We start from the raw sequence: 288,358 nt of genomic DNA on the forward strand, positions 1-288,358 counted from the left end.
TGGTAGGTGTTCAAGGAGGCTGGTGACAACATTGTCTCCTGGAGAAGGAAGGACCAATGTCCCACCTTTCCAGTGCATGGAGCCATGCCGCTCTCCTGTGCACTGATGTGGTCTCGGGGAAGGCCCTTTGCTCTACACTAATTTCACAGTTCTGTAGCTGTTTGTAATAAAATGGGACAAACCAGGTTTTTATGGCCAAAAGGTTATGTTTTGTTCCCAGACTCTGAATTAACAGGCCCCCTCTGCCATGCTGTGCTCCCATGGTGCCTGACAGCCTCTTGGGTGCTGCATGTGGCCATATCATTGAAATTCCCCCTCCAGATGGCCTCCCTGGCCCCATTGTGTACCTGCTTAGTATCAAATTAAAGGGATCCTTGAGTCTTTTTTTTCACTATGTTTATGCCAGGATAAATTTTTGTAGCTGATAAATTTCCATCTGCTTTTCACAACAGTGGGATGGGCCCAGTTTCTCAGGAAGGAAGAGTTGCAGGGTGTTGTCCGAGCTGAAGCAAAAACAACGATCTAAGAAGGGCTGACTGACTGGAAGGGGTTGGCTCTGACGCGCCAGAATTGCCCAGGAGAAAGATAATAAACAGAATGAGGAGAGCAATTGCTTTAATAAATAAACTGGAACATGTGTGCGACTGATACTGCCAAGGGCTGATAGATGCCAAGAAGTCTGTTTTTAACATCTGCTCTTCAGCAGCCTTAATATGTTATGACCAGATCACTGCATCTTAGCTGCTGGTGTCAGACGTCCTGTAGCAGCTAGAGACTGGGGAGGGAAATACACACGAACAAGCATATAGACATGCATATATATACACATACAGGCGCTTTTGTAGATCTGCACTGCTGTACCAGTGGAAGGATTAATCATGTGAAAACAATTCAAAATGGTGCTTAAGTAGCCCTGACAAGGAGGACCCATCAGCGGCTGATATTCGTTCCCTATGATCTCTTTTTTGCAGAGTATAAGCTAGAGGATTGCTATGTTGTTGGCAGCTCATATCCCACTCAGTGCATCCATAGATGCAATATGTTCTTTATCATACTGTAGTTAAAAGGCTTTTCATCTCTTGCCAAGCCTTTTATGTGCTGCAAAGGCTGAGGGAAGCAGGTGAGGTGCTGCAGGCATAATGGTCATTTTAAAAAGCACTCTTACCAGCCTGCAGGGAAGGGCAGAGAAAGAGAGGAGCAGGGAATGAAAAAGGAGATGAAAGGAGGGGCTGAGCGAAAACCCAGTGGCCACCAAGCTGCTCTGGTGCTGGCAGAGCCAGCAGTGGCAGCAGCATGGACACAACTGTCTACTTTCTCCTCTACTGCAGGGTATTGCACCCACAGCACCTGGGAAAAGCACCGTGTGGCTGTTCTTCAGCCTCCCCAGCTTGCCCTCCAGCCCCTGATCTTCAGCCACAGCTGAAAGCGGCTTTGGGAGAAGGTACAGGACTGTGAAGGAGCTGAAAACTGGGTTGAATGAAGGTATGCGACCAGGAACATCTGTCCTTCAGGTACAATCGGGCATTTCCTTTGCCTGTGCTAGGTTTTTCTGCTCAGCCCATCTTCTTCACTTGCAGTGGAGATGCTGGAGGACACTGGCAGCATTTTCTCGCAAGGAAGAAAGGACGTGAGAAAACAGATCTCTCTCTTCACTCAACTTACTCTGCAAGCTCGAGGGGAGTCCATTGAAGAACTTAGCACAAAGATTGATGTTTGGCTTGCAGCATTAAGCAGAACCTGTTCATTTAAGACAGGACAGTGGCTTGGAAGAATAGGAGGTTGTGACCTCTCCAATGCAGCAGCAGTTCTTCTGACAGAAGGTGATAAATAAAAGAGTCACTGCCACAGAATGTATCTGAAAGCTTTGCACCGAAAAATGTGAAAAATGCTTGCTATGACCCCAAGAACCTTTACATCAAGAGACCCCCTGGGCACATGTGGGGAATAAGGTCTCATTTTAAGTGCTGCCATCAGTGGGTTGTACGGGGATAGCAGTAACTCTAAAAGCATGCTTCATTTACTGCAGATGTCTGATTTTTCCCTCAGTATCGCTCTAAAGTACCTAATTTAATGACAGACGTGGACTTGGAAACGGAGGAACTTTCAGCTTTTGTGTTTATTTAGCCACTTACCAGAACACCAGCTGGAAACGGTAGATTTCAGATCATTTTTATTTCTGTCTAAATAGCAGGGTTCTTTCAGAAAGCCAGGTACTCTGCTGGGTGTTACTATAATAACTGCTCACAGTCCAGTCTTCGCTATATTACAGCTGAAATATGTAACTGTGGCTCCTGCTTCTTCCAGGAATCAGAACCAAAGTTTTCAGGAATTAATTCCTAGGACAGCAAACTGGCCTGCCTCAGGCTTCATGCACAACGCAGGCTTTGGAGGAAAGGTGGTCAGACAGCCATGCTGGGGACAGGTGTGCTAGTAACGTCAAAGAAGTCCATTTGTTTGATCATGTCCTGATATGAAAACACGAAGTGATTCTCGATAAACACAACAAGGCCTAAATTAAAATATTCATAACCCACCAGATTATTGTAAAAATCATAAATTAGGACCAGAAAACCAAGGAGCTGCCTTAAAAATCAAAGGAGGTTGAGAAATTTAATACATTCAGTTTCTTTCTATTTTTGCCTGCAGAGCTTTGAGCTTTTCACTCAAATGAAAATGAAGACTAAATTAAATGAAGACTACTCTAACATCACCTGTCTCTGGGGACTGAGGCCGTTCAGAAAAAAATCAGTGTTGCAGGAGAGCTCTAATAAACTTGCTGGAGTTGGCAACTCCACTTTGACGTCAATCACTACGCTGCCAAGGGCAGATGTGACAGGGACAGGACAGCGCCGTGCTTCCCACTGCAAGCACCCTTAGCAGTTTGATGAAGAGCTGAGCTGCCTGAAGGCCGTTACCGATGCTGAGAACGTGAGGCATCGTCACATCCTCTGCTGCTACGTCCAAAGTCTTCCCAAGTGATGCATTCGCAGCCAAGGAAATGTTGAATTGAAGCCTACCGATTTTCCGGCTCTGCATGCACTACAGTGCTCTCCAACACTCACTCCTTCTCCCTCCCCTGGAATCGTATTTCCCGTAATTTCAAGTGTGGTTTCCTGCTGGGTGAGGACTCTGTGCCAAAACCCTCTTTGCAAGTTTTGAAACCACCATGGATTTGAATGGCCTTTGTGGAGAGGGGTAGAGGCCTCAGAGACACAAATACAAAATACAGAAGCGTTTCTGATGGGACAGGAGTGAAAAATGGCATTTTCCCTGCCAGAGAGAGCTAATGCACCTCCCGGGAACGGGTAGGAGAGAGGACCCTGGCCAGGATTCATTATTTTTTCCTGCGCATTGCTCCCATCTCTGTTCGCAGGAACGGCCCACAAGAAGCCCGTGCTGGCCAGTGCCAGCAGGACCACGCGTGGGGTGCTTGCGCTGCGGACATGAACTGAGGAAAAATCTCAAGCGACTTCTGAAATGTTTTCCCCTCAAAATGCCTGTTTTTTCCAGTGGACTTAGGTTTGCTTTCTGAACAGATCCCAGCCACAGGTGGAAGGAACCACGGTGGCCACCAGAGCAGCACCTCAGGGCCACCTGGGCCCAGCCACCCCTCAGGAGTGGGGGCAGGAGGAAGCGCTTCTCCCCCCTTTTCTGGACGGGCACGGCTGCTAGCGTATAGCAAATCACCATTAAGTGATAACTAATTAACGTTTAGTGATAACTGATGGGTGCTTTCGCAGCGCTATCGCTTTCATGAGAGGCTCTGGGCTGAGGAAAGGGCAGGCTGCGGGCAGCGCCGTCGCTGCCCGCCGTGCGCATGCGCGGCGCACAGGCGCTGTGGGGACGCGCTCCCGCCTGACCGCGGGTCAGGGGCGGCAACATGGCTGCGCCCGTGTGCACGCCGCGGGCACGGCTGGAGCGGGGGGTCTAGTGCCGTGCCGTGCCGTGCCGTGCCGTGCCGTGCCGTGCCGTGCCGCCACCCCTGCATGGAGCCGCGGGAGTCCTGGGCGGCCTTGGCGGTGAGTGCGCGGGCCCGGGCCTGCCCGTTGCCAAGGCGACGCGGCGGCCTCGGCTGTCGGCCCCGCAGGCCCGAGGCCGGCGCCGCGCTGAGGGGCCTTGCTTCGGCTCCTCTTGGCCTCCGCAGCCGCCCCCGGGCGGGGGGTGTCGGGGCCGTGGGGAGGCCGTGACCCTGGCGGCAGTCCGGCGGCGCTCCCGCTCTCCCGGGCCCAGCCGTTGCTGCCGGGCGCGTCCGCGGTGGAGCGTGCGCTTTGCGCCGCGTTTCCCGCCCTCAGAGCCGCTTTTTAGCGCGTACTGCCGGCAGCGTGGCATGCAAAGCTCCCAGCCTCCATAGCTAGGGGCCTCCCGGGAAATATCCAGCGCTCGCTCCCGGTCCTGTGTGGAAAAGCACGGACGCGCTGCCCTGTGCTAGCGTGAGGCGAGCTGCAGGCCTGCGCCTGCCGGCAGAGCTCCGCTCCCTGCCCCAGGCGCTGCGGGGCTGCCAGCCGCAAGGTCGTGGTTCGACGCATTTGGATTAGGGCCTGGTTTTATTTCGTTATTTTGCTGGAGTTAAGTTTAACGGGTATGCCCAACTCCTGGTAAAGGTTTTCAGCTGTTCGATTTCTGATAATGCTACTGTTACTGAAAGGTGGAGGAGAAGGTGCGTTTTAGTTGTCTTATTGTCTAAAAATCATTACTGTTTTCTGCAGGTGGCGTAAGCACACAGGTATTGCCGCCCTCTAGCAGGTGCTCTGTTAGCCGCTTCACGAATTTAAATGACATTTAGGATATAGAACTCTGAAAACTAAAGAAGCAATTAGTAACTTTTGATTCATGTTTTAACAGATGGCTAGATTAAATCTGATCAATGTTATTTTGAGCAGATAAGGATTTTGATGAAAAAGAGTGAAGAAAAATCAATGCATGCAAAATAGCCAACTAGATTAAAAGAGTAATTAATTTATTGATTAAAACTTTAGTAGTAGACAGTGAACACCTCTGAATCCTCTGTTGGCCCTGAAAAAAAAAAAAATCAGAGTAACACACATGTGATTTGTTTTCAGGCAGAGTTAAAAATCTGTGCAGCTGTTCTACATGAGGTAGACTTCAAACTATGTTTTCTGTTCTGAATAATAATGAATCTAAATAATGTTTCATAATGGATTAATGCTAACTATTGATATTTTTTCTTTTCTTTTTTTTTTTTTTAAATGAGTTTTTCTATTTACTTCAGTCTCCTCCTCCTGTTTTTCACAAGTAATTATTTTCTACTGATCAGCCATGTCCTGGGGAAACTAAAAAAAAAAAGTCATCTAGAAACACAGACAATGGGAAAGTACTGAGCTTTAATTGAAACTATTTTTTTAGGGTTTGGTTGTAAGAATTGCATTGGATAAAAACCTTCCTTCTCCTTTTCCATATGACTTTGAAAACATCTTTATTTAATATAATTTTTTTTTTTTCCTGTAGACTTTTGTCGGTAAAGGAAAATAAAGCAGTTTTACTTTCGGCTTTGTTCAACAAAGGAAATGGGGGGGGGGTAATACTTTAAATGAAGACGCTTGCTAGAAAAATGTGAATGTGCTTTCTAGAGATGCTTACAGGAGAAGCAGAATTGCTCCTGTCTTTCCCTGATCTTATCACACAACTTCCCAGAGGTGTTGGTCATTCTGTGCTCTGTCATCTTGATAAGTGGCATTCACTGTCTTGCTTTTCTGTGCAGTGGGTAGGTGTTGCATTGCTTTGCTTGTACTATTCAAAACACTGAGATTTTTTGGAAAATACCTTAAAAATGGTTTAAAAGTTGTAATATCACTTTCTTTTGTTGAAGCTTCCTTGTTATAGCTATAGAAGCTATTGAGGTCTGTGTAAGACTATCGTTTATAATTTGACCTCAGAAAGGATACGGTCAGTGGTGCCTTGGTTGAGGCATGCCTCAGTTACTCACATAAGCACCACAGCTTCACCTCTGTGAATATTAATGCACTTTACTCCATGGTTTTGTCTTGAAGGCTGGTGGAGTTGCTGGTGTCTGTGTTGACTTGATCCTTTTTCCCCTGGATACTGTAAAAACAAGACTGCAGAGTCCTCAAGGATTTAGGAAGGCTGGTGGTTTTCGTGGCATCTATGCTGGTGTTCCTTCCACTGCTATAGGATCCTTTCCAAATGGTAAATTTTCTCTGGATTATGCTTTGTCTTCTTTAAGTGGCAACTTATGTAGCATAGGACGTTTATGTCCATGGCTTCCTCTCCTGCAGGTGACTTTGGATTCTGTGAGTCCGCGTCCAGCTGTGAAGAACAGTTTCTAGAATTGTACAGTATTGAACAAACTCTTTGAGCAAGCCTGGAATGAAGGCTGCTGCATGTTTACTCTGAAAAGCAACCCTTACTCCTTGGAAGTGTTCCTGGCTATGTCTTGCAAGCCTGCCCTTATTTATAGGGGCACACCACAGCATTTCCATGTGCCAAAGAGGGCTTCAGTCTCGCTTGCTCTGGACGCTTTTGTCATGACCTGCTCTTTCATGGCATTGGAAATGAATCAAAATTCGAAGCGCTTGAGCACTGGAGGTCTTTGAGCTAATTGCCCTGGAGATGCTATGCCAGTCTTTTTCTCCCTGGAAACAACTGCAACACTTAAAATGAGAAGACACGAGGAATACTTTTGAAATGGAAGCTGTAAAAAAGTAAATGCTTGTAGTCCCTGCAGAGAAAAGTCATCTAAAATTCCTAATGCCTTTGTCCATTTTGCCTTTGTAGGGTGGGATAAAAAAGCAGCAAGCCATGCTGTCAGTAGTACATGTTAGGAGAACTTTGCTGACAAATCCACTGACACCTTCAGATGTTTGATGTCCTTCATAAGATGATATAAAAAAATTCAGTTCTTTATCTTGTCTGCTCTGTTATCTCCTTTTGAGGTGATAAGCATCTTTTGATTAGCAGAAGGCAATTCACATAGCCCTTCTTTACAATTAAAATCTGTTCCGCCGCAAGACATGTCAGTTTTTTCAGGATTTACATCTTCAAAATCTGAACTGTGGTTTTATCTTTCCAACGTATGACTGAGAACTGAAATTATCTTTAGGAGAAGGAGTAACCCTTAAGGTGCAAGTGCCTTTGTAGTTGACTGTTGCAGTGAATAAACACAGCTCATGTTGCTATGCTCAGTTTAGTTTTGTATGTTTCTTGTTCACTGGACAGGGCTTTTATAAGTCCTTCAGAAGCTTGGAAGAATTTTTTTATGGAGCTTAAGTGCAAACTATTAAACTGACAATAGCTAGGAAGAAGTTATTAATAACTGCTACTGAAACAGTTTTGCACATTGCAAGGTAGCAGACTTTTATTAAGTACCTTGATTTTTTTTTTTAAATTTTCAATTAATCAACTGATTTGGGTGGGGTTTTTGTTGTTGATGATTTTTCTTTGGTGTTGTGTGGGTTTTCTTTGTTTGTTTGTTTTTTCCAAAAAATAAAGACCATCCAATTCAACCAAAAGTCCTCCTCTTTACCCTTCCTGTTTATGAACATGGAAGATACAATTTTTTCAAAGCCTACTGGACATTCACGACTAATTAACACATCTTTCCTTATCTCAATACTAAATATGGCCTTAAGTCCTGACACCTTTGATATTAATGGGAGGCTTGCCAGTGATGGCCAGGAGCATGAACTTCTGAAGGAATTATCCCACAGATTGTGTTGATACTGTTGTACTGTTTTGGGGCAAAAATATCCTGTTTTTGACTACAGTTGCAGAGTAATAGGTAGCAAAATCCACCTCGACATGTGTTTGTGCTAGTTTTGTGATGGAGGAACAGTTAAATGACTGCATGTATTCTTGAATTTCAGCTGCTGCATTTTTTATCACCTATGAGAATGTGAAATCCATGCTGCACCATGACTCTACATCTTACTTGACTCCAGCAACACACATGGTGGCTGCCTCCCTTGGGGAAGTGGTAAGAAAGAGGTTCATATATTGTGTGTCAGTGGGAGGAGAGGAAACCATTCAATTATAAAAACTCAGGTTTGGCGTCATATCTTACTTTGAGTGTTGACCATCTTTGTACTTGTGCCAGTTCTTACAAAAAATATTATTTATTTGTTAAGGAAGTGTTGGCACTTGTAAGGATCATTTCAAAGTGAACAAATGAGTTAGTAACAATTCTTAGTAGGCCTATTGACTGATCTTGCTGAGTCAGTAGATAATAGAAGCGTGGATTGTTCCAAAACATGAATATACCTTCACATTGTAGTGGTTGTGCATCAGTGTTAACATTCAAGAAAGGCTTTTATGGCCTTTCAGCTTCATGTGGGGTAGTCATGGAAAGAATTTTTGTTTTAAAAATAGCCATAAGACAATGATGTTATATGTAAAGTGGGTAGGTGTCATCATCTGAAACCCATGCATATTGATGCGCAAGAACCAGTATTAACTAAATTATTAATTATCTCCCTCTCCTTCCCTCTGTGCATTCACATTCAGCCAACACCATTTACCAAAATATTTTATTGTATTTATAAACAGACTCTCCTAGTGGACATACGAAGTGATGTGACAGGATAGGGCAACTGGTGGCTGTGTAGCTTCACTTACCAGACTATGTGTAATGCTTTCCTGATGAAGCCTGTCTCAGTGGAAGGTGTCACGGGTGATCTAATGAACCTTTTTCCCTTGGGATAGACATCTGTATGTTTTAGTGACAGCTTTTCACATGGTTTCTCTGATAGCTGCAGCCCTTAGTTTAGTGTATTGGTTGGATAAAGATACATGTGAATAATGAAAATAGTTTCTATATACAAGCTTTTTAAAAACTCTTTCCTGCCACTTTTTGGAAAACTGGCTGTGTTTCTTATCCATTAAATCCATTGCTTTGTTCATAGCAGGTTCTGGAGCTGCAAGTAATGGTTTGCTTTGCCTAGGTTTATTCAATACCCGGAATAATTGGGACCAAATTCTGTTTAACACTTTAGATGATCATTAACAAAGGTCACAAGAGAAGCCTCTCTCGTTTTGATGCTTAGGTTGCCCTTGCCTTGTTAACAGTATGGACTTTGCAGAAATTGTGTGTGTGGTTTTGTTTGTTTGTTTTATATTGTAAGTTACAAGTGAAATAGCATTAACCTATTGAATTTAAATAACAAAATACCTCTTGCCCTTGTGACTTTCCAATCTGGTATATCTAGGCTGTTTCCCAGCTTATATTGATCACTCCTTAGAAAATTTTTTTGAGAGAGAGAAGGAAAATTTTTCAGTACTAAGGAAATATCAAGGCTGTATTTGAAAGTGACTTTATATTCCATTTTAAGATCATAAAATTAATTTCGTTGCCAACATGCAATGCCAGGATGACTGGACAACCTGTAGATCAACAGAGCTAAACCTTCAGCTCTGGCAAGAGCTGAGTGCGTGACACTCCATAACAGGAACTTCCCATGCAAATAGGCCGTAGTGAGTGTTGAAAGAGAACGCTTCTCCATGTGATCAAACGATGACCATTCCTGTCTGATCCAGATACAAACTTGTCTATAGGTAAATACTGCTTTATTCTGGAAGCTTGAATATTCTGTTTTTAAAAACAGTTTCTGAGGTTATTTGCAAACAAAAAGAGCAAGGTTGCTTTGGGTTAGCTGAATCAAATATATTCCAGGTTCAGCAAAATCCTTCTTTCCCCAGATGCTACTCTCGTTTTTAACTGCAGAGTTGGCACGGTGCCTTGGCAGTGTTCAGGGCTGGGTGTTCAGCTGTGAACAGTCCATTGCTGTTCCTGCCAGCGCCGTCCACCTCCTTTCTCCTGCTTTTGTCACACTGGGTGTTTCCTGGCACCACAGCCATGAAATGGGGTGCAAATTGCTTTGTCTCCACAAGTTCGGGGGAGGGAAATGGGCTATATGAAACTAGCTTTTCTGGCTCTTTTGCATCTTAGACTTAGCCCATGATGTGGGGCAGAAAAATCTATTGTGTATGTGGTTCCATGTTCTGCTTTTATTAACTGAGATTTTTCATCTCTTGGGATGCTAGCTTCTTTCTCTGCATTACAGGTAGCTCTGTATTTGTACTCCCCGTGCTGGCTTAGCTTACTTGTAGGTTGGTCCCAAGCTACCAGGGGTGCAGAGGGATCTATGCGATTTTAGCTTAGCACCAGGTGCCTCGCTACTATAACAGCATAGCCTAGCTACTTCCCACAGGGAGCAGTTCAGCTCTCCCTGCTCTCTGTGGGTTCAGCTTTGATTCCCAAGTAATTTTTATTCTGTGGAAAAGATACTGATTAGATTGAATGGGAATTAGCCAGGGAACTTAATTTAACATACCAAGCACATGAAGATAGGTGAATGCAGCACCTACTAACCACTCTGGTAGTGGTTATAGGCAGGAGTAGATAGAAGGTGATAGATTTAGGGCTGGGTGGGATGTGTTTGTGTTGCTGCCTCAGGTGGATTCTTTTTGATCTTGATTAGAGCCTGTGCTGTCAGGTTATGACTTCTAACTTAAGGCAATGCACAGAACTTATTTCCATGGAAATTCTATAAAGGCTGTTAGAAATCAGCAAGAGGTTCTTCACCACTTCACCAATGCATAGCTCTTAAATTCCTTGTTTGCCTGATATCTCATGGAACAGCAGATCCAAGAGGTGTTTTAAGCTTCTTAAGTGCTGTTTCATAATCAAGCAAAATGATGATTTGGCTCGTGAAGAGGTGCCAGTGCTCTGTGATAAAATTCACTGAAAAAAAAGTCTCTTTTGCGAATCTGTTATTTATAGTATACTTCCTCTGCCTGTGAGGATTCTGTGAGAAAACTATAACTGGGTAATTTAATCAGCAGCAGCCAAAGAACAGTTGGCTACAGATGACTCCTTGCATGATTACAGAACCTGCTGCCTGTATTTTCAAAGGTGGTCTGTAGGTTTTTTGACCCTTACAACTCAGGCACTTACTGATTTCATTTTCAGTCTGACAAATGGAGATACAGCATAGTTAAATAAGTTGCTCGGGGCCGTCTCATGTGCTTGGCTCTTGCTACTCTAAGGCCAGAGAAATATATAGTGATAGCCGTTGAAACGGCAATCTGGCTTTATGGTGTGGAAACTGCGATGTTCTAACAGCCATTTTTCAGCTAGTAAGATTCTGCTTTTTGCTAGCTTTTCTTCTCCTCTTGGTGTGATGGGCGAACTAAGCTGTAAAATAATTGAGATAGGGATTTAGAGATTTGCTACAATAAACCTGTAATAAAAATAGCACAAAGCAAGATCTTCTCACATTTGTTTTATATAAAGTCTTAGCTGATCAATAGGAATACATAAACTATTCCAAATTGCATCAGGGTGAAAGTTATAATTATAGCTTTATTGATTAGTCATTAAGTTTTAATCAGGGCATAACCACTGGGACTATTATTTTGTCAGTAGTTTTTTTTAATACGTACTTTTCCTCCTTTGTACACTTTAATAATTGCTATGATATAAATTGCTTTTAAATGTGACATAATAAGCCAAAGACTCTGCCATGTTAGGATTCCCAAGGCATCTCTTTGCATTTCCAAACTGTCTTTTTACAAAACGGAGAAATTAAGATTTAGAGCAAGAAACTGATACTGGATTTCTAGGTTTGCTGCTCCTTCACTGGTGAGCATAAATGAGTCAGCTACCTTCTTGTGCATCAATAAAATGTGAATATGTGCTAAGCTTAAAGGTATGTTAATGCTGGCTAATCTGTTTTGAATGTGACCCAGTAAAAATAATAAAATAGGTAAAGAGGAAAAAATGCAAAGGTTGCATCAAGTTAAAATACATGCGAGAAATTGGTAAAATGGGAGCTCTTAGTTTTTATAACAGCCATTCTTCTGTATTGTTTACAGCCTGTGTAAATTCATGGGAAACACAGTCCCCTGGAACTGGTTTGGTCCAATTTCCCAGTTCCAGGCTAGGAGGCACAAACCCAAGCAGTAAAAAGGCAGTGGGTGTAGTGTGGAGGGTTTGGTGTGGTTTTGGTTTGGTTTTGGGTTTTTTGGTTTTTTTTTTGTTTTTGTTTTTTTTTTCCCCCCTTTTCCTTTTAGGCAGGAGGAATATAGAAGGCTAATCTCATCTCCCAGAGTGAGATAAAGAAAAGTACATACAAAATCTGACCCTGTTAAACATAATTATTTTTTCCTATAACTGAATCTTGCTGTACAGGGACTATGAATATCCCATAATATATGAAAAATTACTTACAAAGACACAGCCAAAGCTCTAGAGGGCAGATACATGGTATATCATCTCATCAAGGAAGAAGGCTGAAGAATATATGAGTTACCAAGGGGGGGAAAACCCTTATTATACCACTTGTGTAACTGTAAAATTTGGAGATAGGAAACATACTTACTGCATCCAGGGCTTTGGAATTTTTCATCTTGACTCCACATTGCCCTGTATGTTTAGTCTGCCTGTATCTTTACAGTAAGCTGCCAAATGTGCTTGGAAAACATGATATCATAGGGAGTGGAAAGGAAAACCAGATGTTCTAAAATTTTACTTTTAATATTCTAAGGCAGTGTAAGTAACTCTGCGAAGGAGCAGTATTTTTAACCTCCTAGTGCCCATTTTAAATAGTAACCAGGTGTGTCTTGCAGATCCAGAGTTAATTGTACAGCTCCAGATTGATTTGTACAGAATTTTTTTTACGTCAGTTTAATATGACAGTGTATACTATTAATTACAAGAAACTTTGATAAGGAGAAGTCTTCCTCTGGGCCGCCCCCACCAGCCTCCTGCAAACATGGTTTTATGGGACAAGTTTAAGTTTGTCCCAGTTTGACCGATGAGGTTTCCTTCATGAGTGCCAAACTGGTTGGATTCAGCACAGTTAATTTTGCATTCTGCTGGCTTTTCCGTGGAGGTGAGAATAAAGTTGTTTGGATCACGTTCTAGAGAAGCTAGCTGACAACAGCCTTTTCTGTCTAATATTTAGATATTGTTATGGTTACGATCTGAGCTTTGCAAGATATTTAGTGGAAGTTTTGGGCTGTTGCCTGTAAATATCAGGTTCACTCCTATCTTTCTGACCTTTTATTTTTTTATTGGCTGTTTTTGGTGATGTCTTGCACCCCCCCCCCCCGGCTCTGTAGGAAAGCAAGCTACCCGACTTTCAGCTCACTTGTGAGAGAAAGTGTGGGGGAGGACTGAGGACCAGGATGGGAGGTAGATGTCCTGTTCTGATGGCAGCTAGTGGTGGTGACCATGCTCTGGAAGGAGACGATCAGCTGAAGTTATTGAGGTGCTTTTGTCTTTGTGTAAGTTTGCAGAGTACTTTAGGATTACAGCTCTGGCGATGTGTTGACACTGTGCAGTGCATCCCCAAGGCTGCAAGATCCCAGGTTACCTGCAATGAAGTGGTGTGTCTACAGAGTATGGTGTATCACCAGAGTAACTCGGATCCTGAAAGCTGCCTAATCATATTAGTGACTCTGTGGCTGCATTTGTTTGTCCTGTTAAATTTTTAGCTGATCCATGATACTTTAGGTTCCTCATCTGGCTTGTTTTCATCCTGCTTCAGTGTCTCTACACTGTGGTCCCTTGAGTTGTATAAATGCTGGACAAGCTCATGGGTCTAGAAAGGTGTTTCTGGTCTGGCTGCAAGAATGCTAAAACTTGTGCTACCTACTAGGCTTTAATGGAGCATCAACCTTGTAAGAAAAGATGGAAACCTCATCTGTATTCTTCTGAGACAGCTCTGAATGGTTAGGTACGAACTGCTTCCTTTGAAGGTGATAGGCTTGGCTGTCCTTCCGCAAGAAGGATTTTGGCATAGCCTCTCACTTTTTTCCAAAATTTGGGAAAGGAGGGATGTTGAATCAATTTGAATTGACACTTCCAAAAGTTTGTCACTTCACTGGGGAGAGGGGATGAGAATGGCTGACATGTCGTACTTGACATAAGCTAAACCAAATAGCAGGGGAAACATGCTCAAGAGAGCAACAGCTAAAGCATGGAAATGCAGCTGGACACTTGTTTCACTGCCTCATCTTGGCTTAAATAAGTAGGCGGGTGGTGTGACATTGTCACCTCGTGTGGCTCCACAGGGCAAGGTGAGGACAAGTATTTCAAGGTGAAATTCCAAGCTTACTTGTGTATTCCAGTGTATTGACACTTAAGATACTTTTGTGATAAGAGCAAAGTGTGTGGTTCATCTGTGATTAGCATCTGACCCTCAGTATTAATAACTTGGGAATTTTTTATCTGCTGTTGGGATATGTCAAATAAAAAAGCTTCTTAATGCAGGGATTATCTTTCTGGGGAATTCAGATAGCTTTCTCTACTAGCCCTAACTTGTTTCGTAGAAGAAGCAAGCGCAAATGCAAGCAAGTTTATAGTTTACAAATCATGATTCTGTAGAGTGACATTTTGAGTGTGCTTTTAATTCAAATAAAGAAGGAAAGTGCATGTTTTAGATTATTTTAGGCTTGGTTTTTTTCCTGGGGGAAAAAAAAGGCATTTTAGACATGAACATCTCTGTCCATGAATCAGCCCCTTCTTCCCTCTGCCCTGGCAGTATCTTTTTGAAGCTGTTAACTAGTTTCAGTTTAATAGAAGAACAGCAATCTCCAAAAGTGTATTGGTATGAATTCCATGTGAGTAACTGGCTAGGTCAGAGAAGAACATTGCTATTAATGCCCGTTCTGAGGAAAAGGCAGAAGCATGAGTCAGACAAATCCACACAGTAATGTCATGAAAGAATCTCCAGCAGGATAATTGGTCAAGGCTTTGCAGCATCGTAAGCCGTAGAAGATCAGCTTGTAGGAGTCCAGTCTAACAGAGATGAAACAGCCACTCACATCAGACATGGAGTTAAGATTTTAGCTATTTGAAACTCCAAAACTTGCATGTTGGAAGATGTGGCTTTTCAGTTAAACAGGCAAGTTGGATGCCTTAGGGAGGGTTGCTTCTAAATCAACAATTGTCTGCTGCAATGAAGAGGTGATTTAGCACTTATTGTGTCTAGACTTTGGGCTAATGGTTTTGAATTTTTAACTATCATTTTCTAAGAACTGAACTAAGAATTGGACAAAACTGGTTTTAAACAAAAAGCTGCATTTTCTGCTTTGCTTCCATTCTCCTCTCAACCAGTGTAGTATGGGCTGGCAGACCATAGTATTCAAAGTAGTATCGAAAGTCTGAGAGCAGTCAAAGTTCGATGGGACCTCTTCCACAGTACTTAAGCTTTTTTTGCTATTTTCATTGATCAATGCCTGTCATTTTGGGTGCGACTCTGTCTCTTGTGCTGCGCGTATCTGGATGCGTACAGGCATTGAGAAGGGAAACGTGCTGACCCTGGCAAGATGAGCAATGGTGGGGAGTGCAGCAACGTAGGTGGTCTTTTGAATTAATCATGGTGGATTTTGAAATATTCATAAATTAATCTAGGTGAGGTCAGGTCTGCAATACAGATGCTGCAGGATTTTTGCCAAATCCTTATGCAGAAGCATAGCTGAGCAGTGGTTGGAAGATGGTTGTGAAGGTGAGACTGCTGCCATTAAGAGCTAGTGGAGAAGGAGCATAGTCAGTGGATGGAAACTCAAATTAGAGCTGCAGCTGGAAATTGCTTGTAAATAAAGATGAATGGAGGCATGAATCCACAAATGCTGCCAACAAATTCATCATACAATTAAAGGCTGAAACGGCAAATTAAGAACTGTCAAACACCTAACCAGCCACCCATGCTGATCTTTTCTTGTATGCTCCATGTTAACTGCATGTATTACTACTTCTTCATCAGCTGACCTTCCTAGATTGCTTTGTGTTATCTACTCAATTCAGGGCTTGGAGGACATGCTACTTTGAAGTATAGAGCAGAAGCTGGATGGTAGTCATCTCTCTTCTTTCAATCCTAGGGCTGATATTCAGCTCATTTAAAAATATTTGTAGCTCAAAGTGTTTATAGAGGAAAGCTAATTTGGGTTAAAGAATATAAGTGAAGTAATTTAAAAGGATCTCCTGGCTTGTAACGTATTCTGCTAGAATCAGCTTTGGAAAGGTCTCGTAGTTTAAGGTAAGTTTATTCCAAAGTAAGGTTCTGTACAGGATTTGTCAGGAATAACTCTTTCTGAATAGCTCCATATGTGGACAAGCCCGTAATTCTTTAAGTGAAAAGGCTGTAGGAAAGAGTAAGGGATCAATTAAAGGAAAATACTTGATAAAATACAATGTAGTTGAAATTTCCGTGTTCTGGGCCAATGTAACCCCAAGAGACCGAGCGAATTGTAAAATACTAGTCATCTTTCAACAGGAGACTTAATGTGTTTCCAGAAAATATTGCCTGTGTTCTCTTGCCTGGAATCTCATTATCATTTGTCCTCCTGTAACACAGCCTGACCCCACTTGGCTCTGTGGAAGCAGTTTTATGCTGGATGGGATGCACCATGCTACTTTTGCTGAAAGAACAGTTTGGCTGGTAGATATTATTGGTTTCTTAAGCCTTTTAAAATAAGTTTAACAGACTCTCAGCCGTGGAAGAGTTGCTGGGATAGATTGGATCATGCAGACAATTCTGTAGGTTGAGTTAAGGCTCTACTCTTCCTGAGTTTTAAGGCTTTCTGTGTTTAAATGTAGTAATTCATGATTCAAGCATCAACCAGGATTTTTTTTAAAGCTATTCAGCTGTCTGATTTTTGCCACTTGAGTTTAAACCAACTGCTTGTGACTGTACTGAGGAACTTCAAAATCTGTGAGAGACTTAGTCTGTGCTGGAGTGCAAAAGAGATGTGCGTAACAGCAGGCCACTTCTGGTAAGTTTTAGAGTTTTGTTTCCCTTCTAAAACTAAACCTATACTGATTAGACTTTGAAAGACCAATTTAGTTGTACAAAGCACACAAACTTTCAAAACATCTGCAGTGAGAAGTACTTCTGTAAAGTGTTTAGTGTAAGCTTTGTCAGCTTCACAGACTTTCCCTGCTCTTTGCCAGTTAACTGATGTAATTGGGGTAAGAGTTCCTCTTTGCTGTGAGGAGAGGTCAGCACAAACTTCCACCGTTTGAGGACAAAAGTTTTCCAAGGTGCACCTGACATGGCTGATGGAGAGGTAGGCAGGGAGCCCACAACAAGAGTTGTAGGACACGTAGCTGGGCAAATGAAGAGCCACGCGTGGGGAAGGAAATCTGAGAGAGGGGCAAAAGCCTGTGTTGAGAGGGCTACTGAAGTGATGGACAAGGAGCCACCTGAGGACTTGGGGCAGCTGGGGTGAAGAGGCTCAGCCAAGATGGCTGTTGTGAAGAGAGAAGTGTGTGGTGGTGCAGGGGATGCTCTGGAGCAGGAAGAAGGGAGTTCTGGAAAGCAGTAATAAGGAGCTGACTTAGGTTTGGCAATGACAGGGTGAAATAACACTCTGCAAAACAGCTGTGTGGATTCCAGGTGGAGTTATCTAAGGTGGAAACTTGGAGGAAGTTGAAAAATGTTTGTGCAGAAGCTCCGTTTTTCAAAATGCTTGCGACATTCGGTCCCTGTGAATGGTCTTCTCTCTGAAATAGTATGTTTTTAAGCTCTGGGAAGTGCTGAGATCTGAGGGATCTTGCTGGGTGAGATTGCTCTTTGAAGAAATGTTTCCTGCCAGCATACAGGGGAGCTGCAGTTAAATTAATGAAGGCCCTATTGTGTCAGTCAGAGGAAAAGATGGGACAAAAAGCTTGGCACTGTCTAAACTTTCCCATCCAGAGCCCATTAGTCAAAACTTGTTCTCTCCATAGGGTTTAAATTAGGAGTGGAGTCACCTGTTCATGACCCCAGCAGCTTTGCACAGGACTGAATTTAACTATCCGTGCTGTGCTTGAGTGTGGGAGGGAAAATAAGATTAGCATATTCTGAGGTTTTATTTTGAAGATGAACGCTTTGTCTCTGGGGCTGGCACTTAAAGCAGAAACTGATAGTGGACAGTTCCTGTCATCTCTGGAGACAATTTCCTCATTAAAATAGGTGTTAACGCTTCAATTCTCCACTTCAATTGTGCTTTAGCAGGTAGCACAGCCTGCTGGCAAGCATGCATGGAAGGACTTGTTCACAACTTGTGTTGTGATCCACAGCAAATTACAGACCATAGACTCTTATATTTTTGTTCTGTCTCGGTCATAAAGGGCAGCAATTATTTAGATGAAGGTTTATTGGTGTTTGAATTGTTACGGGTCTACGATTGCAGCAGTTCAGGCTTCTCTGTTCAAAGAAAATATGAAACCAAATGATAAATGCGTATTTCATGTTTCTCTGCTTTTCTGTTAATTTTCCTGGTGGTGGAAAGGGTTAGGCAGTTCATCTTGGGTCTGCAGATACATCTCATGCTCCCTACCTACCACACTAGCTAACATTCCCAATCTGAGTTGTGACCAGAGTTTAGAAACAATTATTTGGAGGATGAAATACTTTGCTAATCTCATAATATTACATCGCAAAAGTTGATTTTTTTCTCTTCTATCGGAGAAGGGAATCTGAAGAAACAAACATAAACTTAGAGTTTGGAGAGGTGTGGAAAGCTGCAGTGCTAAATTCAAGGTTTGTTGAGAGCCTCTGACTTGAACCAAGAGGGGAATTTCCCCTTCTTTTTCAGGATCCAAAGGAGATCAGTGCCATTTAAGATCTCTTAATTTTAGACTTGCCTGTTATTTTAATGATTCAGTTATCGAAGAAATTGAAAAGGACACTTTTTGTGTTTCAGGTCAAAAATAGTAACTTCCTACTTACAAGGGAGCATCTGACGTAGAAATTGAGGTGCTCAGATTGTGTCATATATATTAACCTATTTTGAGAAGCAGTATTTTTTTAATATAAAAACAAACAAAAAAACAACAACAAAACAAACCTGAGCTATAAGGTTGCTCTTGTCTGCAGGAGTATGGCCAGGGCTAATGCAGAGTGCGCTTAAACCGCCCCCCCCCCAAGCACCCCCCAACACCAAAAACATCTTTATTGCTTCTTCTCTTTGAGTGGGGTTTTAGAGTTGCTCCATTTTTCTTGCTCTTTCTCTGTTATGTTGGAGCAGGCAATCCTTCTGACCTTCAAGAATGGGGTGAGAGATTAGGATTTTGTTGCCAGATTGACTGTAGCCTAAACATAGGTCCTTTGATAAGGCACAGCCTCTTTGTTGTCATTTTTGTGCAGCAGCTTTTTCTCCTGAATGGGTTAGTGATTATCTTGCACAGGTACTGTGAGGTTTAGTTTGAAGTCTCTGCTCTCTGGATACAAAGTTTTATAGTGTCATAAATTAGATTCTTATTTGATTAAGAATAAACTTAGACAAATGACATTTAAGAGTAACTCTCCCCAGGTATGTTCCTTTAGTTCTGTATTAAGTATTAAATTATATTTATACGGTGAACATCAATTAAAGCTTCCCAGCCTACTCAGACAGATAAAGTCATTAAAACTAACCTCCTGCTCAGGAAATTTAAAATTAAAATCCTTTAGAAAGACAGTGTTCTAAAGGGTTGAAAGCTGCAACACAGCAAAGTTTTCTGGAGCTCACCACATGTTTCTGTACCCAGTTTTCAAAGCAGGCTTAGATGTGCAAGCAAGAGACTTGCTTGGAGTCACTGAGCACAGGTTTGTAAATCACCAGCCACTAACGTATTCCAGAACAGTTCTCTGTCAGACTACTCTTCTCCTGCCTTGTAGCGGAGTGGCTGGCTAATTACTAAGTGGAAAAAATTTGGTCTTGATCCTCACCCAGTCCCAGGTTAGTGCAGAGAATAGATCAGCTTGTTACCAGGAGCACATCAGGTGCCAGCATCTTAACAGCATGGGCTCTTAGTCTTTGCCCTTCAGTAGCCTGTCTTAAGAGAATGGATAATCTCTGTCTGTTATTAAAGATAAGAAATGCTCAGACCGTATGGTTGTGGGTGTTTTTAAGTGTGTGAGTCAGATCATCAGCTGTGCAAGGTGTGTGCCAGGCTGCATAAGGTAATGCTTTCTCAAGCTGCTCTCCTTAGAGGTACAAAGCTGTGAATAGTGTTGTACCAGCTGCATCCCCAGTTCTGAGAAAAACCTGCTGTGCTTCGACCCAATTTAAATACCCAGCATAAGCCCTTAATAGCAACTGTAACACCTGCTCCATCCTCTTTCAGATGTTTCTGCATACATCTCCTGCACAGATCATGCCTGCAAGGTTAGTGGTCAAGCTGTAGTATAGGTGCCTAAAAACAAAACACGTTATCTTTGGTTCTCCACTAAATCCTACCAAACCAGTCATGTAGAAAATGGTTAGCCTGGAGCACAAACGATGGAAGCAAAAGGCTGTTACTATAAATGGAATATGTTAATATTTGGATAGTAATATAGCTCTGAAGACCAGGAGGAGTTGCGATCTTTTCTAAAGATATTGTGTCATTGTCTTATGTTTGGTTTTGCCTAAAGAACAGAACATACTGGATAGAGGAGCAAGGACCTGCTAGTGAACTAGAAGTGGTGTCATGGTGCCTTGCTGATAAGTGCTTACTCCAGAATCTGCAGTGGCAATGCAATGGGTTCTTTCTAGTTCAACCACAAAATCATTTAAAAAAAAAAAAAATCTCCTTTCGGTTGGGAGCTTTCTTCAGCCACTTTCATAGTAGGCTGTGTTTGCTATTGGTTTCCCTGGATGAGCAGTGTGTATCTTGCAGCTCTCGCAGTTCCCTGGCCATTGAATCATCAAGGCCTGGATGACCTGCTTGCACTGAACCCCCTTGTAAGCAGGGCTATCCCCTCTTGTTCTTTTTTATTATGTGTCCTGTGTTACTGTCTAGAGGAAAATGCTTGGTAGCCTTGTGCTGATGAATTAGATGAGTACTGTCTAATTTTGAACAGCTGCTCCAGCTTTAAGTAGGATTCGCCCCTATGCAGAAGTTAGTGATTTAAGCGAAGTGTTGCCAATAAAATTAGATCAGCCCATGCAAAAGGCTTTGTGCAAGTTCCTGGTGCTGTTTGCAGCAGATCTTATTTTGTTAGCTACAGCCGCGTAGGAACAGGTTTCAGATATACTGAAACAAACTGTTTAAATTGGTGTATATATAAAGAGGATTTGTGTTGTCTTTAAGGCACTTTTGAGACTTTAATTGCACTGGTCATTCTTCGTTATCAGTTGAGACGTTGGTCAGATGAACCAGGAAAGCCTGGTTCCAACATGCATCCAACCAGGAGATGGCAGCATTGATGCATGCAAGGAGTATCCAGAAGTTAAAACACTTTTCCCTAAACTGACAAGAGGAAAAAAAATTACCTTCATTTAATTGGGAGATATACTGTCTTAGCAATACATAGCTAAATGTTAACAAAATAGTCCTATTTTTAGCTTTTGCCCCTAACTGGCTAATGCAACTCAGTAAATTAAAAATGCACTTAGGTTTGCATCTAAATACTGGAGTCACTCTTTGACCTGGTAATGATTTAAGACAAGGATTTTGTAATTCAGTAGTCTTGTTCAGAAGTGGTTATAGTATTAAAAGCTAGAAAGATAATAGATGCTAATATTGTAATTTCTGCATACCTGCTCTGTAAACTAATAATAGCTTTGCTTGTAGCTGTAAAATAGGGTTTGGTTAAAGCTTAAGTCTAAAAATACTTGAGCCTTTTGTTTCAGTGTTATTGTCTTCCTGCCCTTATGGTATGTATACATGTGCATTGACATGGGGGAGAGAGTCTGAAAAATGGAGAATTGTATTACCTGACCTGGTAAATAAGGAAGGAGCTTATGGGGCAGCGCCCATTTTTCCCCAGGATTTGGTCTACAGGATCTTGATTCTGTCTTTCTGCTCCCATCAAAAGACAGGAATAACTCCTGGCTCCAGAGCTTGCTTGGAAAAATGAGCGCGGCCCCTGTCAACAGGGTGCTGTTGTCTTATGCCTTAATGTCAACCGAGGTGGCTGAGGGCGCACTGCTGCACCCTCTCTATGGCTGGCTGTGCAGATGTTCGATAGAGAGCTAATTCGTCGCAGGGTCATCTCCAAAGCTGGTAGGATGCACCGGAATGGCCGGAGTTTGGCAGGCTGTATTGTGCTCTCCTGTGGCAAACAACAGGCTACATCTATGTGAACAGCCCAGAGATTAAAAAGCAATTTCTTCCTGGGATCTTGGTGATTAGGGAGGTGAATGGGCTCCCACTGTGCGAGGTCACGTTACTGTCTGTCTTCCATGTCTATTTATCTAGTAGTCGATGCAGGTAAAAGCATATATGTGGACAGTTACTGTGGAGCAGCCACGCACTTATAGCTTTCACCCTTGCTCATGCAACTTGCTTATAGCTTTCAGATGTCTGAAAGTGTAAGTATGAATTCTCTTGGTGCAATGTTATCATACTGGTGCTGCTTGAACAGATTCAGCGAAGAAAGAAAATGGTGGAGATGTGCGTTGTGTACTTTTAACTTTAGCAGTGTTACCTGGAAGGTGCTGCAGTGATTGAGATCTGAGCATAATAGATTTGAGATTTTTCTGCACCCATCTGTCCTAGGTTGTTACTTTTTTAACCTTGTGGGCTAATAAGACACGCGTGAACTTAATCTTGCATACTTCCCTTTAGAGACCCGTGTTTGACTGACATCAAAAGACTGCTGGGATTGTTATTGATAGTAAGGTACACATGTAGGAACAAATAAGGTAACACGTTGTAAGTTCAGGCGCGCAGTGGAAATGTCACTGTTCGGTCTGATGTCGGCAGTTGCAGCTCGTGGCTTTTTTAGTGCCAGAAGTGCCCTGTGGAGCCAATCTGACAGCGCAGCCTGGGTGACACGAGCCTTTATTTCCTTTCATAACAGCACAATGTAATCACTGTTTTTGTTCTTGTGCAGCCACAGATCCCCTTGTAAGCGCAAATTCAAATGGGAGAAACATCAAAGTTAATTTGAAATGAAATGCACCCCAAGTAGTCCGGGGGAAATGGAGACATTACTTTGTAGCCACCCTTCTCCTGCCAAAACTGCAGCACCCCAGATGTCAGGAAGCCATGCTGCGCTCTTTGTCTCGTCTTGATTGACTAGATTGTTTTCATCCGAGCCTTTTTAAAGCTTTTCTCCTGCCTCCATATTTTTAAGGAATAAAAAGCTAATATAAGGACGTGGAGTGTTATGAAGCATGAAGTTCTATAAATATTTATGCTGAACTATCAAAAAACTTGACAGTTCTTATTTTCTTGACAGATGGGGGTCACTTGTTATTTTTGACCCTAAGAATTGAAGAGCATATGGAGTTAGATCTGTTTGTAATGACTTTTGGATATTGTTGTCTGGTAAACTTGTAGGAATGTAACACGATAACGGACGACTTGGTCTCTTTGTGAAAATGGAACTTAAACCTTGTACCGTGTTACCCACAAATGGCCACTCAAGTTACTGTCTCTGCGCAAACCAGCAGTGGATTCCTGAACTTTCTTTGGCACATGGGGGTTTCTGAGTTAGCAGCTTGGTTTGCCACTTCAGGTGGACAGCTTTCACCTAGGTTGCTCTTGACTTGAAGTACTCGGTGATCACCTTCATGTCTAGAGACCAGGTTCATCGCAGTGTGTTCCTGAGCCCGGCACAGGATGGGACTGAGGAAGGCTAAAAATGTGGTGAGGGCCTGTGGTGTCTCTGGTGTTTTGCCACCAGTCCCAGCACTGCTTTACGTGTCTCTGGGGCCAGCTGAAGACACATGCTTCTTGAAAGTTTAAGTGCTGATAAACGGGCATTTTCTAGAGAGGTGAGATGCTTGTAACTCTCTGACACTTCAGGATCCTTATTCCTCAAAATTATGCACACACAAGCTTAACTCCTACCTGAAGTTGTAGTGGCAGGTGAACATTTTAAAGCCAGGTTTTTGTTTTGGTTTTCCAGAAAAGCCGGAGCTTTGTGGCAGTAGCTACATTATTACATCCAGCTGTAGGGGCCTTTATTGCCTAGTAAATTCATTGTGTAAGAATCAATCCAGTGCTTCACCTTGAATGAAATCCAGTATGTGTTATAAGGTAAACCTTGACTGTATTGTGTGCATCTAAAGCTAACGGGAGTGTCTCTTGCTGTCAGTCACTAGAGGGCACAAAGGAACTACCTAGGAAAGAAGTTTGTTGTTCTCCAAGTCCTGACTCTCCAGTTTAGATGTGTGAAAGTGGGGGGAAAGATTCCTGTGGCTGCCAAAAAACAGGATGGCTTCAAAATTTTCATTTTGTCGGTGATTTTCCCCACCCAAATCTACTCCTATTTTGGAAGTTAAAAATTTCAAGGGTACTTCCATTTTTCTGTTAGTACGATTTTTTTTGTTCAGAAGGTACATAGAGCAAATACATAAACTGCTCATAAACAGCTTTTAAGTTCAACCCGTATAATTACAAAAATTATTTCCTCGTTTCCCAGGTTTCTGTACTTGGACAATCTCCAAATATGTCAGCTATATGAAGAGTAAGGCAGCAAAAGGAATTGCTCTCTGAACGTATGGTTCTTTTGCAGGTTGCATGCCTCATACGGGTTCCATCTGAGGTTGTCAAGCAAAGGGCCCAGGTTTCTCCTTCCTCAAGTACCCTCCGAATTCTCTCCCACACCTTATATCATGAGGTGAGTTCAGAACAAAATTTTCAAAGAAGTTGCTTCATTCTTCCCACTCAGTGCCATACATGTCCAGAAGCATTCCTACAACTTTATTCCAGTTCTGTGCTCTCCCAGCACTTTCCCATCTATTCTTCTGTCGTTAAATCTGATTGGTATGTTATGTTTAAGGAAACCAAACCCCCACCTCCCCCATGTGCATGCACTTACATGCACACTCTAAACAACTCTTTTCCCTCCTCTTTTTATGTGAGGTACCTACATCTAAAAAAAAAAAAAAAAAAAATTTAGCTTTCCAAAGCTCTGCTTGTATTTATGCAAATGGTCCTTGTTTGGGAGAACAGGACAGTGAGTCTCGGTATCTAGAGTTTGCTGAATGGTTTCCCCTTCCTGAAGCAGGCTTTGGAGGGGATGTCCTAAAGGCACCACGTCGGAGAGGCTCTGTAGGAGCTCTGGAAATGAGTGCTCATCCAGTATTGGTAACTTTTGAAAACTAAGGGCTTTTGTCATCTTTTCAGTAGTTATACTGTTCCTTCCTGTAAAAACCTGTTCGCCACTGTTTTTTACTGAGTCTCACAAGGGGCGTTTTTCAAGTTGCATTCCATAAGAGAAAGTGGCTTCTGAAAACACTGTGGGGAAAAATATTATACACGCTTCCATGTGTAAAAGCCAGGAAAAGGAAGACATAAATGTGACCTTTAAACGATCCACGTGATTTTTATTTGCTTGTAAATGAAAACTATTGTGATAACCCTGCACAAGAGGGTTCCTGGAACTTCTTTCTGTGACTTGGTCATTCTGCTCTAAAAGCTGGTGCTCTCCAAAGAGTATGGTGGTTTTTGTTTGTTTGTTTGTTTGTTTTCCCCTTGTTGTAGCTGGCCAGAGAACCATAAGACTTGCCAAACAACGGAATAAGGTGTCCTATAAGATATTAAACATTTTTATATGCACTTATAAAATAAAATTTTAATTGTTTTGAATTTTATCAGCTGGTTAAAAATACAAAATATTTGTCTTGATAAAAGCTCTGAATCAAGGCTAAGGAGGTGGACATAGGAAGCTGTCATCCTATGGGTTCATTTTGCATGGGCTATTTAAACAGAAGAGTAGAAGTTTCAAAATATTTATGGGATAATGGATACTTATAGACCAAAATATTAGGCAAGTAGAGTTTGAAGTAATGTGTTTCTGTGCCTTCTTGCCCTTTAAATTTTAACTGTAAGGTGTATTTTCTTCTCTATAACTGATTATTATTCTGAACAGTGGTTAAATGATCTTTGAAATGAACGTAAAACCCTCCGGCATTGTAAATCATGGAATACAGTATACAATGTTATAATCAATATAATCAATTTGCAAGAAGTTCAGTAAGGCTGTAACGCTTGCCTCATAATCGCCAATAAATTGTGGTCTTTGGCAAACTAATTCCTAATAGCTGATATTTTCTTTTGTTGGTTTACAGGGTATTCAAGGACTTTATCGGGGTTATAAAAGCACAGTATTAAGAGAGGTAAAACATTTGTCTTTCTCTTTTTTTTTTTTTTTTAATTGATTCCTTTGCCTCACTTTGTACTACTACCACTTGTTAGAAAACAATTGAGATCAATTGCTCTAACCATAAACTCTAAATCCTGGCGTATTTCATTCTAGATAAGTTACTAGTCTGTAATGTAAATAGAATACTGATAACGTGCACTAAGAAAGCCTGTGATACATGCAGAAAGTCATCTACCATCCCATGTCTCAGTTCTGTTGCTGCTAAATCGTAGAAGGATGGAAATGTATATGTTAACATGATGGAAACCATAAAATAAAGTACTGAAAACTTCCTCAAGTCTTGTGATTGCATCATGTGAAGTGTATATGCCAACAATGGTGAACTGGTGGCACCAGGCCAAGTTTGGCACAGACAGATTTTAAATATGTTTGTCAGCAGATGCCAAGAGATTATCTGTCATCTGTATATAGGGAGGATTATGTGCACTTTCTCTCTCTCTCTCTCTCTTTCTCTCTCTTTTTTTTTTTTTTTTTTTTTTTAAAATGAGTGAAAGAAATGCATTTAATCATCCAGTCTGTAGATGTGATATGGCATTACTTAACTCTAAATCAGAAGTACTTCACTGTTGGGGGGAAAAAAAAAACAGGAGCTAAAAATATTTTGGTCTGCTTGGTGGAAAATAGTTCCTAAACTAAAATATCTTCATAAATGTACTGTGAATTACAGGATTAGTGTCATGGAAGTGTTTGATATTCTGTGTGAACTGAAGGCAGATTATGAAAGAAGTAGAAAAACATACTGATGAAAACAGTCTAAAACTGTTTCAGAATCAGATCCCAGGAGGTCATCTTTTGACAAAGCAGAAGTTGTACCATGAGTACCTTAAATAAAGAGACGAGGCTCGATTCCTATCAAAACAAACCAGCTATTGTCCAGGAAGGGTTCTTTACCTACTGTGTTCAACGTGGTATGTGTGGGTTTGTCCTCTCCTTACATAACTCAACTGAGTAAACTAGGTTTGGATCTTTGTTGCTTTTGTTTTTTAAACACGGGATCAGATCTGTTGGCTGTGTTGGCATTGATAATAAAGCCAGTTGCAGAGGCTTTTTAAGCCTTCATTCAGTAGCTCTGCGTTCAAAAGCCTTACTTCATGCTGAAAACTGTTTTTAGGACAGTTGTGTTAGCCAGCTCTTGTTACAATATGGAATAAAGATAGATATTACCTAAAATAAGAAATACCAAATTCAGTGTTCCTTGAAGTGCTGACAAATGATAATGCACTGCAGTCTATTTTAGCAGTTTTGAGTGTTTCAAAAAAATCAGTTATTTGTGCAGAGATGACACCTGCTTTTCTGAAACGTAACCCCCACCATAGCTTCATCCTGTACTTATTTTCTGGCTCACTAAACACATGTTATTCACTCAGATTTCATTTGGAGATGAGGAAAAAAAGGCCAACGAATCATTTGGGTTTCTCTGAGGGATTCTGAATAAATGAATAAATTTAGATCCCATTGAATACAGATTTTGCATACTAACAGATAAAACACATGGTTACTACTGGGTGCTATTCTCCTTCAAATTTGTTTTGACATATGTCAGGGTGGTAATTAATCTGCAGACCATATTCATGGCATAGTATGTGACCCTGCTGAGATAACTTTGTTTACTCAAAATGGCAGCACTTTGTTGGAAATTTAATGGGGGTCCTCTCTGTTATGTATATTCATAAAAGATCCTTCAGAACTGATTTCAGCTGAAGTATTGCTTTTTGGGAGAATCTGTCCAATAGAATGAGAAATAAATGATTACCAAATGAAATGTGCTTTCTCTTCAAAATGAAACAAATCATAAGTGACGTTCAAAAAAAAAAAAAAAATCTTTTGAATTTAACACCCTGTTAAGATCATTGCATTTTCTGACACTAAATATTGTAAAGCGGTGTCCATTCAGGTAAGAACAGCATACTGAAGCTTCAGCTGGAACTGTTTTAAGCCTGATATTTAATCTGGATATTTTCCTTTCTCTTTACATACACTTCTTCCTTTAGGGAAAGTCTTTATTTTCAGATAAAAATCTATATTAATTCATTAATAGACACATCAGGTAGCTGCACAGCATATATAGGCTGATATTTAATGCCAGCTGACTTTTATACTGACAGTTTGTTTACATGCTTTGGTTCTTTACTTACACAAACCCTTCTGTTTAGTTACAGTAGAGTGGGATTTTTGGGTAGAGGGGCTTTGATGCATGATTTTTCATTTTAAAATATTTGGAAGAGGCTGGGAATATTGCTGCTTTTCAGATGATGATATTCTTGCACTGGCAACATTCTTGAGCCAGAATTTAAGAAAGGTTAATTTTAGTTGTTGCGTTAGGATAAAATTTTGCGTATTACATAAACCAGATTTCAGTGCCTGGACAGAGATCTGCTTAGACTTAAGTGAAAATGAGTCCGATTGTCTATGAAGGGAGTGCAATGCTAAAACCTTGTATTTTTACCATAGCATAGTAGATCTTTTCAAGACAGCCTTATTCTGCTTCATGTAATTTGCATTAGCTGCTGTGCTGCTTCTGTTCTGGCGCAAGGTAGTTGTTTCATCCTTCATTTTTGATTCTCGCTCTTTCACTTATCCCCTTTATCTTCTCATCAGAATACTTTCTGTGCAGATGAATATTAGAAGAGAAAGAAGATGGCTAAATGTGTAATGCTTTTGGAAATAACTTTGAGTGAACCTCAATGCTTGGAAGTTTTGGCTATGACTCTTTTCACCTACCAACTTTTTGGTGCCTTTTCTGTCACATCTCCCTTACCTTTTGGTCTTTACATCTTCCTTTGATGTAGTTACACTGAATTAATCCTAAAATTGAAAGGGAAGTGGGGTACAGTGCATCATTCTGTTGGCGGTAGTAGCCCAAAAGAGACATCTGTGCTCCAAGAGGAAAGCTTTTGTGATAAAGCACAAAGTGGGACTATGGTTATTAGGTTGCTGAATGAGACTTTGAATAAACGGCAGAAATTGGAGGATGTGAAATGATGTGGAATTCCCATGATGTCATTTCCAAAGCAAATCCAAGTGAGAATTGTCCTTTCCTATGGTTGTAGCGTACCAGTGTGCATCAGTGTGGAAACTGGATCGTGCTACTAAGAACAGTAACTGAACAGGTAAATTTATTCCTGTTTTCCACAACAGAGACAAGTTCATTTGTAAAATCTCCAGCCATCTTATAACAAGGCAGGAGCAGACTATAAATCCACTGTAAATACTCTAGAATTTCTTAATGGGAATGCAGTTCTGCTGCTGAGATCTTATGTAAGCAAATGGAGCCAGATTTTTAATTCCTGCATAATTCATTTTATTAACTATGACCAAGTAGAACATCTGTTAAAATTCCATAATGTTCAGTTCATGGGAAAAAGAGAGAAACCCCTGAGTTCCCGTTGGAGCTTTTCCATTTCCATTAATGTTACAGGACTCTAGCAGATGTCTTAAAGGACGTTATTATGAATGAGAGGACAACACAAAAGAAAAGCAAGTGCCTTGTCCAGTTTCCCTGCGTACACCAGCTCGCTGTACAGTGAGTCACCTCGCCCTCCACGTGTCTGTGCGCAGGCTGCAGCTTTGTACAAGCAGTGCCACGGTTAACTGCAGCGTCCCTTCTGTTGTGAGTTACTGTGGTTTGGAAGGACCCAGTGAGTCCTGAGTGGGTGTTCTGTGTGTTTTTAATCTAATTTGTCACTTTTAAAGAATACTGCAGATGGACTGGGCCCTAGTCCAGAACAGATTCAAAAGGAGCTAAAATTAATATTAAACTCTTCCTTAAAGACAAAGGGGATGGAGGACGACGGGTGCTTTATAATTCACAGATGTCTTGAAAGGAGACTGAGAAACGCTTTCAAATGTCAGTCTTTGCAGTGCAGGTAGCCCTGAGTAAGCTTGTCCTCTGTGTTGCCTCTTAGACTTTGAGACAATTCAGGCTCTTCTTGCGGTGGCCCCCATTCAGGTAGAGGTGGTAACGATCCTTTACTTGACGATGTTGTTTCAGAACGCGTCTCAGAGCTCTGAATTTGAAAGAATACTACTGATAAATCTGAACCCACTCTTGTACAGCACGCTATTGATCTTACTTTCGATGAGATAGTCTAGTTAGCACTTTTGGGAGTCCTAGTTAGTACAGTTGTGGGTTGGTTTGGTTTTGTGTGTGGTGGGTTTTTTTGTTTTTTTGTTTTTTGTTTTTTTTTTCTTCCCTTCAGCGTATGAAAGTCAGAGCCCTAAGCGGATAAAGGCAGCTACTGCAGTCTTGTGAGGAAGAGCACTCCCTGCTGTGTTAATTTTGGGGGGGGAGAAGGACAGCTAGTTCAAAGTATGCTGTTGCATTAATGAATGGCAGCAGTGTTGTGACAAACAGGCAACAAATTCAGGCTCTTCCCAATATCAGAAAGCCAAGAAGTAATAATGTCTCCTGAGGAGGAGGTTTGTAGCATGTATGCCGCAGACCTAGTGTCCTGTCATAATGTGTGTACAAAAGGGGTATGGCGGGTACGTAGTGCAGCCTATGCAGATGAAGAAGGAGCTAGCAGAGAAAAGACCAACAAAAAAACCCCTTCTTAAATGACTTACTACCTGGGAGAGGGAATCTAAAGCAACTAGCAGCAAAATGGGCCTTAAAGGCACACCTGCTGCATTTTCCTAAATTTAAAGGGTCAGTGAACAAAGGATGCTGAGAAAGGCTTGTATAAAAATGTGAAACCTAGCTGAGATATGTTGACCCTGTTGACTGAGGGAGGGAGGGGATCTCCGAGAGCTGAGCTCAATAGGGAGCAGTCTGCAAACAGGGAGCCTAGTTTGTTTATCCACTAGAGGTGGTTTTGCATGCTTTTCTTTTGTTAGGACATCTTTATATAAATATCCTGTTCTCCTAGCTGTTAGAGGTTTTTTTAAGTTTATCTCTGTTGCTGTAGGACAGAAAGAATGTTACTAATACATTCTTTTACTTGCACAATTAAAACTTTGATCTTCTATCATTCTCTATGTATTACAGAGCAGATGTCGATAGAAATAGGCAAACAGGACACTATCTTAATACAATATTTGGAAAAATAAACATCCTCCTTAATGAAATATGTGTAGTATCTGTCTTTTGTTACCTTCTGGAAAACTGAGCTGGCTTTATTTTCTTTTGCAATTCTAGATAGGTTAGGTTTAACTAGGAATTTGCCAGGCAGGATCCGTGACACTGGATTTTTGCCTTGTACTGAGCAACCAGCATTTCTTTGGCTTGGGTGTTTCCATATAGAACAACAACAGTTTCATGAAAGGGACAGGAACTGTAAAATGGATTAACTAGCTAGTCCCTGCCATGTGGAAAATTGTGCAGAAGTTATGTGACATGATTAATGGGAGAAAAGTTGAAAAATAAGTCCCTGCTTCACCCCCCCTGCTTAACACTACTCTGCCTTGGAAAGCCTATCGCTGGAGTTTTATCAGCTCTTGTATCACTTGTACACTTGCATCCTTCTAGATATCTATATTCAAGGGATTTTCATTTCGAAAGGTGTATAAGGGTTAAAGGTAGTTCTTGTGGGGTAAGAGCAGGAGACAAGTCCATGCTCTGGGATAAGGGCTCAGGCACATCCTAGCTCGTGACCTGGAACGCTGATAAATGGACAAAAGGAATAACTGTCCTTTGCTGTTGTAGGTTATGCTCATTACCTTCTCTCTGCAAACTCTGGAATAGTACTTGGAAATGAAAGTGGAGATCTCAAAACACGCTTATAAATGACTTTTACAGACCACAAAATAACACTGCTTTTTCTAATTTACCAGTTGTGGGAAATAGGTTTTGTGACATGCCTGAATGGCAAATAAACTGGCCAGGGTGGACAGAGACCTAAAGCAAATTCCTTGTTGTAGTTGGGGGGTGGTGTCTTTTTGTGTCTTTTTTTTTTTTTTTTTTTTTGGTCAAGCATGTGCAATGATCTCAGATTTTCCGATTGAACGCTCCCTCTTTCTCAGGCTAGGTGCAGTATCCGTATATACCGGTTAGAAGCAGAATGCAGCCATTCTTGCTGCCATCGATTTGTAGTTTACCAGTGGAGCGTACAATTATTGCATCTGTCTGACATTAGTGGATATCTTCAGGTGAAAAGAATTTCATATATGCAGAGTATTTCTGATTTTGAAAACAATAGCCTTGCATCTAGGGTCTTTGAACAGAAAAAACACTTTGAAACCAACGGTGCACTAAAAACAGCTTATGTGATTTGATAATGCAAATTCTTTCCAAATGAATGTGTATGCAAGCAGAGTCTTGCAGGAAGCGTATTCTACTGCATGCTTGAAATAGAGATACTATTTCCATACATTCTCTAAGCAACTTACTAAAGCATTTTTGCAAGTGATGTTTTCTGCAGTATTCATGGTGTAGGAATGTGTTTTGTGGGTCAGTAGCAAGACTCTGGGCAAGAACAAGTTGGGAAGAAGAAAATGCTTAACGTTGTTCTGGTTTTCTTCGTGTTGTGATATATTTTTGTTTCTTTGTTGGTTTTTGTTTGGTTGTTTTTTTAATTTTAACTAACCTAAGAACTATATTCTTTATATTGATTGCCTTTGATTTTTACATGTTTCACAATGGTTTGAAGAGCACACTCCATATGCTATCTCCAGTGGAGAACATGAATTTCCCCACCTAAATAAAATTATCTGTGACAAAGGATCAGAAGTGGTTGCAAATCCCTCATGAAGGAGAACACACAAAAAGCATCCCTTTCCCTGATGAGAAGGTGGGACTGTAACATGAGGGAGAACAGGCACCGAGAGATAAGAGTCCTCATAAAAGGAGGAGAAAAGGCTTAAAATAGTAAAAGTACTAAGTAGCAAATCAAAATGATTATAGGGGGTATTTAAAAAAAAAAAAGAAAAAGCTGTCTGATAGTGTCATTGGATGAATAACATCTTTAAAGCTTTCCAGGGCAAACTAAGGATATTAGAGTTAATGGAATAACTTTGATATTATATTCATTGTAGCCTGATAGCATGACACTGAAGTCAGGGGAAGCCACTGCATGTCTAATGGGATTAGACAGTTGTGCCTACTTCTGTAAAATTTGGCTGGCCTTAACACTTGTAACTGTGTAAAAGCAAAAAAGAGAGAATTAAACAAAAATTTGTGGAATTTTTGGCAGAGTGGTGACTTTTAGTTTTAATTCCACAGTTACATTCCACTATGGGCAACTGTATTTTGTCTGTCTAAATTCTTTCTGTAGTTCCCAGTGGGAGACAAGATTTCCCGTTTTACCAAGTTGTGGAGTAATCCTGCTGATGGCCAAAGGGTTGCCAGGCTCTATCTGGTGAAGACCAGATATCTGTTTCATTCGTGGGTGAAGCAATTTTTGTACGTCTGTGCTGAAGAGGGTAATTCTCTAACCCTAAAAAGATATGTGCGTGTGGTGTATCTGTTTATATAAAATCTGTACAAAGAGACGTATGGATACATGTATGTGTAAAATATGGTATTGTTTTTAATAATACCTTGTCAAGGGTCTTGCAGTCTCTGAAGCAACTAGGCCTATAAATATGTGTGTTTGGTCTGGAACAACAAGCAATTTAGCAATTTTCTAAAAGTACAGGACTGTCTTTCAAGGATGAAATTCTTGCCTGAAGTAGACCAAAACATCATTTTTACAGTGGAAGAGTTCTACTGGCAGAATAGCACTGCTGTCAGTATTAATAGCGATTATCTGGTTTTCATACTTGGGCAGCTACTACCTAGCTTCTCTCCATCTGCTAAAGACCAGAAGCACAGTTAAAAGACTCAGCAATCCAAGATCAAAAGCTTTTTCCCAAAATTCCTTGTATGATGTTATCTCAACCAGCAGTTCTGCTTTAACACAAAGACCCCAGTGTCTACTCTGGTCGAGAGAAGATGCGCTTCAGGACCTGAGGGCATAGTGAGAGTTCTGGGGAGCAGGGCTGGCGTGGGGCCAGGAGCCCAGGCTGTCGGCTTTCTGCTTGCCCTTGAGCTTGGCAGTGGCCGAGAGCCTTCAGCACTTGGGTGTCCAGCCACAAATTGAGTGGTGGCTGTCATCTTGCTTTCTCTTTTGTCAGAAAGGCGATGTTTTCAGAAAGACAATGTTTTCGTATTCTGTAGCTTGTTGAAATAGTTCAGCAAGAGAGAGGTCTGAAGGTATTGACACATGAGCTCTGGTGATTTGTTTGGGAGAGTCTCCTTTCTGCTGGGAGTTTAGCACCTCTGTAGTTTAAATCAAAGTAGCACAAAGTGGTGGGCTTTGAGCTGGAGTTCAGAGGAGGGCCTGACATACAGTACCTTCTGCTGGTGCTGGTACAGGGTAAGTGAGAGACCTCTGTCAGTGGGGTGAGGCAGGCAATTGGGGTCTCCTCTTAAGTTATCCCAGCATTGAGTTTATGAATCCGTCATCCATATCCTCAATATGAAAGTTCAGGTCTGCACGTATCCATAATAACGTGCCTGTCAGTGGTGCTGGTTTTGGTGGGAGCCTTAGCGCTTGAATTACCATTTGTGCAGATTTTCAAAGACAGTGGTGGTCATGATCTTTCGTCTGTGGGTACAACAGCAGAATTGGAGGGATGCAGCTAAACATGTAGAAGAGAGGAAACTGATTTTAATCTAGACTGCTGCTCCTGAAACCATGCTTTCATTTGACCATAAATAATTCCACCCAACCCTGATGTGTCACTAGATTTTTTTTTAATATATATAGATATATATATATGCATATAATACTTGCTCTGTTACTTGTTTACATTACACGTAATATTTATATATAAATAAGTATTAGGCATCTACTGAGAAATATGAAACTGAAAAGTTGAATCTGAAACCCAAAAGTTATGGTAAAGATGTGAAAAAGAAACCAGATCTGCGGCAGAGAGCTCATGTAATTTACCCCAGTTATGATAAAGTTTGGGAGCATGGCTAGAGAGGTGCTTGTGAGAGTCTGCTATAAGAACAGTTCTTCCAAGTGCTTAATACAGATCATACTTTTTTTTTTTTAAAAGACTAGGTTATTATTGCAGAAAATAAGAATTGATTCCACTGTTTTGAGTGTAGAAGTGACCCCCCCCCCCCCCCAAAAGACAATACTGAAAGTCATACCTAGCTTCAGCATATTTTCAGGGCCAGATTTGGCTGGTTTTAACTAATGGAATAGATGAAACAACTTTCCCAGCTTGTTTAAAGGGGAATCTTAGGAGTGCAATAGCAACCAATCTTTATAGTAAACATTTCAGCCGGTTAAGGGAAAAGAAGTTAATTTTGGGCATTGGAACTTTTGCTTCTATTTAAAAAAAAAAAAAAAAAAAAAAAAAATTGGAGCACAGTGACCTTTCTTCTGTTTCTTCCTTGCTATGGGCATATTGACTTCAGTGCTATAGACTGTCATACACTAGAGGGCACACAATGCTTGCGATTGCTGCAGTGCCAGCCCAAGGCAATGCCTGTCGCAAGGGGTCTCATTTTAGGATGACCTGTGGATCTTGGAATTGACTTTGCTTTAATCCTGCCTCTCAACCTAGTTGCAAAGGAAACATAAAATTTGAAATATTATTACTTTTATTTGACTCTGGGGACTAGTCCCATTGAATTTCCTGGGACTAACTTGTGTGACTAAATTGAGTGAGATTTAGTTTGGGAATAATTGTATGGATTCCTATTTTTTAACTTTGACTAGGTTTCTGTTTGATATGAATTGATTGAATAAGGTCTGTAGCATTTCCCATGTGTTCCTGCCCAGTGGAATAATGCCTATGTGATCGTAACAGAAAGGAGGTTGTATGATCATGACACATTACCGTGTCCATGCTGAGACTTCGTAGCTTATGTAGTAAGCTATTTTAAATTTTATTTTAGCATCAGTTTTTGCCAAGATTCTGCATTTCTTTAGCTTATCTGTTTTTAAGAAAAATGCAATAAGCTTTATAATCTTTGGGATAATCCTCATGTGGTGTGCACCTTAATTTGAGAATCCCATGTCACTTTGTATGTAGTTTGAAATGCATGTGGGGGATGGAACACGAGAGACGGGTGGTAACATGATTTTCATTATTTTTATAGAAATGTAGGCAAAGCAGGCCTGGTGTGTATACTGCAGATGGAAACAGTGTTATTAAACCAGGTTCTTATCTCACTTTTATTTTTCTGTTAATTTTATAGAAGCCAATAAAGCGTAAGCTCTGCAAATTTTCTTTTTTATGCTGGTTGAATACGTGAAAATTGCATTCTTGCTTTTGAAAGCCAGCGGGTCTAGCTGCAATAAAGTAGAGCTTGGCCTGAACATTTTGGCATCATGCTGCAGATGCGGCAGTGCTCGGGTCACTCTGCCAGACCTGGCTGTCCCAGGCTTGAATCTTTCCCAGTTAAAGGCCGCTAGCGATGCACAATTTCTGTCATGAGTAAGCTGAGGCCTCTCAGTGCTCTTTCAGACAGAACAAACCCTCCAAAAAAGAGAAAAACATAATCCAGGATACTACCCCTGCTTTCCGTGGGAGAACAGCCAGTACATTGTATTCTGTGTTTGCATTTGACACTGTACAGTCTCTTAACTTAAAAAGAGAAGAGCAAATAAAGAAGTATCCATACATATCAGAATAAATAATATGGTCGTACCTCAGCAGGAGGTTATCTGCTCCATTCTTGCTTTTGCTGATATGAAATCCTGAAGTGCATGAAAATATTTCAGGAGTCTCATGAAATGGAAGGCCAAGAGCTAAATCTTGTCTTGCTGACTTTAAATGTACTGAATGCCAATTAAAGCAAAATTTGGCCCAGTATAATTTTGCCACTGGCTACATACCTCACAAGGTTTGGGTGGATTTTTTTCCTCCCTTTTTTTCCAGTCCTCCCAGCATTTTGCCTTCTGGCCTGTACAGCTGTGCTACTAGTATACTTTCTATTTCTGGAAGTGACCCGTGCGGTTAGGTCAGTTTGTTTTAGCCTTGCTCCTTGTTGCTGAAGTAGAATAGCACATTTCCCCTAACTGCATGAAAGCCAGGGTAGACAATCTTGATAAATATGATTAATGGGCCTCTCTGCTTTGCTCTGCAGTGGAAGGCTTCCTGAGGTTCTGTGTCAGCTGGGCTACAGCTCTCCAAGCCAACCTTTACATAGAAAGTATGCCATAGGTTCAATTAGGTTGTTAAATATATTTTTATTCACAGCTTTTGCTATAGGAAAGTCTTTGCAATTGAAATACAGTAATAAGAGCCTGAAGAGGTAGTGTTGGCAGGAAAAGCAGTTCATAAATATGGGTGAGTTTGGATTTTTCCCTCTGTCTTGTTACCTAGAAGTTCGTAGGTTATGTTTCCTATGACTGAAGTTAAGTCTGGGGTTAGTGAGGTGTTTGATTCCTTGCCCTGACCAGCAGGATAGTAACTATAGTAGGAGATAGTAGCAAGTGATGGTGGCTTTGAGTCGATTATATCTTGTCAGTACATGAAATATATTTGTAGGTTACTGTTATGTTTATTTCCAGTAATGTGACTTAAATATGGTATTCATAGAAGTTGACATAAAATCTCTTTTGTGTTATCACTTTTGTCAGAAGGAAAATCAAATGAAGTATCACATTAGCTTGATGAAAAATGCTATCCAGAGACGCCAGCAGTTATGTGACTGCTCCTTCAGAAATAGAATTAAAGAATATAGGGGGGAAGAAACCCCACATTGATGTGAGTGATAATAACACAAAATGTGTGATTGGCATCAAGGAACATTCAGCTTGCCCCTATCTATTAATTAGCAAACACTCACATTTGTGCATTCGTGAGGGTACTCTGCAAATTGTCCTTAAAATTCAGAGGCCAGACCTCTGCCCTCATGTGTGAATTGCTGGCTGCAGCACAGGCTGAATCCCTCGAGCTTCCCTGCTGAATCCGATGCAGTTGTAATTGCAGGAGCGCATCAGCATTCTCAACAATTGAGTACAAGTCTTAATAGCAACTAATCCTCTTGAAGTTGTTCCCCCTCCACTGCAATCAAAGGAGAGCTTTGTTAAGGCATTAACTAACAAATTAGCTGCTAAATACTGGTAATAACCTATTTCCCATAGATTGCTTTTTAATTATAGCCTAAGCTGTGTGATTCCTGAAATCACTTCTTTGGCAAGCTAATGTTTGTGGTCATTTCCAACCACTGTAGCTAACTGGCAAAAAAGTAATTTTTAAGGTCTTTACTGATACCAGAACACAATTTGCTTATATATTACTGCCTGCAGAAATACTTTCTCAGTGTTTCTTTTAACTGTTATTAGTACTTTAATTGAAATGTATTGGGCTGTGCTGTGAAATTGTTTTAATTTTACTTCCATGTACAATATATCTTCTCATTAGATTTTTAGATAGCATAGATATTTTCCACTTAACTGTTACAAGAAACGTTTTTTGGGGGAGGAGGAATTAACCACTTTATATGTATTGGTTAATGCAAACTATTTATTTTGCTAATCTGTGTCTCAGCAACCATTTAGAAAAATAAATGATGTTTGGTTTTTGGAGGGAGGGGGTATTTTTTGTATGTTCATTGCTTTTCCTCCCCAGGTTTCAATAAAGGCTGCACGTCTTCCAGTGTATCAGTCTGCTTCCCTTCAAACCTGACTTTTTTATAAGGGAGCACAGCCATCAAAATTGGCAAGCGTTAAGCTTGATAATTAGTTCAATATAGTGACCAATTCTGTGAATTATGAGTTCAAAGCAACATATGGACATGGATGAAATCAGATTTTGGCATTTCTCACTTAGATTGTTTCAGGACACTGCTGGAGCTTCTTTGATCTGTAAATAACAACCGCAGTTCAGTGCCTTGCTTAAAATACATCAAACGCATTCATGACTTCTGCTTTTACATAGAGACCTCACTTCTAGTTACAGTTTTGAATCAGATTAATAAAGCTATTCATGTTTCGAGATTTCCTAGAGAAAGCTACCAAAGATAGCTCTCTTCATTCTTAATGTTTTAAGAGAAGCAGCAAACATTCCTCTGTCTTAATGTGCACCCCAGACTACATCAGCAGATGCTTCATGAAGTCAAAAGCAACCGTCTCCTGTATCCCAGATCCTCCACAACTTGATGGCAATGGGTGTCTTCCTTCACTCTTTCAACAGTATGAAACAAGGGAACCAAAGGTTTATTTTCACAGCACCATGCAGTAACTTACTTGAGTAACTCCTTTCCCTGCTGCAGCTTGCACATAGCAGCCTTTTTCCTAGTTCTGAACTTTGTGGTGGTTTGAACTGTGCTGTGCCAGCTAGCAGACAGTAGCTGGAGATAACCAGGCAGGCTCTGTTTGTTACTCCTTAAAGATATACACAGGTGCTGACCTAGTTCAATAAGCAACATTGCCTTTCAATAGTTCATTAAATGCACTACCTCCGGGCTTATCAGTTAGTTATGAAAGTTAGGTATAATTTCTTGGTAGCAAAGGAATGTGGGGAATTATGGCTTCTCAGTATTTTACCATCAGCTTTCCAGGTGGGTAACTCCATTGCTCCTTATTTAACTCCCAGTGTTTTGCTTAGAAAAGTTCAGCATTCAGCGGTAGTGCAATGGGGTTTTTCCTACTGCATAGTTAGTGTAATTACCTGGGTTCTACACAAACGCTTAAGAGTTGTTTTCCTAGTGGTTTGGGGTCTACTGAGATAAAGTTCTTGTCCTATACAGCCCCTAATGTATAACTTTGTACTCAGTGAAAACTTACTGCAGCCCTCCACCCCCTCAAAAAAAAAAAAAAAAAAGCTTGAAAGTTAGCAGAAAGACAAGCTGCTTTTCTAAGCAACCCTGTCCCTTTTCTGTTTATAGTCCCTTGATAAGGTGCCAGATCTCTCACCACACTTGCAGCATTTATTTCTGTGGGTGGCAGATGAGAAAACCCGAGCAAGCAAGACAGACCTTGCCTGACGGGATCAGACCCATGTTCTGTCCAGTCCACTACCTTGTCTCTCCTTGGGGCCAGATGTGAAATCCCCAGGGAAGGCAGGAGGGAGGAAAGGTGCCCTGCTGTGTTGCAGGCTCGCAGCTGTTAGAGGCAAGCATTCAACCTCCCTTCAGTGCGTCCTTGTTGCTACCAGCACCCCCACCAAAAATGACTAAAAGCAGGTAGTACAAATCCCAAACTTTTACATTAACCCTTTTGAATGGATGCAGCTGGCTCAGAGATTTCTTATATCAATGACTGATATTTTTGGAGGGGGCAGCTTATATTTATTATCTGTGAAAACAAATGATCCTTCCCTATTTATCTTTCCCTTCAAAACTTTCCTCCAAAACACATTTATTTCTGTGTCCTGCCTTGCAAAACATTGTCTTATACAGATAAACTTTAAATCTTTGTGGGCCAAATCATGCTCCCATCAGTGTTTTCCTGCTGACTTCCCTTTCAGCAGAATCGTGGGTCGACAAGTTGGGGCACAACCCAAGACCGCGTGTCTCCCAGACCTGTCTGGCAGAGGCTTCTGCAGGGCGACTGCATGGTGGTCCCTCACCTTTGTTGCAAAGTCTTTTGAACATTGCGGTTTCTTGCCTGAAAAGTAATAACCAGAAGAACAGCTAACAAAGTTATGGGCAGAGAAGAGGTTTCAGAAAGAGAAATTCTCACCACGAGAATTCTTGACAGCTTTGAAACAACTTCATCCCACACCTCCCGTGCTTGGCAGAGGATTTCACTTCTGGGTCAGGGCCGGGGGGGAAGCTTTACATATCCAAAGAACCCTGAGGTATGTAGATACAGTGTGATATGAGAGAAAGAGTTGACGTCAAAATTCAGTTGGAGCTGTCACAAACAAGAAAACAACAGCAGATGACAAGGAAAACCTGAGGAGTGGCAACAGCGAGAACGCTGAGGTGCAGCGAAAGGAATTGATGCTCTTAGCGTTGTGTAAGGTCTTGTGTTTAATTCCAGACTTGGTCAAAACCTGACAATGGGAGGAAGAGTTTTCAACTGATTTTGTGCTTTCTTGTCCCCATGGATTTCCCTTTGGGAGCAACGCACTCGCTCATGGGCACTTGAGGGTTCTTGTCACGCGCTCTGGCTGGCTGTAAGGCCTTGTGTTTTGCAAAGGGAACACCCTGCAGAAAGGAAATGGGTAGCGCATGTAATTTTCAATGTGAGAAATGTTTGTGGATGCTTTCAGTGTGGTGTTTTTTTCTTGCCAGTTCTAAAGACCTTTGGTTTCTGCACTGGCTTTTAAAAACGCAGAGGGAACGCCACTGCAGGGACTATCTGTCTTTGTGTTTTTAATTCTTTCAGAAGTTTTGATAGACTGCATTTTCTAAGAGAAATGATTCAGTGAAGATTTACTCTTTAGCTTTAGCTTGAGTAATTCATATCATTGAGCTACTTAATTTTTATTTTGCTCAGCTGGTTGTTCAAGCTGAAGATTCTGGCTTGACCAGTTGGGAAGAGATGGGCTCACTGGGCTTGGAATTCGCTAGGAGGGTATGATGAAGAGCAAAAGGACAACGAGGGCTGCTCTGAGCAGGTAAAAGGGGTGCCTCTATCAGGGCTTTGGGATTGAAGCTCAGCAGGATTTGTTTTTAACTTAAAATTAATATCTGAAGCTTCTGGGATTTGGTAGAATTAGATTCTGAAGAACGTTATTCCTCTTCTGGTTGTCTCTAGTGTTTGTATCCAAACTGTGTCCCACAAGATAACGTTTTATGCATTTGTTTAGCTATTCTTTTTTTCCTCTAATTTATTTACCCTTTTTGGTGCTCTGAAATATATGCATGTTTTCTATGAGTGCTAATGCTCTATCTTAAAGTAATGAGTAGGAATTTTGTTTTGGATTTACAGCTCTGTCACCAGTGCTCTCTACTGTTTTTTCACTTTGGTTGTAAGTTTAGATGTGTGTTTAACCTGTTCGTTTTGAATTTTAGATAGTTGAGAGATACTTATTCTGAATATTTAATGGTACTAGCTGTTATTTTCAGAACATGTAGTTTCTGAAAGAATGCAATTAGAAACTAAGCCCAGGAATTTCTGTGGCAGGTCAGGCACTTCTGGCCTCAACTGTCATTGACTGGAAGAAGAATAAAGCTCACGATGCCTCTACAAATCACTGAAGCATTCCCTTCCCTGATGTTATGATACGTGTCATACGCTCTGTTGAGAGACAATATGAATGTGCCTGGTGGATAAATGTTCTCTGGATAAACTTGGATGTTACTGTGTCTTCTCACTGTGCCTTTTATGATCCACATCTCTCAGACTGATGAGAATATGTAAAATACGAGCTGCTTTTAAAAAACAGAAGTGGGTATACATCTAACGACCGTGGAAAAAATGTCTGAGAAGTGAACTGGATGCTGTGGTCAAGTTTCAAACACCAGCCAACAAAAGAGCCCTGATGTGTTTGTTTTCATTCCTGTACTTTTTAGAGCCTGTGTCATGATTGTTGATGCTTGATTCAGAATTTTAGGAGGGCGTTTGAGGAAGGCAGTGTAGTTGTGTGATTTAAGAGGCTGCTGAACCACCATGGACCTCCATGCATGGTGACTGAGAGAAAACTCGCCTTGCCTAGATATTCCAGATACCTGTGAGAGAAAATAAACGAGGGAAAACAACAACAATTTGAGTGAGGAAGAAAGAGTTAAAAATAAATGTTTGGGGTTGGCAAACCATGGGGAGAGAGCTCTGCCCAAGATCTGACAGGGCCGTGCCATGTTCAGAGTAGTGAAAGGCAAAATGCAAAAGATTTTTAGTCCTTTGTTTTACTCTAATATCTGAGTCAATATGTTGCACAGATCTGTGGGTCAGGTGAACATAAATTGTGCTGTTGGAATTTATCCGTCTGGTAACTTAACCTCTGACTCACCCCAGCAATGGTACAGCATTACAAATGTAGTCTTCAAGGAAGGATGAACAAACGTCTTAAGCTATTGGGCACAAACAAAACCTTCAAAATCAGTCAAGAATACCTCCTTGTTCCACTGCTCCGTCACCCCTCATGCCCTGGGATGTATTTATGGCAGCTAATGCTAGGAAAATTCAATCTGTCCATTTGTGCTCTGTGCTCAGAGTGACTGAAAGTACCTTTCCTCATTTTGTCCAGCGCATGTTTAGTTCTGTGTCCTTTTAAAAATTTCCAGACCACCAAGTGTGATGACTCTCAGCTCAGCATATGAATATCCATGGTTTGACAAACTAACCTCTTTTATTAATTTACTTCAACAGAAGGGAACATAAAGAAGGGAATGCAAAAGCATGGTTTTCTTGACAGTCCCAGCAGTTTAGGAATTAACTAATTCAGGCCACAGGAATCCTGCGTATTACTCAGGGACCTGAAAAGAATGTGTCCTCTCACCTGGGGTTTCATTTTACCTTCATGCTCTCCCAAAAACCACCAGACATGCAGAGCTCCCACTAACAGTGGGGAAGGAGCTTAGTACTTCCAGAAACAAATAAGGCTGCTTAAGTGCTTAAATCTGGTTTAGCTCTTTAACTATTAAGTATATGAGTTGGAAATGTCTCTTGTGTGTGTAAGTCAACTATTCCCATTGCTAAATTTCCTTTCTCTGGAATTTCCCCCCATTTTTAATTAAAAAAGGGAGCAGACCTGGGTAACATTTTTAGGAAGAAGCCAACTCAAGGATATGAATTTTGTGCTAAGTAGGCAGCGGGAAGATCCTGCCTAGGTTTTGGGGCAGACACTGAAACATGGGACCACTTGCTGAGGTTAATGTTTGATCTCTCAGTCCCCTTGGAAATGATGACCTTGAAATGGGATGGCCTAGAACAACTTAAAGTATTTTTTCCCCAAGGCCTGTGAATTGCCAACACAGGGAGTACTTTTACTGTAACAAAATACTGTGTATTTAAAGAGAATTCCTTCTTTCGGAGGAGAAATGTGACCTTGATTAAATTATTTCTATTTTTAATCAACTTTAAGGTCCCTGGAACTTCTAAAGTTCTCAGCAGCTGTTCCTCAGATGTCTGCTGGCCTGTTGGCCTCACAGATTTCCCCATCTCCTCGGGAGGACTACTAAGGACTCTGAACATATCCTAAACAGCCAGAGATAACATTTTGTGGCCAAGAAAGACTAAGTGGTGCCCTGAGCTTGGGAAAGGGCTCTGTAAGTGGTCTCCAGAGCTTCCCCACAGAGGCTGCAATTTGGAGAACCCTGTTAAAGAGCACTTCATCTTTAATAGTTGTATGCTGATCCCCCAACACTGGATCTTCCTTCTGCTGCCAGTCTTTTTGTGCATTGTTTCTTTTGAGAGCAGAATACAGGCAGAATCTCTTAGACTCTTGCTTTACTCTTTAATCCAGCACCACAAACCAGAAATCCTTGGGGTTTAAGCAGCTTCACCATTTGTTTACACAGGTCTGCAGTGGCTTTTTGTTTTCTTTGTTGTTTCATCTGTGGTTTTCCCCCCACTGTGTTTTGGATGGTTCTGTTTCTGTAGGAAATTCTGAAAGGCTGTTTAGCTGCATGCGTACTGCCTTCCCTGTACATTCACCTTGTTGTCTCTGCGCATGGTGCAATACACGACCCGCATCCTGTTCTCAAGGCCGTAGTACCTGTTCTTTACTGAAGTAGTTCTATAAACAGCAGAAACACATTTTCCTATGGGCCTGTAGTCCACAGTGCCTCTGCTTTCCCTATTACACTGACTCAAGCTCTGCTTTCATGGTCTCAAAACTCCCTCCTACAGCCCTGAGCTGTTGGTTGAGCAGGTGATACCTGGGGAAGCACCCCAGCATCTGTTATCTGTGTGCTGGTTGCCTGCCTGTGTGCACCCGCTGATTGCCTGGCCAGCAACCACACAGATAACTATTGAGCTCCTTCTGCAGCCATTCCTGCAAAATGGGGTTGCCAAATTGAGTCCCTCAGCTCAACTGAGATGCTTACGGATGTGTTTGAGATGTTCGTTTGATGTTCACAGAAGTTTTAGGAGCTTTGTCCCTACCTCTGTCTTATTTGCCTAAAATCAGATGATGAGTTCAAAAGCTAAGGAGAGGGAAAAAGAGGGCAATTTCATGCACTGCTTCAATAGCAAACCAGTCTAAAAATGGACCTCTGTACAGTCAGAGAGAAGATGTCAGTAAATATCCTATTGAATGGCTCATGTTCCATTACTTACTGGTACAGCAGTGAAATAATTAATTTTTTGGAGCCAGATTATAAGCATATGGTGGAGATGGAAACTTTAGTACTGATGAAGTATTATTATCCAAGAGATTAACTAAAACTTTACTATCCGGACATTGTGTAGTTGGAGCGGTTGGAAGGCAAAACCCAACACCACCAGTGAAATTTGGATCAGGACCACGTTATGGTATTAATAATTGGCAAAGGCACTGAGTTTTACTGTACTAACCAAATATTGTCATTTATTGTGTCTCAGGTACCCATTGAAAATACATGGGCTACAGTCCAAATACCTGTGGAGATTAACAAGTTGAAGGTTTAGTTCAGGGCACTCCTGAAACCACTCAGGTATTAAAAATGAGGAATACTTGGTACAAAATGTCCTTTCAGTAGTTGTTACGGATAGTCTGTGAGTAACCAAACCATGGCGCAGGTCTGAGGTACCGCTCTCCTTTTCCTGGTAGATATGAGACTGTTTAATTGAAGATTTAGTTATGGAATTTTCTCTCAATGAGCAGAATTCCATAGTTTATTATAGTGAAATTCCTGAAATAGCAAAAAAAAAAAAAAAAAGGAAGGCACCTATAAAGGAGGATCAGGGAGTTTAAAGACAAGATATTAGAATTGCATAGTGTTGTATGTGCATTGGGTTGTAATGGCCCTTACCCATCATGAATCAGACTTGAAAATGCTGTAGGTTTGCAGAGGTGGAGTTTTGCCATCGTTGGTTTATTTTCAATTAATTGTATCCATACCAGATAACTGTTACAGGTACTTGAATGGGCTTAGAAATCTTTTTCTTTTGAGATGTCTGGTACTTTGCTGCTTTTAAGCTTTAGCACTGGTAGTCAGGTTTTGTGTAAATCTATCGAAGTTATTTCTGCCACTGGTGATCTTATTTCTGACTACAAGCACTACTATTTAATTCTGTCAAAGGTGTTTCCGTAATTAAATTTATAGTGCAGCTTAATAACAGTTCAGAGCGCATAAAGCTCCCAATGTGTTTTAGTTCTATTTGAAAATGGATACCCAGGCTGCAGTTTGGATCAGAGACAGTTAAATTGGATAGCGTTTTGTGACCCTAAAGCTTTTCTGTTCAATCACATCTTAACGTTCCACGTTACCGGAATGGAAAAGATTTTTTGTACAAGCGTGTTTTGAAGTATTTTAGTACAGTAAAGAAAAATCACAATAAAATAGAACTGTTGGCATTTCTGTGTATTAAGAGTTGTTCTGTTCTCCAAGCTCCTGTTAACTTAAGTGTGAACTGCTTGAATGAGATGTTTGCAGGGTCAGGCTGCTTGCAGGCACCTAGATGGAAGATATCCTGGTTTCTTTACTTGGTGAAGCATGTTGGATTAACAGGAAATTACTAGTACCTTGTCTCTCTCCTTCTTGTATTTTTCCATGAGAATAATTGGGAGATAAAAGAAGTTTGCTGCCTGACAGAGAAATGATCAAATGATCCTTTGGCAGCAAAGAAATGACAACATTAGAAAATCCTATTGCCCAAAAGTATTTTGCAGGTTTTGGAAACTGAAGTATCGTGAATATGGGCACAGTGCAGATGCCACAGCTTGAATAAACTTTCTGATCAAGGATACAGGTGTACCTTTGGATGAAGGAATGCAGAGTTGAGCATTGCTCCTTTTTCAGCATGAGCTTTACCCCAATATATCCTTTAATACCTGTGCTTACACTAACAGAAAACCTTTTGATTACCAGTGCCTATAAAGAGCAGATGGTATCTTCTGAATGTGTTTTAATATGAGAAGGTATTGAGTATAAATTGAGACCGTGCATATTTTAAATCAACTGTGTCTGTAAACTCCATTTCAGTGTTACCTGTGCTTTGAAGAACTTACGATATTTAATATGTCTACAGACATCCCATAAATTCTTATTCACCCCACCTGCCTCCCTGTGCTTAGTTCCTGCTGTTACAAGTAGAGCTTTGATGAATATTTAGATTGCACTATAAAGTTCTTTCCTTCAAAGATATGGATTTTCCTCATGGAAAAAGCTTTGTTTCTGCTCAGAAACACGCAGGAGAAAAGGATTGTCTTATCTCCGCAGCTCACCAGTGTTGCAAGTGGGGTGGGAATGAATAGTTCTTCCTAGAGCAGTACAGAGCAGCAAATATAGTTTCCTATTACCCCAGAAGCTTGGTCAAAAAAACAGGTTTAGTATATACTTAGGATTTTTGGTACTAAAGCCATCTCTTTGCCTAGTTCTGAAATGATTGCAGTAATCATCTTCTTGATGGCTATTGTTCTGTGTTTGTTACATTCTTGTTAATCTTGTGAGCTTCCCTCCCCCCTCTCCTCCACCTTTCCAACCACACATCAGAAGTATCAGAAGTCTCACTGGTAGGAACCTGGCTGGGCTTTCTTTGTTTTCCCTCTTCAGGAATCAGCTGTTTAGTCTGAGATAGAGTTTTACATATGCAGCTGTCTGAAATTACAGCTCCCTTTCTGAAAGGGAATGTTTACTGCCTCATTAATACCGGTTAGAAGTCCTGCTTTATAGCATTACATTAATAGGAGCAAGGTGGAAACATCAGTGGAAGGCTGAGGTCTGAGATTTTCATTAGTGCTTTTGAATGTTGTTAATGTCCTTGTAAAGCTACAGGTAAGCCAGTGTTCTTGTGAGAAATGTGTGCCCCTTATCTGGCCAGATGGTTTATAGAGCTTTAGATTTATCATTTATCATCTTCTTTGTCTGTCTTCACAAATGACCTCTTTGTGAAGCTTTCTAGTAGACAGCTGTTTGATCAGAGTTGACTTTGAGAGGTCTTCCCTAGAACTTCCTGGAAGACCTCATCATTTAATGGTTTAATTTTATCTTGAAGCATTTGGGTTCCATGGAAGATCTCTTGTATGTGTGTACATACACCCATGTAAGAAGGAAGTTGAGATCTTGCAGCTACTAAAAATGTTTGTGTTGCTATGTCAGGATCTGACCTTTTACAGTCCTGATAGAGGGCTCAACAAGAAACCTGGCTCATGTACATGCTGCTTTAGGCTTCAAAGCAAAATTGGAGATCTGTGGACATAATATGAATGTCCCTTGTGTTGCTGGGGAATAAGATCCACAGGTGAGACGTATTCTTATAGAAAATGCTTATCCAGAAGTTTTTTTCCTGCAGGGAATTTATGCTTCTGAATGCAACAGTAATCATTAATGGAAAGAGCTTGTGTGCTCAGGTGGACTTCATGTGTATTATCATTGCACATCTGAGCTGGCACATTATGTTTGGGTCCTTCAGCCACTGCTGTAATATGAATAATCCATACAAACCCGATCAAAAGCAAAGCCTTACTGTTTTACTGGCTGTCCTCTCAGCAAAAGGTCATCTTTGAGCTGATGACCTTCTAGTCCAATGGACAAGATGAAGGGCTACCATTTTTTCCAGATGTCAGATCCAGAAAGATTGAGTGCTTTGCCTGAGGTTACGCTCCTAACTTCCTATGCAGTTGGGAATTCTCCTCATTGCCAGGCCACTTTCAGAAATGAAAGACTATCCTGCTGCCTCACTTAAGGGTTTCTGTTGTGAACTAACAGTTGAGCACACACGTGGCATTTTGCAAGGCGCTGAGGGTTGAAGGTATCACACTGGCTGACTTTGCTAATGTTCTACTCTGAAATTCAGTGTACATATATGGTGACTTCTCTCCTGTTCGCTTTTGAGCCCCAGAATAACATAGTCCTGCAGCTCAAGCTTCTGCACCACAACATGCCTCAGACTACACAGGCTTGCACAGACTCTTACTCGTTTCTCACAATTTTCTGCGTGTTTGTCTCTAAACGAACCATGAAATGATTCAGTGCCCGCATGTGGTTTTAATAACAAGCGTATGTGGGCAAATGAGAAAATACAGAATGTTCAACTGGAAGTTTCCAGCATACGATATGGGTTAAAATCGAAGTGGGTTTGTAATACAGTGTTTGTCAGAGTTGGTTAATTACTTTTGGCTTATATGACATTTTAGATGAGACTTCTCTCTACAACCTTGCAGCAACTGTTGAGTGGTGGAAGGCTCCATACTTAATCAAGGGCAGATTTGGAGCAATAAGCTCCAGTTTGATCTTCACAGGGATCTGATTGTTTTTCTGGGAAGTTTGAGTGTTGTTGTTGGTTTGGGTTTTTTTTTGTTTTGCTGCTGTTGGTTTTGGTTGTTGGGTTTTTTTGGCGTTTGTTGTTGTTTGAGAAAGTGTGGCAAGTAGCTTTCTGATCTTGTTTTAGCTGAGAGTTATGTCAAGGGCCTATACTTCTTTAATAGGAAGTCCCACCAGGCATCCACATCTTGAAAACCACAACTGCTGTAGGTACATTCTGGCTTCAGGTGTTCTTTTCAGAGTCCAGAGCAATCCTTCCCTTTGCCACATATCCTCAGCTTAGCAAAGTGCTTCCAAAAAGACTGTGTCTTTCATTATTATTTTGTTAGAGAGCAATAAGTTCTCAGATTTTCAAAATTTGGTTTTCTATTCTCTTCTCCCACCTCAGACATGTTCAGCTCTGATGTTCCTTCTTCCACGCATACTGAAGGGAGATTGTGACATCCCACTAGCCCGAAATCAGAGGAAGAAATTTATTGCTGTCAGATGAGAGAATCTCTCTTAGACTATTCTGACTCTGTATTTTCTTTTGCTCCCAGACTTGAAGGGTTAATGTTGGTTTAGACTTAACCAGCTTTTGCTAACAATCTGGCTTAAGCCCGCTGATGAAATACACAGTGAGAATTGCCTTTGGCAGTCTTTGAGACTGATGTCCTTGTGCGTGAAAGGGAGGAAAAGCATTGCAAAAGCCACAGGGAGGAAAAAATGATAAATAAAGACAAGTACTTGAAAATTTTCTGCGAAGGAGAAAAGAAAAATCTGTTCCTATGCCTGTGATGAGAAGGTGAAGAAGTAATGACTTAAATTGCTCTGGGGAACTATCCAACAAAGCGGCACCTGAGCTGATCATCTGTGCAGTCCATCCATCAGGAGAGGCCGTTAAAATAGGTTAGACAAACATGTTGGGAACAGGCCCTGCCCTTGGTCAACAGCCTTCAGATCTTGTTTTCTCCATGATACTGTAATTCCCGGGAAAGGCGGGTGTAGTTGTACGAGAAGGCGAACAAGAAATGCAAGGGAGCAGAGCTATTCCTGTGACAGCAGTGCTTTGGGTGTTGTGTAGAGTAAGAGACTTTAGTAAAACAGGTGGATAAAGCCTATAAAATTTGTTAAACTCTGTGTTTCTTCACTTGTGTTACTGGAAGAGTTGTTTTTCTGTGGAGATTTTTTTCAGTATCTAAATGATGTGTCAAGGTGACTGTGGTGTGTAGAGGTACCTGACCTTGGTGTGTAGGTGCGTATATAAGCTGTGCCGGGCTGCGTTGCCTTCTTCTCACTGTGATCTTTGGACACCAAACTTGATTGCAAAGAGGAGTTACATGGTACATGTCTAGATCTTTTCTGCTGCACTGTGAAGAGCGTAGCTCTGCTGGAAGCTCTGGTCAGTGTAGAGGTCTGACATGACAGCAAGGAAACTGCGGTAAAATTTGCTATAAATCCCGTTGCCTCTGTAACTGACTTACATAAAACTTACAAAAAGTATTTTTGGCCCAGAAATTTGAAACCAGTTGTATGTCATCCAGGAATATAAGCTGGAGAAGGCCAAGTGGTCTGTGTTTTGGGAGCGCAGAAGATTTCAGGCGTACGCGGAGGTTGAGGGAAGAGTAGTTCCCCACGGCTGTTCTTGCTTTCTGCCTTGCTGTGGAAGTGGACCCAACCCCAGGCAGTTTATGGGACTTCTCACAAAGCAAGGGCTATAGCGTCGAGGCAAATATTTGCATGTTCTAGAGGGGAAATGCACTTCTCTGAAGCACAAACATCCCAAGGTGCTGTAGATGATAACACCTGTATGCAGTTATTTTATCTCTGGGCTCATCGGGCTTCAGGAGTGGAGCCATATCTTAAAGGAGCTGTCACAGCAATCCTTGTTTGCCTCCAAGGTGTCTCCTGAAGTGCTCTTGCAGGTAATTAATCACCTCATAAAATACACTCTTTGACAGTAGGTGGAATTTGGAAATTAATTTGCACCCCTTAAATGAGGCTTCTAAAACTATAATTATCATGAAAGGAAGAAACGAGCTGTGTCAGGTGTATAAATGATTTATTTATCAAGAATAAACTGTCACCAAAGTGGCACTTAAGCTTGCAGCATCTGTGCTGCATTTCTTTTAAGTGAATTAAGCAATGACATTCACCTTCCCTGCCATATTTGCAGGTCCTGGGGCAAATGTTAAGTTGTTTGTGAAATGTTTGATACGAAAGTGACCTGCAACAAAATGATAGCTGCCTTTTCCACGTTCTCTTTCTCTAACGTGTAATCACTTCTTGCTGCCCCCTCATTCCCTGCTCAATGCCTTATCCCCAGAAGAGCCTCTGGCCTCCCCAGGGGACACCACAGACCTTGTGCAGCCCAGGTGGCCATTCGCATTTCTCATTACCTCTCCAAATGGTGGATTTTGTGAACTGGGTGTTGGTAGCATCAGGAAATAGAAAGGGGAGGTAGTTTTAACTAGTTGGCTGGACTGCATGTGGTACAAGTTTCCTGGAATAAGAGGAAATCCAAGATATCCAATTTTTTTTTTTTTTTTTTTTAAATGATACAGGTTTAAAGATGCCCAAGAGATCTGTTTTTGAAGGTTATAAGAGAACAATTTTTTTTTTTTCCAAATCCAGCAAAATGTGAGAATAGCAACACTTTAAAAGTGAATCATTTACAAAAATGTTTGCCTTCAAAATAGAGGAAATACCCTGCTAAAAATGTGTTACCAAAGTGTCTGACCTGTGCACCAGAGCATCTGAAGACTTATTTCAGCTGTGTGGGTAAAGGCGACATGGGCTTCACTGCGAAATTGCCACTAACAACTGTTCTAGCTGCCACATCTGAAATATATTTGTTGCTGACAGTGTAATTTGCTGGCTTCAGAGTGCGCGTGGTGTGCCGATACAGTATATGTAGCTTGTGTGGCATGGAAGAAAATTGTCTCATTATTACGTATTAATCTTACATTATTGGTGTATCAATTTCTGAGAAAGCCCAAGAGGATTTCTATTCATTTGTGTCAGACTGACTTCTCTAATGCCCAGCTTCTAGGAAGGGCCATGCCTGATTATTTCCCCCATACTTGTTTGCCTGGAGTTAAGTTGACTTGAAAAAGGGGTGAGGGTGCTCAGCACCACTGGCTTAATTCAAAAGTCTTTTGCACACAGTGAGAAGACTTCTTGAGTTAAAGCCCCTTAAGAAAAAATGGAGTAAGAGCGAAATAATTTACAGTGCCCTTTTTATTTACATTTTAATAATGTCGTGTCCTACACCAGAAGTGGCTTTTGCTGGAAAGCATCACAAACACAAACAAATTAGGCTGCCATTCAAAAAGCCCCATGTGATGCTATTAGATTGGAAATGCCGTATTGTAGTTATGGGAACTGGCAGATTGCAAACAACTCACGTGAGCAAAAAATACTTGTGATTCTTACTTTTTGCTTAGGAGTGTAGGTTGGAATAATGCTATGCAAAATCCTTTTGACATAAACTAATACCTTTCTTCTCGCTTCTTCTCCAAAGTTTTACCACAAAGTATTTTTACTGGATTGCGGATTTTTTGGAAGTGTACTGGAAATATTTTTCATGAAAACTGAGTGGCAAAAATTAAATGCTGTGGAATGCAGCTGAAGGGGCAGTCCAACTACCCTGAGCATGTCCTGGTTTGCTTGAAATATGGTTGCCCTTTACAGGCACTCAATTCATCTTGAGGCCAATTTTAACAGTGCACAGTGCAGAAATGACTAACTGTTATGACATGCCCTGAACCAGCTCCAGTTCAGCTTGTGTAAATTCTACATGTGGGGTGCTTTTGGAGCTGACAGGTGGAATTTTATTGTGATGTTATTTAACTGTTCCGCCACAGTAAAGGCTTTTGTCATTTATCTTGGTGGGTTGCTACGTGTTGCAAAGCAAACACACTAGTTTTTTACTTTTTTGGTTGGGTTTTTTTTTGGTTTTTCGTTGGTTTTTTTTTTTTTTCAGTCAGCACATCTTGTAAAGACTGTTGCTCAGGGTAGGATCTTCCCAGTGTTCAGCTATGCTTTCCAAATGGGTACTTACCAGCTGCTCTGTGGGCACAGGGCATCATGTCAGGGTCTTTTCTGGGATGACTGCTGCTGGGTGCACCATGGTGGTGGTGGAAATAGCTCATCCTTGGTTTAAGCCTGAGAGTGAAGTCAGCCAATATTGTCTGTTCCTTAGGCTGTGTTCAGAGATCCTCTTCTGGCTGCGCAGCCAGCTGAAGAGGTTACGGCCCCCTGTTGCTAGTTGCCATCTTTAACCTGGCTTATTTGGCGTGAAGTGGGAACGGAGCAGTTATGTGAGGAGCCGGACCAGCGCTTGGGAGGGACGGGGACAGCAATGTGTGGTGGGCGTTGTGATTAGCACTTGGGAGCAGGATGAAAGTGGCAACCAACCCCCCTATCCCCACGGCTGCAGCTGGGAGGGGGAGTGCAAGCAGGCAGAGGCAGAGCTCACTCTGTTTCAGATTCTCCTTCTTAGGCTACTGGAAATTTCCCTCCAGCGTAACAGGCTGTTTTCACCATGTCTATCAGCATTTCAGCTCGAATTTGGGAACCTCCTTTCCACCCCGGATTAGTCCTAGGCCTAAGACACTGATAATATTCACTGCAGGACTTCCAAATGAAGTCAGGTCATTTACTGGCATCATGTCAGCTGAGCTTTTAAAATTGTAGGTGTAAACACAGAATCAGCACACTGTTCTGCAGGTTTCTTAACTCTTTTCATGATCCCAAAGACCACTACCAGTATTTGGTGGTACTATTTAAAGAAAGGTGTTAAGGGTGGTATATCTTTTGATTGAAAGCCATAGTTGATTTTTGCTCTCGTATGAGTTCTGCAGATTTTGGTTGTTTTGTCTGAAGTGGTCTATTAGTACTTGCGCTGAGATAAAAATTGCATTTTAAGTGAAGAAAGCATTCTGGCACAAATCAGAAAATCCCAGGGAAGATAAATGAAAAATGTGATTAAAATGTCTTGAGGTTGAAACATTATGGGAATTGTAATGGATAGCTTGCTAATCTCATTAGAAAAAATCCTGTTTTAAGTCACCTGGATATATTATATGCTGCTAACACCAGTCTGTTCCTTTTCAGCCCAAAAGGTTACGAACATTACACTGGCAAAGGCATTTGCTTTGAGATCAGCTCATTCTTTGTATTAGAAAATAGCATTGCTTTCTTTCCTTTTCTCTTTGGTCCTTAACTTGCTTGCTTGCTTGCTAATTTTTCTTTAACGCACCGCCTGTTGCCCAGTTCTGTGAGTCCAGCTATGTGCAGTGCAACCTCAGGGACACCATGTCTTTGATCAGGATCAGTATTTTGTTTTCATCAGATGCTGCCTTGCAATTTTGTTGTATTAATTTGGACAGATACATCTCAGTCAGTCTCAGGGTGAAAGGAGCATCATGCATGCGTTATGGGGTCTGTGGGTGGCACCCAGAATAAGGCATCCAAATGCTGCAGGAACAGAAACAGTTCTGGAGACCTACCTAAGGGCAGGTTTCTCAAGCAGATACTAAAACACTGTCCACTGACAAGGTAAAATTTCTGGAGATTCCTCATGGTTAGGGAATGTCTGGCTATTTCCCCAACCAACATTTCTGTGTTTGATTCCCCCCTCAGTAATGTCTGTTAGCATGAAAATGATTTCATTGCTGATTTTCTGTTTCCCAGTTAGAAAACAATTGGGAAGACTATGGTTCAAATCATATATATGTAAATGCCACCTGCTGCTGTGTATCACAGACAAAAGCTCATACCAGGCAGCACAACTTAAGCCATTGCACTGTGAGTTGTATGCATCTACCTACGACAGCAGGGAATTGGCAAATCTGCCACTTGGCTGTGATGGGCATTTGACATGGCTGCAAAACCAATGAGGAAAAGAAATCATCTCAATGGAACCTTCTGGATATGAAATGGCCTTTAAATGAATTAAAGCTGTGAGAGCAGCATTTCCCATCCCTTTCCCTCTAGGGGCCACCCTGCAGTAGGCGTGCAATTTGGCTTTCTCCTTTTGGTGTCAATGTTTTCCACAGAAGTACATTTCTTAAAGGGACCATCAGTGCAACAGATGCTGTGCTCAGACCTGCTGCGTGAGAGAGGAGCGTGCTGGAAATGGTGAGATCTGATCCCATCGTGGGGCCCTAGCAGTTACATTGAGTGCTTGGATTTTTCTGCTGCTCGTTGTGATGCTAAAACCTCTTGGTGGAGCTGCAGTTGTGTTGTTACCTTGGCTTATCCACTGTTGGGTGTTTGCGGTCACTTTGACTTCTTCATTGTATATCTAAAGTAACCCACGGAAAAGTTTAGACTATTTTCTTTGGCTTTTCTCTTCATTCACCACATTGGTTGCAGCCCCAAATTAGCAGAAAACTTTGTTTAGGCGTTAGTTCAACAAAACACTTTGGCCCCGCTCCAGCTTTGGAAGAGCTTTTAGATTAATGGGAAGTTGGGAGCGTAAAGAGGAGTATGGAGTCTTAAGAACTTGTTTGGGTCTGGTCTTTAATGTTTTTAAAGCATAGTCTTGTTCCTATTCAGCAATAGTGAAAGTTAAGCGTGTGCTTAAGTGCTTTGCTAAGCATGGAGGGAATGATTTATACTGGTAAAGTGGAAACTTAATAGTGTCTACTTTGCTGATTACAGCTATAACCAGGATTTCATAGAACAAGAGTTAGCGGCTGTCGTGCTCTGTAGTTTGGTTCCCATCAGGCTCTGAACATAGCCCAAACCTATAGCTGGGATGTGTGGACAGCTCTGCAGGGTGAGCAAATGAAGAAAATAAGGGTTTGTGTGTGTCTGGGATGTTCCAGTTGTTTAGTTCTTGCCCACCAAAGCACCCTTGTTCCTCTGGATCCTGTTCCCATGCTCTTGTAGTTTGGCACACTTTCCTTATGTCCAAGCTGGGTAACTGAGTGTGAGAAATTGTTTTGGTTTAGCTTTATGGTTTAACATTGTGGTTATGATAGATCCTCAAGGCAGACGGAAATGAGGTGGCTGTTTAAAGACAGGCAAATGAACTCAAAGGCTTATGCTGAAAGCATCTTCTCCATAAATGAACTGAAACAAATCATTGAGAGTCATGGCTTTTATTTCCACAGGTCTTATAATGGTGGTGCCGTTGTGCAAGCACGGTTAGACTCCTTTGAGGAAGCCTGCAAGAGGTTCTTGAAAGCAAACCCTCCCTGCTCTCTGCACGCTGGATTTGCATGTGCAGCCAGCCTCCTCTGAAGTTTTTTCCCAGCTTGCTGCCAGGCAGGAAGTTGGGGGATGCAGGCGGCGGGATGGCTTTCCCAGGGGCTCGATTGCCCGGGACGAGTCTGCAAGTCCACACCTGGGAGGGCAGCGAGTCCCAGGTGGCCCTGCAGTGTCCGACCCGACATCGTACAGCTGCTGCCTTTGGGTGGGGGTGGAAGAAATGCTCTGGTAGGAGCAGAGTAGCTCTCCCAGCTAGGCAGGGGGGTCTGCTGGGTCCTGGGGGCTTCCTGTTTAAATAGTTACAGAGTCTGCAGAATTGGTTAAACAGTCAAAAAAATTTATAGAGGGTAAAAAAAATAAGGGAACCATCCTTCCTGTATCTGTACGTGCATTGTCTAACTGTTCATTTGGGTTCTATCAAATGCTTGTTGCGATTTTTCAGTTGCCTTTAGTGGGTTTTAGATGAGGTCTTTTGTAGTGTAGAATCAGATGAAAGTTTGTGGAACTGTAGCTGCAGTTCAGGAAAGCTCATGCTTCAATATGTAAAAGCTAAGAGAGATCATTGTCGTAAGCTAGTAGGTACCTCGATGTAACATAGGCAAGGCATTTCACTCTGACTTCTGCAAGACCACGTCTTGCAGTTGGGTTAAAGCAATGCAACTGTTTATTAAAAAAAATAAAAAAGGTAGATGAGGGAGAGAAAATAGTCCGGTCTTATTTCAGGCTTACAGGATAGACTATTCAGTACAGGATTTAAGGACATATTTAACTGCTTTTCTATAAAGAGGTGGGAAATTAGACACATGTTTTAGTGTTTTGCAGAACCACCTCCTATTCAGCTAAGACCAACGGAGATCACGCGTGGTGAACTCTTTGAAGGAGTCTGTGAAGATCAGTCCTTTAACTCCACCGGTACTGACTTGCCGCTTAGGGTGCTGTATGACGGACCGCTCACCCTGGCCTGCCGAAGCTTCCCCTGTGTTCACCCTGAGCACTGATTCATTGGCACCCATCGGGGCACTGCCCGTGAGACTGCGAGCACCTTGCAGGACAAGGCTATTTCTTCTTTTACCTGCCGTGTGCAATGCAGATATGGCTCTTCCTAAATAGCTGAAAATAGCAGTCGCAGAAGGAAGCTTAGCAATGCCCCGTTTTGTGAGATACTCAACAAAATTTTGAATGTGTATACACACACAAGTGTGTATACATGTGTGTAAGATAAGTAAAATACCTTTACATGAATAGCATTTCCTAAATTTGACATTAATCTGCATTTTTTCTCTCTGCCACATGATGGAGATAATGGTGTAAGATATATAAACAGTGCTGCATGGGTCGTGCACTTGAAAGAAAGAAGTTTCAGCTTGGTGGTTTATGGAAGTTGTTCTGTTAATGTTGGGTTTGTACTAGCCTTGATAGAGTAATTTTCTCATAGTATCTGTGGGGTGTTTTGTTGAAAGCGACATTTGGTTACTTGTCTCGTTCTGGTCATCATGTCCCCTCCCCGCAAAGCAAATACGCAAGAATACCCTTACCAAACAATCAGGGCTATCGATACAGCAAAACGCTGAAGTTCGTGTTTTGTAAAACATTCAAAAGAATTTGCTTAGCTTGCATTAATTTTATTGGGACTTTTAAGTTGTACTTAGATGTACATGATTTGGGCTCAGATATAGCTACTCCGCTCTCTCCTCTTCTCCATCTTGAGCATGGGTCCCGATCCAGAAGCTATCGAAGCCACATGTGCAAAACTCCCAGTGATTTCAATGAACTTTGGATCAGGCCCATATGCAAAGGCAGAAATGGATTTTCCCATGGAAATTTTTTTAGTGACATTCAGAAATCTCCTGGTGAGAGACGTATTTAATTTTTATGGTGAGAGCTGCTGTGTTATATTTGTAATCATAATGTAGTGACAAGACATTTGTAACAAAACTGCTATAGGTTGAGACACATCCGGGAAGGGAGAAACACGTGTTTCTTCCCAGTCTGTTAATTTTTTTTTGTGGTTGTTACTCTGAGGACAAGAGTTCCTATGCTGATGTCAGTGCAATTACAGCTGCACTGTTGTCAAGTTTCTTTGATTGAATATTTGCTGGATGAAGCAATCCTCTCACTCCTCTCCATAGATGCACCTGCCCTGTGAATCAAACCTGCTGCTTGTTGAATTCCTTGTGCTTAGGTCCTTGTATCTCCTGCAAAATCCTCATTTGAGGAACTGTTCAACTCTCTGATACTGCAAATCTGTCGGTCCAGTGTCTGCCTATAATTTTTTTTTTCTTTGATTAGAGTTTAAAAGTTTGTATTTAGAGGCTCTCCCTTGATAGGTACCTTTCATAAGGCATTTTTGTAATTATACTTACATTTAAAATGTTACGTGTATGTAAAATGTACATTAAAATGCCTTCAAAGTTAGCGAGCTGACGTGCTTCCCGGCCAGCCGCACATAACCACGCATGTGTGTGTGCACCCACGTATTGATGTAATAGTTTCACCAAATGTTAGGGTTTTTCCTCAGAAGACTTTTTCCAGAAATGCTGCACTCCATGCTCTAGGGTTCTGCTCCTATGTTTTTTTTCATGAGAACAAAGATTAGTCCTTCATGGTCCTAAACTCAATGCATGTGCATGACTTAAAGGCATTACCTACCAATAAATAGGAGATTAGCTGCGGCTTGTGTATTTCCTGATCAGTTCAGGTTTTTTCAGATGGCTCGTTGTTATCCCGTTTCCTTTAACGATGGGACACTTTAATGAGTTTGCCATCTGACATACATCTGCTTCCTGTTAAACAATACCTTCATTCTTCTAGAGCTGCTAAACTCATCTTTTATCCTACAAGATTTTTATCTGCGCCTTGAAAACAGCATGTACAAATCGATGTCGGCATATTCATTTTCGTGTTGAGGATTTTTTTAATACGTTGTTTTTGAGAAGGAATAGCAAAACGGGCATCTCCTTTAGTGCTTGTTTGTTGGAGAATGGGAGAACATGGATATTATTTGTCTAATTAGGGCTCCTGTTTGAAGTCCAATAAGACTGACTTCTGTGGCTAACATACGATTTCTAATAGTTATTCTGTCCTGCCAGCAAAGTAAGGGGCTGGTGCACAAGGGGGGGATTTTGAAGGCTGTTAATGTTGTTTCTTTGAGGAAAGAGCCTTCAATAGCTCGATGATGATCTGTCTCACACGTGTGTGAAGTTAGTGCTCTGTGATCATCAGGCTCTCTTGAATCAATCCAGCCTGCATTGAGTTTGTGCATCTGCCCCAGTGCTTCTCTTTTTCCCATGTTTTGGGAACACGGACTCATGCCGGATCTCTGACTGTGTCTTTCCTCTTCACTGGTCAACATTGCCCCTGCAGAAAAACTTTTTTTCTTTTTTTTCTTTTTCTTTTCTTTTTTTTTTTTTTTAAATCATAAAATCTTTTCTAGTGGAGGGAAAACAGGATAGAATTTTCCTTGTATTTATTTGTCTCTACATAATGTTCTTTATATGTTGCTTTTACAACGAGTGTGTGGTGCTGTTTAAAAGAAAATCCTGTTGTATGTGAAGTTCTGCCACACAGGTCCAAAGGACATCTGTGAGAATGGCTTGTAAGCAAATTAAGCAACCCTAGGGGGCACATAATATTTTGTCTCAGAAAGGAATTTACTTCCAAACACTCAGGTATGCCAGGTGACAAGTGGAAATACTTTGGGTTTAGAGCTGGGGAAACAGAGGAAGCAAGGTGCAAATATTTATTTGAGGGTTAGTGGATGCTTGAATCAGAATAATGAGTATAATTCAGGAATTTTGTATTTCTTCCCATTTATAGCTTGCAGTTGTCTCCCAGCTCACACAGGGTTAATGTTATTTGCTTGAAAATGAAGGAATTGCTGATTACCTCAGGTGGCTGCTAGCGCATGATCTGAAACTTTATTTTAATCATAGTCTTGGCACTGTTGAGACTGGTGTTTCTACCACCCTAAATGCCGTTCCTTTGCCTCTGGCAGTGCTGCAGAGCCATGCGTTCAACTCCAAAGAGCTGTGGAAAGCTGTTTGTTGCAAATGCGACTTGTTAGTTTTACCTGTGATGGCCCACCTCCCCATGGGGTTCCACCTCCCTTTGGCTTCATGCAGTCTTACAGGAAGGTGCTGTGTGTGAACTTGATCTTTCACTGTGTCTCTTGAGGAACAGAGCCAAGAGAAGATCTTTATGGTCATTGCTGTACCAGCGTTGTCATGCTTGCCCGAAGAGTTTTGATTCTGATTGTGTCAGTGTTTATTAACAAAGCCCTCCATCGTCTATTTAACATATAAACTTGTCTATTCTTTCATGACGCTCACACCTTTCATCTCTTGGAGCTGCCGGAACACGGCTGATGGCTTTGACAGTCTTTCGTTCATGTTAAGATTACAAATTACCTTCGTTAGGATCCTTGTGGAGCCTGCAATTTATCAAGGAGGATCTGGGAGGCAGTATTAATTGAAGCTTTGCAAGAAAATAAGTCTACTTTGTCAGCTTTGGGGTATACCATCGATGATGGCTGTGCTGAGCTCCTCTACACCTTCACCTTTAGTCAGTATTGTGGACAGCTACAGGTCTTCATAACGGTGTCTATTGCTATTACCTCTGGCATGGCCAGGGGAGAGGCTTACCTCATTTCATGCTCTCTTTTCAAATCCCACCACAGGGAAAGTATATTTATAGCTAGAACATCAGTTTATCATAATCCAGATGTATTTGGCGTGTGAAGAATTTTAAGAGGACAGGACACTGAACCAGATTTACTGTGATTATTAACGGAAATGTTTTGGTGTTGACTCCAGTGGGCAGACAGGGTTGTTTTATTCTACTGTAATCTGAACCTATTTGAAAAGAACCATCTTTTATAAAGAAGCTGATTAAAAAAAAAAAAGGAATGTAAAAGGGACTTGGGTACAGAAAAGATTGTTCTCCTGAAATTTGTGGTTTATGTATCCTTGGAAAACAGTATATTTTTTGATACTCAGAAGTGGTTTATTAGGCTTTTCTTTGTAATTACAATGGAGAAGGCACAGTTTGGCACCTGCAGCGCAGACACTGTGGTGGAGTACTCCTTATAAATAGAGGCTTCAACGGTGGTGGCATCTCCATGAGCCTCGTCCCCGTGCATGCGAGTGACAGGTTAGGCGCAAGTTTGAGAACTACTCCATGATGACTGCAGTACGTTCCTCCTGAAGGGAGCAGATGTTCTTGCCGTTGGCCTTTGTGATATTAGTGCTGTCAAAATCCTCTTCATAACTGTTGGCTTTTCTCCCATTGCTGTTAATGTAGGGAACAGCGGAGGTGTGGGTGAGAGCAGTTTCTGGGACGGAGGTACAGTTTCAGGGACGTTGAGAAAGCTCTTACAAGGTGAGCCTGTTTCCTCCTCTGGCTATTTATGCCAATCCTTCCTTCAGTATTTACTCTAACGTTTGTAAAAACAGATAACTCTTCGGGAGAGCAAAGCCCGCTGAACTGGAGACAGAGAAAACCTGAATAAACAAACATGTGCCACAGATTAGTAAGAACATCTGTAGGTTTTATATTGTTTTGAGAACACATACCACATAGTTTTTCATTTCTGATGCTTTTCTAGTTTCTCCCTTTCTTTCTGTCTCTCTTTTCTTCTCTTTAAATATATTACTAATAAAGGTTGGAGGTAGAAAGCACAGCTGGATTATGCATGACATGCCACTGTTTAATTTCTAGCTCGGAGGATGAGAAGAGTAGTTTTATTGTATCCTAGAAGAGAATAAAGCCACGTGCAAATTCCAGCCATGGACATCTGTTTCCTCTTTGTGTGAAAGAATTCTCGTATTTGGAAGGGAATTCCAGTTCTGAAGAGGCTGATTTTTTTTTTTTTCTTCTTCCTTTTGGTTCTTCCCCCCCTTCTTTGTCACTCCTTCAGCATGTTCTCCTTGTTCCCTGGCTGCTCTGTTTCCTTCAGGACAATGTCAGCTTGCAATTTAGCATCAGATATTGAACGGGTGAATTTCGAGTTACTTTAAAATGTCGTTTTGTAGTTACAAAGAGTATTATTAAGCTCCTCCTTAAGTATCTTTTATTTAATTAAACAGCATTTAGTGGGAGGTCTTGTGCACTGTCATCAATCTTCAGTACTTGCTGGTTAGTATTTTTTTTTAGAAGTGAGATGTGTCTATCTGTTGCTCGGGCTGTGAGGTGCAACTATTTCTAGAAGTAACTTATTAAAAATAATCTTTTAAAATCCTTCTGTATGAGGGGAATTAAGTAGGTCTGTAGAAACAAGAATCTGCAACGTTCATCACATTAAGTTAGGCATCAGGTACTAAGGACTACAGGGACCAGAGTAAATGATAATTTCACTAACCTATAAAACATTTTAGGATAATGATTTACAGCTGTCTGGGGGCTTTAAACGTTGTTTTTTTTTTTTTGGTGTAAGAGTTGACTCTGTTGAACAAACAGCACAGTTATATAACATGAGGCCAGACATGAGAACTGGTACTCTCTGTCTATTTTGTATTAACATCGAATGAGAGGTTGGTGGAGCTCGCCAGGGTTTCATATTTGCTGGCAGAAAGTTACCCACATGTGTGGACCACATTTTTATTGTTGCCTTAGCCTATTTCAGGCATAAATATCGGTGCCTGGCAGGGTGTGATTCTGTTCATTGCTGAAGAACTTTTCTTTTAAAAAGCAAAATATGAAAAGGAATGAAATGCTGTAAATGTCAAATTAAGAAGTGTCCCCAGACTGCGAGATTTTGTCACATCTGTCGTGGTAGACGAATAAAGGGCAATAGGCCATCTAAAGGCATTTTCGTTGTTGGATGAGTTACCCTTGCAGAGCTATTTCTTTTTGCATATATTATTACTAATTTTGGGCGTGGGCTGTTTAGTCTCTTAGGGAAATGAGGCTTATGCAAACAGAGTGTATGCACACACGAACACAGAGCAGCCTGCGCAGCCCTTGGACATGTCGGCTATGGAAATGTTGCGGAAAGGCAGAGGCTGCAAAAATAAATAGAAGTAAATAAATATGTGTGTGAGGGAAGAATAAAGGCGACTAAGGGGTTTGAGGGAAGGCTTGCAATAGGAACTGAACTTTCAACAGGGGCTGTGGAATAGACGTCGAGAGGAAATGTGATGGAGGTCCCTGTCGCGGGAAGATCGCCGAATGTGGCTTGGAAATTATTTGGCTTGAGAGAATCTGATGACAAAAACCAAATCCACAGGAAGCCAGACTCCCTTTCATTCCTGTACCCATGAAATTGTTTGTGTGGGTTTTGTTTTTAAGTCAAGATGTTGCCAAACAGGCTCCAATGGATGACTGTAAGAAATGGAGGACATCTCATTAAGATCTTCTTCGTGCAGGCGAAGGTGCTGCTCTGCTTGTTTTTGTTGGTGGTGCTTCCTAGTTTGTTTTTTGCAAGTTTTCAAACTCTATTAAAGTGTGACTTATGGATGTTTAAGGCCCTTATCCTGCGGGCGTCTTAGAGAGGAGGGAGCCCAGCGGCTGTGCAGGTCCCACTGACATACATCTGAAATCTTACCAGGCGTTTTGGTAGCCTGCGCATGGCAGCATCTCGTGGGGCGCACAGGGGAACGTGAAACCGATAATCCCCAATCCCCCATCTGAGCGGGACATGGAAAGCAAAGACCACTAATGCCAAAAATCAAACAGCAGTCATGAACAAATTTCCTCGTCGATTGAAATGCTTCTAGCTACGAGATAAAAAGGGGGTTATGTCAAAAGCTTCCCTTGTTGTCTTATTAACAGCTGCATAATTTTACCACTCATTTGCGCATATAAGAAAGCAAAACTTGGAGACTGTACTTGAAAGCTTGTTTTGCGTGGTGTACAGCTGGATACAGAGCGTTTCCTTTTCTCTCTTTTAACAAATTTGAAGTAAATGTAGTGGGTATTGTTTCTTCTTTTTCTATTTTTTGGCCTAGATAATAGAAGATTATGTTGCTTTTCATTTTACATTGCAAAGAAATCATGCCATTTAACTCCAATTCAACAGTGATGCAGCAGCATGTGGAGATATATATATCTTCTCATAAATATATTACCACACATTACTGTCAAATAGCTGGACTTTTTCACCCAGTATTAAAAACAAAATTTAATTGCTACACTAGAGTTTCAAGGCCCTGATAAATAAGAGCCATGCCTGACCTTTATTGTGGGGCTCTGGGATGCCACCAGGGATATTGCTCATTGTTCAAGATGACAAACTTCCTCTGAGATTTCAGTTTGTCAGCTCAATGTACAGCAGTGACATTGATTTCTTCTCACTGCCATTTCCTGCCTGAATAGATAACTAATTTTCTGTGGCAGGTGTCTGTCAAGCTTAGTTTTGCCTGGCAGATTAACTTAATAGACTCATTTATTAATCATCAGTTGCAACACAGTGAAGCAGACAATACTCTTTAACTCTTGTGATGTTGAATGGATGTACCATTTCAGATTCCTTTGTGTAGCTTGAATTTGGATATAATAAGCCGTTCATATCTCTGTAGTGAATATTTTTAACCTGGCATTTCGTTACAAAGAGCACAGATTTATGTATTAGTTAAGCGTGACCCATTTAGAGTGTGTACTACTTTTCATGGCAAAAGGTGCCTAAGTGCCTTCTGAGACTAATAAAATGATGTACAAACTACAAATTCAGCCTACATAAGGGTGAAAACTAATCCGACATGCATAATGCTTGGGAATAGAAAATAGATACTTGGAAGAAGATTTGAAACTGGGGCTGGCTGACTGTTGAAGTGGAGGAGATGACTCCAGAAGCGTTTAGGAAGGGTACAGCTGTAGGGCAATTCTGGCACAGGCTGGTATTTTCATAGGGAGTCCTTGAGATAGATACCCAGGCTGGAGATAGCAAAGGCAGGGTTGGTACCAGAGGTGGATATCGGACAGGGCTTGTCAGAGTGGTGAAGGAGGAAGAGCCAGAAGAACATAGTGGAGAGATTGGAGGAGGAAGAAACTATAAGGGAAGGCATAACCCTGGAAAGTGATGTCTCTTGTCACAAAGAATCACTCTGTTCATGGTGAAAACTGACTTATTACATGTGTTAGCCTTGCACAGCCTACAGAGCTGACGGAGACCTATGTTTTGCTTTTTTCCTCACGTGTGTTAAGAGAGTTGGTCACAAGGTGTTTATCAGGGTAAAATCTGTAAAGGAGCTGGTAATGCACAGGCACTGCTGAGGACACATGGCAGCAGGGGCGAGCCTAGGAAGAGATATCGGCTGTTGCTGGGCAGAAGAACCTCTCGTTATAGGTGATGAGAAGAGAACCACCAAGCATCTCTCTTGGATTTTGGTTGGGTTGTGGTAGCTCTTCACAACCTGCTTTTAATTCTCTAGGGAGCTTGTTAATGTGAGATCACTGGGAGATGTTCAGAAAAGTTTCTCTCTGCAGCTGATGCCCAAACAGCAAAGCCCTGGTTGGAACACAGCTGTTTTCAGCTCAGCATTTGTGGGAGGATGTATTGCTGAAGATGTTTTTTTGCCAGGCTGTGTTCCTGGCCTTGGGAGCGTGTTTCTTGAACCATGCTTATGGCTTTCTTGGCTAAGCGTCAAACCAAGAATGTCCCTGCACTAGATCATCCTGCTTATTGCTCTTCTAGGCCACCTTGGTAACAATACATTAACCTCTCAGCAGGGAATGTGATAAACAAAATAAAACTGCTTTAGTGAAACCAGTCATTTAATGGCAGCATACATAGTGTCCTTAAAGATTTGTGAATGTAATAAGCTGCAGTTCACTGAGTGAACAATAACTGTTCCTAATTTAGCCAGTTGAGGAACATGCCAACCTAATTTGCTTTTGTAACGTTACGTTGTTGGTTTTTTTTTTCCTTTTCCCACCTCTCCAGATTCCTTTCTCTCTGGTACAATTTCCCCTCTGGGAGTCCTTAAAGGTAAGTCCTCTTTAATGATAGAAATATAAGTTATACATTTCACAAAGTCTTTCCATGGTAACTTATCTAACTTGATTATCACAATTATGGGCACATCCAAGAATCAGTAAGTATGTACCAACCTACCTGTGCATGTGAAAATCATTTGCCTGAATATCTGAAAAATAACAGGGAACATCTAACCGCTGATATGTGGCATGCAGTCTAAATTTTACTCCCCAGCATGCCAGAAATCTTATCTGCTACCCTAGCTATTTTTACTGATTAGAGTGGGAACCATCTTGGTTTGTGGTTCTTATTTTATTTTAATTTTTGTAGCATTTCACTCTTCAAGGTAACAGGCAGTTGCAAATGATACAGAGAAAACTGATTGAGCCTGGGTTTGTAGACAGGGAGAAACTCTCAGTGCATCGCTGGCAGGCTATTATGATTGGCTGTGTGTACGCTATTTCAAAGGTCATTTAAAGAAGGTGTCAGTTGGATGATATTTTAATGGTGCAGTCTTTCAGAATGATGCGTTGTTCTCCCACCAGCTCATTGCTTTGTTTATCATGGACAGAGTCAGGGTCTAGCTTTTTGAGCACAGGGTTGGATTTGAAGTCATGTCATTTCTCTGTCCCTCTGCTTTTTCCTTTAACTCACTGCAAAAGATGGAGGAAAGTCAGGGTTTTTCAGGAGCTTTGAGATCCTGGGTTGGAAGCACAGAAAATTATTGCAGATCATTAAAAGCATTGTAGCAAAATCTAATATTTATAAGAGAGGAGGTGGAGGTAGAGTGATTTTCTTCCTGTTAAGGGTGCTGGACTCCTGAGAAAGCTTGGCACTGAGACCTAAACTGGGCAGAGGTACTGGGAAGGATGGGAACCAGTGATGATCCTCCTTGCTCCTCACTGCTTCTGTTGAGGGAGGAGGGCTTATGTTCTCCTTGGTCCTTGTATGCTTGGTTGGGACAATAGCTTGTCCTCTCGCTGTGTGTCAGTAGCTTGGGTTGTTCTGGAGGGATGAGCCCACAGTGTGAATGTTTGCATCTGGAGGCTTCAGGGAGTCAAATATAAAGGAGAGCCCACAGGCAGGAGGAGCATGAAATACATCAAGAGCTTTCAGGGAACTGAGCTGTGTTTTGCAGAGGATTCCGTAGGAACTTCGTGAGCTTGGTCTGATGCGGTGTCTGGGTATCGTCCCATTGCACAGGGTAGCTTTGGCTGCCTTATTAGGAATCTGTTTCCCTGCCAGTGTCCAGGAATGGCTTTCTGTAAACTCTTCGGCAGCGATACTGGCCTGACCTGCTAATTGTTAGTGCAGCAGCCATGTTTGGGAGCAAGAGGTGGCAGTGCTTAAAGAGAAAAAGTGCAGTGTTCTTGCCAAAACCGCATAAAACAGCAACATCGTGTAGCTGTTTTCAGAATGTGAAGTTGTTTTAACTAATGTCCATGTAGCTGTGACAATAAAATGTGTTGTTTAGATTGCAGGCTTTAAAGAAGACAGTTTGAATTTAGTTGGCTGCAGGAGTGAGTCGCTTAGGATGAAACATCATGTTTAATCTAAAGAGGTCAGTGCAGATCTGAAGAGAAACAAAACTGGGTTAGTTTGTTCCATGGACCAGTTGCAATATATTCTTCTGGCTGTGGAACCAAGAGTAGAAAATGGCAAAAATCAGTCTTGCATGCTCCAGTCACTTTGGCTCAAGCACATGGAGAGAGCTCAAGGTTTGTCACATCAAAGCCAGGCAGTGAAAGCAGAATATGTTTTGTTTATCTGAATGAAGCTCTTAAAAAATTGCCCTGACAGTACAACAAAGGAGAAAAAACATTACGGTCCCATCAACAGGCTGGATGTGGCCAGTAGCATCAATAAGAGTACAATTCAGGCTAGGGCTTCTCACGGGTGCATGAAGAGACAGTAATTAAGAAGAGGTAGGAGCGCAAAGGACAAGAGACAAACGGTGCACAGCCTGAATGCAGAAGAATTTACTGAGGCTGTTGGTTCAAAAATGTCTGAGGGACTATTCTGCACTGTATTCATGGGATTACTTGAGAAAGTGGGAGCAGTTGTGTGTGACCTGTGTGGATCATCTCACAGAGGAGAACAGAACAAGTGCTATGGCTGTGTCATTTTTAAAACCATTAGTACAAAGTTACGTAAGCTGATGGATGATAGACTCAATCTTATAATTCCCCGAACAAGCTAAGCACCATAAAAATGAAGAAAAATATCTTTCCAGTGTAAAGGACAGCTAGCAAGGCACATGGAAGAAAAGAGTTTCCTTTTCCTTTACATATGTGCTGGCTGCAGCCAGCAGCAGGGTGTTAAGCTTAAAGAAGCCTAATAAAGGCTTGTCGTAGGCAGCATATCAGGCGTTTCTGTATCCCGTTTTTTCTCTATCTGCTTTGCTCCGAGATGCTCTGGTTATTCTTTGTGCTTCCAGCGGGCTTTAGCCACATAGTTTACATGCACAGTTTTCTTCTGTCTGTGAACGTAGACCAGCTGTCCTATGTGAGAGTAAACTTGTGTATCATGCCCTAAACTAAGTTAGAAGAAGAAGAAAGAACATTGTACAGATTACAGAACTATAAGGTTACTTACACTGCGTGTGCTGGAAAAGAAGGTATTGCAGTAATTAGCAAGGAATAGATATGCTTCAACTACTGGCTTTACTTCCAGTTACTCAGGTGAACACACAATTTAGACTCATTTCTTAGATCACAGTGACTTTTTTTTTTTTTTTTGGAGATTGGTAGCATCCACTGCTATGCTGCATGCTTAATGTCCTTTCCCTTCCCAATTCTTCATTTTTCCATATTTTGATTTAGGCCCAGATTATTGATACAAACCAAAGGGGAGAAGGTAACTGTGCTACGATGTACCAGATTTCAGGACAGATATTGTAATTCTCTACTAGGGTGAGTTAGCGTAGTGCTTCTCTGTCTTTTTAGCCCAAGCCTTACAGCTAAAACAATTTTGAAGTCTTCTCAGAGTTCAGGAAAAGAAGGGGGATTTCAAGTTTCATTCCCTCTCTGCCACACCAACCCTTGGAGGAGCACTGTGGGTGATTACCACTGTGAGAGTTTGATCAGGTTTAGGTTCTTTTAGGTGGGGCTAATGCTTCTGATCCCACCTCAAAGCCAGCTGGCCATGAAGAAAGGCAGCAGAACATAGTTGTGGTGTGCTTCCCAGATGCCAGCCGAGCACGCTGCCTTCCGTATTAGTTCAAGTTTTGGAATAATGTGAGATACAGTCCCCTTGTATGCTGCCCTGGAATTTCCAGGGTGCCTCTGTAACTTGCTTTGGAAATGCTATATGTGTGTTCTTCTGTGGGAATTTCAAATTACAGGGTCTGTGTGTTTGGCATGAAGTCGTGGTGGGTTGCAGGGAGTCTGGCGCAGCTCCCTTGCTTTCACCCCGCTGCCAGGGCTGTGAGCCTCTGCTCAGATGACTGTGGCACTGTGGAGTTCATCCCTTCTGTGGGATCTTCTGTTCTGCTCTGTTCAGGCATTTTATTCAGCACTTCTAATCATGATATCTGAGTACCTACCAACAGCACGTAAATAATTTATCATTTGTTTCATGTTGCATTTTAATCCATAATTTTTCTCTTTTAGACCTAACTGAGAAAAAAGACAACTTTAATTTCTGCTGTGGGGATATTGCAGAAATACAGGGCATCAGTTTTTTTTCAACAAAATGGAGTTTTTTTTAAAAACAACAACAACAACAACAAAAAAACGCAAAATCAAGAGCCTCTGGTTAGGTTTGAGTACAGAAACGTCTTGTCAAAAATGCCTCCTTCTTCTGTCTGAGTGGAAATGGTCAGCTCCCTCGGACAGCAGTGCTCTGCGTAAGATAAACCCGTCCCAGGTGAAACAAGACTCAGTCCTCTTGGGTTTTATATTTCTGCATGTTGGCTATGCTTCAGAGCCTCTGAGAGTTACTCCCGTGCAGCTGTACACGGAGAATGCTCTCTTTATAGACCAAATGTATTGTATGTCTGGAGAAAAGGCTCTGGTAGCCAGTGAGGAGGGAAGGAACAGGCAGGACAGGAGGACATAGGTCTCAAATGAGTAAACTTGAAAAATAAGAGGTTTTTTTTGTTTGGTTGGTGTTGTTTTTTTTTTTTTTTTTTTTAAGGAGGGAAAACAGGCCTACTATCCTGGGAACCTTTTGTCTTTTTCATTAGACACGTCCGATTCTGACATGAGGCGCTTGGATGTTGCTAAGACTATATAACGTCAGGGTCAGGCTGACTTCACCCTGCAGACTCTTGTGTGCCAGTGAGTCCGCTCTTGCACACGCAGCCCGTCTGGGAGGGCTGGCACAGACTGTGCTGCTCTGCTGGCCCATGACCTGCAAGGCAAGATAAAAATCTTGGACTGACCATGCTCAAGGTGATGTTCTGGCTCTTCTGGCACTCAGTGGGGCCAGGATTTCCCTCTTTGTCTCGGTGCTGGGCAAAACCTAAAGCTCTTAGACTTTCTGCAGCTGTAGTGAGCCCACATGTGTTGGTTTTTTTTTTTTTTTTTGTCACTAGCTTTAGCAATAAGAGAATCTTCTCAAATCTGTAAGTCTCACAAATTAACGCGTGTTGTACAAAGAGAGATATTTGGTTGCACCTTCAGAGGCAATAGCTAGAGACAGGGAGCTGAGAACAGGTCTCTCGTAGGATTTTGTAATGACTGTGGTGGCATGTGTTAGTGGTGTAAGATGCTGAACAAGCAGAGGAATACTTTGGTGGCTTCAGGAGAAGAGAATGGTTTGAAGACTACACACAGGCACATTTCCACCCTGTAAAGTAAGCGGGGCATCGTATTAAAGAGAATGGGGAGAGTCCAGCCGTTCCCCTGCGAGGCTGAGCAATAGCAGAAGGTTGGCTGGGTTAGAACAGAAGTTCCCCATGTTGTTCCTGAACTGGTTTCTGCCCACACAATGGACAACAGGCTTGGGATTGGGCTTACACTTCCTTAGGTCCCTTGTCTTCTGTCCAGGTTCAGCTGCCACTCCAGGCACAAGGCACTTGTGTTGAGAGGAACAGAGCTTTGGAAAGCTGCTGGTGGACTGGACTGTAGATCTACACGAAGGCATTGGCACGTGTTCTCGTTCGCTTGGTTCTGCTGGTTCCCCCCTCCAGAGAGCTCAACTTCTGGGGGCTGGTATAGGCAGTCTAGGCTGTGAACAAGCTTGGTTCGAGGGTGGGCTCAGCCTTGCTTGTAGTTGTCAGTGCAGATATACTTTTGAGATATACCTTGAAGCATGCTGCGCAACGACTGCTGGGTGGGTTTCCGTGGAGGGTGAGGACTCTAATCTTGGTTGGAGCTCATTGCACCTGATTTTTAAAGTTAATAAGAACGAAAAGTTTACAGAATGCTTCTGCCCAGGCAGCTGGGGTTCTCAGCAGTAATACGTGTTTATAACTCCACCATTGAAAGAATAAACCACATGCTATTTTCCTCCTAAAATTTACAATCAAATCTGTTGCTGTTTAACAGGGTAAGTAGAAAATAGAGGAATGTAGCCGAACTGGGCCTAAAATGGCTTTCCCTGCTCTATAGGTAGGTGACAGCTTTCCTTCTTTCCTGGAGAAGCAGTCTAGTATTTCTTTTCTGCTGTGCTCAGCTGCATATAAGTCAAGAGTAAATGAAACCCAGGCCCGGCTTTAAACCCATTTCCTTGCAGGCAGTGTAGTAAGTGTTCTACCATACCTCGCTCCCTCTTTGAGTAACGATCGGGCTGATTTAGGGATTAAGTCCTAATCGTTAAATAACGCTAACGTGTCTGCCATTTGCTTAGGTGCTGTATCGGGAAAACAGAGTTCCATGGCGGTGTTTCGAGGCGTGATGTAACTTGCAGCCAATGTGGCGTGTGCATGCCATTAGTATAACGGCTGCATTTTTCTCACAAAAGAACAATGTACCCAACAGCTGTTCAGCAAACAGCCCTTGCTTTATTAGTGTCACAATAAGTGTCATTCACACAGTCTTGAAGCACAGTCGAAGGAATGCTATACGCCATCTGCACCAAAGAGGAAGAAACAAATGCAATCCTTACTTACAGCACTGCAGACACGTTTGAGAAAGTCAGATGGTTTTGGATCATCAATGCAGCTTTTAAAACAACAGAAATAAAACAGACTCGCGCAGTCTGTAGATACAGAGCCAGATTGTGATGCTCTTGGTCATGCCTAGACCACAAGCAGTTCTCTAGAAGTCGCAGAGCTTGCCAATGACGTCTGGGGACGTTTGGTAGAATATAGAGGTAATCAATGTGAAGGGCTCACCATTTGATTCGGACACTTGCTGCTTGCTGAAGAACTTTAAGAGACTCATGTAATTCTTCCGTGTAATTTATTCACACAAGCCTGCAAGAAGCACAGATTTATTAGCAGGTAGTAGCAGTGCAGATGCTCAAAGAAAGCCATCCTAACTTTGAAGTGATTTTTCAGAAGTGTGTTTTCCTCCCCAGACACACATATGGCCCTTCATGCCATGGAAACTGAGTGTAGCTGGCATATTATGTTCTGCCTTGCCACGGGAACACTGTTTTGAAGACATTTTCTTTAACCAGGCTTTTAGCACATCCATTTTGATTTACATCCAAATGGGTCACAGACATCAATGCAGTATTATATGGGGAGAAAAAGGGAATGAAATGCTTTTAACATGAAAAATATGCTGTTGCGTGTAGGCCAACTTTTGTTCCCTTTCTCTCAATTTATCTAGGATTTGGGTGGGTTTAAGTCTAGGGCCAAATTCAGTACTGGCATAAGTGAGCACAACTCCATTAGTGTGAATGGAGTCTCAATGTTTATGTCAACAGTAAACTTAGAGCATTGAATTTTTCCCATCTTTGGGCTTGCATGTTTCCTGCAAGATAATATACACATGAACTGCACATATGCTGCACATATGCACATAAAAATTCACTGGGGAGGGCGTTTGGCTCTATGCTTTTTGCCTTTATGTATAGAAACTGCAATCGGCTTATGAATTTTTTGCTTCTCCTGTAGCTAATGTGCCATGCATCTGTAAGGATCAGCCATGCAGAATGCCATGTTGCAAGTAAAATACCTAGTAGCAAAGGCAAGCGTGAAAATTGCTTTTCTTTCCTCAGTCTGCAGGACTGCACATGCACACAAATCCACGTGATTAATTTGGAGAGATTTTTCTCCCCTCTGTTATCATGAAGTTGAGCACTGCCTTGAACGGAGGGGTATGGAGAAATACTACAGATGCTTATCATTGGAGTGAATTGTAATATTTACTCAGCTGCAGGCCTCAAGTTTAGTGTATGCCATGAGGTCTGCTTGCCTCTTAGTGCCTGAAGAATAGCAGGGCCAAGGCAGAGGTGTCTCATTCTCTGCAATGCTTCCTGCAGCGTTTGGGGTGTTGGTCTGGTCGTCAGGTTTGAGAGAGGTGCGAGTGTTGCACCTTCCCAGGATCACCATAGCTTAGGTGTCCTGAATATAGGCCAAGACGCAACTGCATTGGGAGCACAAAGCTGACAGATGATCTCTACCCCAAACTTTTACCACAAACCTAAGGCAAAGGTGACAGGCACGCACAGGTAAGGAGTTGTGTGAACTAGTCCAAGGTTATTGGCCATCTGGAGCCCAGGTGTCCTCAACACGTGAGGAGCCCACGTTGGTGGGCACCATATACTTCCCCCCTGTATTTAAAAGCGGTAGTATTTTCTTTTTTGGTTTGTTTTTTAGATTGAAAGGCCTTTGGTATATCCCAAGAGTGACTTTTCCGATGCGCCTTCTGCCCAGCAAAATGGGGTGTCCTTGTGTTCTCAGTATCAAAAGAGCTAAATAACGTTTGTGGTGAGAAGCAGAGGACGCTGGCCTATGGGACAGTATGAAATGGGATTGTCAGGAAGAAAAGGAAGGTTCTGCCCACATACAACACTTGACCCTTCTCTGTGAACATTATCCCTGTGAGTAATTAGAAATCTGCATTCAGGCTTCCCACTGTGTCCCATCCCTTGAGGACACACCCGCTGTATTGCTTTACACGGTACAGCAATGCACAGGGAGATTTACATATATATCACATGAAAGTGTTTACAAAAAAAATTAGCATGTGATTGAGCTGGGAAGCTGCAGAGGGCCCCAACTGCACGAGTTTCCATGCGCTTCAGCCAGAAGATTTATTTCCAATTTGTTATTCATAAGGGAAGAGCGAGAGATTGGGATGGGGTCCTTTGAAGTGGAAAACAAAGTCTTCTATTCAGCCTTCAGCTTAATAGAATACACATGACACAGGCTTGGCATGGCGGCCTGCTTTCATGTAATGTGCTCCTTGTCATTTTGCTTTCCTAGGCTGTGAATACTAGTGGGAATGGGTATTGCCCTGGAACAGTCTCGTTATCTCCTGCTGCCTTCTGCAGGAGGAGCAGAGTGTAAGCAGGTAGGAGCCATTTGATGGCGGTGGTGGGTAAACCAGGCTGATCCAATTGTTGCAGTTGTGTTGCTCATAATTCCCAGTTTATGTTTTATATTGAAAGAGCATGTGTGGGAAAAGCAGCGTAATTGCAGGGCTCCTGCAGGTGTTACGCGGGCACTTCTGCCCTGCTGGGAGACGCCAACAGAGAGCAGTGACCCATGGGCTCCTGCCTCTGACAGCCATCTTCTGCATGACCTGAGCTCTCGCCGTTATCCCCCCGACTGGAAGCGACTAAGGGAAGGTGCTTCTGAATTTGTGCAGCATCTAGGATGGTGGAGCATAACCTAGGCACCGCATCACCGCAAATAACCAGTGATTCTGTCCAAAGTCGATGTTTTGGGGATATGTGTATAAACCCAGTATTTCAAGAATGCAGCCCCGGTTTTACAGTGATGGTGTTATTACCTATATCTATAAGCCTCTAATAGCTTCTGTGCTTTGCCCTGTGTTAGTAGTATTAAAACCATGCTTAGTGCAGCACAAAGGCGAGTGTTTTTGAAGAACTTACAAGCCCAGCTTACCACAAAGCCCTGTCAATTAGTGGGTCAGTGGGCTATGAGAGGAAACACGCGTGACCTTCAGCGCATCAGCTTGGCCCGCAGCGTGAGTGTGGTTAGAAAGAATTTGGACCAGAGTCCTGCCGGTCCTCTTGGCCCTGTGACACTTTCTTTTCTTGGCTTCCTCTGGGATGATGTCCTCGTGCCCCGGTTCTCTCTTGCTCTTCATGTTCAGGTTTGGAGCTCTGGGTGAATCACCGAAATCAGAGATGGAAAGAAATGCATGAAGTCATCTCGTCCTGCCCTTGCCAACGCAGGATTATTCCCCGCAGTACAGTCTTGAGTGCCTTCTCCAGTCTATTTTTAAATGACTCAAAGGAGAGGGCTTTCCTCTCCTCCCTGGGGAGGCTGGCTCCGACGTTCAGTAGACCTCACTGTTGGGGAATTTTCTTCCTGTTCTCCAGCCTCAATTCTCCTTTTCCCTAATTTAATTGAACTGTTCCTGGCTCCACCCTTCTAAACAATTTTCCATGTTGAATGACTGTTGCAAATACCTGTTGTCAATTTGCAGGCATAACTGATGGGAATTCATTACTGTTTGCCTTGCTTGGCAAAGGCTCTTTGTGCAGAACTGTACTGGGAAGCCAGGCTTTATCAGAAACTAGATTTCAGAGCTACATGCCAACAAATAAGAATGACCTTTTCCTACTTCTTTGGACAATGTCATTATCATAAAACCCCAGCATGACTGAGAACTGGCTGGGCTTCTGGCAAAGCCATGAATGTCTGTATTAATGTGCTGGTTTTCCTCATAGTCCTCCAGCAGATCTTCCATAGTGCTTTTTGCATGACAGAAGTTACTGTTCTGAGTTCTCGGCTTTAGTTGTAGACGTGTACACAGTTGGAGAACATTTAATTAAAAAATACAGTAATTCTGGTTTTATCAAGTGGCTCCAGCAGTTAAATTTCTAAACCCTGACTTTCAGTTTGAGATTTCTTAAGCACCTGAAGTGTTTTGAAAATGGGATTTACGCTTTGACAATACGTAGATGCACTGGAGCGTAGCACCCTTTGTCTTAGGGGACGAGTGTCCTTCATCCAGCAGGACCGACTTGCAAGAGAACTGTAAGTTATTCCAGAAGAGCATCTTATGGCTTTGAAGAATTATGAATCCCTATTTATTTATTTATAAGATGAAAACCAGTTTCTGCTGTGGGTGACAGCAGAATAGAAGCCCATACTGAAAACACCAGGAAAAGAATGGCTAGCATTAAAGAGGGTGAAATCCCTTTAGTGCTTTCGTACAGCAGAGCTGCAGCTATTTAGCTATGGCAGGGTACCAAACAACATTGTGGCTGGCCATTGTTGCTTGAACAGTTTGATTTTTAAAACATTCAACTGAAATGTAACCAGCAGCCAAGTTGGAAGAAGCGAGTCCCAAGGACAGCATGTTAAATGAAGAGTCAGCAGATGAGGGAAACGAGTTCTCATGCCCTGCTGGAAAGTGGCTGTACTGCAGACCGGGAGCCCGAGAGCAGTATCTCAGCCTAGCACAGCTATCGGGTTGCTTTCAAGAAAATTTTAGTGTAGAAGTAATATGGCTTTAAAAAGAATGAGGTAGTGCCGCAGCTACACAATAAAATCACTGATTTCTCTGTGGTAGGCCTCAGAAGGGCTGTGGATCCCATCCTTTTTTGCTCAGCACTGGTCCTCACATCATAAACCAGAAACTTCTCCTCCAGAGAACTTCCAGTGTTAAGCGTTTCAGGAGATGGGAAAGGGGTGATGGAGCGGCGCGGAGGAGGGGAGAACAAAGTGACCGTAGCTGGCATAATAAAAACCATCCCAGCGTGTGTTGGCCTTTGTTGGCGATACCGATCTGACTCATGAACTGTTTGCCTTGATTCTCGATATGTGTTTTTTAGAAGGCACCGTTCTCGGTGGTGTTTTTAAACGTGCATGTTTAAATGATGCTGTGAGTTAAAGGGATTGGAGCATGGTGTGTGGGAGCAGTGGAGAGGAGGGTGTGTGGTCCCTAATGACGCCAAGTGAAAAACAGAGACACACCTGCTTTGGGATATAATGGGAGTGATAAGAGTAATTTCTTAACGATGGGGGTTTTTTGGGAGTGCGAGGGGAAGGGTTGGTTTGAGAAATGTAGGGGGGCAAACAGGACTCCTGTCTCGCTGTGCTGGGGACTGTTCATTTTAAATGGGAGTGTTTGGTACATCTGGGCTGAACTGATACTGGTTCTTGCATGCCGTCCCCCCCGCTCAGTGTTTTGCTTTGCACTGTTTTATCTGCCAAGAAGAAAACAATTTCACAAAATATTTGCAAAGTTGCATGGCCACAGGCTTAAATACATACATATGAAATCCCTGAAAGCAATTTGCTTCAAGCCCTCCTCAGTTCCAGACATCTTTCTCACTCCATCTGCTCATTCAAGTACACAAGTTCCTTGGGAAAAATCACTTATTACATCACTGAAAAATGCCACAAAAATAGCTTTTCACTTAAGTTCCCATCCTCAGAGTTAACTCACATGGGGATCAGATAGATTCAAACATTTAATAACTTTTTATTTTCCTTTCTCTTTAAACACAGGATCTCTGGTCATGGAAGCAGGGTCACGTGGTGGATTCTTGGCAGTCAGCAGTCTGTGGAGCTTTTGCAGGTGCAAAGGATTATATGTTATACTGGGAAGGACTAAAGAAGAAAGGGAAAAATGTGCAAATCTATTAAGTATAGCAGAACAACATTCCTTTGTAATTCAAGTTTGTTTAGAAGAAAACGGATCCAGTTGTTGTCTGGAAATAGGAAAGCCAGCAAAGGAAAGAGAAGGAAAAAAAAAAAAAAAAAAAGACTCAACACAGGGTGTCTGTTTGAAAGACAACCAATTTGTTTTTGACAAATTTCTGTTATTTAAAAACCAGGGGCCTGTCAGTCAGACTTTGCGATTATTTCAAAGTTGATTTGTAAAATCCTCATCCAGGAGAAACTTTGCTTGGGTGGGGGTTTGTGCAGCTGTCTGCTCTGAGCACTTCCCCAGGGGTTGAAGTGATTGCAGCGAGAGGCCATGATTCACCATTCATGTGACAGCTCTGACAGCCATGTAGATTAACTAGAGTCAGGAGAGCAGAGGCTAGCACTGCACAGCCTGGAGGCAAAAGCCTTCCGCAGCAAAAAAAAAAAACGGAGGACGAAACATCTGGGCAATCTCCAGACACTAGAACAAGAATAAAGAGTGGCAGAATACAATACTGCACTATTTATTACCAAACAAGCCAGAAGTTAATTGAATTCTTCAGTAGGCTTCTTGCTTGATTTTAGCCTACTGTAATTGTTTCAAAAAAAAAAAAAAAAAAAAAAAAAAGGAGAGAAAAAAATCAATTAATGACTCATCAGTATAGCTGACAAGTTTGAGGGAGGAGAGACTCAACTGCCTTAATAGAAAAAACAGATTAGTAGTTAAGAGATGGATAGCCAGAGCTTTTGCCCAAGGAGCTAAAATACATTTTGAGATTCCAAACCAGTAACAGAATATGTGGAAAAAATAAATCCTGTTTAAAGAGAAATTATAGCATTTCTTGAAATAGAGATTATCAAAAGCAAAGCTTGTTCTTTGATGACTTACAAAATCAGAGCCATTACATCGTATGTAATTTTTTTAAAATAAGCTCTGTTAGGGGAATGGAAGTATTAATAGCAGCAGAATTCCAGCAGAGACTGAGGCTTCGTTTTGATGGGCGCTGTAACTGCACAACTGAGAGAGGGTGCATGGCTGTAACTGCACACGGTTTAGTAGATTGGGCATGTGAGCTAGGAGGGAATGGTTTAGGTAGAATTCATTCCATTTTGGGGCAGAGGGGGTATTTTAGATGATCTCTTATGGTCTTGTCCAGCTGTATTTTCTATGTTTGTGTGATGGGAAGGGAGTTTTATTCTGCTTAAAATTCGGTCTACTGTTGGATTTTACACTGGCTTCATCAAATCAGGGCTAACAAAATCAGAGCGACTGAAGCAGGTCGTTCATTTTTGTTTTGAAAAATGCTTTAAAATGCAATCTGTATGTCTGCAGGTGTGATAGGGGATCATTAATTTAGCTCCGTTGATTTCTTTACAGTCAGATTGATAAAAAAACCTGTGTTCAGGCATGTTCAGAGAGCTGGAAAGGTTATCTGATTTACCCAAGGCCTTGTGGAGTAATTTCCTGAAGTCCAATTTGGTGCCTCAATTGGAAATTTAGCCCAGTGCCTCCATTTCCTTCTCTGTACATATTGATCCTGACCAGTTGTGCTTGGACTTGCTACTCTTTGATGGATGTTCAGTAGTGTCCGCTCGTTTTCTAGTAGCAATGTCGCAGAAGGAGCTTGCAGAGGGATGGTTGTGCGTGAACGCTTCCCTGCCCTGTGGCCGACACTGGGGAGACCTAACACTTTGTGCTGAAGGAGACACCGGGTCCTCTGTGGAGCAGCACAGAGAGTTCCAGGTTCATGGTGGCAGCAGATGAGGCAGTTCAGCCTGGCTGTCTTCAGAGGCTCTATTCCCCAAGCATAAATCTTTGCAGAGCTGGAGTGCTATTTTCTAGATGTGCTGGAATTGGTGATGATATATATTCTCTGGGTTATCCTTCCAGCTTCACTTCCTCCAGCCTGGTTTTCCTTCTTTGTTCTTTCTTTCCCCGTTCTTTCCTTTTCACCAGCAGCATTTTAACCTTCCTCTCTCATGTCTCCTTTGAGGACCTGCTTCAAAAATCACGAAGTTCAACCCTTTTGGATCAGAACCTTCCCTTTCCGTCTCCATTGCCTCCCTCTGCAGACATGTTAACAGGCAGGCCCCATATTCATCTAATCCAGTACTGCATCCATTCTGTTTCAGTGAAAATATTTAGCCTTCTTACTGAATGGAGGCAGTGGAAAAGTAATTTCCTGCTTTCTGAAGAATGGATTCGCTGGTTAAAAATTATTAACTACTTACATAGAGCTTCAAATGAGGGAAGAAGAAACAGACCAAACTCTCTATCCCTTTCTTTCCACCCCAAAACAAAAAAATCAAAACCTCACCAGTACCCTGTGAATAAAATAAGATGGATGTGCGCATCCGCGTGATTTAAAATCATCATGTTATAAACCTTAAAAGGAGAAGATTATCCAAAAGAATAACCTTTAAACACAGAGATGCTGTCAAGTGCCACCATGGTAGTAGTAGGATGGTGAAATCACACAGACACGCTTTTCTCCTGTGTTCTTTGCTTGAATTAAATACTTTCTAAAAATATATTAGAGGCCCTGAGGGGCAGGGTAATAAGCTGAAACAAACTGAAAGAAAAGTCCTGTTTGGCTTCCCTTTATGGCGCACACACACACACACATACGTGTGTGTCTGGGTGCATTGGTTAGTTCCTAGCTAAATCATAACTGATTATTTGGCGAAGACAGAACAAAGAGCAACAATATATTGAATTCCATCCCCAGTGCCTGTGAAATGGCAGCGATTTCAGCCAAAGTGCTGTGAGAGGCCGACTCATCCTTGTTGAGCGCACATGTGTAAGATGTATGTATGCAATCCATGGGCTTTTTATAGAAACGTAATAGGCATGAGCATAAATATCAGAGATTTGGAATCCTCTCTTTCTCATCTGTTAATAATTTAATCCCTGGAGGCCTTGTCCAGTTTTATCATCATCTCTGGTGTCTTAACTAAAGGAGGTGTTTGGAGCAGTCAGGGAGTGAGAGAAGGTGATATCTGAGCGGCTGGTGGGGAGGAACCCAAGGGTAGATCTACATGATATTTTAAGCCTGGGGTTGCATTTGAACCAAACCTTGCCTCATGCCTGAGCTGTTTGGACACCAGCCCGGATTTGGGCACAGGCTTTGGCAGGCTGGAGGCCGAGGAGGGAAGCATGTCCCCATGCTGCGGGCAGGCCAGGCGTGATTGTGGTTGCACCCCATGCTTGAGTCTTCTCTGGGCTCAGGCTGCCTGGATGGACTGCTTCACCCCAGCCCTGCGCCATACCAGGGTAGGCTGTCCCAGAAGAGCCTCTGGGTGGTTTTCTTATGCCCTCTGTGGAATTGGGCCAGTGGCAAGGAAATCCTGCTATTGGGCATTGGCTGTTGGGAAAGCAAAGTGCTGCCCTGGAGCAGCGAGGCAGCTCCAGCTTGTCAAAGAACCTGAGTGTCCATTCCATGCGATTGAAAATTGCCTCTGTTAAAGACGCCTTCGTTCTCCCTACCGTAAAAAAAGTGTGGCTTAACATTAATAATGAATGTTCTGTGGTGACAAAGTCACTGAGAATGGAGGTGCAAGCCTAGTGAGTAATAAAGCACTAACGAGAGCTTTTTGCACATTAACAGGGAAGATTTCCCATCACTTTTGTTTTGATCTAATTGGCTCTGACAAGATTACACACTGTGCCTAAAAGCCTCTTTAACTCTATAGCTCTGACTAAATTTTTGAGTAGTTCTCAAGATTTCCCTGGAGTGTCTGCTTGGACCATGCTTCTAATCCTGAACTGGTTAAATCGCTGGAGGAGCGATGCTTTGCCTCTTTGGATTTCAGCAGAAATACCAAGAAGTTCTTGGGTCACTTTGCTCTACCATTACAGTTGTTGTTCCTACAGTGATAAAGGACCAGGATAAACTTCCTCTTAAAAAAAATTAACATAAGATCAATAAAATAAAAGTTCAAATTAGAACTGATTGATTGAAGAGTTCTGAAAAAGACCATTTGTGAACTTGGAAATCAGTCAGTGTAAGAGGATGGTGCGAGGTTTAGTGTTGGACCTGGGTGACTCAGTTTTTCAACCCAGATTTGGGATTCAATCCTGAATCAGTCCTGGGTAACCTTCAGATGGCAGTACAGAAAACAGTAATGAAGACAGGCAATAATACGGCTCAACCTGGATTTTTTTCTTTTCCTAAGGTGGGCTAATTCAAACAAGGACATTAGTCCAGCACAAGTTCCTATCTCTTGACAGGAGCTTGACCTACCAAACTGGGCTGGTGTTGCAGAGGAGTCTGCCAGGGGTCTGGCCAGATGACGGAAGGGTTCCCTGGACCCTTTAGAAAGGGTGAGGAGAAGTTAAAATGGTACAGAAAAAAAAAAAGATACAGGGACTGAAGAAGACCTTGTCTTCATCCCTTCGTAGGATCTTATTTGAGGAGTGTGTCAAAGAACCTGTGAAACATTTTCGTATAGCAGCAGCAGCAAATTCTGCAGGCAGCCACCTTACTGCGAGGACCTAGGGTCATGTATTGTTCTCAGGTGGTATTTCACTCTGTTCTGATGCTTCTCCATTTTGATTTGCGTATGACAGCTAAAAAGGGTAGGAAATGCCAGCAGGAACCTAGGGAAATATCTTAAGTCTTCAAGACTTTTTATTCTTGTTGCCAAACAAAGGTAAATCGTTCTCTGCAGATGTCTGTCACTAGCGCTTCCATCAAGACCTGGTCACTGGGAGAGTGTGAGTAGCAGAGGGATTTTCTGTTTAACACCCTGAGCTTGGTGAAGTTCAGCTGCTCAGCCGATGTGTGAATATACAGTGTCCATTGTAACTTCTTGGGAGACAGGTGATGAATTTTCCACTACAGCGTGAAGTTTTATTTTCCCAATAGAGGAGTTTGTCCCTCTGCTAGAAGTATTGACAAGCCAAGAGCCTTCTCCCATGTGAAAAGCCATCTTTGTGCCTACTTGCTGAGCCCAAGTCATCACCAGATCCTTCTAGGCAAGGGAGAAAGGAGTGAGCAGGCGAGTCTGTCTGGGCGCCAGCTGCCTGCAAAGGTGCCTTTTTCCTCTGTCAGCTCTGCAGAGAAGCTGGAATGATTAGGAGTGTAAGGCTGGATGTGTCTGGGCCTTTCTTGCCCACCTGATACTTTGATACCTGCTTTTGCTGGTGGCTGACGAGTTGAGCAGACTCCAGCTTTATGTGGCAGCTCTTGGAGAATTCAGTGACAGCAGGAATAGACTAAAGGAGTGATTTAAAGATCTGTTGGGCCTTAGTGTGTGTTAGACAGTGCAGCGCACAGCCCTCCTGTTTTGGATGAGTAGACTCTGGCTGTACTAGTTTGTATCTGTTGTATTGATCTGATGATTGGAAACAGTCATGTTTTAAGTTCCTTTACCCAGCTAGAGTAGGTGGGACTGACCAGTGCCTCGCTCGCGCGGTAGCCTGTTCTTAGATACCTGTGTGCTAACGTTGAAGAGGTCACTCTAAAATTACCTAGGACGTTTAGGGTTAAGGCTGGAGCAAATTCATTTTGTCAGACTTACTGCCTTCAATAAAATGCGGTTCCCAACAAATGCTAGTTTTAATCTCGTGTTTTTGTCAAGCATATACAAACTTGCACTTAATTTAGCCGCTATCCTGCTGCTTGTTGTGCTTATGAAGCATTTTATTGTTGCTGTTGTCATTCTAAATTGATTGGTAAATCTGTACCAAATACTTCCCAGCGATGGAAAAAGAAACATTGAAATATTAATAACAAAAGAGTCTGAAAGATGCAGATGTTAGCTGGGGAAAAAATGAAAACCAATCAGCCTTGGTTAAACCTTTCAGATAAGAATTTGGGAACATCGTATCAGGATAAATTGTGTTTGTTCTAATCACTCTATCAGCCAAGACTGAAGCTTCTGCCAGTAAGAAACTGTGAGGAACAAATGCATAAAAAATTTACCGGGATCTGATAAGGGAACTAAGTCTGACTAACGTGTTACCATCAGCTCCATAGCTGAGTGATGCATTGAGATTTTTTGCTTGGTACAGGCCTGACAGCCATGTGGTTTACTGTTTAATTTTATCTTGGTCTGTGGGCAAAGGAAAGGGCTTCTACATCCAGACTTATAAAGCCACTATTTTCCATGGAGATTATTTTTACTGTTCTAAAAATACATGGCTGACATGAGTACCAAAGTTTCTATCCAGACCATTCTCTCAAAGCCTTTGGGTCACTTACTCAAACACTGGCTCACAATAAAAAGATTTTTGACCTTAAAGAAAGTCCAAGAATGGGCTGGAATTTAGTTTAACTTGCTTATAGTTTCTGCTTTGGTTTCTTGAATATAACCCATTTTTCTGCTTTTTAGTGAGGTATCACTGCTAGAAAACTTGCGGCAGAGTGAACTGGATGGGCCGACCTGACGCGAGCAGAAGCTGCTCCTAAAGCAGGCGTTGGGGGCTGTTCGCTAGCTCAGCTTGCCTGCTATTCTTGTTTGAGATCCAGGGGACTGCACATGTGCCTTACTGCAACTCCTGAACTGTCATGGAACATTCCTTAATTAACTGTAAGAAATCAATGTAGGGTGCCAGCTGGCCCAGCCTCCTTTCTGACATAAAGCAGGGCTTTAATATGTTGAAGCTAAGGTGGCTGAGAAAGAGAGATGCAGGTAAAAACACAAGCCAGTGGGGGCAAGATGGATTTTTTCATTACTTTACAGATTTTAGAAGAAATGCTTTTCCCCTCTCCCATCCCAAGAAAAGAGAGATCAATTTTTCTGCATTCCATAAAACTTGGAACAGAAAATAGTTTATTTTTAGCTTATTCCCTGGGTACTGTGTAGGCTTCAGTCTTTGGAGTCACTTTGTTCCCTGCTGTAGCAGATACAGGATTTATACAAGCTCCAGAGAAAAAAACAGGAGGAAGAAGAAAGAGAGATTTCAGAACAAGTCTCTCTCTCTCTCTCTTTTCTCCCCCCCTTTCTTCCCCTTTCTTTCTTCACTTACTGCTGGGCTGCTCCTGCATTTTAAAAGTTTCCTTCACTTTGACTCTTCCTCAGCATGAATTACTTGCTTGAAATATTGTGAACAGAGGAGGGAGAGAGAGATTAGAGTTAATTTTAGGATGGGGAAATAAGGCAAAGGGAATAAGATCCTGGGAGAAAAAGCAGCAAAGCTGGTCCCTAGATAGCACAAGAGGCCAGGCTATAGCCACAGGGCTAAAATACGGAGACAGACACACACACGTTTGTGGGTGAGAGATGCAGATAGATAAGCTGAAGATATCTGGCTTTCAGGAGGAAAGCCACAGCTGAGCTGGCTGCTCCAAGTGAAAGTAATGAGCTCCAAGGGAGATGTTTGGGAGTGACTAGAGAGAATAAAAATGCCCATGAGGGGAAGATGGCAGTTGTGGCAGCAGACTTGTGACAATTTCCAAAGACCCTTGGGCAGCTTCACATTGTTGTTAGCCAGAACGGAGCTGATTTCATTTGTTGGAGATGAGCTCCATCCCAAACACTGGCTTGTCTTCTTTCCTTGAAACAGAGTCCCAGGTCTAACAGTTGAAGTCCAGATCCAGTCTGTCTGTATCAGTGGGTAGCTTTGCCCCTGAAGCATGTGTGTTTCAGATGCCGAGCATCTTTCCTCTCTTTCTGTCTTTCTAGCGTTTGAATTGGTCAGACTTTAATTCTCAAAGCAGAGCACAGTGTGATGAGCTTATTTTCCAATCTCTGCAGATGAGTGAGCAGGTTCTTCCTTGCAAACTTGTCCGTAGGTGTTGGAAGTGGAATCCATTGTCCTTATGACCTTCATATGTTCATATATGTACAGAGTCCAAAACAAAAGGACAGTAATCCCAAGGGGGATGTTTGGATTTACAGTTAACTAGTATAGAGCTGTTTTCCTTAAGTCAACACACAGGAATAAAACACTCTGTGTACAGGCCTTCAACAAACGTACCTGGACTCTGACGTGAGGAAACATGCTGTAGGCATTAATAATGGAGCAGTGTTGACCACAGCCATGGGAATTATAGGCAGTGTGGCATTCATATGCAACCAACAATGTCTCACTTGTGTTTGGTGTTTTAATTTGCTCAGGTGGATTTGCAGCTGCAGTCACCACACCTCTTGATGTAGCGAAGACGAGAATTATGTTGGCGAAGGTAAGAGCAAAGGAGGCCAGCAGACACGCAGGTGAATGGCTTGGGTAGTTCCAGAGTTTCTGTATGGTCGTTACAGAATGAAATCCAGCACCTATTAATAATGATTTCTGCTCTTGTCCTCGAAAGCAGGATTAGATGTAAACAGGTACCGCATGCAGAACTAATGAAATTGTTGTGTTCCTTTCCTTGTATTGCTCTTCCGGTCCTTTCCCAAAGGAGCTGAGAAGGGCCTGCACTTGTGCTAGACTTGCAGAGTCTCATGCAGTGTCTTTAGGAGAAAATCCTTGCAGAGTTAGATGCCCAAAGTTAAGGGCAACTTCCCATCAAGGATTTATTCCTCTGGTTTTTTTGTAATGGTTAGGCTTGAGTGTGTGCGTGTGTATGTCTTTTCTGAGGAAGGCTTGGCACTGGATTTTCTGTCCTAAAATTTTAAGGCACAGAGATCATGATGGCTTACATCTGCCAACCAGGGCGGGAGGAAGATTGCTTATAAGATCAGTAAGTTTAGTGAGTAGTTAAATTGCTAGTAAGCCTAGTGTTCCTGTCATCATCTTGCTGACCCCAGAGCAGAGCTGAGGAGCCACATAGCTAAAAGCCCTTGGCCTTTCCCTGCCCTGAAAAGAGCTGTTGTGTTGGCAAAGGTCAGGCATCCTGGAGTTTCTGTGGATGGTTTTTACCATGTTGCTTACGTCCCTCAGTGCGGGGATGTTTCTTGTAGATGACATGCCACGCACCTCCCCAGCCAAGTCACGCGCATCTGCGCTCACCATGTTGCTATGTTGTGTATCTCATCGCTGGGTGTAGTACCTGCTGCAGCTTCTTGGCCTTTGGATAGTGTGGGTGATCAAACTGTAAGAACTGGGTTTCATTTCTGTCTGCCACTGCACTGAGCAACCAGGTCAGCATTGGTAAGGGAATGATGGTGCTTTGGGATGTTCCGAGACCATTCAGACAGCATCTTTATCTTAGTCATCTCTCACTAGCTAGATCACACATGGAATTTAATTGTCTGTAGTCCTGCCGTTTGTCCTCTGTTTTGCTCTCAAGGCAGTTTTCACATGCAATACACTACTCATGTTTTTTTTTAAGTAAATCTTAAGTAAATGCTCTTGCAGTGAGCAGCGAAGTTCCTTGTTGCTTCTCTGAGAGTGGTTTTTTTATTAAATTCTCACTCCAGTGTCAGCTGCTGGACGTAGAGCTGAGTGTAGTGCAGAAAGGACTGGCTACTCAGTTCTGAACTAACCAGCTCTGTGACCTTGGAGTGATCGTTTTTTTTCTTCTGTGCCTTGGTTTCCCTTTCTGCCCTTTGCCTTATTACTGGAGATAAGGAGCTTTTTTGCCTGTGCCTGGGGTAAGGAGGTTGTTAGGATATCTGTAATTGCTGTAAAGTAGCACTAACCAGGGACAGGGAGCTCAGTAAATAACGAAATCTCTCTGCCAACAGTTTCCAATCCAGTCTCTCTCTCTCTCTGTGGTGCAGGCTGGTTCCAGCAACGCTAGCGGGAATGTTCTGGCCGCCCTCGGTGGCATCTGGAGGACACAAGGCCTGTCGGGGTAAGGACATGCTACAGAAGCGCATTTCACGTGTTGTTTCTCTGTTTGTGTTGGGGGGTGGGAGAGGACGGGATGGTCTGCTTAGATTTAAATCCTGTCCTACAGAAAAGACTTTTAATTGCCGTACACACGGCCAGGGAGCAGCTCTCAGGTAGCTAGGAACAAGGAGGTCCCTCCAGGGAGGTCTGATGTCCTCGCTTTAGCACTGGCTGCGAGCAATGTCCTGGGAAGAGCACAGAAACAGGGCATTATTGGGGATTTATCCATGGCAGAATCTCTAAGCTCAGCTCCAGGCTTCGGAGACGAGGGTGGCTTTGTGTTTAATGGAGTTTTCTCCATGAATGTGTGCATTTGCGTTTTGTGTGCATTTAAACTTTGGGCATGCGCACTGTCTTGTGGCAGTGAGTACTACAGATGGATCTTGAGGTGTGTGAATCACCCCTCCTGAGATGTCAGGGAAGGCCAGCATCAGAGCCACTTGTCCCTTATGGGCAGTCTTCTCCTCCTCCTGGCAATTTCCTACTGATTTGAAAACACCAGCAAGGTCTCCTCTGTTCCTTTGTATTTGCTGTTCTTGCTGTGAAGTGTGATGGGAGCATGCAATGCCCGTGTGGTGCCGGCAGCAGGGACAAGCTGAAGCAGAAGGAAGGGAGCCATGTGCTCCCTGACTTGTCCTTCCAGCCTCCCATCAGGTCTGGGCTTGAGCACATGCCCTCTTGGATTTCTCCAGAGAGGCACTTACTGCAAAAATGTAAGTTTTCTGAGACAGGCTTGAGTGCGAAGAGTAAGTCTGAGCAGCCGCAGAGCAGCACTCTGGCTGCTTTCCTCCTGTGACCGGGGTGTAGAGGTGTTCTGGGCTTTCTGCTGATGGGTTGGGGCAGTCTGGAGTGATGTCGGTCCAGTCTCTTGGCTGCCTCGCTTTACCCATTCCTGAGCCGGAGAATTGCTCTTCCGACCTTGGAGCGATGTTGTGAACAAAAAGTCCTCTGCTAGTGTTTTTAGAACATTTTGAGGCGTCACAAGCTTATAAATTATTATTGGTTTTTACAGACACCTGCTTCATTTACGCTACCTTGCCCTCTTTGAGTGCGTGACTCATACCAGTTATTGGCCACTTGTAGCGAATGTACGTCTTGAACAGCTCCTCCGGTCCGTGAGGTTCAGCCTGTGCTTCCTTTGGTAGGCCTTGTGTCCCACCTGCCCTTGGCCTGGAAGAGAAACGGAGGTTTTTTTGAAGCTTTACTTAGGGCTTTTCACTGTAATTTCTCATAGATTTTTAATCTGCTTGATGTGGCCGATACTTTCAGGGTGGTGCTTTAACATTTGTAAACTGTTGCTCGAAGCAGCATGCACATCGCAGCTTTGCGGGAGATAGTTTTCTCTTAACATCTGATCTCTGCTCGCACAACTAATAAAAGTTCAGTCCTCTTTCTACACATGTGGGAAATAATTCAAAACAAATTGCAGGAAGTTCCTGAACACCGATTGCAGGAAAACGTCCAGCTGTGCCCCCCGGCGGCGCTCAGAGATGGGTTGTCTCAGGTTGCTCTTTGAGGTGATGAGGTGGTGGATGAGTTTTGGGTCCTACGTGGTTTGGTGGACTCTAGGGCATGTTTTGGAAGGGACTGGGAGAAGTGAGGCCACGTCTGCTGCTGGTGGCAGTTGAACTCTGAAGGGTGTGAAGAGGCATGGATTTGGCTGGGGAAAAGGGGAAGTTTCCCCAGCCAACGGCAGAAAGTAAAAATGTGTGTTTGTGTTCTTTTCAGGGTGTTTCAGCAGTGCCCTTTTCTAAACAACCCAAAATTAAACTCTGCCTAAAGATAGTACCCGTGGACTAGGACCAAAGGGAACACAATTCAATTGAAATCAAAACAATAAGCGATCTGGAGAAAAAGTAACATGTAAAGGAGGCCAAGCTGTGTCAGCTGCAAGGAAAAGGAAGAAAGTCTTGGGAAAAATAAACGCAGAGGCTGCCATGCCTGCTGCCAATTATAAATCTATTAATCAAAAACAGTAAAAACGTCGGGCTTTTTTGGCCAGTTGCAACATGAAATGATTTATGGCTCCTCTAATAAATCTCGTAGTTGAAGAGGAGGAATTCTGAGGGCAGAAAGACGCATTGCTTATTGCCACCTTATTAAAACCAGAGCTCAGCTTCCTGGTCCGCACCTAGTAAATCCCTCTGCTTCACGCCAAGAAATTTCACATCCCTTTCTGTCCGGGGAGAGCCAGGCCTGCAGCGGGAGGTGGGATGGGGTGGGGTGAGCGGATCTGTGTGCCTCTTCGCTCTTGCCAGCAGGGTGGACGAGCCGCTCACGTGAAAGCAGGGTTACATCTTGTCCGTCTGCTTTTCACGCACGGAGGTGGTGGCGTTTGAAAGCTGTGGGTGAAACTTCTCAACTCACTGGTGAGAAAGACGAGGATGATTTGACTGATAAGTCTGGTGAGATGGCTTGTCCCAGCTTGCGTGTAGATGGGGATGGAGCGGGCAGTTTGCGCCAGGTGTGCCATTCCTCGGCCAGGCTTCCCGGTCGGAGTGGACATGGCATGGCGAGAGCGAACCACACCGCTCTCCAGAGCTGGATCTCACCAAGGCGAGTGGCGAAAGCAGCCCCGGTGCCCAGGGCTTGCTGCTTTGTGAAACACAAGGTGCCCGCAGGAGTGAGCTTGGTGCAAAGCTGTAGTCAGATAAAACCGGTGTTTTCTCCCAGCATGGCCACCTCTTTGGTCCGGAGCGTAATGTGGAGGTTTTGTGGCCGAGCACGCAGCATCTTTTTCAGCACTGGCGCCTCTGTGCTGTGTCCAGGCCCTGCAGTGCCTTTTCCAAAGGGTAACTTCAGGGGTTCTGGTTAGTCTCTATTGAGAAAGAATTTGCTTTGGGTTGCCGAGTCGTGGCCCAAAAATGCCAGTTTTGCTGCTGGAACTGTGGGACTAGGTGTGTTGCTGGGCTGGGAGCCCTGAAACGAAGAGCTGCACCCCAGAGGGCATGCACGTGGTTGGGGGGGCACACGGTGCGGGTTTCACACCTGCAGCCAGGCCTCACCCAGGGATTTAAAAGTGATTCCCGGATTGGTGGTTGCCGCCGAGCCGTTCCTCGCACGGCTGGGGAGGGAGCGATGTGTCTGTACCTGAAAGCCCACGTTTGGTCTTTACCAGTCGCTGCCATGCTGTGCATTTATTTATTGCAGCTGTTGGTGATGAGAAGGCGGGGGTGAAGCCCTCCAGCCCTTGGTGCTGGATCCGACCAGTAACTGGGAGAGCTGCTTAAGCAAAAGGGAAAACCCAGGCAGGGAGAGAGGAGTGGCAGGGTGCCAGGTGAAATCTGTACCAACAGATAGCAAATACAAATAGATAGCAGACCTGTGCCCACCAGAGGGGTTTCTGATGGGGCCAGCAGTAAAAAAAACAACTAATTTATCTCATCTGCCGATGAGGGCAGGTGTGGCCCAGCAGGGACCAGTTTGGATCAGGCCTGCAGCAGAGCTCCGCTCGCCAGATTCGGGGCAGCCCCAGAGCTGTTCAGGTCTCCCTTCCTGCAGAAGTGAGGCCGTGGGGGATTGGAGAGGCCATGGGTGGCAGGTGGGAAAGAGAAGCTGGGGGGAACAGGGCCAGGATTCTTGGAAGTGATGGTTAGTAATGGAGGTTGCCAGGGATGCAGCTTCTGGGTAACTCAGTTATCTGCCCTTGTTTGTGTAATGGCCGTGTCTCGAGTGGGCTGTTCTGTAAATGGATGTCTGCCACTGCTCCTGTAATGAGGGCTGCCTAATTCGGCAGGAGAAGGATGGTGCGCGTTTCGAGAGCGATGCTGCACCGTAGGATTTACCCTATCAGCGCTCTGTCCATACATGCCTTGTACAAATTACTCTGTTTTAAAGCTGTCATTATGGTAATAGACCCAATTGCTGTCTAGTAAAGCCATAAAATGTTTCCATCTGCCTGTGTGCTCCAGGCTCCTTAGCAAAGCTCATTACAACGAAAACCAGAGTTACCGCAGCCAGAGGTTTCCCCAGCGCAGCCTGAGTAGCCGGGCGCAGGCAGGGAGCAGGTAGCTCCTGGGCAGCCCTGGGGGTGCGGGCGTCTCACCGGGAATGACACCTTGTCCCGCTGCGGACACGCTCCTAGCGGGGACCGTGCAGCGTTCGGAAAAAGCTGAGGACAGTGTCCCCGCGGAGCTCAGCCAGAGCGCGCTGCGAAGGGCTCCCGCCGTGCGGGCGATAGATCGGCAGGGGGACGCCAAACAGATTCGAGCCTCATGTTTAATCCTTGCTTGCAACGAAGGAAGCCTGTAATCCTCTGGGAGGATACACTGGCCTATCCTGACGCTGTTAAACCAACTGTCAGCTTAGATGTGTCGAGCAATTGGCTTTGCACGAGTTTCCTGTTAACTTCCAAGAACTATTAGGATCAGGCACCTAAACATGGTGGCGGCTGAAGGCGCAGCCATTCCTGCCCCCTCCCTGCTGGCCCCCACTGGATGTTACGGGGAGGCAGCCGCTGCGGCGAGCAGGGCTCTCTGCGGTGGGGGAGCTCCTGGCAGAGAGGGGGTCCCTCTGCCGAGGCCGGGCGGGGGCAGCGGAGGATGGGACGCTTCCCATCTGCCTGCAGCCCTTCGTGGGGATGGGTCTGAGCTCCTCCTTCCGCAGCGAGGCCCGTAGCCGCCTGCACCTTTGCTTCTGCACCTCAGGAGTGTGGAGAGGGGTTAAAAACCACAAGGCTTGGGAGTAGTCTGTCAGGGCAGCCCAGGCAGGTTCCTTCAGTGAGCAGCGGGGTGGGATTTAAGAAACCAGCAAGAGAGAATGTTTCTTGGCTTTGTTTCCCAAAGCCCCTGCAGCCAGCCGCGCAGCATCCGCCCTCCACTCATCCTCCGAAATCCCCTTTCCTTCGCCTTCAGCTTGTTCGCAGGTGTTGTCCCACGGATGGCAGCCATCAGCCTGGGAGGCTTCATCTTCCTGGGGACATACGAGAAGACTCGCCAGCTGCTGCTCTGACCCAGCCCGGCCGGTCCTGCCGGTGGCCGCTGGAGAAGCCGCCGAGCTGGAGGAGGAGTCCACCCGCGACCGCAGCCTTCCTCCGGCCGCCCCTTCGCCGTGCCGCAGCAGCTGTTCAGCAGCCTGAGCGCCGCTTTCACTGTTCAAGAAAAGTAAATCCTCCAATAATCCAATTTCCCAAACATGAAATTTTCCTGCATGGAAAGTGAGTGAGGTCATTGTGAGAGCTGTGCCAAAAAAGTAATATTTGGGGGGTAAACAGCTAATTACGGTGGCTGAGAAAGGCGTTGCTAGAACTCCTGCAGGGGAAATGTTTTGCAAACCTCCAGATCGTGGGCTGAGCGGGGAGGCTGAAATAAAGCGAGTTTTCATAATTCAGTGGCACCTGCCTCATAACACGGGGAGGGTTTTTCTGGTCGGGGCAGGGGCCGATCGAGTTACAGCCTGCTGCCCTCCGACAGCACTGAAAGTGTTCCAGGTTGGGAGAGCTCTTTGTAAAAGACAATAATCCATTTGTTTCTGATTTGAGCTGTATTTGTGAAAGTTTATATTCCTGTTTATACCTACAGGTGCTCAGCAAGCATTCCTGTGTGGTAGCCAGTGCAGCTTTATTAATTAGACTCACATTTCTCCGGTAAAAGCACGGGCTTGTATTATTTTACAGCTGTGCCTTGTGCGAAGACATGCAGCTCTGCCTGCTTTTGGTCTTCCTCCCTCAGCAGCTGAGGGAGGCGGCGGTTGGAAGTGCTGGAGCCCAGGAGGGAGGCCGGGCAGGCGAGGCAGGGAGTTGTGCCGATGCGCGGGTGGATCCTGAGGGCTCTCGGGGGGCTGCTGGCGGGCTGGGCACACCGCGGCTCTGGGTCTCACGTTAGAAAAGAGAAGCTGTAGTCAAAATGGTGCAGGGCCGAGCTCGGTGAAAAGGTTTTATTGAAACTACTCAATTAAAACTATCACCAGAGCCTGGAAGGGGGGAGATTGCCACAGCAACTTGGCCAGGCGGTGCGATGCGGAGGGTGTTTGCACGGGGACGCGTGGGCAAGCAAAGGCGAGCTGCTGCAGTGAGCGCCTTCGGCACGCACCGGAGACCTCGGGCTGTGCCAGCGCGGTGGGATAAGAGGGGCCGGGTCGGGCCGTGGCGGTTCGCACGTGCGCCCTGGGCTCAGCCACGATGCTGGGAGGCCGAGGGGCCCCTCGCTGGCGGACTCGCGCGTGGGGGCGAGGAGGTGGGTGCTGGCTGCCGCGTGGGCGAGCGGGGCGCCCGGGCGCCGGGACTCCGCGCGCTGTGGGTGCCCGCAGCCAGGCTTGCGCAGCCGCAGCGGCACCGAGGCCATCGGCTTCAACCTGGTGGCCTCGCACGCCTGCGCCGGGGTTAACTAACGTCGTGCCTGCCATGCCGCGCTCCCCTGGGGTGCTGTCATGTAACGGTGAGGTCGTTCCCCTCACCGGGAAGGCGTGCGGGGGCAGGGAGCTGGGGCGAGGAGAGCAAACGCCAGACCAGGTCAGTGCCTGAACGAAGCGGGGGCGCGCCCGAAGCCCGAGCCGGGCCCAGGGAATGGGCTGCTGCTCCGGCAGGGACACGGGCCGGGCTTACCGAGGCTGGATGTTTTATTACACTGCCATCCTATGACATAGCAATAAGACTTTCTTGAGGCCAAAATTTAGAAAATAATTGGCAAACAAGTAAAACATACAGAACAAAGGACATAATTCTTAAAAATAATCTTCAATTAAAATGGGGAATTTCAGGCAAGTCCGGTATTGGCTGGTTCCAGCTCCCATGGCACGGTGTGGCAGTGCTTCCTGCCACTCGTACGGTTGTCTCTTTGATGAAGTTTATATATGGCAGAACCAATTCTAGGGGCATTTGGGGGGGCAGGGAGATTTATTACTCTGTCTTAAAAGCTAACTTACATTTTCTATTAAAGCTCTCCAAACACCACGCAAGGGTTAGCACTGCAGTGGGTGCATGTAATTACTTGAGCTGAAAATAGTCGTGCCTCACAGTCTTTGGGGCCAAATGCTGGGGTTTTGTTGTTTTTACTTAATATTTGGATAATCTGTTTTTGTCATCGCTGCTTTTATTTAAAAACTGGGGGGGGGAGATGGACCCCCCCCCAAATGCTCCCTTCCCCTTGCCGCGTGCTGATGGGCTGGCTCCGCACCCCGACCGCCGCGGGAAGGACACGGTGACCCGGGAACGGCACCAGGCACGCGAGAGCCCCGCCAGGCGGCACGCACCGAGCTGGCTCATCCTGCTCAAAATGATGCTTTTCGGTAGGGGACTACGGGGGGGTAGACCTAAAAACGTGTTTGTTTTTCCCGTACGGCCTGTTTGCCTTGAGTTTTAGCAATGTTTTATTTCAAGTTTACCAAAACTTGAAAAATTCATTTTATTCCATTACTGGGATAATATGGAAAAACAAAACTTGACTCTCAGACTTTTATCAACTCCTACATGTGTTAAGGGATTTATCAGCATAGTCTCAGAAAATCTGCTTTATAACCAAAGTTATAGTTTGGAGGAGGAAATACTTTTAAATTTTTTTTAAAATATAAACTGAATTGAGATTTTTTTTTTTTAGTTAAAGCAAGAATTCAAGCTTATCTCCAAAGCTGCCTCTGGAATTTCCATGCAGGGTGGGGTTCGGTTTGGGAAAGCCAGAGGTGTTCACAGCTGCAGCCTGGTGCTACCCTGGCCCCATTTTTCTTACGTACGCACGCACACGCACACGCCCCATCTGTTCTGTTTTCAGTGCCAAGATAAGGGTACTTGCCAGATACTTAAGCAAGTTGATATATTAGAAATGCATTTCTGAAAGTTCTCTGTTGTATCTTTCACTACAGCCCCCAAATTCTGCCCCGTCCCCAGGTCAGGCTGCTGCTGAGCTGAGCTGCAGTATCGAGGCTGTGGGTCTGATTTCAGGAGCGGGTGTTTCGGCAGTCAGTCTGCATTTTCATCAGAGAAAGACAGAAAAGAGTATAGCAATGGATTAGAATTTTATTTCATTTTCAATTCAAACTCCCAAAAGCTCACTCTCAACAAAACAGCTGTAATATTATAAATGAACCTTTATTAAAGACACTTCAATGCCATTTGTTAGACACTTCAATATCTTACATGTTTTTCAATGTACAACATTGTACCAAATTTTCTAATAAATAAATAACTTTGTACACAAAAGTAATACTTCCTCTTTCACATTGCCTCTTAGAAGCAGCAAATTCACATATTTAGTGGAAGTCATAACATTAGGCAGTTAACTTTATTCAGAAACATTATTTTCAAATGTTAACGTGGCAAAATACGCTTTGTATCTGCAATGGTGATGACATTTCCGCCAGCAAAACGAGTCAATTCCTTCCCATCTTCCCCACGGCCCCGGTTCCACTGTTTCCACCTTGCGAGCCGGCTCTGAAGCACGCTTTTCCCTTGAGTAAAGGGAAAACTACGCTCAGTTTATCATTTTCTATCATCACTCAACATAATCAGCCACCTGTCTCAAAGTGCAAACGTGTCAAGAGTCAGGAACCGATACAGACAGGTACCTGGCTGAATTATGCCTTGCTTCATCGAGGTCGGGTTCAGCGGGCTGGTCCGCAGCGGAGCTCGCCAGCAGCTGCGGGGCAGCAGCGAGGGCTCTTTCCCTTCGGGGAGGCGGTGGCTGCGCAAGGTAAGGCTGGACAGGACCGGCTTGCAGTAAAAGGAACGGGCACCTCGCGCCCCGATGCAGGGCGGCGTGCGACCGCTCTCGCCCCCAGGGATGGGCCTGACCAGAAAACAAACTGGTTCTGCCCTTGGTTCTGATGCTGCTTTTCAGCCACAGCACTAGCTAAGGTGGGTTTCCATCAGACTCGGCTTCAGTGGAACGGGCATTTGAGTTGCTCCTAAGGAAAAAAGTAACAAACCCCCCTAAAAAAACCTTCCCCCAAAGTAGTCATCACCAGAGTTAGCAACCTTATGTTAGCAGAACTCAAATTACAAGGAACTGGAAGGGCATCCTCCATCCACAGGTACCAACACCAACGGAAAGCAGCCTTTCTATAAATAAAAAGCATCATAGCGAAGTTAGAAGTGACAAAGATCTGTTTGACCAACGCGGGTGTTTCGTTTTCCCCCCAATTCATGGATGAACTTAAAAGACCACATAAAAATACTTGGGACATTTCCATTTAAAAGAGTACTTTCAACCACGAATACAGAGTTTCCCTTCTAAACGAGCGTGTTTCTGAGGAGCCTAGCGTTGCTGCGCAAAGCAGCGTCATGCGTTTGAAGCAGAGACTTTCACCTAAGGAGTCTGGCTGCAGAGGGGGGTGAGGGTGTTCACCAAGAAAGCGGAATATTGTGTTGCAGGAAAAGAAGCGAGGAGTATCAGAGGAATTAACGGTACAGCTGTCAGCTTAGGAGTGCGATTTTAGTTTTGTTGTCAAAACGGCTCTATGGTTTCAAAAGATCTATTTTTTGGGGTGCGAAAATGCGTTATACTGGCACGGGTTATTCCTTCTCGACAGGGCTGGGCTGCAGGCCGTTACGCGCACCTTACGCAGGTAAAGCTGCGCCCGGCCGGGCGGGGAACCGGCTGCAGTTCGCTCCGCAGGCGATCGGCGCTCCACCGGCGTCCGTGGGCAGGTAACGCCGCCTGCCCCGACGCCTTTTGAATGGTGCAATGTGTGAGACCACCCCCCGGTTTACTGCGTGAATTGTTTCTTTTGGTAACGACTGCTCGCTGTTCAGGACAGCCGTTCGGTCTGGTTGGCTTGGGGCTCTGCGCTGTTGCTGAATTATTTAGTGCCTCTTGTGTGGTCCACTCTTAACGTATCACAGAGTCACGGTTCAAATCCTAATTTTTACACAGTTTTGAAAAGTAAGGGAATTTAAGTTCTTCCACCAGCAGGAAAAAAATCAGGACGTTCCGTAATTTCTTACCGCATGTTTGGTTTTTTTCCTATAAACTTCATTTGAAACAGTTGAAGATCTCTGTTTAAACGTGTTAAGTGCAATAAATTTCAAAGGGGAAGGAAATTTGTGCTAAGTAACCCAACTGATACTTGATTTAAAGGAACTTCCATTGAAAAGAGGACAATCCCTTTGGAACAGTCTGGCTTTTTAAAGTTCTGCTTATGCATTTAAGGCACCAGAATTATTTCTCTCACAAAGTTTAACAGCAACCTGATACTGAAAACAATATTGCCAAAATTGTAAAATTTCACTCAGTTTTCCATGCACTAAAGATTAAAATAGCCTCTGTAAAAGATATATATATATTTTTTATATATATTTATATATGAAAACTCTTATGTACAATTGTATCAAATACTTTTCTCTTTACACAATAATCCCTTGCATTTATGTGCTTCATATGCAAGTCAACTTTTGAACGCTTCATACTTCTCAGGGAAGTTTTAAACTATGTACAAACAGATGACGCTCGAACAGGAGTTTGTTCCCCATACAAGCTTGTTTCTCATACCTCAGTTGTTTGCCTTTGACAGGTCATCAGTTCAAGATTTGAGGTAGAAGTAAGTAGCCTATATACTCTGTGCAAAAAAAAATTAAAAAAACCCAATAGCGTGTTTGTTAATTTGCACATGGCAGTCTGTCCTTTCAGTCCAGCGATCTGTTCGGTGGCTTCAGCTCGTGAACAGAGTCGCAGGGCTTGGGTGCGTAGCCGTTGGACAGGAGAGCTTGTTTCACTTCTGCTTCGCTCTGCAAATCCAGTAGTGTTGGGGAAATTTCAGGAAGCACGTTCAGTTGCTTTAACGACCCTCCTGCCGGTGAAGCTCTCACCAAGTTAAGGTTGTTAAGCTCTGAAGGCTTTGCTACTCCTTGCGAAGAGCCTGCAAGAAAGCGAAGAACCAGGGTGGTTAGTTGATGCTCAGCCTGCCAGCGCTCCTCATAAAACCAGCCCTGCCCCCACCATTCCTGCCCTTGAGCCAGTTAGAAAAGCTGGTGGGAGAAAACAGGGCTCTGACATAACCCCAGCGGTCTTGCGTTACATCGGGGGAGAAAAAGACGGCCCCAGGGAAACGCGTACCGTGTTTGTCTGCGAGCAGCGGGCCGGTCGTGCTCACAGGTCTTATTCTGTCGTGGTTGCTGGGGTAGAGGGTCCCGTCTGTTTCCATCCTCTTGCCGCTGGCAATCCCGTTGCACGGCTGAGGATGAAGAAGGCTGGTGCCTGCACCCCTCTTCCTATTCCGTTCCTTGCTGCTCAGTGCGTTTGGGTAGGGATTATCCATAGTCTTAAGGCTCTCAGAGTAGTACTCCGACTCCTTGGGATAAATGTGGACGTTCATGCTGTCCGTGCTGCCGCTGCAGTCCGTGCACACGACTGGCAGGCCATAGCCTTTAAGGGAGGAAGAGAACACAGCAACAAACGAAGATGAAGCAGCTGGAAGCTGTCAGCGCTGAAGCACACAACTTGCGGAAGGCAAAGGCAGCTGTTGAGTTCATCTGGCCCTCGGCAGGGTGGGAAGCTCTCTCGCGAAACAATACGGACATTGCTCGGTCTTACACGGGGCTAGTAAATACCTGCGTTTTTCAGAACTCCGTAGCTATCACTAACAGTAGTTCCAATTAATAGGTTTAGTAGGTTTTTGGGTTTTGTTTTTTTTTTTTTTTTTACTCCAAAGAAGTTGTGAGTTTCTTTTTCTTTTAATAAACTGTGCCTTTATTTCCTTTTCCAGACTTTCTAGTCAGGGTAGAAACAGAAAGTGGAGCTTTCCTGCACCTGCTTTAAAATACCAAGTTATCTTTCTTATTTTTGCACTCTGCTTTACAGGGATCACTGTCAACTCATACTGTTATCTCAAGATCTGTTATTACCGTTAGCGGTAATAACGGATGAGCAGAATTCAAAGCAGCAAGCAGGAAGGAGTTTCTAAATGTTTAAAGTTAATTTCCTTAGTGCACTCAACACCTTTCCCTTATTAAACTTTACAGTTTCTCCTGGAGAGAAAATTCGTTTCACTGGCTGTTTTTCTGTGGATGTTACAATACAGCAGGAGAACAGAGAGCACATTCTAAAAATAGAAAAATATGAGTCTAACACCCAAGAAACTGGCAAAGAGCAGAGGCAGGTGTAAGTGCCCAAAACAACCTTTAAATTTTGAAAATTAAAAAAAAGCTGAGCTTTGAAGTTGACAGCCCCTTTAAAGAGCATGAAAAATTTTAACACCTTCAATTTGAAAGCGCTCGCACATTTTAGGAATAGCTCAAATGAAAATACCGATCAGCCAGCTGCAAGCAACGGCTATCGGGAGCTTTAGTCTGCCTCTTTCTGACGGTTCCTCGAATTCAAACTATCCAAGCTTGATAGAGGATCAAAGCAAGCAGGAGAAAGTAAATTGACTCTGCTCGCACCTGAGAATCATCCCGGGCTTTTTTTTTTTTTTCTGAAGGTAACAATTTCTTGTCTTAATGCTGTCTGACTTGGAGGGCTTTCTGATCTGTACAAACACGAAATACCTTCCCAGATTAATGGGTTTTGTACCTGTCTTATCTGGAACAAGCATTCCATCAGCCATGTCGTCAGTTTTCCAAGTGTCTTTATTATAGCCGATACACAGCTTTGGCTGTCTACAACCCACAGTGGGAGCTTCAACATCTGGACACCTTCCAGCATCAGTCTGACACATACCTGTAACAAACGAACCATCTGGCTAAAGATTACAACCATCTGCTCTCAGTTAAATGACCTGATAGTCTTATTTCTACTGTAAAAGCTGCAAAAGGGAGAAAAAATAGCAATGGAGAGAATAGATAATTTTAAGCTAATGTTTAACAGAATAAATGCTGTACAATCTCAGGAGAATCTTAGTTCGGAACGCTTAACTTTACCTTCCTGATGTGATGTGTTTAAATACTGTAAAATCCCAGCATTTAATTTCTAAGCCCGAAGGCAGGGACAGGCAATGCTAATGTATTTTCTAGTAGAGCTTAACTATGGGTAGCTCTGGTGCCAAAGAACTAATCTAAAATTAGCAAAATAATAGTCCTTAGGGCCTGACTGAGCAGTTTCTGAAGCAGTCTGCTTGTATGAATGCTGTTATTACTGGGAGAGGATGGCTTCGTGAAGTGAAAGACAGATCCTGGTTCTGCATAAACGCAGTAGCTAGAGAATTACATTCTGAAGATCTTTCAGATAACTCCTAACAAGCACAGAAGTACTTTGTACTGCGATTTCTACTTCCTCATATCAAGTTCAGATACAGCATTACAGAAAAAATAATTAAGCCGGTGCTCACCGTTGCTGTCTATGTGCCCGTTAGGCTGCGGGTTGTCTACTCGGCCGACCGCTTCCTGCCGGTCAGAAAGAGTCCCTTGGGAAGACAAGTAGCTTGGCACGTCAGGAGGCACGATAGTCTCATCTAGAGCAACGGGAGCAGAGAAACATCAGTTCCTAGCAGGATATAAAGGCTTCTGTTTTCAAAAACATGTAAAATCACATTGTCAAGAGGGATTGGGGACCAGATCTATAACTGGTATTTTCTGTAGATGCAATGGAAACTGAACTGCCTCAATACTCCATCCTCCTCAGAAGCCTCACTCCCGACTTTTCAAAGCTTGAAGCTGTGAGACACAGTACTGATAAAGGCATTTTGGGTGTTTGCATTTAGCATGGTCAGTACAAGGTAGGTGGAGGGGGAACAGTCTTCTTCAGAACGAGTAAATCCTCCCTTTTCCCCTGAAATTCAGAGTACCTCATTTGACTCAAGTCCTCTGTCTCCCAAAGTCATGAGTAGAAGACTTCTGGAGAACAGGGTCTTTGATTCACTTAAGCAGGCAAGTAAGTCTAAGCCCCTTAGCTATCCTTAGCCGCCTTCTTCTACCAGGCAATTTCGGTTTCCCCTGTCATACAAACAAACTCGGTTATACTCAGCATGAAGCCCTAGGTTTTCAGGACTGCAAAAAAGGGGGAAAAAAGCCCACTTACACATCGCACTGGTCATAAGGTATCCCAGACCTCCTGCCTAGCCCATGTCTTTAAAATCCTACATTGTACTGTATCTGAAGCTAAGGGGAATATAGGAAGGCTGCAAATCCCAGCAGGGCAGCAAGCCTTAGGCTGGTTCTTCCGCACCTTCTGTTCAGAGGTTGTATAACGTTGAGGGCAGAAGAGTTTATTCTCACTGCAATACTTATTTCAGCACCAAATTATCCGCTTTGAAGATCAGCAGGAAGCAATAAACACTGCTCCTTCCCCTAACAAGTGAGGGATGCCCCTCATCAGCAGGGCTACAACAGCTCTTACAGGCAACATGGAAAAAGGGATTCCAGCTTCAAAGTCTAATTTTTCTATGTTTTGAATACAAAGTCTTTGAAAATACAGATTCCCAAGAAGTAAGACAGGTTCCCAGCATTGTGGACATAATCCAGACTGTCTCAAGAGTTATCATTTATGGTCATGGAAAATCAAAGTAGCAAAGCAATGGGCGAAACTACTGCCAAGTGGAAAAGACCTTTCTGAAGAGCCAGCCAAGGGGAGAAACGCAGCTCCGAACATGCTTCAACAGCAAGTGAAAGCTGGTTCCAGCTTTGCGAGCCAAGAGAACCACAGAGATAAGCCAACTGCTTTTCCAGTGCGATTGTGCGGCTACCTGACGGGCTGGTTCAGCCCCAGTGGGAAGTCTGGCAGCACAAAAGGTTAGAGAAAGCCTTAGCAGGAGACTGGGGCTACCTGTGTTGGTGACGCTGTATTCTTCACTCTTCTTCCTGGTTTGGTAGATGATGCAGACCCAGACCAGAGAAGTCAGCACGATGCTACACACCACGGCAATGGTGATGATCCCCACAGTGGTACGGTCCTTCCTACAGCCAAGAGACTGCAAGATGCTCACGTGGCTGTGTGCGCGCTCTGTCCCCAGGGTGTTGGACATTTCACAGGTGTATTTCCCAGCATCCTCCAAGACAACGTTCCTAACGATCAGCAGCTGGTTGCCGGAGGTAAAGTGATGCCTTTCTGTCACGATCAGGGGCTGGTCACCTTTCAGCCAGGTAATGCGGGGAGGTGGACTCCCTGTCGCTTTGCACTGAAGAGCCACAGTCTCACCTACAGACACTACATGGTCTTCCAGTGGATGAATCAAAGATGGTGTCTCTGCAGGAGAATAAATAAATTAATTCTTGGGGACAGTGTAACAATAGATTTCTTTTAACAGTATTGAATGTCACTGATGTTCCTGCAGACAAATATACAGCGATGCACTAGGCAGCCATGTGCCCAGGAGCATGGCAGCTGCAAACCACAACAGATCTAACAGTCACCACCGAGGCCTTCCCATAACCAGTTGGTGTTAAGTCTTCCCAATAAAGAAACCCCCGAGGACAAGGGACAACGGCTGACACACATGAATTATTTCGCAGGACAAGAGAGATGGGAGTGCAATTTCCTTTTGAAGTAGTTTTCCCAGGCAGGAAATAGGGTGGTCGGAGGGGCTTCCTTGGCACAAGAGGAAATGCGACTCACGGCTCCTCCTTTTAATTAGCAGGGTATTTTCCATTAGTTAACTACAGTGTAAGAGAATGAAGCAAGACTAATGCAGAGCGCTGCCTCTTTGTCCCTTTTCTGTATCTGCAACTGCTGAAGAGCTTGAACAGCAATCCCTTCCAGTTCCCGCTTCCAGACCACTTGGTCTCTCGGGGGCACTAACGCATCTTACCCAGTACAGTCAGGTTGGCATTTGCAAGCACAGAACCCGCAGAGTTCTGTGCCGTGCAGCTGTAGACACCCATGTCTTCTATCTTCACATCCGTAATGAAGAAGACATCATCGTCAGGCATGACGTGCATGCGGCGTTCCCGGGCCGCAGGGAAGTCCGTGCCCCCATCTTTCTGCCAGGCGATTTGTGGGGTGGGGTGTCCTTCAGCTGCACACTCCAGCCGTGCCGTTGTCCCTGTCCGGATGGTGACGTCATGGGGAGTTTTGATAAATGAGGGCAACACTGATAAAGAAAAAAACAAGAAAGAGGGATGAGCAATTCCATGGGGAAAACACCATCTTCTGGGCAGTTCTAACCGTTTTCCTCCCGAGGCAGGAGATGGATATGATAATGACCCATAGGCAAGAGGATGGCAAGGTGCTTTTGCAGGACGTATCTAATCTGCTGGGGACTAGCCCTGTGTTTCTACAGCACGTCCCTGCTTGCAGTGTCCAAGGCCCCCCCACTCAGAATCATTAGAGCTGGGATCAAAGCTAATTTTCTTCTGCAATTAACCTGGAAACAAACCCCATTCTCTCTCCTATAGAGAACTTCCAATCACTATAGTCCCTCTTCTTTGTATCCTTTTGTATTTTCATTTTCATTTACCCATTTCACTGGGCAAAGACTCCACCGGAACAGCCAAAGAGAGGCGGCTACAGCCATTAAGAACATGTTGAAGTGCTTGGCTGGATGGCAGCCTTCACGGAGCCTGGCACGTGCTCCTCACGTGGCATTTCTCAGCATCCGCTGAGATGCAAGCAGCTGGCGTGAAGAGGTTAGGAGCTCCTTACCATCAGAAATGGACCCTCAGGAGTAACTGCCTGACAAAAGTGGGTCCCAGAGAATTGTACCGGCTCAGGCGGAGGAAAGGAATGAGAAAGCAGCTTTCTACTCACCATTAACAGTGAGTCGGGCCTTGTTGGAGTAGGTAGAGCCAAAGTGGTTGGTGATGATACACTGGTAACGCCCTTCGTGGGTGAAGGTGACACGCCGGAGGTGCAGAATGGTGGTGTACTCCATCACCTCGCCATCCTTTGCCCGCACGTGGGCAAAGTTCTCGATGTCAGCATTGTGCAGCATCTCGTTGTCCTTCTTCCATGCAAACATCATGGGGGAGCTGCTACTGCTGGCAGCCGAGCAAGTGAAACGGATGTCCTTCCCAAGGACAGCCACTGTTGTCTCGGGCTGGATAATGATCTGTGGCTTGGGGAAATCATCTAAAAGAAAACAGCAGGCATAATTGTTCTGGACTATGAGGAAAGACTGGAGCAAGCAAAGAGATGCAACGAGAAATGAGTAGTACATAAGTAAAAGACATGATTACACATCTGCTTTTACATCCACTGTTGTCTACAGCAGGAAAGCAGCTTGCTCTTGCAAAGCACTCCACCATCGACTCTGGCTCTATAGTGCAGATGTGCCATGCACAACTCCACTGAGTGGCTGCTCTGAGCTAGGACTCTCGGTTCCTCTGGTTCCTTCTGTAATCAGTGGACTGAGGTGGTCACTTAGTGACTTCAAACACCTACGAGATGCCTAGCTCTCTTCACCAACGTAGCTGAAACTCAGAAAGAGACTACGGTCTAAAGAAAATACCCTTCCTTGTACAACCCATGCATGAAGAGCAATGTTGAACTTAAAACTTCACTTCCAGGCCTGCGTTAGTGTGAAGCAGGAGCGGAGAGCAGGAGGACACCTAAAGGGCTTAAAATGCCACCTCTAGGGATAAAAGCTCACAAGCAAGGCGACTGCAGCACGCCCTGTCAAAGCAGAAGCAGCTGTATTTGCCTGTCACCCGTCTGGGGTGGAAAGCTTTGCACACTCTCTCACTCTGCCCTGAAGATTGTTGGTTTTAGCAAGGTTCCAAGGAGATTCATTTATTAGATTTCTACAAATGGTGTAATTTAATATTCGACTAAGGTTTAATTAAACAGCCAGGCCTCTGGAACCAGGAGTACTAGTGCCTGGAGGACTTGGCAGGCACCGGAGGAGCAAAGCTGTCTTCACTTTGTGATGTTGTTGTGGGGATGGAGCCTTCGTGATCTCTTCTTCCAGATGAGCCCAGCAAGCCTCCCAGACTCGCTCAGACAGAGGCCACCTAGGCAGAGCCCTACCACTCTGGCATCAAGAGGGACACGGGACAGCAGCTGGAACAAAGCTTTTTCTGCCTGTTCAATGCAAGTCATGCATTCAACTTAGTTAAATAGTGTTTTCAAAAGCTTATTTTTCCTTCATCAAACAGCCATGTGCAGCTCCACCCAGGATCCACACTGGTTGGCTCCACAGCACAGGGTTTGGCTCACCAAACCAGGCCTTTATTTTGCCCAAAAGCTGGATGCATGAGCAGCATCACTTTGGCCTCCTTTGATCATTTACGTTTCTTTTCTTTACAAGAGAGGTAGGTAATAGATGTTTCTGTGTGCTGGGTATTAAGTAAAGCTGCTTTGCAACCACAGCTCAGGTGCAGAGTCAACTGTGCTGTTTGGGGGGGAGAACAGCAGTAGGTGCTGTTTAGAAGAAAAAACAACCATAGGAAGAAAAAAAAAAGAAGATTATAATGCAACTGTTAGCCATCGGTTGGTTCATGTGTAATGCCTTACTGGCCCAAAAAAAGGAGCTGCGATGAAGAGATTCTCCTCTGCCTTTTTTTAACCCTTTGTTATTTCTAAGAAGGAGAAAAGATAAGTGAAGACCATGAAGACACAGAAGAAGCTCAGAATGCTGCAGAGTGAAAAAAATTATAGTTGCGGTCTTGGTAGTATCAAACCGAGAGGACTGGGGAAGTCTCTGTGTGGCCCCATTTGGAACTGGAACAAGCATTAGTCCCTTTTGATTTAATACTCAGGGAGCCCTGTAAGGAATACACTAGATGCAAGCAATGCGTTGTGTGGTTTTGGTGGGAAATAAATTGTAGCCAATGACAAATTTTTAAAATGCAGGCTTGGGCTTCCTTTGATCCCATTGAATAACAAAACAAAACAGAAACCCTCTCGTAATAACATGTTAGTAGTCAAAGAAAATGTTTCCCAAGTGAGTCCTACCCTCCATACAACCTCAAAACACACAGGCAAGACTTACCACACACAAAACTTTCTGGCACGATGGCAAAAATGCTCTTGCTTTTTAGTGACTCAGGATGGGCGCAGGTGGCCACCACAAAGGATTGCAGCTCTTTCTCAGCTAACCACTGGGGCAGCCATTTCAGCTGGCAATCGCAGAGGAAGCTGTCGCTGTTTATGTGGCTGCAGGGAAACAAAACCAACACGAGCCTGCTGTGAGTCCCACAAGGAGAGAAGGCTGGAAAGCTCACAGCCCTTTCATGTTAGACACATTCCTCCCTTCCCCCCAGCACGGCTGGAAGGAAAAAAAGGACCGCAGGGTTGTCCTCGAGGCACTAATGATGTTCAATACATAACACATTTAAACAGCATTTCATCTCCACGTAGAGCAACCCGCTCCTGTACTCCAGTGACACTCCCTAGCACCTTATATTTATTAACCAACTTCCAGAGTGATCCCCGGGAACAGATGAGCAATGCCATCCCTGGCTTAAGTGAGAGAAACCGAAGCAGATCATCTACAAAGGAGACACACAGTGGAGGCACAAGTCAACAGTACAGCCCCTTCTGCTCCCATTTCTCATATCTAATTACCACGCACACTCCTCCTCTGCCTCTGTGGTTTGAGCATCTTTGGTGGGGACTGAATTCAGGGCTTAATTACTGAACAGTGAGAGGATGCCAACTTCCTGCTGTAAGACCTTTAGTTCCCTCAGTGGCCAACACCAGAGGAGTAAGTGGAGGGCCCCTGCCTGCCTTCTGTAAGGCACCTGTTCACACACCAGCATCGCCAGGGATAAGAGGTGTAGCTGATGTTGTGTTTACTGATTAACAGAAGCAGTGGAAGAGAAATGACCAAAGACATTTGTGTAAACCCAATACAAAGTGACTAGTTTGGAAAGCAAAACACAAAAACATTTCTCAGCATCCTAACAGTAACTTAGCACCTTCTGTTAAGAAAAGAGCTGTGAAAAGGGGGCAAATAACAGGGGAGCCTCAGTTTTGTTTTGTTTTGTTTTAAAATATTCTGGGCCAAATTGTGGCTCAGCGTAGCTCTGAGGCCAGCGAAGAACTCCAAGTTTACACCAACAGGGAATTCAGACTTTGGTCTGATTTGGTCCAAGATCCTAGGAAAACCCAGTCTGATCCCTCAAATCGAATGTGAGGATGCCTCGGAGACGGGGAAAACGGCCCCAGACAGAGAAGCCCTGTCCTGCAATGCTGCAAGCTGTGCAAGAGCAGGATATCAAGAGCGCAGCAGAACCCCAACTCCAGCACTGTGTTGCAAGATGTGAATCTCCTCCCATTTTCCTACCTGATAACCTCGGGAAATCCTGAAGTCTGAAACTAGCCAGGATTAAGGGGAAAAGAAAGAAACAGACTGGAGAAGGAGGGAATGAGGGAACATAGGGATCTGATTTTGCAAAGTTGTCCACTTTGCTGTCCTAGAAAAGACATATAGCCCCTAATACGCATGATGGCATAGACGCTGCTGCCTAGCTGGGACAGGTCAAAGAGACCCTTAGTATTTAAGGCTTCAGTACAATGCATTCTGCATGTATGTGCCCCCTATCTGAAAGCCACCTTCTCCATGGTATAAAGGTTCCTTCACAATATCTGGGATCCCACAAGCTCTTCTCTAATAAGATCAATCTTCCGCCTCAATTTTGTTTGAAGAGCTAGTGCAAAAGATAAGGTGGTTAAACAAACAACGGACGCGCAGCATTTATCTTATTCATTCCCCTGTCACTGGTATTAAATGTCATTGGTAACAGCGACCATACGATTCCCATTTCCAACGTCAGGAAGAAGACTCTGAACCTGCCCAAATACCAAATAAGTGATTTCTTGTTCCACAGACATTGCGCTACTCTGGACTGTAGCAATGCACTGACAGTGGATTAAATATTTATGGAGAAGAAGAGAAAAGGAAACCAGGCAAGACTGGAAACAGTGTCTGATAACAGTGCAGAGCCCCAGCCTGGAGCGCAAGCAGCAGCTCTGATAACACATCCGTATTTTTACACCAGAAGGCTGGATGACAAGTGGATCCAGTTCAAATGGTGCTTATCGCTGAAATGTCAGTACTGTATGCGAACCCTAAACATAGGTACAGCAAAGGAGCAGATAGGCCACTGGGAATTAAATCAGTGGCAGTGTGAGAAGGAAAGATGGCTAACAGGACCAGGGCTGGACTTCCTGAGCGGAGATGAATAATTGCACAGATGCGAACCTGCTGGAAGAACCTGTTCCAATGATCTAATTTCACTCACTATTAAATGCAAGACGTTCTCGTGACATCTACTCATGTGTAAAAATACCCTGCAGCGGAGGACAGAGGGGAGAGGAAATAAATGAGTGGTAATGTGAATAACACCCCACTGGAAACAACGTGCTACTTCTCACGTCCAGGGCAAGAAGGATCCCTGCCTCCTTAATGGTGTGTACAGGCCAATTACTTACAGCTGCCGCAGGCTCTTCATCTTAGCAAAAGCGTCTGCTTGAATTGAGCGGATGGCGTTATCCCCAAGGTTCCTGCAGAACACAACCAAAGGCAATGTGAACAAAAGGGATGCTATGGCTGTGACAAAGTCTCTCCATATTTAAGCAGTAACTCCAGTAGCAGGCGATGCGGTAGCTCCTTGTTAAGGCCATATATACTTGCAGCTCATAGAAATGGTTTTCCACAAAGCACTTTAATATTGAATAAGTAGTGCCAAATGATAGTCAACCAACAAAAATTATGGGAATAAATCACTAAGTCATTCCATGCCCCATCTTCTCACTACACTTTCTCAGTCTCAGCTACCTCCATCATCCATAGCTCAGAAATTCCTCAGCGCCCTTGATAACCAAAGATAGTCAGGAATGTCATATCCCAGGCTAGACCTTCAGCAAACATAAAGAAAGCAAATACTTGCACTAAATGGCATCCGAGAGGTTATTTCAAAGTGACTTTGAGAGGATACTATTGTGTTTGAAAAACATTGCAATGTTCCCAAAAGAAGGTATTCTTAAAAGCTTTCCTCACAACTGTTCCTAATTAAAAAATTCACTTGTCCTCTGAAAAAGGATAGTGTCAGATTTAGGGCTTAAGTTTACTAAGCGAAGCATAGGACAGACAAGCACTGCTTGCAGAGGAAAACCTCAGTAGAGCATGAATAAGGGAACCTTTATCTGGGAACGTACCCCCCCAGTCAGGCAGCCCTAACCCTTCAGTATGCTCTCAATGGTCATAACATTTCATACGATCAACAGCCAATAAAACATCTAGAGCAAAATCACATATACTTTTACTTGTCTTAATTCGGAAAGGAAGCTATTCATGAATCACTGCTGGAGTCATCAGCCTTGGGACACAGAAAAAATATTACATGGCGGCAGCCAAAATTTACTTCTTGCAAATCGCTCTAAGGCAGTTGCACTGAATGGGGATGTTCCGTGCCTGCATCGTAAGCAGTCATCTGCAACACGTGTCACTGCCAGAGCCTAGATTTAGGAGGAAGCTGGGGCAAGGGAGAAGGAGAGAGGGCTACATCTGAAATAGTCTATTTTCATTGCTAACAGCCTGCAAAGAAGCAATGTGCAAGTCAAGGAGATATTTATCCAAGAACAAATCAAAAAATTAAGAGCATGCAGATTTGCCATATGTTCTATAACTTTGTTCCTGGCACAAAAAAAGGCCAAAGTTGAGGCGGACTTATAATGAGAAGGAAGCAGGTGGCCCCCACAAATGGACTGGCTTCTCAGTTTACAAAGACGCTATTAAATTGCTAGCAGATCTCTCAAGCAGCTACTTTTGGCAGACCCCCCTTCCCAAACTCTGAGGCATGGTGGGTTACTCACAGGTGCTCCAGGGCCTCCAACCCTGAGAACGCTTTCTTGGCCACCGACTTGATCTTGTTTCCAAACAGAGTTCTGCAGTTTCCAAACATCCAGTGCCAGATAAACAGAAAGAAAATGGGGAGAGGGGGGCAGAAAAAGAAGGAACACAATTAGTGTGGCTTTATCTGATGTATGTGCTCAGTGTAAGTCCCGGGAAATCTGAACTGCACGGAGATTAAGAGGGCTGAAGTACACTCACTTTTCCGCTCCTGGAATTAAACCCTTTTATCTGTATTTGAATTTAATAGTGATGACAGCACAAAAGGGAATGTGCCATATCACGTAAAAAGGCAGGTTTGCTCCAGTGCTTGGAAAGCAGCTTGCTGAGTAACAGAAGGTCCCCTCTGTTCTTCGCAGGCTGGCTGTGGACAGGATTAAGTGCAATGACAGTTTAACAAGATTTTGGTCTCTCCCTGCAACGCTTTTCATTTCTGACTTCTTCCCAGATAGTAAGAGAGTGGTAACTTATTCGTTGCTGCTTGACCTGAACGGACATCCACACACGAGGGCTGAGGGCTGTCTCTTGGCTGCACGTTTATACAGCAGCTAACTGAAGTGACTGCTGACTTCCTTCCTTGGCTTGTTACAAATACAACAGTAAAGTAATATAATGCAATAAATAATAGCTGCGTGGTAATTTCAAGGGGCAAAAGGAAGAAGAGAAAAGGTAATGTACACAGCCGAGGAGCGTGCTTGCTTGCATCTGTGACCAGAGAGCATTCCTCCGAATCAGCAGACAGGGCTACGCAGTGGCAAGAGGGGGACTATCAGCAGGCAACAGCCAGCTGGAGCGATCGCAGCCCAGCTGCTATCTGCAAAGTAACAGTTCTCTATAAATATTGACCAGTGGTGATTGGGCAGGGGCAGGGTTCACGCAGAATGGATGGTCTCCTCAACTGCTTTAATAAAACATCAACCAACATCATTAATTAGGAAATGCTTTCCTTCCCCAGGTTCTCTCTGTCTAAGGTTTATCTTCCAGGTGCATCTTTTATCACCGCCTGCTTCACATGGTGTCCAATGCAAGTCATCGCTAACACCTCAGGTAAAAAACTGGCACATATGGTGCTGCATTTGATTGAGTTTTCCTTCAAGATTTTTCTTCAATATAGGGTATAACCTATATCTAACCCTAAAAAGGCCCTAAAACTACGATGGTCCCACTGCTTGTTACCAGCTGGGTAAAGGAGGCTGCAGTACAAGATGGAGCATGTGTGGCCATTATATAAGCAAATACATTTGCAGGATCTTGTTAGGGCTTTCTATAAAGCGCCCTTCAAATGTCAGGATAATTTGGTGTCTCAACACTGGCACCCAGAAAGCCCAGTTTCTGTGTGGATGAAAGCAGTGGATGCCATAGTGGGTAGGAAGCAAAAATGGGGCTCATCACACTGACCGTTATGACGGGGAGGACTGAGACTGTATCACAGTCTGTCCTGGCAGCCTGTTGTCTTTGGAGGGAATCTGGGTGCCTGCCACTGGGCAACACCATGACCCCGAACAGGTCCTCACAAAATCCATCACCCTGACAGTGGTATTGCCAGGTGAGCCGCCACTCTAATTCTTGAGTAGACAGAAAAGGCTGGTTACCCCTAGCTCCGTACAAAAGGTCTGTGGCCCCAGAATCACAAATCTTACCATTCTAGAGCAAAACACAACCAAAAGCTTCAGTTTCAGACAAAACCACCTCCCAGCCTCCACACACTCAAAGCCCTTTCTTACGGGCAGGGTTAACTTGGTACAAAACCACAGCTGAATGTTCAGAGCTGTGTCCCTTTGTTAATTATTTGATTTGAGGAGAGAATAAAAACAGCTTTCATAGGCATGCTGGTGGCTGATTAAAGGCTCCAAGGCTCCAGATAGCTGCAACCTGCTTTATTGACAATATCATTCTGAATATCTACAGCAAGCTTTACTGAGCTCCTTGCTACAGCACCGAAACCAGGGTATCAGAGGTCCTATTTATTGCATGAGAGTGTGTGTGGCTTTTTGCTCTCGGTGAAATACCCCAAGCACCAAAGGACGTGTGCAATCATGTGTACCATGATTTGGTAAAAGGGATGTTGTATTAATGAAGGCTTTGAAAAATCCATTAGAATGATTAAAATAGCAAGTAATTTACTGTATGCAAACTCTGGTCATATGGCTGCATCCATACACACTACTTTCTGGAGCCATATTCCTAAATGAGGGTGTTATGCTGAGCTTGGGTTTGAGAACTGGAGATTTCTATTTATTGTTTACAGTGGATCTTGGACTTTGAAAATTGGAGATACTGATTATATCTGTTTACTTATCTCTGCAGAGATAAGCAGTACATCTGGGGATGTGAACACACAACGTATACACCACTTGTATAGGTGCATACAATTTTATGGCTATATACGGGAGAAATACATGACACACTGGTAATAACACCATGCCCCAGCAAACTCATTAAAATCATTACGCCTTTCAAATCTCCACTAACCACTTCTCCAATTCTGAAATGGTTTGAACCCAGCGGCCCCCTTCAAAGGGCTGCGGCTCGCTGGAATGCAAACGCGGCGGTATGCAGCTCCACAATTAGCCTGCCTGCTGCAGTCCAGAAACGCTCCTCCGCTGTCGGCAGAGCTAGGCGCAAGCACGCTCTCCCGGTGATTGCATAAGTGTAATTACACGCTAGGCACGCAATTCATTAGAAAGCAGCATTTTCTCCTCCAGCCAGTTTTGCACCTGCAGGAAGATCTCAGTCACTGAGTGAGCCATCAAAAAACCGGTTACATTTAGCAGCTTGAATAATTAGGAAACTTGTTGTTCCCCAGCGATTCCACTGATGCTTTTTATGCTTCGGTGCTTCTTGACTCCCTCTTTCTTGAAGCAACATTTTAATTTAGGCCCGTGCTCTCCATCCTGGAGAGCTTCATATATAATTCAGAGAAGGCTAAAGTGACTGGCCTCCCCATCTCTCAGTTTAACACCTTCATTTCAGTGAACCCTCTCTGTGCTAAATCCTTTCAGAGGCTAATCTGTGCCAGATCAAAGGGAAGCGGCTTTTAAGGCAATCTCCACAGAGCTGAGGTGATTATTAATTCATTGGAAGGTCTCCTCTGAAATGCCCATTTATTTTTTGTATGCTAATGCATTTAAAGCTGGTTGACGGTTTAAACACAGGCCCTAAATCACACAGTGAAATGTTTGCTGTAAAGGCTGATATTTTATTTTATGTATGAAAAAATCCTGCCAGCAAGAATGATGGTCACTTCAGCCTTAGATGAAATTACAAATTTGGGATTTATGTGCTAATGAGCTAAAGCAGACCTGAGCAGATCCCTTTAAAAATGACCACTCCCACATGTCCCCAAAACGCCTCAAGAAATATAATGAAATAATCTCATATTCTGACGGTTTTTCTAGCCTTACACTCTGGCTGACAATGAACAATCCCACCAACCTGTCTGTCCAACAGCAAGTTCGCTCTGTTAGGTAACTGAACCACTCCTGTCTGCCCAAGTCCAACCTGATCCACATGCTCTTCCAGGCTACGAAATTCGCTGCAATTCCCCCCACAAACCACAGGCACATGTCCTTCCCTGCTTTCAGCCAGACCCAGAACTGGCCCAAGTTCATGTGCAACAGAAGACAGAGGTCAACATGGAAAAAGATGCAAACCCGGCTTCTTTAGACTTGCGCAAGCCCCTGTTGCATCCTTTGCTAACGACAGACAAAACCGGACACCTTTTGCAGCAGTTCCTTGTGACGGATGATAAACATCAGGTCAGGCCACGGCTGTCGCCCAGAGCTCCAAACGCGTAACCCGCACAACCCCGCAGGCTGCCTCTGCTCCCTTCCTTCCTCCTCCGGCTCCTTGCTGCACCTCCTGGCCTCTGCCTGACCCCCACAACTCATCAGTGCTCATTTCTCCTGGTTGCCCAGTCAATCCTTTTGCTGAACTCTTTCCCTCCATGCTGTCTCCTCTGGCTTTTTCACCTCTCCCCTGTTATCTGCACCCAGCATTTCTAACATATCCCAGTGACTTGAGACCTCCACTTTTGCTCCCATGCCAGTGGCCATGTTGGAGGGATGCCCGACAGTGGATGTCCCACCAGGACAGCTCGCGCTCTCTCCGCTCCTTTCCTCCACCTTCTATCCCTGGTCAAAGCAGCACTACAGACTGAGAATCCTACAGCCTGCAAATCCCTCTGGACAAAGCCTCTGCTCCCACTACCCTTCCAGCCACTCACATGGTTTCACTGGTTTCTTCAGACAAACCAAAAACTCAGCAACAGCAGCCAAGAACTCTCCCACCCACCACATCTGCTCCTCTGCCTTTTCTTGTGGGAATATTCCCCGACTCCACGTGCACAGCAATTCCTACTGGTCTCTCTCTCTTCCCACACTTCTTCTACCTCCTTTCCTGACCCCCCCTAGTCCTTAGGTCCTTCTCTGCCTTCTGCCTCACTTTACTTGCAGCTACAACTTGGTTCCCCGCTTCTTGGATCCATTGACTCCCCTCAGCAACGATCAAATGCCCTCTACGTCTGTGACTTCAAAATTTTTCATCTCCATCTAAGCATTACGTCCCCACAACTCCTACCATGGCTCTTCCCACTCCCCCAGGAGTCTCTAATGAGATCGTGACAATATACCGCCTGCCAGGATTCATTCTAGCCATCTGCTATCCATCGAGGTACTTTTACTGCACCTCTGGCTGTGCCATCGCAGCATCAGAGACAGCGTGATGGGGGGGTGCTGAGAACTTAAACAAAGGCAAGAGGTAATGATTAGAAAGACTCTTGATTTGTCACAAGCCATCAGAGACTTCTCTGACAGGGCTGATTTATATAGCCGATTTCAAATGGAATACGAACAAGCACAGAGCAATGTGAAAATACTTGTGAAGGCTAAGCAAGCTATAAACATTTGCAAGGCGCATGCTTGCCTTAGGTTTCTTTTTATCTCTTTAAGAGCCTATGCCCCATGGTGCCTTTTATTGTCGCTGCACATGGAAGCAAGCCCAAAAGATCACTCTCAGACAGAGTATCCCACAGAAACGACTCCTGTTTCAATCCTCTGTTGTAACAGGAAACAGGGTGATTTTTCTCTTTTGTTTATTGTTATTTGCTGCACCAATCAGTGCTTCGCTGAAGATTGCAAGGGGGCTTTTTTGTTGATGTTTGCTTTTGGAAGCAAAGAACAGTTATGCTGAATCTTACAGATGAAAACAAGTTTCTCTCTCCTGTGTCTCTGAACTACAGTATGCGGCAGTGTCTGTTCATTGCTTTAAAAGGACTATAATCACTTCATATCTGCTTAGAAACACAAGTGCTTGATAAACACATTTGCAGTGAGCCTGCAAAACTACTACATCTCAGATTTTCTGTTGATTTTTATCTCGTTCGATAGGGAGGAAGGCTACATCGGAGAGACTCATGCCCGCACAGGCACACAACACAACTGCTTTGCAGAACTTCAAACCCAGGGATACTCACAGCTTGCTTAGGTTTTCTAGGCCTGTAAAGGCTCCGTTGGTATCTTCTATTGTGCCTGAGATGTCGTTGTGGTCCAGTTCCCTAGGGAGAGGACAAGAGAGAGCTCATAACCAGCATCTTAGTTCGAGGCTCATCGTTAAAACCAAACAGAAGAAAGTTTGAGAATGCCACAGCAGAGAGCTTCCCACTTTCTCCTGACAGTTATCAGAAAAAGCCGAGTCCTGCAGCAAAGCAGCAGTAATCACTTTTCCTGCACTGACCCATGCTGAGATGGTGCATTCCAAAGGGAGCCCTGGCTTCTTCCTAGCTGAAACCCTCTGTGTCTGCGACAGCAGCAGTAGCAGATAGCTACTTTTTAACAGGTTGGTTTCGGTCCTTTTCTAATTCTGTGCATCCAAACAAAAGGAGGAAAAAAAAAAAAATAAAGTCCCAAAACTAAACTGCAAGGAACAGCTGTTCTTAAATGAATGTCCTTAAATATAATGAATTAAGATAACTTTGGCTATTCCAATGTATACATGTATTTGTCTATAGCTCTATCTTTGGAAGATGATTCGGTGTATTTTCTATGAAGCTGCATTTTTTTCTGGCAATGAACTTGAAAGCTCAACAAAGGAAAGCACTATCACCACTACACAAGTCTAACTCTCTGTATAACCACTTTAAAAAAAAAAAAAAAAAAAGAGTAAGAATTTCTTTTTCGGAGTTAGCTTCTTTTGGCTTTCAAATTGACCATCAATTACAAGAGTCAAAGAGATCCAAAGAAAAACAAGCACACAGAACAAACACAGAGATCCACAAAAGCTGTTTAAACAGTCTGTTTAAAAATCCTTCTCTCCTAGCTTTAATTCCAGCTAGCAATGAATACCCAGCAACACAGACAGAAATTTATCATTTCTAATGTTAAGTAAAAAGAAAGAAAAAAATAAATAGGCTTTGTTGGTTTTGTTACATCACTTTGATTTAAAACCTAGCAAAAACCAACAACAAAGCAAACTAAACCATCCCGATAACCCCCCGAACCCTCAGGTACTCCTTTCACACCTTTTGAAGATTATTATCAGAACATTTCCAGTTTAAATATATAAAGACCAAAAAAGAAAAATATTTCCAAAACAAAGCCCCCTGCATTTTGCAACATTCCAGACATGGGCATCATAGTGTAGCTTCTGGGCCATGCAGCACAATTACACAGTAACCCAAAATAAGAGAACAGAAATTTTAAAAATCCCCCAGTTTCAATATTGGCATGGTTTTCCTCAGCTGAGATGGGGCTGAGACTTTTGCTCTCAGTACCTAAGCTGGCTGCAGTCTTTGCTTGTTTCTCGGCTTTGGTGTGTGAAATAAAGAGGTAAAGGGAGATGGCCAAAAGCCACAATTCCTGTTTCTCAGCTGGCTTCAGCGTGAGACCCGAATCTCATGTCCCCGGGGAACCCTGGCCTTAGCCAGCATCATTGTGGATGTCAGGGTGATCTGTGAGTAGGTCTATGCCAAAGGGACGGATAAAAACTCAAGATCCCTGCGGGGTGTGGGCACACATAATGCTGCGGTGGCATAAGAGACAAGTCCAGGAGAGATGCTTTGATGTGCTGACATCTTCAGCGCTATCTGAGTGGGGCAGGAGCAAATATATCCTCCTGGATCTAAGTTTCTACATTTCCCTTATGGTTGCCAAGACAATGCCTGTTGTTCTCTGTTTTTTAAGGGCAAATCCCTTCTCAGACGCTTCTCCTCTTCAGTTCCACCACGGGCTACCGGTCTTTGGACCAGCAAACCCTTTCCCATGGCAGAGACAGACAAGTGGGAACAGCCTGGAGGAGCTCTCTGACACACACTTTTATTAATTGACTGCCACACATTGTGTTTTCTTGAAAAAGGAAAAGCAAATGGCATTGCTTGTTCATCCAGAGGCAACTCAAAGGTTTAGTGTTAGAAAGGAGGAATAAAAACCTTTTTAACAAATGAGTGAAAATAGAGAGGAAAAAAAGAGTGGGGTATTTTGGCCTAGCTCTCTTTGTATTCAAACTCCTCTCCCAGCCCCTGTTGCCAATTTCCTATTCTTTCTGGCTGGCTGAGCTTGAATGCTCGCAGCCTTGTTAATCATTGTGCTCCGAGGTCTCCGGGCCTGACCTCTATTTGAATAGCTCCACATTTCAGCAGTTTCACACCCACCAAAGGCTCCCCAACAATAGGCCATAATTAAAGCATGCTCGGGTCTTTTTCACCAGGTGCAGGACCCAATAGGCCTTTCTCTTTATTAAATTAGAGCTCGCTCACACACTCCCTCTCCTCCTCCCCCCTCGGCCCTAGACATAAAAGAGGCTCCACATTCACTGCAGAGCAAAGAGAACTACCAGCTCCCCTTCCCCTCCATTTTTCTTTGGAAACCTTTAGTTCCGGCCTTGACAGCTGCCTCAGAGAGGTGCCTTTCTGAATGCCCAGTGGCTGAAAGACTTTGGCTTAAGTTTAAAAAAAGGGGGAAAAAGCCAACAAAACCCAAACTCGCTTTCCAGTCACTTCCTTCACTGTGAACTTCAATAAAGGAAAGAGTAGGATGCAAAAAGTACTGTAAAGAGGGGAGATCTTTCTGTTCCCGTTTCCTTTTAATTACTCAGGCCACAATGGGCTTCTGAAGAGGAATAAAAGTATCAAAGTGTGTTTTTTTCTTTTGAAGGTGGAATTAAATCAGCCTGCTGAACTCAACCAGCCTGGGAGCTTGGACAGTGCTGTAAGACAGGCTGTGAGAACTCTGTGGTGTGCCAGACGAAGGTGCTGAGCCTGCAGCCTCTGGAGAGAGGAGGAGAGCAGGTACAAACAAGGGAGACAGAGGCAACACAGCTACAGGAATGGACAATTAAAAGAACTGGATTCCCATCTTCTGATGTTTGTAAGGCAAGCCTAGAAGTACCTCAATCTAACGTAGCTCTTGGGCTTAACAGTGTATAATGGTGCAATTCTATAGCTGGCATCCCAAAGGAGGTCAGATTGATCTGTCCAATTGTCTCTATTAGCCCTAGAATCTAGAAGCTGCTATCTTCTAGATGGCAAGCTCGTTTCCAGTGTGACGTTTCCAGGTATTACGATGCGTCAGTGACTTTAAAATAAAGGTCTCTGGTAAATGGCCATAGCCACCACTGGATGGATCATTTTGCAATTCAATATCAGGGCACAGGAAACTTTTCTCTTGATAGCATGGCAGCTTTTCTGTTGTTCAGAGGTTACCATGAAAATCAGAGGAACAGAAAATTCCACGACCCAAGTGAGCCCAATTCTGCATTAAAGAGAAAGACTTCTGGTTATGCTCATGGTATCTGTAGCAGCTTCCCACTCCCATGGTTGGACCCAAGACTGGGTGAAGCTTCATGTGTTGTTACACTTCTGGCATAATCAGATCCCAAGCCCAACCTCTGAATTTCTTTGTTTTGCCATTGTTTTTTAATTCTCAACACCATCTTAGCCCAGGATTTTGTATTTATTATTCAATTAAAAAAAAAAAAAAGTAACAGCACGCAAAAATGCTCGATAGCACATTTAAGAGGATATTCAAATTCCCAGTGTTGTTACTGTAAGGAATCATTCCCTACTCCTCCTGAGTGCAGAATGACCCAACAGAAACAGTCCTTTTCTAAGAATTTCAATTAAAGTCAATATGATGGCAAGAGAAATTCTGCTATTAGCTGAAGGACTGAAACTTCAGGGATTTTTGCTCAGCTGGGGTAGATTCAGGATCCTGTCTTATGTTCCTATAGTTTTACTCTGGAGCTCTCTACTCTGAAAGCACCCTACAATGCTGAGCAGTCCAACTGCAATTCTCCTAACTACTCTTAATTAAAAAATACAAGTTCGCTGAAGTTGAATAATGGGGTAAACACAACAGCTGCCGAAGACAACCGAGACACGTGTAGGGGAGTTTGAAGCTGAGGACACAGGCACCCAAAGCAACTGCAAAGCAGAACAGTTTGACAGAACGCAAACTGTGGAGGGAAGACTGGTGTTAGCTGACAAAAGCAGGGGACAACTTACAGGACACGTAGGTTTTTGAGTCCCTTGAAGGCACCTTCTGCAATGTGATTGATGGAATTGTGGCTCAGTCGTAGTACGTGCAGTCCCCCAAGGTCTGCCAAGCTTCCCTCATCCAGTCTGGTTAGGTTGTTGTAAGAGAGTATTCTGAGGAAAAAAAAAACAACAGTCCTTGTCAATCCAACCAGTATTTTCCAAATTCCTCTGTGCCAATCAGTGCCTGCCTCCCACAACCACCTTACGAGAGGCGATGTGTACTGGGTGGATACATAAGAGCTTGATTAGGAAATAAGACTGCAGTCTGCAAATATTCCCACAAGATACCCATGGGGCAGCCTGGATGACCACAAAGGAGCAGGAGGCATTTGGTACCCAGTTATGGGGAAGTCTTCCCTACGGGCAACAGAGAGAGGCTCCTCCAGAAGTAAATGAGAGCAATAAACTAATATGCATGCTGCCAGTTATGGTGGGGAGAAGCTAGTCTTTCTCCATAGCCTGTATGGCTAGGTTAGGGCCTGGGAGCACCACCCTTCCTCAGTCCCCAGATAGACAGGTTAACACTCAGATATCAGTCCTGGTTGCGTTCAATCCTCACTCCCATTTGGACTCCCTCTACGGCTTACAGGAAAAAGCAGTCCTCTCCTTCCCCACGCCCTGCGAGGTGAAGAGTGACGTCAAACAGATGGATTTTGAAGTTCACACGCGCTCTTGGCAGGGTCCAGACCTCTGTATTCAGGAGGTGTCTTATCATTCTGCACTTGTGCACAGCAAGCCCCAGGCGTCTGGGTGTGGGTGTCTTCACAGCCTGCTCCACCCCAGTCGAGAGCCAAAAGCATTTCACCACAAGGCAATTGAATGCTTCCTTTCATGCACAGGAAGGAGGTATCTGTTGTAAACCAGCCGCCTTCCCTCCCGCTCCCCTTTGTCAAGGAGTGTCCAGTCTGCTTGAAACCTTCTCCACTTACAAGTGACTAATACTGGAGGGTTGTTTTTTCCCTAGTTTTCCATCCATCTCTTCCCCTTGCCTGTATTATCTCTGGTTTTGGAGATTTTTTTTTTTTAAGTGCTACTCCTGTTGCAGTTTGGAAGCTGGTAGGAAGAAAGCTGTTTTTCTCTCCCAGCCACAGTGCAGATGAGGCTTCCGAGATTTGACACCAAGGGCAGGGCACGGGAAGCTACAAGCCACTGCAGACACCTCACACAATATGCAACCACCTTCTATGCAAGCAGTAAAGCCGCAGCACTGCTGATGTTGAAGGCCAGCTTGGCTCATCAAATGAAGGACCTCCTGGGGTAGCAGCAGGCAGAGTCACTGGTCAGTGAGCTGCAGCCCGAAGCATCCACCCACAGCTCCCTGCTGCGAGTATATTCCTCCTGATCTCTGGATGTCACTGCAGCTGGGTAAGCCCTGCAGGGCTACTGGCAAGTGAGTGGCCAGCAGCAGCCTCAGCTTTAAGTTGCCTGGACACTGACACGTGGGGTGTAAAAAGTGGTGTTCAGCTACATGCCACTACTCACATTTTCTTAAGCTCATCTCTTTACAAAGGGCAGCTGCATGGGAGTTTCAAAAATACCTTAGTGACTTGGGAACACAAGTCACTTCAAAAGATGTGAGGGTTTGAGCTGCTAAACTTTTCAAAAAGTAGAGTTACGCAGCTTTGAACAAGCACTGAAATCCTTCACTGTACAGACAACAAGAAAAAAAAATCTCACTGAGTTCCAAACCTCCAAATTCCTCTTCTAGTACCGCCTGTTAATGAGTCTGCTTAAAAATGTGTCTAAGGCTTGCATGAAAGTCACTGCAAAGCCAAAACCTAAGTCAAAACAGACACATACTCCGAAGTATTGAGAGTGTCATTTACTTGGCAAATGAGCTGTCTATCTTTTAGCTGTGTGAGTGGGCAGAGGGGGCAAGCTTTGGAAAAAATTCAGCAAAGATTAATGAGTTTGAAGAAGGTATGGGACGACATACTTTCATTCCTAAAGAAGCTGTAGTGTTAGTTATGAAGAACTGGCATCCGGTCAAAATTATGTCCTCACCTGCGATTAAAGAATTTGGCTTTTAAAAAAAAAAAAAAAAAAAAAAAAAAGTCTTCAAAAGTAATCCTAAACCTAGCTGAGGAAAAAAACTAGTTCCTTTTGATTCTACACAGAAGAGTTCCTGCCACAACTGGTGAAGGCATGTTCCCCTCCGTTTGTCCTGATATCACCTCAAGATGGACGGACAGCAGCAGTCTTTAGACCTCTCAATAGCTCTCTCAATAGCTGCAACCGCAGGGAAGGTTTAAGGAGCTAACGCACCTGGCAGTGGCTTCCTTCAACATGTAAGGACTCTGCTTCCTGCCAACGCGACAGGCCAATTTGCAAAACAGCGTGTTCCCCTCCTCAGCAGTTTGGATTGTCTGGGTTGAGAGACGTCAGCAGGTCTCTGCTGCTTCTCCTACCTTCTCATCTCTCTACCAGTGAGGAATCACTGGAACAAACAAGTGGAAATATTTGTCTACACAGCCTGTTTGGCCTGGCGAGGAAATGGGAGAGCAGCACCCAGAGCAGCATGCCAAAAGTGATACATAAAGGGGTTAACCAGAAACCCGTTGTGCAGCCGGGGCTCCTGCTGCCAGCCAGTTCTGGACCAGGTACATCTAACACATTTCACTCCCATTGACCAAACTATAGGTAAAAAGTGAAAAGAAAGACCCAGCAGCCAAGTCATCCTTTACCTCTGATGAAATCCTATGCTCCCAACTCTGGATTTTTCCATGATGTTGATGCCCTAGCACCTGACTGGTGAATACAATCGGCCCTTTCTCATGCCCATAACAAGGCAAGAGCTCTTTCCTTATTAGCTTTTACATCAGACCAGAGCGCTGGGGTCACGTTTTCTCCCAACAACTGAAGGAGAGACAACTCATCCTTCAGATGACCACCTCCTTCCTTAGCACAGACAAGCAGGGGTCTGGCCACCTCTTTTTCTTGGGTCAAGGACTTTGAAATTCATTCACTGTATAACCAGAGACAGTGTTTTCCAGTAACTGAAACCCAGAAGATTTAGCAATAGGGGAGGTGAGCAAGGATCTTTTAATAAGGAACAAAACGTATACATTCAAAGAAGTGCACAGAGGCAGTCTAGATGTATCTAGTGCTTCCTTTCCTCACCCTTCAATTTCAGAGCAGACCTCTCCTACAAGTACTCTCTGGCTGTGGGAGTTTCAGTTAGGAGTATCTGATGGCTCCCTGCAGCAGCCTTACCCTAAAGGCAACACCTGCAAGAGCTTGTAATATTTTGCAGAGATATGTGCTAACACCCACATAATCGCCTTTCGAATCTCAGCTAATGTCGTCTCTGGCCTCGCACTCTAGCGCAATCCTGTTTGTCAGGCCAAGCATGCCTCAGTGGCTCCCACCACCTCACACCACCAGGCGTTTTCCAAATCTACCCCATTCTGCACCAGAGTGAGTGAGTCCTGCACCGGGTTTCTGCAGTTACTGCAGAGGACGGCCTCTAAGCCAGGACAGCTCACCGCTAGGCACTACTTGTTGGCAAGAGATCCCAATCCATATCTGACAAATAAAGGACTCAGCACGACGTGCAACCTCACATTTAAACCTTGAGGGTTTGCAAAGACAGCGTCAGGTAAAAAAGACAAGCATAGTTCTCCCTAAAAGACTTCTGACGTTAGCTCTGCAAGACACAGATGGGGCTTACCCAACCTATCTGAACCCAGGCTGAAATAAAGCTTCAACACAGGCACCAGATATTGGGTCCCTGAGAGCAGAAAGCTCCCAGAGCTGTGCTACTAACACAGCGTAGTGATCCGAATTTGGCAATTCCAGGGGTCCAACTGTGAGCACCCTAGGAAGGCAGACTCCCCTTTCTTGGTGCTTCAGATTTAAGCAACGCATGGGCAGAGCACAGTGCCGATTCTGATCTGTTGCCCTTCTCCATTGACACTGCCTTAATCTAGTAAAATACCACCTGAGGACCTGCATGTGAAGGAACTGTAGCTCCCTACAGCACTGTGCCAAGCAAAGGAGGCCTTTAGGCACAGGCAGTTTCACAGCAATTTGAAAAATTAGGTAATTAAGCAATTACATATGTATTTACTAAAACCAAACATAAAATATTTCCTTGTGCCCCAAAAAACCAATCCACATCTGAATGAATAATTTGGGTTCAACAGAAGATCACAGCTGGTCACTGGGCTAACACATTAATTCTACAGCTTCTAAACTTAAAGAAATGACATGTGTCATGTCCACCTATCTCTGAATCCACATCCCAGCAGACCAGGGACTCACAGCTGGGTAGGCAGATACCGACCCTTGGTCTGAGTTCAGAGTGAGGCCTCTGAAAGCAGAAAGGTGCTTTACCATACTGCTTTTTGGTGGATAGGAGAATCCCTAACAATGTTTAACAAGAGATTTCTGAACACCAAGCAGAATGAATTACAGTTCCGCTAACCACATGTGTCAAGTCCTCCAGAGAAAAAAGTGAATCTTTCCACAGTCCCACCGAGGGGATGACAGCTACACTTCTGTAAATGCTGCAAGCACCCATGTGTGTCTCTTCAAAAAGGCATTAAGCAGTGCCACAGACCCAAAAGACACCCTTGTGGGGCTGTCCTCAGCAGCAAGGCTTTCTTTCATTTATCAAAGAGACTGCATTCAGAGCTGGAAATCTCAGGAGAGCAAAGTCAACGTATTTACTTTTAAACAACTGAGCCCTACAGGAAGGGTAAAGTGTAAACAGGAGAAACAAGGAGAACTGCCTTTAAAGGGCCAAATCTCTGCTGGTTAAAAACATGATTGTTCTTTGTAAATACGGAGGATAAAGCAAAGCTTCCTTCAGGCTGTACAGTCATTATATGGCAACCCGTGCATGTCTTGTAACTAGCTAGCTAAAAAGCATTGGCAAGCCGCAGATCACAAACTCTCCAGGTCTTTTGGCACTGTATACTTCTAGTGGGTTCTAGTCTTTGTTTCTGGTGTAAGCCTATTTTTATAAGGTGCTCTGAAGGTCATAACATCATGAATAACAAGGGCATCACTTAGGAGGCTGCAGTTCCTGCATTTCTACAGGTTGATACAGCAGGAGCTGTAAGCCATGGGATGGGGAAAAATCCTCACTCCCCTTTCCCGCCAACGTTACATTAGCATCAAACCCTGCCCAGCCAGCCACAACAGAAACCAACTTACAGCTCATGCAGCTTCTGACAGAAGCTCCAGCCATCGGGATTGATGCGGGATATGGAGTTGTTACTGAGGTGAAGCTGGTGCAGAGATGAAAGGCCATAGAGAGAGCCACTGTTTACTTCTGTCAGGCTGTTATACTCCAGGTGTCTGTGGAGAAAAATCAGAAGGAATTGACAGATAAGCAACACTGGTCAAATGCTGAAGAATTTCCAACAAGGACTGGGATTTTAGCCATTCCTACACACCTTTCTACGTACCCATGTGGATACGTGCATGAGAAGGACAGAAATTCAAGGACAATGCAAAGGAAATGCCCAGAATGAGCTGTGGCTGCAGAGGTACGCTCTACTGCAAGTAAACCAGGCTTAAAGCATCCCATTCAAGTTTGTATTTGCAGAGTCTCAGTTGTGTGACAGCAGCATCCAGAAACATGCTGCCTTGATCACTTGTGACCTTGCAAACACACTTGAAAGCCAATCATGTTGGAAGTTTCAAGCATTTCTCTGCAATGACTATTCCATTTGTTCTCTCGTATGGAAAGAACACATCACTGAGATAGGCCAACTTGGTTTCTAGGTATCCCAAGAGGCAGAATAATGAGGTCTGCAACACAGAGTTTCCATGTATCACTCAAAACAAATTTGCAGAAGCCAGACGAGCTTTTATTTAAAGACCAATTGAGATGTTACTGAACGTTCAAGTTGTCAAACTTTCAAAGGAATACTGCCACAGCTTGAAAAACAGGACTTTTTTTTATTGAACACCTGGTAAAGCAATGAGCTTTAGTAAACTGTGAGTCAACTAAACAGAAGCTGCTGTAGCGTGGCAGAGCTCTGTGCATGCAGGCCACAGAAAGAAGCACGAGGACTGGCACAGGTGCCCACAGGTCTCTGATGGGAGGCCTTGCTAAAATGCAGAAGAGGACATGATGGCAGGTGAAGTCTAGGCTGTTTAAGGGAAAAGAGCCCATCTCTCCAACTTACAGAACTTGCATCTTGGCTAGACCCCAGAAAGCCCCATCAGTCAATTTGCTTATGTTGTTGCGCTGGAGTTTCAGGACTTCCAAACTGTCCAGTCCCTGGAACGTCAAGCCTTCAATCAGGCGGATGCGATTCCGGTTCAGCTCCCTAAAATCACCAAGGCCATACAAGTTCATTAAATCCCAGTCCTTTCTCACGAAATCATCTGTGCAGCATACAATGAGGACAGCAAAGCCAACAACTCCTCTGTCAACGGTTCCCAGGAGAGAGCAGAAGCGCACCGGAAACTTTCAATCCCAGAGCTAGCCAGGGGAGTCGGCTGGGTGTGATCGCTTAAATAAACTCACCCTGGGACAGACTTTCACTATAGAGAAATAACAGAGACGGTGCAGCAATTCCTCTTCATCCCTCCTCTCTCTGCATTTCTTTTAAGCCGTTTATCCTTTTCATCAATTTTCACACGTCATCTTCTCTCAAGCAGAGACACCATTTGAACCAATACAGTGAAACATCAGCATTATTTTCCTCACAACCCATTGTTTTTACAGGACTTGTAATTGCCCAGTAAAAATGTGCTCTGAAACAAGCGGGTGCCATAAGAACTGTGAGCCCAAGAGGAAATTTTATGGCTAAGTCTGAAAGGAAAGCTTTCAGTTCCCCTGACAAATTTCACATTTTTTCCTATTATAAGAAACCAATAACGAGTGAAACAAGTTGTTTCCAATAACAAGGCAGTCCTAGTATTTTGTGTATGCAAAGATCTCCAACTTGGTTCGTTAAATATCTTTTTCTTTTTTTTTTCCCCTGGGTGGGGACTCCTAAATTTTGGGAATACCTTTTTTCTGAATAGCAATATGAACATCATCACAGCATGCTTTACCAACCCATATCAAACAGTCTTATGGATTGCTAGACCCAGACATACCAGGTGAAAACCCAGTTCCATAAAGTCAGTGGGAAACTTCATCGACTCAATGCACTAAAGCTGAAAGATAGAGCTTTTAAAATGAATACCTTTCTGCACATAAAAGACTAACCTAAGTGTAGTTCCCTATTCAGTGTTTGTGTCGAAGAAAATGGTGGAGGTTACAACATCAGAACTTGTTTTGGAAAAGATGAGGAAGCCATAGATACTTTAAGCTTACTTTTTAACTGCCTAAAAAAACACTGTGGAACTTGGACTCAAGTTGAGTGTAATTAAAGTAAGCAATTAAAAAGTTTGCAGGCCTAAAGACTCTTGCCTTATGCACTTCCTAGGCTATTAGCGAACTACGCTTTGCCAGAAAAAGAACTGTACGCAAATTCTACAACACATCAAGTCTGTATAACTTGCAATTCATTCATGTTTATCTATAGGGTTAAACAACCAGCTGTGAGACTGTCTTTAAGAGTACCAATTACTCCAACTTTCAGTGAAAACTGTGTTCCTAAGCAGATTGAGTTGACCCTCATTTTTATTACCGTTTTGCACATGATGCAGACGAAAACAGTGGATTACAAGCTCTCAGTCAATGGACAGTACCTTCCAGCTGAGAGGCAACAGACTTTTAAAATGCATATGCTATTGCGTCACACTGTTCAATCCCAAATTGGCTATAAATCCTACATGTATGCAAGCACAAATGCACACCCATTCCTTAGACACATCTTGGCTTAAGGATTTGTCTCTCAATCAAGAGGTTGCCATTTCGAGGTGTGAGTTCCAACAGCTTTTGTGGACCTGAAGTTAACAGACAGAGGTTGACCTTTTGCCTATCAAATTTGATGGAAAGACTGCAACAGGCCTCAGGCTGGGCCCATTTCTCCAACAGCAGCAGAAGGGAAAAGCTAAACCATTAGTGCTACTATTTTACACATAAAGCATATTTATAGTGCAGATGCTTATGTGTCCCCATGCAGGTCTTGCCATATGGACCACAGGCGGGACAACAACGATGTGTGTGTTAACTCATCTAGAGTGCTATTTTCTCTGCCCAAGTATCACTGCACAGTTTAACAACCTTCCATCATTACTTTTTTTATTGCCACATAAAGATACCTGTGTGGTCTTGAAAAACTAACATGGTAGCTGAGCTCTGTCACTCGCAATAGAAACATCTTCCAGACCTCTCTTGCACCACAGACACCAGCAGCTTTTAAGAAAATGGATCTGTCAAGATGCTGAAGCCTGCTGCAGCATCCCTCCCTTCCCACCTGATCAAAAGAATGGCCTGAAAAGCCAATAGCTACAAGACAAAAAAGACCCTCTCCCAACATGTTTTACTAGGTGCTGGCAGAGGACTACTGCATAGTGTATTCTAAGTTTTATAGATCGCAGGTGAGGAAGGGCGATATTTGGTGTGCTGGGGCAGGGACATTTTGTCTCCATAAAGTGTGGCTGAGCTTAATTAAAGTGCACATTTCTACTCACAGTTGTGTTAGCCTGGGTAGCCTGAACGCCTTGACAGGAAGCTGAGTGATCCTGTTTTTACTCAGACGAAGTGTTAGCAGAGACCGTGACAGACTATCAAAAGCACCAGGCTCCAGGGTGCTGATTCTGTTGCTCCCCAGGTAGCTGCAATAAATCACAGCAGAAAAATGAACAGTTCTGTCAGAAATCTCCTTATATCAGCATTTGGTTGGTCTCCAGACAGGCTGGTGAAATTACAGAGGTGGCTTCAAATCAGTTGGATTTCTGGCTGCACAAAGAGCACAGTGCCTTTCCCAGAGCCATGTGACAAATGCGGAGAAGTGCTGCACACTTCCCAAGAGCTCCTTGATACCCTCCTACTTCAGCGAGGCAATTGAGAGCGGGAGCCAGAAACTGGAAAATATTCCAGTGCAGGATGACTCTATTCATTCCCCATTGTCCCATTTCTTACCTGGACCCTAGTCTTAGCCACAGAGGCTGTTTTTACAGGATAACAAGCAAACATCAGTCACAACACCACTCTCTTACATCCTCTTACAACCAGAGGCAGAAACTTCCGTGCAAACTTTAATGCAAGCAGATTACCTGTCTGCACCTCTTCAAAGGTACCTAAAACACAGATTATTTTGTTTCCCTGAATAGGCAAACATCTCTATTGGGAAGGTGTTACTCTGCTTAAGCCCCGGTTTTCTTCAAATAACCAATGAGAGATTTCTGTTCTTAACATCCAGTAGCCGTTTTAACGATGAAATAGCCATTCCCCCTCCCCTCTTCCAGATGCACATGGGCTGATCTGGGAAACAGCATATACACTTCCCCCTGGGAAAGAGACACAGACAGTTCTGGCTTCTAGGTTTCCAGCTGTAAAGACACCCATACCTGAAGGATGCAGGACACCTTTTCTCTGTTGCAACATTCCCATGCAACACCATTAATAATAATGTGCATTCTTTACAGATACATCAGAAATGAAAAAGACAGACCTCAAAAAATAACCCGACAGTAGGGACAAGATGCTCCCTTCTAACTCTCCTTTGCACTTAAAATCTGACAAATAACCCCATACTTTATACGTTCATTCCCTCTCCATTTTTTAAAGAAGGTTTGAGGCCCTTTTCTCTGCTGTGGTAACTCAACAAATGCTGTTCCCAACAAGAAAAACTTACAGCTCCTTTATGTGAAGTCCCTGCGGAAAGCAGCCGTTTCGGATTTCCGTGATGTCATTGAAACTCAGGTCCAACGTTTCCAGGGTAACGTAGGGCTTCAGTTGACTTGCTTCAATGCTGCGGATCCTGTTGTGATGCCTGAAACAGTCAGGAGGAGAAACAGAGACCATTTAGTTCTCTTAAAAAAACAGAAAGAATATCTGAGGCCACAGCAGGCCCACAGGCTGGCCCCCGAGTTCACACACTCAGACTTACGGTGCTTCTTCAACAGCTGTCCAAGGAGAAACCCACACCAGCGATCTTCCCTAATCGCCATGCTGTTCCTATGGCTAGAGAGACTAGCTCACCGATACTTGCAAGCTTCCAGACACTTTTTCTAGTATGGTACGAGACTTTTCCCTTCTACAGAACTATCGACTCCATTCATCAGTTTTTCCTCTGGTAATTTGGGCTCCGTCTCTTACAAGCATACACTTCCAGAATGGATTTGTTACATGCAAGGACTGCAGGGATGGATTTTAATCCTGCAGGCAAGGAGTCCTGATCAATGGTTTAAGCGACCTGCCAATGTTTTACACAGCGGATGGGATTTTCAGAGCAGGAAACAGATAAGTAAATAGGATCTCAGCAAAAGTTACAAAACATCGTTTCCTTAATTCCTAAGGATTCTTCTGAAAACTCCCAGCTTTGGACTATGTTACAATGACTTGTAATGCCCAGAAATACTGTAAGAGGGCTTGCAAATATTCTCGCAGACATTTCTTCATCTTTTGCTACCTTTGTCCCACTGTGCAATTGGGACAACTCTGCAGTGCCAGTGCTCTGCCCAAGCACCGAATGCAGGATCAGAGCCTATGACCATCACCTGCATCTGCTGCCTTACCAGTACCAGCCTGAAGGATTCAATCTAGTGTTTTTCTTTAGAGAAGGTGCTACAAGCTGCCCTCAGGGTTTTTGCAGCCATCAAAGAGTTAAATACCTCTAGACCTCATCTGTACTCAACAAGGTCTAACTAAAAATCCCCCGAGTCCTTTCCTCTGACTCCTTTCTGGCCTGAATCAGTAGACAGAACAGTAACCAATTAAAAAAATACATTGCGCATTAGTCACAAGAAGTAGAGCACATGCCTGATGTGAATTTAGACCAGTCACTGATATTACTGGCAAGGCTGCGAGTGAGGCACTCCAAACAGAGACACTCACCAGACACTTGAGAACTTGCTGAATAATAAGAGATAGCAGAGAGGGTTCAGACAAGTACTGTGCCTTAATCCGGCGGGCTACCCACTGAGTAACCAAAGAGGAGACAGCAGCCAGTGAAAGCACTTTTGAATGCAAACCAGGACGTCCCAGCTCTCCCGACAAAGCATCAGCTCTTTGAAACAAAAAACTGACAGCTGAGCCGACCACAGCCGTCCAGGCACTGAAGCTGATGGGTGTCTAGGAGCTCCAGCCTCACCCCCACTTCAGGCTCTCCCAGGGGTTCAGACAAGCCCCTTTCAAAGAAAATCTTTCCCCCCACAAAGAAAATACCAACGGCACATGGCAAGGGATCTGCTCCCCGCACTGTGATCTGTTCCTTTACCTTCCCCGTTATTAAAACCAGATTGTTTCACCACCACATTTGCTGGTATCTGTAACAGGAAGAGGGTAAAAACTGCATCCCCAGAACCATCTGCTTTCTGGAGACTCGCCCCTTGCACAGCCAGCACATGATGCTTGCTTACACTGGGGAAACATTTGCAGAAATGCTGCTTTGAATAAAGAGTTTAAATGCTACTTAATTAATTTAGTGCAGGCTCACAAATCATTAAGGGTAAATTTTACACCACTATAGCAATGCGCTGCTAATGTGATGCAAAAAGGCATCATGAAAATCAAAAGAAAGTCATTAACTTACATCCCCAAACTGGTTATTCCATGGGTTACATGCACACAGGTCTCTACAACCACAAACTGTATAAAGGGCAGTGATATGGCTACTATCCAAATGACCAATATTCATTTACAGCTAGGAATAGAGACTGAATTTTCACGTCCATGGCACATAGTAGAACGGAGTTCCAGGGAATTTATACTATAGTGAGACTAAAATACCGGAAAATTCACTACACCCAGATTTTTGTGACCTCCATAAATTGAACACATGGGTGAAGGGGATTTCTTTTCCCCAAGGACTAGTTTCTTTTGCAAGGAACTGGATTAGTAGAATCAGCAAGTTCAAAAATTTCCATCTTTTTTTCTCAAAAGAAGAGAGTCCATTAAATGTGTGCATGACCCTGATTCAGGAAAGTACCTCAACAGCAGACATAAGCAAAAGCAAACCCCCAGCATGTTTTCTGGAGCTCTGCTGAAGCAGGGGCTGCGAGTTCAACTCTGATCTCATCTAGGCTGTGATGGCTGAGACGAATCTGGCCATAAATTCACAGGAAATGAAGGCTTGTACAAATGAACGCGGAGAATCTATAAATTACCTGACAATCCCTGCGCAGGGCAGCTAAGTCTGCAAGGCAGTGAGAGTACAGAGTGAGTTTGGACGTGAAACACTCTTCAGAAGCCAATGTTAGTTTTCTGGAGTATTAATATTTCTGTGCTTTAGTTGCTTGACGTATATACAATCTGCCCGCCCGCCAGCTCTCCCAGCCTGTCCCAGAAGACAGACTTTAAGAAGGGAAGAAAAAGGACAGGAAGGAACTATTTTGTTTGAGCCATGTTTGCAGTTTCCAGGTGACTTCTGTCCGTTTGCCTCTTGCTTTTCATGTGCTACAGCTGGCAGATTAGATAGATGCATTATTTCACACAGGGAAAAAACAGGCTCCTTTCTCTCTCTCTCTCTGTCTCCTTCAAACATGGGCTGACTCCAAATGTAGCTCTCAGCTCCAAACACTATCCCCGGCCAGTCCCAGCTGGGGAATGTCAGACAGTTTGCTACAAAGCACTGCACCCTCTCAAAGCACTGCACTTCAAACAAAACCAACCCGGCTGACTTTTCCTATACACAGCATGTGATATGAATGCAACATAGTCCAAACCTTTTACTAGCTTGATTACATTTTATTTTTCATTCTTTTGGTAAGAGCTGAAATGTGGTTTAACCCTTCCTATTATTACTTGGATCCTTTCAGCCTTTGTTCCCAATCTCATCGCAAGGGTGTTTTACAGAAAACAAAGACCAATGACGTTATGGCTTTGCCTCTCCCCTTTAGCAGTGACTGGAAAAGGGCTGGATTTTTCCCAACTAGCTCCTTAGTTTACACTTCGTTGGCTTCAAAGGTGACAGATCAGATTTTAGTACCAATTGCCGAAACCAGGCTTTAAATCACAAATTATCAGTGATTACACAACCAACTTGCCTCCAGTTGTCTCTTCCTCTCCCTGCTCCTTAGGTATCACAGCCTGGAAACAGCTTTCCCTGCCTCCCTTCAGCCAGTGTTACCTCAAGAGTATATGATGACAGGGCTTCAATGTGAGATTGAGCAATGAGAGCCTGCAGCAGGAGCCAAGTCTCTTAGTTTCTATTCCCAGCTCTGGCACTGACTCATTTGCTTTGGGCAAGTTTCTTAACCCCTCTCTACCTCTGGTTTGCCAATGCGTATGGGAACGTACTACCGGACTACGATGATGCAGGACTGCCTTCACCAAGGACTACGAATTTGGAGTGAAAACAGCCCAAGTGAAAAAGAAATCATAGGAACTAAGGAGCCCATCCAAGTCCATCTGGGTTTGCTCACAAACATGGGAGGATCTGGCTAAAACAGTTGAACTTCCCAGCTTATACCCAACCTCATTCCTGGGGACACCCCATTTACAGCTAACGCAGATCTTGAACTGTAACACCTTAGTGCCAAACTAAGGTAACTCAGTCAGCAATGGATTACTTTCACGCCGAGAGCTGTATGCATACGGCACTTGTTCAGGATCTGCTTCGCCCTCAGGTCAGCACCAGCTACAGCTGCAAACAGAGAGGGGAGAGCTGAGGGAAGCTACCCTCCAGCCACCACCGCTTAACCCGCCTGCACCCCCGGTCAACACCCCGAGGTACCACGTCCCCTCAGCCCTTGCACTTTGCACCGCTCTTCAATAGACCCCTCAGGATTACAGGAGATTTGGATTAACCTCAGACAACTCTTTGCTGAACCAAGCCCATGAGGACCACATCAGGAAGCGAACACACGCTCCGCGTTCCTCCAGGCTGCTGCAAGACAGAAAAACAAGCACAATGTTCCAGCGAAGCCAAAGCGTGTTTGGGTTTGCTCTAAGTCAGGAGGGAGCTGGAACAGGGTGGCAGGAAAACAACAGGTGGTACAAAGTCAAAAGCTTGCAGCATTTCCAGGAATCTCGGCTTGTATTTTAGAGGTAAAGTTACACTTTAATCCTGGTGGGCTTCCTCGCTCGAAGCGTCTTTGTGAATATTTATTTGATAAACAGGCTGTGAAACTTTTTCCACTAGACCTAATAGGATTCCTCTTTGCAGCAAACCTGTCCTTTGGAGAACACTAATCAGTTTAATTTAGACCATGGCTTCAAACTACTTGTGTGAAATCGATGGAGAGAGCAGCGCAAACACACTCCTTTGTTGTTCGAGCCACGTTCGCTTCCCCTCAGCAGCGGCCCATTAGAAAGCTGACAGCGGAAAATCAAAGCAAGCAGACCCTCAGACGGGAGCGTACAAGGGGCTTCGGCTGGACTGATTTAAATACAATCAGCACAAAACCTGGTTTAGACAAAGCTTGAATTAAGGCTGCCTTGGCTGCTGGGAGACTGCAGCGCAAATGTTTGGTGGGAAGTGAGGCTAAAGGCAGGGAGAAGTCACATGCTTGGCCTTCATGTCGGGTCAGCTTACAGAGCTGGCTGGGCCCACCAAAAAAAAAAAAAAATAAAAAAAAAGGCAAGCCATAATACAGCAAACCTATTAAACCAACACCTGTTATAGGCATCAAAAATAAAATCAAGCTTCAAAAGAGAGGCTCCGCACCTCGGGTAGGGTTCTATTAATATGCGAGCACATTTTTAAAATTAGCATATGAGGGAGATCACAAGACTAGAAAGAGAGAGATTAAAAAGTTCAGGGTTTGGTTAGTATTTCCATACTGGGAAAGCACTGAAGAAACCAAACACTAGAGCCAGAAAGAGTTATGGGGTTTGCTACTGAAGGACAGGCAAAGCTCGGTGTCGGAGACTGCTGTGCAAAGGGAGCGAGATCAAAGGCTCCGTAACAGGAGACGGATCGCATACGCTGTGACTAACCGATGCCTGGAACTACCTGCCCTCCTTCTCCTCCACCTTCTCAATTCAGAGAAGATGGAGACTTAGTACTGATCCTTCTAGAAACACTAGAGAAGATTCAAGACGTAGGTTCTTACACTCTCACATTAGATGATCAGCCATCTGATTTTAGCCCATCACTCACTACACACAAAAAAATAAATTTAAAAAAAAAAAACCCAAAACAAAAAACCAACATAGTTTCAGAGTGGAATGCAATACCTGAGCAATTTTCCTGACAAGGATGAAGGGGAACTATAATGTGGAAGATGTGTTTGTGTTTACAACAGCAGCAACATAAATGTTTCTGTTCTGGTCACATTACAGCCAACAACCGAAGACCTGTCCCAAGCGCTTAGTATTAAGGTACAGAGAGAAGGAAAGAGGAGACTATCATTGTGACCTGGACATCAGCTTTGATTCAAAGTTTGCACATTTTATCAGTGCACAACTTCTTGCATGATTTTAACACGTTAACTTTTAAAAATTTTTTTACTTCTAAACACTTTTATTCCAGAAAGATTCCTCTGCTGTACTGGAACTTGTGAAAGATGTGCTTTGGAGCACTGAAGCTATCTCTGCAGCAGCAGATGAAGCGAACATGCAGGTGACGTGCTGGAAATCTGTGGCACGCCATCCCTATGCATGAGACCTTCCCTGAAAGACTGAACTGCCCAAAGGGCGTAAGCCCTCATGCTTCCCAGCTGACACTTTGCACTATCATGTCAGCCTCGCCAGGACAATCCACGAGGCTCAAGATTTTGTACTGTTACAAGAACATACATTTTTAGCCAACACAACATGCGCTGTATTTGTTTATGGGAACAGCCCCGCTGTCCTTTCAAAGTAAGGCCGCATGGGTTATTGTCCGGGCAGGAAACAAGGATGCATGGAAGCAGCCCCCACTTTTCTCAGATGCTCTGAGTCACTCCTTCCCTGAGGAATCCTGGCGGATTCCCAGGCTGCCGCAGATACAGCTCTGTTTGTTCAGGTGCTGGCTGCACGCACAAGAGCAGAGCAGTGGCAGGCCAAGCAGCCACCGCATTTTAGGGTCAGTCACAAAAAACAAAAAAAAGAAACCCAAAAACCCAAAAAACCCACTCACCCAAAAACACAAAACCAAAAACAACAAATCACCCACCAAAACCCCACCCACGTAACACCACACCAATAAATCCAACAAAAAGCCCCCAGAAAAAACCACCCTTGTGTAATTTTTATAGGCATCCTACCTTTGCCTGAAAGGTTTACATGCTCTGCCCGAGTCTGTATGTGAATGTCTTCCCTCTCCCTAGCACTCTGTCAGAAGAAAGCCTTTCTAAGATGCAGCAAACAAAATCTGTGACCGTTTTACGCTGTTTTCATTTAAAACTGTCATACATAAGTGCGAAGCAAGAACAGACGGAGCTAGTCCAACTATATCAAACTATGGCAAAAAGTATAAAGATATTTCCCCATCTGCTGTACATCAGCTTCAAAACTGATAGATCTCAGCGGGGTTTCATTCATCAGGTTATGTTCTTGCCTTGTGTTGGTGGGTTAGGACGGACAAGCATGAAGCAAACTACCCATAGCTGTACGCAGCCTAGGACAGACAGGGGGTTCAAGAAAAAATTATTTTATTTTTTCCTTTTTTTTTTTTAAGGGTAGAAAAAGAAATGCAGCCTTTCATGGTGAAGTAACTGCATTTCTGTTCCAGGTCATGGACATTCAGAATCAGAAAGCAGTCTGGGAGATAGGATTTGCTCATTCATCCCTTTGGACCTGGGAGCATCAGCCACCTGCAAGTCAAGTCTGTGACACTGCAAAGGGCTGGGTTATGAACTCTTCATTCCCACAAGCAAACTATTACTCACACAAATAGTTCCACTGCAGTCAACAGGACTATTCACATGAGACCAGCGTGACTCAAGGGCTACGTTTTCACTGTCTATTAAGGGCTACTCTGTGGCCACCCGCAGGACCAAAAACTCATCTGCCTCTCGCATTCATGGACTGCAACCATTGACCGTGGTGCAGCCCAGACCTGGCCTCAGAGCATCCCTGGGCCCTGGGTATCTGAACATGGGTAGATGTTATCCTCCAGCTTTTTCATGAGGCAGCCACATGGATAAGAGTTAGGCAGGGATCAAGCACACTCTTTAGAAGCTGGCTTTCAGAGCAGCTGGACATAACCAAGGGCCTGGATTTGATGAACATTTGTTAAGGGCTTTTGTTGGGTTCAGTATGACCTGCATGGAAGAAAGTCTTTCTTCTAACATGACCAAAAATTGCCACATCCAGTGAGATATGTACTATCTTAGGATATTCTGCACTAGCACTGTTTATGTAAACTTTCTGACTTGTTAGATGACTTTATGCTGTGTGTTAGATCCATGGAGGTAAGTGATGTAGTTTTTAAAAGCCCTCTCCCTCACTTTGATCTGCATTTACTCTCAAAGTTTTCTGACTTGCCACCATGCGATTTTGGATATTTTTTGCAACACACAACTTCCTAAGCCTTCGGCATTCGATCCCATTAGCAAAGTAAAATGTGTGAAACAGGCAGGATTAGAAGTTAGTCATCTTTAAAAGAGAGGCTGTCTTATCTCTTCAGCAGATTGCACAACTTGTTATGACATCAAAGCAAATTAAAATTTCTGAAGACAAGACAGTCTCTGTTATGGGCACAGTCCCCCCATCAGGAACAGGGTGGTTCCAAGATGACCAGAGTTTCTGCTCTCTTCTGTTTACGGTGGATGTTTCATGAAGATTGTACTCCACAGAGGCTTTCTAAATGATGCATTCACAAAGAACACAGATCCACTAAAAAGGATGTGCAAAGCATCTTTCATTCTCTGTCACAGCCTCTCTGTAAGGAGCTTTCCTGAACTCAATACCAGAGCATAACCTTGCCTCCCTGTGTGCAGCTCTACCAGAAAACATCTCAGCAATTACCTTCAGAGTCACTGTGTGCATCCCTCCATGGGACGGTGCACCTGCTCGGGTTGGGGCCAGGGATCTTGAGCAGGGGCTGCCCAGCTTGTAATGCAGTTTGGCCAGTTCCCTGGCACAAGGGAGGCAGAGCACCTCTAAGCCACCAAGCGTAATTGTGGCCTTCCAGTACTTGAAGGGGGCCTATACGAAAGATGGGGACAGACTTTTTAGCAGGGCCTGTAGTGACAGGACAAGGGGTAATGGTTTTAAACTGATAGAGGGTAGATTCACACTAGATATAATGAAGAAATTTTTTACAATGAGGGTGGTGAAACACTGGAAGAGGTTGCCCAGAGAGGTGGTAGATGCCCCATCCCTGGAACCATTCAACGTCAGGTTGGACAGGGCTCTGAGCAACCTGATCTAGTTGAAGATGTCCCTGCTCACTGCAGGGGGGTTGGACTCAATGGCCTTTAAAGGTCCCTTCCAACCTAAACTATTCTGTGATTCTGTAATAATCAATGCTGGTTTTGAAACCGCTCAGCCCTGCTGAGTGCTGAGCTCTGCTACAGAGGAGGAGAATTATCCTACGGGAATACAAGGAGGAGAGTCATGTAAGGTAAATGACAGTTTTCATACAAGAATGCAAGAAACCACATGGCTCTGCACCAGCTGTCTGAATGGGGTCGTGGGGCTGAGCAGAGCCTCTTTGAAGGAAGGGCTGCATCAGTATTTGAAAGGGTTCATTCAGTTGCTGGCAGATGACAGTCAGGTCAGTGTTTCTATGTTCTACATCTTATGCCTTTGGTCTGCTATTCTCTTGCTCTGCCATTGGCTTTTCCTCTTCCACTTTTACCTTGAGGGCTTTCTTCTGCTGGTGATACATGCCAAACTCAATTTTCTATCACAAATGAAATACATAAGCCAGTCCTTGAAGCCAAGAAAAGAGCCCAGCTTCACCCCCACTGGTCTGCTGCTCTGATGAGTTCCTGCTCTCCACAGCCCCACACTTGCACAGCACCCAGCACAAGGAGCCACTGCATGTCGGGGCTGCTGCCTAGCCCCCCCACATCCTTATCACTGGCCTCAAAGATGAGTCAGGTTTGTGACGAGGAGGAACAGACACTGAGAATCAGATCCAGCCCAGATGTCAATTTAACTAGCCCAGAGCACAGGCTGGAGCAGCTACCCTCTCCCACTCCCAAGCAGAGACAGCAGCCTCTTTTCATTTTCATCACAGGCAAGTTTTGTGCTTCTAATCAACAAGGGCAGCATTTTCATTTGAAAGCCAATAGGGTCCAGGATCACAGGGCATGTAGGCACTTTTATCCTTAAATCCTGATGCTGATTTTAGTTTCTCTTTGTGTAATAAATGATCAAAGTAAAGAAGATCCACCACAGCCTAGTGAGTGCATGTGTTTTGTGGGTGGCTTTGTTTTGCTTTTGTCTCTCCGCAGGAGTGAGGAGGGGAAAATACACAAGCAGAGAAGCAATTTAAGTGCAAACCAAATGTAATGACTCTGCCCATGATGCTGGGACATTAATCCAAACTGTAATTACAAGCAGACTTCGCGATAGCATGCACTGGTTGTGCCTGAAATCCATGATGTGACACAGGGGCTTTTCCCACCTTTGACAGGAGCACAATGAAAACAGGTGGATTTAACTACACAAGAGCTCTGTGACCCTGATACTAAGGAAGGTAGATAAAGGACAACACACTTGAACATGTCTACTCTCCAGATCAAACTCTCTCAGTCTCATGGAACTTGCAGCAAAGTTGCTAAGAGACTTGCCCCTTGAAGAAGGCAGCAGTTGAAGAAACACGTTTTTGACTGGCCTGTCAAACTCCTGTTAACGCTTTAGAGATGTAGATAGGCTGGCTGGTTAGTCTGTTCCAACATGACACACGCTTGTGCTCTGTTGAAAGGGCTTATCTGTCTTGTCAGCAAGGTCGCCAGAACAGGGATAGCCTCTGGGCAGGCTTCACTGTCAGCTCTGCTTGGCCAAGACCATTCAGTCTGCAAGAAGGAATAGCTCCTATGTGGAAAACCAATGGTCAAGTTAGCAAAGAAAATAGCCGCTCTTAACAAGTCTAGGCACCCTGTTATTAATAAAGCATGTCAAGTAGGAAGGATGGCTTCAGGAAACTGCAGAATAAGGTGTCAAAAGATCCCGGGAAAAGAAAATTTGAGCTCTGAAGTAGAACTGCTATTGTGCTAAGCCAGGCTGGTGTAAAACACTATCTGTTCAAGCTTCCCTAGAGCAGGTCTTGTAAAATTGGTGGCAAGCATTTACCACCACTTACCCAGTAAGATCTCCAAGCTTCTTTAATAAGACCATTTACTACTTCAGTTCCTCTTATTTTGAAAAAGACAACAGCTGTCTCAAGAACATAATCTGGAGGAAAATAAATGTCTTCAATAAGACCACCAAAAGCTGGTCCCTTTTCCAGGGCACCTGAAAAATTACATAAAGTCCAATCCATTTCCCTGGTTGTTTATGCTAATCACCCCTCCTTTCAGCAACTGCTGCCACGCAGCGTGTGATCTGCAGTATATGGACTGGACAGGAGAAGATATGTTAAGTCCAAAAACAGTGAGCCATTTATAGATTCTTTCTTTTGCTATCAACTGTTAATTCTTCCCCTCTCCCCAACTTATTTTTCTCTGCTCAGATCTGACCACTAAAACAGTTGTCTCTTCACTCGTACGCCCCTGCACTCCTGTTTCATTTTCCAGCTGCCTTTGCTATCTTCCCTGATGTGCAATTGAACATTAAATGGTTTGACAGGCAGAACATGCACTCACCCAACCACTTATTCCTAATCAATATTCACATGGAATTCCTGTTAACACGAAAGTGTTGTGTACACACTTGGAAGGGACGGTGGCCTCGTAAGTGATCGCTTCATCTAAAGGTATGACTGATCACTTTCCCATCTACCTTAACCAGCAATCAGATTTTCCACCCCACATACCTCCATCAGGGCTGTTTTTGACAAAGTAAGATCATAACTTTTGACATGATCTCTATTGTTCATCTCTGCAATTAATCGGGGAATTTAATGCAGGTTAAAAATAACAGAAAATCCAATGCATAGCCAGCTTTTATTCAGTTAAAAATGAGCTTTCTAGAGATTTTTTTTTTTTTTTGCTAATCTTTTCCAACCTAAACATAGCATGATCACATTTTAGTGAACACTGTTTACACTAGTGTTTCTTTATCCTGAATTACACACTATTCCTAATAGTGCCAGTGGAAGCAATGATGGAAGTGCTAAGCATCATACGGAGCAGAAGGTAAATGGCAAAACTGATGTTTTACTCACTGGGCTTTGAACCACATGGGCAGGATTAATTTTTTAACACCTCTCCTGAAACAGTTTTAGCCTTGTTATATGCAGAGGAACTAAAAGACACTGCCTGTTCTCAAGCCTTCCAGGACGCTTGAAGGTAAACAAAATGGAGAGATTTTGGAAGTGCTTTATAGTGCTACACTTTAAAAAAATAAAAATCACAATTCTACCCCCACCCCTGTTCTTACTCCTTGCTAGGCATCTATTTGATGCTCTGAGCAAGCACCACTTGTCTAACAACCAGGGTAAACTTATGACTGACAATGAGGACTAGCTAGGCAATCTCAGGGAGGAAAGCACAGAAACAATAACACATATTGATAGTTTCCTGGTTTCCTACAATTTTGTTACAAAACTGAATCCACCAAGCTTTCAGAGAGAAAAATGGGTAAAGAATTCTACCCAGAAAAAATTTAACTTACTTTTATTGCAGCTGCAACTCTGCTTTTACTCACCCCTCAGCAAACTAAAATGCCATTACTAGCAGTTTTTAGGCAGGAAACTCCAATATGGCTAAGAAACTTTCAACTCAGCAAGTTAGTTATGTCTGAAATCTGCTCAGTCTGTGAAGACTAACAAAAGGAATTGCTTTTGTAGACATGTGCTTTATTTGCCATATGCCATTAAATGAGACAGTCAATCTACCACAGATATTAATAGTAGCAAGATTGGGCTATTCTGAGGTTCAAATATGAGGCTATTTTTCATATTGACCTTAACAAAAGATCGTGGTCACAGGTGACCCTAACAACTAATCTAGGCTTGATCTGCAGAGGGACAGAACTTGGAAACCATCTTGTGCATTGTACATGACATGCACCCGCCCTCGGACAACGCACCAGAAGATGCTTTACATTCGTGAGTTACATCTGCCCTGGGGCAATACCTGCTTTTCAGCTCCAAGGAGGCAGGACTACCTAAACAGGGATTTACTTGGTCTTGGGGTGTAATGAATGTGCGACACACACAAAAAAGGTACTGTTCCAGTATTCCAACTCCTAATCTTGTGCTCCACCCCACAAGATCACTTGTGTCCTCCCCTTCCCCACCTAGCGTGGCCTGCTAAGCTGCACACAGATGTCAGAGCAGACCTAGCCCAGCTCAACGCAATTCTCTACTCACAGAAGAAGCTGCCACAGCTGCACCAAACTGTCATCCTCACTAGTAAATACATAATAAAGTATCCTCAAGGGGTAACTGGTATTCCATGAGCTGCCACCAACTTTCACTATCTTTTTCCTCTGGCCAATTTTTACACTCCTCTATATGTGCCCAAATTGCTTTCTGATGCTCTTTTGTTGAGACTGAGGACTATGTGCTTCACTGCTGCTGCTTTTCTAGAATAAATGATTACTCATTTCCCCAGAACAGCCTCAGATCCTTTGCCATTTCCATGCACTCACATTATATCTGAAAGCTCAAAGAGGACACGCAAATGATTAGAACAGTTCCAACAGCCCAAAAGAGAAGTCAAAACAGCGTCTCTTCTGGTGCTTGGGAGCACATGATTAATGAGAATTTCCTCCACTAGGAAAGGCTCTTGCAGTCTTTGGCCTGAAAAACTAGCAGACTTTACACACCAGAGCCTTACTATGAACTCTGAGCAAACAAACAGGAGAGGTGGGTTTCAGAATATCTTGTGCCTGTACGCTGCTTGCATACTGAACAGCCTGACTGCCAACATTCTTTCTATTCACCTTTCCACATCAATATATTCACATTCAAAAATAGAAGCCAAGTAGTGTAGCCTGTAGCATAGACCAAATCCTCAGAAAGCAACCCTCTCCCCAGCCTCTGAGGGGAATTGCCTGAGTAAACACTGGAGAATTGGGCCCTGTAGACATTACACCACATAAGAACTGATGCAAGCAGGGGCTGGGGGTTAATCTGCTCCCACTGATGGATTGACGCCTGCATGTACCTCTTTGCCTTACGTACCAGAGAAAGTTTTCTTTGTGCAAGTAATTACGCAGCATGGCAGGCAGCACGGTTTTCTGAGCTGCCCAAGACACGTCCTGCACACCAGCAGAGCCTGCTGACTTCAACTGGACCCCGCACACGGCTACGTCTGAGTCATCTGGATTTTGTGCTTATGAGTACAAAACCGCTTGCTGTGACCCAGATGGAATTAACAGAGTATTCTCCTTATTTCTAATTGTTAGATCATCCTGTTTTAACTCCAGCAAAGATGACTTGCAGACTAAGTCTCTTGGGGGTCAAGGCAGTTGTTTTGTTTGTACAGCAATTAGCACAGCAGGATCCCAGGCCACAAATGGCCTCCAAGGCTACATCTATACTATCGTGTTAGCTCAAACCTCCGTTCTTCGTTTAAGCCCAAACTTCCCAACTATCAACACCGCCTACGCAGAGGTTTATATTCTGGCCTAGTCAAGAACATGAAGTGAGCTCACACCTCATGTAGACACCAGCTCAGGCTTGAGCTGTGCCCTATAAACAGCACAGATGCAGCAGTTTTGAGGTCTTTCCTCTCCCAGGGGTCACCCAGAGCAGCTGCTATGGGCAGGAACTGAAGTTGCAGTTCTCCTGATACTCATCCGAGCCTTCACCACCTTAACTTGAAAAGCAAAGATGAACTGGAGTCGCACATCTCAACATCACCACCTCAGCTCCTAGGAAAAGCCAGCAGAAATGAAGGCATAGTTGCTAGATCACACTTGGATCAGCGGAGTACAGAGACTGCTAGCATTATTTCAGCTAACATAGCAAGACACATTTGTCTTGGGTGAAAGCAAAACAGCCGCTCAAAGAACCTAATGGACCAATGGGTCTTTAGAAAGAGGCTCTGCAAACCGCATTTGACAATATTAGTTGAGGCAGCGCAAAGAGCACTAAAATAACAGTTGCTTTCCCAAGCCTTCACACTAAGAAAGCACAAGGCAACAGCTTCAGGAGGAGGATCAATAGTATGATCCCGATTCTGTCACGCTGGGGATCTCCAAGACCAGTCAACTCTAATGCAGTACAAAGGCCTAATGAGATACAATGAAAATTAAAGCCAAAGTCCAACAAGAAGCAAGAGTCACATTACTAACAATGTGACTAATTTAACCAGAATTACAGTGAAATCCCCAACACTTCAGAGGGAAAGCTCTCCAGGAAACCATGCAATTCAAATGGAAACTTTACTCCTGATGCAGAAATTACCGGCTGCACTCTTTGACCTGTCTTATCCCCAACATCCCGATGGAATACCATAGAGCACCCTCCTTTCCATGCTGCCCCAATTGGCATCTGAGCTCACCAGTCCTTTCAATCAGACCTAGCATGTTCCCTGCCACTCCCAGTTTCCAATTCTTCAAGTATTTAGTTTTCAAATTTTACATGATATATTTTGCCTGTGGCACAGTAGATCGCCTACCCTTCTCCTATTAGCCCTCCCTGTTTAATTACAGTTTAATGTGAATTGATCTTTACATTAACAAGCCTGTAAAGACGATTGATTTTCTTCAAGAGACTTTTATGCTCAGTTTGGCAGCAGAGTAGTCCTATTGATTTCGCTTTCCCCAGTAAATACGCTGCAGTGTCACTGCATCCTCTCTGAATCAGCTAATCCTATTTCACACTCTTTTGCTCCAAAAATCCCTATTCTGACTTCCTTGTTATCTGCGCTTATTCAGAGCAAGATCATGGGGCCAAAGGACCTCAAACAGCTTTGACTGTTGCTAACATGGAGCTCACTGCCGTGGGTCACTGTCCCCTTTGTTCCTAAATGGTTAGGGGCTTAAAAGACTTACAGTGAAAGAAACAAAAGTTATTTTTAAGTGTTTAATCTGTTAACTTCCTCAATTCCTAGCCAGCTAAGGAGGTGGCACAGAGCATGCTCTGTCTACCATGCTTGCTTCGGAGGTCTGGTTAGCAGGCTGTCCACTGAGCTCTACAGCTATGTAACAGCCTGTGCTGGTGTGCCTGCAGCAGTGGACGCTGACTGAACCAGGCTGGCCACCTTGGAGCCAGGGCAGAGGATAAGGATCCACCTCTGTCATCCCATGCAAACATCCCAAAAGCCCTCCAGGATGCGTTTCCCCATGTGCAGGTAGTGAAGCACTGGCAGACAGGCCCCAGACTACGGGATGAGCTTGCACCTGCACCGGGGTTTGTGGGAAGCCCATGGTAACAGCCCAATGCAGAGCTGATCACAGCTCAGGTCCTCCTCTTACCTGGCCTGCTAGCAAGGCTAAGAGACTCTCCACGCAAGTTAGTGAGGAAGCTGGATATAAACAGACTCCGTTCTGCTGCAAATAAACGGTTTCTTCCATCCTCCCCTTCCCCACCAGATCAGGTAACAGAGTCTTCAAGAGCCTACACAGTTAACACACTCGAGTTGCAGCAGAACATTGGGAAGGGAAATCCTCAGCCAAGAGCATGTCAGTGAAAACATCCTGCCATCAACTCCCAAATGTCCGAGTCTAGGAACTGTAGCTAAATTACAAATGCTGTGGGAATTTCAGGCAAGGTTCTCCTCTCAGCTACTCCGATGTAATTTCGGAATGAATCCAGATTCAGTCTCTCCCCCTCCCAGCTGAATTTCCTGGCTTTTGTTTGTGCTAACAGATGTTTGCATTTAATGTCTGTCTTTATTTGGTAACCCGTACATAGACTATTTCTCCCTTCTGTTCTATTAAAAGCCTTATCAAGTCCCTTATGTTTGCTCTTGTTGAGATGAACGACTTTGGCAGTATTTTCAACGCACAAGGCAAAAAAATTGACTCTTCAAGGAATAATTAAACTGAACTAAACTTCATGGCAGTATGTTAGGGCATAGCACGTTTAATAAATATATATTATGCATCCATCTGCAGCCTGAAACATCCAAAGATTTGCAGAAAGCCTCGAGAACTCTCTCTCCAAGAGATTCCCACATGCTTACATATATATAACCACCCCACGGTCCACACGCATGTGGGGTCAAGCAAGTTCTGGGTGATGGAGACAGGTACAGGAAACCCCAAAACAGGGAATACAAAGCGATCAAGCTCATTAAAAAAAACTTTATGGAAAATCTGAGTTTGGCAGTATGGCAGCTTGCTTTCTCCCAGCACCAAAAGGAGAGAAAGTCTCTTCCGCAGTTTAGGAAGAGTAGGAGATGAAGTAACTCATTCAAAAGCTGTTTTGAGTGACAAACATACAACCCTTGCTTTTATAATACATTCAGAGCCCTTTGGATATACTTAACCACATGCAATATACAAAACCTACTTCAGAGGTTTGTGAGGTAAACACACTTCACACATTTCTAAACACTGGAGAAAAAAAAAAGGAAATGTATTTATTTTTCTTTAGCAGTAAGAATACACTGTAACACTATATACTTAAACATAAACCAGTTTCCCAGTACACAGTCTTCATTATGAGTCTTCACCCTGGGTTTGGTTTGGCAGCCTCCCCAATTATTACTTCACAGATTCGAAGGCCAGAACAAACCAGTATGACCGTATAATCTGACTCCTTACATCACAGAAGGCTAAAGAACTTTACCCAGCAATTTGCATATCAAGCCCATTAACCTAGCGTTGAACCAAAGGACCATCTTTTAGGAAGCCATCCAATTGATTTAAAGACTCCCAAGGATGGAAAAAGCCTCACTTCCTCAGCAAATCATTCCAACATGAGTTCATCAGCAATACTGATTAAAGCAAGCATCGATTAAAACATCTTTCAGATTATTTTTACCTCTGATAAAAATTAAAAGGAAATACGGGGGGGGGGGGGGGGAAAGTGGCATTCTCTGAAACAAGCTAAACAAAGAGATCCTTCTTGCAGAGGTACGACAGCAGCATTACAAATCCCAGTATCAGGAGTTATTTATGTGTAGCAGCTGAGGAAAGCAATACAGATTTCTGGAAAGCGATACTAAGCAGGTCTGTTTAGAATACCGTCCTTTTATCATTTGGCTTTGTACCTTCCCCTTCCTTCTGCACCACTCTGAAATTTCAGAGGAGCTGTAAATCTACTGCCTTCCACCAGTCATTATTCCTCCTTTCCAAACCGCTTATTTCATTTCAGGAACAAAAAAACCCAAAGCTCTAGCAATTTGGTCCTTTGCCAACGGCTAAATTAATAGCAAAAATAACAACAGGGGCTTGTGAAACTCTGATCATTTATAGACTTCGTGAGAAAGAAAAGCCGATTTGGGGGGCCTAAAACGATATCCTAGATGGCAAATTGTATGCAAGTTTCCACCCATAAATCAGATTTCTGGAGTTTTTTAAATCCCAATGCATAACACACTGGGTTATGCAGCAGCCTGGTAAGCTCAGTTCAACTGGCAGGCAGATGGCCTCTCATGTCAGAGGATCGTGCCTTAAACAAGGGACCCTGCTCAGAGGGAGTTACCGCCCTGCTCTGCAGCCAGCAGCCCCCAGATCAGGCATCCAGACTTCACATGTGGTCACGCAAGCAGGGAGAGGCTGCGGCAGGAGGCAGGAATCAAACAAGTTGGTTTCACACCAACTGCATGCGACACATTTGACAGGTCTGATAACTGCTGAGACACAAGCCACCCCTCCGCCCAGGAGGTGAAGTGGTTACTTATGCATTTAACAGAGACACTTGCTAGATCCAGCACTGATGATGGCAGAGGAGCACTTTGACTCTTCATGAGCTCTGCAGGAACGCGGTATACTCGAGAACCAGATCAAAGGCACCATATCTCAAACAAAAGCTAAACTCACTTCACACCAGGAGTGAGATATGGACACCAATTTGAAGCTAAAATCCCCAAACTGAATTAAGACAGTGAGGGAGTTGTTCTGCTTTGCATATTTTAACACTGCCTAATGGAAGAGCAGGAACAGTGCCAATTCATTTCACTCAATTCTGTCCTTGATTTAAGTAATAGGAATGTACTTTTAGTCAACAGATCAAGGTTGTCTCAGAGTAAGTCGGAGCCTTTTGAGCACGAGGCCAATCACCTGGTGGTATGGACACAGGCATTTTCCACTACAAGGAGAAGCAAATCCATGGCACATATGGACACCTGCCTGCAGGTGTATGCTGCAAGGCCATGTACGCTGGAAGCCATCACTTGAACTGCTGAACCACTTTGCTGGAGTCCATATCAGCTATAACCACTTCCCCTTCCTGGGAACTTGGAAGTTATCATGCATACCTCAGCAAAATTCCTTCTTGGTGTGCATTACAAGCAGACACATGCAAAAATAATTTTAGAAATCCACACTCTTAAGGTATAAGAAGTTTGATATTATAATGTCTTTATTCCCTTCAGCAGCATCCCCAGCCTGAGATCCTCAGTGGCAGATACACAAGGGCTCTCGAGTGTCTAACACTTCTGCAGGCATCTAAACTACCAAAGTTAGGAACTTCAAAGCTTCTGCAGATCTAGCCTTACAATCACCAATCACTCTCTCAAAAGAAAAAAAGTTGAGAGAGACCATAAAAACAGGTCTGGAATGAGTTCCCTGAAAGATTTAAGATGTGAATAGTCTCTGGCTTTAAGAGAAAAGAAGAAATGATCAGAACAGGGCGGGGGGGGGGGGGGAGAACAATAAAGAAAAGGTAAAATTTTATACTCCTTTAATAGCACAAGTATGACATAATGGTGGAAACCCAAAGGCAGATGAGAGAAAAAAAGAGTTTCATTGAATATGCAGCCAACCTGTGGAGTTTCCTGACATGTTACCCCTGACCATAAGCACAACATTAATCGAGCCCAACCTCATTCAAATGACATGACTCCAGAAGATGTTTCTTAATGAAGGTGCCAACAAGCCCGATAATGATATCTGAAGAGTCAGCAGAAGCAGGTGTGACACACAAAACTCCCGGGCAGTAGCAGCTAAACCTACCCTGCAAACAGCCCAAAGTCAAAAGCCAACAGAGGCAGCAGTGACTTACAGGTGGAGGGAGCGGACGCTGGAAGCAGCGGGTCCCAGGGAGGGAATGGCGGTCAGCTCGTTGTTGTTCAGTCGCCTGCAACAAACAGAAATGAATTGTTGAAGCAAGCAGCCTACAACCAAGCACACAGGAGCAGGGGACGGCCGCGACATTTCTTTATCCAACCCCTCTGACTCTCCAGAAACACTGACATTTTGGCAGAGGCCTCCATCTCAAGGGGTCTGTCTGCATCTTTCTGACGGTCTCACCTTATAGTCCCAACCCAACCCTTTAATAAATGAGAGACACCATAACTGGTCCCACACTATCCTCTTTATAAAAAGAAGGCTTTTTTCCCCCCCCTTCCGCCCACTCCCTTAGGTGAAGTCAAGTGCCACCGAGGAAGGCACTGTGCCACAGCCTGAGTTTCCACAGTCATCACAGAGCAGAGCCTGAGACAGAAGAGTGTCTGCACCCACGGCCACGAGGCAGACGGGTCCGGCTGCCTCAGGACAAGGAATTTAAGCCCCTGGCCAAGTGGCAGCCCCCACTCGCCCCTCCGTGCCAGGCCAGGGCATGGGGGCCCAGCAGGGTGCCATGGCGGTGGGGAATGGCAGCCTCAGGCCTCCTCTCCACACAAGGCCAAGCTCTGGAAAGCCTGCAAGGGCAGCCCCACGAAGCCAGCAACACACACAGAAAAAAAATGGAGCTGGGCACAGTAATGCCACCAAAACCAGGTGACCTGCTCCAGCCAGCCGGCTGGAGACCACCATGCAGCCCCCCGGGGCTAATGGCAATTGCAGACAGGGCCCCGCTCCTGGAAACGCTGGTACAAAAATGTCCCCTTCAATGGCCTAATGTTTGAAGTGTTTTTCTGACTGAAAACAGATCCTTGCCATGTGACTGGCTCTTCCTTGGTTTAAAGAGCCCTTGTTTGTATGGTGAATTAGTCAATTAATTACTGTAACAGTCGCTTGTCTGCCTGCTTGAAAATTACCTAATTTCTTAGCCATCTCGCCCGCTCCCCCACCGCCGCATGCTGAAGCGATTAAAGCCGAGCCCCTGCCAGGCCGAGCGGGGCGGCACACGGCAGATCCCCAGGACCCCCGGCCGCCTCCCGTCGGCCATCGCTTGAGGCAGAGCCTCGCTGGGTCTCTCTCCACTGCCTGCCTTTAAACTCTTCCCCTTCTGCAGGGGCTCTGCAAGCGGATCTCGAAAAGATTGCAATTTGGGTGCGAGAAGCAGAGCATCCCATAGGAGGCAGGGGAGCGTGGCACAGCTGAGGTGTGCTAAGCTGTGGGCATGACTTGGGGCAATCCTAAATTATGGTAGGTTGTTTTTTTTCTTTCCTTTCAAACTATTTTTGGCAGGTGGGAGAGGGCAGCAGTATATCCATCCCAGAACTTCCTTCTGACTCCTCCGAGAGCAGGCAAGATATTTGATTTCATAAGGAGTTCCAGGCACTGCTGGGATAAAAAGCTTTCCTCAGCCTCGGCTCTGCCTCTGACATTATACCCGTACCTTAAAACGTAAGGGAAAAAAGCCAGATGCATTGCAATTCAGCAAGGAGCTCCACTTTGCAACTAAAAACTCATTATTACTCATATTATAGCAAGGACTAGAGCTTTCAAAGGTACAAAGCAAGCTGGAAAGCGCATTAAAATGCTTATATTTGTGCCATGTTTTCATTAACATCCAACTGAGCATCTTTTGGAAAGGCACAGGAGAAGAAGAATAATTAGGCCCACCCTCCGCTAGCCTGGGTCAGCTCTGGTTAAGCAGCTCCAACACCGACCGGCATCTAATAACTGGTCAAACCCTCCTCTGACATAAGTGTAATTTTCATATATCAGCCTCCTCTCAGGTCAGAAGTGGTTCTCCCACCTCATTTTCTCTCTTGGCTTACAGACACCAGTCACTGATGCAGAGGAGACAGCCAAGCTCAGTATTTGCCTGGGACTTCCCTGTCATCTTCCCCTTCCCCCATGTAAAAGAACAAAAAAACAGTAAAAAAAAACCCCAAAACAGAACAGTCAGGCTCAACAAATTTAAACTTTCAGTCTCCTTTCTCCTCCCCAGCCCTCCCCTTTGACGACACAAACCTGCTGGCTCTGGATGCTAAGGCAGAGGAGGAGGGGGGCCACCCGTATAAAATATTTACGGTCCAGTTGCCAGGCTGGTGTCAAGCTGAAATGGAGCCTGCTCAAAAATAGCACAGCTCTCCAGAGCCTTCAGTGAAAGGCACTTTAGAAAATAAAAGGTGAATTGTTTGGCAAGGAATTTTAGCACAGTTACTACTCCTTTGTTACAAATGAGCTTTGGAAAACCTGAGAGCCGTGCAACCATCACTTTCATGGATCTCATGATCCATATGACCCGAGGAAACCCCAGAAAGGATCACAGGGCTTACCCCACAGCAGCACCCTTCATCCCACCTTTTCAACCAAGGTATGAGAATGGATGGACCCCAGGGGATTGTCATTAGAGGGAGCCACCAAAGGAGAGGAGAGAAAGCATAGGTGTACCTGAAAGTAATGTCCCACTCCAGCCCCTACCACCTGAGCCTCCCTCAGCACAAAGCTACTTATTTCAGAGCATGTGGGATCATAGGGTTGCGTATCACTGAGTCACTAAGTTTCATCCCGCACAGACTTAAACTTTTAAGGGGAAAAAAGCTTTAAAAAAAAAAAAAAAAAAAACCAAAACAAAAAACACACAACCCACAAGCAACTGCCTAAACCCAGGGAAAGGGAAAAGTGTAGGGTAAATCGAGCTATTACTTTACTACAGTCTCAGTAAAGCAACACAAAGAATTCAAGATAAGCCATGAAGTTTAAATCTTTCGGTTTACAGACATTTTCTTAAAATCAAGGGAAAACAAAAGGTTTTCAAAATATCTCGCACTAATTATTCACATACAGAGACACGCACAGAGCTTTGAGCCTCATCTGTAACACTCAGGAACCACAGGCACCATGTTTGAAGCATCATGGGAGGTTTCAGGTCTTATCAATGCATCTATTATTTGGGGCAATCTCTTTCCCTGAGGGTGACTTGGTTTGCCCAGCACACACAGCAAAACACTGACTTGCTCTCAAGACATGCCACAGCATGATGCTTATTTCATGAATGTTTGTAAAGTGCTTAAAAAAACCTCAGAAAGGAGATGCTCTGGCAGTACAGATGTGGTTCTTTGTGAAATTCAGTTTATTTCAGTGGTCTGTGGTTTAGCTGTTATTCAAAAGCAACCAAGACTGGTAGATAGGGCTTTTAATAGAGCTTCTCCCTCACACTTTCCAGAGCCTGCCTTTCAGGCTCTGCTCCAGACCTCTGCCTCCCCGTCCAGTCTCCCATTTCTGACTACTCCCTTTCCCTCCTACTCACTCCTCTCTCTCTCCCTTTTCCCTAACCCTGCCTGTCTGATACAGCAAGCAGCTCTTATCTACACCATTACTTTGTGGGCTGCATCACTTAACTCCCCCGAACCCCAACATCTTTTTTTAGTAGCTGGTTGTTCAGTGCAAGGCTTGTCCTGCTCTCGATGCATGCAACGCTTTGCACAAGGGAGCTCCCCACCTACGGAATCAGAAGCCATACACATTTCCCAGCCCCACGCTCCCTGAAGTCACATGCCTTCAGACACTTCCACAAATAAAAGCTATTGCTAAGCCACAAACATGTTAGGGTAATTCTAAAGTCTCATGGGATCAGGGCTGCAATTCTCTTCTTTAAGCACAGAGTAATTTAAGGCTTTCCACAGTTTAAAGAAAAGTTGAGAAAACAGATCCTATAGGCAGCGTTTTGCTGACCTGCATCACTTTCTCTCCCCTCCCTGACTGCTCTCTAGGATGATCGTGATGAACTGATTTCAGAGCACTGCAGTCATTCCTGATGTATATTCCTCACTTAACCATGATCCCTACCAAGTCCCTACTACTAGTGCAAGCAGGGGAGCCAGGGGCAATCAGGCCAAGGGAGAGACGCTACACTAACCCCCACGGTCCAACCCTGCAGCCATCGGTCAGGCAGAACTCCCACTATAGCAAACCCTTTTCCCTATTTAAGAATCACAGGATCTGGCCCCTCCACGAGCCCCAGAGCCAACACTTAATGAAAACAGAAGACAAGAGAAAATGCACGATGTACACAGAGCACTGTATTGTTTCTGAAAGGAAATGTTTTTTCAGTTTCCCATGAGGCATCAGTAGCTCTTCAAACAGAGCCCAAACCTCAAGTATGCCAGCGATTCAACATTCAAACACGAGCTCATTACCTCAACCCACCGCTTGCAATTTTAGTCACTTTCATTTTTCAAACCCCAAAATCGGAGCTCCAGGGATCAGTGTGAATAGCTGACAGACGCAGCTCCCCTGCGAGTGTAACTGCTGAGCATGAACACCGATCAGGAGCTAGGAAATCCTGCGATTCCCCAAACAAGGTTTCTTTTACCAGCAACAGGGGTCTGGCACAGCCACCCAGACCTTCACCAGCTCCTTCTCTTCCCTCACCAAAGCAGAAGACAGCTCTGCTGTTTTAGCCTCTCCTAAGAGACTTCAAACAGAATTTGTTCTGGTTCCAAAAGGAGCACAAATGTCGGAGAGGAGGAGACACAGTTAAGTGCTTTGTTATCCACTACACTACACCTTTGTTTCCTGGGAGATTTGGGTTAGGTTGGCATCAGGTATCACAATCCAGGCTGTTCTGCCTTGCTTCAGGGTTATCCTTTCAGCAAGGACCTTTGTGTGTATGTTCAGGTGTGTTAGCTGAACTGCTCCCTCAGAGCATTGCACAAGACTGAGGGAGGCAAACTCCAATGATTTCCAATAACAGCTATGCTGTTTTAACTGGGATGTCGTGTTCTGCTAATTGATTAGTTTAAAAAAAAACAAAACAAAACAAAACAAAACAGCACAGGTACAATATGGAGGAAAAAAACCTCCACGCCAAGTCGGATCTGCTCATTCAAGTTAGCTAAAGGGAAGTACTGTCTTAGAAAACCATATACCATTTCCTCCTGGCCCACAAGCTGCCCTGGCAAAATACAATTAAAACCTTTGAAGGAATACTCACACTTCCTGCAGGTTCGACAGCCCTGCAAAGGCAGAAGGATCAATCTCTGTCAACTTGTTGTAGCTCAGGTTTCTGTTAAAATAAAAGACAGTGGGATCAGCATACTGCAGTTACCATGCTCAGCAAAACACAGTCATCTTAATTATTCTGGATTGCACTGGGAGGGTGTTGGTGTTTTTTTTTTTTTTAAACAAGAGCACTTAAACATGGCAGAGCAGCACTTTTCTGCTGAATACAAGTGAGTGAGTTTAGTTCCGTGATCAAAATGTTATCTAGCTCTCCTTAGGCTTCTTCCTCGTTTGCATTAGTGTGGTTTTAATTTGTCTTTATATTACACAATTACATTTATTATTCTTCTATTGGTTATTCCCAACCACAAAACTAATCACAGATGAAGAGGATATTTCCTGACAAATTCAAGTCTGAACTGAAACAACAAACCTGCTAAATAGTTTATAGCTATATTCACATGGAGTATTTTTATATACCACTCTGTGTTACATACAAAATACACACACAGGTATGTACACTTACTATGTGTAAACATAAAATATAGTTATGTTTTCTAACAAGATGATAGTATTAGCATATCACTAAATGTTTTTTTAATCAGCGATTACAGCTTTCAGCCAGTCACGTAGTAGTATATGCTTTGGTTCTCAACAACCCCAACCAATGCTTTCCAACTACCCGACAGCCCAAATCTAGATCATATTATAGCCCTTCACTGATGGACGGCAAATAGGTTGTGCTGTACTATCTGAGAACAGCCCGGTGGGAGAGCAGACCTGCCTCGCAGGACATCCCTATTTGGAAATACAGCCAGAGCTCAATATGCTTCTGGAAGGAACGCACTGCAAGGATTGCTAGGGACGGCAAACAGACAAAATAATGCAAATAAAGTACCGACTCCGAACACCACAAGCAAGAGCTTTGCCATGCTCTGCTGTAGCACCACACGGTGCGACAGCGAAGTCTCCACTCCAAGATATGCACTATCAGCACACCGCACACAACAGGTCAAACCTGCAGCTAGGGACCTACCGGTAGGGCACAGATCAATTAAGACCAAGTGACTAATGATGTGGAAATTAACAAATGGCCTAATTAACATGATGTATGCAGTGTTGGCATGTTCCTCCGAGTGTGTAATCTAAAGAGGGAGGAGGAAAATTGATGGGTGGTAGCAGAAAAGCAACCACAATAAGTTGTAAGGAAATTGTGAGGGGGACCTGCTTTAATTTTACCCTGCTCCACACCCTGCTCTAGGATATTATCCTGGGTAAAACGCAACCCTCCTGCCTCCTCTGCAGGGAGGTTACACCCTCTTACTGCACCTCTGAACATCACCCAGAAGATTCATGGCCTGATTTTAGATAAGCCCTCAAACGTTCAGCTGCTTATTCAAACCACCAAGCCAGTCGAACTAGAAAACTGGCCAATCTTCCCTGTTTTGTATATTTTCTTTGTTTTAAAGTTGTGCCCACAGAACCCAAGCAGGCCTGGAGCCCAAAGAGGTAAACAGGACCTAAGTCACCGAGGCACCTACTGAACTTTTACCCACGCTACATGACCGAAGAGCTGAGGGACACAAAAAAAGGGCAGCTGCCAGAAGAGCAGAGACAGAGACCTCCTGTTTTAATTGCTCGTGTTACCCACTGCACTTCGTGGCAATCGAGGCCCACAGCAATGCTTACTAACACCAAGACTTGAAAGGCTACAAAGCTCACCAACTTCACATGATTAGCAGGAAGTGATAAACACCTCTTTCAAGCTAAAAAGCAATTATTGATCACTTGCCCTCCTACAACACATTTATGGGAAGTCCTCGAAGCATCCCCCTGCGCACGGGAACCATTCGATAGTTCTCACGCACACACTGTTCCCCATCATTTCAGATCAGCCAGCTCTGAAGACAGCTCCTTGCATCTTGCCTGAAACGTTCAATTTTTTGCCAATACCTGCTGTGAAAGAAGGCTCTACAAATCAACAGCACAAGCTGGCTCTTAACAGAATCTAGACCTGAAGCTACACAGGAGTCTAAAACCTAACCAAGCATCTAGTTTTAAAATATGCTGTCCTGTAAGCCCCTACTGTCTTTTAAAACACTCAAGAGACCTTTAAATCAATACCAGCCTACAGCAGATATCCATTTCACTATGAACTCAAAGGCATTTATCTAAATAAAAGTCAAACTGCAGTTTAAACTCAGACTGCGTTTGAAAGCCAAGTCCATATTCATAGCACAATTATGAATTAAAGTGCAATTTGCCCACAGATTACATTACTACTTTTTTTTTTTTAAACCACACAGCAAAATCAGGTTGGAGCTTGTCCCTGCCTGATGTACAAGCAAAAAGAGAAAATACAACAGGTAGCGTCCTATAGGCTCAACACAATAAAGATAAAGCTGACACAGAATTACCAGTGACAAACTGTGAGGGGGAAAACACAACCGCGGTCATGACAGTGCATGAATCCATCTGTTTTAATGTTATTTCTATGCCTTCTATTGCTGCAAATCTTTGCATTTCTTGAGGTAACATATTTATCCTCAAAACATTCCTCTGCAATAGGCTAACAGGCTATTTTATGGACCAAGCACTGACAGTCATAGACACCAAACTGATCATCCCTACACTTGTCAAAGGGAACAGATCCCTGTCTTAGCCAATGCTCAAGCACTGAGTGATGCTGATGTGAGCTTCAGAGGTTCAAAAGTGAAAAAACAAAGGTCTTAGTAAATTAAAGGATTTCATGGCCATGGTTTAACATCACCCAAAGTGACCTTCTGGTTATTGTTGCTGCCATTTGAGAAGTCTGAACATCAAAGGCATTGCACAAGTAGCTGGCTCTTCAGATAGCACAATCATATTTTACCTATTCCAGCAACAGAAAGACTCTCTAATGGTTGCTGCAGAAATACAGGTGAACCCCACCTTTTCATATGCCCAAGTCTTCAGTCCTCCCCATGCTACCTGCTCCAACTGCCAGCTATCCTTGCCAAACACACAATACGCTGTTCAAAAGTCAGTGTGGAAATGAAAGCTAGAAATACAGGGTCAGTGCAAAATAAACAGGAGGCTTGAAATTAAATGGATACACCAAAATAAACAGTTTACCCAATTTCTGAGACTAGTTGTATTTTAACTTACATTAAAATGTCCAGGAATTTCTAGCCTGAAGCATTAGCAATCAAAGGATGTGTTTCCCAGAACGCAGATCCCCTCACTAGACAGTACTTGGCATGCTAGTCACAGCATGCAAATGGGAGAAAGAATTAACGTGCTCCGATAGATAGATCACTGGGACTGGGAGTCAGGAAACCTCTGTCTATTCCTGGCTCTCTTAATCTCCTGCTGGGTGACCGGGTCGTGTCACATCACCTCTCCAGAGCTTTTGTTTCCACAGCCACCCTTTGTCTGTCTTGTCTATTTAGACTGTAAATAAAATTGAGGTAGGTATTGTCTCGGTTTGCCCGATGCTGATGAAGTGAGGCCTCAATCTTGGTTGGGCTCCAGTAATGCAAATAAAGAAGAGAACTCAAAACTTGAGGTCACGGGTGCATATGACGCTCCCCCACCACAAAGTATAGATCCCAAACGTACAGCAGTGCACAAAGTGATGCAGGGGCTGTAACGTCCCCATCAGCTCGGCCTCTCCAGGCCAAGCAGGCCAGCAATGCAGGCTGGTTGGCGATGCCAAGCTTGGGGGCACAGCTGTCCTGTCGCTGGAAGCGGTCACATTTCTGCTCTCCCACAGCACAGAACGCGCTCCTTCTCAAGGAGCCCCTTGGTCTGATGCCATGCAATAGTGCAATGGCTCACACTCAGCCGATGTTTCTGCCATCAGTGTTCTAAGATGTCTTCTCCAGAGAAAAGGAGCCCTCAAAGCCCAAACCCTGTCCTTTGCCAAATCAGCACTCCCCTAGACCATCTGAGATATCTCAAGTGCTCAGCATCTCTTCTGGCAGCTTATAAAGCATCATCTACAGTGTTTTGTACCAGTCCCAAGAGACCCTGTCTTTGGTGTGCAGTCAGCCCATTTCCTGGCACCTGCATCTGCAGATGGGGTTAGCTGTGCCCAAGCGTGGGCATACCCACGCAGAGCACGGACTGCCCAGTGTCCTGCCTGCTTCCCTGCATGGGCCCATGTTTCTGTTGAGGTGCTCATGGAAGGGTATTTTCATCCCTCCAAGGCAACTGTGGAAAGAAAACAGAATTCAACAGACAACCTACCTAAGTCCTGGACAAGAGGAGCCTGGGCTCCAGGGAAGCATCCTACAAAGGTTCTACAGATTGCAGAAAAGAGCCACCAATTTGAATGGCCCTAATGTTCAGATTGTTTTTTTCCCTGTTAAATAGAACCTGGTCTGAGGTTTGGATTTTTTTTTTTAAACTATAGTTTGACTTAATGGCATGAAAAGTGCTCTGCACATTATTTATCCATTGCATACTACTTCAAGTCTTCCTTGTATTGGTTAATCCAACAATGTAGGGTTTTTCCCCTCCTGTCACTAAAACACCCATGATCAGGAACCGAGAGCATGTTAAATGAATATGGGAAGGGCCCTGGTTCTGTCTATTCATCCATTCCAGCCTCTAAATAAGAAAGCAGTGTTTGCCTTTAGTTAGCATTGTGAAAACGGCACTGTGGATCACTGAACATTGCATGCAGAGACTGAAAGGAAAGCCTTGTTCAATATAACTAGGTACATACCCTGCCTTGAAACCACCTCCCAAAAGTAATAATGCTGTCACATAGAGAGTCCTGCCTGCCAGCGAGGAGGGATCAGTCGGCTCTTTGAATCGTGAGACGCCAATCTTGCCTCCTTGGGCAAGGTGCAGCATAGACCAGGGTTCACGCAGAATTGTTGGCTCTGCTTTGGGAACTTGGCCAGTGGGGAGAAAAGCCACCTCTCTTTTGAAAACAGAAGTGCCTGGCTGACTCACCAGACAAAGGAATAGACAGACATGTGGCTCCTGGTCTCTGCTCACCACGATGATGGCTGAATTCTGTTCAGCAAGGTGAAGGTTTCCGACCCTTACATCAAAACCATTTATCTGTCAGTGCAGAAGATTATGTCAAAAGCATTTCTGCACCTTTTGATGACAGGCATTGGAGAAAAGGAGGATGGCTCAAAGTTCCGCCACTGCCAACTGTGGCTTTCATTAAACACTTTGTCAACCATTGTCATAACACAACTTTTCATTGCTCCTGCACAAAAGGGAGCCGAGGGCCCAGAACAATCGGGCCCTGCAATAGAAATTCCTCTGGCTAATCTGTCGAAAGATAGCTGCCTAGTCCGCAGCTTACTGAATAGGCACCATCCTCTTCCCACATGTTTGTAGATGGCTTTACAGCACTGGGATGGAGGCCCCATACACACTTGATTGGGTATGAAAAGCATGGCTGCAGCTGAGTTAGCTTGTGGATAAGGGCCAGGGGACCAAGAGAGGGAACACATTGCCCATTCTACAAGTATACAGCTGTGCAGGGAAGAAAACACACTTGAATTTCTCTTTTAAACAAGCTTGTAAGCTCCCAGAGAGATAGCAGAGTCCTCACAAGCAGTGACACGCAAGGCTTAACACCAAAGCACAAAGCAATCAAAGACTGCAAGGATTCAGGTGGTTGTATGGACTGTAAGGACAGAAAGAAAGGGCTTTAGCCCATTTTTTTTCTTGTGCAAAAGACAGGCCCTGAATCCACTCAATTGAGGGAAGAGTGGCCCAACAGCTACTGCAGCTAGTGCAAGCTACCCACAGCTGCGCTGCACGGCAACACCTTCCCTTAAATGGGATTTTTTTCAGTTCCCCCTAAAATGAATGGCCACTAAATGGAGCTGCATAAGCCACCACAGTGATGAGAGTCAGAAGGAGCTTTCACATACTAGATGCGCAGTCCTTAATTACCTTCTGAAAGACTTCTTGCAGATTCCTTTGAAGTGGCTGATGCAGCGCCAGAAGCGGAAGCCTGGACTCGGAGAATCACTCACCCAACCCACCACCACCATTCCCAGGCTCCCTTTGAATCTGCCTGATAAACTGATAGAAAACCACAGACTCTTACACCCCTCGGCTCCCTCATCACTCTCACCTCTATTCCACTGCTCCCAAACTCAGCCTAACAGGCCTGCGGTCAGGAAGGACAAAGAACAGTAATACATCTTTGCTGAAGGATGCACTGAAGGGCTCTGCACCCACGCTACATCTTGTGGTTCAGCCAGCCTCAAGCAGGAGCTCCCACGCTGCTGAGCAATACTCCAAAGGCTGGACTGACGGGGCTGCGCAGCCTCTGGGATGCTCATGTTCCTGAGAGGCCCATGGCTGCATTAAGCAGCCCTCATGATTTCATTTGCTGTGTACCCCAGGGGGCTCTGCCTGCCTGTGCAAGGCACCCGGCGTACAAGAGAAGGGACACTGCTAGGGCACAGAAATGTCCCATGCCAAGCATCAGCAAGAGTTACCTCCTAAAAGGAGGCAAGAACAACAAAACACAGGGCACCAGAGAGGTGAAATGTCCCAGCTTGCCGCTCTAAGTGCTTCAGAGAGAAGGGGACTCTGGAGGACACGGGAAGGACAAGCGGGACCCACGTGGGTGAAGCTGTGCCCCATCACTGAGAGGTCCTGTTAGCAGCTAACCGAATGTGCTCACTCAGGCTTTACTTATGCCCTAGCTCAAATTAGCAGCAGCAGCATCATATTAGCTTGGGTTAATAGCCTGCTCATATAAGGGGCTTTATGTGCAGAAGGGAGTCAACTTAAGGGCAACCCTCAAGCCATAATATGAGCTAATTTGACAGTGAAGACAAACTTTGAGAGGTCATCCAGACACCAAGAACACTGCACCATGAATCACTCAGTCATGACCAACAATACTGTCTAAAGGAAATTCCTGTAGCATGATCACCAAAGAATCAATACCACGCCGATTCCAGCAGATGCACGCAGTCATTAATGCAAAGAATACTAATTAAAACCACATCAGTGAGAAGCATTGTGCTGGACTACACTTTAATTTAGCATGTGGTTGATATGGTTCAAGGAATTAGGGGAATTACCTTCTTATCTTGAAGCAAATTTCAGGGACGCATTTTCAGCCCCGGCCCTTCCTCCTGCTCTGCACTCAGAAGCGCACAGAGACCACACATCTGGCACGTAAAGATGCCCGCACGTACAAGCCTCGTAAGCGATCACCAGAGCTGGTCTGCTCGCATGAGGCTGCAAACATAAATATCTCTATTATTGTTGGCTCCTGGCTCCAACAGGCAGCACGGGAGAGCAACCACGCTCTCCGTGGCTGAGGAGGGGCAGAGGAGTCCTTCGCAGGAGCACTGGCTCACACCACGCCGCTGCTGGGGCTTCTATATCTCCTACAAGAAGGAGCTCTTACACGCTTATTTGTCTCTTTAAAAAGGGCACTATCAGGTTATTTTAGGCCCTGTTTGGTTTACACAAACGTGTTTTGACAAAACCTAGGATCCCATTTCCTCCTATTTTAATAACCTTAGCAAAACTGAAGTGGAGCTCTTTTCTGCCCTTTTTTTTTTTTTTTTTAATTTTGCTTGGAAGACCATCTCTTCCAAACACCCCAAATGTTTTAATTTTTTCTTAAAGAAGAAAAGATTAGCTTCAGCTTAATCTACATAATCACACACATACGCAAATACACCACAATATATGTGCAAAGCACTCGGGTAGCTCAGGTGCTTACGGACCTCTTGCTATGCCTCTGCAGCATCAGGAGACACACGAGGATACTCATTTCACCACGGCTTGATCCTGGTCCACTCAACAAGAGTTTTCTCAGTATTTCAACTGCTCCGCAATCCAAAAAAAGTAAAGTGAGATTTCAAGAAGTGAAGTAATTTGAAAGTCATCCAATGGCCTCAGTGGCGGTGAGGACTGTGAGCCCTTGTCTCTGCAGAGTGCCCCACCGGCCCCAGCAGCGCTTGTGGCTGGGGACCCGGACAGCCTTTCCCGGCAGCCAGCAGGGACCCAACCAACAGAAGATGGCAGGACAAAGCAAGCATGAATGACAAGGTATTCAACAACGCTTTCTCTGCTTCTGAAAAAAAAAAATACTAGCAGCAGCCACATAGCTCGCAGTTACTGAGGGTACAAACCCCCCCATTAGGACTGCATGTTCCTCTGCTCCTAATAAGACAGCCCAGTCAAAGGCAGTATTGTACACAGGGAACACTGCAAGGGTTAGAGCAGGTGGTATTTAAATTGCAGCAATTTTTCACTTTATTTGCTGCTTCTATTAAGCTGCATTGCCTGAAGGAGACTGATCCTCTCCAAAACACACTGAGCCATCAGCTGCAAGGATTGCCTCGAAGCAAAAACACATTTCAAAGCGGGCATGGACATCTAAATAAAAATAACTGTATTTAATTTAACATAAAGCAATCCCGGTTTGCCACCTGTGACAGGTAAGAAATTGGAAGGAAAAGCAGGATGTGGAAGGGTTTTTTTTAACCCACAAATAAAACTCCACCCTTCATCTGCCCAGACACCCATAGGGTTTGTTCTGGGATTATTGTTTTAATTAAAGTGCTACCTACTGTCATGAGAAAGACACATCCTAAAACCAAAACCCTGCAAGCTGTTTGCTCCACTGCGTAGGAGCAAACTCACCTTTTTCTAATTTGATGGCAAATTTCTTTCTCAGCAATTCTGCCTCCAGAAGGCAAAGCACACCATGTCTTAAACCGCTGAAGTGAGGGCTGGAGGCCTAGCGCATAAACAAAATACTCGCAAAACAAATTGCTCCTGCTTCCATCACCACTGTGTTTCTTCAGTAAATCAATAAAGGCCATGACTTCTTTACTAACATTTTCAATTAAGGTTCCCCACTGTGTATTCAACATACTAAACCAATTTATTGAGGATTAACAACTATATAATTTACTATACATGTCTACCTTAGAACAACTGCTAAGCCTCCATTAACTGATAACTAGAGCTACATTGATAAAATCAGCATTAAGTACTATTTACAGTTTCAAAAATTGCTACTTCTGCAAAGCAAATATTTTTAGCTGAAAGTTGTGCAATTTTTCACAAGTACTCACAGCAGATAAACCATGTTAAACCTTTGGCTTTTTCAGATGCTTGGAAAGACACGCAGCAATACGTTCAACTGCTGGCAACCTAACCCTCCCGCCACATGACTTTGCAAAATCCAGCTGTGGGTTACAGGTCGAGTGCAGATGGAAAAGAGAGAATTCAGAAACTCCCTGAACGCTGTTCAGAAGTTTCTACGGTTTAAGAAAACATCCGAGGTCAACAATCATTCAATAATAGCCAATAATCCATATTTTAAGATACATTTTCTCTTAAAACATAGAATTACAATGTGCTCTGCTCTCTTTGGGGATGCAAGTGGTTTCAATCGTGTCCGCAAGCATTTCTGGTAAGCTCAGAGCGCTTCACTAGCCAAGACGACATTTTTCCACCGCTCCAACACCGCTGTTTATCAGAAATATTAATTCAGTAAATACACCACCAGGCACAGCTCTCACGGTGCCACTAACCAGCAGCACCGTGCTTGCGTACGCTGCACGCCGGGAAGGGAGGGCACCAAACCCTAATGCTGAAGTTTCGGCATGCATCTGGCATCGCCCCTTTGCGGTGCCCGTGATGAGCGGGGCTTGGCCGTGCCCGGTCCAGTGGCAGCGCCGGGCACAGCACCGCCCAGCCGCGCCGGAGCAGAGCCCAGTCAATCATTAATGGTGAGGAGAGGGCAGGCAACCTGCTCCCACGGTGTTTGCTCAGCGCTTCATCCTCTCGCGGTTCTTCTTATTAATAGTTAATCAGGAAGGACCGATCTGCCCCCAAAAAACACGCTCGCTTGGAAGCGACACAAAGGAATATTTGTGAGCTGGTTAAGACTAGTCAGGCAAAGAGTCGGGGGAAAAAAAAAAAGTCTTAGAAAAACAGCATGCAGATTCCTCCTGCAGCTTGGGCGTGGGGGCCCACCAGCTTGCTCCTGCCTCTCCTGCACTCGACTCTGCTTTTTGACACCCCGGAGAGGGGCTGCATCACCTCCCACCCTCGTATAGCAGAACAGCGCAAAAGCAAAGAGGCATTTCCCAGAAAGAACCGCTGTTCTCCATCGGCCCAGGCTGGCCACGCTACACCGCTGTTTCACAGGTGGCTGCTCCTCATCAGCCACCCAGTGCATTTGCTGTGCCATCATCTAAGAGATATCTGCTGACATTCTGACTTGAATCTCTGCCTCGTTAGAGCTGCTGCAAAATTTAACAAGCTAACTGACCGGAGCCAAAGCAGCCAATTTGGCTGTACCTGCCAGGACAGAGGCAGTGGTCATCCCTCCTGGCTCTGCTCCCCTCTTCCCACCTGACAGCAATAACCCCAGTCTCACAAAATAGCTGGACAACTCTGCAGCTTTCTACAGTGGAAATAAATCCCTTTCTGGTCCTAGCAGCAGTCCGAGTGGGATTACAACACTGGACTCTGTGCTATGCCCACCACAAACTCCCTCAGTTTAAAATCCACGCAAGCAAGGACATTCCCTGTACTTTTCAAAGCCATGGGCTGAAACTGAGAGGCTGACCGAACCCAAAGATCTTGCACGTGGAGAGGAGTGATGTATATACCCTCAAAGCATCAGAGGAAGGACCTACGGGGCAGTTACTGGCTGGAGCACTGCATGTTGCAGAGCCAGCTCTAATCCCCCAGAGGTGTGAAAAAAAACACATGGCAAGACAGCGCTCCATTTTCAGTTTAATAATAGTTCTTTGAAATAAAGAACAGCATTTTAAGGGCAAGACATGCACATTTTAAGCTAAAAAAGCCTAAGCTGGCCATCCTGGCTGGAGGCGTGTGGTTTACACAGGCATCTACCCTCTCCCCTTTTGAGTAATCAATGTCCAATCCTAATGCACTTTCATTCCAAGCACTTTGTATTGCCAATAAAGCACTGAACAATTTAATGGATTTCTAACCCCAAATTGGAAGCTGTACTGCATCCAACTGACTCAATTTGTTCAGTCTTAGAGGAAGCCCTGGAACAAAATGCTAGAAATAAAACCACATGCACTGATAACATTACAGAAATAGATACACCAAGAAGCAAATGTTCTGTCCCTTTATTTTATCTGACCTCCAACCTGTTTTAATTGACCTTCAAGATGGAAAGGCTGCATTTAAAAGAAGCCATTTCCACCTAGATCAAGAGAAATAAAAGCCAAGCTATATATAATGCATTTGCTGCAAAACAAGGCAAATAAATCTACCATGAAACTACCTTTCACTTGACAATGAAAAGCCAGGAGAGACTTTCAAGTTAATTTACTCCATATTTTAGATCCTAAGCAGAGCTATTTTCCTCCATGAACTTCTCTCTCTGCACATGGCCCAAAAACAGCAGAGACAGCTTCCTCTACCCTCACCTTATCACAAACTATAGCACTTGATGGCAGACAGCTGTGTTATCACCTTTGGCTAGCAAGAGGCTGAAGAAGCAGATCACAGAGGCAGTGGTGCGATGCCGCAGTTTCCAAATGGTAGCCCACAGCGTACCTCCTGCCAGCAGGTCAGATACTGTTTGACATGGTAGACACTTTCCTGACGTTGATTCTACATGTAAGTGCCCACTGTAATTACAACAACTAGGACCAAGAATATGACATTCCTCCAGAAGATGTTCTTTATTTTACAATGTGCTGCAGAAAGCTATATTCCTGCCTTGATGTTGAGAGCAGGGTCATCTATCAGAACAAGCATTCATACTTTTTTTGGCGTAACTCCTGTATTGGTGTTTACAGCTAGGACAGCAGCAGGATACCTGCAAGGATTTCAAAGCAGATAAAGCTGGTACTCGAGTCTCTGCCCAAAGAAGCCAAGGGGATGGTTAAATCTGTTGTTGCTTTCCATTACATGCCAGTCTTCACATTCCTTATATACAGCAGAATGTCACAAATAAGCATATATTCTTGCTTAAATAACTTTCACATGTACATGACTTTCACTATGTGAATTTACAGACACATACGCAGGTACAAACACAAACAAGTACACATCTATAGCAATGTACACAGGTAGAAAGGTTTTGCCAAGAGAGTTCAGGAGAACTGTACAGCTTATGATTGAGTTGTGAAGAGCACTAGTAAAAATCTTTATTACACTCTGCCCCAGCATATAATGCCACATCTTTTACAGAAGCACTATTTTAAAAATGTTTGAGAGCTTTACAGTTTTTATTGGTGCTATTTTTCAACTCCTTCTACTTACAAAGCCAGACTGCTTTATTAGTGCAACTCAAACTGCAGAAAAGACTCAGAGAGAAGAAAAGTTATAGCCAATAAAATTTTAGAAAGTTCTTCAAATGAGCTTGCTCTTCCTAAGTCCAGTATCTCAGAACTTCCCAGGATTAAGACAGCTATTTCCAGTGGCTACAGCTTTTTGCTCTTTGGTTCTCTTAACCTTTCAGGAGCCCTGGGCAAATGGAGCTCTGGGCAGAGCAAAGGTGAAGAAGCCAGTTAATGAGTCCACGCTTGCTCCTGCTCACCACACTCCTGGTCGGGGCACTTGAGCTCAGCTCAAACCCTGCATTAGCATCAGTCAGGTGCCAAAGCTGAGCACACATTTCGCCTTCAGATCAGAAAGGTATTTTTTCATCTACTTCAAAGGGCTATGATGTACTTTGCTGGATGGATGCCTTGATTTATTATTCAATGAACTCCCTCGGATTTGTGCAATTTCTCAGCTAAAAGCATCACAGCTAATTCAAAGGAAGGGCAGATGTTAAGGTTGAATCAAGGAACAAGCTTTCTCTTCTATAGATTTTTATCCTTTCCGTGTTGTCAGGGGTTGGGGGACGACAACACACTTCCTTATTCTTTTGCTACAGGAAGCAATTAAGGACTCAATCTCTTGCAAAACTGCTGGATTCAGAAGGTATTTGAATAAGCTCATTTCATCTTCTTTTGACTATTATTACTGGAATCATACTGCTCCACTTGGCATTTGAGATCAGATTTTTTTGCTCTGTCTTAGCTTTTGCCCACCAAAAGGTGTGTATATGCCAGTGGAGGCTCCGGTCCCAGCTTCAAGCACAGGGAACCCCTTCATCTGAACAAAGGCTGCATCCAACAACAAATTCTGCAGGAAGACACTAAAAGGCGGCCAGATCCTTCCCTCTTGCTTCGAACCCATCCCACTCAGGCATAACCTAAAGTGGATGCCATCTTAAAACTGCCTGATGGCTTCTGAAAATTAAAAAAAGTCCCATAACGAAACTGCATGCGGGTGGCCGCCTGACTGCACGGAAAACAGAAAAGCTAACACTACTATTAGGCCAAGAACAGAAATATCCTTTCGCTTTTCCAAGTGGTCCTTGCAAGCCCAGGCGCCATGCCAAGGAGCTCACCATTCACTACTCACACTGTACCTCTCATGGGGCAAAAGGCATATTGGCTTCGCACCAACACCTCGCACTCCAAAAAGCAATTATTTGAAAAACATGAATGCAGGAGGTGCTCCCAAGGTTTGCTATTGCATGGGGAGGGCCACAGGTGTGTTCACTGCTTGGAGAATTCAAACCATGTCCTTTTGAGAGCAGATAAATGAATCTCTATGAAGAGAATAAAGAGAAATGTCACCATTTCATGGTAATCAGAAAAAGAATTCTCAGGGTCCATGGAAAGCATTGCTGCTCTAAGCACAGACAGCAATGGAAAAAGAAGTGCAGCACTTCATGCTCAAAAGATGAAGAGATCCTGAGATGAACCATGATGGAAAACCCAAGACACCACACAAGCGGGGTCATGGGAGAGATGAAAGAGGACAAGTCTGAGAAGACCAGAGGGTAAGAGCACATCATATGGTTGAAAAACCACAGAAAAGAAACACCCATGGAGCTCACTACCACATTTGTGAAGCCACCAAGAGAAGATACTGCTTCTCCTCTGGGCAGGTCACAACATGGCTGTTAGCTGCACAGTTTTCTCAGTCCTTCCTAAAACTGGGCATTGTCAGAAGCAGGACCCTGGGCTAGACAGGCCACTGACTCGTGGCAGCATGGGAGCACGCGCTAATGTAGACTCTGTATTCCAAACCTGGCTCGAGTACAGCAACGCCACATTAAAAAACAGATTTTCCTCAATTTGTCACAGCAAGCAAGGTATGAAGTAAAAAAACTTTCTGCATCTTCCAAACACACAGGCTCTCCCCCTGAAGTCTTTTGCAAACCAATGAAAATTGTGTAAAAATAAATTGTAGTGCATTTTATAGGGGAAAATAACTCCACTGCAACTGAAAACACATAATCCAGCTTTTCTCTAACAAAACCTACAGGAAATGGTTCTGCAGAAGTTAACTAAGTGATACTGAACTTTCTCCAGAGTGTTGTATAGGAAATAACACTGCAGAAATGACTGCCTGATTTAACCTTTTGTCCAGACTATGCTACAAAGCCGTACTACAGAGGTATCTGGCTGATGTTAACAATCCTCTGGTGTATTCCCTAGAACTGCAGCAGAGAAGGCAGGTTATCTCACACATGCTCAGAAACACACCCTTGCCATGGCGCAAAGCCCAGGCAGCCAACTGCTGATGGAAAACAGAATTTTACAATTTTCTCTTTCTGTGGCTGGCGGTTGGTTTTTATTTTGTTTCTTAAAGATGCAAAGAAGTAACGGCTGTGCTGCTGTGCAAAGAGCAGAGCAGATGCATGCATCCCCTGCATCCAGACGTGTGCCAGATTGGCAGTGCAGACATACCAAGGTGTCCCATCTCTCTCTGCCGTCTGTCAGACCATCCATCTGTTTGTTGGAGACCTCATAACACAATACCACAGTATTTCTGGGTGAAACCCCCTTTAGCATCATGTTTCTCAGCTCCACCACTCTTGTGAGCTTTTCCCCCTTTACTCACCACCTCCACCATCCCAGGAGGGTCTGCTTCATGCAACAGTGAGCGCCAGTGAAGTATCTTTTACTCCCAAGGCATCTCAGGAACAGCACGTCTGCCAAGAAATCTGGTGTCAATATTTGCCTGGAGCTCTGCAATCACAGTTACACAGACTGAGCCAGGCTGCCCTCCATCCTTTCTCCCCTGACATCCACATGCTCCAGTGTGGAGAAGGTGTTGCTGCAAAGACCTGCAACAAGCCTGATTTTCAGCCTTTATTTTTTTTATTCAAAAAGGAGGAACTACAGCTTACATACTCTGTCTACTGAATCCCCAATATCTCACTCAGTCTTCACTTTCCATAAAATACAGTGTATGGGGAAAAAAGGTAGGGAAAAGAAACAAAGGCTTTCCACATTTCCACAAAGCTTGGGTTCCTATGTAATTGCTTTAACCAGGACAGAGCTTCAAGAGCTACAGGACATGCTTACTGCTTGATCAGGTTAGCCAGCAGGAAACCATTTTATGGGTTTTTTTTTTTAAGCAAGTTTGACACAACCACTAAAGTTGCTCCAAGACAAAAATAAAAACACACATAGGGGCAAGAGCCAAAAAATAATCCATCTAGAGCAAGGACATAACTCTCTGTTCAGGAGGCTCACAATAAAATGCCCCCCATGGAATGACACTGATTTTGGTAATATACCAGATTGGCCACTGGGAAGGAAGCCAATACACAGCAATACTGCAATCAGCCTCAGGAATTAGCTCTAGTAGCTTTTTTTTTCCTGCAGCCCCATGCTTACGTCAAGTCACATGAATACAATTACATAAACTGTACCTTTTCCATGAACACCTCCTCTTGGATAAAGGTTCTCATTTTACTCCACATAAAAACACTCTCCACAGGTTTATAAGCTTTAATTGCTATGCGAACACATAAAAAGTGCCCAAATAAGTCCATTTAATGGTTACACATTAACTATCACACACCTCCAGGCTTGTGTTATCCACTTATTTGCTAGATCAATAAACTGCTTGTAAGCAAACTTTTTAAAAATGTTGCTGCTGCTGAAAATATTCTGTTCCTGTTTTCAAATAACTTCATGAAATTAACTGGAAACTCCTACCTGTGTCTGAAGTTTTCTACTTAGTTCTGCTAGGGAAAAAGCAAGCTGTTTTCAGCACAAAGCATCAAAATATCTCTCTCCCGTGCTCAAAATTGGACACTGGCCCACAAGGTAATGCAAGAGCAGTGCAATTCTGTGCTGGGAAGGACTCGGGTGAAGAAAAACGTGTGCATGTGTGTGCCTGCAGAGACAGAGATCCTCTAAACCCAGGGAGAAAAGGTCTCTCGGAAACACTGTTAAGCCTGGACAGCCAGGAACAGGGAAGCCTTTTGCATGAGGAGGACAAACAGGAAGCATTAGCAAGAGGCTTTAGGAAACCATAGACCCAAAATACTCTTATCGGCAATTAAAATTAAGGGCATCATCCTCAGTGAATGCACTCCTCCGCCATTCACCTACTGCTGTCCTACACTCACCCCATGGGGCTCTGACAGGCAAATTTGGCCAACAGGGCAGCAGGTAAGGAGGTGACTGCCTGCAGCTGATGCGTGCAACAGCAATGCATGGGACAGCACCAAATAAAACCTTACCACAAGGTACTCGTCTGTTAAACAGCACCTGAACAAGCCACTTAGGAAAAGCTCTGCAAGGCTGCCCGCAGAAGCAAGCCCTCTGCAATGCTCCACACACCTCTGTGGAGGAGGGCAGAAAGCATTTCATTTACTGTCCTGCACCCAAAGGGGCATCAGCAAGCTGGTGCAGCCCAGCTGCTTTCTTGTTATGATGAGAGTAGGCTAAACGCCTGCTAAGTTTTACCTTGGGCATTTACAGATGCCCTCACATGCCATCAACCCACCTGACAGACACATACAGTCAGCAGCAGGGGCACGAGGCCCATTCCTGCATCCCCTGCCTCCTCCGGGACAGGGGAGAGGGCAAGCAAGACTGAGCCAAGAAGTCTGAGAGTGATTAAGTGTTGATCAAATCCAACTATTTCATGAAGTTTCTAGTATACCCAACCAGCTTCAGCAGTCTCCACACTTTGCTGCGAAATCCCTGTGATACTTATGAGAAGCCTGCAAATGGCTCCTTTGTCACTTTTTTTCCTCCTTAATAAGGAAAATGCAGAGTCTGAAACTCCAGAGCTGCCCTTTGACATCCCAGTGTGCTTCTCCAAGCACCCACTGAGTGCTCTCAGTGCGGGCAAGGGCACCAGAGCCCTGCACCTCCTAACTCGCATCCTTCCAGGGATGGATAACACCAGGGCTTTCTCCCTAACCAGCTCCCCTTCCCCAGGGCAAGGAAACATCCCTTCTCCCACGCTGCCCTCCCGGCCTGCTCACTTCCCAGCCCGTCTGCAGACCCACTTCCACAGGGGACAGACAGACAGCAGGCACTTCGCACCTCCCCACCATAAACCTGCCCAGAGCAATTACCCAGCCCAGCTCCAGCTGGGAACACACTGCTGCCTAATTTATAGCAGCAGAGCCACAAGGGCAACAGGCAGCTGGCCCCAGGGCCAGGGTACGCACGGAGAGAAGCCGAAGCCCCACGACAGCAGAGGAAATGCAAACACAGGGGGGCTCGCGCTGCCCGCTCCTGCCTGCCCACCCCCTGCCTGCACCCATTAAAAAAATTAATCCCAATCGTAAAAGCTGGAGCACAGTCTGTATTTCAGGCCAAATAAGGGGAAGCCTTTATAAATAAGGAATCACTTACTATTTAGAAGGGGGATTATAAAGGTTATTTAAATTAAAAACAAACTGCACAAACAAATAAACCCCACTGCCCGCCCCCCCCCAGCCACTGCAGCCTGAGCCCCACATCAGCCTCCTGTTCTGCACATGTTATCGGCAAACCCCGGGCAAAGCACTTCCCCGCTCCACACCATTTCACAATCTGCTCGCTCTGAACCTTACACTACATCAGGAATTAAACAAACATTTCCTCCTTCTCCTTCTTTGGGGTTCCCCCCCCCCCCATCCAGAGCTCGGCTCCAAAGTCCAGCCGGGCAGCAGGCACAGGGTGGAGGTGTAACTGCCAGCACAGGGAGCTCAGCACACTCCCCCCATGTCCAACAGCCCCCCAAAAGCATCCGTGGGGGCAGCTGGCAGTGGTGACAGGGCACACCAACCTCATTACACCAGGTGAAGCAAGAGGAAAGCTGAGGGACAGGTGTCCACTGCAGCCTTCCATGAAAAACAGCCCGCAAAACAGGAGCAGGGCTCTGTGAAACCCCCGGCATTTCTCCCACTGCTCCACTAAGAGAGGATAAATGCACCAAAGCCACCAAATCTCTGTTATCATACAAAAATACAGAATGGGGGGAGGAAACTTGTTTGTAGCCTTGCTCCCAAGGAAGACAAGGCTGCAGACATGTGTCCTTATCCCAAATAGTTTAAAACTGAGAGAGACCAGTGGGGTGGGAAGGGCGAGCAAGCTCCTGCAGGGCTGCAGAGCCTGGGGCAGGCAGGGGAGGGAGAGTGGCCAGGGGCCAACACCCAGCCTTTGCCCCGGGCTTGGGATGGCCTGGGCCCACTGCTGCGGTAAACAGGCAGCCGTGCACACCCCCAAAATACACCATGGACAGCCATGAGGGAAGGAGGGCGATACTAAAACACGATGCAGAGACAACAGAAAAACCTCTGCAGAAGTCAATTAAAACTTAGTCAGCCCTGGAGACAGAAATCCTCAGGAAACCAGACTTCATCTGCCCGTTTCCACACACATTACTGGCGATTACAAGTAACTGCAACAGCAAAGTCTGATGAAAAGTCTTCTCTTAATCCATCCGTATTTCCAAACAGGTTTATGTTACAAATCTGGGGTTTATCTGCTTTGGAAAACACTGCAAGGGCCATAGCAGGGAACCAGTAAAGTGCGAGCATGAGATAAACCAAGGGGCTGAACATGGGAAAACCAAGTCAGGTTGGGTGAATTTTTGTGTGGTTGCTGCTATTTAATGGCAATGCCTCGTTAACATTTGGGATAAAGGAAGCTTTTGTTAACGACCTGCTCTTTCCCTCCCTCCCATACCTTCCCTCAGGGTTTTGAGATCACATTAAAAAAAACAACACATCCCCAAGCTCCTCAAGGGATTTTTTTTTTTTTTTTACAGCAAAGCCAAGGCTGACAAGACTTGACATTCCTGAAATGTCTAAATAGGGGGAGAGGGAGAAACAACAACATTTTTTCAAACCCACTTTATGCATCAGAGACAAGCAAAAATTGGCCCAGGGCCAGTTAAAAAAAATTAAAAATATTTGCAAGATCATCTTAAATACTCCCAATGTTCCCAATGGAAGAGTCCTCAGCTGCACAGCGGACACAAACCCCCGCGCCAAATACTGCACATTCCTGGAGGGAGCTGCGGAGCGGAAAGACATAATCGAGGCGATTGACAAACCACCGCACGCGACTGCTGCTCCGTCCCCAGCCGCCCCGCGGGGACATGCCACCACCAGCAGTCGCCCACAGCGGGCCTTGGGCTCTGCGGTGAAGCCCCTGCAGGAGGCTGGTGGGGACCAGCCTCCCCTTCCAAGCAGGCAGGGAGCCCTTAAAATAAACCACACATCCCAGGGACTTGGTAATGAGCTTTGGATTAAGAAACCTGGCTAATGAAGAGGCAAGAGCCAAGATATTCAATTTCTGCCAAACACCAGGAAAAGCATACCACTATCAGTAGCCGTTATATTAATTAATTCATACACCAGCCCATTTTGTAGCTTTTTCCAGGCTGGAATTTCACTTGCCTGATGCTGCAGGACAGAACTGGGCAAGGGGAAGGGTGCAGATGGAGCACTACAGCTTGCAATAAAACACGCTGAAGGTGATACAAACCAGATGTGGATGGTAACTCCATGCACTCCGAGAGGTATTACAGCTTCATATGCCAGCCACAGCACGCCAAACACTCAGGAGCAAGCACCCATACTGCCAAAACACACTTGAGAGTGGTGAGCACTTCAAGGGACACAGAACAGGTTAGCAGGACTCTGCCGAGTTCACCAGCTAATTATTCTTCCTTGGTTTACTAGCACAGAAATTTGGGCATCAGAGAGGACGGCGGTGTTCCACTTGTGCAATAAACTCCTTTCACCAACATCACTTCACACTTTCCAGAGTGCAAAGTTCACACTGATATTGTTGGCTTTCTCACTCACTGCTTTTTGGCACCATCCCGCCTGCTTGGCTGTTCATTAATATGCAATCAGTACATTAAAGGCTTCGTTCCACAGTCCCAGCTAGGCTGTAACAGCTTTTTCCAGCCAGTGCTGTCTTGTGGGGGACAGAAGTGCAAATGTGTTTAGGTGTTCCTAAATGCTCAAAATTAAAAAAACGCAAACCCTGTATTCCTACCAATTGGGTTTTACAGAACAGGAGATTATCACCATCAATGAAAATAGTGCCCAGAGAAAACTTGGAAAACTATACTGAATTTACTCTCATTCTGCTTTACTCCTTTATGCACCAGTTAAACTACTAAATTTTTGCACAATTTACAGACTGACTAATCATAGCTACATGGCAAAGGCTGCCTAAATACACTAGCGATGAAAAAGTTCCCACCATTTTCATCTGAATGATTGCTAGCCAGGATGCTGTCAACAGTCCCCCCCCCCAAGTCCTACCTGTTTTTTCAGCTATCCCCTAATCTTCCAGATTTGAGCAGCAAGCAGGACAGCCCTGCCTCATTTACTGTCACCGCAGTTGCACGGAAAACCACATCACCATAGACCAAAATTATTTCTGCTCTTTTGGGAGCACTTTTCGAATGGCGCTGCTCCCCACACCCCTCGCTCCTTCCAGCCCCATCACTCCTAGGCCAGTGTGCAACACTCATCCCAACCAAGGAACGGACTCAGCTGAAGTCCCTTGTTGCTCCCTCTACAAGAACAAGCCATCAGATGCTGGCTAATGAGCTCCTCAATTAAATACCGTGTATTTAATTCACAGCATCCTCTTCTCCTCCCTCTGGGCTTGACCATGTCAGCCTCTCATCCAGCCTGTCTCCTCCTGGCCCACCCAGCATCTCCTCCTGCCCTGCTCTCCAAACAGGCAGAGAAAATTTACCCCGGCCTCCCTTAATATATTATTAAATCCTGTCTTATTTTTCTTCCCTAGAAGACTAAACATAGGTTGTTAGTTTAATATAAAACTAAGCACATGCTTGAAAGACAGAGAACAAACAGAGTTTAATCGTAAGGAGTATTAAAAAAGCACTCTAGCTGTTTTAGGTCATTTTAAGACACACTAATAAGTTTCTGTCCCAATTTTCCAAGACTTGCTTATGATGGAGATGAGCCCAACTGGAAAATCAAAATCAAGAATCCCTGAACTCTGAAAAAAGGTTTATCTGAGTTTGGTTCGTATCTGCGCTGAATGCAACACAGCCAAATAACATTTTTCCATTACTTTTTATCACTATTGCTTCATGTTCCCCCCCGCCTTGAGCACAAGGTCACATCAAAATTTCTCCAGGCAGCCCCCAGTCCCATAAATTGTTAAGAGATCTGGATTTACATCAGTGGGATTACATGAGATCAGCCAAATGTGCACATGTTGGAGGGAGAGGGGAACAACACAGCACTTTAAAACTGAAGAGTATTTTTCATTTATAAATAGTTTACATTTTTCGGATTCAGTGGCAGACAACCCGCTCAGGCTGTACCGAAACCAAAGAAATATCATGTGTGAGCACTAACCACAGTGTAACAGAGATAATAAACAACAGACAGGCAGCCATACGCTATGAGGCTAGTGCTTTTGGTAGGGGAGGCAAATTAAAAGGAAAAGAAATACCAAATTCAGCAACCATCACACAGCTAAAGGACCTATTAAATTTCATATGGACCCATTTCTCCAAGTTAGGCTAGAGGAGTAACCTCCACAAGGAAGCCAGCTCACTGCACCCTGCTGTACAAATGGTTGTAGCATCTCTCAGACTTCAGCAGACCATTGCCCCAGCACCAGGGAGGGTCAAAACCAGGCACCTGCAGCAGGGAGGGACAAAGCGATGTCCATGCGGTCACACAAAGCACGTGCACAACACAGAGCATGGGGTGGCACCCGAGTCCCAGGGCAACAGCCTGGGTTAACGTGCACAGGAGCAGTTCAAGTTCTGATCCAAGACAGACCTGGTGCACTTTTCTAAATTATACATAGGAAATGACTACAAGAAACAGGAACCTAAAATACACTGCGCATCTTTGCAACCATGTACCATGTTTTCACACCCCATGAGATTACACTTGCAAACAGCTTGTACTCAACATCAGGCAAGTGAGGGCTGCTACGTGCAAAGCACCTGAAGTCTGCTGGGCTCCTTCAGAAGCCTCCGGCATCATGAACTTCACCAAGAGAACCAACTGAGCTGGATTACTAGCCTCCTACACCAACCTCCACTTTCACAGCAAATAAAACTCAAATGAATGCTGACATCTATCTTATCCATGCTTTTACAAATGTTTTTGATATTATGTCAAATAATATCCTATACCCCACAGAAAAGAAGTCTTAAAAGGAAGCGGGACAACTCTGTGCTTGCCAAGCAGAGGAACCTGGATTTAAGAGCATCTGTTGAAATTAGCCTGCCAAAACCAGTTTGATGCATTTTATCACTGCAAGGAATTCCACAAACACACTGGTAACTTTTAAGCGTCCGTGTGGGTTCCTAGGTAGGAAAAAACTGTAAAATATGCACTTTCCAGAATTTGCAAACATTTACCAGATGTAAGAGAATCCACAGATGATTCATCTACCATGACAAGTGTGTAGACACCAAATCTAGCAGTAGAGGCTGAGCACCCATCTCTGTTGTGATTAAAAGCCTACAGCCAGATACACTTGGCTGAACAAAGGTTTGTTTTCAATTATATTTCAGATTCTTCTAACAATAACTGCGTGGCATCTGGCACCAACACATCTGAGCCTTTGAAGTGGTTCTTGACTTCAATGGGAAGAGGGGGGAGGGCCAAAAAAGGGAATCAATCAGCAATTTCAGTCCAAGTCAAACCTCTTCTCTGAAGAGAAAATGTTAATACCACAATCCCCCAAGCACACCAGAAATGTGCTAGCAAAAACAAAAAACCCAAATCAAAACCTATATTTGGGTCAAAATAACAATTGGCCTACACTGGGGTTGCTGCTTTCACCTTTGGAAACAAGGTTATGAGATACATGGGTCAATGGTCCCAGACACAGCAGCCTCCCAACACCTCCCCACAGCTGCCGCAGGTGCTGTGACACTCCACATCTCCTTTCCAGGTCACTCATGCTCACGCCTGTAATAAAAAGCTCATGGGAAGAGACATCTAGTGCCTAAACCCCAACCCCAGCAACCAGCAAAAGCACAGTTAGATAAGACCAGGAAGGTAGCAAGCAAAGCTTGCTGTCACGTTCCCCATTCAAAATGCAATTGCTGGCCACCCCGCCCAAGGGAAAGGGCAGCACTTCCACTTTCCTGTTCCTGGGCAAAAGCAGCAGCTCCCACTGAGCTCTTCCACAAAAACTCATCATGAATGTATGTTTGCAGCATCCACCACAGACCAGGAAAGCAACACATGAGTGCTGCGGGGTGTAGACTATGAAGTGCTGGTGACCACAAGACTGAATCACCTCTGGACATGCTCAGGAGAACATCCCCAGGAGGCTTAAGCAGGGTTTGAGCACTGGTTTGCAGTGCCTGCAGGTACAAGAGCTGCTGTACACCCATGCTTCCCTTTCACCTAAGTCCATGTTGAGGTAGCTAAACTCCTTTTCAGATCTAGCTTTAAGTTACATCACTAGGTTCACTGGGCAATCAGTGCAAGAGCAGGGCAAACAAACCTCATTTTTAAAATGCGTATCTTTATCTGGTTTGTTCAAATAAACAGAGCTGTGGTTTAACAGCAACAAGGTGGCAGAGCGCAACAGCTCCCAAGAACGGGGATGGTGGTTTTGATCGGAATGATTTTCATTTAAAGAGGGATAAAAATGCCTTATTCATTTTCCCCAAGCCGTGCCCAAGTCCTACCAACTCTTTTTGTTAGGTCAGGCAGCTTCTGGAAACATCTTCTGGCTCAAAACATTTCCAGAATTTCAAGAATCTGCTCCACAAATCTTGAGGCTGCTTTGTTCAGGAATGCTGACATGTGGGCAAGGAGAAACCAAACGATTCCCTTGAATGCTGCAGAAAACTTTAAAGTCTGCCCAACATGAAAAATGCAAGAGTCAAAACTCCGAAAGAAGTGTGGGTTTTCTGCTGCATTTCAAATATCACCCCAAAACATGCTCTTCCAGCACAGGAACATGGCCATGCCAGGGCAGCCTGCATGCCTAGCAAGGCTGGTGGCCTCCATGTGCTCCCCTCAAAACAGGGCTGCAGTTAGGAATGAATAAATAAAACAGACTTTCAGATCACATTTTCTTGGCCCTTACAGAGATGATCATGCTGTGAGAGAGCTCTGGGCAGAGAGTCTGTTCTCCCCAGACAGGATCCACCCGCTTCCCAAGGCCTCCCCATGCACAAGCACCAAAGGGCAAGCATGCGCTTGGTCTTCTACTCGCGCAGCTCCCGGGACAATTGAGTTGTCCCCTGGAAATACCCATTGCATTCCATGAAATTGAGAAAACCAGATCTCTAGCTTATTCATAAAGCCTAATATTTATAGGCTTACATTTGGTCAAATGGATCTTCACTGTTTGAATTACAGGACCATTTTCAAGCCAGGAAGTCTTGCCCAAGCCAGCAGTGTGCTGGTGGCAGCAGAAACAAGGCTCAGCTCCTGCTTCAACACTGCATAAGCATGGCATTTATTTGTGCATTGCTCCCAGTCCCAACAGACACTGTGAGATGAGTGCTGGAGGGATGCTTGTGACTCCTGATTGCCAGGCTGTGGGACACCAATGTCACAGCACTGGGCCAAATGCAGACCAAGGGTGGACAGCAGCCACTACAGCAGGCTGAGCATGGCTCAGCCACATACTGCCCCAAAAGCACCATCAAATATCACATGCACAACCAGACAGGACACGGCCGATTGACCTTGGCTCAACAGCCCTCAGTGGAGGTGGCTACAGAGAATGGGGAAAGAGCCAGCAACTGAAGGCCTGGCAGAGGTAGCGACACTGGAGGGCTCATTGCTGGCTTGTCCTCTGCCTTTGCTCTCTGTGGACCCTGATCTAAACAGGAATCCTGCAACCCTCTCCCCCATGCCATGAGAGCATCAGGAGGACCATCTCTGCTCCTCCAGTGCAGGCATGGCCAGGTGCCTCCAAAGCCATCCAAACAAGCCAAGAGGGATTCCACATTTCTAACCAAAAAAGCAGGAAAACCATCAAAAGGCATTACAGCTGCAACAGACCATAACCTCCCCAAAACATTTCAAGGCACATTCTCAATCCGCTCCCAATCCCAGCCCAGTCCCACAAGGGCTGTTGCTGTTACTGTCTATCACACAGCAGCATCAGGAAACAGACTTCCCAGGGGTTGGAAATTTTCCAGCCGCCAGTTGCAAACAGCCCAGGGAGATAGAGGGCCATAGGGAGATTCAAGGGATGATGCGTCCTGCAATGGCGAGGCAGACTGTTTTATAACCCGCAGTCAGAATTACTCAGGAAACCATAGAGGAAGCAATTGGAAATTGTTGGACAGGGAGACTTCCCCATTTTGTTTCCAAACGTGCAGGCTTGCACTGAATTCCTCCTCTTTTAGCCATGCCTCTCACAAACAAAGCAACATTAATTAGCACACAACCCCCAAAAAATGTTCAGCTGCCCCCTCCTCCTCCCCCCATAAAGGTGGATTTGTGTTGTTTTGACTTAAAAAAAAATTACAACAAGCCTAAATGGCTTAATCACACACAGCCTGTTCCCCAGCAAGCCTCACACTGGCATTACAACTTGCACACAGGGTGCTTGAAAACCTCTGCTTCAAGCTGTCTCAAGTATTCACAGCTGGAGGGTGAAGCAAACAGAGTAACAGCAGCTACCAGAGCCCGGCCAGCAGCCTGCACACACACCAGCTCATCGCAGCACCGGGGCGGCCGAGCGGGACCATCACCTGAGGACAGGGTGGGCAGGGGGCACACAGGGAAGGCATCGCAGAAAGCTCATGCGGTCTGAGTAAGAGAACAGCCTGGGAGCTGGAGGAAGCCTGGGAGATGTGCAGAGGGATGCAGCACAGTCCCAGCGTCCCTGCCAGCTGAAAGGACAGCTCAACAGGCTCTTGTTAAGCAGACCACAAAGTGGGAGCACTTGAGACACAAGTGCTAGAAACCATGAGAAAAACACTGTAGTAAACAGCTTGGGCTGTGATTTGGCATCTCCCAAGGATGCTGCCCAGCTGCATCTCTGCCCTCTCCCCACACTTGCTGTGAAGCCCAGACCCCAGGAGCAGCCAGGAACCCCAGGCACTGTCCCTGTCCTGCCACAGGGCTGCTAGGGAGCAGGGAGATGCAGACACCCAGGACCACTGCTTCTCACCCGCAGCCAATTGCTCAACACCCATCAGGCCACAAAGGCATCTTCTTCCTGGAAACTGCTCCAAAAGTTGAGTAGCAAGTTGCCAAAAACTATTCCCAGCTGTGGCCACAGCAGTCACAAGGGCTTACTGCTTTGGCTGAGACACTCCCCCACTGCATGGGTGGCACCACTTTATGCACAGAGAAACCACCACACTGGTCCCCAAAGAGGCCAGGATTCAGGTGCTGCCTTTGCAGTATCCCCTGCTCACGGGAATGATATGTGGGGTAACCCAGCACCAAACCCTCCGCTCCTACCCACAGGTATCACCTAACACCAGCACCATCCCAGCAAGACTCTGAACCCCTCCTTCACCAACCTCCTAACAGAGGTAAGCACAGCACTCAGCAGAGCCGTGTATCACAGCTGGGTCTGTTACCCACTGTTCCTGCAGGGATGGTTTAATGGCACTGCTCTCCCCAACAGGGATTCTTTGATGTCTCATACAGGATAATCTCACACTCCTTTCCTTCCCTTGGTGGGGATACTGGCACAGCCACTCTCCCCAGCCTTGCTGCCTATGAGAGAGGTAGGCATTTCAAATTTGAGTTCACTCCTCAAATTGAAGTTGGCCAACAGCATTAAAAGCTCTGGGGGAGAACAGACACATGCACAATCACACAACCTCCTTTCTCAAGAAACCCAGCTAAAAAGCAGTACCTGCCTCAGAGCAATTATTAAACCAGGGAGAAGCAAAGCCAACTGCTGTTCTAAGTAGACAGCATAAGCCGAACACATCCCGTCAGATCTGTACGACTTTGTCCAAGGAGATTAGCTCAAAGACCAGTACACATCTCTGCTGGTAAGGTTGGCAAGAATGAAACCGGAGCTCCTGGCAGGGGTTCAGCTCACCAAGAAGTCAAAAGCCAAGCAACTTTCCCTGCTATAACAGGAAAAGTTCATTCATCCGCTCTTACAAACAGTCATCCAAACCCCTTAAGTTCATTGGTCTCAACAGCTTTTGGGTGGTGATCATCTCAACAGCAAAGGCTGGAAAGTGGGAAGGAGGATATACAAGAGGTTTACAACCATGTGAAACAATAAAGACAGCACAACTCCCACAAATGCTTCCAAATCAGAGAGGTCTAAAAATAAAATCTTATTTACTGCAGCATGTGTGCCCTAGTTCAGAAATAATCCAAAGGTGTTTGAAAGCCAGGAATTCTGACTTAGAAGACCCGTTTAAGGAGGAAAAAGGAGGAACAGAGTTGTTTATAGACTAACATAGATAGGAACAGCACAAAACTATGCTTAGCGAAGGAAAAGTGGAAAGTATTCTGACACCGTTCAAAATAAAACATTCTATGGTTTAAGTCTCCTAAAACAGAAGTCTCCCCATTTTGCCAGAACAAATGAAATATAAATGTGGATCTGACTCCGCCCCTTGGTTCAGAAGGAGACAAAGGTTACACAGGGTGGTAATGCTCTCCTGGTTCACCAGGAAGGACAGACCACAGGCAGTAGAGACACAAGCACTGGCCAACAGCCCCATGTCAGGAGCACTTGGCACTTCTGCACTGCCCATGCCTTTGCCATTGCCAGATAGGTGCAGGAACGATGAAGTAAGTGGGCATGAGAGAAGGGGTAGAGGGTGGGGAGCTTTCAGGTGCCACCCAGATCATCAAGAGATACCTCCTTGCCCTTTGCAAATGACAGAGAGGGCACTGCTAACATCAGCCAAGCACAGATCCCTGCCATACTCCCTGTCCCCACATCCTCCTCAGGCGGCAAAGCCCAATGAGAAAGGAGGTAACAACCCCATGGCTCCACGCACCTTCCAGCTCCAACTCAGAGCAACCACCTTGTACTGGGCAAGAGCCAAGCCACCTGCTCACAGGCCAGGCTGCTGCAGGAACAGCCCACGCCGCCCAGACTGCTGGAGGATATTTTTTAGGTCTGTGCTAAAGGAAAGCTACTGGTGCTTTTTCACAGCTCTCGAACCTGGGTTGACTGCAGCTGACAGAGACGCAGCAAAAAGCAAGCAAGGGCTGCTCGGGGCTGCTCCCCAGGCAGTGGCGAGCTAGCTCCAGCCTCCCCTGGTGCATGCAGTGGAAAGAGGCACCAGTGTTTGGACAACTGGAACACATTTAGGGGGTGATTTTTCACAGGGCCTCCAGCCAGGCAGTTTCTTACAATAGCCATTTTATTACCTGTGATACAACCCACAGACCAGCAGCTCCCCATCCATGAGGTCTCCCACCACCCCACCCCTACGGGGACATCACCCACAGCAAGCCCCACCAACAGGGCACCTACAGACCCAGGACACCTTCTGGTTGCATTTAAGGATGCAATGCTGGAGACAACGCCCAGTAAACCTGCCATCTCCACCTGATTATCTTCCACCAAGCCCTGGGCACATCCAGTTCAACACCTTCAACCCCGGTACCCATCTGTGCTGGCGATCAAACACCACTAGCTGAGCACTGCCGCACACGCTGCGAGCGCCAGCCCACTGGCCAGCTGTCACTTTTTAGAAGTATTTTCTAGATGATAGATAACATAGAAAACCTGTGTTTATATTGGCGCACAGCAGGCTAAAACAGACTTTAAGTGCAGTTATAAAACAGCCCGGTCTACACCAGCTAGGCAAAGTGTGTTGTGAACTTGCAGGGCAGCATTTGGAGAGAGGCTCATTAGTAGCTGGTGCTGGCGGTAAACTCTCCAGGGCAGAGGAGCATTCACAGCACTGAAAGACAATGGGGTCCCATCCTGGCAGGTGCCCATCCCAAAAGCACTTTAGGCAACCAGGGAGAGACATTGGTGGTGAGGATGGATCCGTGTCCCTATGTGTGGGGAAGCAGCAAAGCCCTGACTTTGCATTTTCCATGTCTCATTTCCTTCTTGCACCTACGGGCTCGTCCTGTCTTTCTGCAGTGAGCAAAAACCTGCCAACTGGAGAAGGTGGTCTAGGAAAAAAGCATCTTATTTCAAGATTTCACAGCCAAATTTCCACTGAACTCAATGGATGTGTTTTCTAATCTGAAAGGATTCATCTAAAGAATAGGTGCCTTCAACAGAAGGGAAACATTTGTGATACACAGCCTGTATAGGGGAGTAAGGTTTACAGGAAATGCATGTACGACCGCACCTCTGCGGATTTCCAAAATTAATGAAATTGCTCTGGGGGTCCAAAAAAAGACACCAAAGGAAAATTCAAACAAGTTACCATCTCATTATGAGCAGCAACATCAAGACTACCTACCCCCCCAAAAAAACCCCACAAGTTCTTTTGCACAGAAACTTTAGCTCCAGAACAAAGCTTTAGCCAGCTAATGCAGTTTTAAATGCAACTTGTGCATGACACTGGAGTATATGTTTTATAAATCTGTAGCTCTGTGTAAAGCTGTTCCAATTGTAAAGCATCTCTGATACTTCTCCTGCTGAAATACATGCAAAGCCACTGCAGCAAACTATGAAACTGCCATGACAAGTGCAAATAACCAACCATCCTGCCTACACGTTCAGCATGGTTAACATTAATAAAAACTAGGCAGATGGCTACAGTTTGAGACCTGTCCTTCAATTCTTACTCAAAATGAAAATGCAACCACACAGAAGTGAACCATGCTCCTGGAACTGGATGCGACACAGCCTCAGGTCTCAAGAGGTGCCCCCAAGATAGCAGGGCCTGCTTCTAGATTTCTCCAAAATTATATGATTGTGGCTTGAGAGACAGTCTGCTGAAAATATGAGGGAGCATAACATGTTACATATGTTGTGGTCCTGCTCTGAAACTGGAAGAGGCTGGGGTTGAAGGACTCGAGCTGCAGTGCAGGACTTGGTTAACTATTAATGGATGACTCAGCTACAATAGTAATACGTATTTTCTGTTCCGTGCTAGCACAACAGCACCCTGGTCCTTGACTTGGGCCCCTATGCACAGCAGAAAAAAATACTTCTTAGCACATCATTTAATAGCTGGACATACCAGGAAATAGGAAAGATGGTTTATTCACCCTTTGTTGCTTCCTACAGCCTCACGCTCTGCTCCTTCCTTCACTAAAAACCAGCAAGGGACCTCAGAGAAGAGCAGCAGGCAGGCACACAGCCTCCCAGGCTTGCATGAAACCACAACCCAGAGCAAGGGGCTATGTTTATTCACTGGTATTCACCAAAGCCATGCTCTATACTAAATCACTCCCCTCACCCTGAATGAGGTGCCAATTCCTGCCCAGCCCTGGTCCCCCAGAGCTGATGAACCTGGATTTTCTGCAGATGGCTCTTCCCAGCAGCATTAGCCTAAATTATCTCTACTCCATTCACCCACATGACCCCATCCAGTTCTGCATTGCAAAACAAGGGAGTCACACTTGGCAATTAGGTTAGCAGCACAAAATGATTATGTTAAAAGCTGATGAGCTGAGCTAACTCAATCTGAGGTGTCTCACAGGGCAGCCAACAAGATCAATTAAAAGCCCTGCAGCCCTCATTGAGAGTTTCTGGGTGTGGTTGACACACAAGTCAGGGACAATACACAGGTTCTCATCAGAGCTGGCTACCGAGAAATGAGAGCCATCAGCCACTTTTTAAGCCACTCAGACTTCAAGACAAAAATTTTAGCCCCTCTTCAAGAGATCAAAGCAACCACAGGCAGGCATTGCTTGGGCATGGCTAGGGCCTCCTGGCACTCAGCCATTCCTAGCTGCCCTGCAGAGCTGGTGGGAGCTGCACATATGTTGATGACCCCAGGTGCATGCACACACCCCTCCAGCACCTGGGGGAGTGCCTCAACATGAAGCCACCTTGAACCCTTCCAGCACCCTCTGCTAAAGCTGCAGACTGGAGAGCATCCTTCCAGCACCCTGGGACTTCCCTGCACCAGGTGGGGCTCACACAGACTAAAGCCCTATCTCTGTGAAGTGCTTCTGCATCTGCCTAAATCCCTGTCAGAGACAAGACTCCAGCATCAGCTTAACTTTAAGCAGAGCACTGAAATCTCACCCACACTCAAGGAAGCATTTAAGAACCTGAAGTGCTTTGTTGAAGCATCAGGGCTCCCAAACATATCAGTTTACCACCTCTACCCTCTTGATGCCAGCAAGCAAAGGAGGAAGGCAAATCAACCTCACATTTGCTCCTTCATCCCTTAACTCCAAGCAGGGACTCCTGCAAGGCTCAGCCACCCCCAAACCTTACATCCACAGAACTGCAGAGCAGTTTGCACAAGCAAAGAAAAAATATTGAGCTGTATCTAACACATAATAATGGTTGATTTTCCTAGAGAACAATTGATGGTGTGTTCGTTTTTTCGGCTGCCTACTGAGATGCTCGTTCCCCTGCCCTGGGAATTTTCCCTCCGCAGCTCCTCCTCCCCCAGCTCCCAGACCATCCCTTCTCCCCTTTTCAAACTGCACCCATTGTAAATGGCACTGAATATTAACACAGCCCATTGAGCACTTGCTCCTTTTGTATGGGACCCCTGCGTTTCAAATTGCAGTCACTGCGGAGAGGAAAAGCCTCGAAGTGATTAAATGCCATGAAGTCTCTCAAAAGGAGAGAGGAATATGCAGAGGAGGCTGAGGGGGTCCTAGAGCCTTTCATTTGAAGCCAGGGGCTTCTGCAAGAGCCAGAAAGGCTTCTTGATGGGGATATTTTATCCCCTTCAAGCTTCATTATGAATCTCACATGCATTTTAATCCTAGTCTGATTGAGATAGTTTCTGCCCCAGCTGTGGCTCAGTCAAGGATTAAGATGAGAAGATCAGACAGCAGTTGCAAAGGGCTTGCTGTTAACTGCTGTTCTCCAGTAAGCACCAATAAATATCACGGCATGCTGAGGGTGGTCAGTGAATCCACCAACACATGTTCACAGGAAGGGCAGATTTATTTGCAAGCGCATGTATTTGTGTGTAAGCAGCAGGCCCAGAGAGGCTTTGCTGTTACCCCACCAGGACCAAGCTCTGGAGCAGCAACCACAAGCCTGCAGCGTGCAGAGCCATCCCACAGCCCCAGGGCTGGAGACCTTCCCCAAGCAAGGCCACTGCTGAGGATGCTCCAGGAAGCACCAAACCCAACCATGTCATTACAAGCTGAGCACAATTTCTTTTACAAGCACCACCAGCTCCCAGCATTGTCCCACTGGAGCAGGAAGCCTTCCCCCAGACCACCACCCAGGAGGGAGCCGCTGGCTTTGCAGTATTTCTTTGGGTTTCCACTCCCTTTCCCCAGGAGGAGGGAGGGGGACCAGCCACCTGCACCACTCCACATCCCCCTCTCCCAAGCCATCCTTCCAAGCCCAGCAGCCCCTCGGGCAGCCGGCACACAGCGAGGGCTCCGCAGCTGTACAGGGCCAGGCGCTGTAAGCCCAGGGTGACGATTACTTAATCTTTGTTCCATTATTTCAGCAGGGCTGGAATTGGGACATGCAAGGGAGGAACTGCCAGCAGCACTCCCCTCTCCTGGCGCCATCAGCAGGCGAGTCCGTCCCCCCACTGCCTTCTCTTCCAGCATCTGCAGAGGAGCATGAGTTACTCCAGAGCCCGAGAACAACCGATGTCCATCTCCAGAGAGCACCATGCACACAGGCAGTGGCACAGCAAGTTTTCTGCAGAGCCCTGCTCCGCTCTACCAAGTAAGCAAAGAAGTTACCCTAACATGTGAGAGCAGAGCAACAAGACTTGGCACATTAAAACCCCAGTTTAGCAAGAAATTTAAGTTAATAGGCAATTTTGAGCACAAACATTGTTTCATTGCCTTCAACAAAATCTTTGTGTGCATACACTTGAGCACAGCAAGAGTCTGCTCCTGACTCCTAGTTCAAATGCATTTCCAGGCCCTAAAACCATTGACGGGCACCCATAGGATTTTCAAAAGCATCCAGACGCTTTGTCCAGCTCTCTCCAGAGAGCAGCAGCACCATGCAAACAGCCAACATCTGCGCAGCTGGTGCCTCAGGGCAACTTATTCATATAGCCAATTCCAGAGCCTCCCTGGGAAACCGAGAGCAGCTCTTAGCCCAGCTCTCCTGGGCGCTGTCAAGGACTGCCTGCTTCCCAGACATGCCAAGCACACACCAACCCAGAGGCAGAGGACTCTGTGCATGGATGCCCAGTATCCCAAACACTTCCCCTAGTCATTTGAGTCAAAAACCACATAACACATCTGTTTAAAATAAAACTTTTCATTCCTCCAGACCATACTAGCAATGAATTAGCTATCCAACTGCACTTCCACAGCTCCAAAGCCTTCTCACCATTCAAATTTGTACCCAAAATATTATTGCTCTATCACTAAAAAGGAAGAAGAAACCACCTCTCTCATACATTATGCCTAGAAGTCTTTGTTCTACCACTCCTCAAAAATTAAGATGCATGGAGAGACAGAAACAGAGGAGCAGGGGATGTGCCATGTCACCAACACCGCTGGAGCCCCACACCTGGCTTTTCTGGGCACAAAGCATTTTGTACTTAAGCTTGGCCCCGAGGTTTATGCCACATATTACACTCTAATGTAAAAATAAACTTCAGACTTAAACATGAAAAGACATGAAGCATCTCCAACAGCTTCGACATGAGACGCTGCAAAGGAGCCCTGCACAGCAACTGCTCAGCAGAGTGTGATTTTCCCAGCATCCCACATAGACCACAGACTTTTCACAGCTGCAGGGCTCGCAGCGGCTGGGTGCTGCAGCTCCTGCGAGGACGGTATGGGTCATGCTGGAGTGCTGCAATGTGCCCTACACAGGGCTGCTCAGCCAGCAAGTCCTGCATGCTTAGACAACTGGCATGCAGTATTGAGCTGCCTGTTGCTTTTAAGAAAAAACCCATCTGTGCCACACTGCATTAACTGTGAGCAACTGCAGTGCACCAGCCCTTCTGCATATCAGTTATGCCTTCTGAAAGCTAGGGAGAAAAATTACAACTCCAAGCTCTACTGCCAACAGAGAAATAACAATAGTTTCAAAAGTTCCCAATGCTTTTCCACAGTACTGATAGTCCTGTTGACAAAATACGCGGCGCAATTAAGTCTGTTCCAGAACCCTCCCCAGTGTGTTGAGCCGCATTTCCAACCCTGCAAACAAAAGCTTTATCTCCAACACACTGAAAACTGACTCCAAGCACTGCTTCAGCTTTGCAGCACTCCTTAGGAGTAAAAGATAAACTACTAAGGAGGGATTTTTCAATAGCACTTTAACGAAGTTAAAGCACAGCCACCACGAGTCACTGAAAACAGGATTTATCTTGTCTCCCATTAGCAATCGAACATACCCAAGCTTATCACCTTGGGGAAGCAGACACCTTCAGTGGGAGACACAGCCTGCCCAAAAGCGATGGGAGATGAGGGATGCACGGCTCCGACATCGCCCGTCTCACCCCGGTTTACGGCCGGGGAACCCACACCCCCAGGCTGCTCCTGCATCCCCGGGCTGCTGCAAACCTTCATGTTTGCCTTCTGCTTCTTTAAAAGGGCACGTTACAAAAAACCAAAATGTGACGGAGATAGCTGCACAGAGATAGCTTTTCTCCAGCACGTTGTGCTTTTACAGAGGACATTAAACAACTAGAAGATTAGTTAACAATTCTCTGCACCAGAAATTAGCATTTATGACCCTACCAAGCACAAAAAAAGTGCTTCAGCTTTGTGTCCCTAACCTGAAATAAGCAATCCAAGTGACTTGTAGTGATTAGGAACGATATTACTTTAAAACCAAAATGTCTTGAATGTCTGCTTTTTATGCTAGTTATGGAGAAGGAAAAAACCCTTAATTTTGCATTGTCAGATACAAAAGCCATCACAAACTTCCACTCTAGGCAATTCTTTGGTTAGTTTAGAATTTACGAAATGACAAACCATATTCTGTCTAAGTGGTTAAAAGATCAACAGCCCACAGGTCCATAGCAGTAGATTTATACACGCTATTACTTCACCAATAAAACTTAAACTGAACTCAAGACACTCAAAGATCTGTTCCATATGAAAAAGACACTCCTGGGTATTAGCACTCCCCAAAAAACACAACAATAAATTTGTTCAGACTGGGCTATTAATGCATTTCTCTGCATGAACAAAGATACACTGTCCTATTTTAAGAGGCGCATGGGGATGCTGGAATTCGGCTGAGAAGACTAAAACCTGCCCTGAAAGGTGCCCAAGGCTGCAGGAAGGATCCCTCAGAGCACACAGCAACAGGTGAACGGGATGAGTCAGGGTTTTAATGCAGAGCCCACACGTTCCTCTCAGTACAACACCTGATAACTTCACATGAAACAAGGCATTTCTGCAGCCAAAAGCACATAATACCAGGGGAATCTGACAAACCTCCAATAATTCTTCTTAATAAGGGGCTGGACGATCTCCAGCAACACTTCAGTGACCATTCTCTCTCCTGGCAGGGCTGAGGAGTATCTATTACAACCAGGGGTTTTATAGATTCAATAATCTATAAATCTGTTCAAATAGCCAAAAGGCCCGGCAACAGAGGGGCACTTCTCCCTCTCCCTGCTAGATCCTTATTTCCCAAGGTTAGCTAAGAGTTGAGGACACTTGTTTTTACAAGTTTATGAGCACGCACGCATACTCGCAGTCCTCCTGCACCGTCACTGTCAAATGAATCAAGCTGTCAAAGCCAAGCACACTTTGCCTCCGACTCTCCGGTGCTTCACGGGTCTGATGTTGCATTTTGGATCTCCCCAGGTCGAGCAGCAGCCGCCGCGCTCGGCGGTTACACAACCAGCACGGACCCGCTGCGCTTTACGGGAAATGGAAATCACGCACCGGGGCACCTACCTGAACACTTTAAACACCCTTTCAGGGAAAAAAAAACCAGCCACAGCACTGTACTAACCACCAGGTGCTGGGCTGTACACTCAGCTGCCGTCCAGGACATATGATACGCTGCAGGTTAATAACTCCGAGAGCCGGACAAGAACCGGGGGAATGGCAGCCAGCCACGCAGCTTTTATTGGAAACCACCACCTGGTTTTTCTTGAAACACCCCGACAGCACCCCGAGAGCCCCCGGCCCCGTTCCGACCGAGGCTCGCTGCCTCGCCAGCTCTCCCACCGTAACGGCTGGAGGCTGGAAACGTCGAAAGGGCGAGCGCGGCCCCGGCGCTGGGGTCCATATTTGGGCACCTGGGCGCAGGGCGCGATGCTGGGGCGCAGCCCGGTTCGGAGCAGCAGGCCGGGCCCGGGGCGGATGCCCTAATAAGGATTCGGGAGCCCGGGCTGGCCGTTATCTCCAGCAGATCCCATCCCTAGAGACCAAACCCACCCCTGGCTCTTCCCCCCCGGGACACCCGTGCAGAGCGGAGGGAGAGCCAGCCCGGGCTCCGCTCGCCCGGGACCAGCATCGCACCCGCCGCCCCCCCATCGCCTCCATCCCCGCCGCGGGTGGGAGCCAGAGGAGACACCGCAGCACGACACAAGTTTCACGCCGCGCAGCTCAGCGCCTGCAAGGCGCCGGAGACCACTTTGCTTTAACAAAATAATAATAATAACATGAGTTTGGGGTTGGGTTTTTTTTTGTTTGGTTGGTTTTTTTTAAGCCCCCCGCGCACCCAGCTGCCGGCGGAGCGGCGCTGCCCGGACCCCGCGTCGCCCCCGGCCGCTCCCCCCGGCTCCCGCCCCCTCCCCAGCGCGGCGGGCCCCCGCCCGGTACTCACACGTGCCGCGGCCAGCGGGGCAGGTCCCGGGGCACGGCGGGCAGCGCCAGCCCGCCGCAGCTCAGCAGCTCCCCGCCGCAGGCGCAGCCGGCGGGGCAGCCGGCGGCGGCCGAGCCCAGCAGCCCCAGCAGCGGCAGCAGCAGCGCCGCCGCCCCGCCGCCCGCCCGTGACGGCACCGCCATTTTGTATCCGGCACCGGGGAAGGTCCGCGGCGGGAGGAGGCGGCAGGAGCGGCCCCGGCGCGGGGCGCAGCGGTAACGCCGCGGGGCCCCGCGAGCGCTCAGCGCCGCTCCGCCGCCCGCAGCATCGCCTCGGCCGCCGGCGGCGCGGCGCGGCCCCGCGGGGCGGTCACGGCACCGGCATCCACCCGCCGGCGGGCGGGCGGGCACCGCCGGGCGGGTCGGCTCCGCGTCCCCGCCGCGGGAAGCGCCTCCTCCTCCTCCTTCACGCCGCACAGCTCCGGCCCGCCGGCCGCTGGAGCTCCCCCTCCTCGGTGCGCTCCCGCGGGGCTGAAAGCCGGTGCGGCCGCCGCGCCGCTCCCGCCGCTCCTCCGCCGGCCCAGCCCCGGCCCGGCCCCGCCGCTCCCCGCCCGGCCCGAGCGCCGCTCGCCGCGGACCCACGTTGGCGACACCGCAACATGTAGCCGCGCCGCCCCCCGCGCGACCGCCCATTGGCTGGCGGGCGTCCTCCGGCGGGCCCGCGCGCGTCGCCATTGGCCGGGAGGCCCCCCCCCCGCCGCGGCGCCGCGGCGCCCCATTGATGCGGACGGCCCGTCAATCAGGGGCGCCGGGGCCCGCCCCCCTTTCCCACTCCAGGTGTGAACGCGGGCGGCCGCCGCCCCCCCGCGCTGCCCCTCTTAAAGGGGCCGCGCCCGCCTTCCCCCCTCCCCGCTCCGCCGCGGGGAAGGCGATTTTAAAAAATCTCCCTCCGTAGATGCGGACGATCTGCTGCAAGACCAGCGCCTGGGGGCTCCCGCACACCCCGATGTGCCACGAAGCGGCTGTGGGGCCACGGTCCCGAGGGACACGCGTGTCCCGCCACGAGCCCGTCGTTAAGAGTGGATTAATTATTCACGTGTGTTGCAGACCAAACCTAAGCGACGGGTTCTGCTTCCCAAATTTACCCCTATTTTTGAGAGCCCAGCACACACCAGATGTAAGGGAGCACACGGTCCAAAGTGGGTAGACACATGACTCATTAGATAGCTGTGGCAAGATCATTGCGGGCAAAATTAATCTTAGAGCATCGATACACTCCAAAGACTGAATTTAGAGGCCGCTCCTGAGGTTAGTGGAGAGCATCCAACTGGCTTTGCTCAAGTTTGGAGGGGGCTGGCACAGCATTTAGGGGAGGAAGCACTTGGTGGGCTCAGTGCACCCACGGCGGGTGGGAATGTGGTTTAACCCCTCGCATCAGCCCAGGAGCGATGTGGGGAGAAGGAGGTGCAATATTTTAGGGAGAGAAATGTGTATTGCAGCCCGATCCTGCTTCCAGTACCTTTTATTCGAGTTCCATCCTTCTGCTGCAGATTATTCCCCTGCGCAGGGACGGAGCCGTAATTCCTTTTTGTAACAGGACAGGGCATTGCACCGCAGGATGCTTTAATCACACTGCTCATCTTCCAAGTCGTGTATCTCTTCATGTAAACAGCATGCATAAGGGGAGTTGCATTCGGGTTTGTTCAGAGTGGTACCCAAGCCGTACAAACATGCCATCTCCTGAGAGGTGGCAAACCTGGATTGGTGGCATCCAGAGAACTGAGCGGGTCAGCTGAATCAGAAACCAGGTGCGATGTCAAATTTGCTGGTAAGCCCAACGGAACAAGTCGGGTTTGGCCCACAGGTTCCCCGCGGGCTGCGAAAGCCCTGTGTCAAAGCCTGAAGTGTCTCTTCCCCACACAGGACTCGGAGTTTTGGCAGCCTCCCAGTCTCGCGAGGAGCATGAAGTCACGTCTGCTCTCCATACCCATCCGTGGGAACCTGCAGCCTTGAAGCATCATCTTCAACTGACAGAAGAGGAACGGAGATGACAGGCCAGCCTTTCAGAGTGACGAAGAGTTCGGGCTTTTTAAGGCTAGGCTTCAGTATTCCTGCCTGTGGTCCCAAAACTGGGCAAACACCTTGAGAGATCCTTCTCCTCTACCGCAGTGTTGGTGATCACGATGATGAAATTCTGCTTCGATGATGTGAGGGAAGGTGTGAGAGGAGACACGTTTTTGGAAGCTATATTTTGGAAGCCTCTGAATGAAGACTTTCCCTTCTCCTGCCTATTCTCCTTTTCTTCTAGACTTCTTACAGACTCATCAATGCAGCAATTCATTTCATCTGACATGATGCACAGGGATTTTCTAGGTTACACGGCTAGCTGCCTGCCACAGACGAGTCATCTGCTGGACCCGAGAGCAATGTGGGGAGGGCCGTACCGGAGCCCCCGTGCCTCCTGGCTGCTTTGGCTTCTGGGATCAGTATGTGCAACGTGCACTGGTGACAAGATACACATACAAAAATCATACCTAAGAGAAATGAGAAAAAGGAAAAGAAGTCTGGAAATCCTGAGGGAGGAAGGTTTAGCTTTGGAAGATGACATGGTATGAAATGTAGAAACTGGGTTTATTGATGGGGGCAAGATCTTGCTCCAGGATGAAGAGTTTATGATTTCAGCGTCCCCACCTGAAAGCTCGACCATAAACTGCAAGAAGCAGTGTTAGCTATTACTGGCGTAGCATTTGCCTGTTCTTCCCTATGTACTCTTGACAGTCCACCTGCACAGCAACTCTTTGGCCTTTGGGACAGCTTTGAACATATCAGATTGCAGAGATTAACGATAAACAGAAAACTCAATCTCTGCAAAGGCTTCTCCCCGCTCAGCACTGGGGTGACCAGGACTATCGGGCATCCCGTCCCACCGAGTCACGCCTTTCCGGGAACCAAACACCCGGCGTGCTGAGCCTGGGTGATGCTCACTGGTGTCGGCGCCCTCGGCAGCATGGCTGGGACCCCTGCTCTGCCCCCGCCGCGCACCGACTTGCGCTGGGTGACCGATGACAAGCACGCCTTTCACCACAGACACTGCAGACACTGTGTGGGCCAGCCCTAAATCTTTCCGGGAAGAATCAATAGGCATTATTTATAGACAGGAGCTTTCACGAGGTAAAACTTGGGGTTTAGGCTTTTGTTATGCCAATGGGGGTGGGAGGGAGGAATTAAAAAAATCACATTATTGTGGCTTGGGGTCTTATTTCAGCCTTCAAGAACAGGAGAAAACAGGAGAATGGCTTAGGTTTAGTCCTCTCCTTTACTTGAAAGCTGTTTGCAAACTTAAGAGCAAGAGCTCCTGTCCCTGGGGAGGGAACATGAGGCAGGAAGGGCAGATGTATTACAGAAAAGAGTGCAGTCTTATACAAATATATAGCTAATTAAAAAACATGTCTTTAGTTCTTCAATGTGGGAAACCCAAAGTTTAAGGCACTTTTATGGAGTGGATTTCCCTTGCCCAGTGGGGAAGGCATCATGAAAATAAAAAATGTTTGGTTCTTTTAGTGTTTTCAAATTTGACACCCAAGCTTTTTAATTACTTTCAATAATTAATTTTAATATTTTTTTAATTATTCTTGCAACCTCTGACCTCAAACCCCACTGATTTAATCTCACCCATTCAATGCAGGACTCCCAACTCACACTGCGCGACTGACGTTGCAATGCCCATCCCCAAAGCCCCTCCGCTGTTCCCCTGCCCCCTGACAAGGACGAGAGGCTGCCCATGGCATCTCCCATGGAAAGAGAGATCCGAAAGCCTTAGATACCTTTTTAAAAAAGGTATCTGAAAGAAGCTGTCCTGGAAACCAGTCCGAATTGCCTCACATTTGCACAGGATCACCATGCGCTGAAAATAATTCAGCGAGGGCTGTCGGTAGGAAAGGATACTGTTCTCACAGTCGTGCTCTCCCTCCTACCTGAGTCCGTGCCTTTGCTAGAGAGGAGCCTGTGTACAGCATGGAGGATGGTTCTTCCTCAAACCTCATTAAATCTAATTAAATAGCTTACAAAAGTATTTATGAAAACAAATTTTAAAATGGCAAAGTCATGCCAACAAGGAAGATATTTTTAATACTGCCGGTGTCTTTTTGTGGATTTGGAGTCAGTTCAGAAGTGCGCACTTGGAAGGTAATTGCTGACAGCATGCAGAATCCATCAAGCTATAATTAACACTCTACTATTATTCTAATTGCTTCACTCAAGCTTCTGTGTTTTTTAATTGTAGAGCAATTTGCCAATAGAGAATTTAATTGCAATACATATTTTATACATTTTGGGACAAAGTACCATCATTTCCACTTCAGCAAAAATATTCCTCTGTTTTTAATAGCTTGCTTTTATTCTTTTCTAGGATCTTTTTTTGCCCGATAAAGGAATTTGATTGTAACCTCTTGTGAAATTAGTAATGATATAATATACAGGAGTGCCTGGAGGCTTCAGTTTGGATCATGACTCTATTAAGCTAGGAACTGTACATACATGTAGCAAGACACAGCCCTGAGGAGCTTGAAATCTAAACAGAGAAGACAAACTGAGGTGAGAACAGAAGTATTATCCCTATTTTACAGCTGGGGAACCGGAGCCCCAGATGACTCACCTTAGGCGACCCTGCGCGCCTGGGGTGCAGCCAGAACTCACACGAGCCCTGAACGCAGGGCACCCTTCGTCTTTAACGTGAACTTACGTTCTGCCTCCCGCTTCCTGCAAAAGAATATCTCTGTGATTTGATTTGCAAGCTAGACCTTCTAAATAACTTATAGCCATCTAGGATCTACAGTCACTTTTCATGAATGCCTTGGGTTTCAGAGCGAGACCCAGCGTTGAACAGGAGCCCTGGTGAGGCTGCAGAGTACCCCAGCAGATGTGACACGCTGGATGGAGGACGATAGCAATGCTATCAGGCTTTGTGAGGGATGTGTTTGACTTCTCCTGGGGCAGGTTGAAGGTTGGAGGCAGTGAAATAGGAAAGGATGGACCTTAGCTCATGTTGACATTCCTTGCATTTGACAATTTTCCTTCAGTCCAGCTTGGTCCTTCTATCTGCAGGGCCACAGATCTCTCTGTAAGAATGTTTATCTTTTTCTAATAATGCTCATGATGGCTTTCTACCCAACACTGGTGGTGCTGAGATTTGCAAAATGTCTGATACCCATGGCTACAATCCCATATATTGTCACGCTGGTGCACTGATGTGTCAATCAATATTATTACGGTAACAAACGTGTGTTGTGGGGACAGTGTACAAGATCACAGTGATTATTCAGCACAACAACAGTCACATTTATACATAGCTAACAGTGGTCTTTGGTATCAGCTGCTCATGGCTAGCTGCATGGTTTGACTCCCGGCATCCAGGTTGCAAGAGATGGTTTCTCTGGTATGACCAGATCAACAAAAGCATCTGCATTCCAGAGGTTTATTAGTTGATCTGGTTACACCAGATCTGCAAGGACAATTTTATGGCGTTTTGCCACCCAAAGCTGGTGTCTGTCTCTCCTGGATCCCAACCCTGCTCCTCAGAGCTTGTTGGAACAACCTGCGAGATGTATGACGTGATCCAAAAGTGCCTAGCAGCAATGACTAACAATAACATCACTTCTCACTGCTATAATGGGTAAAGCCAATTCAGCTTAGCAGGAGGCAGCATATGACAGTGAGAATTAAAGGAAGAGATGACCAAGTCAAGCTCCAGTATAGGGTCACTAGCAGTGCTGACATGAAAGTGTAGCTTGGGCTCAAACTCCGAAGAGCTTGCCTTGCAATGACACATAAGCCTTTTCTTCAAAATTAGAGACCAGTGCTTGAACTCTGGTCCTCCAGGAACATAAAGTCTTTGATCAAGACCAGATCATGCTTCGTTAATGTGAAAGTTCGCTCAAGTAGTTGCTGTCATTTCATTTTTCACAGGCAATGAGTTAAATTGCTTTCCCAGCCTGGGACTGGCACAGGCAGTTAGCAAAAGATGGTGCAAATAGCTAGATCCAATTAACGAAACCCATGTTCTGTCACAACGTTGCCACCTCTGATCCTTTTTTTTCCCTCCCGAAGGACTTGTTTGAAAACTTTTGTATAAATGTATGTGTATTTATCTCATCTTTTTAAAAACAGACTATCAGAAAAGCGTGACAGCAATGTACTGTCAAGACAGAAGAGGGAGAGAAAACAGTCTGTTAGCACTAGAATATTCCCGGCCATTTGGATGGGCAAAATGCATGATAAGACAGAGGGTTTGGATGTAAACCTGTGGTACTCGAACCTGGAGCTTACACTCAATTGCTTAAAAGCATGTTTTTGTACACAAGGCCATGGACTAACTCCAAAAACAGGAAGAAAGCTGGTAGACCTGAAGTCTGAACACCATCTGCCTGCTTGGATCACACATTTCAGCATGACATTACTCTCCCCTAATCATGCTCGAGATCCAAAATCCAGAAGTTTCCCCAAGCCCAGGGAGAGATTTGGCCCTGTGCACGAGCTGGCAGGTATCAGGGTTTGCTCTTCAGATCTCGGCTTGGACTCAGATCTGTGCCGAGCCTCCGACAGCAAGAGCAGAGCTGGAGACACAGCTATTCCCGACAGTGACTAGCGCTAATAGTGTTTATGCTATGAAGAGCGCTATTAACTGGCATAACAACTATAATTATATGGTGTAACTTCTTTTTGTTGCTTTCACCTCTAGGCTGAGATGGAAGTGTGAAGTTCTTGCAGCCCCAGAGGAATGCGTTAGATTAAATCCTGCAAGTGGAGCAAAGAAGCTGGAATCCAGCTACAGCTAAAATAAAAGCCACCTGCCCCTGCTCAGAGAATAGTAGAGCAAGATTTAGAAATATTGGAGGAGGAGGAGTTTAACTTCTCTCTCAGATAGGGATACTTTAAATTGAGACTATTTCTTCACTCTGGACACTAGAAAGTAGGAGAAATTTCAGGTGCATCTGAAAAACAGTAAATGCTTTATTTTACTGCAAACCCTTGCCTCAATGTAAGTGGGAAAAGGAGCCACCAGCTTGCTTAATAAAAGTAAGCGTCTCCAGTGTTTCCACTGGAGTGGAAGTGGACTTCCACTGGAAGTGTTTCCAGTTTAAAGCTTGTATTTCCTTGCTGATGGCCATCAACTTCCAGTGACCATCACAGCAAATGAAGGTACCTCACACCCCCCCCCCAAAACAACCAGACCTCTCTGTGGGCTCAGAAGGTTGATAAGGAAAAAGCCAAACAGAGTAAGCGCAGGATGCCCTCTCAAAAAGCAGTCAAGCTGAATATTTATTTAATAGCTCACCGTCAAGACTTTATGCTACAGACGAAGGGCACCATCAGCAAGGGTGGTCTCTGCCTGGCAGTATTTTCAAGGCAAGTTTAGCTGAAAGTTGCACAAGTTACGGCTGTTCTCAAAGGTCCAGATCCCCTATAACAATTAAAGGAAGATGATTGCAGAATGACCACAGCAGCCAGACTTTGGAAGGATCTGGCAAGCAAGCACTGCCTTGCAGGTCAGAGCTAGTTTTTTCCAACTGTTGTACTTGATCTTTATCCATACTGGAAATGGGGCAAGACACCTTGTGACAACTTTTATTGGTACTCAGTTACTGCCTCTGTGATTACCATAGGCTATTAGTACCAAACTGCCTCTTGTTGCTTCATCTGGCTGGAAGATATTAGGATTTGTCCGCTGCTTCATCATACTTTGATCCCTTGTTTAGAACAGAAATCTGTTTCCTTGCTCTTGAGTGCCTCGTTCTTGGCTAGGGACTGAACTGCAAGCTGATACTTCTGTTTGGCCCTTGAAGCCAACTATTAACCACACTTCTTGTCCTGCTGGTACCACCCAGGAGTGCATCAATAGTGCAATACAAATGGCACAGCGTCATTATATGAAGAACAAAATATGTGGCAGGGCCCTGCTGTGGCTTAGAGGCTCTGAGAAGAATCTCTCAAAATATCTTAGACATCTGCCATGTGTAAAATCTCATGATTGTTCTTCAAATTCTTCTGTGAATACATCAGCCTCTCCTCTGCTTTTCTCCCTGTCTCCCTCTGCTAACGCATGTGCTCCTTACCAGCAGTGTGTGACACAAGGGTTGTTTTCCTCCACAGTTATTCTATTTATTCAATACCTGAGGTCATTATCCTCCATTTCAAGGCATCCTAAATCACTTCCATAGCACACAGTTGGGATGACATGAAGGATTATGACTTCATGTGGGAATAAGGAGGAGCAGATGAAGACTTAATAGACACAGATCCTGTTTTATGCCAATGCCATAACTAATTAGAAACGGGGGAAACAAGTAGTTGGGAACTGTCTCAAACTTTTCTCAGAGTTTGCCATGGCATATGAATGAGTCTGTAGCATCATCATGCCAGCAATGCAGTAGTTGGACAACTTTGTCCACAGATGCAGTGGTGGATATTTGGGATTCGTATAAGCTGTGCATGTCTCCAGCGTCACCCGTTTCTCACACGCCTTCTTCATCTCCCTGCAAGATGTGAGCGACCATGGGAAGTTGCAGGGATGTATAATGACTGTTTCTGTTATGTCCCAGGAGGATTATATTCCTTTTGCCTTTGAGATGAGGTTTCCATCAACTTGGCAGTAAGGCATGCTGTAATGTAAGAGCTCACGCAGAAGTAACGAAGTTGAATCCGTTACCAACTTGTGATCTGGAGGCAGCACTGTGTGAAGAGGCACAAACAAGATGCCTCATGTGCCCTGCCACCCAACTTTAAAACAAAACAAAACAAAACAACCCCCCCCAAAACCAACAAAAACCCCTCCCCAGTATGATGTAATTTGTCTCTTGGATTAAAGAAAACTACATAGAGCTTTTAGCCTCAGAACTGTGCTGCTCTAGAGAGGAACTAAATTCAACCAGGATTTCTTTTTGCTCTTTAGCTTCCATATTTTTCTCCAAGAGGGCTAAATGACTTCCCTTCCATCCCACTTGGCCAGAGCCTCTTTGTTGTGGTTACCCTGGCCTATAGCATCATCTATTCTGTTTTGGAAGATCCATAACCAGGCACCTTGAAGATAAGGCTATATTAACCAGCTACCTCTGTCTCCTCACCTAGCTAGGGCAACATGCAACATCAGCTACTCCCAGGGCACTGAGAGCGGGTTCTTGTTGAGGACAGCTTAGAGAACAGGCAACGTCCAACAGAAACCCCAAATGAGAAGGTGGGAGGAGAAACTACTACTCTTGCCTCCTGCTTACCCCACTCTCTTGAAGAGGCTTTTGCAGTCACTGAATGCAGCTGGCAGCAATGCAGTAAATAGCCACATCCCCTGTGCACAGGCTTGCTGCTCGCTGACACGGGCGAGCACAGGCTTGCGGAGAGGAGGAAGGGGAACTGAGCTTCCTTTCCCCTCCATCAGCACCATCTGATGATACACAAGATCTTGGCTGTGCAACCCCTCCCTTTGAACCAGGGCTGTCTGCAGGCAGTAGAGGTACAGTCTTCTCTCCCCAGCACTGTGGGGTTTACGGGGTGTCTGTATGCTGGGGCTCCCCAGCTGGGCCTTTCCAGATGGGCTACACCTGTGGGGAGAAAATCAGCTGCAAGTTATCAATGGCCAATCTCACGTCCCAGGCACCATGTACACTGCCCCAAGCTTTTATCCTTCAAGGGAGCCTTGAGCATGAAATGGCAGGCAATGGATGCTATTTTTTCATGCGATGAGCTTGCTGGCCGTTTTGCCAGAAATACCAGAGCTGTGCTTCAGATGACTCCTTGTTCCTGGCCCGAGGACTTGTCCTTGTTTCAGGCGGAAGGGAATGCCTCTGGGGTGTGCGGGATGCTTGTGAGTGTGTGGCGGAGCCTCGTGACACTAGGAATATCTGTGGTGGTCACAAGCTACAACGTGAGGGGTAAGTGAATGAGAATTGTTTCTCTTGTGTAACGCTGTTTTATCAAGTGCTGTTTTGTTTTGTTAATCTCCAGTTGTGGCTAGCAATGGCTGGGTGACTCTATCTGAGCTAATGCATTGTTTGAGCTGGTGCCTCTGTGTGAAGTGTTTCTTTGAGACTTCAGATACCCCCTCTGCTTCTGCACAGAGCCCAGTTTTGGATGTGTTCAGGAGTGGTTGCTCATTCCAACACCCAGGGTATTTTCAGATGGTTTCCATAAGGACTGATGGTTTCCCTTGGCTCTTTGGCTGATGGCTTTGAGACTGGAGCAGTAGTTCTCCTAAATGTCTTCCTTTGGCAGCTGGGCAGAAGGCAAACAGGCAGAAGGCAATATAGACAGGAGATCTATATGTACCACCATGCATATATAGGTAAAACAAAGCTTAGACTGGCTTGTCTCTGAGATACCCAGATTGCATAGGTTTCCAGAGCTTCCTTACATATGGCAGCCTGCAGGTGATTAGAATCCTCTAATAGATCATCCATAATTTAATAAAAGTTAGCTCGCCGTATTAATGTAAGGCAACACATTGGAAAAAGTCATTAATCATAGCAAGTCTTGATGGCTGCTGAGTCCGCACCTGCGAAGCTGGAGCCTTGGGAAATAGTATTTTGAGCAATCTGCATGGCTTTGACAGAATGCCTGTAAGTTTTTCCCATTACATCATTACTGGGGCCAACACAAAGGCTATCTGGGTTGCTCAAGGAAGTGTATTGTGGAAAACAATCCTACTTTGATGACTGATCCAGGCATTTATTTAGGCAAAGCAGAAGCAGTTGCATTGGCTCATTTGATCTGTGCTGTTAATAGGAGACAGCTCAGTGCATGCTTTTGTTGTACTTGCTCTTGCTTGCATAAGTTCTTGAGATATTTTTTTTTTAATGAACAAAACTGTCTATCCCTTCACGTGGCAATCATGCCCATGTCACAATCTTAATTATCACTCAGATTTTTCCAGATGGGATTTTTTCCAAAATCTGGATCAGAAGAATTTGCCTAGATTTAAGAAAGTCACTCAATATAATGCTGAATAACCTGTAAGGTGCGTGTACACAACAAAAAAAAAGAAAAGGGATTAAATGTGTGTAGGAATGGGGTAAAAATAAAACAGCTACTTGATTTCCAGTTGTGTGTGTTGCTTTTGTAGCAGGAAGATGTCAGTAGGCCTCTGTAGCCTCTGCAGCAAGGATGCAGGAGTTCCTGGTTCCCTGAAAGGGAAGGAAATCTGTTACATGAATCAGACTGATCTCTGGGGCCGTAGTTGGAGCACCTTGCAAACCATTTACTTTTTTTTAACATTCCTTCTCTGTTAACATTTCTCATATGTTAGTGTCTGTTATTAAAGGCTTGATAAATGGTTTGAATGAGAGACTTGCAGAAATGGCCAATTCACCTCTTTGGTATGACTTTTGAACTGTGTGCTCTTTATCTAGATATTCATTAAATAAAGATAAGCTGACCTTCTGAAAAAATGACTAGGGCTTTCAACAATGTAATATCTGAAAATAAAAGGTGAAACTTGGTGGGGGAAGCTGACAAACAGGGATTATGTTCATCTCGGGTCTACGTAATGTGATAAAATGCGGTGTCACCACAGACTTTTTCTGCATCATAGCAGTTTTACCCTGTTTTAGATCTCTTCTAAGGGTTAATATTTGCCACCCCCAAAGCTGTGGGAAAGGAATGGGTTTTCAGCTGTACTTTGATGGTGACGAAGGGCATGGTAACTAGCAGAGCATCACTGATCAGAATTGCAAGAACATACCAATGAGGGGAAATCCGCTCCACCCTCTGCGAAGGTAAAGCCACAGGCAATAAATCTTTCCTCCTAAGCCAGTCTTTAAAAGACTTGGCAGGACTTGGCCGTAAACAGTTTTTGCATAAAAAGTAGTAAACTGGATGTCTAACTCTATACTCATAGGTACACCGGCATCCCTGGGGCAGTTCCAATGGGAGCTGGCTCCATTACTTCTCTTCCTGCAACAGGTCAAACAAGCAGTGGGCACTGAAGTCTTTCAGATAAAGTTTCCAAAAAACCAGGAGGGCAGACCCTCGGCACACCTTCCCAGGGCATAGCTCCAGCCACCACAGCCGACGGGCTCTTTTGCACACCTTTTCTCCTAAAGCACCGCAAACCATAGCAGAGCGGATCATAAAACCAGTGTCCGGACAGCTGGAACTTGCGTCTTGTGGGATAATGGAGCGTGCAGACTTGCACCGCTGTGGATTTGATCCAAACTGACTGTCTAGCTTGTGAGGATGCTGAAGGAGCCCATGGGGGGAGTCCCCCCGGCATCCTTCAGCAGAACAGTCTTTCCCATCAGCTGCCCTTAGCTGCTAGATCATTTGTCTGCTTTGTGGTCTCTGGTTTTGGCTAGGGTTGGCTCATCACCATCTCTGCCTAGTTCTTGGAATTAATTTTCTACAAATGTTATAGGGTGTGTCTATTTATTTTTTTTTTTTGCAAAGGGGGGTTTTAACTAGTTTTAAAGTGACCTCAAAAGTCTGCTTGGTATGAAGCTGGAGGAAGGCAAATCTGTGTGCATTGCCTGTGTATTGCCTGCACGCACTGGACCCTGCAGCTACTGATTCCTTCTTGCGCAGGCAGCTCAGCACAGGCAGCTGAGAGCGTGACAATAGCATTTGGATATCATCCCATTTCCTCCCCCCTTGAACCTGAGCGTTGTCTTCCAGGTGTTACAGACATTTTTGAAGTCAAAACACTTGCCAATTCCAATTAAACTTGTGGTTTGGAGACAAATTGGGAGTTGGCCGGAGAGAAAGCTGGCGGGAGAACAGCTTTGTATGTGTACTGGGCGCCAGGACAGCTGGGTTTCCATAGGTTTTGTGCAAATAGCCAGCAGGGCAGAGAAGAGACCGTCTGTGCTCTGCCTCTGGTAAAGAAGGCACAAATGCCTTACGTCTGCAGTGGAGGACTCCACCAGAGCAGGGATGTGCTTTGGTTAGGTAGGGTGAGCTCCTGTTAGAGACTGCAAAATTGGAGAACTTGGATTTGTCCAGCTCGTGGTCCAAAAGCACGGTCTAAATGCCACCTCTCTGTGTGTCCTGCCTGCAGGGGCACCAGTGATCAGCTGCAATGGGCTGGAATTAGGCTTTGCAAGAGCAAGGTGTGCTCATCTTCTGGACTATCTCTGTGTTCTTCTTCCTTCTCTGTTTTGGCTGCTTCAGTCACTGATCCTTCCATCTCCCCGATGCAGCCTTGTACTTCTACCTTGTTCTCTGCAGGACCTGATCAGAAGAGGGCTGACTTACTCTCACCTCTTTGCAAATGATTTCTGGACATTTGAGGTCTCCTTTCGTGCAAAGCATTTCATCAAGCTAAGGGGTAGCTTGAGGCCATTTGTAATGCGTTTCTTTAAAATGGAGTGGGAAATAGTTTTTCTAAACTGGGAATATTTTAGAGACCTTTGAACAGTGTAATTCTTAGATTGCACACTGACCAAGTTCAAACGCTTGCGTTTTGTTTGGGGGTAAGAGGGGAGTTTATTTTGATCCTTTTTCTACTTGCAACTTTGGGAACAAATGCATTTTGAGCAGCAATATAAAAAAAGGATCTTCAATTTTGGCACTTGCCTGAAATGGGACACTTCACCTGGATTTAAAAAATGGATCAAAATGGCCTCAAAACTAAACATTTCCTGCAGAAAAGTTTGTTTTGACGATTTCTTTCTTCTTCTGTGGGAAAATATTGTATAGTGAGGAAACTGCTCATCAGTTCTAGCATTTGATACTATTGGAGAGGTCTTTTACAGCTTAAAAAAAATTTTTTTTTTTCTTTGCATCCACTTGGCCAGCCAAAGCGGAATCTGAGAGCCAAGTCAGATGCAAAACCAGGAGGAAACAGAGCTTATTAGACTGGGGGTGACTTTTTCAGTGCATCTCGCTCTCCTGTTCTAGTGATCTTTCCAACCTGGCTGTCTGCATTGCAAATGCATCCGCAGATAACACGTCCCTGGTGTTGAAATGATGTTTCTCCTCAGCATCCTGGCAGTTCAGCTCCGGGGTATTTCCAGCCCTCTTGCTGATATTACTTGCTGTTCTCTCCCTGAAGGCACTACAACCATCTCCCAAAATGTCTGTGTGCCCTTTTGCCATGGCCTTGTGCCATACCCTTTTAGGTTTTGCTTGCTGCACCCTGTCTGCCAGGCATCGCTTTCATTTGCTGCCCCTACTACACCCATTAAAGCTCCACACTGGTATCTCTGAAAGCCCTAGAATAAGCTGCGCTATGGCAGAAGAGAAGCACTTGATTGTTGCTGTGAACAGGAGGATAAAGAGGACTGGGGAGTAGTGCTAAATGACCTTTTTACTTTCTACTGCAAGTGTAGCATTTTTATCTTGTGCGTCCCTTGTAGGAACCGTCTTTGGCCCAGGCACCACTGGGGCATTTTGGAGGGCAGAGCTGGGCAGCTGGAGGCCCCCAGGGAGATCTGTTGTTCTTTGGTAGCTGGAAACAAGCCCATGTCTGCCATCCTTCCCATCAGCGAGACTTTTGCTTAGCTGTCCCCAGTGTTGGTGGCCACACGGTGTCCCGGGTGGCCAGGCAGCATCTGAGTTTCCAAAACCAGCCGCTTCAAGTGTCCCCCAGCCCCTCGTCCTGTGAGCAAGAGCCATGTCCAAGCCATTTGCCCACCGCCCTGAGAAGGACATGCAGGTCTCCGTGGGGTGACGCTTTTGCCTCCTGGAAGTGTCTCTCTTCTCCTGCAGCCTTCTTCCTGACCGTGTTTCTGTTTCTCCTCTTGACTGTTTCTCCATCCTCCACCTCCCCCTCACCTCCATCTGGTTTCTATCTGGACTAAACAGATGTTTTTCCACTTCTTAAATGTCCTGTGCGCTCACCTCGCCGATGTCTAACAGTGATTGCTCATTCTTCTTTCCCCAGGTGTAAAACTTGAAAAACTGGAGGGGCTGGGGGAGAACCAGCTTCTCGCAATACCTTTGTGTGCATTTAGTGCTGGATGGAGGGATGAGGGAAATCTCTCCAATTATTCACCTTGCAGCCTAGACCCCTGTTACTCCTTCCAGGTCCCCTTTCCATTGCCAGTGTATACAGAGGATCAGACATGTGATTTATGCCAGGGCAGTGTGTATAATATTCTCACTTTCATGTTATAAATGTTTAACAAATCCATAAGGTATCAAAAGAACTTGCGGAGGAGATTTGCTAAGAAGGGCTTGTGGATAAACCTTTTGGACTTGGCTGGAAAGCAGACATATACAGTTTATTGCTTCCCCCTGCTGTGGAGTGACAATAGGTTAATTGTAGATTTTTCCTTAAAATAAAAGTTCCTCGCTTGGCAATTCAATCAAGTGGTGTCTGTCATATGGAGGTCTTGTGAAGGATTTATTCCCATTTTAAGTAATGTTTCGGAGGTGCACGCTCCATATGGAATACATTAGATAGACAGCGGCAAGGTTTGCTGGCATGTTTGCTGGGCTGGGGAAGGTATGTGTCCTGTGGGCACGGGGGCTCGGCAGCGGGGATCTTCCACAGTTCAGTGGGGATCTGGTTTCCCCTTGCCCTCTTTCTCTCCCTTTTCCCCTTACATGGCTCTGAAGGTCTTTGAGGGAGGGTTGTCCCAGCCTTCCCCATGGAGGGTCTGGGAGCATCATGGCAGAGGGGTCTCTGCCCATTGCTGGGTCCCCAGCAGGAGAAGGATCCGGCCTCCTTCACCGGAGCAGGAAGCTGTGGGCTCTCCCAGTGAGGATGGGACAGAAATCCCAGTGCTGATCCCAACTTGGGTCCTTGGGGCAGTGCCTGCACAGCAGTTCCCAGTCCTTGCAAGGCTTGTTGGGGTTGCAGAGATACTTTGAGCCACTTTGGGTCTCAGAGCTGGTGGCAGCCACTGCTGGTGGCTCGCTCTGGCCATGATGGTGCCCAGCCCCTAGGCAGAGGGGACTGAGGTGAACAACCACTTCCTCCCCAGGAAAAAACAACTCCCTTCTGTGATGGGAACTGAATGACCGAGTACAATAATGTCATTTGGAAGCTGCTCTCTGCTTGGCTTTTGTATTTATTTATTTTTCAGTTGGCTGGACTCTTTTTCCTGTAAAAACAGCAACCAGAGATGGGATAAGCGAGCAAAATGCTTGCAGGACAAGTGCCTGGCGGGTTTGGACCCGGGTGTTGCAGCCCTCTGCTGTCAGGAGCTGCCAGCTGGTCGGGAGGTGGGCGCTGGTCCCCGGCCAGGCTGGCCTCTGGGGCAGCCCCTCCTGCTTTGCTTTAGGTTTTGGAAACTGTCCTCCTTAGAGACCATATCTGCGAGCACTGGCATTTTCCATGCTGCCTGCCAAGGCGGGCTGTGCAGTGCAGATTAGCAATTGAGCGTGCGTGTTTTCTCGCACCAGGCTGCGGCGCTCGCTGGAGCACAGCCGCCTCTCCTGGGGGATTTTGCTTTTGTCATGCACTGGCCGCCGGGACCAGAGCACCCACGTTTGTGCTCTGCAGGTGCCCCAGCTGCAAAGGGAGCTTTGCTTTGCTGCAAACAAGCTGGGAGAAGTCGCCGTGGTGCACTTGGGCACTGGCGAGGAGCAGCAGGGAGTGGGAATTGCTTTTGCTGTGAATTTGCTCTCATAGGTGCCCTCTGTAACATCCGTGGTGAGATGCGTGCACCCACTCCAAGCAGGTGTGAGCACAGTGCTGCACTGTTAGAGCAGCTTGGAGACCTGAAACGATGAACTGCATGGAGTAAAAAAACAACCAAACAAAAAGCAACAACCTGAACAACTTGAGGCCATTTTAATCCAGATCTACCTGTTAATACAGCTGCAGATCTGCAGCATCATGCACCTTGGCACTGCCTCACCGTGCCGTGTCTGGCCATGAAGCCTGCAGTCTCCCTGCTCCCTGGGACTGTGGGCTTCAGGGCACGTTCCTTGTGATTGCTGCCAGTCCCAGAAAGAGCAAAAATATCCCCATGCACCCCAGAGGAAGCCCCATAATGTGGGGGCAGAGGGAAGAGAGCCAAAAGTAGGGTTTTAGTTACTTTTATGAAAGTACATTGTAATGACAGAGAAAACTCAGCCCCTTTGGCCAGGGAGAGCTGGGTTTCCATTAGGGCATCTCAGCATTGCACCCACATAAGGTCTTTTTGGAGACGGGACCCTTCTCTGAGTGAAGACGGTGGCCCTCTGCAGCAGTGCTGGTGCTGTCAATGGCAGAAAAGAAGTTTAGTTTTTCACAAAACATATTTTCCTAAACTTTCTGACCTTGAAGTTTTCGGCTGAAGCTTTGGTATTTCACATTCCCCAACCCAGTGAAAGATGAAACTCTGCGCAGAGTGGACGGGGTGCAGCAGGCGCGTTACTAATGGGATGTGGAAGTGCCATATGGTCCTGAAAAATCACTGTCAGCGAGACAACGTCGAGGAGCCCCCCTGTTGGAGGGGAAGGGAGGGAGAGGCAATTAATCATCTTCACCTCCTAATAAGTATGTGAGCTCTCATACTAACTAGCGCTCTTGTTGGAGGAGCAAAACTTCAAAGCGCACGGTGCCCCGTAGCCCAGCCGATGCACCGGGCGTTGCTGAGCAGAGGCTGCACCCCGCTGGGTTACAGTATGTGCATCTGAAAGAACCGCAAACCGGTGACAAATGTGATGGGGGGTGGCTGTAAACACTCCCTTGGGACAGGGATATTTTGTTTTACAGGGCTTCACCTGGAGCGCGCAGCTCGCAGCATCTCCAGCTTGTCCTGACGCTGGTCTCTGTGTCTGTGGGGCTACTGGGGGAAGCGTGCTCCCAGGGCTTTCCAGCTGGAGAGCTTTCATTTCTCTTGAAATGTTTGAGGGGTCTGCAAAGCAAGGAAGACTTAAACCCCATAAGCGTGTGACTGCGTTTGCCTCGTGGGGCCCACGTCCCCATCGGATCAGTCGTGCAAGTGTGATGCTTAATAAACACATCCCTGAAGCCACTGGCTGCCTTTCCACCGCTGGAAGATCAGCAGCTTCATGTTGTTTTATCTTTAAGCTCTGGCTGGATGAAGTTGAAAGTGGTATTGGGGAAAAAAAACCCTGTTTATTCAGGCTTTTCGTACTTTAACAGACTTCTCTTTGTCCCAAGCACCTCTATTTCACACGTTTCCCTTCACTGCGGAGTCTGCAGTACAGTCCCCTGGCCACAGCCAGGCTCCTACAACCCTTTCCACTGTTTTCACTGTAAACTTGGTGTTATGCTGGAAAACAGTCTTGAGCGAATCGTGTTTCAGCTCATCCTTACTTCCATTGTCTGTGGATAAAATAATACTTCCAAGCCTCATAGCACTTTATAAATATCACTGCCAGTATAGAGAGCAATAGGTGCTTTCCAGAGCCTTGTTTGCCAGGATGTGGAGATCGTGAATGTTTATTGGGAAGCTGCAGCTGGATCTGTCCCTGCCCATGGTGCCGGCAGTTGCTGTTTGCTGGGGAGCAGGGGTCAGGGCAGCAGTTTGCTCAGGGCAAGCCTGTGACTTCTAGAGGAATTTATTCATCCAAGTCCGTTATCTCTGGAGCAGAAGGGTTTGTCCCTCACTGGTACCGCTGGTGAAGAGGCAGACAGCAGGGTGCACGGTGATGCCAGTGCTGTAGGTGGATGGGCAGCTCCTATGCAAATGCAACTGAGTGAGGAGCGTCGGTGCTGGGAAGATGACGCTGGAGGAATAAGCCCTTTGTATGCCTCGGGGAGCTTTTTCCTCTGTTTTCTGCTGAGACACTGTCTCTGAGAAGGGCCATGGGAGCAGCTTCAGTTTGTCCTTCTCCCATCTGTGCCAACTGCAGCTCTCACGGTGCGCCCATCCCAGCATGCACAGCCCAGCACCGACACTGCTGCCGCAGCCTCTCCATGCTACTCCGGGAGCTGCAGCGCTTCACGTGGGGTATCCAGAATAAAGGAAGTCAAACCAAGCTGTCCTTGGCTCATGTTTAGCTCTGGTTAAGTGAACAGGCTTTGTAAATTCTGTGCTCTGAACAAGCTTCCACTTGTATTTCCACATGTGGCATCGTCCTGAGCTGTAACATAAAGCAGATCGCACAGAGGCTCGTGTGTGGGAAAACCTCTGCCCAGGCAGAGATCAGCCACCAGCGTCCTCCTCATGGTAACATTATCTGGGCACAAAGTGCCTTTGCAGCAGAGAGTGGTAGAGACCTGGAGGTGAACCTGTGTGGTGTGTTGCTTAACCATAAAAACAGATACCCAGCCTGGGGGATATGGGTTTTGCTTGGATTTTTTCAGATGTCTGAGCCTGAAAGTGTGTGTGCGCATGTTCTTCTCCCTCTTGTCCACTGTCAGCCCAAAAAGGTAATTTCCTTTGTCCACCAACTCTGCCTCTCTCCTGTGCCCAGGCAGGCAGCACCGCAAAATCGGTGGCTTTGATTTCCTATATCCACCATGGTGTATCTGTGGGGAGAAAAACATCCACCTGATGAGCACAATCGTGTTGTCAGTCACAGGGAGGGCCCAAAAGCAGCCAAGCTGGAAATGACTGATGCTCTAAACGGGTATTGGAGACCTCCCGCTCGCTGCGGATAGGGACATGCGGGACTTGGCTGAGCACGCAGGGTTTCAGTTGGGAACGAGCAGCAGCAGTTAAATATCTGGTAATCTCTGGCAACTCACTGTATCCTCAAAATGTTGTTTCATTAAAGCTGCTTTCTGAAGCAGCTCTTGTGTCCCAGCGAGGGGAGGTAGGCCACTGAACCAGCTGTGGGTTGGTTGTTTTTTTTTTTTTTGCTAGTTTGCTATACTGGAGTTTTAAACTCCGCTGCTCAGTTGCCAACTGCTGTTCTTTCTGATGCTACCCAGTTGTTTTGCATGGCCTTGAAGTGGTTTCCCAGCTATTTGAACTCCCTAAATGACAATGCTTCAGTATTGTCTGATGGAGAAGTGGAATCTTCTGTTTATATGTAAAGGTTCCCCTCCTTCCCCCCTACCTCCCTCAACATATGCAAAGGCACTGCAGAAACTGGAACCAGATAAAAAGAAGAAAACAGGCTTTTAAAGCAAGTTCTGAAGTGTAAAGATGTGAAGGCCACTTAGAAATCATTGCCTTGCTCTTTCTCCCACACTGTGATTCATTTGGTCCAATCCATCATTGATTCAACATGCTCATCCGCCAGAGCCTTCAAAGACAACTGTGCATCTGCTTTAGCCATTCATCAAGGAGCACAAAAGAGAAGGGCAAAGGAAAATGTATTGCCAGCTCCCTTTGGTGCTGTTTAATGGGTGTGAAAAAAGGACAGTGGAGAAGCTTGGTTAATGAAAGCCAGGACAGCCGAGGAAGTGCCCCCGGGACATATATTTTTCAGGCCAGGTATGGACCTTGCTAAATCTGATTCTGCAGAGGAACTTCAAACACAGAGCAGGAGAGCCAAAATGAGGTCAACATGCAAAAGAGTAATCCAGTGCAGGTGGATGCTCTTCCCCAGATGTGGCCCTCCAGCCTCATGTGGACACTGAGGGGAGAGGGGCTGTGGACCACGCAGCCCTGTTGTGTCTCTCATTTCCCTGATGAGCAACAAAGTATTTTCAGGGAGATGATGCTCTACTGCTCCAGAGAGCTCTCATAGTCTGATCCCTAAAGAGATAGCCTCATGTGCATTTCCTTCAATTAAAAAAATTCAAGCAGCAAAATGCGAAGAAAGGCCTTGCCTTTCGGGGCTGCTCATTCAGCTGCAGTCCTGCTTGCAAATCACTTATCTTGCACATCTGCTGAAAGGAGAGTCCCTGCAGTGTGGTCCTCTGCTGCCCAGGGGTCACCGGACCAAGCCCGGATGTGTTGACTCAGATGTCGAGCTGCATGCACGTAGCCCTGATGCATGGACCTGCTGCAAGCACCGGGGATACCTGAGCTCACTGGCTTTGCACTAGCACAGGTATCTGCTCTATCCTCTGCTCTGCAGGAGACATGTATGGCTGAGCAACCCCCAAGCAGCACCACCACCTCTGACCCAAGTTCATGATGGGCTCCAGGGGAAATCTGTCTTAACACAACCTGGAAGGTATTTTGTTGAGGTTGCTGGGCTTGTTCCTCATGTCATCTGTGACCCTGCTGAGCTGTCTAGTGATGAAGTGAGGGATGCTTTACCTCATGTGTTTCTATTTATTTTCTTGCCTTCTCACATTGGCTTCCTCCTGGCCCTTCTTCATCCCCCGTGGTCCTCCCTCATTCTGTCTGTCCCTCCTTCTCACGCACCCTTCCCCATGTGGGGTGGAAGGGAAGGAAAGAGATGGCTGGTTTTTAGGAACAGGTTTGACACTTGTTTGTTCACCTTAAAAAACTGAGAGTGTTGGAGGGAATTTTTTTTTGTTGCGATTCTCTAAGTCTGTAGGAAAAAACAAAAGAAAAAAGAAGACAATAACCTGGGGGCGTGTCATGCCATCTGACTGCACAGCCCCACAACTCTCCAAATACAGATGTTCAAATGATCCCAGTGGACAAGCCTGAGCGGGACAACAGGAGAAGGGATGTGGTCTCCACCTCTCCTTCTTGCCCAAGCATAGTCACACCTGTGCAGGTGGGAGGTGGCGAGTCCTTGGGAGGGCCTCGGCGTTTCTGATGCTGAAGCCAGAGTGCCACCAACTGCACAAGGAGGGTGAATTTGCAGATGAGCTGAGTTGTCCTTGTGTAGCATCTCCTCTCCCAGAGGGAGTTAGGTACTTGAGATGTGACTGTGCTCTCCTTGGCAAGGACAGGAGTTAATATTGACAGGATGTATTTTTTTTCTGGGCATCCTTGAAGCTCTCCCCAAATTCCTGGGCCAGCCAACCCACTGTTACCAGAGAGAGATTATTTGTCCTTCTTTAGTGTGAGTTTATCTTGGTGGAGGAAGGTTGTTATGAGTTGCACGGAGGAAGAAGGACACTGTATGATACCACGGGGAAGACTCTTGGGCAACTTACTGGCTGGTATGGAGCAGCAAGTGATAGAACACGTCTTGCAGTTAATTATCTCACTTTTGGAGGAGGTTGAGGCCTCCTCCTGTGTTCTCACGTGATATTATTTATCACTGATATCATGTTCTTTTCAATCAAAGATGCTTAGCCTGAAGTTTTGTGAAGACTGCTTCCAAATAGTTGAGCAACAATTTGTTCTCGGAATAAACTAATTTGCAGCTGGGGCCTGAAATTCTTTGAAGAAGATGAGTTTATACTTGCAGGCATTCTGCTTTGTGCTTATCTTGATTTGGCCTTGCAGATCTTAGTCCAGATTTATAGCTGAGTGCAGTCTTTTCTTCAGCTTCAGGATGGGGAGAGAAAGCACTGTGCTTCCCAGCAGCACGTGAATGGGTGAGCCTTTGTCCAAAATCCTTCCCCTGTGAATTAAACAGAGCTTCTGGACTTGTGTAATGCACTGGCCAGTGCGTGCTCATTTCTGTCCTTTGCATACTGCAGGATATAGATGAAAGCTGGTATGAATTATTAATCTTTATGCTTCAGTTCTGTAAAATGAGAGAGTTGGAGGTTACAACCTCCCTTGGAAAAGGCTGGAAACTCTGGACAAGAAGCCTGTAGAAGTACTGTGAGTTTTTTTCATTTTAGTGCATCTATCACAGAAGCCCTGCTATATCTATATTTATGTGGTTTGTCTTTCAGACCAACTGTATAGACTTTCTTTTTTTGGTCTGTGTGCTGCAGGTTGGGATTTGCTTTTCCTGGCTGTCTCCCCTTCAGCCTCCCTTATTAATGCCCTTGCTTTAACTTTTTGCTCTTGAATTCCCTTGATGTCAGTCAATTCTGGAGCTTTAAAACTAGGGACCGGGAGATCCCTGCTCATTTGCTTGCAGCCCAAATCAAATACAGCAACTCCTCTCCGCAAGATCATCATTGCTACAGAAATATTATAAATCATTCTTGTGAGGTTCGAGTGTGCTAATGAAGAAAGAAGGGCGATTTTATGCTGCTAAATGAGGGTACTCATGTTTAAAAGGCTCTTGATGGGAATCTGGGGCAGTGAAGTCACATAGCCCTAGTCTGGGTGCGGTCAAAATTGTGAACAAACATCGGTTTTAGATAAAACACTGTTCTAGCCTTAGTGTGCTTTTATAGAAAGTTAGTAGCATGGATATTGACCTTATGTTTGGCAAAAGTAGACTACCCAAAACATGTATGCAAGGCAGATGGGGAATGAGATTTAATTAAAAAAGAAAATATTATGATATTCTGAGAACAAATTGGTAAAATCTTCTGGCTGTGCAGGAATTTCTTTTGAGAAATGGAAGGCACTGAAAGGCTGGACTGGGAGGGGATGGGATGGGATCTGAAATGTCCTTCCCCAGTGGGGAGGAAGAAGGACGATCCTGGGGCATCTGGCTGGTGGCAGGGTTATCAGCTACTCTCTGGAACAGCGATGGCTGGAGAGCTTCCAGGCACATTTTTCCATAGGAGGGTGCCAGCTCACTGGAGCTGAGGTGCTTTGCAGAAGAGGGTTTGATTCCAGTGTGATAGCGGCGATGGATCCTTGCCTGCCGGAGCCAGCTGCTGCTGGCACCCCCCGGCCCCACCTGCGCTGCCTACTTGTGCCTGCATTGGCCCCGGGGCTCCCCCGAGCCCTCCGGATGCTGTGCCAGAAGCCTTGCACCGACTAAACCTCAAGGCACCAGGTGATGTGATGGGGAGGTGGGAGCTGAGCTCGGTAAACAGGAAAGTCCTTCACCCATCAGCGTTCCCATGCATCTGGGTTTCCTTCCAGTCCCTCGGGGACATTTAACAAAGGCCTGGACCCTGGGATTGCTGGATCCCAGCTCCTCTCCTCTTTGCCAGGCAGGCGGTGCGGAGTGAAGCCCTTTGAAGCGCTGCTGCAGCGAGCCAGGTTTTCGGGATCAGGGAAGCCCCGCGGGAGGACAGCTATGGAGTCCTCTCCTGGTGGGAACGATGTGACCCTGAATTCCTGCAGGGTGGGAGAGGGCAACAGAAACCTCTGCTTGTTCACCCGATGTCTTGCAACCATGCTCTGCTTGCTGCCATGCGTCCGTACCTGCCTGCCTTCACCCTGTCCGGAGATGAGCCTGAAGCTGCTCCCTGGCCCCACACGAGCCGGGGGGACCAGCAAATGGGTCTACGCGGGGCAGCTGCTGACCACGATGGGCAAATAAACAAACAGGCTTTGCTGAAGGGAGGGATTGCAGCTGCGGGGGTCTCGCTCCACTGTGGATCCTTGCTGCCCGGGATTGATGCCTCTTCAGGGACTCGAGCAGATTGCTGAGTGGGCAGGGGTTCTGGAAATCAGGCGATTTAAGGGGCTTTGGTGTGGATTTAAGAGCCTCTGGATAGAGACCTGCTTCTGAAAACATATACCAAGGGCACCAGTGGGAAAAGGATGTGGGAAAGGATCTGCACAGTTGAGTTGGTCTGGGGGTGCTGGGGCAGAGCGGGGTCCCTGAGTCAGAGGGAGCTGGAGAGGGGACAGTCCCGGGTGCAGGTACAAGGGTGATCTCCTTGCCCAGGAGGGAGGGTCTAGTGGGTGATGGAGAGATGCCTCAGCTCAGGGAGAACCTCCCTCTCCATGGGGCTGCTCGCATAAAGACATCAACCCGGCTTGCAGCATCGGCCTCTGGACAGCAGGGTGGCTTCTGCCACAGGCTCAGCCCTTCAGGGAAAGATCCCCTAACCTTTGGAGACCTGGTGATCATGACCCAACACTTGAATGACCCCAGAGAGCTACTGAGAGTACAGCTTACAACCCTGATCCTCCAATCCATCATCCAGTCCTGTCCCCATGCAAAACCTGCAAGCCTTCTGCCCTGGCTCTGGGGGTCTGTGGGGACTGGGGTGAGCAGGTCTGGCTGCAGCCTCAAGGTCTTCATTTGTAAATAAGCACCTAGCTGCTATGGTAATGCTTATTTAATTTAGCCTAAGTATTTCTACAGCTGTTCTGGGGGAATCATGCTGCTTTATACTACATGTTAATCCTTGACTGCTCACAGCTGCAGAAGCCAGGCGCAGTCCTAAGGACAGGTTCTGCTGCGTGGTAAGGCACAGCCATGCGGGCTGTCCCTGCTTTGGGGTTCGTGGAAAATGCCAGTTGCTCTCCAAGACCACTTGCATGCAGCTTACACAAGACAGCAACCAATACCTATCTGTGCTAGCAAAGCAGGTCATAAGTTGTAGGTTACCTAAGGCAGTTTTAAAGTAAAAAGGATGCAAATCCACTTCTCAGATATACATGTCTTTTAATTTACATGCCCTCTGCCCAGTCACACCATGTCACAATGCGTGCTGGGTTTTCCTGCCTCGATCATATAAGGCTAAATCTTTCCTTGCTTCTTATCCAGGCTTTGAATGACCAGGGTGGGTCAAGGCATAGAAACTAGGGGGACAAACCCGAGCATGTGGCACAGGCGCCCACGAGCCCGGGGGTGGCACGCTGTCAGTGGAGGCAGGTGGGTGGCAGTGAACTGCTGGAGACAGTCCTTGCCTTGGAGCAACCATCAGGGCAGAGCTACTTCAAAGCAGACCACAGGAGCCCTGTGTGGTCCACTTTATGCTCCATCGCTGCCCAGTTCCTCTGCCTTAGAGGTGTGGGGACATGCTGACTGTCTGCAAAGACCCCACAGATTCCCCCTGCCCCACTCTGCAGCACACCTGAATTATATTAGTCCCTCCACAGCCGAAACCTCTCCCAGCCATGGGATCGATAGACTCCAAGGCTGAAATGCTGCCAAACCATCCTGCTGTAGCAGGTGGGCCCCGCTGGCGGGGAGGAGCTGCAACAAGCGCTCACGGCTCTCAGCCCTGGCTCCTCTGGTGCTGCGAGCAGCTGGAAAGCTGCTGCTGTTGGCCAAGCGTGATAAAAGTCTCCCTGCAGCCTCCCCTGGGCTTGGGTGAGTTGGAAAGCCCGGCTTAGCTTGCGCTGGGGCTGAAGACACTCTGCAAAAAGCAGATTTTAGGGCATGCTGGTCTGCAGTCAACTTTCTGTTGAGGATGGTGTTTTGTGGCAGGCTTTGCGGAGCAGCGGAGTGCTCTGCAGCTGGCAGCTCACCCATGGTCCCAAGCATGCCATGAACCCAGCATTGTCTCCGGAGCAAGCTTTGCACCACTGGAGATGATGCTGGGTCCAAGCGTGCCGGGGACCTGAGACGATGCTGGGTCCAACCATGCTGTGGACCCAGCAGCTCTGCAAGCTTTGCACCACCTGACATGATGCTGGGCTCAAGTATGCCATGGACCCGAGATGATGGTGGTCCAGGTCCCAAGCTGGGCCATGGTCCCAAGCATGCTGCAGACCCAGCATTGTCTCAGGTGATGCAAAGCTTGCAGAGCTGCTGGGTCCACAGCATGGTTGGACCCAGCATCGTCTCAGGTCCCCGGCACGCTTGGACCCAGCGTTGTCTCAGACACTAAAGCACACTAAAATAAGCCCCGCTTTGACAGGAGCCTTTGCGTGAGCTATCACGCAATCTGTTTATAGCTTAGGATTGTCTTTGACTTTTAAACACTGCAGTGAGGAGTAAACGCAGTGAGCCCAACATGGGCTTTGTTATGACATTTTGTTGCAGGCAGGAGGCAAGCTCCGGCTCCAATAACAAACACCCCGTGTTATGACACTTTTACCTTTCCAACTATTTATGTAAGCACAAATATTTTATTTTAAGGTTTGAGACACGCCATTAACATAAAGCAGTCTCATTCCTTTCAATACGGCCTGGTTTTCACTTGGGGAGCTGTTGTTTAATGAAAAGGTTAATTGTGTTTTATAGGGCTGTATTGCTTGCCTACCAGTTTCTGGCTTGGAAGGAGGCGAGGTGCGGCTCCTGGTGCTCAGGCCAAGTTATGGGCTGTGAATACAGGCAGTTCCTGGGAAGAAAACAAAATGCACGACAAAAAGTAGCTCCGAAATCAAGGGGTTTGGCAGTACAAATCCATTTAGGGGCTGCAAAATTAATTTCAACTGAAACGACTTCCAATGAGGCTACCCCCTGACAACACCCTGTGCAGTGGAAGAGGAGAAGGGAATTTCAAAGAGCATAAACTGTTTTCTGCTCAGCAGTAAACATGCTCAGCCTTTCCCTTCCATAGCTGCACCATGTTAAAGAAATCCTGCATGTATTTTCCTCTCCTGAGATTGAACTAATTAACTTGAAATTTCTTCTTAACAGCACATAATGACTGGGGAGAGCAGAAGGAACTGAAAGTTTAATCTTGACTTGTCAGCAAATTCCTCCTCCAGCAGCCGAAGGAGAAGCAGCCATGCACTTGCATAATGCCCTGGTGCGGCTGCCGGACTGTTTTGATTAAATGGATTCTGGGGGTTTAGGAAAACTACAAATTTTATAGCTATGGTGTTCTTTGCAAAAGTGATGTAAAACTGTCATAAAGCTGCCAAACCACCACTGCGGTGCAGGGATTCATGCTGGCCTCCTCTGCAGCAGTGACTGTCAGCCCCAGAAAATGCTGTTAAGAAAATATCTGAGATGGAGTTGGCAGGAGGGGGTGGGGGGAGGCATGCGCGTTGCAAACTTTTGTTCCCTCTTTCTGAACATTTAACGTCTTTCAATCAGTGTCGCTTAGAAGCCACATCTGAGTTTGGCCCAGTGTTTGAAGGTGGACACTTGTGAACCAACTGTTTCTCTGCAGTGGCATCACTCATGGCATCAGTAATGGCATCGTACCTGATCTTTCCTCCTTCCATTTCAAAAGAGATTTAACACCAGCCCTGTATCAGGGTACTGGCTATTTCTGCCTTCAGACTGCATTGAAGATGGATCCAGGGGAAAGTTACTATCTAAGCAGTGTGGTTTCAGAGCAGCTCTTTGAAAGAAGGTGCTTGTGGCCCAAAACCTGAGGTAGGGAGTTGTCCCCTACCCTGTATCCACCCCGTGTTCCCTCCTGGCTGCCCCGAGCAGTTGTACCCAGCCTCAGCTGCCCTTGAGGGGTGAATTTGTGCCTGGATGTCCCCATCAGGGTGCCAGACACATGCTGTGGTCCCCAGGTCAGTCCATGCCCCCTTACATTTAACTAGAGGCGGCAGACCATGCTTCGTTTGTTCGCTCATGAGTGGGGCGATGACCTGGTGCCCTGTAATATTAACAAGCTGGAACATATAGTTATGATGGTGTCTGGTTGTAGGCTTTTGTCAGCCTCCCCTGTTGCAAAACCTCACAGGCTTTAGCCTGGATGGAGATGGCAGGAACGGTGCACCCTCCGCCGGGAGGGTCGGTCTGTCTCTGAGCATTTAAGGAATGCTCCCTCTTTTGGGAAATTTTGGTATCTGTTCCTATGGATTATAGAGATGAAATGCAGCTCAGGGTTTCTTAGGGATATTAAAAACTGAATTCCTGAAATCAAATTGAATGCATTAGAATTACAGCCACCCTTTCTTGCGACCGGTGCCAGATGGGTGTGCTGTGTACAACCGATGATTTTAATGGCTGGGACCTGAGCACTTCAACACCCCAGGCCCTGAAGAAGAGTCAAATTCAGAGCAGAACGGGAGAAAATTGAGCTCTGTTCACTGCCAAAAGGCAGCAGGGAGGATGGGTGTACGCCGAAATGGTGCTCTTGTCAGCGCCACCACCAAACTATTCGTTTGACTCTTTCCTTCATTCTTTTTGCTTCTTTTTTTTTTCCCTTCTTAATTCTTTTTTTTTCCTTCTTTTCTTTTTTTTCATTCTTCTTTTCATCAGAGCAAACCGTGCTGCCAACAGCAGCAGGGCAAAGTGTTTAGTGGAGTTAGATAATGCTCTAACGACTGAGCTGAAGGAGTTTTGTACGGTGGGGGGCACACAGATCCATGGTAGGGCACATGGCGCAGACCTGGGGTTATGCGCTCTGCAGCTGGCAGCTCAGCCATGGTCCCAAGCATGCCGTTGGACCCAGCATCATCTCAGGTCCATGGCACACTTGGACTGAGCATTGTCTCAGATGGGGATGGGACTCCCGTGTGGGAAAGTTGTGCTCTGAATAAGGTCTCTGCTTGAAGCCAGTGGAAAAAATTTAGAATCAAAATATAGTTAAATGCCTCTAACGTATAAATCTAAGTTCTCTAAATCTGAAGGTTTAATTGGTATTTTTTCTTCAAATAGCGGACTAAAGTTGAGTAATTTAAGCCATTTTACAGCAAAGGCAATTGAATAATTGCTAATGGCTTTCAGCTGAACGTATTTAAAGTCAGGTCACAAATCTGAGCTGATTCAAAGACCAAGGGGCATTCCTTTCTCTTGAAAAAGAATTAGATAACAATGGTAATTACAAGATGGGATTCAAAGGAAAATTGAGATTTGAGTACAAGTCTTGGCAGACCAAGAGCAAAAGAACTGACCTGGTGAAGAAAAATGGTGACCAACTACCCTGCGGAGTGCTTGAGAGGAGCAAAACGAGAAAACAGAGACCTCTGCATTAGAAATTTGAATTATGTTAATGTGCATTAAAGGGTGAAAATGGAAGTTTTTTTTTAGCTTGGTGTCATGATGTGGAGGTCAGGCTGTTGCAAGATTTCCTGGGCCGTGGCTGCACCTTGCATCCATTCACAGGCTGGAAAATGGTCTGGACGTGGGATGATGGGCACCTTGGCAAGAAGATCCCATGGGGACATTGTGGCACGCAGAGTGGTGCAGACTGGCAGGGAAGCACTACCATGGGCTGAGTGCCTAGGGATGGTGACAGGGCGAAGTCTTAAAATCACTCCAAAGCCAAGGAGAAAATACATGCCCCCAAATATTTGTGTGGGTGTTCTCAGAGCAGATAAACCTCATGCTCTTCCGAAGAACAATTTATTGATACTTCAGACAAGCCAAGACTGCTGCCCCAAGTTGCTGTTGGGGCAAGTCATTGTTGTATTTGTTTGTTTTCCTGCTGCTGGCTCAGGAATTTGTTGGCTTTGGGAGCTGGCAAGGTGTCTGTCCTCACGTTGCCGCACGGCCGCACGTGTGTCGCTGAAGCAGCGTTAAACCGTGGCGCTGAGCACTGCCACATCCACGGCCTGCTGTGCCGGCAGTGCTGCCTGTCCTTGCCTCTGCGATGGGGGACTCATCCTGCTGCTGGGGAAGGCAGTAAAACTTTGCAGCAGGCAGATCCATGCACAGCATCTCTAAAACTTCTCTATATAGTAATTCCAAGATGTAACATGCGTGCCCAGCCCAGGGTCTGAGTGATAATTCAGGATATTCATACACATGTCATTTGCAGTTGTCTCCTGAAGCTCATGGGGGCCTCAGTTTCAGTGACATCTTATGGTAGTGGCCTCTGTGTCCCAGTGATGAGGTGGTATGAAACTGTGCCTTTTGCTGCCCTCTGGACTGGTCTTTCTCTGATAGTTCTGGAGTCGCAGGAGAAGGAAAAGAGAAATTCCTCATCAGCTTGCTCCAAATAATAGAAAGTGGATTCCTTTGTCTCCTCCTTTTTGTTTCCTTTTAAGGTAACTTCTACTGGCTCTTCAGAGGAGAACTTTTTTCTTGCCTCAGTGTTTGCTCAGCTTCTCTGAACTCCTCCTTGCCTTGCATCCTCCAGGGATGGAGTGTCCTGCAGCAGAGTGGCATACCCCTGCTTATCTCCGTGTCCCTCTCCGTGATGGAGTTTCACTGAAGTGTGTTGTTCACCATGCCTATACATTCAGCTAAGGTCTTCCCTGTCCTTTCTGCTTTAATGCTATCAGTCCCCTTCTGCCCTGTGCAGTAATGTGAGCACCTTCCAGCGTGTACAGCTTTGCCTCTATCAGCACTGAACTTCGATTGCTATTGCTTTGTTTGCATAAGGGAGTAGTCCTACCTCTGGAGCGCGGCTGTTTGGGAGCTTGTACACATCATGGCCTGCCTTCTGCTGTAATTTCTCTCTTTCCTTCTGCCAGCCACCACATGTGGCATGTGGAGGTATTATCTATTAAAACAAAACTGCATTGAACTTTAAGTCAGAACTACCCAGGACGTGCCGTGGGTAGTTTTGCTATGACTTGCAGGCCTATGACTTCTTTTTGGCAGTTCAGAAATGCTCATGAAGCATTCTTGCAGCCCTTCATTGCAATTCTCATGGGCTTTCTTCAGGCTTTATAGCTCCTGGCAGAAGATCCTTCCTCACTGGATCCCATCTGTTCCCTGTCCTCGCCTGAGGCATCCTTCGTTAAGGTCTTGTTCCTTGCAGATTCCCTTCTGGATGCTCCTGTCTCTATCAGACTTTGGCAGTCTTCATCCTGATGTCATTGGAGCAGCTCCTCATCTGAAGTCATGGCTACTCTTCATTTTCCTTCCCTTGCCCTGTTACTTGCTCCCCAGGACTCTCGAGGCACGAGATAAGGAGAAACCAAAGAGCAAACAAAGCTGCCGGTGGACTTTTAACATCCCGTTGCCTTCGGAAAGGCGCTGGCTCTTGCACTTTACTGTTTTCTTTGCTATCACCCAACTTTCCACCACACTCTAACATGGGAACAGTTAAGCAGCATAAATAGCAAACAGGTTCACGTGCTTAAGCACTTCCAGATGCCTGAGCAGGTAATGCTTTGAAATGTCTTTTAAATGAGCGCTGAGTTTTGACCTGCAGGATAAATGCTGAGTGGCATGACACAAATAATACCGATCTTGAAAATTATCCCAAATTATCCCCACCAGGCGTAATGGTGGTAACAGCTCAGAGACCCGCACCTTAATGAAGCGATTTCCTGCCAGGGTACTGTAGAGCCCTGCAGTTACTGTCACTGACTTGTACCTTGAATTACCACGTCTTCGCTAATTGTCCGTGCTTCCTCATCTAGGTCTAAACACAAAACTCTTGTTTTTAATTTATTATCTGTTCATGCAACCATGCTCCAGCCGTGTTCGATCTCTGCGGCCTCTCGCACTGGACCTGAGGAGCTAAGCGCTGTATGTTCAGCGTTGCTCATGCAGAGCTTTTTCCTTTGGTACGCTTTCCTCATGCAGGGATTTTTGCAGCTGGTCTCTGCAGGACAGAAATGTCCATTTTCCCCCCTCTCCCTCCGATTACAAATCTGTTTGAGGAGCATAGTGCTTGCCTTACTGCAAGAGCAGCACTACCAAAGGAGTAATATATTTAGTTCAGTGGTGCTTAGATATCTATGTTACGACTGTAGGCTCCTGCTGTCCAAACAGCTTAGGTGGCCCCAGTACATTTAGGAAAATAATTACGACAGGGTGTGTTTTGTGTGCTTTCAGGAAGAAAACTCCTTGGAACGACTGACAGCTCACACCTGAATGTAGCCTGTAAATCAGAGCAGTTCAGACTCCAGATCAAACTGGTACCGGTGTGAGGATATTCATTTTCTCTATGAAATGGGGAGAGAAGGTGCAGGTGAAAACCTGGATCCCACTCCTCATCCTTCGGGAGGACTCCTCATCCTTTAGAAATCTTGGCATCAAACCCTGCCTCCTTCCAAATTTAATGAGCTCATGAGAGACAATTTCTACAGAAATTTTCATTATCTACATGCTCCAAAAATTCCTCTGTGTGTTTCCTTTGGTGTTTTTTGCTGCTGAAAATGAATATTGCATCTTCCACAGGAGAGAAATTAATAGGCAAAAAACCTGAGGTCTGTGTGTGGGATAAACCAGTGAGCTGGACCGTACACTGTAGTATTGCACAGCATGATCAAATTGTATTTCTAGTAACTGTTTACAAATGTTTGCTTCTTGGAAAATGTCTTCTATACTTGGGCAAGGAATTAAACTACTAGTTTAAAATTATTATGAGAGAGATCACTTTACTTTGTGCTGAGTGATAACAAACATCCAACATAATTTTAGAGCCCTTCCTTCCTCTGGCTGTTCATATTTAAAGTTTAATACTAAAATAAAATGTTGAAGGAATTATTCTTCTTTTACTGCATTCTGTCTGCTCCCACTTTCTCCTCCGATAGCTGTAGGAGACCTTCCCTAATCTTTCCAATTAACTCGGTATTTCCTGCAAGGCTAACACTGAAGAGGGTAAGAAAGGAGTGTAAAGCGAGGAAAGACATCTGTCAACTATTGGAAATACTTTCCGTGTTAGAAATTGAAGGGAGCCCACACTGAAGCCAGATGATCCGACGAGAAGAACAATTGCAGCGTTGGCTTGAAAAGAATGTGGGTGATTTGTTATAGCTGTCCTCACAGTAGGCACCCGGTTGTCATGTTCATATGAGAATACCTTGGAGATATGCTAAACACATATCCTGTTCCCATCAGGAGTGCTGAAGGGCCAGAACAGGCAAGGTTTGACTTGCACTTTCTGGAAGACATAAATTATCATTTGTTCCTAAATCTCCGTCTTTTCAAATCCTTCTCATTCCTCTCTGCTGTCCCACGACTAATTTAAAGCAAGCTGTGAAGAGTTTGTGTGTTGTGTAGGCAATTGAAAGTGTGTGTTTTACCAACTATTGAAACTCCTGATTGACCCTTTTCGGGGGTGAGGCTGTGTGTAGAAAGTTTGTAATGGTCTGGTTTTGACTATGAGCTTTATATAATAGGTCAGTGGAGACCCATTTTGGTAACACTGCAGTAAAAATATGAAACACTTTCTGGGGAGGAGAGACCCAGCATTTCAGCTGATCTGACACATAAGCTCTTGGATTGTTTTTTGCTTGTTTTACTTTTTGGTTTATGCTGAAGTTTGAAAATGGCTCTGGCATAGCCCGAAGATGAGCTGGAACAACAGTTCAGCTTTGCGAGCCAGGACACGTTTTAACAGGAGAATGGGTCTACAAATTTCCAGGGCTGTTCCACTTCTCCACTCCTCCTCACTCAACCCGAAGTAAATTAATTCTGGATGCAGAGAGAAGAACCAGCTTCATCCTCCTAAAAGGCAGAAAACGTGATTTCATTGCAATAGCTTCTGCACCACTTGGTGTCCTCCTCCCTTCCCTCATCTGATCAAAGACCAGCTTTTCAGCAGTCCCTCACCATCCCGATGTGCAAAAAGAGACCTATGAATTAGTCGAGTCAAGGCATGGCCCCACTGGTTTGACCTTATACTCTTGCGTTTTCCTGCACTTCATCTCCTTTGTTGTGCCAGGCTGCAGGAAACCAGAAGAAACTTCTGTGAACAACTGGATTAGTTTTAAGGGCAGAGAGTATCACAAGATCAACAACTGGAAGTTTACATTTCATGAATCATGGGATTTACCCAGTCACCCTGGCAATGAGCCCAATAACTCTTATTCCAAAATGGCCTGCCAGAGAAGATGTCAAGGAATGGAGACTGCGTTAGTAGCTCCTTTGTTATCTTTGTGCTTAGTCATGATGCTTGAATTTGGCTGTGTTCATTTCTAACGCTAATTCACGCCAGTCCTTCCTCCCTGAATTTTGGTGGTGGATGTTACTGTGGGATGAGAAAAGGAGAACTGTGGCGGTCATTGCTGCATGTTCAGGTCCCTCAGAGCAGCTTGCGCTCTGGATCTCATGGAAAAAGAGCAGCCTTGCTCAAAGGAGCCCAGCAGTGCCCAATGGCATCCAGTTTGAGAGTTTGAACTGATCCAGGATTACCCCTGAAAGCACCACATCTCTGTAGCTGTGTCCTTCCCTGCTGGCTTAAACACAGAGGGAGCTATTTTAAATAGAAACCTTTTATGAAAACCGTTCAATGTGTTCTCTTTCAAAGGGTCAAACCTGTGTTGTCTTGTGGGCTTTTTCCCTCTTGAGCTCTGTCTCTCATTGTGGCATTTAATAGGGATGGACTAACAGGGATCCAGCAAGGAGAGGAACCCGTGCAATGCTTATGTCAATGCACTGTGGGTTTTCCTGCTCCAGTCTGGGCCTGGAGAAGGCACTTGGTCTATCATGAGCAATAGACCTGTCCAGCTTTATCGTTTGTCCCATAAAAGTTTCACCTCTTCCTATGAACGTTGCCTTCTTTCAGCCTGTTGACCGCTGTTGGTTACGCTGACCTGCACTGTTTGCTGGGACATCCTGGCCGTGACCAATTCCAGCCCCTGCCTCCATCCTCGGGATTTAAACTCCTCCCTGCCTTGCACGTCTCCCAAGTCCAGCCTCATGACATATGTGCTATTTGCAGAAAATGTTTGTCAAGACCAGGTGGTTGAAAGTAAAAATGCCAACAGATCTGCCTTTTGTAACCGTGCAAGCAGCTTGTTAAAATTAGTCACAGGCTAAGCTGCAGTACATCTGTGCTGTCAGCCGTCCAGAGAGCCATCGATACCGCCCGCTCCCACTGCGCCAGCCCCAGATGGGAGCTGTGCTGCTAACGCTGATCTTCGGGTCCACACTAGCGCAGGCTGAAGTAATTCCCAGTCCCTTTTCCCCCTCCTCCAGTTCACAGACTTTTGCCCAAATTTAGCCACAAGCCTCCTTCTGAACACTTAAACATTTCTGTGTCCTGAGTTTCAGATGCCTGCAGACAGAGCATCCCAAAACAAAACCTGGGAAATCTCGATGTTGGCATTTGCTTTAGAAGAATTTGTACTTGGCTGTTCTGAAAACTTTTTTTTTTTTCACTTAATTGAGTAAGGGCTGTGATTTCCAAGGGGATTGAGGTACCTAGCTGTCATTGGAGGTTTCATTAAATTTGGGCCCAACTCCCATTTTCTGCCTGAAAAACTGCAAAGCAAAATTCTTATCTGGCTCTCTGCTGTTGTACAGCTGTCTATTGGAAAGCACCAGATCATCTGGTAATGAATAGCTGTCCCCGGTGTCAAGCAGGAGTCATCTGTTCCTGCTTTCTGTGTGGCACCCAGCAGCAAGAGCCTTTGGGGACAGTACCCCAGCGAGCGCGACACGTGGGGCCGAGATGGCAGAGGCGTGCTGGCGGGGCAGCGCCGTGCCTCAAACCCTCCGCTTCCCCATCGGGAGCTGCCTTTGATGCACATCCAAAAATACGGCTTGAATTGGCGTCTTCGGATCCATCATGCTTAACTGCTCTATCAACATGTCCCACTGTACAAATACATAAACATTTTGCACGTCTGTCCTCGAGCCAAGGGTCTCGTATTTCTTCGCGTCCTACCTCCGATGACTTCTCCCGACATGCCGTAACCGATGCCTGTGCTCACCCTGCTCTGCATCCCCGCTCCCATCTGCGGGTGCGTGGCTCCAGCCCGCTCAGCTTGGGAATTGCTGCTCTTTTTCCTGAAGCACAGAAACACAAGGGTTTTATCCTCCCACCCTTAAAACAGGGATTCTCATGAGTTTCACCAAGTTTTCTTGCACCACTAAGAGCAATGGACCTAACAGTCCATGCTTGGCTGGGGAAGGGGAGAACATTGCTCCGGCTTTGCCCATTTCAGAGCACGTTTGGTGCTGACTTTCAGGCATTTTCCACATAATTCCCTGCCTGTGTGAAAGCCTGACATTGTGCCGGGAGGACACGAACACAGAACCTTTGTGCTTAGGGTATTATGCTTTCCCCGCGCACATGCTCTCTGCTCACACATGCTGTCTGGCCAGCCCTTGTAGCTGGGTCTCTTGCATACCACGCTTCCTTATGGAATTTGGATTCAAATGTGAAAATTCTCCGCCACACAATAAAAGTGGCATTTCCATGCCCTTTAGCACATCAGTCTTCTCTTGTGAATAGAGCCCTGAGTTCTTTGGCTTTCGCCGTATGGAACAATTGATCCCTTCAGTTCACTTGCCAACAGTAATCGGTTTCTTCTAGCCATAAATTTTAGCCATTCTTTTTTTTTCCCTCCCTTTTTTGGGGAGCATGGAGGGGAATAAAGTGATAGAAAGAGACAGCCATAAAATAGGCAGCTGTTACCAGTCAGATCTTGGTCTGGGAAAGAAGCAAAGCAAGCATCAGCCTGACTTTTACCTGTTGCTGTCTGCTGATATTTAGCTATTGGGACAGGTTGCTCTACGATGGGCTCCGCTGCCGGTGTTCCTGCTTTCTCTGTAATGACTGCACAAGTGGTGTCTTGCTGTATGTAAACTAAAGGAATAACCGATTTTAAGTACCCTGTGGGCTTTAATGGTTTTTGGACAATGTCAGGTAATATACTCCAAGTGGGCAAAGCAGTAGTGAGACAATAGTTTTGTTATGATGGGATTTTTGGATACATCACTTTTCCATTTGGTGACATTATTTGTTTGCCCGTTCTTTGCCTTGCATTGACAGACTGCTTGTCATTTTACCAAGGCTTTCCTCTTCTGTGTGTTGCAGTATCTGTTTCTAAAGGAGGACCTCAGTGCTCCTTGCTCCAGTTGATCGCAGTGAGCTCTTGGTTCCGTGCTGGGTGGCATTGGAGAGGCTCTCCAGAGAACCACGGCATCCTAACCCCAATCCCAGCCTGCAAACTCTCCCTCTCCTCTCCCCGCCTCTGTCCTGGGGACCAAGTGTGTGTTTTGCTTTCCTCTTGTCTGCAGCTGAGGCAAAAAGGGATGGGAAATGCCAAGGAAAACAATTCCCCCCTCCCCTCCAAAGACGAGTGCCACAGAACTTATTTTATGGGACCTGCTTTCTCTTAAACCTAGAGTGTGTGTTGAGGATGGGTTTATTTGAAATATCTTTGTCCTTTAGGGAGATTTTCTATCCATATGGTACAGTGTTGTTTCACACTTCTCTTGTGGTGTACAGTAAACTGTGAGCACCTGCCTCTTCTGGGCTTGGGAAGGGTGGGGTGGCTTTGAAATTGCTGATAAAATTGTTCTGCAAGGGAACCCGATCTTGCTGTTTCCTTCCTCTGCCTGCTCACTGCTCCATGCTGCTGGTATCAGAGGGGGAGGGTGGGAGCCTCTGGCATGAGGGGCTTATTAGAGGAAACACGGCAGATTTAGGGTCCAATCCCTTGGAATTACAAAAGAAAACCTCCTGCAACTCTGGGAGGGTGGAACATCCTACTTGGGACCAACCCACACCTCTGCAGCTGCTCTCCAGTGACAAGCAGGAGGCATTAAATGGGTGTCTGATGGGGCCTGGGCATGCTGGGTGACTTGCAGAGCAACCAGAAAGAGTTTCTTCTTCCCCTGCAGTTGCTGATCTGCAGACATTTGCTTTCTCCCCAGCAGGATTTTGATTTCTACCAAGTTCTTCCAAAACTGATGTCATCTGGGCAGAGACCTGCCAGATTTTCTGACCTTTCCGACATACTCCCAACATCCACATCCCCTGGAGACTCTGCAAGATGACGCGCGCTGTGGCCAAAGGCCGTGGGGCTGCTGGCCTTTGAGCAGGGCACTCGGCTCACAGGCTGCCCCGGGAGAGCCAGCCCCAGAATCCGCACTCCAGCTCTCCCCCAGCCTGGCTAAATCCCTCCCACTGAAACCACTTCATTTTCCTATTGACACTCTACAAGCTACATTTTGATTTTGGAGAGGCCTTAGGTTCCTTTCCACCATCCCCACTGAGGACTGGAAAGAAATATATGTATTTTAAACCCCCTGGATTTGGCAGAGTCAGCCCTTTCCAGTGCTGTCCCTGCCCGTTGGATTTGTACATCATGTGCCAACATCCAGCTGCAGTACAGCTACAGTATCACCTTGTTTCCATCCGTTCAGTATGAGGCATTAAAACCTTTTTTTAATCTTGGATACGCCAGGACCACCAAAGAGGGCTGTAGTCATGAGATACGTCATCAGATGCTTTCTCTCGAGGAAATATCCATTTCAGTGCCTTGTGTAACCATGAGTCTTATCTTCCACTTTAAATACTGCGCTGGTGTTTGTAGTAATGTTGCATGTCCCGCAAAGTCCCCTTTGGAAGACGTGCATCACCAGCCACACTTAGAAGAGGTGGATGGTTCTTGAACGCAAGTGTGAAGCAGCTGGACCAGCCAGCGCGAGGGGTGAGTCTGAAAAGCATTACCTAAGGCCGGACACATCTCTGAGGCATTGTGGTTGTCAAGAAGGGCTGGGTTTTTGTGTAGACATTTTATGCACAAAAGCAGAATTTTAGACCCTGTTACAGAATCCTGTTCCAGATCTTGACAGGTCAGAGCCACCTTGACTGAGCGATGGCTTTCAGATGGACAAAGCTTGGAGCATGTTTCTGAAGGGAGATGGGCTTTTTTTGTCCATACCAGGCAACTGCCTGTGTGTGAGGCTGCAGGGGCTGCCTTCTGACCGTGTTTGTGCAGGGTCTGGTTTGAGAAGGGACCGCCTCAGATGGATCTCCAAAATGCTGCTGACACCCGGAGAAGATTAACAAACTCAAGGGAAGGCCAGAAATAATACATACAGCCCCGACTCACATTCTTGTCATGATCAGTTAAAAAAAATAAATACACATAACTGTCAGTCTACCACAACTGAACACAGTTGTATTATCTGCTCCACTTTCTGATTTATTTGTTAAAGTATAGCAGAGCACTTATGCTCTATACAGCTAATAGTTGCTCTTTCACGAGCAGCAGAAATGCTTACGCATTCCAGTAGTTAAATGATGCAATATCCAGGTGGATATTTAATGGCCCATGACAAATCTGGAATGACACAGCAGACACCATAAATATCTTCACTTGAACAGATAGAACAAAGCCTTTTTTATGGAAGCTGTTCCCAATTTTTTTTCCACGTGCTGGTCATATTTTTAAAATACCCTTTAAAAACAGCCCGGGGAATCATCCCTGTCCTCCCTGCAGCCGATCCTTTTCGAGCTCTTCAGGATGTGGAGCCCACAATACTGCAAGCAATGGAGCTGTTTCCTATCAAACAGATACTTCTTGGCATTTCTTTAACACTCATGAAAAAATATGCCGAAGTTCATTCATGCGAATATGCCCAATTTGTTCACGGAAACTCCTCAGGCCTATGCGCGTTTATGTTTTTTGCATAATCCTGGAGGGTTTTTTAAGTATGTGCTTCTGCTTATAGGTAAGTGCTCTCTTGGTTAGGGCAAGTTGTTGCAGGATGTCAAGGCTGGCAGTCACTCATGGCACCGCTGTGGTTGTTCCCGTGCCACCAGTGTCCTTCAGCAAGAAGATGTTGTCCTGCAGACAGAAGACAGATCTGAACAGTGCCCACACTGATGTGCCTGAGCATCTTCTCTGAGTCTTGTTATCATCATGTTACATATAACACGCTGCAAAGGGACAGGGGAATCATTCAAGGGAAGGACACATTTATTTTTAAAATAAGGTTTTGGAAGGTCTGGAGCTCTTGTGAACTGAGACTGAACTTGTTGGATCTTTAATTTTTCTACTAAAGCTTTTTAAAAATCCTCATGCTTCATTTTGTCATCTGTCAGATTTGAGTGTCTTTTAGGCCAGCATTGAAAGGAAATTTCAAAAACAGAAAAGTTTTTAAAAAAGAAGTCTGAGTAACCCAAAAGTGAAGTAGACTATTTTATTTTGAATCAAGAAAAATCATGTTATGTGTTGAAGACTTTATTTGAAGTTTTTCAAAGGGTAGGGAGGAGAGAGTGAGTGTTTTCCCGAAACATTCCTTTTGGTTCAAGATGCATAGGTATTTTTATGTTATTTTATTTAATTACTCATTAACTTAAAAACTCTGATTTTCTTGGCTCCGTTACTAAAGCAATGGTGTGGCAACCTTGGTTTGGTACATAGCTTATGGAGATGTTATTTGGAGATGTTATTTCCAAGAGCAGAGCACCCCTCCAACACTGGTACAAACGAACAACAGTTGGGCCATTCTTGGTACATCTGAAAACCCTGATCTTAAAAAGGCAAACGTATGGTGAGCAGGTGAAGGGCAGAGCAGGGCCGGGGGTTGGAGTCAGCAGAGCCTGCTGGCCACGGTCACCAGGGCAGTGCTGTTACGGTCTCAGGGACCCTGCCAAAGGGATGGAGGTTTCTCACGTGTGCGTTGAGTACTGGGGTCCTGAGGAACAAATGAGAGGTTTGGCGTTGCTTTGTGTAGGGTGTGATCCCTTGTGGAGTGCACAGCAGACCCCGTATGAACTGTTCCCAAACAGGCTATAAAGATTCAGAAAAATGTATCTAATGCTACTGTCCTTGTTTATGGGCCTTTTTTATGTACTTTTTCCCAAAACATTTAGAAAGCAGTAAGATCTCATTACTGATACACGTGCCTTGGAGGCAGCTACTGAGTCTAGTGGAAATACCATCTTCTCTTAAGAAGTGCTTTGGACAAAAAGGTATTAACTAAGCTGTCAGGTTTAGCAACACATGCTGCTACGAGGTACCTCGGAGCCATTTTTCAAGATAGGCAAGTCTAAAATGCCGCACGCTCAGCTTAATGGACTATACACGACTATACTCCTGCGCACACCTCCCCTCTCTAAAAATGCTCTTTATTCTTTTAAATACATCCTTTATTCATAAACAGTGAAGAACCTGTCAATTTGTCATGGTCTCTCTATCCCCTTCTCCTCCTTCTGGTTGAATCCTTATTATAGGCTAACAACTGATTTTTATCTATTCTTAACCACTTACCCTTTCTGGTATTTTGCAGTCACTTTTACTGATACTCGTGTGTTTATTTCTGTTTAATCTCTAGTGTCAAAGCACTAGAAATCTCTCTTGGTCTTAAGTTATGGGATACTTGTCTCTACCACAAATTAATGAATGATGTAATCACAGCTGCATCTTGAACTAGCCTGCCCGAAAATACCTCCGCGGTGCTCTCCAGCCATGACCGCGTTGCATTTGCCCTGCAAAAAAGCCCGTGCTCAGGCCAAGCATCAGTGGGAGAGCCTCGCAGATGCGCATGTGGACACATGCAATTGCTCCATCCAGCAAAGGTCTAGTAACCGCTCCAAGGAGGACGTGCTCCAGGTTCCCGGTGGGGTGCTGGGTTTGTCCTGGGAGTGAGTCTGTCTGATGGCAGATCTCTATTTGGAGCGATGGGGAAAACGTCCTGGCCACCGCTCAGCCTCCTCAGCAGCGATGCTTTCCTTCTTATGGCTTTGAACTTGCAAACTCCTCTCTCCTTCAGCAAACTTTATTGTTTCACTCTATTGTATGGAAATGTTAGTGTTTCTCTGTGAAACAGTGAGGATTCTTTTTTTTTTCCTAAATGTAGACAAAACAACCCTGTTTTCCATAAGCTCATTCTACGAAACATGAGACATATTTCAAGAGATGTTTTCCCCCCAAAATCTAGACTGGAGCAGATGTTCACTTGGAAAATTTAAGCCCCAATAGTTGAATATTGGCAACAGCAACTGAAAAACCAGTGTCTTGTCATGGAAAGCATCTGACAACTGTAACCATTGAAAAGCGCTATGTAAAATAAACCCAGGGAAATCATTTAGCGTGCAGGGGAGGCTGTGCAAATGAATGAATGGGGAAGGATATCTTCAGCGTGTGGTTTTCTCTCTGTTTTTGGACTGTATACAGTCTCCCACCAGCCAACAGGGCTGGGGGCCACAGGCGCAGCCTGAGTGCAGCCGATCCACGCTCTTGTTATCCGGGGAAGCGTTAGCAGAGATGACAATGACGCACAGCCCTGGCCTTGGCTTGGCCAGCATCCCATTTGCTCCATCTCTGCCGTGGTTAGCATCCGCTTGCTTCTCATCTCCCCTAAAAACATCATTTCCCAGAAAACCGTCCAAGACTGCAGATGTGAAGTCGTCCATGCGTGGGGTCTGCTGCAAGGGCAGGCTGGGCACCGGCAGAGGCTGGCCCCAGCTGAGACAGCCCCTCTGGACTGCGGTTTGATACTGACCTGCCCTATTTAAGCCCATCTAGGAGAGATGCTCAGACTTCCCAGGCCTCTCTGGACCAGCACAAAGGCGCCAAGGAGAGTGGCCAGGCCTAATTTAAGAGATTTTTGTTGTTGTTCCCCCAACTTTGCTGATGACTTCCTTTGCTCATCTTTCTGTTTTCCTTCTCTCCCCTTTCGCTGTTAGTAACAGCGTGGCCCCTTCCTGGGGCATGTCTGCCTGGCTGGGAAGACTTGAATTTCTTTTACTAATGTCCGTCACGTGTTTGTCAGGTCCCATACACAATTCTCCCTTTGTATTCCCAAAGTGTTAAATTGCATTTATTATACAGGACACCAAGAGAAAATTGGCTAAGCAGCTTATGGATAATTTTATTTCTTATATTTTCCCCTTTTTCCTCCTGTAGAAGAGGTTTCTTTGGTGAAGAGACCTCTACATTTTTATCCAGTTTTCCTCCTGCTGTGACAGAACTGTGCTCTCATTACTCATTCAATTTTTATCTTTTATGGCAATGAATTTAGGGGGTTTTTGGCTATGAACTCCCTTGTTCTGCCTTCGCCCTGATTAGCTCACATTTCCTTTTCCTTCACTTCCTGCAAGAACATCTTTTCCTACAATAACTTCATGCATTTATCTTTAAGGCATTTATTTGTAAACCACCACTAGGCCTTTGTACTTAACCCAAAGGCAAAAGCCCCGGTATCTCCAGGAGATGTTTGCAATCCACCTGTAAAATGGAGTCCCGTATGTGACGGCGGTTTGCATGTAGGTTAGGACCGTCCCTGTGGGTCAGTCCCCACATGTTTGGGACCATGGAGCAGATGCCGAGAGAAAAAGTCTAAGGCAGGAGTGCTCTGATACCACCTTCAGCATCATTGTGATTTACAGCAATCGATGGCTTAGGGACTTCCCACGCTAGAGGTTGCATTGTATCTTGGTATTTAATGTCTCTGTCTCTAATCTCCATTTAAACGCTGTGCTTAGTAACATTTGTCTATGTAGTGGCTCACAAAGCCTTCTGTAAGTGGCTCTTTTATTTTTGTTAGCAAAATATTTTTGGGTTCCATAAAACGTTTTCCTTAAAAAAACAAACAGAATAAATCTTGGTAATCTATCAAATTTAGCTCTGTAAAAATCATAGCAATTCCCAAGCCAACCCCATTGTCTCGGCTTCAGCTCAGGCTCTTTGACAGCTTCCCTGAGCAATGGGAGTTTCCTGGGGTGCAAGGATCTCGGGGGGTAACCGTGCATGGCCGAGACTGTAACTTCTCCATGCAGGAGTGAGCCTACATGTGCAAAACCTCCCCGGGGGTGGAATCACTTCAAGAGCACTTTGCTGGAATTTTTCCAAGAAAACCGGTTTTTCCAGGTGCTGTTTGTATATCCTCAACTGAAGGTCATTATTTGCCATGTTTTGCATCTTCCTTGGGTGACCGTGGTGCTCACCGCATTGTCTAGTGGCTGATTTGCTCAAGGGCTTGCCTGTGTAGCCGTACAGGCCAGCGCTGCATCCTGATGCTCACATCTCCTTTTTGTGCTCTAGGGAGGAAAGAGCCGGCCTGAGGGGGACAGTGTCTGCCCCTCTGCACCCCCTGGTGTCCCCTGAACAAGGGTGTCCTTGGGGGGAGACAAAAACCTTTCCTGGTGCCTGCACGCCCCAGACTGCTCTTTACAGCAGGTCTTCAACCTGGGGATTTTTTTTTCCAGGCTGGGATTAATTTCTCCTTGATGCAGCAGATTGTATTTCTCCCCTAAGCAAAATGTTACCTTCTGGTTTTGACTCTTCCCCCTGCATCTTTTTTCTCCCTTAAAGCAATTTTGTTTCCAGGGTGAATTTTTGGAGTGGCTCCTCTGCTGATTTCATTTCTCTACTAATAACATTGAATAAACCTGACCCTTGCCGCAGCCAAAATCTCTGCACACCTCCTCTCCCTTTCCCTGTGGCTCTGCATACTCGGCACCACATTTCCCATGGCTGTAGGTCTGTGGTCTCCATCTGAGTGACTGGTTGGGCTTGTCCCATAGCTGGAAACCGGGCCCCAGTCTCAAAGGCTGCCCGTGGAGGTCTGCATCTCTTCCTGGGACTGGGAATTGGGGTGCGAGCGGGATGCAGCTCTGCTCATCCAACTGAGCCCGACAGGATTTGAGGCTGCTCAGGCATCCTCTGCATCCGTCCATCCGTCCGCAGCCGGGAGGTTGGCTCTGCCAGGGGCTCGGCTGCGGTGCAGAGCCGGAAAAACTCTGCTCCGAGCGCTTGGGCAAGAGCCTGTTTTAGAAAGTTGCCTGGGTGCCTTGGCAGCGGCGGTTGTTTTCCAACCCGAAGCAAGCCATCAGGGCAACAGATGATGTTTACTTCATGTGACATAATACTCAAGTCAAATATTATTTAATAGTGCTTTCTTTCATGTCCTGACAACTCTGAAAGTGCCTCTGTATGACAAAAAGCTGTCGAACAACTTTTTGCAGCTTTGTCTTGTTTTGTGTACGGAGTGAATATTTGTCTTTTCTTTGGCCAAGTCAGACTGATCCCAGAAGAGCTACATCAGGTCAGACTGAAGCCATTTGCATTCGGTTTTACTAGCACGAGTTTATCACATCCCACAAAGGAGACTGGAAAAAGGCTCTGGTGGGTTTTGGACTGAATTTAAGGTCAGCTAGAGCACTTGGTGAAGTGGGAGGGATTAATAAAAATGTCAGCAATGGATGACAGGAAAAAAAGCTCAGATTATGACTCAAAAAAGTGTCAGTGCTTCCCAGCTGCGTTCAAGTGTTTGGGCTCAGGCCCCTGCTCCTACCGATATCCTCTGCTGGCCACCACTGCCCTCATGCCAGGTTGGGTCTATGTAAATGTGCAGACGAGCACTGCTGACACCTGTACCTGGGAAAGGTCACCCACTCCTTCGGTGTGCCCAGCTCTGAGCCGGCTGATGACCGGTGAGGGTTTCAGAGGCTGCCTGAGCCTCTCCTCTCTTTGCGTCATGCTTGAGCAAAGGGGATTCTGCCTGGTGGGTTGTTGCCAGCCTTTTTGTCTCTGTGAAATAATATGATAAAGCTTTCTTTGACCTGTCTGAGCCCCAGCAAGCTCCAAATGAGAGATGTGATAATTATAACCGAGCACCATCTTTGGGACCAACCCCAAACAGTGTCCTCACATCCAGGCAGGAGTACGTGGAGGTGGTGGTGTCCAGAGACACCATCACTTTCTTGCAGCACTGGCTGCTTTATTAACCTCCTGTAAGCCAAATTTTCACAAGGAAATGACACATTTTAGGGACATGACCTGGCATCTTGCAGTATCACAAGTTGACTGAATTTTAAGAGCCTTTCCTGCTAAAGCTTTGTGGATCCAACAAACCAAGTGCCCCGGCAGTGTGGTAGCCATGATGTAATGGACGTACCATTTCATTTTTACAGTGTGCTTAGATGTATTTTATTGTCATGTTCACAGCAGAAAGTAAATGCTGTCTGTCTTGATGAAGATGTTTCTTTGGAGATATTATTTCAGATGACTGAAGCTGACAGAAGGAAATGTGGCTGTTCTTCACCTACAACAGGCTTTCTCTTTCAGAGTCAGCAAGACTCCCATGAATAAAGTCGAAATATCTAAAGATTTTGCTAAAACGTTTGCTGATGAGAGAAAATACTATTAGTGGCATGCATTTTAGTAGCACCCAGAGGACCTGGCTGAGCTCAGGCTCTCTGCCCTACGCCAGGTGTTCTCCAAACCTGAGCTGGTTTTGGAGAGGTAAAATCTCTGTGAGAAAGGCAGTCCCCCACTTGCCATTTGGTATTTAGCAGAGGAGTCAGTGGATCTGAAATTATTTGGAGAGGTTGGTGTTTGCCCTGTGTTTTGAGACGGCAGGGGTAAAGCACAGCAAGGATGACTGGAGGGCGCGCCTTGGATTGAGGGTTGTGTTTAGGATGTTTACAGGCTGCACTAAGCGTTGCAAAGCATTTGGAGCAAATTTGTGTTGGTCCTAATTTAGCAGTGAAGGGTTGATAACTCCTGTGTGAAGAGTGAAGCTTTTCGCCCTCCCCACAACTGGCTGCAATAGTGATGGGAGAAGTCCAAAATGCTGGCAATGGCTGAATGCCACAAAAATGTCATGAATATTCATTGAGATTTTTACATGAATTTGCCTGAGCTGTGATCACACCCTTTGTATCCACTTTTGCTTGATACTCAGTCCATCAGGTTTTACTGGCAGCAGCATGCAAGCATTGAAACCAGGATGTCATTGGCTTGAGTATTTGTAGAAATTGGACGTTACATTCCCATGCAGGGGGAAAAAAAAAAAGGCAGAAGAAAAAGAAAAAAAAAATGTGATGGGAAAGACTCAGGTTATTGTTTAATAACAGCTGGCAGGAAAATTGGACTCTTGGAGTTTCAGTTGACTTCGTTACAGGCTTGGATGCTGGGGTGCCAAGTACAAAAGGGGCAACAGCCACGAAGACCGAGTAATATTTAGTTCAGTCTTTGCAAAGCAGCTTCACTGTGCTGGTTAGGGTGGGTTGTCTCTGTGTTTTAATTACCCACATAAAACTTTGCTCTGGACATCCTAAGCACAACTCTCTGAGGAACTTCTCAGAATTAAAACCATCCAGGAGCGTTACATATGTGCAAACATTAAATCAGTTTTAAAGTTGCAAAGAATTATCTGTGTGCTCTTGAGTCCCATGAAGTCCTCTCTGTTTATTTCAGTGGTGACTGTGTGTGGTAGTCCAGGAAAATAAACTCCAGCCCATTAAAGTAGCCTTTGCTAAGAGTATTGGACCGATAAAGCCTACTTTATCGTAATAAAGTCGCACTTACAGCCGATAGAGATCTGAAGCCACTAATGCTGATGTGTTTGGAAGCAAGATGTTTGGTCTGTTTTATGGGTTTTATTGTTTTAAGATGATTGATGTTGCAAAAGGCTTTATCATGCTGTCAGCAATAAATGGAGAAAGGACACAACACGTCCAGAGTCATGGAGCTGGTAGCTCAGTCTGGGGCTCCTGACTTGCAGCTGCACGCCTCCTCTGCTCGGCCACCCTGTCTTCTCCAAAATACTGGACTATCGTCAAATTCTCTGCCGCGTCCCAGCTCAGCAGTGAGCCAAAAGCCCGCAGGAAGAAGAGGGATGTCTATCAGCAACTCTGGTGGGCTCTGCTTTAAGAGCTTCGAACCTTGTGGGATTTTCAAACGGAGTATTTTCAAACCCAGACAGTATCCCAGGCTCCACTTGGGGCTTCTGCAGACACGTTGTAGCCGATTCGACTTAACATTTAGATTGGAGACAGACGGCACAGTTTAATCCAGAAAAGATGGAGACAGAAGCTTTTAAAAAAGGACTGTTTATTAAAGCTCCCTCTCCACTTTAATGTCAGGAGGGGCATTTTAAGAAGAAGGTTGGGTATCTCTCACTGCTCCTCCCTTCCATCATTCCCAACGGGGTGCAAACCACCGTCCCAGCTACGCACGCACAGAAGGACCTGGTGCCTGGTGCGCCCGTTCCCCGGGAGCCAGGTTTAGCAGAGCCAGCCCCGCAAACCCCAGTGTCCAGCCAGCGGTGAGGGGTATCTCTTCCTTTACTTGCTCCCTGCCTGCTTTTATAGGACAGCATTTTTCTGCCACTTTTGGCTGCAAGACAAGCTTTGTCTGAACAAGCAGGAGGGAGTCTTTTTTGGCAGCTCCCTGTCTCCTCTCTTGTTTCCCCTGGTGTTTTGGCTCTTTCTCCCCTCACTGTTTATTCCCTCAGGAGCCCAGACACTAGCAGAGCTGTTGAGACTCCGGCGAGGGTGCAGCAGTCGCAAACATGCAATCACATTTCACTTTGCAGAGACAGAAAAAGAGCAGATGTTTGGTGCAGGGGAGCTGCCCTGGGGACAGTGTTATGGGTACAGATGCAGAGCTGGACCCGTGTTGGCACCATGTGGCCCACAAGTCAGCCAGGACAGCCCAGGTCAGTGGGGTGAAGCTCAGCAACAAGCTGCAGTCATCTTCTCCCTTGGAAAAATGCAGGGCTAGCGTGGGAGCAAGTCTGCCCTGCAAGGGGGCCAAGATGGAAACTGCCACTAGGAAAACCAGCAGTCCCTTGTAAAGTGCCTTTAATCTCTGTGTTGCCTCTGACTGCCTTTCCTTTTAGGAATTTAGATTTTGAATGCTCAAAGGAGAAGATGGGGTCTGGATGCTAACAGATTTGGCTAATTGAAGCAAGGGCTTTGAATCCTCACCCAGAATAACTAGGAACTGGAGGTGTAGAGGTGTCTTACTGCCTCTTCTCTGACATACCAGGAGATCAGGATGCTTACTTCTCCACTATTCAACCTCAGCTCTTGAAACAGCTCCTTGGCTGACACAAGCTGTCCCCAGGAACAAGAGCTGTTTGTTGACTTACCCCAGCCCAGGATCTGTCTGTCCCACCTTCTTTTGGAGCTTTTGAAATATTTATTTTTCTCCTTAACTGTGATTACCCCTAAAACATTGCAGCAAATCTCCCAAATTTCCTAAAAGAGTTTTCCCAGCAATAGGGGTCCCCACGACCCTGACTGCGTCTGTCGTTCCCTGCCCTCGGCAGGGGTGTCCGGGACCTGCAAGGGAAGGGGATGCTGGTGGGCTGAGCCCTGCCTTTGGAAACCTTCCTCTCCTACAAGCCTGGGATGAATAATGACAGCTAAAATCCTCTGGTTTTCTAAAAGGAGCTTTTTTGGCTTTTGAAAGCCATTTTATGAGCTCCTTTGTGATGGTAGGAGACTGGATTCAGAGGTCTTTTCAGAGGTTCTCCAGCCTTAAATCCAAAGATTGTAACTTCAGCATTAATTTTACCCAGGAAGCCTGGTGTCCTGTGTTAAAAAGAAGCCCAAAATCGGTAACAACAATAGTCTTTTCTCACCTTAGCCTGTTGGGGGAATGGGGCCGATGTGACTGCCTCTGATTTATCCCCACCATGAGTGCCCATCGGTAGCACTGTCATGATGAGGCCAGCAGCCTCCACAGAGGACCACGAGGCTCTTGGTGATGCCCCACCTCTGAGCAGGACAGATCTGAACCCAAAGCTTCCCCGCCAGGCATGCTGGAGCCCGCATCCAGCCCCGACGGCTCTGCCATCCGTCGATGCATCACAGGGGTGGCTTTGAACCTCGGCTTTATCTGCTGGAGCTGCTGGCTGGCCTGGCACAGGGACCTCTGCGGTCCTCCACGGGGAGCATTTGTTACGGGGCCAAGTCGACTTGGATGTCTGACCCCACATCTGGCAGGATGAACGATGGCAGGGAGGGCCAGCTCCCCTTCCCCATGCCTTTCCCGAGTGAGGCAGAAAACGCACAGAGCGGCTTTCAGCGCGGTCCAGCTCCTCGCGGGATGGCCGGCAGGGAGGTTTGTCTTCTCGACAAACCACCTACGAGCGTTTCCTACGCACCGCATGGGTCTGGGCTTGCGTCTCCATGCTTTGAAGAGCAGGACCACACAGAAAGCCCAGCCATCCGACGAGGGACCCTGCTAATTGTCTGTGTCTGCTCGGGTGTCTGGCTACCGCTTGGCAGGAGCCACCCGTGCACGCTGAGCCAGGTGGACTGCAAAAACACAGCCCAGGCATCTGTGGGACACGGCAAGGACAAGCAGGCTGTTTGCGGCAACACATGCGTAAATTGCTCTATAAATAGCCAAGGAATTACCTTTCTATTTCTTTCAGGAAGATGTGCTTAACTAAACAGAGAGCAGCACCGAGGGGTTGCTTTGTTTGTTGATACAGTTGGTCTCCATGCAGTACGCAGGCTCTGCCAGGTTGGAAACCCTATCAATATTTTGGTGACATGGAGTTACTAAGCTACTGTCAAGCCTTGCAGAGAAAGCGAGCAGATTACCTCCCTGAACGCAGCTTGCTCACTTAACTTGCAGCTCATCATTTCGAGCCCGTTTTTACATTTTATGGCAATGTTGTGCAATGTCGTTATCTAGTCCTACTTAGCTCCAGAGACGGTTGAAATCAGAGTGCTCTTCCCTTCCTCCTGGAGATGCTGAGCTGATAACGCTCCTCCCTATGATGCCCACGGCAGGAGGTGGGACTGGGATGCTGGAGGAGCCTTTTCTTTAGGAAACCCATCCCCAGCCCAACCCGGCTCCCCATCCTGGCTGTGGTCATCCCGCTGGGGTAGCTTTGCACGAGGCAGGCGAGCCGGGCTTGGCCAAGGGTTGTTTTGTTTGTTCTGCTCTCCGTGATTTGACTCGGAGCCTTGGCAATCCCTGCAAAAATGCCTTGGGGTTAGAAAAGTCTGAAAATGTGTTTGTTTCAAATACTTGGCTGGGCTTTTTTTAGGCAACGTTCCCAGCACAGGTGTGAACTTTTTTGGGTGCTGGTTGTAATGCAAACAGTGAAGGAAGCGCTTCCATATTCTGCCTGGATTTCATAACGCTCCGGCTCGCTTTTGGTTTTTTTGACTTGTGGCCCTTGGCAGTGTTAGTTTTATTCCTTATTTATTCACTTATTACTTAAAAAACACTCTCCCTTCCCTGACTCCCTCCCAGTCCGAAGCCACATTTGGATGTAGACGGGGAGCGAGGAGAAGCTGTGGTCCCTTGGTGGCTTCATCCCCATGCAGGGACACTGTGCGGGGGCTCCCTGCCCTGGGGCTCTCTTGCCCCAGAGCTATTTGGCCGGGCCTGGCCCTTGTGGGACTAGGGTGACTAGTAAAAGAGGGAAAGGGTTATTTTCCAGCTCTGCTAAAAAGGTGATAATTCACTGAACTCCCACGTTGGCGTTTTGCCTGAATCAACGTTGGGTGTGCGGGGTGGCTTTCTCTTTTAAAGACAGGGCAAAAGTGTACCTTGTTTGCTTTACCTTTTCTTCCTCCCCCCAGTTTGATGGAGCAATTGAAGGGCTTGTTGAAATAGGACTTTAAAAGTCAGACAAGCATTTTCTTGACATGCAAGGGGTCTGTGGTGTTGCTGTCAAAACACGACTCAAGTGAAGGGACGTGGCACTCGGTGTTAACTTCATGTTTCTTTAGAAAATAATAGCATTAAAAAACTCCCAATACGAGTTTTGGCAGCAGAGCAAATGGACATACACAAGCAGAAAACGAGAAGGTTTGTAATCCTTAAAGGATCAAGTCCGCTGGGGTTGCTGCAGGCGAGGAGACCAAAGAGGGTGGGAGGGTTTCAGAGGAGCTTGTGATGCTTTTGAGAAAGTGCCTGTGTGATATAAGGACTGGTGATATAAGGACATATAAGGTGCTCAGCGGGGCAAGAGCTCTTGCTTCTTGTATCTCATTTATTAATGAGAATATTTTCATAATTAAACAAATAGTTTGATGAGAGCAGCAGTGAGTCCCAGGTTTTTCCCAACCATAATTAGTACTGCAGTCTCCTTTGCTCTGTTTCTCCCTTGGTTCACCGTGGTAAAAGCACCCGAGCAAACACCGTGGCCTGGGGAAATCAGCAGCTGAGTGCAGCTTTCTTTCCTCTGCAGCTCCAGTTATTCAGGTACCATTTCAGCCAAGCACTTGGCCTTGTGATCAGCTTTGCTGCCTGGAGGAAGTTTTTCTGGTTCAGTGGGAGCGTTCCCCCACCTGGAGCCTGGCAGTAGGTCTAATGCCCCTATGCTCTCCTGATGAGGGACTTGGTTACACAAGATGATTGTCATTTTTGCCACAGAAATTAGTGAGGTTGAAGCAAACCAGCAAAGCCAATCAAGCTACCGCAAAGAATGTCCTTCCACTATTTTTAAAAGTGAGAGGATAAAATCCAGAAGCTCCATATTAACTCAAAATGCCAATATGTATTTCTCCCTATCTTTGTACTGATGAGGTCTAAGACAAGAGCCTGGTCCTGCTCCTGTGGGCAGAACTGTCCCTTTAAAGTGTTGTATGAAAAAGGTCGTTCTCTTGGCAGAATTTTGATCCTCATTTTGTCCTGATTCATTTAGTCCAATCTGGGAAAAAACCCCAAACCCTCAAAGCTTGCAAAACACCCCCGTGTCCACTGAGCCCCACATCTCTAGCTGTTGGCTTTGTCTGCTTCGATTGCTTTTCAAAGGATACCTGGTTTTCTAAGGCACTGCCCAAAGACACTGGTAGGTATTCTTATTTGACAAGAAAAAATTCTCAAATTTTAATAAAATAAGTGAGAGTGGGCATCTGGGGATGCTGCAACTCTCGGTGTATCACAGCCTCTGGTGTAATGGGAAAAGAGGATTAAATTAGCAATAGCGCCAGCCCTCGCCCTGCAGCCCTCCCACGCCAAAACTCCTCCTCACTGCTCCCGGATTTGTGGGGTATGGAGGGGCTCGCTGCCTGGCACCATGGGGTGGGGTGGGAGGGTGGGGAGAGGGACCTGCTGATCTGCTGGAAAGGAGATTTCCCAGAAAATCTCTAATGCAATCACCCTGCCAATACAATGCAAGGCGGGGAACACGATGGGAACAATGCCCTTTGCTGAAATAGCCGGGGGTGGGGAGTGGGGGGTGGGGAGAAATGCAATATAGTGGCTGCTGTGGCATCCCCCTTAGGCCTCACTCAGGCACAGAGCGTCTGGTGAGAAGAAGATATACAGCCAGGGTTATGTCCAATGCACTACAGGCTCCTTTCAGTCCTCAAAGGTGGATCATGCTTTACTTTCTGCAGTGGTGTGCAGGGTCTGCTGGTATCTTCCAGTGTCTTGCTTTGATCCAGCCTCAAAGCTGCTGGGAATATTAGCCCATTTTACAGATTTAAGAAACTGAGGCAGCACCAGAAAAATGGCTCAGGTGGGGAAAGCCAGCCCCTGACGTGCACCCCCTCAGCTCACTGCCTTTTGCTGGTCTTTGGGGGTAAGCTATAGGACTCTTTCCTTCTAAAAATATTTTGAGCTCTTATTAAAGGCTGCTTTGAAAGAGAACCAATTATAGCTCTTAGCATCATTTCCTTGCTCAAGCGTGACCCAGAAGTTGTAAGTACTCACATTTGCTATCTGTACTTCATTTCAACTTCAATAATAATTCCTGCTTTTAATTTGATGCTGATTGATCGTGAAACTGCGTGTAAGCCGTATGGCACCATGTTTACAGTTTTACACCATTCCCATTTTCCAGCAGACATATCGAACGATTTACATAGCTCCAGACATGCTCAAGGGACAGCCAAAGAGTGGCATTTGTTTTGATTATCTTATTAATGCTTTATTCAATCAAGAGAAATCACAGGGAATGCGTAGCAGACCAAATGTGTACAAACAAGACCGCCTAAACTCACACGAGGGCCAGCAGGCGGGCCGGGAGGAGGAGCATTTGGTAGGGTTTTGCACATCTGCTTTCCAAAAAACCAAATCTTATCTTTGCCAACAAGGCCTGAGAAACTCTTACTGAGGGCAGAAGACTTAGTTTGCTTTCACTTGCCCTTTTCTGGGTTTTTCTGAACATAGCAGGCGCAGCTGGTGAGAGCGATGGGTTGTGCAGGTTGGTGTCCCAGCAGGCTGGGGTCCACCTCGGGGGCACGGGAGGAGCCTGGGCATGGAGGAGTCCCCAGTTTCTGCCTCACCAGCCTTCAGCCAGCTGTAGCTCAGAGCCTTCCTGACCCAGAGGCTGTGGCATCATGTCAGACTGAGGTGCTAGGTGCCACCTGAGCTCCAGCTGTGAGCAGGGATGTGTGTAGCATTCCCCCAAGTGCGGGAATGCCAAGCAGGGCTACCCTGGGAGCTGCTGCATGGACCAGGCTGCAATTCCTGCTCGGTGCAGAGTAACACTGCTGGCTGCCCATCACCCAAAGCGCGGTTTTGCAATGCTTTACCCAAACCAGGCTGTAATCTCAAAACTGGGAGGATGCATTTTGGCCGGCTGTGCTCAAAATCAGGAATTCCAGGTTTCCTCAAAATCTGACAAAGGAGAGAGTCATTTCCCGCTGAACAGATGGAAACGACTACTCCCATAGCTATGGGCTGGGTGTGCAACCAGGCACTTCTGAAATAAAGTTTGTCCTTTTTCCTCCCAGTGTGCTTGTGAATGTATAAGCCACAGGTGCTTAATATGCATGGCCTAGATTATTCACGTTTGAAACATAAAATAAAATGCCAAAGAGGCAGACGAATCATGACAAATACCAATACTCATTGTAATCTCATTCCTGGCAGTGTCTGGAGCCTTTTATGATAGCCAGGCATCTGAGAAAACCAATTCATATTTAAAAGATTAATTTTTTAAAGGAAAACTGCAGATTCAAAATGAAAACCAGGTTAAGGGGAGAAATCTGGTCTGGATGCCTCACTCAGACCGGGGTTGAGGCATAGGAATACGGTTTCAGTCTGAGGTTTGCAAAGATGTTTTAGGGATATAGTGCTCAGTTCCTATTCATTTCAAAAGCTGTTGATCACTCACATCCCACATGTGGCATTTTCCTTTTTGGATAAATGCTGCATGAGTTAACCAATTATACAAAGTTCGTTTTCTTTCATAAAGAGCTCCGTGTAGGTAAAAAGGAGAACATATTGCATTCTAATAACTGGAATACCAGTTGTTTACTTTATTTAATATTCAGTTTAAAATCTACTAAACTTTAAAGAAAAAAACCTCTATCAGTTTCATACTTTTCCCAGTAAAAAGACATACCTCTTTGCCAAGGACAATGATTAATTCAGTAGTGAATTTGCACTTGCTGGCATAAAGTGGGAGCAAACAATTATGTGAGACTATTGCTATTAAAAGTGCACCAATCTGCTACCTACAAATATTAGAAGGGTCTTCTGCCACACTGGGAAATTAATAGTCACCAATTGTTTTGCCCTGAGGAATGCTTTTTTCCCTGACACTGAATTTCTACCTGATAGCAAACATAAAATGGAATCTATATAAATTAAACATTTCACATTATTGTGTGCACTGTTTTCTTCTAAAGCCTCGCAGTTAAAAGACAGAAAGTTAAAAAAAAAGTCAGCTTTTCCAGAAATGCCTTTGCAGTTGCACTTTACCCAGGGCAGCTTCCAGTTCTGCAGCAGTGGGAAAGATTTGACCTGCAGGATGCAATGAGTTATAGTCTTTCTAGGAGGCTTTTAAAATCAAGAAAACTCCAGAAACAGTAAGGCCTTCTGAATTGAATGACCACGATGTCCAGACAGGGCAATGCTGTGAGGAGACCTGCGAGCACTGAGTCGAGCACACGGACGTCAACTGACGATTCGGGTTTATTCGCAACAAGCAACTGCAGTTGTAATAAAGCACATGTACGTGCTGCTGCCAACAGCCCATTCTCCCAGTTGGTCATCTGCCATCCCAAGCAGGTACAGGTTTTCCTGAAGGTAGCATTTCCCTGTAACTCTTTGCTTCACGCGCAGGTAATTATTTGCAATGCCAGGAGTAACTTCTCTCCTGCACAGCAGCGTGGACAGGAGAACTCTCCCTCCCTGCCCCCTGCTATTTTCCTTTAAGACAAAGCAAAAGCCCAAGCAGGGAATTCAGAGAATGTTTTTTCTTCCAACTAAGGAAATCTCAGGGGCTTCTTCTAAAACACTGGCGAGTGCCCCAGGCCTGGCTGCAATGTGCAGCATTTCGCACCGGCTCAGCCCCGTCACTGGAAAATGTGCCACAACCTCTCCGGCAGCAGCTGGGGAGCAGCTGGGTGCTGGGCTGCGTCAGCGCCTGCCACCCCCCGCGCTGGGGCGAGATGCAGAGCCAAAGCAAAAAGCAAAGGAGGGTTTCTGTATAGATGGGGGTTTTTTTGGATGCATATGGAAGGTAAACTTCGTGCTTGCCTGTCCCTTTTCCTGCAAGGATGCTCATGGGCAGAGTTGTTGCTCCTCTACCCCATATCCCTGAATAAAAAGGTTTCAGGCAGATACGTGGCCACACAGTCAGTGTTGCAATGAGGCAAGGCATCACTTTGCCAGGGGTGATGGCTTGGAATGTGATGGAGGACAGGTCTTGACACTGGGCTGCTGGGCTGGTGCTCTGCCCCGTCCCCTTGTCACTCAAAGTGGTCACTGGAGGCAAGCCTGATATTTTCTGCTGGATTTTACCCAGACTCTGCTTGCCTTTTTCACTGACGCACAGCTCCAAGCTGGGTGTTAGTTTGGTTTCCATGTACAGTGATCAGGAATGGATGTGGTGCCTCCTGACTGTCACCACATCTGGGGGTTTCTCCCTGGGTGGCCCCGCAGCTCCTGCTGCAGCTTCGTTCCTGGGGCAGCCTGAGCCACCCTGGGAGAAATACAGACAGTATCAGCTAAAACGGTCCAGGGGCTGGTTCAGAACCTCTGTCTGTTTAATTAATATACGGAAAAATAAATTTCTCCTCTTTCTGTAAGAAAATCCAGTATTTCTATATGAAATTTGGACTGATTTTATGCGTACTGACGCTGAAGCCCCCCAACACAAAGACAGTGGACTCTTAGTGCAGTGTAAATCTGCAGTAATTTATTTGACTTAAGCCCCATGAAAACCAGCAGAATTTAGCTTCTATATAGATTTTTTTTTGCCATATTAGAGAAATACAGAAATAGATTTTAATTCTTTTTAAAGGAGAAATGGTTAAAATCAGAATTGATTGAAGTGTTTGCTTTCTGGTAGGAGTAAGGAGTCTTTTGAGGTCTCTTAGGCGAGCTTCCGAAACACCTAAAAGTTGCATGATCGAAGCTTTGTTTTCAATTATTCATTTGCTTTCAATATCTGAAGGTCATACAACAGGCTGGGATGGGGAATGCAGCTGTCATTAAAAATTTACTTACTTTTTGTACTCCAATTAAACTTACAGATAATAGCAGATAAAAACAACCATGCAATTGCTTTCCTGATGAAGGCACTGATTTATTGATACTGAACTTGGCTTCAGTGTACTTACACCAGGGGTGAGTTTGTCTGCAAAGGTTTGCTTCCATTTTAGGAAGAAAAAAATTGACAGCTGTAAAAACAGCAGGATGTGATACTGTCCTTGATGAGGATTTTTCTTGGCAGCATGGTATACACGTCTTGCAAGACCATGACATGCTCCACTCCCTCCGGTCAGCTAATGGTAGTATGTTAAATTAGGGATTCAATCCCCTCCACTCCCTCTGCAGTCAATGAAAAAGGGAAGAGAGCTAGATCTGGGATGGGGACAGAGGAGCTGCCTTCAGAGTCCAAGCACTGGACCTTTCCTGCATTTCACAGGATCTATGAATTACGGTACATTAAAAGCAAGATCTTTCCTGAGAAATCACCTCCCGTTCAGTTTGCTAGACCTGCAGGTTGGTGTTTCAACAGTTCATTGGGGTATCAGTAGGAACAAAGTTATCGACATAGTAAGTGTTTTTGGAAATCCAGCCATGTAACTTTGGCATTTGAACAATACCTCCTTTTAGAGAAGGAAGAGGAGATGCTGCAGTGAATTGATGTATCCTGCGCATGCCTTGGACGCACTGACTTATGGGCCAATAGTACCTAGAACAACTGCAGAAGTAATTGGAGTTTGCAGCAATAATGCAAAATTTTGTTATATGTGATCTAAAAAAGAAACGGGACCCAGTCTCGTACACTGGCTTCTCTGTCTGAGTCAGGGCTAGATTTACAACGTATGTACTCAGCTACAGCCACTTTGTATAGTCTTCAACACAGACAATTAGGTAGCTACACCAAAGCGAACTCTCTAGCAATGACTCATCCTTAATCACTGGCAATTAAACCTGAATTATATTCAATATATTTGCAAAGGTCTGTGGACATATTAAAATTGTTTCTAATGTGGACAAATAGAAAACAAAACAAAACAAAAATCCCCTCTAAAGATTGCATTTGGAAGCTACTGTAAAAGAAGACAACATCATGGTTTATGAAGAAAGATAAAGAGGAGAAAGCTGTGTATAGAAATGAAAGAAGGAAGTAATTTTTATATTGATGTCTCAAGGGTCAGGATTTCCCAGAAAAAAACCAGCAATTTTAAATGGAAATGGATCAGGCCAAAGATAGTTGTACTCTTATCCATAAGGCTCTCTTCTTCTATGTGGTTCTCCATCTCTTGTTGTGGTATTGTTTGTTTTGTCCCCCTCAAAACCACATCTAAGCTTATCAGTGATATTAGGGTTTGATCTTGAGCATTGGATCAAAGGGATCATTTTACTGTGAGGTTTCTTGCTAGTGAGCTTAGCTTCTGCATAGCAGTTACCCCCCTGCCTACAGCCTCTGCTCTGAGAGAGAATCCATCACCCGTGTGGGGCAAAAAATTCAGAAATACTTGATAATTTGGTAAGTGATTCACTATAAAGCAGGTGTCTATTTTGGTTAAGAATGCAAGAACTGATGCAAAATCTGCTTAGGAATGGTCACAGAACGTGCTTAATTTTTAACCTTTATTTTTGCTACGAAGAGAACTGTGTTGAATGTCCCGCAGGCTTTGATGGGAAGTTTAGAAAAACCGTCAGTAACAGTAGAGATAAGAGTATGCCATTACGTCTTTGTTTTTTTGAGAGCAGGTTTGCTGACACTATAGGCAAAATATCCTGTGCAACGTGTTACTATTGGAGGCCTGAAGACAGGCAGATTATGGTAGGAACTATGCAGATAACAAGGTCCCATGAGTTTGGTGGGTTGTGTCATTCTTACTGGACTAAACTGTCATCCCCTTTTTTAATGCTACTTCGATGTGCTCTTCAGAAGCTTTGAATTTCATGACACATCAAAGAAGTTATCATCTTCATGGTGCTTTCAGAAAGATGGATGGTACAGGCTTGCTGTCATCACATTGTCATCCTGTCCAAAGTAGCTGAATTGCAATAAATTAAAGCTCTGGTTTGACCAAGGAAAGGCTTGTATGTACGCTTCTAAGGACAAACTCCTGCTATAAGCCTGTAAAATGACTAAGATGGATGAGGAGGGCTTAGGTTTGAACCAATCTTTAGGTCCTCCTTATGCCTTTAAGTCTGATTGATACAACTACGTGCAATGAGTAAGAACATTGGGTCTAAATTATAAAAACAGCTGCAGCAGGGGATGGCTCTTAAATCTTCTCTGGATGTCTGCGTGTACGTGTATGTGTATCCATCAGCCTTGTCTTCCTGCCCAGCATCCAGCTGGTCATCGTAGGCAAAGCTTAATGAACCGTTTTCGGCAAATTTGAGTGGAATTTGATGAGTAGTTTCAGCCTAGGTATTGTATAAGGTGAATTTTGTAAGGATTTACAGTGCCTGCTAACAAGCTTTTAACCAAGAAATTTCACTTTGTTATTTGCTATTTTTCACCAGTGTGTGAAGCACTGAGTGGAGTAATGGGCCATTTTGACTCTTCATTTTAATATATTTCATATATGTCGATGCGCAAGATAAATATGCTCATCCCAAATTGTTGTTTAAAGAATACCAGGGTGAATATTGTTACAGCCATGGTGAAAACTGTAACCTGGCAAGAATAAGGGTTTAAGAAACATGAGCACTGAACAAAGAAGGGATCCGAACTACAGCTAAGATGAAGGAGAGAGGACCTAGTTTTGGGATCGCTCCTTACCAGGACACTTGAATGTCCTCAGGGAGTTGAACGATGTCTGGGGAAGAATGCTGGGATTGCCCGTTCATTTTCATGGGAGGTTTTCTGTACCCAGCCTTTTTTCTGCATATCGTTTTCTTGCAAGCTTCTAAGGTCCATGCAACCCATTAAACTAAGGGGCCTTTGTCAGAGAGTTGCCGCTGAGAGAAGACTAACGTAGCGTCTTTAAGTTTAATGCAGCATTTGCCTGGGAAGGAGAGAAAGTGCTCAACTTGGTTATTAATATAGACATAAGCAAAAGAAGTTTAAGGATTCTCTCCATAGCAGTTAGAATTTTTCTATGAGTTATCTGAAATTAAAATAACTTCTGGACTGTATTATTTCTTTTCTTTCTGCTGATAAGCATTGTAATACAGGGAATATTTTGGTATCCACAGAATGTTTAATTTACCATATAGACAGGGTGTTAAGGACAGCATTCTTCCTTCTTCGATATTCACAGAAGCAGCCTGAGATCTATATGCTTACCAGTTTAGATAAAAAGAAAAGCAGTTTTGGTTTTCCTCCACTAGATTTTAGTGAGGTGAAAAGTTAAAAACTGCCTTTAAGGAAAGGACAATTACAGAAGAGGGCAGCCTAGAAACATAAGTGCTAGAAGCTAATTGAATGGATACAATTACATTTAAAAAAACACTTTATCTTATTGCAATGTTAACATTAGTGTAATTTTTTTCCCTTTATGGGAGGCAATGTCACACTTAGCTGATATAGGTATGATTAGATAAATGCTACTCTTACATGTATACCGCCTTAGTGGCTTGTGTGTGTACAGTTTTAATGATTGAGTTCTCCTTCCTATTAGAAAATATCCTTTTACACTTTAGCTAATGTAAAAGGACACAGCAAAAAGTATCCTATGCTTGGGAAATAGAGTTAGAAGTATTTGAAAAGTTGGAATTTATTAGAATGAGCAGATCTAAATGGGTAATGTGACTGGTACGAGGGAAAACCCTTTCCCATAGAAAGATGGAAAAAAGTTCTGCTGGAAAAAAATTCCAGACACACATCTTGTTTTCAATTAGTGAACTGTAAATTTCCTAGAATTTCTGGGTGGTATCAGATTTAAATTTTTTGGCCTTGATATTTCAACTATGTATGACTTTGCTCACAGAAGAAGCCTCCCCGAGCTCAGTGGCAGCAGATCTTCTGCAGAGGGGATCCCTTCCTGGTGGTCATGCAAGGGAGCACCATCCAAACCCAAAGGAACCAGATCCAGGCCACTTGTACATACACACAGGATAGCACTGGGAGGCAATCATTACTAAACCAAGCAGCAAAATTTCTTCTTCCAATCCTTCCCCACCTATTCCTTGCTCAGGCATTCAAAATAACTCTGTTCTCACGTGAAAGAGAACAGGAATCTGGGCAGCTGATACCGAGTTTCAAAGTCTTTTTTGCTGCTATTGTGGTTGTCTAGTTACTGTTTCAACAGGAAGGTGTTTAATCAAGGCAAGGCAAAAGGCAGAGAAAAGAGCTGGTGATTTCCAGAAGGAGAAAATGTCGGGCTGATTAGAGTGTTTCTTTCTCAGGATGGAGCAGACAATACAAAGCGTGTGATAACACGCTCAAGATATGTCTCAGATCCCCACCAGCAGCCCTGTGAATGAATGGCACATTTCCTATCGTGGCTTTCGCAGTCCGAGGCTGATAAGAAATGTCTAGTGCAGCAGAGCGTGTTTGTGCGAGATCCTTGAATACACCTTTGGAAAATCTTGATCTTCTCTCAGGCAACAAAAACATAAGAAGTTCAATGAGAAAAAGCAGTTCCCTCTGAATTTTTACCTTGTAAATTTGCTGGTTTATTTCTTTTTTTTTTTATATTAGACAATTATATTCTCCAGTTCATATGACGGCAGGAGGACAGGAAGAAAGAGGATCTTTCCCCTTAAGTTTTGATCCGGAGAAGTGAAATGTTTGCTCTCCAAGTGGGTACAATGTCTTTTTTGTGCTTTAAATTTGATTGACACTGGCAAAAGGGACATATTATGCACATAGCACATGCAGCCCTTCATATCCTGCTCAATGTGTGAGCTGAAGTCGTTAATCTCACCCATTTCCTATGCTCAGCACTGTGTGCCAAGATGTTCAGAAATAGCTAGGGATTGGGGATGCCTTGGCTATTGGGTGTCCAGCTAAAGAAACTTCTAAAGGTCTTGGTTTTCAGAAAGCTTTGAATAGCCATCCTCTGAAAATTGGGCTTATAGAGCGTCTATTGGCAAGCAACTGGATTCAGTCCTTAGAGGCCTTCATGGAGAAGACATTTTTGCAGTTGCAGGTTGGGCTTGGTGGAGCACCGCTGGCTTCCTAAAATGGTCTTTCAGAGTCATGCTGCCACGAAGGCACCGGGGTTGGACTGCAACTGTTACCTGCTGTGTTGTGCTGCTTTAGTTTTCCTCGGACTTGTACTTGGCTGGCACAAGCAAAGGGCAGATTTTCCTCTTGGGATAAAATTTGTGATCTTTAAATGTAAAACAAAGAAAAAAGAAGTACCTTCCCAAGGTATCCTAATATTATGTTCAGTAGGATTCAAAACAGGTATGCCAAAGCTGTGATCCATCTTCATGCTGTAAGTTTTAGAAACAGAGGAGTGATGCCTCTGCTGTGTATTAAATTTGCAAACATCAAGTTTAATAGAAATGTCAAATTCAGCTTGCTCTAACTAGTGTTCCCCAACACCAGTTCTGTTCCTATCCCATCCTATCCTATCCCATCCCATCCCATCCCATACTATCCTATGCCTGTCCTCATCTCTACAGCCTTACAGCAGCTTCTAGAGTGCTGTTTGGACACATTTCATAGATGAACTCTAAGGTCAAAACACCAGAGAATAAACAATATGCAGAACAGAACCAGCATGTACCAGCTTCTCTTAGTGGTACAAAGCTGAATAATACTGGGGTAAACATGGCAAAAGCGGCTATTGACAAATTGGCCACTCAAGAACCCAGTGGCCTCTGAAATGCTGGAGCCTTGCCAAAGTCCAGCAATGGCAAAGAATATGATGAACCACATATGTTTGAGAGTGAAGACGTGGGGAGAGATATAAATTACATCCCGGATGTTGCAGTGTCCTCCAGCTAACACCTCTATTATCTACAGTGGTGTGTATATAGCATACAATTACACACACTTAATCTGAGGAATAAATATGTCAAGGGAAAGCCAGTTTTCATCTCTCTGCTTCCAAAGGTTCTTTCATTCTTTTAAAAATAATATAATACAAAATAATAAAATCTTTTCTTCAGGATGTCTGCAGCCAGTTTGGCAGGTTCAAAAGATAATCCTTCACACCTTTTGGCTTTAAATAAATCACTTTTTGTGTAGAGAAGAAATGCAGCCTAGACTCTTTTTCTTCCTTTGAGGAACCAACCCTATACAATACCTCCCAGCTATGTAAATGCTGTGGTCATCATGCAAACACATTTCTCAGCTGGGCAGGTGTCTAACATATTTTCTTCAGTCTCAGGGACCGCAGGAATAGGGTTTGTCCATTCTGCATGATTTGAAATAGCCAGTCTATTAATCCTTCGCAAAACTCTTTGTAAAGGCAGAGAAAGGATGCTTGTCCATGCAAATAAGCACTGTTGGTTTTGCTTTACAGAGGTATGCAGCTCGCCTTAATGATCTCATGTAACACGGAGGTCTTGAATTTTTCCTTTCCATATTCTGTTTCCAGACTTTCCACTGCCCACCTCCCCCTGAAATCTGTCTCGCAAGTAGGGTTACTCATGAAAGTTAGGGGTGCTCATTACCTCCTGTCTTCGCAGGGCTTACAGGCTGGTGGCTGGTAGCAATTGCTCCTGTGCATATTGAATGCCTGCAACATGAGCCGAGTCCTGAGCCCCGCTGGAGAGCCTGGAGTCCTCTCCTCCCGATGGCTATGGATGGGGGCAGCAATCTGAAATGTTAGAAGGTGCAGAGCTCTTACATGCATTTCTCAAGGAATAATACCTGGTGGGTTTTTTTTAATCTCCAGCCCTGTCTTCAGTGGGAAAAAGCAAGATGCTTCTGTATTCAGAACCACAAATTTTTGGTCCTGGGAAGATGCATGGCACGATGATGACAGTAGTGGTTATGAACAAGGTTCTTGGTAGGGAGAACTATGAAAATGGGAGAAGGTTCTGCCTTGGTCCAGCTGAAGTTTCTGAAAGATGATTTCATGACCTCCTCTGTGCCAAGACCAGGCGACAGAACAAGTCATGCTTACGCTTTACGCAGACCATATGCCACCGATTTTTTTCTCTGAAACACAGCCAAAATCTTTCACTGGTTAGATGGAGGTGTGTGAATAATGCGTTTTAGCAATGCTGATACTTCATGTCTAGAGCAAAAAATAGATACCTTTTAAAGCAACTCCTCTAAAGATTTATTAAACACCTGCTCTTACTCCCTCCTTGATCCTTGGCTTAGGCCTGCACTAAATAGCCATTGATTCTGCTTTTAAAACCAATACCAGGTATTTTAAAACAATTTAGTCCTCCAACAAATGAAAAAGTCTCTTCCTCGTAAAACATGGGACATTTATTCTCCTGCTCTTGTGCGAACACGTGGCTGCTTCTTTCCATGTCCTCGCTTCTGGCCAGCTGCAGTTCACTTTCTCTGCTCAAATGGGGTGGAAGAGTGGCTCTTCTGTGAGATGTTTTTAAACAGAGGTTTGCAAGCCCACTGCTAAAAGCTCATCTTCCTCCCATCGCCGTGCATGTCCTGTGGAGCCCTGCGTCCTCTTTCACGGCTTAGCTGTGGCTGCATGGCTGCTAATCTCATCCTCTCGCCCGCCTGGGGGGTTAAACCATTTGACCTGTGACCTTCAGCTGATCTGAAACCTCCATCAATCCTTCTGAAAAGTTTTACTAGAATCAGGGCTTCCAAATGACCCTTTGCATAGTTCCTAAAAGGAAAAGAAAAAAAACAACCCACTCAAAAAAACCCAGCCCTGTGCCGTTTTCTGTTGTTTTAGCAGAAACCAAACATAACTCATAAAAACACAGGCAAGAAAAATAGAGCACGCTGGTTGCCAGAAAAACAAATTGTAACAGAACATAGAGGGGCCTCTCACAGGGAGGAGGCAGGGAAGAAACACCTGTGATTTCCATTGAAAATCCCCTGATATCTACATTCCCCCCGTTCTGCTCCAATAAAAGCTCTCGTGTGCTCTATCTCTGACCCCAGGGCAAGGTCTCCATGCGAAGAGGTCCCTCCTCGTTGGGCCGCTTGGACGCAGCCCCAAGCGCTGGACCAGTGAATCACAGCGCGCAGCTGAGGAGCACAGAGCGTGCCTGCCAATTGTCCTCATGTCATTGCTATGGTTATCTTAAAGTGCTCTGCAGATGTTTGCCTGCTTAAAAAACAAAAGAAAAGAATAAAGAAGCTAAGCGAGAGGAAGATAAAAACAAAGCTTTAAATTTCCCCTCCCTCTGACTATTATACCACAACTGCTAAAAACCTTGGACGAAGGCAGAGCTGTTGTTGCTCATTGGGTTTTGGACCGTGGTGCTCCCTCAAAGCTCTGGTGGAGTGAGGATGCCCAGATGGCCCTGCCATGCCTGCAGGGACATGCTGAGCACATCCAGTGACAAGAGAGCAGGGAGCAGGGATGGTGCCCAGGACACGTGCACGGCGCTTGAATGGGCTCACTTCTGCTTTGGCCCTTCCCAGAGCAGAGGGACATTCACAGGAGCTGTGTTCAGCCCTGCGACACCCCCTCCATGGTAGCTGATAAATGGTTTTGCACATAATTTTCCTTCATTACAGTGTAAACTTTGGGCATTGAAATCAGTTGGGCACAGGCAACTGAAATAGGTATCCCTGCACCACATCATGAGCACAAATCCTCCTGGAAGCTCCCCAAAATTAAGCTTCAGGATTAGGAAGTGTAACTGCAGCAGAACGGCTCCTCGCTGGATAAAGAGCTAACGCAGCTGTACTGCTTCCAGGACCCCTCTTAGGACTGTTGTGCAGTGTAGACATGCCTGTTGGGGTAACCACAGCACTGAGCTTTAGCACACAACTCAAATATCCAGTTTTCAGCATTGAGTCACGTAACCCCACCTGCAGGTGCTTTTGCAAACACTGTCTGTTAGTTGCCTGATAATGTCTCAAGTTCGTGACTATCCTTCCCCAAATGCTCCTTGACCAAAACGCACAGGGACAGTGGGACTTGGAGAAGAGATCTGAGACTTAACATGGACCTGAACGTGGCATTTAAACATCTGTTGCGGTTGTTTTACAACTTTTTCAGACTTGGTGTTTATAGGAGTCAGGAAGATAAATGATGGGAGAGTGAAGCACTGTGGATGTAATTTGGATGAACAGACGGACATATCAAACTGGCCCTTAAGGAACTGCTTCACGTTACAACTGCTGCAGCACTTGCAAGGGTACATCCAAATGCCATGCAGGGATGTTATGAGAGTGTCCAGCTCTCCTGGAATCAACAGGAGATTTTTTCTACCAACTTACATGAGCCCTGAATCACATTAGAAATGAGCGTGCATGCCCTCAGCAGCAGCAGCAGCACACCAGACTTGGGGGTGTTACAACAGGACACGATCCACTGGCTGTACAGTGAAGAGGCCACCCCTAAACCACACAGAAAGAGAAACAGCCTGGGGAGAAAGCTCCCTCTGTTATTTCATGGGTGGTAGGTTCAAGTGCACAGTGTTTTCAAGAGCATTTTGTGAGGCTGGGGTGGCTAAATGTAGTTTCAAAATAATACAATTTCCTTTGCAAAATGGGGTGAAAAACCCTTATTAGGAAAGCAGAGTCCAACTCAGAGTTGAATAGAAAATAGTCTCGCTATAAAAAGCATCATTGCCTCTCTGTGGAACATAAGCCCATGCACATAAAGAGCTCAATTCAGCAATACATGCGATGCTTCGCTGACCTGGGGTCTCCAAATTGTTTGCCTTGCTGTAGGACACGAAGAGAGGCACGGCTTGAAACTATTTGACAAGCCCTTTCTTTGGAGCTGCCTGATTTACCTTCCGAAGGGCAAAAGAGGGAGCTCATGCTACAACAAGAAGCCAAACTGTGCAATAGATATAAGACTTTCTTCTCAGGACAAGGAAGATCCCAAGAGCTCTGGAACCTGAAACTTCCCTGGTCTGGGCAGAGCTACCTGAGCATCTCCACAGCTGACGGGGGTTTCCATTGAAACAAATTTCTTTCAACAACCAAAGGCTGTGTGAAAAATTGCCAATTTTATTAGAAGTTCTTGATTTGGGGTAGCCTTTGAAGTTTATCAGCTCATTGAAGATGCTCATTAGTATTTTTATTTCCTCTTTTCCTTCCCTTATCCTTCTCCTCCTACATGAAAAACACCAACAAACACCAGCCCAGCTGATGGAAAGAAATGGGCTTCAGGCAAGGAGAGAAATCAGGAAACATTTTGGAAAGTACTTCAGTAAACATTGGCTAAAACACTGAAGAAGTCGGTTTCTTTGCACCTTGGAGTGGAGGAAGTCTCTCTGATACACTCTGTTAAATGATTTCCCATTTTTTCTCTCTCTCCCATTTTAATTGGAGCTGCAGCTTTGCAAACAGGTGCCAGGCACGTGTTGAGCTGGTCTTTTGTCCCTGATGTTTGAATGCCCCATGTGCAGCGCCTGGCCTTGCTCCCTCCCAGGCATCACACAGCCTCAGCTGTGGCACGGGCATGTGCTGGGGGACCTCTCCTGGGTGGCATTGCAAATGGTACTCGTCCCATTTCCAAACCCACTCCTGATTTCTTTTTGGGGTTTTGCTCAGTGCTACAGGGTGTGACATCTTCAGGCTGTGTCCAAGACAGACCAGATTAAAAATGACCCTGTACAGATTTAAAAAGAGGAAAAAAACTTGAATCAACACCAAAAAATGCATGTCCTAGTAGTGTTCTTGGTAAATGATGTGTAGAAGAGAGCTGGCTGTGTGGTCAGCGCAATATTTGTGCTGCCTCAGAGTCAGAGAGCACAGCCTGTTTCTGAAGCTTGCAGAGATGTGGTGCGGCCAGAGCTCCCCAGCTTCTGCTTCTGCATTCAAGCTAATGTTACCACTAGCTAGTCATTTCGGTTTGGTTCTCCATCTGAGGAGATCACTGTCTAAAGAGGGATAAAGGGTTCCTTTCTTCTGGGTAACATCTGAAGTCACAGCCTGGGTTTTGGTAACAGGATACTGGTGGCTTCAGTTCTTCCGATAAGGGGGAATGCTTCTTTTCCTTGTTAATCGTGGGAGTGGAGATCAGTTGCAGTGCAGGTGTCTGATTTTCATTAAAATTGCAAATTGGACTGGATGCTTGATCAGATAACAAAGACATCATTGAAACCATGTGTCTTCCTTCAGCAGCAGAACAGGGGACAAGACAAAGAATTTCCCAGTGTGTGTCCACTTGTGCATATTTACTGCAGAGAGCAAGTCTTAATACTTTGGTCATGGGTGAATAAATAGCTTCTAAGAAATGCCAACCCTATCAAACTTGCTGCAGCTTTGGAACAGCTTTTGAGTTGAATAGAACTACAGTATTAGCCCTTTGGGGAAAATACAGGCTGCTCTCAAAGGAAATCAATTAACTGTAGCATCTCTTTGGTCCCAATTCGGTGGATCTTCCCTTTTTATCAAAGCACTTAAGTGTTTTCTTAGCTTTAAGCATGAGCTTAAGTGCTTTGATGAACAAGGACAGACTTTCACACATGCTGCTATCCTCTCCAGAATCAAGACCACGTGTTTTTTACTGTGGGAAAGAGAACAAGTTAGACAGAGAGGTCCAACCAGTCATTCTGTTTGGAAATTGCATGCAAAAAGCTTGCCTGGAGTACAGAAGAGTGCGGGGTGATGGCACATACGCGATGCTTGGAAAGGAAGTTCCTCATATGATGTCCTCTTGGCAGCTAAACAAAGTGATTTTTGAAGCAAACACACAAACGTTGCTTTTTCCTAAGATAGCACCTTCTGACAGATATTACTGCATTTATATGTCTTAATTATGTCTTTTTTTAAATCATTGTCCTCTCCTCCTCTTTTTTGTATCAAAATACCTATTAACTTCCCTTAGTAATGATGAAGGGAGCAGCTAAACAAAGTTTCATTCGACCCAAACTATTAGCTAGTAGGTATCTAGGATAGGTTCAACTTAATCCTTTAAACGCTCCAGAAACCGTGATCAATGAGAAAGGTGCTGAGCCATGCCTACACATACATGTGCATTTCTGTCTAAACTCTGTGAGACAGGGAGTTTTCAGCTGTGATCTGTTTGGCCTGCGTTTGCAGAGCTTTTGAAGAGGATGGATTTAAAATGGCTCATGTTAAATGGGTACTCGGCATTAGAGGAAGCCTGAATGATCTTATCTTGGCCATCGTTAGGGTTAGATGCAGCCACAACATTTAGGGGTGAAAGAAACTCTCTTCCTGGTGCAGGGGAGCAAGGATTGCCCATGTTAAAAATGTCTTATTTGGAGGCTTATTACCAAGTCTGCTCTGCTCCATGGTAAATGTTGCAGGAGGAATTCCTCAGGGAGTTTATACAGGTCATAGCTTGGGAGGGAAAATAATTCTTGACTTTTACAATGAGACAGTAATGAGAAGTTCATCGTGCTTTGCACACACAGTGAGCAACTCAACTTTTAAAGTATAATTTGTTGTCCCTGTGTCCTTGAGTAAAACCTTCTCAGCCATGGCTGTCTCCAACACAAGTCCCGTCGCATCTGTCAGGAGGCTTGGTTTGCTCCGATGAAGGACACAATATGGACAGTGCTTGCCCCTGTGGCTCTGGCCATGGGAACAAAATCATGGAGGGGCAGTTAGCTGTGATGTGCCGAGTCAGCCGTGCCTCGGGATACCGTGGGTGCACACTCTGAATGCTGGTAAAATGGGCAAATTCAGATAAACTGTGCAACTCTGAGAAAGAACTGAACTTCTTACCCCCAAAATGCTTTGAAAAGCCTATGAAAGACTGTGAAACATTTTGTTTTTCAAGGAGCGGGTATTATTTAAATATTACAGAAATATGCAAGGAATTTCTTTGGGACTACGACACACAATATAGACATACAAACCGATTGCTCTGACAGCTTCCCATGCAATAAGCACTGCGCGTTTACTGTTCACTTTCATCCCTTGGTAAATGGGAGGTAATTTGAAGATATTTTCATTCCTCTCAGAGCATCACTTGGGATATCTGTAGAATCACTCAGCGTCACGATTCCAAGAAATCTGCCAGGATTATGTTCTGAAGTTTGCTTTGGATAAAAAAGGACTCAAAAGGTCATAGATTATCCCAGGACATATCAAAACATGCATTAAAAATTTCCATGTTCTTCAACTCGTGGTAAAAGTCAGCCACATTCGCTCAGTTTTGTTCAAGTTTAAACTCGAGGGACCTTATCTCTGCTTGCCAGTGTGTCAGTGCCTTGAGAGGAGAGGTGGAAACTGCTTGCTGGACTCTGCCTGTGTCCCGTCGGAGGGGAAGCGAGTGCCGGAACAGGCCAGGGGAACGTTTGGACTATAAAGCATGAGAAACCGCCGTCCCAAAATAGGACTATGTAGAGTTACAGTGTTAATTAGTTCAGAGGAGCAGCTATTTGGGCATCATTTATAACCTTCTCTTACGGCAGTGGAAATCTGGCAGGAAATTGCTTCGTGCGTGGGTAAGTCAGACGTGCCGCGAGCCCCGGTCCAGGAGAGCAGGTGGTTTTCAAGGACAGCAGTCATCCAGAAGCTGAGCTTTGGGAAGCAGCTGCTATCATCACTGTAGGGAAAACGCAGTTTGCTCTAGCTCCACTTTGCACGTCGCCTAAAGGGATGAACATTGGAGCAGAGCCAACGTCACCATCCTTGCCTTTTGCTTTAACTTAATGGGATTTCCAGCCTCTTCAACGCGCAGCAGATCACTGAAGGACATTGCTGGTTTCCTTGCTGCCACCTCCTCTTACTAGCTCCTATATTGGCAATAACCTCTTTTCACCAGTACGGTGAAGGTGACGCACGGTGGCACGCTGTGGCATGAAGACACTCCTGTTGTACCTACCAAGTTGGTGTCAGAGGGTGCCAGCATAGAAATAGATGTCGCAGCACGTTGTGTGCTGACCACTCATTTAATTGCATCTGTAAACCCTGTCCACCTCTCTGCTTCAGACATGTTGTCAGAGGATCATTTCTAATCACAGAAGAATGGTGTAGAGAGGAAGATGAAATCATCGCTGGGCAGGAGGTTACAACAGCGACAAGATCAGTCGAAGCCCCTTGGCCAAAACTAGCTAATAAAGAGAAGTGGGCCAGAACGCCAGCATCAGTGACCCTGAGATTGTTTTGCTTTTTTATCAGCTTAAATAATCTTATCTGGCAACTCAGCTCTAAACAAAAGCAAGGTTTTCATGGCCATCCTCAATGCTTTTGCCTGCGCTGCAGTGGCAAGCCATGTTTCAGAGGGTCAGTAATGGAAAACAGATGTTTAAATGTGTACAACAAGAAGCAAAAAAGCAAATACTGCAAGCACAAAGTCTGACATGAAATGGAGGGTATCTCTGAATTGTAATAAAAAAAGACCCACGTTCATGAAATACAGGATTAGATAAACTGCTATTTTTTAATTGTTGTGCAGAGCTGCTTTCATGGCTATAAAATCTCAGTCCTTGTAATATATCTGAATCAGAACCTTATTTTAGCATAGCCTGCTCCTAGTTCATACAGGGATAAACTACTGCACAAGTAGTGTTGCAGGGAAGTGCTATGCTGCCAAACAGACAATACAAGATTAATTATTTGCCTGGCACACTGCTGCCAGGCTATAAAAAATGCCTCTATGTATTCTTTTAATTAAGAAGAGATACTTGCACTGAGTAATGAAGAGACCTACTTTGAAATCAGAGAGATTCCAATATTTCAAAATTGGTTTTTGTTCCAAATTGGATTTCTAAAACATGTCTATTCAGAAAGTTTTTTTAGTAGTGTCAAAACATTGTACAATTCAAAATGTCTATCTATCTCCTGCAATATTTAAGCCATCGATGAACATTTAGGAATTATTACCATGAATAGTCTTTCTTTTCCTTTAAACGTCAACATACCCTCCTGAAGTGCATTACTTTGGACATGCTTCATTTTTGCACAGAAAACTATATCTTTCTATTTTTTTTCACACCACAAGTAGCAATATCTCTAGGAGTTTCAGTTTTATGTCTCCTCATCAAAGGAATGTGATGTGAAACATGAAAATAAGTGATTTCCTAAAGTTGTTTTTATGGGATGCATATGAACATGCAGAACTACAGCGAGACGGTTAAAAGAAATATTGGGATCGCTCTATTTGAAATGATAAAGATCATCTTGTTCTTCTTCAGCCTGTCTCCCTGCTATTCTTGGATGAGGAATAAACGGTCTCAAAGTAAATGTTGCATTGAAATCCATTGAGAAAAAATTAAACTTTTATATTATTTACTGGGAAAAATGATGATTCTGCGAGCTGACGTTAAGGGACAGATTTTCAACATTATTCACCCATTGAAAATAGCTCCTATTGTTCCCAAGTTCAAAAGCCTCTCTGGTTATTGCAACTTTGTCCTAAATATGTAGCTGAACAGTTGGGCTCAGGCTCTTAAAACGCAGTTGCAAAAACATGTGACTTGCCCATGCAGTTACCGCCCGCCGCATGCAGGGATGCTGCTCGCACCCTCCAGCGATGCCGCAGACGCTGGATTTGTACTTGCATTTAACAGGACCGTGGTTTTGGCTGCAGCAAGAGCACAGAGAGGCTATATGAACCCTCTTTTCTTCACCGAAAGCTGGATCTTGGCATTTTACCATGCTTCTGATGAGCGTATCAAAAGAAATGTAGCTGCTTTGTCAGACCAGCCAGTAGTAGATATATTTTTTGCTTTGGGACTTACCAGGAGACTAAAGGTCTCCTCTAGGTTGAGTGATGCTCTTGGGCACTGGGTCTTCCTGCTAGGTCTTGTTGGAGGGGTCCTTCCCCCCAGACCACGTCTTATCTCCATGCTCTGCGTCGGCGTAGGTCAGGCAACAGGGTTTTTTCATGGGGAAGCTGCTGCGGGATTGCAGCCTTTAAGGAGACAGCACAGGCTGTGATCACCCGAGAGGCCATGTCCCCAAACAGGAGCAAACCCGCTCCCCATGTGGGGCTGGGGGACTGGAAGATCCCCCGACCCGTGTCGAAGGACGCGCAGGAGGCAGCAAGCGCCACAGCTGTGGCCAACGATTGTCAGACCCCAGTGAAATTTCACACATGATTTCTCTGTGAAACTGAAGCAAGATAAACAGGATTTGGTATGAATTTAAACATAACACTGGTTATATTATTTGGGAACAAAACAGTTGCATAACCCAGTGGAAAACAGCACAGCTGTTCACGCCGCACAGGCGTGCCAAGAGCCGCGTCCTCCTCCCTGCCAGAGGTACGCGCCTGCCGTTAGGTTTCCTCTCCCCCTCCCGCACGGTGACACTCGCTCCCTGTCCTGGGGGTCCTGGGCAAACCTGCTAGTCCCCTCCTCTCTGGTTGTAGAAGTCATCTACAAATAAATGTTTAAAAGACATGAAATGGATCCCCTCTGCTGCAGAGCCCCTACTCGTTGAACCGAACCAGGGAGGCCCGGTCTGCGCTGCCTGTTGCCTCCCTTCTTGCTCTCAGCCTGCGATAAATGCGCACAGCATGAAAATCCGATTTGCTGTGAGATTAGGGGAGCATAATCTCATTAACGATGACAAGCTCCACTGGCCCGCTCTGCCGCCCACTACATATCCCTGCACAGCAAGCGGGGGCTTTGATTAACAGCTTGCTGCAAAGATAATGATCCTGCCAGCTACGCTGGCATTGCAGGGAGATGCACCCTGGCTGGAGCCTTAGGAGCTGGACATCGGCACAATCTCACAGGGAGCAATGGGAGTGGATCATGCTGGATCCAACCCGGTGAGCTGGTAGGTAGTTAGTGAGCCCCCAGCTCAGGGTACCGCACCCCTTTTGTGCCATCTCTGCTACGCCTGCCGACACCATGCTGCTCTCCCTGGTAGGTCTGACCTATGCCTTTGCAATGTGGCATCAAAAATAATGTGCTTTTAGGGCTCTCGTGAAACACACAGCTCGTACGAGTTAGGGCTACCTGAGCAGGTAATTCAGCACAGCAGGAGCAGCGTGGTAGGTTGAAGCTATCAGGCCTGGGACTGCCAGGTCTACCTGTGTGTGGTGTGATGGTTGATTTAGGGCCAGATTTGGTCCAGATTTGTCCCAACAAGCGGTAGAGGTCTCTGAAGGACCAGTCACTGGTTAACCCCCATCCTGGGGGATGCTTATGATCAGGGTTCCTCCAAATGGGCCCCAGTTTGCATTCACCAAAGCTGCTCTGCAATGTGACAGCCTGCATGGGAAGGAAGGGTGAATGGGGACCGTCCCGATCCTAGACTGACACTGTCAAACCTCTCCAGCTCACTTATCTCAAAGGGGTCTTTCTACCATTAATGCTAGCTGGCACAACTGCATCTCTGTGTGCAGAACACTTTCCAAAATATCCCATAATGTTTTCCTATTATTTTCCTCTCCTTCTATCTTTATGTGCTAAAATTAAAATCTGGAAGGTGAACAGCTCTGATTTGCATATGCAAAAGGAATATTAACATGCTAATGATTACGTGCAAATGGTGCAGGCACTGATTCTTACAGGACAATGCTTGGGAAGGAAAGCCAGGACCCAAACCATGTGGCAGGTATTACAGGCAAAGAGATCTCTCAGTGACAACAAAAAGAGAAAGTTAATCTTGCAGGTTTTCTGGGAGTTCAATTTTGTTCACGTTCCTTTCCTGGGCATTAGATGGAAATCCTTCTTTAATTAAAAACTGCTCCCAGTCCCCCAGTGCAGCAGGTGCTGAGCAGGGCAGTGCTGGGCTGTGCCGGGCTGTGTGCTGTGCGCTTGGGCAGCACGGTGCATCCTGCTGTGCGCTGCGGTGCTCATCCTCCCATTTCCTTGAGTCCCACTAATCTTGCCTCGGGTGCCAGCCTCGTGCAGACGTTTCAGGACAGGTCATGAATCCCTCCACATAGACGGGAAAAAAAGCAAACAGGACAGTTTCCAAGGTGAACGCGTGATCCCCGAGCCGCCGAGGGTGCCTCTGCATGCTGCACGTGGCCGTGGCATCTGCAGTCCGATGCTCTGCGTTATTTCTTCTCAGAAAAGTCGCTCAAATACTTCCCTGAAATGCAAAATATTTTGGAAGCTAAAGATAGTTCAGGCAGAAAGGCAGACATCTAACTGACACTGAGCAAATAAATACAAGTTATGAAGAATTCTTAGTGAAAATAAAACCACAGAGGAATGGAGCTCATTACTGAAAACAGGGGGGGAGGCTGGGATGATGGCAGGCCCCACTGATAACCGTTGGCTCCATCCACAGGAGGATCCCTTTTGGGGCTGGGAAGCATCCACAGTTTCTGTTAATGCCACTGAAACATGCTGCAGGTGAAGGAAATTGCATTACTGTCATATGTTGCAATGTACCTGGTCTTGGCGTAACTTGTGAGCAATGCTGGCGGCTTCCCCCGAGCAGCATGCATGGCCCGTGGTCTGCAGTAGTACCCCGAACTGGGTGAACTGGAGTTTTGCTTTTGTTCCCCTCCCAGTCAAGCATTTTTGGCTGCAGATGGAGCTCAAGTTTGTTTCACAGCCAAGACAAACTGTGGGGCACATCTCTTCCCAGGACACCATTGGGGTCACTTTTTGGTCAGGTTGCTCCTAAAGCCTGGCCCAGTCCTTAGGAGCGTCGCTGCTGTTAAACATGCTCCTGCTGTTGCTTTTCCCAACAGAACCAGCCCTGAGGCACTGCCTTTGGGTGCCGAAATTCCTGGGCTTCAAGGAAGAACGCAGGGGCAAGAAAATGTACTCTACCCAGGGAATGCATTTCTCTTCAGTATCTTTCCTGGCTTGCTCTGTCTTCTAGATGTCAGTGACTGCAAGCGCTAGTAACAGGGACTGACGTCCTTTCTTTAAGCTTTAATGGTGTTGAGTAAGGATGAAATAGAATCAAGTGGCGTTCCAGGAAAAAATAATACCATTTGCAGAAATTACCCTTTTTTAAACATACAAGCTTGTGTGTGTGTCATTACCTTTATCTACTTCTAACGAAGACTGCATTGGATTGCTGCTGTTGGCACCTGTTGTTGGTGGTAGGACATTGGTGCTAAACAGAAGTTACTGCTAGAAATATTTCTATTGGGTTTTATGTGTTTAAGAAAACTGTCATTAGAGTGATTTTCAAGGGGTACAAAGCAGAAACTGCAGAAGAGGCACTGAAGTGTTAGCTGAATCGTGTTCGACATCTTCACTCCTCAGCAAAATGTCAGTTCTTGCTGGTACTTGACATGAAAACTGTAGTTGGGTATGCAAATACAATATCAGATAAATAGACCAGAAGAAGATTGAGAAAGGATACTAAAGGCCCAGGAGTGGTTTTGCAGAGTGGGCATCCTCTTGTCCAGCCTTTCAATTGCAAGATAGTTCAGTCTTGTGGGTTGAAGCCTCATTCTTTCATGAGATTGCTGTTCAGTTTCCCACTGTGAGGCTGATCTCCTTGGCTCAAGGGGGTCAAAAGCACTGGCTGTTGCTTGCAGGGATATATCCATGGAAGTGTCAAGCCTGTTTCCACTGACAGTGCAGTCAAGGCGGTTTCCCATCGCGTGATGCTGGGGCACTGCGCTGAGCCTGGGGTGAACGGCTGCTCCCCTGGGATGCAGGGGCTGTCTACAGCACACACCGCCTCTGTCCTAGGGGAGGAGGAAGGGCTCTTTTTTACAAAGAACTGATGAAATGATGTAAAAGACAGGCATAACCAGATGAGAAAAATTCTCTCCTACTTAACAGTGCTGATAGCCGACGTTGTTTTTATTTCCTGGGGCTGAACCAGGGCTATTTTGCAGAGAGTGGGAGTAAATCCCATATTGAAATACCACAATGAATATTAGCTATTAGAAATGGCTTGATAGAAACACTAGATACAGCCACAGCAATCAAGAGGAAGATGCCAGAGACTATTTCACTGCTCCAGAAGCTAATGAGCTTGTTAGAGGAAGACACTATTATTAGCTCCTGCAGATACTTGCAGCCTGCCTTGCTCAATGAACTCGGGCTCATGGGGCTTAGTTTCCAGTGTGGTTTATTGCAGAGCACGGGGTCCACATGGTTTCCACCCCGTGATGCCATCCTGCAAAGCCCAGGCTGACATCCTGGGAGAAGTCAGCTGGGACGTGAGCTGTGCTGCAGGCTCCCCGGACACCTTAATGCACCCACTTCATCTCCTTTGGCTTCATCTTTCTGCATCTTTCACCTGGAACTATGGGGGCTGGGGGTTATGTTCAGCTACCCCCATGGGAAGAGGTTGAGAAAAACCTACTGCAGTGGTTTAATTCCTCGGACAACCATGGGCTGCTGTTTAACAGGGCTATGGCCCCAGCTGTTAAGCCAGCTGTTGCAGACCCCATAGCTTCCTCACTTTATATTGTGATGAGTAATAAATGAGTCCTATGGCCATACTGAAGTCATGTCAGTGACTTGCAGGTTGGGAAAGTCCGTACGGGCGAGCAGTGCCCTACAAGGGACAAGCTCAGCTGGCAGGCCCCGCCAGCCGACGGTCCTTCTGCAGTCTTTGACCACGTTTGATTTTGAGGGGGGATGTACATAATGGATCAGCTCGACTTGAAAGCCCCTGGATGCGAGATCGTTAGCCTTCTCGTTTGGACAAGGTAGGTTCGTTTTTCTTAATGCGTCCAGTGTTGCTGGGCAGGGCAGCCAGGGAAATGAGATCAAAGTTTGCCCGATGCCTTTCAAAGCCAAGCGGCGTATCTTCTGATTGGGCTCTTAAATAAAAGCCGCACAGCCACCCTTTGAAAGTGTGTGGACCTGAGCGTAAACGTTGCATTATGCATGGGAAACACCGAGAGCAAATGCTTTTATCAGCAAGAGTGATCAGGGCTGGCTATTAGCTTAACACAGCACTAAGAGGACAAAAATTGGGCATGTCGATGTGGTTGAGAGAGGTTATAAGGTGTAATGTGTTTTCCTCTTGGAGGGGCAGGGCTGGAGCAGGAACACAGGCAGACGCCTCTACGGGCAGCAGGGGTGAAATGGGATCTCCAAAGAGACCGGGATGCACAGCCCAGCCTGTGTGGCTCAGTCATCCCCAGCACCGTCAGGGCATGCACATCCTAAGTCTGCTGCTGCCTCATTTCTGCAAGCAGCTTCGAAAGCAAATATGTGGTGCATATACTCAAAAGCAATAGGGCAAAGTCTGAGCACCTCGGTATGTAACAGAGGATGCTTCCACCCCTTTGCAGGTGAAACAGTTTGTGTGAAACAGTTTGGCAGCAAAGGGAGCTCCAGCAGCTCTTGAGGTTACGGGAACCAGGAGAGAAGGCTGAGATGTTGGGGTGAAATTGTGGACCTCTGGAGGCTCTTCTTGGCCCTGCTACAGACTTTCTGCATGATATTAGCTCTACTTTTTTTTTGCTGAAGCACTGATTTTCATCTGCTGAAGATGTGGCCCTTCATCTTTTCTGGTCTGGGTTCTCTCCTGGTAGATGGAAAATGTTTCCTTTTCTCTAAGGGGCTCTCAGGAAGCATGTCTGTTCTCACCACTGAGGTGCTCGCAGACTGAGGTGATGAGAAACCTATAAAAACAAATCCAGCTCTCTCAGAACTGAAGAAAATGAAATGGGAAACAAATGTTCACCCTAGATTAGAATAAGCGCAGAGGGATCGCTTGCTCTGTTGAAAAAAAAAAAAAAAAAGAGTAATTCTGCACATTTTGGTCTCCATTTGGTGTCAAACTGCACAGCTGTGAGTACTCCAGGGTGAAATGACAACCCATCCCCGAGGTCGCTCTTACGATACTGCGCCTTCAGAAAGATGAGGGTTTTAAACAATTTGTTCCTAATTGAAAGAGGTCACATGAGACTGACTTTACAAAGTTTACATAACAAAGAGTAATTCTGTTAAGTAAAATGATTAATTCCTGTCATTGCACATCAAACGGCGCAGTTACAAAACAGTATTGTCTATGCTCGCATTGCATTGAAAGCCATGTTTTCTTCAGTTTCCCTTCCCATAACGCAACCTTTTGACAGAGCCTTAACTCTTTGGTGTTATTCAGCAGAGGAATTTGTGAATGGGAAGCGAGTAGGCTGCCATGGACGTGTGAGATATGTTACGCTGGTGTGGTGGCCGGCAAAAGACAACAGCTCTTTAGAGTGGACCCCGCTTACCCAGGGACCTAGTGCGATGAGAAATGCTTGCCGCTACAATGTGCTGGTTGTCGCCCTTCCTCGGCACAATGAAGCATTGAGGGAGAATCGCAACCCCAAAATGGCAGACTTTTCCTTTGAAATGCTTCCACGGTGTGTTGCACAGACGTGTCAAGCACCCAGAACAGCAAACGGCTGAGTAATTTGGTGCTTGGATAGCCTGGGAGAATATGGGTATCTTCATGTCCATCACACTGTTTGCTTACAAGTCCATGGGGTAGCATGCTGGTTGTTCAGAGAGACCGAAAAAACTATGTGATACGTGCAGATTTGATAGGAGAACCTTTGGCTTCAGAGCAGTTCCCTGTTACTGCTATAGGGCCAGATTCAGCTTTGGAGGGGAGGCTGTATATCCCTGTGGCTGCAGGGAGACCAGATGCACTACCCTGTGCACGGGGACAGAGGTCCTTTGCTGTCCTCAGGACAAACCTGCGTCTGTGGGTGCTGGAAGACACCTTCCTGACTTGCTAAGCAAGGGGGTGGTGTTTGCCCCCATTGCTGATGGAGTTGCACTGGGGTGCACAGCCTTGCTGGAGAACCGTGCTGCAGCTTGGGCTGGGGTTAAAGCCCGCTGCTGGATTTTAATATGTCTCCCGCACAGCATGAAGTTTTGTGGCACTCCTTTTCTTGCCTGCTTGTCCCTCTGCTCACCTTTTTATTGACAAGACAGTCTCTTTCTTGTTTGGTAAGAGGCTACGAGCCACAGAGAAAGGAGGTGCTGAGACTGGTGAGGGTATAGGGGACAGAGGACACAAATTTGTGCTTAATCAGGCTATGGTTCTGCAGCTCCTGAAATTCCTTGTTTGTTCAAATAGGTTGGGATTTGCTTGTGTGTAAATCTACCTTTGCCCAGTCTATGGAGTATAAGTGACTTTCCTGTAAAAACTTATTCTTGCTCACTTATTCAATGTAGAGTGCTTATTTGCTCCCCCTGCGTTTTTCCTCATTACAGTCCCTTTCCTTCCCTTTCTCCAGCCTTCTCTTGGGTCTCTCCTTCCTTGCCTGCATTTCAATTCAAAGCCCTGTTGGAGTTTTCCATTCTCTTCTAGGGCTGAGTCACTGACTTTTGTCAGCCTCCCACCATGGATGGCAAAGGGGAGGGGGAAGAGAAAGAAGAAACAGACAGAAATTGCTTCAACACCAGCCAAAAGCTGCATAAAAAAGCCCAAATGTTATGGCATGTGAAATAAAATCAAGCACAAGCAAGCCCTGCCAAATCTCCCTTGAAATGCTGGAAATCTGGAAGTGTTCAGCACAGCTAAAGAGCAGCTTTCTAAATGTCAGTGGAGGGGTCAGGGCACGTCTCCTGCTTTGCAGGTGGGATGCCCATGTTCTCAGTCCTTTCCAGGCACAGCGGGGCTCTGCATCCCTTTCCTGTTGTGAGGGCATTTGCTTGGCAGAGAGATGATGCCGCGACTCTTGCTGCAGTTTGGTGGCCTGATAGCCAACGTGCGGTAGAGCTTGAGTTAATCTCCCCATGAGCGCATGGTGGAGCAGTACAAAGGACCTCTGCCCATCCAACTCACCCCCAGCTCCAGTCCTGCCCCTGCCACCCTGCTGGAGCCAAGGGCAAGAAAGGGTTGGGTCTGCCGCTACATTGTAGTGCTGTCTTCAGCCTTGATCGTGACCAAGCTTTGGACTCTGACTTTCATAGGGTCCTCCCAACCTGTGCTCAGGCTGCCAGGCATGCAACACAAATATATCCCCTACACAAATCATCCAGTACCTCTTTTTTCCCACATTTTCATAGCAATGGATCTCGTTTCCAATTACTGAGAAATCTGCCAAGTCTAATTAATCTGTCTGGGATGATGGCAAGTTTCCCCATGTTGAAATCAGACTCCTTTTTCTAGTAGAAAGCTCTAGACTCAGCATGGCACCCAGAGTCCCAGAACCTTTCCACTGGCCATGGGCAGCTCTGCACCCCACTGAGAATCTCAATTTTGCGTGCAAGGAGTGCTCAGATTTTGAAATTCCAACCCTCAGCCCCTTAGAACATCTGAAACTCGTGCAACTAGGCCATTGCTTTCCCTGTTTAGGTGGAATTGATGGACCAAAAATTTTTTCCGAGCTGAAGTGTCTGTATTGGGAAGACCTACCTCTTCTGGTCTTTGCTTGGAGAGAGAAGGGTTGAGAGTTGCTCCACAAGGACATTTGAGCTAGATTTTGTCCCTGCCTTTGATTATCTTCTGGAAGAGACTGTTTTTCTCCACTGACTATATGAGTACTAATCTTCTCACCATCACACCTCTTACATTAAACACCAACCCCCTCTGCACCCACCAACCTTGCAATGTCTTTCCAAGGCCCCATGACAGACCTTGCAAGGTTTGCTCTCATGGCACTTGGCTCTGAAAGCTTTCAGAGAGTAGGTGAAGGTTCATTTCAATATATACCCACTAAAATCTACTTTTGCCATAAAAGGCTATCACTGACAAGTCCCAGGCATTTTCTACACCTCTTGCTATAAATCTAAGCAGTTTTAACTGTAATTACTTATTTATTTGTGCCACCAGCTAATCTGTTCTGTTGGGAAAGCAGATTTTGTATTGTTTGTAATTTCAGAGACATTTTTCCATCTCTTTCATGTGCTAAATCACAAGCTCTCTAATGTTGTAATCCATTTTTCTCCATAAAAGTGTTTAATAATGATAGATTAGATTGGCCATTCTGACAGATTAGATAGGTTTTTAGTTTTGGCCTTTGATGAAGTTACAAGGGAGAGCACGAGGCAAGTAGTAAAAAATGTCCTCGTAGTGAAAGGTTTGACTTCTTATCTTCATAGATTAGCACCCTGCCTCTGCAAACAGCTTCAAGAAAGCTTAATGAGTCTGTGGGGACTGGCTGTTATCGAGAATAGTTGCTCTCTGGGGACTTGAAGGGCAAGGAGCAGCCACTTTGATTTAATGAGTAAAAATATACTGGGCTGCCCACTGCAAGGGCCATTAAACAAAGGAGGCCATGGGCTTTCTTACTGCTGCACATACATTGTCTTTTCTCTCTGTCTCTCACGTACACTTTTACTTTAAAACATTTTGAGAAATCCCACTACAGCCAGTGTAATCAGGACAGGTAAAAGCTGGTGGTTTAAGTACTTGGTTCTTCCACAGCTAGGTCCAGCCAGCCAGGAAAGGGACGACAAGAGCCGGAGTCTGGGACAGGACATGCATTGGCAAACCAGTGTGATTTCCATCTAATAAAGACAAGTCTGAGGACATCGTCTGTCCATCTGCACCTTTCCCATGATACATATTCACGGCAGACCAACATGGGCTCTCTCTGTCTCCATGAGCTGGGTAGAAATTTTAGGAGCTTGGAGATGAACACACCCAAGTGCACCCTACTGTTGCACCCATGCCCGTGATGAACTGTGCTCCATAGCTGTCACTAGTATGAAAGGAGACTGGGCACCAGAAGGATACCAAGTAGATGGGAAAGATGGAAACCAAAGCCCTCAACGTCCTTTTCAGTTGCAAATGTGTTGGAAGGATCTTAGAGAAAAAGTTCTTGCAGAGAGTCTATGATGCACAAAATATGCTCTGAGAATGACGCAGGTCAAGCGTTTCCAGCAGGAGCAGGGATATATATATTGGGCTTGTAGAAGCTGTGGGTGAGGCAGCATCTAGAGCAGTGCGTATGATTTTGGTCGCCCATGTTCAAAGACTTGTAGCTGAAATGGATGCATGGGAAGGCTGCATGACGGTGAGGCAATGGGGAGTCTGTCAGAGAAGAAGCTAAACCAGCTTGTTTAGTCTGGCAAAGATGAAGGGTGAGAGGGTGGTCTCTATAAATATACATTTGCAAAGCAAGGTCCTGTATTTATTTATTTTTTCATTAGATCAGTTTTAAAAATGGGAAAACTGATTTTGTTTTTTGAAAAATAAATGCATTAGAGTTCACACTCATTTCCACATCTCAGAATCCTGAAATGGCTCTGTTTTACAGAAATTTTCAAGTGTTCCCTCTTTATTTTTATCTTGTTTTCCAGAGGGCCAAGTTCACACGTAGCAGGAGGCGGTGGAGGGACTGGAGAGGTGGGTCCTGCCAAGGAGGACCTGTACCTACAGTAGTGTGGGAAGGCACGCAGTCTCCAGGTGCAGCCTCCATATCTCGCACTTCATGGTTGTGTTTGCTCCTTGATAGCCATGTGGACAAGCGAGCCCATCTCCCCAAGGCCAAAATCCCCGAGGCAGCCTCAGCCCAGCAGACAAGGAGCTGGAGGTTTGGTCACTGATGGGAATCTGGCTGTTTCCAGGCCAAAGGAGGACGTTATCCTTCTGTGTGGACTTCTCTAATCCCCAGATCTGCCCATTGGTTTCTCCTGCAGCAAGAGCATCACAGGGAATATCTTATGGCAGTTCCACTGCAGACTACTGCTTTTATTTTTAATTAACTCAGAATGTTCTCTTTTCAATGGACTGAAGCCAAAAGGACGTCCTGGGCCTTTGCATTGTGGCTCAGCGCCTTAAGGAACATCCTGGTCTCGGAGGGGCTGCAAGACTCCCTTCCCTATAGGGGAGGGGCCCGGTTTTCATCTGTCTGTGTGGTGTGGTGCCCTATAGAAGTGCCATAGCCCCGGGGACCTTATATAGGGCTGAGCTGGGCACAGAGCTGCAAACCCCATGGGGGAGCTTTATAGGGGAGCGCCGGGATGTCGAAAGGACTCTCTCAAAGCACAGTAGGTGACTTTGCTGAGTGAGGACGCCACCTCCCCGCCTCGGGAATGCCAGCATTTCTTTTTTTTTTTGACCAAAAGAAAGAAAAGATCAGCGTGAAACATGTACAGATTTCTGAAGCTGTTCTTGCCCTGCAGCTCCCACCCATGGAAATGCTGATGGGGTGTCAAGGCAGCTTCATTTCCCCGTGAGGGAAAAGAAAACATGCCCCGCTGCGGCAGAGCCCTTGTACCTCCCCAGAAAAGGCAGATTCGGCTGTCTCTGTACAGAAGTACCTTTTTTTTTGGAGGCGGATGCTGTGCTGCATCCCTGATCCAGATTCCAACAAAACGACTAGCCGGTTGATTAGCCACTTGGTGAAAAAAGTAGCTTAACACCATCACCAAGTCCTTCTCCTCTGAAACAAATCAGCCTCTGGATTGCAGGCTCAGCTGCATGCCCTGGCAGCAGCCCCCGCGGTGTGCGAGCACTTCAAGAAACCGGATTGCAAAGCGGGATCTGTGCCTTTCCCTTGCACTCCCGGATTAATTAGAACAGGTTTCAAACTTTCCAAACGCAATGATTTCCCTGCAATTTTTCAAATAAGCAATTTATTTTAGAAATAACACCTCAGCCTCAGGGAACTGTTATCTATGCAACTGTTTTTTATTAACTGTGGAGCAGGAATCCTAGGGGGCGAAAACATGAGCTTTTGGAAGATTGTAATACACTACTAATTTGTACTTATTTATTTATTTTACAAAAGGCATGAAAATTGAAAGGCGACCCAAGGATTATTTTAATCTCCTTGCCATACTCTGGGTATTGTTTGTATTCTGGGGAAATCACTTGAAATTTCAGCGCCGTCTTCTCATACAAAGGATATGTTATTAACATGCATATTCTTTGGCAGCAGTTCCACGTGTTTTTCAAACCAGGAAGGCATTTTTTATCTTGCTTGCATTTGAAAGGTGGAAAAGCTGTTTTTCCATTAGGACAGATCATCAAGGGAAATACTTCAGGCTGGAAGAAATCAGTCACGGGAGTGTCAATTCAGCTGCACAGGGCCCCACAGGAAAGCTCGGAGAAGTTTGGCTCTGTCTGGACTTTATCTAACACGGCAAACCGTCCAGGCCTGATGGCTTTTTGGTGTGGAGGGTGATATCCAAGGAGCCTCTGAGGATCTGTGGTGCAAGGTGAGGCTGGTGCAACCAGGCTTGGCATGGAGAAAGAGAGACTAAAGCACCAGCTGTGCTGCTGAGGACTTTTAACTCGTGACACGTGCTGGCTGAGCCAGGCAGCGGGAGCAGCTGCTGTGCCGAAGCCCTGGCTCCTTGTGGGCTGTGTGAGCACTCCAAGATGCTTTTGGCAAAGGAAGGGGATCAGCTCCCCTGTCACCCGTAGTCCAGGCTGATATGAGCTCCCTCGACTCCAGGCCAGCCCCGCAGAGGTCTACTCTGCTGTCAGGCTTTAGCCACTGCAGTTTGGGTTAACCTGAATTAATTCACCTGCTTTCTCTGGACATGAGTCCATGGGCTTTTCCGCTGCAGCAGGAGGACGAGCAAGGGTAGAGGAGCCGTTTCCTCCAGCATGGTTGGATCCAGAAGGGAATTTCTGTCCACAGGAGGGGTTTGGAGCAGAGATGTAGCAGTGAGGTCCCCCCAGCATGGCCAGGCACAGCTCCTGCAGACACGCCGGGGGAGGGCTCTGCCTCCCCAGCACTGCTGGACACCCCCCAGCATTATTTCATCTTTTGGCCTAAAAATGCATGCAGTTGTTTCACTGCTTGCTTTGTGCCTGTAACAAACACACCTGATAATACCTCACTGGTTTTGCCAAAACCGTTTGTTGGAAGTGATCTTGTACATCTTCTTGTACTGCCAACCTCATTTGCAGCCAACAAAATTAATGGCCCCAGCTGACTCCATTTCTTTCCCTACAGAAAGGGCACAGGTGAGAAGGGAACGTGCCAGCGAACAGCCAAAATTGGGTGTCCCCACAGACCCGCCGGAGATGCGTCCCCCTTTCCTCACGGCGTGCAGGCACTGCCCTCTAGTGCTGCTGCCTTTGGACATCGCTGGAAATATTAAAAACTGCGAGAGCAAAGCCACAGTTTGAGCTGGCTTGGTGGCATGGACATAAATCCCTGAGCTGCTATGCCAGCACCCTGGGCCATAGTTGCTCTTCTTGCTGGAGGAGCTGCATTGGTGGTGGCCATAGTGGCCAGTAGTGAGGAGAAACTGGGGCCACCGTGAAGAGGGGAGACACAGAGAAAAACCCATTCGACCTTGGGATTCCCCCCGGAGTCACAGGGAGAACTGAGACGTGCGGATGATCTGTGGTGGCTCTGCAGGGATGTCCTCTCCTGGTGGTGCCTCATGTCCCCAGTGTGGTGGCTGGGATCCCTGCAAGCTCATGGCATATTCATGTTGGGAAGCTCCCATACAACCCATCACACTCTGCTGCCCCTAAGTCAGCACATTTCAATCAACAGGTGATGCCCACACACAGTCGAACTCCTGATGAAATGAATGCCATTGGCATAAATGGGGAGAAAAGTTGAATCTGTTTTGAATTAAGAAAACAGCAATGTTAATTTAGATTAGGGACTTCTTTTGTATCTGTCTTCCTTCTCTTTTTTCCTCTAAGAAATGTTTTTTTTTATTGTCTTGCAAGTGCTAAACATTTTATTGCTTCATTTTCATTTCTTGATCGCACTTTGTTTGCTGTTGGCTCCCGGCTTGAATCAGCTCTGCTTTCTAGAGGGGATTTTTTTTTTTTTTCTGGATGCATATATATTTAATGAAAAAAAAGTCAAAACCAGCCCCATCCTACCACTGGTTTGAAGGAAATTTTCACTGGTACCCTTGGGAGCAGGCAAAAAGCTTTTCTATTAAAACACAATGAGAGAGGAAATTTGATCCATATGATTCACTGCACAGCCTCTTCCTTCTCATTTCTGGCAGCATCCTCAGAGGATGTCTTTTATCTTCGTATCATCCTGGCTGACGCTAGCCACAATCCATGTACCACTCTCAACATACCTGAGCACAATCTTGCTGCTGAAAATGCCTCCCTTTTCTCAGCAAGGAAGATGTCATTTATTACTTCTACCCCATTAGTCACTGGGGACTGAGCAGAGAGCAGATTTCTATTGCGTTAGTCACTGTAAATATGCACAATTAAAAAATTGCCCACTGCTTCTTACCGATGGAGACAAATGGGAATGGACCTACTCTTGGCAGCAGTTCCTTAGGGCAGAATCAGGGCCAGGTGAGGCACAAGCAGCAGAGCTGTGCCATGGAGAAACTGCCTCTTCTCTGCCCATCTGAGCTACGGGCACCATGGAGGCCACAGCAAATGGCCCCTCTGCCTGTACCCATGCAGGTTCATGCAGCTGACTGTGGTGCCAGTGGTCACAGGTGGGGCTGCTGGGACCATGAGATATTCCTCTTGGAAAAGTCATGGTCTGAGAAGCCCCTTAATTCTTCTGAATTAATTCAATCTCACTTTTGACAAATAGTCAAGTCCAACTGACTAAATTGCCTCCACATCCTTTTTGAAACCAAGAGGACTGGATGACTCTTTGGCTGACACATAAATAACCTGGCCCGATATCAGAGGAACAAGAATCACGGTATCTCTCCCTGGGACACAGTGAAAATCTGGGCACAAGTGCTTTGTGGATTCCTGCTGCAATTGATACTCTGATACTTGATCCCAGTGTAGATGGTGCCTCACTAACAGAAGAGTTTTAAGAGAGCCCCATCCCCATGCCCGCATCTTCCTTGCATGGCCAGAAAGTAACTCTCCTTCCTTTTAGTGAGCTGAAGTTCTTAGTTAAGACTCATTTTTCCTTAAATGATATTTCACTGCTATAGTAAATGATCAATTTCTGCTCCTTGTAGCCAAGGTCAGGTGTGAGAGAATAAATAGTCTCCTACCCTAGCCTTGCATGCCGTATAGAAATGATTTATTGCATTTCTAAAAGAGGATGCTTGACATTTTGAAAATGCAATGTAGTCCAACAGTAATTAAGCAAAAAGTAGACGGCTGAACAATTGATTGCCAATGTCAGCAAAGCCTGATTAACTCAGATGCTTGAAGAACTGTTTCTGCCACCTATGAATTAAAGGTTAGTAATTAAATTTATGGGCCACGGCCACTGTCTCTGGATGGTACTTCACTTATAAGGGTCCCAATGAAGAATAATCAGATGGAAAAAATGCAGGTTGTTAACGCAAAGGCTTTTTATTGAGAGACAGAGTGAGAAGTTCCCAAGGACTGTGCCAGCCTACATACAGCGTGATGCAGGGGTATCAGCCAGCAAAGGCACGTCTAGCAGGACTGATGTCCCAAGGGGGTGATGCAGCCATGTTCAAACGAGAAGCAGGAGCTTGGCTCGAACAGGAATTTTGATTTGATGGTATTAGCATTAGTAACTTCTCTCCCACTTCGAGCCTTCAGGTTCGATTCCTGATCCACCAGCCCAACTGCACAATGTTAAGCTTGATGCAGAAGTCACTGGTTGAGTTCTCCCAGTGATGGGAGAGGCCAGCGGGTGATCGCAGGAGCCCTTCTGCAATGCTGAACTGAACTGAATTCTCTCAGTGCCAGGAGGCACACAAGGCACGAACATCGTTCTTCCACTTCGATCAGTCTGTGGCTGCGTGTCGTGCCGCTTCCCAAGAGTTCCAGCCTGCACCATTCCTCTCAACCTCCACCATCCGACGTCAGGTCGTTTTTGGACGACCCTGCTTTCTTCTTCCCTCTGGAGTCCACCCAAGGGCCACAGCGCAGTCTTCTGTTGATTTTTTCCTCAGGACATGACCGATCCAGTTCCACCTCCTCCTCCTCACTTCATTACTGATTTTCTCCATCTCCGCCATTTTGTTTTTTTTGAAAGTTGATGCTCGTCGTTTCTGCAACTTTTTATTTTTTTTCCGGGAGGAGGTAGTTGGCCTCCTGCCCAACCCCCATGACTTGGAGGGCCAGTGGTTTTTCTGTCAGGGTGGCCTTCCCTTAGGCTGCGTTGGTTCGCGGCACCTTCTTCAATTTTATCCGGTGCACCCTCCAGAGAGGGATCCCCTATCCACCACCCAGGGGACGCGCCTTCTAGCCGTGCAGCCCCAGCCGAAGGCCTTCTGCAATGCAAGCTGGTTATAATCACAGCTAGTAACAGGGAGTTTATTTTTGGCCCCACCTGGCCAATGTGCAAAACAGATGACGGACAGCAGCTGCCATGAAAAATTGCTGAACTGTAAAGACAAGGGTCATCTCAGTGTTACCAAGGCCCCATATTTCAAGTCCTCCCTTGTGCAGGCTGAGCAACAAGAAGGGCTCATGGAAATTTTCCATCCTTTAAAAGACCCAAATTTAGGGCTTAGGTGTTTAGGGTTTCAGGCCCTGCTTTGGGCTGGGGCTGCCTCATCTGGGACCCACCAACCCCAGGGTAGCCAAAAGGCAGAGTTTGTACCCAACCACCGGATTTTACTGGTAAGTGACAAACATTTCTGTGAAACAACACTTTGGGGTTTGGTGAAGCCATCCTTTTTGTACTAGATTCGTGAAAGCTGTGCCTTCACCATGTAGGTTTATTGCATGCCTGTTGAGGTTAAACCTTCCTATTTGGATCAAGATGATACAACTGTGGTTGACAAATACTGACTCTTAAGCACTTTTGTGTTCTCTCCATCACCACTCACTGCTGGAGCCTGGAGCTCTCTTGTGGTCCAATGCACTGAGAGTTGGTCACTAAAACAGGGAGTCTGTGAACAATTCAGTGCAGTGAAAATAAAAAAAATAAACTCATTTACATGTGGATGTCGACAGGATGAGCTTGTGCCACAAATCCGCTGTTGGCAATAGAGAGCAAAAGGCACTTCTGGAGTCGGTTGCTCGGCGGGGTTTGAGGGATCTGTGCTGGAGGAGAGGGAGGGTGCTCCAGCCATGCCAGTGGTGCCGCTGAGCCACGCCAGGGTACGAGGTCCTGGAGGTTCTTCACCTGCCCCAGCGCAACGCAGAGCACCTCAGGGACATCCCATGCACAGGAGCATCCAGGGATGGGGGACACGGACAACAACTGAGTCTGTTTTCACATTTGAGTGCAGACACCCAAATTCTGCCCTTTTGGGCACTCCAATGAGCCTACACGAGCATGCAAAAAACCACAGCAAAGCACCTGGCAGGCACAACCTGAACCTAGCTTGTGCCCAAACCAGCCGTTCTCCTGCTACCCTCCATCTGCACAGCATGGCAAAAGGTGGTTATTTAAGGAGGTTTTGGGAGAGGCCTGAAGTTTTGTTCCTGAGCAGAAGTTAACGAGTGTTATTTGATTGCTTTGACAGTCTTGAGCATTGTTTTTGCAGCTTTTTTTCCCACCTGTCATTCTGCATGAAAGCAACTTGAATTTAATTGCAAGGCTATGTTGGATTCCTGCAGAAGCATTTTTTAGTCTCATTTTGACATTAGGATAAAATAATAATAATAAAAAAATCAATGCATAATAATTTCTGCAATCTTCCATCCTCTAGTCAAACTCATCCATAACAAACTAAATGACAGTAAAAAAACACTGCTTCTGTGAAGACCCATCTTAGCTCGTAGCACATTTAAGATTTCTGCAGCCTTTTCCCCCCTTCCTGGCAGTCTTGACAGATACATTTAAAATCCTTGCACTTCACTGAGAGCAAATGACTCCTAGTTTCAGCAGCTGGAAGAGCACAGAATGATCAAGCTCATGCTGCACCTTTACTATTATTTTCGCTTAAAATATATTTGGGCATTGAGTCCCTGGAAAGTGAAGTGACATGTCCTGGATTGGTAGATTCTCAGCTGTGGTCCATAGGCTGGTTGTGGTCCATCTTATGGGAGCTCTGGGACTGCTCTGCCTGCTGGTATTGCTGGTGGAGCTCAATGACAGGCACACACGGTGCTCGTCTCACACCACAAGAACATGAAAGTCCTCATGGGGCAGATTGGGGTGGCCGGGGACATGTGGCTGGGGCAGCAGCATTCACTCACGCAGCCTGAATGAGATAAATAAGCAGCGATTCATAAGTGTGGGTTCGCACACATTCACACAGACATACTGAAAGGAGAAGAAAGAGTTATTTATGATGTGTTCTGAAATATAAATTATATGAAAGTCAAAGCTCAGGGTAATTGCTGCTGAAGTAGATCCAAAGGTTGGCATTATGATTAAATAGCGCTGCTGCCTTTTAGGGGAAATCTAGTTACAGACAAACAACATGGAGGTCAGCAACAAAATATAATTCAATTCGTAGCTATGAATTAATGAATGTGGTTTAGATTAATTTAAATCCACAAAGAGACTTTGTGTTGCAGAAATATTCATTAGGAAGTTTAACAGATTATTCCTCTGGCAGGGGTTCAGCTTTCTGCGCTCCTCCAGGTGAACCTGCTTCACGCAAAGCACAAGGAACGTGACAGCTTTCCTTACAAAATGCATCTGGCTTGGTTCTTTGATGCTTTCCCTCCTTTCCAGCTGACCTGTACGATGCCTGTGGCTGCCCTGGCCATGCTCTGAATGGGACATTTGCAGTGTGCACCAGCAGGACGAGAGGGTGAGGGTTGTTTGATCTCAGCTTGATTTAGTAGCAATGAGATAATGGTGAAATGGAACCAAAAAACCAGGCCATGGAAATGCCATCCATGGACCAGGTGGCATCCCTCCACCTTCTGCTCCGGGAACGTGGCCTCTCTGCAGGAGAGCACAGGCTTCAGTGGGGCTTAAGTGTGTCCTTGAATGTTTTCTGGAATAACAGAGCTCTTCCCAACTGATGCTTATGGGTGTGTGTTGGAACTCTTTTATTTTTGAGGTTATTTGGAACCTCTTGTATGTGATGATAGTCTCTGGCTGCCTTCCTAATTGTGCAAGGAAAAGAGCTGATGAAGCCAAGGACCATCCAGGGGAGGAAAATAAAACACTTTCAGTGGTCACAAGAGGGGATGGAGTAGGGACAAGTCACACCAGTAGGTTCACAGCCCTGCCAAGGGGTGCTGAGCCCCAGTCCTGCCTCCAGGAATGGTGCTGGGGTGGGAAGGGCCCCTCGACCCACCACCCCTTCCACAGAGGGAACTGGGGCTGTGGGGACTGTGCTGGCAGGACATGAAAGCAGCTCTGACACTGCCTTGGCTTCTCCGTCCCCGTCATGGTCGTGGAGGAGGGAGAGATGGCCGGGCCAGAAGGCCACCTGCTTCCTTCCACCTCCTGTGAAATTTATTTGCTTCTTCTCAGTGCTGGAGGCATTAGTGATGTGCATCTACCCGGGCAGAAGGCTGCACTTGAATTAAGATGAGCACATGCCTCTGTCCTCACTCAGAGCTTCTATGACTTTGGATTGCAAACCAAACCACAGAGACTATATAGGCCATGGGAGAAGAGCAGACAGCACCTCCCTAGAGTGAAATATTTGGATATTGAGAGCTAGGTCAGCTCACCCCCAAAAATAAACTGCTCTGAGCTTGCTGCCACCAGCTGCAGAGCTGCCGCTAATGGAGACGGGCCGTCTGTGCCTAGCCCATGGTACCTGCTCGTGGTGTGCATGAGGGACTTTGGGGTGGCTCTGGGGTTTGGTTAACTGGAGGGGGCCGGAGCTTCCTCCTCCCACCCAGACCTGCAGAGAGATGCTAAAAGGAGAGGTGTGGGGTCTCTGGCTGTCCTGCCCCCCCCCCCCCCCCCCCCCGTCCCTGCACACTGAATGCACTGCTGCTGTCCTGGGAGAGCACGGGAGGCAGCGCAGAACTGCGAGTTCATCTCCTGCGGCTCGTTCGGCGTGGATTAGAGCGGGTGGATTAGGAAGCGCTCACGGGAGGTGACTGCGGGGCCAGCCCAGCTCCCGGAGACGCAGGCGCAGCAGGGTGGGCTCCTGCGTGGACAGCCCCAGCCTCTGCGTGGCGGGGACCACTGTCCTTCCCGGACCTGGGTGTCCCAGCTGGACTTCATGTCAACCTCTGAGCGCTCAAGTTCTCCTTCTTGCTCTTTTCACTCCTCTAATGGAAGCGGTGCGAGAGGTGAAGGTGCTCTGATACCCTCCTTCATGGTTCCTTTTCATTTACCAGCACAAGAACAGCAAATTTAATTTCCTCCAGTCCCCAAATAAGTGAGACTTACTGTCAGATTAAGACACTTTTGACAAATCCAAAGTTATAAATCCTACTCTGGATATTTCTTACTCTGGGGAAATGGTATTCATCTTTTTCTTTGTTTCCCCATCAGCTCCTTCCACTGCATTTGCAGCAATGACGGCTGTTCTCCCTCAGCTGTAATCTGGTGTTTGAGCGACTTTGCTTTTTAACTTGAGTACAAATTGTCTGAGCAATTTGCTCTTTGATTTCAGATCGGCTGCTCTTGACAGAAGTGCTTTGCTTTTGTTATGCTCCTTGGCTTGTAAAAGGTTAGTGGCTGAGGCTATGTGTATGTGTATTATTTGAACATCTGGATTTTTATGACTTGGCATCCTGCTCTCTAATTAGCAGCGATGTAATATAGCCTGTGCAGGAACCTCCAACGAGGGTGACTACTGGCCACAACGGCCACCACCTGCTCTTACTTGTGACATTGCTCGGTGCCCCCAAAGCACTGCAGGCAAAGCCTGCTTCCAACTCCACCTACCTACTAACATGAAACACTTTGCTCCATGTCCTAAACACAGCTTGGTCGATTGCTTCTTCAATGCAGTCCTGCTTTTTCTGGGTTTGGGGGTTCTGTTTTGTTTGTTTAGTTTTTTTTAAGCAGAACAACTTTTTTCTTTTTCTGTGGCTTTACATGGTTTATTTCAGAAAGCTGCCCTAGCCTTGGGTAGCCTCACCCTTCCCAACCTTCTGCTCCAGATGGTTTTGCTTTCCTGCAATGGCAAGATCTTTGGTCACAGAGGCCAGCAAGTAATAATTCATAAGCTGTTTTTGGCTTCTTTTAGCTCACAGTCAGGAACCAGGGTGGAAATGAATTTATTATGGACAAGTTTTAGCCATTAAATTTGGACTTTGCCTTCCAAGCACTGTGGTAGCTTCTCACCCCTAAGTTTCTCTCTTTGCTTATGGTAGGGAATCAGCTGCAGCAGTTTAGGATGCTCAGGATGTGGCTTCCTTCACCCTTGTGCATGCCCAGGCCTCCGGGAGCAGGTGGAGACTCTTCCAGACTCATAAAATATGATTTCCAGTGACCACCAACCCAGTCCTAGGGATTCTGGAAGGCTCTCACTTGACTGGATATGGGCTTTTCTCCAGGCACCATTTATAGCACCCCTGGGGTCCCTGTACAGAGGTCACAGGATGAAACCCCCTGTCCTGGGGTAAAGAAGCAGGTGGACATGCGCATGTGCTTCTTTCTTGTACGGCAGCCCTGATAGCTGGAGTTTGAGAACAAGATTCATTGCTGGCATGAAATGGTATAGCTCAAATGACCTCAGTATCTGCTTGAAATCAGCTGCTCCTAGTTTCCAAGCAGCAGGAAAAGCAGCTGAAGTTGCTTGGCTGAAGTCTTTCTTTCTGAGCACTGAGAAAGCAGCAGAAAGAGGATGGTGAAGGCAAGTCTGCTTGTGCTGCCTGTGGGGATCGTAGCCCACATCCTCCCCTCTGAGATTTAATTCATCTTTAATTCAGTCACAAGTCCCAGCTTCACTCTTTCTGGGTGCTGGAAATTATTTTTCTGTAAGCTTTTTACCAGATTTCCTTTCCTAACCTAAATGCCATGATAGCATTTGAGCTGTGCACCTGCTCCCAGTAGAAGCATTTCATTCCACTTCCTAAACAATAATTTAATATTCTGTCAGTCCCCAGGATAAATGTGCATATGTTCCTGTTATCAGCATGTATCTACTATCCATTACCTAAATATGTTAAAGGGTCAACATGGTATTTGTAACCCTGTCCTATAAAGGGCCCCACACTGGAAGGAAGGGACCATGCTGATAGTGTTGCACTGATGATCAAACTAGACGCGTGACTCAAACTGAAGTTTATTAAAAGACTCCTGTAATTTTGAAGGACTTGGGACTAGACCCATACTAAGCAATAGAAGAAATCTATAACTAAAGCACAAACCACAGTGAGAGGAAACACCAAGAGCGTGAATATCTGAAATAAGCAGCACACCATAACAGGTTCAGGAATGAATGCTTTGGGCTCATGAAGAGTCCTCAAAAGCTGTAAAATTAATTGAACCAGGAATGATGCTGGTGACTCCAAGGAACAGATATAGCAGAGAAATCTTAGCTACTTAGCTGTCGCTATAAAATTCCAGCCCAGTTTCTCTTCCCTTTCCCACCCCTCTCTGGAGGGCAATCTTCTGGTGTCACCGTGTCCCCCCTGCAGCATGGAGGCCACCGTTACCCTTACCAAGCATTGGATGCTGGGGCTCTTGCAAGCAATTAACTGGGAGGTAGAGAGGGAAGTGGAAAGACTGTCCAATGGAAAAGGTGTCAGTTTGAGATGTCTCACCTGCAACCAAAGCATTCCCAAAGTGTTTAGCGCTTTTCTCTCCAAGGGCACTTGGCACCTGGAGACCCTGGGTGAGATTTTCACCTCCACTGCTGGCAGCCCTAGCAGGACTGCACACTTAAATTTTATAGCCTGGTTCCCATATGTTTCCAGGAGAAATTTTTATCTTGGAGGATAACCAGTTGAGCGGATGAGAAAGGCTGAAGCAGTTGCTGGTCCAGGGAGCACATCTGGAGGGCTTGCTAGACTCTGATCAGCTGCCAGCTCCCCTGGATCAGGCCATGCTGATGCCTTGGTCCATCCCCCAAAGGGCATCTTGCCCTTGGTACTCTGGTACGAGGGGACGATGCCTCCCATTTCTGGAGCTTCAAACTGCCAAATGTTTATTTTCATTAAATACAATAGTTTTATTGCCAGATTTGTAGATTGTGGGCTCTGTGTGTGTGTTCACTGACCTCTCCTGGCCAGACCCAGGATGCTCGGCTGGGCTGCACCAGGCATCTCGCAGCGGGCTGAAAACCAGGAGTCCCTGAACACCTGCCCGGGGAAGCATTGCCACTGGGCAAGCAGTGATCAGTCTGAACTTTCTGTTAAAAGGCAAAAAAGAGGCAGCCCTTTGGGGAAACGTAGGAGATCTTCAGTAATATCTTTAATTAACAAACTAAAGTGCTTGTGTTTGTGATTGCTAATAGACCATGGCATGCAAGTGTTTATTACTGCAGTAATAAACCACAGTATAGGACCCTGGATGAGGCAGATCTGGAAGCATCCAAAATCCATCCCAATCCCACAGTCCTTACTGGAAGAAAATTAGGAGTGAAACTAAGGGCTGCAAAATCACGCTTGTGAGGAAACTGGGCAACCTCAGAAATATTAAACAAATAAGTGTAAGGAAGAAAGGAGACAATCCAAGAGATTATCACATGTATTGGGGAGGGCATCTTCTGCTGAAGGAATCTGGTAAATCTCTTAGGTGCACAGTGTGGGATCTTTTGTACAAACCTGCATGAAAATGACTCTTATTGTGCAGTTGTAGTAGGAGTTCAAATAAGCAGCAGTAATTTCCCTGACAAGATAAAACAAAAATCTCCCTCTTCTTATGGATTTCCACAAACTCCTCTTATTTATGTAACCACTTCAAAACACCTCGTTCCACTGATATTTCTCAGCTGAACGTTTCAACACCTGCCACCTCGCAGGCAGAGGTCCATTGCTGCCAGCTCACGTTTGCTTTCAGAGAGGCCGATGGTGAAGCGGGGCCTCTCCAGCAGCCCCAGGGCAGCACTCACCCCTCTGCAGCTCCCTTGCAAGCCAGTGCTCTGGGGCCAAACAGCCCCAGACCTCCCTTCTCAGCCTGCCTTCCATTTTACCCTCCTAGAAAACAAGGAGGATCATCTAAGCCTATAGCTTAAATATTATAATTAATTGGTGCTTTTTGATTTTTTTTATATGCCTTCTGCTGCTATGCTAAAAGTGGGTTTTCTTTGTGTGAGAAAGCCTTTGTCTGCTTGAAACAGGTTTTTCCCACCCCTGCATAAATGCCGCTTTGAAAAATCGCATCGCAAACCCCGCAGCATCGGGCTTTTAGAAAGAGAGCCTGAATGGCTCGGAACTTCACATAGCTCGGCAGCGAGGAGAGCATGGCTTTCATCTGACAGGCTCTTTAAGGATGGTTTGACCTCTCTCTTCCTTTACATGCTGGGAGTTAACTTCTCCTGTAAGTGTCCAGCATAAATTCTTTTAATGCAAATTTCTTTGTCAAAACTACAAACAGACTTTTGATCAAAGGTCAGCTCTGCTTTGTGTTCCTGTTTGATATAGAAATTTCTATTTCGTCTTTGACTGTCATGGTCAGTTAAGGGAACTGTAGCCTGATGGGAAATTACTGATGCATTTCATGTCCTCTCTCCAACGAGGCTTTTTTCCCCTCTTTCATATCTTATGGGTGTTTTAATTTGAATATGTTTTCATTTTTTAATGGAGTAGTTAAATTAGCTTTGAAAATGTAGCGGTATGACACTGA

General features: G+C 45.4%; 2 protein-coding genes across 8 annotated transcripts; one reads left to right on the plus strand and one right to left on the minus strand.

Annotated features, from left to right (window-relative positions):
* Window positions 1-3,854: 3,854 nt before the first annotated feature.
* SLC25A26 (solute carrier family 25 member 26) lies at window positions 3,855-118,612 on the plus strand. 6 transcript variants are annotated; one of them, XM_082321805.1, is made up of 10 exons: window positions 3,855-4,019; window positions 6,009-6,165; window positions 7,842-7,951; window positions 24,396-24,500; window positions 25,954-26,001; window positions 66,314-66,358; window positions 77,895-77,964; window positions 86,100-86,164; window positions 87,645-87,718; window positions 118,494-118,612. In XM_082321805.1, exons 1-10 carry the CDS (start codon window positions 3,987-3,989, stop codon window positions 118,501-118,503), a joined length of 717 nt encoding a protein of 238 aa, XP_082177931.1. In that variant the 5' UTR covers window positions 3,855-3,986; the 3' UTR covers window positions 118,504-118,612. The 6 variants fall into 6 exon arrangements, with proteins under 6 accessions (XP_082177931.1, XP_082177928.1, XP_082177930.1 ...); XM_082321802.1 differs by lacking the exon at window positions 118,494-118,612 and adding an exon at window positions 92,610-92,841; XM_082321806.1 differs by lacking the exons at window positions 3,855-4,019; window positions 118,494-118,612 and adding exons at window positions 6,255-6,680; window positions 92,610-92,841 and having other exon boundaries at window positions 6,086-6,165.
* Window positions 95,692-191,292, minus strand: LRIG1 (leucine rich repeats and immunoglobulin like domains 1; the record flags this gene model as incomplete). 2 transcript variants are annotated; one of them, XM_082321798.1, is made up of 19 exons in its annotated part: window positions 95,692-98,541; window positions 98,739-99,047; window positions 100,194-100,340; window positions 100,948-101,070; window positions 102,381-102,800; window positions 103,363-103,644; window positions 104,301-104,621; window positions 106,483-106,646; window positions 108,927-108,998; window positions 110,310-110,381; window positions 115,820-115,900; window positions 119,843-119,986; window positions 125,036-125,179; window positions 126,016-126,159; window positions 128,423-128,566; window positions 129,589-129,726; window positions 149,002-149,076; window positions 154,051-154,122; window positions 191,111-191,292. In XM_082321798.1, the coding sequence occupies 19 exons, from the start codon at window positions 191,290-191,292 to the stop codon at window positions 98,309-98,311; spliced, it is 3,267 nt and encodes a 1,088-aa protein (XP_082177924.1). In that variant the 3' UTR covers window positions 95,692-98,308. The 2 variants fall into 2 exon arrangements, with proteins under 2 accessions (XP_082177924.1, XP_082177923.1); XM_082321797.1 differs by having other exon boundaries at window positions 100,194-100,358.
* Window positions 191,293-288,358: the final 97,066 nt, after the last annotated feature.

The sequence above is a fragment of the Platalea leucorodia genome, assembly GCF_965183815.1.
Source record: "Platalea leucorodia genome assembly, chromosome: 9".
Classification (NCBI taxonomy): domain Eukaryota; kingdom Metazoa; phylum Chordata; class Aves; order Pelecaniformes; family Threskiornithidae; genus Platalea; species Platalea leucorodia.

Coding starts and splice junctions, on each gene's coding strand:
- SLC25A26 (XM_082321803.1), top strand. CDS start 3,987: ATGGAGCCGCGGGAGTCCTGGGCGGCCTTGGCG. Junction 4,020..6,008: donor AGTCCTGGGCGGCCTTGGCG/GTGAGTGCGCGG, acceptor TTTGTCTTGAAG/GCTGGTGGAGTTGCTGGTGT. Junction 66,359..92,609: donor CCCTCTGGGAGTCCTTAAAG/GTAAGTCCTCTT, acceptor CTTCGCCTTCAG/CTTGTTCGCAGGTGTTGTCC.